Source organism: Syngnathoides biaculeatus, chromosome 10, assembly GCF_019802595.1.
Source record: "Syngnathoides biaculeatus isolate LvHL_M chromosome 10, ASM1980259v1, whole genome shotgun sequence".
Lineage (NCBI taxonomy): Eukaryota > Metazoa > Chordata > Actinopteri > Syngnathiformes > Syngnathidae > Syngnathoides > Syngnathoides biaculeatus.
The window spans coordinates 7997168-8235297 of NC_084649.1; the positions used below are offsets into that span (position 1 = coordinate 7997168).

Consider the following 238130-nt stretch of genomic DNA (forward strand, 5'->3'; position numbering starts at 1 on the left):
GGAGAACGAATTCAGGTAATTAATATGTCCATCTATTATGACTCCTTAATTCTCAGCATGCAATCTGCCATAATTCTAATTAAACAAATCTTTGAATACAGAGTTCAAATCACTGAAAGTGTTGCTTTGGAGAATTGTTGTCATCTCATTGTGAGACATGGTGCTGCTTGTGTCCAGAGGAGCAACATTGCGCCAAATTGAGTTGCATTTTATCATTTTGCATGCAAAAATGTAATAAGTGTGTTTGCCTGCACATGTGTGTCATATCTTTGTCAACCATCATATTATTTAAAGATTCATTTATTTTATTCCACGTATAAATGGTTATTGTGAACATTGTCCAAGTGATTAAAATGTGGATTAAGACCTCATTCATGCCTGTATCATTTAGCTCTCTGTTGTTAATGTAATTATCTTTATTGTACAGGAAACGTAGACACAATTTCCCTTAAATGAATTATGTGCCCTTGGGGGAAAGCACTCAGCATTGTATATTGCTTTAATAGTTTTTGTTTGCCATTATTGAATGTCGCCTCAATTGATAATAATGGGCGCTGTACTGATTGCAGTCCGAAGTTATTAGTCCTTTGGAAATCCTTTATGTATTTCTACAACTCCAACTTATCCAAACAAACAATAACCCATGACTCAGTACAGCTATCTTGTCACTTGGCTTGTCACATTGCGCTGCACAAAGGTGACAATATTTATCTGCACTGAGCTTTTTCAAAGGCGAGAATTTTTTTTTCTCCATCTCAACAAAAACACCTTGTGATGACTTCAAATCAAGATGCAGCTCTACACCGCTGGAAACCATCCATCCATCCATTCATTTACTACTACTTGTCCTTTTAAAGTCCACATCAGCTGGAGTCTATCCCTCCGATTTTGGGTACATCCTGTTCCAAGGGTAGGGAAAAAATACAGATTCGTCAATGCATTGCAATTCTTCTCCCCGTAACTGAATATCCATTTGGCAAATATCCTGAATCGAATCACCTCTTGGCCCTTTCCATGTGACTGGCGTTGTAAAGTATTGGTAAATATAATGGCAGTCCAACGATTTCTACTTTTAAATATGATGTTTGGGCTCACTTTGGATTTTCCTGTAAGTCTGGAGCACATGAGTGGGTTAACATATTAATTCACTCTGTGACTCCGTTTGTAACCCGAAACATTCTCAAACCCAAGTAATGTTTCCCAAACGTTTGAAATGAATGAAAATTAAATTATATATATATATATATATATATTATATTTATATATATTAATAAATTTATTAATTTTTTATCAGTATCTGGTTAAAAATGAATACATATATATATATATATATATATACATATATATATGGCGGCATGGTGGAGCAGCTGGTAAAAGCATTGGCCTCACAGTTCTGAGGTCTCTGGTTCAGTCTCGGACCCCCCTGTGTGGAGTTTGCATCTTCTCCCCGTGCCTGCGTGGGTTCCTCCGGCCACTCTGGTTTCCTCCCACATTCCAAACACATGCAACATTAATTGTACACTCTAAATTGCCCTTAGGTGTGATTGTGAGTGCGGCTGTTTGTCTCAATGTACTCTGCGATTGGCTGGCAACCAATTCAGGGTGTACCCCACCTCCTGCCTGTTGACAGCTGGGATAGGCTCTAGCACTCCTAGTGACCCTCGTGAGGATAAGCGGCAAAGAAATTGGATGTATTAAATATATATATATATATATGTATATATATATAAACTAATTAATAGTAATTGATCAGAATAATTAACTTGTTTTTGACCCGCTAGCACTCTTTAGTGTGACTACAATGGTGTATGTGGCCTAAATTCTGAATCGAGCAGAAAACAAAAACAAAACAAAAAACAGGGTGCGTACAGATGCCCAGTCATTTGAAAAAAGAAAAACAAACTTTTTCGCAACTTGAAAGCATACAGACGATAGGTTTCATCACTGTGGTTTCTGAACCAATCAGAGATACTAAAGAGACGGACCGCTCTGAAGTAGCACAATCACAGTTCAGCGAATAGTTCATTAACATAAAACCACATTGCACATTGTCCATGTTCTTATGATTAAGCTTATGTGGCTGTTTGTCAGCAGCACACTTGACGAGTGATTTCATCCTCTGGGGTTGTGGGTTTGAATCCTGCCTGCAGCCTTCCTGGGTGATGATTACAGTACATGTTCTGTTTGTGCTGGTGAGGCTTCTCTCTGGGTCCTCCGGCTTCCTCACACATTCCAAAAACATGCATGTTAGCTAAACTGAAGACTCAAAATCGTCCTTCAGTGTGAATGTTTGTACGTTTATATGTGCCCTGTGACCGGCTTTTAAACAGACCTGAGTGTACCATGTCTCTTCCCCAAATTCTGTTGAGATTGGCTTCCGTTCCTCCGCATTAGGGTTAGCATTCCCTCATCAGCACTCAGAAATGTTAACTGAAATCAACTCTCACCGGCTCTTAATAAACACGCCTGTGCTAAATCAACCCCAGGAAGGTCCTTGAATGGCTGCTTGTGTCAGCATTTCTCAGAGGTGAAGACAGAAGGCACTTCTCAGGTTCTGCAGGCATCGCAAGGTTAGAATCAACTTTAGCTGAAAATGTTTTCAAATGGGCAATTTATGCTCCGGTTTCACAAAAACCACTTTCCATCACCTTCCAATGTGCAAGACCATCGATCACATTTAATAGAGCATGTGCTCCTGCGGCCATGATCCATAAAGGTTTTGATAGGTTAACGAGCGCCGCAATGCATCCTCGCAGTCCCAACACACCATCAGGAATTTGCACAGTAGGCAATCATTACATTTTGCAGTCCATTGTGGTAGTACGCATGAGTTCAGGAAATGAAGGCAAGTTAATTGACAATTGAGGTGTTTTCAATCAACCAGTCTCCCATTCAACCAAGCCTTTGTTTACCACTCATTTGAATTTGTGTCATTTGAGTTGAAATGTAGCCCAGCAACATCCTGAAGTATGTAAAGAATACATTAATCCCATTTGAAGGGAACATGTGAAGAGAACAGTTTACTTACTTACAGTTTACTTACAGAACAGCCGCACCAAAAATGAGTGATGTCCTCCTGTGTTACAATTTGGTATTATGTGTGTGTGTTTTTTTATTATTATTTTTAACCTTTGTGTACAAAATTTGAAAATGGAAGCTTTATTGGGATTGTGGATTGCTAATTGCAGGAATAAGAGCAAGTGAGTGTGGACACTAGTATGATCAGGAGCAAGGCCAAAGCTCTCCATGATCAAATCTTGTCTCATGACAACGATGAAGAAGCTGAAGAAAGTGCTGACGGACCTCAAGCAAGGACAAGCGCTGCCATGAGGGATTCGCCTCCTTAAGGGCGAGGCTTTTCAGGCAGCAAAGGCTGGTTCATAGTCTTTTTAAAAAGATGTGGCCTCAGAAGCATGCCTCTGACTTTCCTCACCTCAATCGTCAATGTCAGTGACAGTGAGGGAGTCAAGTTTTAACATGGCTGAAACGGGCCTTTTTTTGGAAGACGATGCCTTCGCGTACATTCTCCTTTAATGGTGAAGTGAAGAGGCCAGACAACAAGCCCCACGAGGACCGTGTGATTGTCATCACGTGTGGCAATAAACAAAGTCTCTACAAGTCAAGTGAGAGCCTCTCCTCCGCCACAAGCGGAAGCCACTTTGCCGCTTCAATGTTGATGAATGTTAATTACGGCATAATAAATGTTACACAGTTGTACACTGTACCACTGCCAAAGACTGCATTTACCGTCTGTATCAGATAAAGTTTGAATTCTATAAAATGCTATAATTGGAAACTACCTGTAAAGATTGTCAGATCAATGGGATTAGTTTATACAAATTGCCACCTAAAACAGGTTTGTTTTTCCCCCCATTCATCATTGTGTGATTTTTTTTTTTTTTTCTGGTGCTAAATGCAAGCTTACACCTACAGCTTGCTCAATGCTAAATCTGACAGAGTCAGGTCCATGTAGGTCACAGCATGCTCTGTTTTCAGCTCATCTCTTGAAAAAGTTTCAAATGACAGTGTGCCCTGTGCACCATCTGTATAGCGGCTGATTATGCCAAGCTACAAAACAGAAGGTTAATGTGGAAGTGGGCCACATTATTCCTTACTGTTCCACAAATAGACTGATGTTCACTTGCTGGGAGTCTTTGACTCGCTGTCCCCACTGATGATGCTTTTGTGTACAAGCGCACTTTTATTGAGAGACAATTTTAACGGACTATCATTTAAACAATAGCCAATCAACAAATGACAAAATGATAGATAAATGCGATGTCTGTATGCATTGTTTTCAGACCTGGATTTGTGGCTGATGCACATTATTGGCCCACTGGAGCACCATCTGACTGGGAGCTCTCTCAGTAATTACACAGGATCAACCCCCATCCACGCACCAAATCCCTGCAACATGTGACAATTATAATATGAATGGCTTGTGAGGAGCACACACTGTAGTTTTAATATATGCTAAAATGATTACTGTATACATAATATATTGTCATGGACAGTCCAGCATACACAAAATTAAAGTACAAGTATTTTTATTTTGACACTAATCCATGATTTATTAATCATGAATGACTTTTTGGTGCAATAACACAGTCAAGGTCAAATCAGACCGTAAAAAAAAAAGAGGCTGACCGGCTGCACGACGCAAGGCATCTCCAATTAGAGACTGTGGGACCATGGCTGAATGATGAGAATAAACGTGAATATTCGCCAAGTGATGAGAATATTATGGAGAAATATTAGTGGTAAATTTTATGGTAATCTCTGAGGACCTTGAGAGAACAAGGTGAAGCAGGATTGAGTCATTTATTAGCATCTGATTAAGAAAGTAGAACAGTAGAAGTAACATATTAACAGACCAAAATGAAGAAATCTGTCTCCATATTTTGAGAGGCCGTCCCCATAGCTCATTGTAGGTACAGTATATTAACAAAATTAATGTGTTTAAGTTTCAGAGAGATATGGAATGATCCTGGAGAGAGAAAACTAAAGCAATGCATACTTGGGGTAGAAATGGAGGATAATTTCACAATATTTATTCCACTATAAAGGGATAAACAATAGATGGGGAGTCGGTGGGGGGCGGATCAATGATGCTATGAGAAAGGAAAAATATATAGAAACATTTTTATTACTAGCACAAGTTTTATATTTTGACCATAGATAAAAGTTACATTTAAAAAAAAGGATGCATGAAACTAATTTTGTGTTTTTGTAGGAGCAACAAACAAATTCATGGGCATCTACTGAAAGTTCTTTTGTTGCTCCCTAACCCACACATCACAATCAGATTACATATACACGAAAAATGGCCTCTTCTTAGTCACCACTAGGTAAATGTACAAAGATGATCTGAGCCGCTTATCCTCACAAGGGTCGCGGGATGAAGGGATGAATATTTTGTAACAAAATGTACAATAATGAGAAACTTATTGTATATGACGGTAGCAGTTCGCCTAACTTGCTGACGCTTGGGATGTGGCTTACTTTTTGTTTGCATCAACATTGGGCTCATTTTGGGCAGACAGTTTGATCACGAAGCAGTCACAACAGTGTCAACAATGGAAAAGAAACAGTAGCAAATGCAAATGATATTAATGGTGCTGTCTCAAGTGATTCTAATGGGCAGACTGTTGTTGAAGTTAACCACTTTTGAAAAATGTTGATTTCTTTTAAATTTGTTAGGCTTCTTCTCAATCAAAGGGAAATTATAACTCACTTTGCCGGAGATACATAAATAGATGTCTGAGGGAAGGGGCATACAACCAGTGCAATGCTACTTCAACTATTGGTGGGTGGGGATGTTGTTTTGCTCAAAGGCACCTCAGCAGCATTTCTTTAACAACTTTTTGCCATTATAACGAATTTTCAATTACAAGACTTGAACCGTGACGGTCCAGCTCCAAAGCCCAAGTGCTTTAAAGACGAGGAATACCGTAATGTCACACTTGTATTTGAATCCATCCATCCATTTGCTGAGGTGCTTACAGTCACAAGGGTCGTGAGGAGTGCTGGAGCCTATCCCAGTTGTCATCGGGCAGGAGCCAGGGTATTCCCTGAACTGGTTGCCAGCTAATCGCAGGGTGCATAGAGACAAAAAGCCACACTCACGCACACACCTAGGGGCAATTTACTGTCCAATTAATGTTTTGGGGGATGTGGAAGGAAACCGGAGTGCCTGGAGAAAACCCACGCAGGCACGGGGAGAACATGCAAACCCCACACAGGGAGGTCCGGGATTGAACCTGGGTCCTCTGAACTGTGAGGCCAACGCTTTTCAGCTGCACCACCGTGCCGCCACTTGTATTAGAATGTAGCTAAAATTGGAAAAAAAAAAAAAAAAAACAAACAAACATGAATTCCTTAATCTAAATGTAATATTTTTTGAGCTACCAGGATAATACTTGTTTAATGAGGTGGCCTCTGCACTCAGTAAGCACTACAGAAAAAAACCCATCCACCATGAGGATATACACATGTACAGTGAACATGCACAGTGTTATCAAAATCTACTGAAGCAGCATGAGGCGCAATAGTAGCAAAAGAACCTGTCAGTAATATTATTAAATGAGTTACCTCCATTATTTAATGAAGAACTAATCAGTCCAACATCCAGCCATTCATTTCCTATACTGGATCACAAGTGAGCCCGTGCCTATCTTAGCTGTCTTGGAGCAAGAGATGGGGTACATCCTGGACTGCTTGCCAGCCCATTACAGGTCACATACATGCCTACACAAACCAACAAATAGACTGACATACACACCCACCCAGTAACAATTTAAAGTCTTCAGGAAACTTGAATGCCATAGCATAAATAAATACATGAATTAATCATTGAGGTCTGTTTTCGTGAGGGAGGACATTCACTGACAGGGAAGCATTTTTTGACATTTAAAGGAGAAATCCAGTGCGTTGCACTAACAGTGTATCCAATAGGTCATGTAATATGTACCCTATTTGGACAATGTGATGTTAAATCCTCTCTCATTTAATAGTGTTTTGAGAAGATTTTTATCAACAATTCCGAGTTTTCAAGGGCGCTGCCATTTTCGTGAGTCACATGATGTACGTGGGTGTATGTGACGTGTACTGTGCCATTCCAAACGCTGGATGACATGGGACACCATTATGCCCAGTGCTGATTTCTTGGATTTATCCTCATCTGATGAAGAAATAGCAGTATCGGTTGATCAGAAAGACGGAGGAATACTTTCATACAGATTCTACCCTCTGGCTGTGATGATACAATGATACAATACTGAAGCATCTTTCTCAATACATACCATTCATCCATCCATTTTCCATACCTATCATACCAAAAGGGACGCCATGGTATGCCATATGGTCACTAGTGTGACAAGTATGCTGGAGCCTATCCCAGCTAACAGCGGGCATGTTGGTGGGTACACCCTGAATTGGTCACCAGCCACACACACCACAGGGATCTTGGAAACAAGCCACCTCTAGTACTCACATTTATACCTAGGGAACATTTTGAATCTTCAATTAATCTACCATGCATGTTTTTGGAATGTGGGAGGACACCGGAGTACCCAGAGAAAACCCACGCTGGCACGGGGGGAACACGTAAACTCCATACAGGTGAGGCCAGATTTGAACCCAGGTTCTAAGAACTGCGAGGCAGATACGGTAGACCCTTTGGCGATCGTGCTGCCTACATACAATGCCCGATTATAAATTATTAACCTAATCTGAAAATTTTGCGCTATTAAGAAACAAATTACTGTCTCTGGATTTCCGCAGTAAACTTCAAATGCATCACCCGAGATGAAGACAAATAAATAACTAAATAACACAAAGCTCTTACTAAGGGAAAAACATTCTGGACTTGTGACATTTTATGTGCTTGTATAATACGTTAGTTGGGTCTCTGGAATGCCTGACCACCAATCAAGTGTGAAACTTTGAGGCAGAATTAATTATAACTCTGGATAAACTTCATCATCATCAGGCATCAGTCACACCACCCAGATGTTCACTTTTTGTAACCATTTTGACAGATGGCACATTTGTGGCCAAGTGCTCTCTGAAGTGCATTTCATTTCCATTTAACTCCTCCAACAAACTAATTTCAAGTTGTTGTTGCTTTTTTTTTTTTACTTTGCGTTTACTGAGTGCCAAGCATCTTGACCCCAGATCCTTTTTGGGAATTTTTGTAAAAAATACTTCAACTCCCTCAGGGGTTACGGGTTTAACCCGAGCTTTTAAAAAAAAAAAAAATCACCTGCAATTTTTTAGGGCTCCCACAGAACTCGTTGCGATACCGGTGGTTATCAAAGCGGAGGGTGAAATTGACTGCATTGATGAGCCGATCAGGACTGTGGATCCAAATGAATTTCATTAGTCTTCTGAATGCATACATGAAATGAGTTGTGAACTTGTACTTGGTCTGGCTAAAGTGGTATCACTGCAGCCGTTATTTTATTCCTGTTGTTTTGACATTTAACTGTGGGTAAATTCTATTTGCAATAGTTTACTTAAAACACTCACTGTTCATTATGTTTTTAAATGGTAACAGTATGAGCTTGAAACAAATTATTTTGATTTACATGATGAATTACGGGCTAATCAGAGGTGAAGCAGTGACTCTGGAATATTCTATTTGACCTTAGCAGTTCCACTGGATATTATGCACAAAATTAACTGATCAGCTTTATTTGATGCAATGTTCCAGATTTTTGTGATTCGTAATTACACCAAAACGAGCCAGCCAATCAATTTCCTTTGTTGAAGTGGGGCTTGCAGGTCATCTGCAGGTCGTACATAGGGGAAAGTCAAAATGGATGGAATAACAGGCTCTTTATAAGCTCTGATACAACATTTAGCTGTTAATGAGCCCAGCAGCAGCAGCAGGAGCAGCAGCATCATCAGCAGCAGTAATTAGGTGCAATACAGACAAATCGTGACGTCCACAACTGATGGCTCTTTGACGAGATTAACGTGAAATTTCCCAAAGCAGAAGTTTTGTGAAACTGTATAGCCTATTTTAAAAGAAGAGTACATTTTCACCACTCTGTCATTTTAGACCGTGAAAATGTTTGCACTTTGAAGAGATTTGAAGAGCATTACACTGGGATATGTACTACACGTATGTCATGTCACTGATATGTTAGATTCTTAATGCACTCCAAACAATTTTTTTCCTGCATCTACCAACCACCTCCGACACACACCTTGCATGACCTGAAACAATACACTGTTCATGTCATTTCTTCCTATAGTCATCTTTTTATTCAATTTACAAGAAAGCACGGTGGTTACATTGTAAATTGCTTGTTTTGAATTGCATTAACTGCAAAAACACAATTTTACATCAATTACCTTGAAATTGCACTCATTTCGTGTGGTGACTCAATTTAATTTATCAGTGAAACATAACAAGTAACAGAAGGGGAGTGCGCCACTGTGGATTTTTCTATGCATTACAATGTGTTTGTTTTGATCGCCAATTTACTGCATTGTAAGGGATCTGACACATGTGCATTATTTACTGTATTTCGTCATAACTTTTTAACGATCACAATGATTTTTTTCCATGTTGTGCAGCAGTCGTGTGAAACAACCTACTTATTTAGGCACGCACCAATACAACTCTGATGTACAATGTTTTATTTATTCCAGTTTTTCTTCTTTTTTTTTAGTGGCAATGTTGTGAATAATATGGACAAGAAGCATTTATTGAATGCGCATGTTGAGACAGAGTAACACTTGTACAATGTTGTAGTATGCAGATACATGAAGACAGCGCCTCGGGCAGCCTGGTCTACTGCAACTTTGCCCGGTTTCCCTCAGTGGACATGATGTGAACACGGTGCTGGCAACCACTGATCCACCTCACTGAGCATGACGAAGAGGACTAAATAAAGATCTCGTCACACAAAGACAGATGTCGTTAAAAAGCCTGCAGTCAAGTGTGACTGGAGTATGAGCTGTGGGATTGACTTGTATGGATATTATGAATCAAGTTTGTCAGCCGATCAAGTGGCTTTTAATAGGATATCTCATCTGAGATTTGTTGAAGGAATCCTACTGTGTGTGTCTGTGTATGTGTGTGCGCGCGTGCGTGCGTGTGCATCCAGAACAGTGAGGCTGTGATTGGTTTAAAAATGACAAAAACATCAAGTGAAGAGTTGATTTAATTTTCTTTTGTTCCTTAGGTAGGACTTAGAGTCTAATCAACACCGGATACAATACAGCCTCTTTCGGTATCGATGGGATTGGAAATAAATAATGGACCAGTATTACCGATATCAATACTTTTCAACAATTCAGGTAGATGTATCCTCAGATTGCTGAATCTCAATTAATGTTCATGACCTTTCAGTGTTTTTGTGATGTTTCCTTTCTTATATTATCGTGATAGTTCAAACCCAGGACAAAATTAGTATGAAGTTTGCTGGTAAGTATGAAGTGTTGTTGTTTTTGGTATTTTCTTTTTTTTATGTTCATTTTAAGGATTTTTTAAATTTGTGTGTAGATCCATTTGTTATGCTCTGAGTATACCTTACAGCCTTATCAGAAATTTTACAGCTTGCCATTGTGTCATTTTTGGCCTGAAAATATTACCACACGCTGGCACTCCTCTTCGTCTCTGCCATTATTCTGCTCCATATCTCTGGATGCATGTGTTGTGTGTGTGCTGGTGGGCGGGCAAACTCGAGCTGCAGGCGTTGCTTGCTTTGTACTGTAAGTCATGTGACCGTACAACCCAGAAACATAAGATGGGGGAGGAGGAGAAAAGTGTGTCTGCTCAGTGCTGAGACAGAATCATCGAGTGCAGTGACCTGGCTGCCGCGTGTTTGACAAAACTGCAGCAAGACATACAAGAGCAACATTTGAACTTCAGGATCGATCCCATCTTGCTATCATTGATCCCGTACTGATTTGAGTTCAATATGACGGATGTTTGGATTGATACAGCAGCCACTGCTAGAAATATACCCCTACTGTAACTCACAACACATTTTGCTCTTACAATAGCTCCAATAAACAGCATGCTCACAAATTTCTGCTGAACACACAACTGGGTATTTAAATTAACTCAACTGCTGCTGGCAATCTTTTTTTTTTTTTCTTTAATGAGCTTTAATTGCGTTTTTGTCAATTCTGTGGCACAACCTGAGACAGACTAAGAATGGTTATCAAATGATGCAATGCAGTGCAGTTGGCAGATGGGATGGAAACAAGGCTCTTGAAAATGTTGCTTTAATAATGGATGAGGACCAAAGTGAAACAGGTTTTCCAATCCTGAGTCAGGTTGGAATTGCCACTCGAACCGTTGTACAACGCACCAAGAACTTAGAAAATCGAGTGATGGGTTCTGGAGAGAGTGAGTTTTTTCTTCGGGAGGGAGGGAGACAAAATGGCCTTTCCACAATCGTTGAATCGGGGCCAATTTCAACTGTGCATTGGACGTATTTCGGTCGTGCCAGAACTGTAGTAGGAGTAGGTTTATGGATGGTGTTTGTCCAGAAAGTTGTGAATATATGTGTTAATTGTATTGTCTAGCTACATGGTAGTCCTCTAATTGACAGGTCATCAACCTAGTACACCCCGCCTCAGACTGTCAATCACCTGGTATGAAACCATATGCAATCCATCTTGGAAAACTGATTTATGGTTGGTTTATATATTTATTTATTTTTCTTTCAGCTTGTCCCGTTAGGGGTCGCCACAGTGTGTTATCTCAGATGGACACTCATATTTATTTGCCATAGTTTTTACACCGGATGCCCCTTCCTGGCGCAACCCCTCTTGGGGAGTGGAGGCCCCAGTGAGATACAAATTCACGACCCCTGGTTTACCAAACCAATCTTCTAACCACTGAGTTATGGGGCCTCTCCTATGGTTGGTTTATGCAATGTCTAAAAACACAGGACAGACATTCATTGAAAAACACACAATAGGGAAGATTACAATGGAAAGCAGGCCACTGGTGGTGGTACACTCACCTGAATTTGGTCCAGGCATTGTGGGTTCAGTTCCCACTCAGTGACAGTCTGAATATGAGTGCGTATGGTTTTCCGTGTCCATAAGTACCCTGAAACTGACTGACGACTAGTTCAGGATGTACGGTAGTCTGCCTTTTGCCTGAAGTCAGATGGCTCCAGTGCCCCATAACCCTAACTAGGATAAGCGGTGTTGAAAATGGATAGAGGGACAGTGGCAAGCATGGAGACGCTGCCAGCAGGCCTACATGTTGCGACCATTCATGCAGAGGGTGCAGGTTGTATTTCCAGGCAATGCCTCGATATCCCACCAAATCCCGTGTTGAAAAAAAAAGTGTGTTACATCAAGACTGATGCAATTCACTCGGCAATCCTTGAAAATCCAAGCCAGAAGCAAACACCAGCGGTTACAAGGACACCAGTCTTATCATAAGAGTTACCAGTGTTTCCTTCATGAGCATTTCAAAATCTTCTGCATTCATCCCACCATGTGACTGGTTTACAGTTTACACTAACTTTTTGTGAAACATTTCACACAAACAAACACAAATAAATTGAAGTAGAATCGTGTTTATTCTGTGCCGCTTCAGCCCCTTCTTTCTTCAGATGTTCAATTGTATGTGTCCCAGCCCTTAAACCTTGTCAACGTGTGAGGGGAAAAATTGCAGCGCTGTGTCCTGTGAGTGTTTCAGAATACTAAGCGAGACACACACAACATCACGGCGGCTGCCTGAGATGCGCATGTGTACGGTTACTACCACAAAATAAGACACCAAAAAAATTGTAACGACATCAAGAACTGAATTGGCTGAGATAAATACGGTACGTACAAGTGGGATAAAACATTAGCGGTAGCTCTTCTGCCGTAGATCAAGCTTAGAGTTAATTCTTACTGAAAATTAAAACTGCAACTCAAATAATAGCGTTCAGACCTATTTTAGAGAGAAACCTTCCTAATTTGGGTCATTTCCAAATTGGTCATCTTCCAGACCTCAGAATTGTGAGGCCAGATCTCTAACCAGTTGCTCCACCGTACCACCAATTTTAAAAGTAAATTCTGGTCTGCTGCAATAAGGATGACGAGTTACAGCTGCTAGACTCCAATACGTCAATCCCTGCAAAACACTCATGACACACAGGATTCAGGGCGCTTTTTATTCTTGATGATTTTGTGAAGACCAGATTACATTGTCTTAAACATGTTTTATACATTTGAAAACCTGGGATAGGCTCCACCACTCCCGTGACCCTTGTGAGGATAAACAGCTAAGAAAATTGATGTATTGATGGATGGAAAACTGGGTGGTAAAGCCAGTTGTGCACCATATTCAAGACTGGGGTTAACATTTAAAATGGTACTCATGGGATAAGCTGAAAAATATGGGCACAGGGAAATTGACCCATCTAATTTATAATTTATCATGACAGCAACTTAATAGATGAAGTTCAATTCACAAAATTGACAGCAGCAAAGCCTCAAAAAAAAAAGTCAAGAGACTTATTATCAATGCAACACACATGAAGTTGTTGTTGGAGGCCATTTATGAAGAGAAAGAAAGGAAAGGTGAGGAAAGGAAAAGTGTGAGCCCTGAAAAACAAAAGAAAATCCAATAGTGGAAAACAGCTCAGAAAGTGACACCAATGGAGTTAGATCATGAGAGCTCAAATTCCTCAAGTGATGAGGAAAATACTGAACCCATAGTAGGGGGACTTTGTAGTGATGGACTTCAAGACTAAATATAGAAGTTACAACAACATTGCCCGACTACAGAATGTTGATAACCTATCTAGAGGACAGTTTTTTCAAGTGACGCAAAGCAGGATATGGTCAGGAAAGAATTACTGTCAAAGAAAAAGATTGGACTTTTTTTCCAGAATTCACATTATTTCCAAACTTCCCAAAAATGTTCTGTTCACATTAATCAGGTTGATCGGAGGGGGCTTATCCTGAAACATACATTCAAATATTAATATTATTAAAAATGAATTGCCTTTCTGTAGCAATCCTCAAAATAAAAAAAGTGTCTCATCTTACTGGATTTTCCCTGACCCAAGCTGTGTGTCAAAATGATCCCAAGTACATTCTATTCTATTCTATTTATAAAGGCGCATATTTTGATACAGACCAGGGGCAATGACGTGCTCATTCATTCAATACAAAATCAACTTGGCTGCTATCTTGGCTATGTGGCAGAATACAATTTAAAGCACAGAATGGAAATTCTTACTCTTGTGATGATTGTGTGAAACACAAACTTGATGTCCTAAGAGTTTAGGTTGAATGGATATAGAGATACGGCTCCACATTTAGTTATATTGTCAATGTGGTTGTCCATCAGCAACATGACCACCAGCTTGAACGGCTCATTAGCGTCAGAACCCCCACTAATGCAGTGGTGAGAGGTGGCACATCAGTGACCTTTTTTCAAACCTTAATACGTCAATCTGCTCTCTGAAGAAGGAAATCCCACCTCCGTTTGTAGAAGAATAGTACTGTAATTCATTATAGTGTGTAAATTGTATGTCACAGCTTCGGCAGTCCAATCCGTCCATCCATTATGTGAGCCGCTTATCCTCACAAGGGTCGCTGGAGTGCAGGAGCCAATCCCAGCTGTCTTTTGGCAGTAGACCCCTGAATTGGTTGCCAGGCAATCGCAGGGCACATAGAGGCAGACAAAAGTCACATTCACAATCACAGCTAGGGGCAATTTAGAGTTTCCAATTAATGTTGCATGTTTTTGGGATGTGGGAGGAAACCCGGGTAAATCTACACAGATATGAGGAGAACATGCAAACCCCACATAGGCAGGATCAGGACTTGAACCCTGGTCCTTAGAACTGTGAGGCCAAAGCTGAACAGCTACCCCACCGTGCCAGTTCAATCCACATTCTGGAAATTTGAGTGCAAGCCAGTAAAGGTACTGACCTGGTAGAGGCAGACAGGTTCCCTTGGCTACCGTTCACCAGCAGAATTGCAATGTTGAAAGGCCTACCACTGAATATACTGTAAAGGTAACAAATGAATCACAGGGGAAACATCACTAAAGTAAGTCCATCATTGTCCTCAGAGTGTCTCAGAGTATTGTTTTAAAAATCAGTGCCATTTTAAACAAACTGTATCATAATAGAGTTTACAGACAGACAAACAAAATTGTAACAATGTCGAAGAGACCTGCAATGCATCCCAGGTTCTCCTCCTGTGTTTTATCCAAACACACCATTTAAAGTTCTTGGTCAGTGAATAGCAGTATATTAAAAATTACGCAGGTGTATCCTTATCACTGGTCAGTTGTTTTAACTGGAGCACGTTTCCATTTTTTTTTTTTCCAGGCAAAACACTCAAAAATAGATTTGTGTCCCTTTAAGAATCCTGTAGAGTGAATTTAGAATTTGTTTCAAAATACATGATGCGTTTGAAGAGTGCTAAAAATATCTGCAAAGACTGAGAACTATAACGACTTAGGTTTCCTGAGGTCGTGGGGCTGGGGGTGGGGGGGTAAAATGGTGCTGCATGATGCATGTTGGATTCTGGTATGAGTCGCTCTTTGCTCAGTGTATAAAAACGTGAGTGACTTTGTTCAGATTTGCAGTTAGCTGGCGCAATTGCGACATGTAATTCGCTACCAAGCTCAGAAAACTGTGAATCTGCAGTTATACAGAAAAAGACCAAGAGGAAGGCCAAATTAGGGGTGAAATAAAATGTACATCAGGTGTGCTCCACTTGAAAAAGTGATGGTTGAGGATACTCAAAACATGAGTTCCTGTGACAGCTGACACTGCATTTTAATGGGAAAGGAAAAGTTAGTAAGCTAGTAATACCTACAGCCCTCCACTTAAAAAAAAAAAAAAAAAAAAAAAGGATCTTCCCTTCTGCCATTCCGTGGGCATGGCCACCCTCATCTTCATCTGTGAATGTGTGCATGTCACACAGAAAGGCGAAATAACGAGGACGGCACATTTTTTTTTTCTTCTTCTTGGCAGCCAAGCTGTGGACTTGGGCTTCACTGGAGGCCATGATTGGGCACACATCACACAGAGAGGCTGGAAGAAAGTTTTTAAAAAATTGCTTTTTAGCACCTTGATGTCCATAGACAGATAATTGAAAATGAGATAAAATGGTGGGATATTTGCCAGTAACTGGTGTCCTTAAGGAAATACATTTTCACAGCTAAAAAAAAAAATTATCTGTAGTCATAAAATAAGATTCTTATGAAGTAGCCGCCATTCTTTCTTTTCCAGATCACAAAAATGGGATTTGATTGACTGTGAGAGGGGCGGTTTTTCAGTGCATTCACATAATCTTTTAGACCTATGACCTCTCACCTCTTTTGTTACACATGATGAGCTATAACAAAGGGGTTGTTAGATTATTTTTTTCTTTGGAAGTGAGGATTATTGCGTACAAATTCCATACTGTTGGAAAGTCTGTTCGTTTCCATTTTAAATGATTTCTAAGGAATAGGCAATTGTGAGATGAGCAAGTACTGTAAAGCACAACCTGAGGCAAGAAGCAACGGAAAAATGAATTTAATGGGTAGACAAAATGAAAATTGAGTAACAGCAAAATTCAATGCAATAAAACAACCATCACAGTCAATGCCAACAACAAGGACAACATGTGGTAGATGTAAAAGGCAGAACCGGAACATAAGGGCAAGCTGGGAGAGAGGGAAGAATGAGGAAAATTACTCCAAAAGAATGTATATTTCTTTTCTTAAACACTAGTTTAAAACCTCGTTTATTGTATTCATAGAACCTCTGTGTTGATATGTTTTAATCTTATAGCCAGTAACCTGATAAATACTCAGGACATCTCATTGTGCGGGGAACTGTATCTGCTCCCCAATTGTACGCTTGTCTGCTTCAGTCCAATTAATTTCCTCGATCAGCTAACACAATGTGGTAGGAGTTAGCCACACTACATGGCCTTTTGGGTTTTAGAGTGGCAGAGTTATGGTTGTTTTACAGCTTCCACTCGCAGCAAAATTTTCAGCAGCATCTGTCATCTTTTTTTTCTGTGAAAATTCCTCGACACTGTAGTGGCCCTGGGGTTACATGCCATTCCCTGAAGCTAATCATGGGGGTAACACTTATATTGAGTAGAGTACCTACGGTGACCACCAACCAAACTTCAGGTTTGTGCCACAGTTGTACACTCAAATGGACACGCATACTCACAAAAACACAATGGTCACTGAAATATCATTGTAAGAAAACTTTCACAGTTCACAGTACCCATTATTTTTGGGAACTGCGGAACTCTTTGGAGGAGGTGCTGGAGAAGACTTCAGCCAACGAGGCGGATGATAGGCTGACATCTTTTTTTTTTTTTTTTTTTGGCACGCCGTCACGTGATCGACCAAAACTGCCTCCCAATCGACAGGTCGATCGTGATTGACACATTGACCACCCCTGTTCTAGGTGCAGCCAAGCCTTAAAGGGCGTCCAGTTTGGTGGGTTCAGTATTGCATCTTTGCTGAAAATCAGAGGCTCCAAATCTGAGAACATAGTCCCCAGTCACAAAAGGGTGACCACTCCTTGAGCCGACACGTTATCTTGGTGGATTGTGTGTCCCAATGAGCCGAAGAGCTAAGTTGTCTGGGGCTTCACACCCCTGCAAGGATAGCCAATGGAAAAAGGGTCTTAGGTGAGGGACCAGATATAGTAGGGCTCCATAAACCCCTATGACGAATACAAGAATTGGATCTCGGTTTCCCTTGCCCGGACAGGGTCACAGGGGTCACTCTCTGGAGCCAGGCTTGGCGGTAAGGCTTAAAGGGGAGCATCTGGTGGCCGAGCCTGGACGCATGGGGCTAGGCCAGGTACAGCCCAAAAGGGTAATGTAATGTCCCCTTTCGCATGGGCTCACCTTCTGCAGGAGGGGCCATATGAGTTGGGCGCAGTGCCTTTGGATTGGCAAACTGAGGTGGTGGTCCCATTTTTCAAGGGGACCCGAGGGTGTGTTCTAAATAAAGGGCGATCACACTCCTCAGCCTCCCTGATAAATTTTATTCAAGGGTGCTGGAGAGAAGGGTCCTTCAGGGAGTCAAATCTCACATTCACGAGGAGCAATGTGCTTTTCATCCTCGCTGTGGAACAATGGACCAGCTCTACACCTCGGCAGGGTCCTTAAGGTACATAGAAGTTGGCCTAACCAGTCTACATGTGTCTTGTTGACTTGGATAAGGTGTTCAACCATGTCCCTTATTGAGTCCTGTGGGGGGGTCCTTCGGGAGTAGGTCTTCATTTACACCTTGTAAAAGAGACCACGTTGTAGGCCATCAATTAAGATGGAAGCCGCTGATATTCAGTTGCACTGACAAAGGCCTGGATTACTTTTTCATGATTGGAAGATTTCAGATTCTTTTTTGTTCAATACATTTCCCTTTGTCATTTCACATTATTACAGACACCTTAATTTCTTATATTATTTGTTCCACTTTTTTTGTATGTATCTATTACTTGGGCTGTTCACATCATCAGGTGAAAATTCCCCTGGCACCTTTGGAAAAACATTTGGTGAGAAAAAAGGTGGCGTGTTGAATACTTTTTTTCAGCCATTGTAAAGTCAACCAACGCTCAAAATAAAAGGGCTGGAGTGCTCACTGAGAGGCTAACCTGACAACAATCAGGTATCTCTGAACGATGAAAATTACAAGTAAATTTTCGAGAAGATCACTAGATTAAGTTGTGTCTCGGCTCCAGACGACTTTTCCGATTACGATTGAATGATTTAATTTGGGATAATTACACATTATCTGTAAGATGCAAAATGCAAAGTTGCTATGGCATGTTTATCCTCTCTCTTAAGAATATTGAAAGTGATTATCTACTGTGTGAAAATGACTAAATGACAATACTGCTACACATTATTTTTTATGCATGAGGGAAAGTTGATATGACGATCTTTTTAAATCTGAATCATTGCTTGAAATCTTAACACGTTGCATGTCGGTCATGTGATGAATATATAAAAATAATTTTGTTACTGTGTATCTTCATGCTCCCCCCATGACAACTTGTGTTGATTTAAAAGGAACTCTCCACCTTAAAGCCATTTTGCACTTCTCCGTTCATATCTTGCTCAATACACAGAACAAGCTTCATTTCATGGGTCGTGGCGGGGATGGGGACTTTGTTGATCTTGGCAAAACTCTGGCTTATGTCCATAAATGTTTTACTTTTGGTTTCAGGGAGGATGAAAAAGAGGTAGATCGATGCCAAAACGCAGACCCCCACAAAAACCAGAAAGGAAAATGTCTTCAGGGTCTCCTGCATAAAACAGAAAAGAAAGAAACAGAGAAATCCAGTCATGTTTTCCCATTGTAGTTAAATCAATTATTTTCAGATTATAATTATAGAAGAGTACTATGTCATTAAACTAACAATTTGATCAACACAATTAACCTCACAAATATCTTTTAGTGTTAGCTATGTGGTAAATTACATTAAAAATAAAATCTGTCAAATGAATGACGCGGGGGAACAGTGGAGCAGGTGGTAAAAGCGTTGGAGTCACAGTTCTGAGGTCCCGGGTTCAATCCCAGACCTCAGAACTGTGTGGAGTTTGCATGTATTCTCCGTGCCTGCATGGGTTTCCTCCAGGTACTCCGGTTTCCTCCCACATCCCAAAAACATGCAACATTAATTGGACACTCTAAATTGCCCCTTAGTTCAGGGTGTTCCCGTTGACAGCTGGGAACGGCTCCAGTATGCCCCGTGACCCTCGTAAGGATAAGCGGCAAAGAAAATGGATGGATGGATGGATGGATGGATGATGCCAATACAAACATAGAAAGACTGATTACCTACAGGGATGATTTGTGATTGAAAAGGGCTGCTTCTGTGTTAGTCTGACACTGACCACCAGTGTGCAGGACACAACATAATTGCAACACTATGCACACATCTGATCTATGTAATGGGGAGTTCCAATATCTGTGGCTGCAATAAAGGACTACTTACTGTTTGAATTGTTTTAACACCCCGAGCTGTTGGGCTCTGACACAGTTTGCCTATGTTGAATGAATTTCATAAGAGCACTAAAAAAACAACAGCGTGCAAAGGGCCTGACCCACTTTTCATGTGGTCTCTGTGATGTAATGCTCATCTGCAAAGTTAGATGAAAAAAAATGTTGCCTTTCTCTCCCAGCTGTTCTGAGCAGTGAGTCATCTACAAACAGGGCCACATTGCCTCCACTCAGTTTGTGTGTCACCGTGTCAAAAACCGAGTGGATTGAGGTGATATATCAGATATTGAGGGTTGACTTATGATAAGCATTTGACACAGTCGATCATTTCAGCCTGGCATATACACCCCATAAGATTAGCATATCTAACAGGACTGTATACTGGTTCTATTAATATTTATGGGACAGATCATAGTGTGTCCTGCCTTCCCAGTTTATGTGCACTTTCTATAGCCTCAAGGTTCCATATTGAGGCCACTGTTGTTCAAAATTAATGTGAAATTGTTTTCTGATAATTAGCCTAATCCTTTATTACAATGTTCCATTTTATGCTGATGATACAGTAATTGTTTATTGTCAGCTTTAAACCAGTTAAGATGTTGCAAGAAGCATTTAACATGGTTTATTTCATTTTGACTCGGTTTATGTTAGGTCTAAATGCAGATATATCCAAGACCATGCTATTTCCACAGTGACGAGAATCTTCCTTCTCACCTTCCCCTTCTCACCTGTCAACTGTTCATAGCGTTGAAATTGATTTTATCACCTCTTTTTTTCTTCTAATGTATGACAACTTGTCCTTTAAAAATGCACAAAGACAAACTTGTTTCTAAGTTGAAATTATGTTTCTTTTTTGTAGAAAGAAATCATAATATTCACTGCACCCGATTTTCATGAATGCTCCTGGTCAGTTTTTAAAGAAAATTTATACTGTACAGCACTTGTTGAGGTTTTACTTGTTGAGCTATTGTGTACATCCTTGTTCCTTTCATTTCATTGCACATTCTCCAGATTTGTAGACTCTCATTGGCTAACTTGTATGTGTAAATCTGTTTTTGTTTGTGTTCATACATGTAGAAACCTTATCTGATATATACAGTCCAGGACATCACACAGATGCAGCTCCAGAGCGTCAGAACTGAACTAGTTTAAAACACTTTTTTTTTCCTGCCCTGTTTACCTGGAACAATGTGCAGAAGGACTTGAAATTGACACATTTATAACTTTGGAGGGATTCAAGACAATTATCAATGACAAAAATGTTTATTTAGGTTATTGTGCGTATGCTGTAATACCACTTCTGTTTTTCTGCAGTTTGAGTGATTATATTTTACCTATCTTGAGTGATTGGTGAAACCATTTTGATTTCGTGCAACCGTATTGGCCAGCGAAATCTTGGGAAGAATGTTTTAAATCTCAATGTCTGTCATGGCTGTGCGCACCTGCTCCAATCAGCAGATGCGCACACCGGCATCTCGTCTCCGTAATTACATCTCACGTATTTATGGCCATGTGTGTGACCTGGTCGATGTCACATCCTTGATCCCATGTCACGTTCCCGCAACTCTTTGTGTCTGCTCTTGCTATCCCGTGTACTGAACCCTGCTTCGTTCTTGACCTTCCTCTTACACCTCCCGAATCTGCTACTGGTGCCTCTGTGGATTGCCTACTGGTGTTTAAACCTTGGACCGAATAAACATGCTTCCCAAATTGCTCTTAAGCCTCGTGAGTAATGCATTTGGGTTCAGCCGCCAGTTCTGGCCATGACAGAACGATCTGGCCAAAAAGTAGAACCAGCCGACTAAAATCCGGTTTGCAATGCTCTTCAGGTTCAAGGTAGACGCCTGACTGAACACGAAGGAGACCTCCAAATGATTCCTCGCCAGCTGCAGGAGGTAATGGCTCGGCTTGAGTCCTTGCCCGCATCCTTGTCCAGTGGAGTTGGCGCCAACCCGGATCCAGCCGCTGCCGCGGCAGGCCTACGAACTCCCAAGTCCACTCCCTCGCAGGTCCCTGACGCTCAGAGGGCCGTATTCTCACCGCTCTCCCGCCCAGAGCGGTATTCTGGAGACTCGGGCAATATTAAGACCTTCATCACTCAGTGTGAGTTGCACTTTGAGTTGCAGTCTGACCGACCGCTCCAGGATTTCATTCATGATCTCCCACCTAATGGGGAGGGCGGAAGCCTGGTCTACCGCGGAATGGAGCCGCAGCACAGACATGTGCTGAACGTGGGTGTCCTTTGTCATAGCCATGGCAGCACAGGTGTTCCAGTACGCATCCCCTGAACGTGAGGCGGCCACATCGCTGATCACGCTCCAGCAGGGGCGACGCAGAGTCTCGATTACGCAATCAAGTTCCACATTCTGGTGGCCGAGAACCAGTGGAACGCAAGGGCGCTCCTAGATGCTTTTGTCCAGGGGTTGTCCCCCACGATCAAGGATCAAATAATCCCGTTGGACCTGCCAACGGACTTGGACTCCCTCATCACGCTTGCCCTGAAAATCGATCATAGGTTCGTAAATCAAGAACAGGACAAAGCACGATGGGGAAAACCCTGACAGAGACTCAGACAATCCACTGAGCTTCAACAAGCCCCTCCCGATGCAGAAGAACCCACGAAATTGGATGAGATTCGCGTGTGACTCAAGGAACGGCAACGACGCCGGCGAGAGGGTCGCTGCTTCTATTGGGGACAAGTGGGCCACCTCGTGGCTTGGTGCCCGGTCAAAACAGCAGGACCCGCACTCAGAGTGTCCACGACGGTGAGTCTTAACCATGCCTCGGCCTGTTCAGCTCGAGCCCTCCTTTATATGACATTAACTTCAGGCGGACGGCTTCGCACGGCCATGCCGTTTATCGATGCCGGGTGAGATGCCTACCTCACAAATCCTCGGTTCATCAGCAGTATGGGCCTAGCGACCTTCAAAACACAAAGCCTCCGTAAAGCATATGCGGCTAATGGCAATTCCGATGCAAAATAACCCACTGCACCCAGTTACTCAACATGACATTTCCAGATTTGCATACGGAACAACTAAACTTTCACACGTTCGATACCCAGAGCAGTGACATTATCCTGGGAAGTTTATGGCTAAGGCGACATATTCCCCAAATGGACTGGTTGACCTGACAAATTAAGTCTTGGGGGACAAAATGCCGCGTCACTTGCCTCTCATCCCAGAGGAGGGAGGGCACGAATGTCGCTACAGACACCCCGCGGACTCTGCAGCAGGAAGCAGATCTATCCCTAGTGCCCCCCAGTTATCTAGATCTCAAGGAGGTTTTTTCCAAAGTTAAGACCTAGTCTCTTCCACCACACAGGCCGTATGATTGCGCGATAGACTTGTTGCCCGGCACCTCACCCCCTTGAGGGAGACTCTATTCTCTTTCAGATCCAGACCAACAGGCCATGAGGGAATATGTGGTGGAGTCATTGGTGTAGTGCGTATCAGGGAGGGGAACGAGTGGAAGAATTCCTTCAACACGCCCACTGGGGATGATGAATATTTGGTGATGCCCTTTAGGCTCACTAACACGCCAGCCGTTTTCCAGAACCTTGTCAACGACGTGCTTTGTGAAATGCTCAACCACCATGTCTTTGTATATTTGGACGACATTCTGATCTTCTCACTGGACGAAGTGACTCATGCAAGCATGTCTGATCGGTTTTGCAACAGTTGCTGCATCATGGATTGTATGTAAAAAGCAGAAAAATACGAGTTCCATCAAACCTGCATGGACCCTCGTAAGGTGGAGACCATCCTCCACTGGCCCACACCCAGCTCACGTGAGGAGGTTGAGAGGTTTATTGGAAAATTCATCCGGAATTTTAGTGTGGTCACGGCATCGTTACACACTCTCACGGCGGCCCATAGCACGTTCAGTTGGAGCACAAGTTGCCAGGCGGCCTTCCATAAACTTAAGGCCAGCTTTCCCTCCACCCCTATCCTCTTCCTGCCGGATCCCGACCAGTAATTCATTGCAGAGGTGGATGCGTCAAATTCAGGGATAGGGGCCGTTCTATCACAGAAAAGTCAGAAAACGGGAGGATACACTCCTGCAACTTCCTATCTAAAAAATGAACACCTGTGGATTGTTACTACGACATTGGAGACCAGGAGCTCTAATCATCCAGCCCTTCCTTTCGTGGTTTATACTATCCACAAAAAACTTGAATACTTGAAATCTGCCATAAGACTAAATGCGAGGCAAGCTTGCTGGGCCATCTTCTTCACACGGTTTCACTTCGTGGTTTCCTGTCAGCCGGGATTGAAGAAAGGCAAACCCGACGCGCTGTCGCAAGTCCACGATTGCGAAAAAATTGAATCAGAACCAGCGTCCATCCTCCCCAACACGTGTTTTGTATCATTTAATTGGGAGATGGAAACAGTTGTAGAGGACGCACTTAGGGATGCTCAAACCCCGGATGGATGCCCCGATGGCCAAGCTGTTCATCAATCCTCCATTACAGGCCCACGTAATAAAATGGGCTCACACCAACCGCACTGTATGTCACCCGGGCATAGCCAAGACACAATCTCTAATAGAACAACACTTTGGTGACCAAATAGCGAGAAAGACGTTACAGAGTACGTTAACACCTGCACAACGTGCACCGCACACAAGTCGTCCCGATAACTTCCCGCTGGGGAGTTACACGCACTAGCTGTTCCATGATGCCTGTGGTCACACATCTCATTAGACTTTGTGGGGGGACTACTGGCGTCAAGAGATCACCGTGAGCCTTTCCTCAGCCCATCACGCGGAATCCAACGGCCAGACTGAACGGGTAAACCAGGACCTACAAATTGGGCTCTGATGCCTGGCTTCTCACGACCTGCGTTCACGGAGTCAACAGTTAAGGTCAAGTATTCACATAACTCCCTTCCCTCCGCTTCCACAGGGACTTCTCCCCTCCATGTTATGCATGGCTATCCATCCTCTCCATTCCATTCTATACAGTCCGGCTTGTCTGTACCATCAGCCTTGGCCATGGTGAGACGCTGTAGACGGACCTGGGAGCGAGCCTGTAGGATGCTGCTACGCAACGGAAGCTCCTATAAGGCCACAATGGACCGGAAGAAGGGAAAACCACCAGATTACACAGGGTGAGCCAGTGCGTCTGGCTGTCAGCGAAGGGTCTTCCACTCAGGGTGGAATCACAGAAGCTTGCTCCCAAGTTCGTCGGACCATTCCTGATCACGGAGGTGATAAACCTGGTCAACGTGAAGCAGAAACTCCCTAGATCGATGCGGATTCACCCACCTTTCCATGTCAGTAAGCTGGCTCGAGTGTCTCGATTGGTCTCGCCGGCCAAATCTCCCACTCCTCACCTCATGGTTGACAGAGGCCCTGTCCATGCTGTGCGCTGGCTCCTGTCGTCTCGTTGTTGGGGGAGGGGTGTCCAGTATCTGGTGGACTGGGAAGGGTACGGTCCTGGGGACCGCTCTTGGATTCCTTCCCGGTTCATGGTCGACTCCTCCCTCATTAGGGACATTAGGGATTCCTGATGCTCCTCGGCCATCCGGGGTCGGCTGTTGGGGGTGGGTGGTACTGTCATGGCTATGCCGGTCCCTGGTGCGGCGCGCACCTGCTCCATCTCATCTCAGTAATTACATCTCACGTATTTATGGCCATGCGTGTGGTCTGGTCGTTGCCAGATTGTTGATTCCATGTCACCCGTAACTCCTTGTCTCTGCTCTTGTTATCCCGTGTACCAAACCAAACCCTGCCTCGTTATTGACCTTCCTCTTACGCCTGCCGAATCTGCTACTGCTGGCTTTGTGGACTGCCTACTGGTGTTTGGACCTTGGACCGAATAAACACTCTTCCCAAACTGCTCCTTAGCCTCGTGAGTCGTGCATTTGGGTTCAGCCGCCAGTTCTGGCCATCTTTTTTTTTTTTTTTTTTACCTGCTAAAATAATCTATATAGATTGATTGACTGCTATGTTGACTCATCCTGGTTCACGTGAACACAAATGAGGTTCAGACTCATCTCTATGTAAACGGAATACGCTACACAAGGAGACAACATATAGGATTGCAGAGCAAAGGGGTGAGTGGAACCCGAATGTCTAGGACAGTATATGGTGTGTGTGTGTGTGTGGTGTGTGTGTGTGTGTGTGTGTGTGTGTGACAGAACAATAAGGAACCTGACAGGATAGAATTGATGAGCCTTGCTGGGTCAGGATTGGACACAGAGGAGGTGAGGAAGTCTTAAAAATTCATTCACTGCTAGTCCTCCATGTTAACATGGATATTTGAATTCAGCAGCCATCAATAGCCATTAATTTAAAAACCCATGGTACACATGAAAACATACTAGCTCCACTCCTGTAAATACACATTGTGGACAGTAACTGTTTGGTTTCTGGGACAGCACTTAGTCATAATCCGTGTTTGAGGTGTATGCTGTCACTGCAGGGGATTAAATGCATGTGCGAGGGGTTTTATAGATTTGGTAAGTCCCAGTGAAAGCCTACTGAAGGACAACGCCTGTGGCGCATGAAAGACATACCGTAAACAAGATGATGGGATGATCACTGCAAATATCCAAACTGGGCTGTTTAGGCGTTTATGGATTATTGCATTTCTGTCACATACTTAGAGAGTCTGATAATTGGGAGACACAGTTGCTGAGAACCACAGTTCTGGATCAAAGCTTATATAGTACAATACAGTCATTAAGTACACACACAAATATCTAAAGTATCACAATGTCACAGATAATGAGTATGATTGGCTAATTATTCCACATTTATCCAAAATACTAATCACACTTGTTTATACAGCCACATTTTAATTGTCTGTCATGAGGCTGTAAAATGATTAAATAATTTGAGTTCACTGCATGATCTTCAAACTAAATTTATACTGTTCATCTGTTTGAAACCAACCCCGTGGAACATACAAATCCACACTGAATTATTCAAATATCATGTATTCATGAGATTATGTTTCACATAATAAAAAAATCAATAATGCATGCATGGGTGTAGATGATCACATTGCATCCTGTTGGACATCCTACAATCATTGTTCATGTCATGTTTCAATTAATAATAGTTATTATAGTTATTGTATTTATAACAAAAGTTTGTTAAAAACAAAACAATCTTGCAGTCAACATTCCTGCTTAAGTATGTTTGAATGTTATCAATGTTCTCCTGATGAAATTATTTTTTTAAAAATCCAATCTTTTCACACATATTTCTCATTTTTAACACAAAATAAGAAAAACAAGGATGCTGGGGTAAACACTTTGTGTGCAAAGCAATTAATAAAACGCTTCACTGCTGTGCTGCTGTAGATTTCACCCAATGAAAGGTGTTTTTCTCCTTGGATCAAGCACAGTAGATGTCACCCCCCCAAGAGCCATATACTCCACCATGATCAATTGGATTGTCAGCTCCAGACACAACACTGTAAAAGTGCAATTCATACAAAAAAAAAAAAACAAGGACAGCATGAACATTAAATTTTCATGTTAAGGTGGAGGCCACAACATATTGTCTCAGGAGCTGCAACTGGCCCCTTGGCCACCAGTTTGGGACCCCTGGATAAAAATAAACTGGTATCCAATTTGTGTTCTATAGTGATTATCCTGTTCATGGTTACAGCAAGCTGGATCCTATATCCTAGGAGGCGAAAACCACTTGGAGACACGGGCAGTTTTTCACACGCACATTCATACATGAATAGGAATTGACTCCATTGCACTTGCAGTGTACTAAGATGCACATGTACAAACAGTTTGTGACTTCTTTAAAAAGGAACTAAACTCAAATGAAAGCCTAAAGCCAAAGCATTTCTTCATACAGTATTTGTCAATAAAACAAGAACTTTGACTTCAAATGGCACTGGTTCAGCAGTGATATTGACAATTACCAACCAGCAAAAACTGTAATCTCAAATGTCAGTATGATCTTTTGAGTTTAAAATATGATTACAATTACTAAAGCTGAAGGGAGGCATCTTTATCTTGGGAAATTGTAGGGCTATTGTGAAAGAAAAGAAGAGACAAACGTCAGCCCGAAGGAGCACAACATAATCCATCTGTTCGGACCTCAATGACCCTGCAGCACACAAATCCCTCCACCGGTCTTCTTCTCATAGGACATAAAGCAATACGTTACTTATTTTATGATATACATTTATAACTTTCAATGCCAATTTGTAAAACTGCCCTTAGTTTAGACCAGGGAAGCTGTAATTCTTCACCAAGGTCCCACCATCTTAAAAAGAAAAAAAACCTGGCCATTTTGACACATGTCTGTATCACTTCATAATGTTGGTGTCATGATCCTGCCGCTCCAGCCCGGGCTGTGCGAGTGCCCGCGCGGTTGCGCTGATTGGGAGGCACACACCTGCGCCTCATGCCGTATCCCTGATCGTCAACCCGTGTGTGCCGACCTTCGCCTGTTCTCCGACGGCGACAGGAGGAGGTGGTGACGATCAGGGATACGGAAGTACTCGAACGGGCCATGAAGCTCAACGATCTGGCGTGGACCAGTCGTCATCGGGGTCATATAAATACACAGGATAATCAGCCCGCATGAGGCGGAGGTGTGCGCCTCCCAATCAGCGCAACCGCGCGGGCACCCGCACAGCCCGGGCTGGAGCGGCAGGATCATGACAGTTGGGTGGGCTGGATGATTAGACATGGTTGTTGAGTATAAAGCTGCCACCTGCAGGTTGCTTCAAAATGCATGCTAAAGTAAAATTTACAGTTGAAAAAGCCAATAATGGGGCAGTCACCAAGATTACAGTGAATTTTGGTCAACATTCATTTTTCTAAGAATTAATAATCCGGGTAGTAACAACAAGAAGAGACAGGGCACCAAGGTGGGTTTCAGTCCACAGTGTATTGTTTTACTAGCAAGTACAATAGTTTGAATTAATTATTAGACGGGTCCAGGGGTACGTTGCCTCTCGCCCAGTCAACTGGGATAGGCTCCAGCAAGGCTGTGACCCTGAGATTAAACTGTATGGAAAATGGATGGATGGATGGATTCTTGGTTGCATTTAAAGATAACGAACAATGGAAAAGTGACTTAAAACATTGTTTGTATCAGTACACGCACACACAGAGATATATATATATATATATATATATATACATATATATACACACACAATCGCAATCTACACTTCCGACCAGATTGTATGTGAGTTAGGAGAGGTTGTTAAAGAAATTACGACAACGTCAACAGGGCACAAATGAAGGGATCATAAACAGAAAGGCATGCTTTAAATTTATTGCTGCTCTGATATGTCAACAATGCTAGATTAGCAAATGAAAATACATCTGTGAATCACTTTGCAAAAGACCTGAGGATAGAGATGTGAGCATCCTATTGATGACTAGCACTGTGGCAGACTAGACATCAAAGCTGGGAACCTAAATTTTAAAATTTGATTTATTCCGGGAGAACCATAAAGTTAGTCCTGGTTGCAATCGGTTTTTGATTCTTCATTCCCAATTGTACCTTTGTAGTCATTAAGGGTCAGTTCTTCGGCCCCTTTTTTTCAGCGTCTATATCCTACCCTAGAGTCAAATTCTTCATAACGTCATTGTTGGCTATCACAGCTATGCAGGTGACACACATGACTACAGTTCAATTGAGGGGTCGTGTCAGTCTCTAAAACACAAATAACTGGATGAGACAAAACCTTCAATTAAACCCCAACAAAACCAAAATAATTGTTTTTGACAGTAAAGGAAATTGGGTTGTTGCTAGTAATTACATAAAGTCACTCTCTTTCAAAACCACAGACAGTCTGAAACCTTGATAGATTCCAACCTGACTTTCAGCAGTCATATCAGATAAATCACGAGGAGGCTTTACAAGGAGCCTTCTATTCTGATTGCAATCGGTTTAGAAGCCCAAACAGAATGAATCTAAACTCCACATTAGGAACAAAGAGAACAAATCTGAACAGAATTTCATTCCATTTTACACAGGTGGAATATTCATCCATTCTCAAAACCGCTTATCCTGGTTAGGGTCATGGGGCACTGAAGCCTATGACGGGTGACTTCAGGCGAAAGGTGGACTACACTTTGAACTGGTCACCAGTCAGTCGCAGGGCACAAATCAACCTGGACTACCATTCGCTCTCACATTCATCCTGTCACTGAGTGGGAACTGAACCCAAGCTGCCCACACTAAAGTCAGACGTCAGTCAGCAAAGAAACTTGTAAAGTAATAATTCCTCAGATGTCAATTTGACAATAATCTCCCTTTTAGTGATGGCTGGATACTTGTTTATAAGTGATAGAAATAAACCCCATTTCTACCTGTGGTGCAATTAGTATGTTTCTAAGAACTCCTTAGGACAAGCAGATGTACGTGACTAACCTCTCTGACTCAAATGTCCAACACTGTGCATTTGTGGGAGAATCTAAAACAATACACAGCTCCACCAGTGCAGACAGGGACCTATCTGACATCTCGGGAGAAGACTTTGAACCAACAGACCAGACTTACACTGAGACGTGACAACACAATGATTCTGATTCTGGTGGACAACAGCCTTTACCTTTTTGCCTGCAAGAAAATAATATATAGCACATGGACAATAGGATGAGGACATTGAGCAATAATCCATCAATAAATAGTAACTTCTTTGCCACTATTTTTGTTTTGATTTGAGAAGACTTTATCAAGCTATTCAATTGTCAAGTGGTAAAACGCGACCGAATAATTTAAAAGATCCACTTCCCAGCACCGTCTCGAGGCAGAGGAGCAGCTTCAGTTGAAGGGCTGCTGTCATTGTCCTGCCCCACTGACAGACTGAGGAGATCCTTCCTCCCCCAGGCCATGTGGCTTTTTAGTTCCACTATGGGAGGGAAAAAGGAATATCATATTCCCTTAACTCTATACTGTCAACAATTTGCACATTAATGACCATGAATTTTCTTCCAGACCTTTTGACAGGACTGGAATTCCAACTTTGGTTTTATTGTATTACTGTATTTAAAAAAAAACACACACGTGTATAAGTCCATCCATTCATTTTCTGTACTCCTTAGTGATGTTTAACATTTTCAGTATCCTCTCAAATAATTTAGGTAACTTTGGTACTTAATCAAAAGTAATTCAGCATGCTTGCTTTGCTTTGTGTTGTGTTTTTATTGGAGAGACTGGAATAGTATAATTTCCCTTGTGGATGAATAAAGCATCCATGCCTCCTCTACCTGAAATTAGCCCACTAAGAGGTCGGAAGTGAGCCCTCTAAAAGGTCCAGCTGGACTTCAAATGTGTTTAACAGTGTACATGTCTCGCTACCCGCGTCGTTTCATGAAGAGCAGCTCTTGTGGCTTAGCAACGACGACAAGAACACTTTTCTAGCCCTTGTGAATTTTCTGAGATTCTACTTTGGTGTACATTTCCAGGCAATATAAAAAGACTGCAAAAAAAAACAGAGACAGAGGTAAAATCACATTATTTGGCACTGCCAAAGATCATGGCACAACTACCATTCCTTGGCTGTTCAGTGAATAAGCAGGCTGTTCATGTAAGACTGTTCATAATTGAGTGTACAGTGCCTTGAATAAACAATTGTTGATTTCCTGATTTATCAAACTTAGATTTTTAATATCATGAAGAAAACTTGCATATCTACAGTATCTTAAATGAGGATTGAACATCTCTGGCTCTTAGTAAACAAAAAGGATTTTCCCCTGAACCTGATAACTGGTGATCATTGTGGACTCATCTTGGCCTGCTCTATTAAGCAGAATTTGTTCAAATTTAGATATTGTTCTATGGGAGGTTTGGAGTGGTGGTGAATGTCCACTGCTTAGCACATCCACTTCACCGCTCTGAGGTCCCAACTTCATATATTTCTTATATGGTGTTTCTATGCTCTCCACGTGCCTGCATGACTCTTCTCCATGTCCTTTTGTTTGCTCCCACATTTCAAAAACATACCTCTTAGGTTAATTGAAGACTCCAAAATGTAACGTGCAAATGTAATATTAATAATAATAATATTTTTTTTAGGTGCCTTGTGATTGACTGGTGAACAGTCCTGGATGCACCCCATGACCACAGTGAGGATAAGTAGTTCAAAGAATGGATGAGCAAAAAAATTAGTGTAAACTTGAATTAAAGCCAACACTGTCAAGTCAATGTTTCTATTCATTGTGGTGCTAATATGTTATACAAGGCAAACAGGCGCTCATTTGCCTTTCAGAAAAAAAGTAGGCCAGATAACACTTATTATTATTATTATTATTATTAGCATACAGCATAACTGACAAGGGATGTCCCTCTATCACACACAACCCACAATCCGGGTTTCAAGAAAAAAAAAACATACAGTACATGTAGAATGAAAGTTAGATAAGATACACATTCAACAAACTATGGGTAACATAAACAGCCATGATCAATATTAGGTTAATCCTTATCATTCACAAACGTTGAGGATTAACGTCCCAATTACAGCAACAGTTCAACAATTTCTTTGGGACACGGCTTCAAAATTCAAGATACAGTATGCAGCACAACCAATTATGTAGAATAAAAACTGGACTGCGCACAGGCCCCTTTCACGTGGTCAATTCCCGGTCAGGGCAAAACATTGCTTTGGGTACTATTTCACGTGAAAGATGACATCTTTTGACATCCTTACAATTGTACATTGTGAAACATAATAACGTCGAATTTAATTGGAATACGTTAAGTTTAGCTTTTTTGTTGCACTGTTGGGTGTCAAAACCGTGCAGGCGGTCCCAAAGAAGTAACTTTTCACCGGTATATGTGTTTCAGCTTAACCTTCATAATTAATTATTATATATTTATCACATCATTTTCCATAACAATGTATGTTTGTTTATCATGCATTTTTCCCTGACCACACGTCAGAGCCTGTTGACCATGGCGGAACCAATGATGGATGCAGAGTGCGCAGTGCTGTTTAACATCTGCCTCACAGTTCTAAGGACCTGGATTCTGGCTCACCTGTTTGGAGTGCATGTTTCACCCCATGGCTGTGTGGGTTTTCTCTGTGTACTCCAGTTCCCTCCCACATCCCAAAATCATGCATGGCATAGCATGCATGACTCTAAATTGCCTGTCGGTGTGACTGTGACTTTGAAATATTATCTATATGTGCCCTGCCATTGGCTGGCAACCAGTTCATGGTGTATCCCGCCTCAGGCCTGAAGATAGCTGGGATAGGGTCCGGCATGCCCATGACCCCAGTGAACATGGATAAGCGGTATCCAACCTTCATTAATATGCCGGCTAAGCAACTCCATACACTTGCTGACTAACGTGCATGTGATATGATGTTCATTCTCTCATAAATTCCATAGACACGCTATAGGCTTTAATTGCTTGTGCTTCGACAACTAATATTTTTTTTTTTATCCTGTTCGGCTGTTAGATCACGCAGAATGCAAAATCTGCATCCCCTTTATGCCAGAAAAGTTTTACTGTGTCACAGTGGTGTTTTTTTTATATTTTAATTGAAGTTTATTGTGGAGCAGAATCTATCAGTCAAACAGAACAGAATTTCTAGAGGGGGAAGAGAGACAAAGACCAAGATCTAAGACAGTGAGAAAAGTAAATCATTACATACTGTATCTACAAAAATAAATATTCAATATGGATGTTCCATGAGACTGTAGCGCTACACCCTGTGAAGGAAGAAAAGGACAAAGTAGGACAGGAAAAGGACAGGAGAAGAATTATGCAAGACAAGGATAGTGAACCTGGATATCCAACTAAAATGTGGTGGGATTGACTAAGTGAATTATAGAAGTCTATAGAACAAGAATATAAATTGGGGGATTCATAAGCACTATGTGTATATGTGAATTATATGTCACAATATAATAAGAGTGCGTGCCTGCGGACACATGCAAGTGCATTCACACCCTTGTCCATGCACAAAGACTGACATAAATGTCCTATAATTGCTGTGTCCTCAACACAGAGGTTAAGGACCGCACCCAATTACTCGGGGACAGGACCAGGACCAGGGATCCACCCGAGAGCAACCCTGTGAACAGGACACGTCTCACAGCGAGGGACCCAGGGTGGTCCGCTGGCCCCTCCGAGGCGCCCTGACAACTGGGCACCTGTTGTGTGGCTGCAGGGGCACAATGCCAAAGGAGAAGAAGAGGAGGGAAGCGCAGAAGGATGTACGGAATGGACCTTTTCTCTCCTCTCTCATCTTGCTCTATTGGTTATTTGCATGTTCTCATCTGGTGTCTCCTTTCCATTCACAAATAAGAATATAATTGAAAAATGGCAGTTGTAACGTTACTTGTGATCAAATATCGAGATTGACTATTGTTCTGCTGTAGTTCGCAGTCCTATTCCGCTTGTCCATCCGTTTTCCGTCCAACTGAATATTCAGTCAACATTAAAACAAATAAAGCCATTTAAATAATAAATAGAGGGAGTATTTCTACCCCCTGCACAGCAAAACTGTGCAAAAAGAGCTGGCTTGAGTTTGAAAGGCACCAACTGATGGGTAAAGGTCAACCTGGCCTTTTGACATTTTCCAGACTGATAATGACTGACTTTGTCATTTTTCATCCATCCATCTATCCATCCATTTTCTCACCCACTTATCCTCACAAGGGTCATGGGAGTACTGGAGCCTATCCCAGCTATCATCGGGCTGGAGTCGGGGTACACCCTGATCTTGTTGCCAGCCAATCGCGGGGCACATCAAGACAAACAGCCGCACTCAGAATCACACGCAGGAGCAATGTAGAGTGTCCAATTATTGTTACTTCTTTTTGGGATGTTGGAGGAAACCAGAGTGCCCTGACAAAACCCACCCAGGCACGTGGAGAACATGCAAACTCCACACAGGCGGGGCTGCGATTGACGCTTTCCAGTTGCTCCACCGTCCCGCCTGTCATTTGTCATTTGTTCTTAATTTTCATGGATTGTGGCATGATGGGTTTCTTCTTGCATCTTACTTAACTTTACATGGCATGTACCTATTAAGTGATTGAATTACCAGATTGCTGACAAGCATTGATTGGTCAGATTTTTTTTTTCAGTGTCTTTTTCACAAACGTATTCTTTGTCAATTTACTGCCTGTTGTAGGATTAGAGCAGCTCCAAGCAGCTGAGACAAACTCCTTGTGTGCATTTGACATAATTGGAAAATAAAGATATTGATTCTGAAATCTGGCAGTAATCAGGCCCAGATGTGGCCAATGACATTGAACCCAACTTTGAAAAAACGATGCTTATTCATGGTCACCTTCTGATTTAACAATTTGATGATTTTATAAATAGTACATTTGTATTCATTCAATCATGGATCAAATTTCACATGCTATAATTATTATAAGAATACATGTCTTTTGGGGCTTAAACTGCTACCACATTTCTAACTAATGAGACTAATCAATTGATTACACATTGATGTAATTCCACTTCAAGCAATGTATGTAATTCTAGCTCAAATCCAATCTGCCTTGTTTCAACAGCAGCCAATGTCTCACATGCAAATGATGCATCTATGCATGTTTTTTGTTTTTCAAATTCCCTCCATTCTACTGTATATCATACTGGTATGCTAAGTTGTGATGCAGACTCAGTCCGGTACTACTATATTAAAACAATGGGCTCTTTTTCCCTTCAGTCCTTTCCTGCCACCAGCACAAAGAGAGCAATAAACTTCTTTAATTACATGCAGTCCCTTGCTTTGTGTTTGTCACTTATGTAAGGTTAGTTTTGCTCTAGCTAGAAGGCCAATAAAGTCATTCAATCTTATTTTGGATGTTAACAAGGCTGCTGGTAAATTTTGTATTAACCATTCTTGTGCTAATAGAAGTTTAATTAGACTCATCACGCTGTGGGAAAGAAGGACTGAACTTATTTCTTTTGAGCAGCTCATCTCACTGGTATGCAAATAAATGTCAACCTTAAAAAACATTTCATATTCTTGTGGTTTAAATAGGGGTATGGATTTTCCGCTTGCCTTTTAGTTAGGTTTATAAAATTAGACTTATTTTATAAACCTAACTTTTACTAAAAAAATAATTTCTGACCAACATGGTAAAGTAAAATAAATGTTGATGGGACTCTTTTTATTGTTCAAATAAAAAAAAAATAAAAACATTAAAAAAAAACATCGTAAACCTTACTCTTGGTTTGTACAGCTTTCCGCCGTAAGTTTTTTTTTTTTTAATTATTCAGTTACTAGGTTTGAAAAATATGAAGAGGGAGGCAAGGTACATCAAATAAAAATACATTATTAACAGGGCTTAGTTGTATTGTTTGTTTGTTTGTATTTTGGTAACTTGCTTACAGCGCTTGTTGCCTTATCCTTGTGTACTAGTATATTTGTTAAGAACAGTTGCTTTTCAGTTTCTATCACACACAAATCTCAAAAGTTTGTGAACAAACAGCAGTGACTATCCACATATCTATAATTAATTTATATTGTGAGTGGGTTGTGCCCACAGTAAATAATTAGTCGTCACAAGGAAAAAGAGAAAAAAACGCTTACTTTACAGCTTAGCAAAAATTACTTTAGGACGAAGTACTCAGTGGTTACTCTGCCTAAGGAGAGACCAGTGCAGTTCACCAGATTGAGCTTCTGCAGGAGCAGCTTAACCTTACAGTATGTAAGAAGTGCCCATCAACTGCAATTGGCTGGCAACCAGTTCAGGGTGTATCTCACCTCCTCCCCGAAGTTAGCTGGGATAGGCTCTAGCTCCTGCAACCCTTGTGAGGATGAGCGGCTTGGATAATGGCTGGATGGATAGAAGTGCTCATCAATACAATGTAACTTGTGGAAGGTGGTTAATGAAGAATTGCTTAAATAGTTTTCGCATTTCAGTGCTTAAACCAAATTGACAGCTAGAATGCCAAAGGTCAGAAAGGCAGTAAATTAGTGCAAATTGAAATTTTATTTGATGATAGCAAAGTTTGAAGGGTAAAATTAATTTATCTATTTTCTGTAGCTCTCATCCTCACTCAAATCGCAGGGGTGATGGAGCCCATCCCAGCTATATTTGGGCAGGAGGTGGGATACACCCTGAACTGGTTGTCAGTCAATTGTAGGGCACATATAAACAACCATTCATGCTCACATTGACACCTTTGGGCAATTTCAAGTCTTCATTTCACCAACGATGCATGTTTTTGTGATGTGGAAGGAAACTGGAGTTTCTGGGGAAAACCCACATATGCACGGGGAGAACATGCAAACTTCACTCAGGCATGGCTGGAATGGAATCCGAATTCTCAGAACTGTGAAGGAGATATGCAATCCAGTCGTCAAGAAGAAGGCCTGACTTTGTGCAGGCCATTCGAGTTCATTCACACCAGACTGTTTCATCCATATTTTGGGGACTCTTGCTCTTCTTGTGCACAGTCATGTTGGAAGAGGAAGGGGCCAGCTCCAAATTTTTGGGATCATGGAACTGTCCAAAATGTCTTAGTATGGTGAAACATTGAAAGCGGCTTTGAGTGGAACTAAGGGGCCAAGTCCAGCTCCTGAAAAACAACCTTGCATTATAATTCCCCCCTCCAACAAACTACACTTTGCATAATGCAATCAACCAAGTACCATTCTCCCGGTAACCTCCAAACTCGGACTTGTTCAACAGATTGACCTATGAAGAAGCTGATTAGCCACTCCAGAGATCGAGTCTCCACTGCTCTAGCCCTTTTGTGCATACAGGTCACTAGGGTGCACAGCTATTCAAAGGGCATTTTCTCCTCTATGAATTAGTATTAAAGTCACAGTTGTACATCAGTCACTACACCGGACACGTGTGTCTCAGGCCATACACCGCTATCTGCTGATCAGCTTTTGGAAGTGTATTTTTGTCTCAAAGACAAGATGGTGCCTTTTAGAACAATATATGTCCTTGCCTTCTTTTGTGGACACACTTGCAGGTGAAAAAAACAATGAGAGCATCAAGCAACAACTAAGGAGTAATTTAATTGTTAAAATACTTTTGTGATTTTGAGATTTTAGAAAATTGTGGTTAATCGTGTGTGCAATAATTTGGACATCACACGTTGAGTATTTCTGTAACTTTATTTTTTGAAAATACTTCATCTGCAATAACCTTTTAGCTGCAAATCGATGCATTTTGTTTTAATAGCAATATTTAGTGGATATTTTCCTATAATGAGAGGTGAAGTGCAGAACATGCTCGCAAAGCCGACAAGTTAATCAAGAAAATGCCATCAGATTCAAGCGAGGATGAAGCCAGTGGGATGGATGAGGAATGGATACAAGAAAAAAAAAAATCAAATTAGCAAATGTCAGCAGTAGTGACGGTAAAACTGAGGATGCTGAAAGAGAAGAGGATGCCAAGGAAGATGAGGTCTGGAAAAAGCTGACAGAGCTGAGGATGTCCTATCTGACAAAGGTCAAAAAGACAATAAAAGCAGATACATCTGGAAAATTAATGACAATGAGTTTTGAGGGAGACTTGAGAAAGTGAATACTGAGAGAGGAGACCCAATAGATTCCCTCATGCATATATTTCCCAAAGAGCTGATATATGAAATAGTATTCAATTCAAACCTTGGAGGTTTGTAGCAAATGACTGGGCAGAAAGTTGCGGACCTGTTCCCATGATGCGCCTCAACGTCCAATGACCCCGAGGCATCAGTTTACGTGGCCTCCTTTCTGTCACTTCAAAATGCTTCTACACTTTTAGAATACTGTACAGAGCTCACAGCTGACTATGGAATATTTAGGAATGGGAAAAATTGAAACAGTGGACTTGTTGCACAGGTGGCATCCTATCACAGTTCGAAGTTGGAGTCTTACACTTTGACTTACAAGTCATTTTGAGTCGTTTCCCCCAAAAAATAATCATATATTTTAAAATATATAATACAGTGTATACTAGCATTTGGATAAAATAATTTATTTAAGAAATAAATATTTAAAAGCAAGGCCTGTGTTACACAATACAGTATGCAGCACAACCAATGACGTAGAATAAAAACTGGACTGCGCAGAGCCCCCTTTCACGTGGTAAAGCTCCGGTCAGGGCAAAATATTGCTTTGGGTACTATTTCACGTGAAAGTTGACATCCTTACAATTGTAAATTTTGAAAGATAATAACGTCAAGTTTAATTGGAATACGTTGGGACTGCACAGTTCAGTTTTTATTCTACTTCATTGGGAAACACACAAAGGAGTACAAAAAGGAAATGTGAATAATGGTGAGAGAAAGGAAAAATGGCCGTATGAACGGGGAAACAGAAAACGGTGTAGCTGGGCTAAAGTTGAAAATGTGAGGATTTAATGTGGTCAATCGGCATGTGAGAGACAGAGAGAGAGAGAGAGAGAGAGAGAGAGAGAGGAGAGAGAGAGAGAGAGAGAGAGAGAGAGAGAATAAAAAATAAAATAAGAATAAAATTGGGATTTTGTGTGAAGCAAGTAATTTTCCGAAAATTATCAGGCACTAATCTTCTAATCTCGACAACCCGTGTGTACCAACCACCGCCTGTTCTCCGACCGACCCCGTAAGCCTGACTCCCTTGATACTCCTGCCTGCTTTGATCGTTCTCCCGTGTACCGACTCCTGCCTGCCCGCTGACCTGCTCTCTACGCCCAACGTCCCGACTACCGCTGCTGCACCTGACTGCCTGCCCGATTGGAATAATGAACGTTTTTCCCGTATTGCACCTGCGTCTCCCAACTCCTGCATTTGGGTCCTACCTCCGTTCCGAAGGGTCGTGACAGAACGATCTGGGCAAAATAGGACTCACCAGAAAAGACACAGAGTCGCCGGGATCGGCGCAAGGTAGGCCGACTGCCGGAGGACCAAGCCTGTCCGATCCAGGTAGGCTCCATGACGTTCTCCGCGTACGTGTCACACGCTCCGCCGGCAGCTATGAATACATCCCGACCACGACCCGTCCAGCACCTCACATTCTTTTGGACTCTGATTTTTCGGACTACGAGGAGGACCGGGATTTATATGACCGGCTACCTGACTACGAATGGGATTATTTCGACGATGAATCTCTTCGCCCGATCTTTAATCCCAGTCAGTTCGCTTCACCACCCCGCGTTTCCAACTCCCGAGCGTCTGCACCCGGTAGGTCTGAGTCCACCAATCCGTTTGTGGGAACCTGCTTGACCATCTACCCGGGTCCTCCGTGTGGCGGCCAGAAAGACACCATCCTCCTCCTCCCCCTCCTCGCCGGCAACGGTGAAACCAGCAGACCCGCAGCTGGTGGCGAAGCTTTCAGCCCTGAGGAAGGAGGGCCGCCAAATCACGAGGTGTTCTACCGCGAAATGCGGGCGGGGATAGAGTGGCAGAGCGCCGAACTGGCGGTCCTCACGGCGCAGGTCCGGCAAGGATTAGAGAACCAGCCTAGCTACGCTGACGTCGCGACTGCTACTGATTCACTGCTGACTCAGGTTCACGCTGCAGTGGCTACAGATCCGCTACCAAGCAAGGCTCATATCGCTGTCACAACGGATCTGCTGCCGAGACACGCCCACGTTGCAGTTTCGACGGACTCGTTACTGACTTATGCTCACACGGCAGTGGGAACTGATCCGCTACCAAGCCGAGCGCACGTTGCAGTGGGAACGGATCCGCTACCTCGCCATTCCCACGTCGCTGTGGGAATGGATCCACCCCCGCGCCATTCCCACGTTGCTGTATCAACGAATACACAGCAAGTTCACGTGACAGTGGAAACAGATCCGCCGACTTGCCATGCTCACATCGCAGTTTTGACAGACGCGCTGCTGACCAATTCTTATGTCACGGCATCCATCAACTCCTCCCCCAGCCGAGCTCACATCGCGGCTGGCAGCAGATTCACTACCGCGTCACACTCACATCGCGGTGGCGAATGGCTTCCGGGCGAACATCGAAGCAGAAGGGTGGAATTGGCGATTGAGGATGAGCCTGCCAGAGCGTCCGCAACATGTGTTTTCCAAAAGAACAGGATTCAGAAACGTAGTGCAGAGGGCTTGAGTTCCGAGGATGGAGGGAATTCAGATAAAGATTAGACGAGCTATTTTACTCCAGTTAAGAGGGGGAGGCTGACCTTATCATCCCTGTTGCTCCACGCTGTTGCCAATGATGCAGTAGTGCCAAGGCGAACATCAAGGGAGCAACAACGCAGTGGTGTGCCACCTGGGGGGGTTCAGTCCGCGGTCGCCCAATGCTTCTGCTTCATCGGCGACCGGCCCCCGACCGGGGATGCCTTCGTCTGGAGCTGTTGCATGCCTTGTTATGGTTCCCGCTACGTTTGGTTCCTCACCGAGGCCGTCCACCCGAATCGCCCCATGGGGATCCTGGTCCTTGGGGTCCGGGTTGTCCTCCTGACCTGTCCACCCGGACGCTTCGCGTTTGGTTGGGGTCCCTTGATACTCCTGCCTGTTTTGATCGTTCTCCCGTGTACCGACTCCTGCCTGCCCGCTGACCTGCTCTCTACGCCCGACGTCCCGACTACCGCTGCTGCACCTGACTCCCTGCCCAATCCCCGACCTTGGAATAATAAACGTTTTTCCCGAATTACACCTGCGTCTCCCGACTCCTGCATTTGGGTCCTACCTCCGTTCCGATGGGTCGTGACAAGACCCAGGAGATGTGTCCCAGAGGACAGAGGACTGGATCGCAGTTAAAACCCTGAAAGGAACCCCACGGGTTGCAGTGTTTTCAAACACCGTGCATGTTTATTTAGCAAATAGTTCATTGCTGTGTTTGCATCCCAGCTTGGTCTCTGTGGAGAGAGGCTCCTTTTGGCTGCTGTCAGTTCAAATGAAGAAAAGGACTTTTTGGTAACTATAAACCAACATTTCAAGGGGACCTGCTAACTAATTTAGGGTCCCACTTGACATATGTCAGGCGTCCTCGGAGTGGCTGCAGGGTAGAATGTAGCTTATCAAGTTGTGTGGGAGATTTTAGAAACTGGGTCTAAGAGTTATTGCAACAGTATGTACGGTATGCAGTACTTATATGTAATTTATATGTACATTTTACATCTGCTCTTTAAATATTGAATATATTTTACAATCCACTATTATTTATCAAAGCAAATTTGACAAACAAGTGAACCTTTCAAAGAAAACTAGGGGGCTCATCAAATATTTTGCACCTTCAAAGACAATTATCAAGGGGGGGCTTAGTTTACTGCTCTTTCAAAACCGATACATAGTACGTTTTCAGTTATTCTCTCGATTTTCTTCCAAATTGAGAATAAACAGACATGATGTCACATCTCAGCGGTGCGGAGGCGAACCCGAATGCAGAACTCCCAAGCAAAGGCATAATGTTCAGTGGGTTTTATTTTTAACTAAAGAGATGCACAATTACACAGTCCAAAAAAGCGGGATCCAAAAAACGAGAAACAGGGTTCGATGACTATGAATCTAAGTATCGGAGTAAAACGGGACGTGGTGAAGAATACTCACTAACACAAAGCAACGAACTGGAAAATGCCAGTGACAAAAACTCCAACTTAAATGCCTGTCTAATGGGTTGTTTTCACTGATGACACATTTTTTGCCGAATTACCCACACACCACTGCGGACCACCATTTAAACTTGGTATTTATTATGAGTATCAAAAAATATAATGCATTCATTTAAAACAAGAGAAGCAAGATTTTCTTGCTGTTATAAAGACAATTTTATCCACCTGTGGTATATTGGTCAAAACACAATGTAAAAAGTATGTTAAAAAAAGGAAAATTAAAGGAACTGAAGAAGTATGTACTTTCGTGTGAAATAGACACTAACCCTGAGCTGATCAATGGATAGGTTTCCAATTACGCCATCAAAAAAGAAAAATTCAGAAATCACAATGTATGATTTTTTACATGATATAGCTGCAAATAAGTATTTGAATACTTCAGAAAACCAATGTTAATATTTGGTACAGTAGCCTTTGTTTGCAATTACAGAGGTCAAACATTTCCTGTAGTTGTTCACCAGGTTTGCACACACTGCAGGAGGGATTTTGGCCTTTGCCGCAGACAGTTTCTGGGCTGTTGCTGAGAAATATGGAGTTTCAGCTCCCTTCAAAGATTTCCCATTGGCTTTAGGTCTGCAGACTGGCTAGGCCACGCCAGAACCTTGATATGTTTCTTACGGAGCGACTCCTTGGTTTTCCTGGCTGTGTGCTTCAAGTCATTGTCATGTTGAAAGACCCAACTACAACCCATCTTCAATGCTCTGACTGAGGGAAAGAGGTTGTTCCCCAAAATCTCACAATACATGGCTGCGGTCATCCTCTCCTTAATATAGTGCAGTCGTCCTCTCCCATATGCAGATAAACACCCCCAAAGCATGATGCTACCACTTCCATGCTTCACAGTAGGGGTGGTGTTCTTAGGATGGAACTCATCATTCGTCTTCCTCCACACACGGTCAGTGGAATTATGACAAAAAACTTTCTCCCATCACTCCTCTGTATCATCCAAATGACCATTGGCAAACTTAAGACGGGCCTTGACATGTGCTGGTTTAAGCAGAGGAACCTTTTGTGCCATGCATGATTTCAAACCATGACATCTTAGTGTATTACCAACAGTCACCTTGGAAACGGTGGTCCCAGTTCTTTTTAGTCCTGGGCTGATTCCTCACCTTTCTAAGGATCAATGAGACCCCACGAGGTGATATCTTGCATGGGGCTCCACTCCGATTGAGATTGACAGTCATGTTTAGCTTCTTCCATTTTTCTAATGATCGCTCTAACAGTGGACCTTTTTTCACCAAGCTGCTTGGCAATTGCTCCGTAGCCATTTCCAACCATGTGGAGTTGTACATTTTTGTCGCTGGTGTCTTTGGACAGCTGTTTGGTCTTGACCATGTTGTCTTTATGCACCTAACGACCTCACACAGGTGCATCTGATTCAGGATAATTCATGGAGTGCAGGTGGACTTTTAAAGGCGGACTAACAGGTCTTTGAGGGTCAGAATTCTAGCTAATATACAGGTGTTCAAATACTTATTTGCAGCTGTATCACACAAAGAAATTGTAAAAAAAATCATACATTGGGATTTCTGGATTTTTCTTTTTAGATTATCTCTTTCACAATGGACATGCACCTACGATGAAAATTTCAGACCCCTCCATGATTTCCAAGTGGGAGAACTTGCAATATAGCAGGGTATTCAAATATTTATTTTCTTCACTGTATATGGATGCATGCCTTATGCCTTGGTCAGTTTCTCTACCAGAGCGTGCCCATGCAAGGATAATTTGGCTTTATTTTACTTTTACAAGTTAAATAACAGCACATCTATTTTTATCATACTCTTTGTACATTCATCCACAGCTTTTCCCCACTCTTTTGACAGAGTTGACCTCATAGCCTTTTGAAAGCTAACGTGGGAGGAAAATGCTTGTGAAACAGGTACACTGACTGTTATTGTCAATGGCAACTGAATTTGAGGCAAATGGGTGATGATGAACAACTGCTATGTTTTTTTTAAACAGTGCATGTCGTGACTGGCACACACCATCAAAGAAGTGTTTTTGCTGCATATGTAAGCGATAAAGCCAAAAAGCCATTTGTACAGCTTTCAGTGGTGGTCCCAAGCAGCCCAACCCTATACGTACTCAAACACAGGCTGCCACTCTCTTAGTAGAAAGAGAGCTGAGTGCACTACGACCAGTCTACAAACTGCAAGACAACAGTATCTCACAGCGTGCATAACTATAGAAATGTTTGTAATGCAAGATTTTTTTTCCTCCTGGCTTGTTTGTTGAAAATTATTGTGATGCCCCAAATCAGCAATGCTTTAAACCTGTCTCAAAAAGTCTTCATTTTGGTGAATAATTCAGAAACATTAGAAGGGCTTTTAAATGAGCTGTAGACAGCCCCCATCTCGTTTGACATTGTTGTGACGTGCAAGGCCTCTTTCACAGTGATCACATGATTTTCTGGATCTTTGAACCAAGTGTCATAAGACTGTTTGGCCACTCATCTGCTTCATTTGGTTGAATCACATTCAAGCGCATAGGCACCAAATAACATCCCTTGGTACATGGAGGCAGACGTGCGAGCTTCTGGGACATATTTGGTGGACTTATTTCAAAAATGGGGATCCAACCATCCTAGTAATTATAGAAATCAGTTCATTGAGGACATTATTATTATTATTATCATTGGCCTGGGCCGTGTTAAACTAAGTGCAGTGCTGGATTTGCACTTTTAATAAAACCAGAGCCCTAACTATATGTCATAATTATGATGCTAACAAAAGGGGTTGAACTTGTCGCTGTAGGGAGCCATACTGATGGAGAAGTTCACAATCATGTGTATTTGTTAACCTTTTTTTCCCCTCTACATATCTGCATTTCAGTCTGCATATTTATGGTCAATTTACTCCTGCAGTGAGGATTTATTAAGGCTTCATAAATCTAAATGTGATGATACATTTCTATTCGTGTGACAAATACATATCCTGGCTTTGAAAGGGTTGTAAACCCTCTTTTTTTATTTACATACATGAAGACAGTTTCATCTGCTGCATTGCGCAATCCTCAACTTGTGCATGCTAGCATGTCATACCTGTAGGCGTTGACACTGAGAATAATTTCAAGTCTTTCTCATGATTTTTATAATGCAATCTGGTGGACACCATTCAATAGCTATAGTGGGGTCTCCTAGATCAGTGTTACCCAACCTTCTGTGCAATGTCAACCAGTTTAGAGGACGCATTTTCGCTCACATAAGCTATATATAGAGAGACAAAGCACAGTTGAAATAACTATTTTAACAATGCTATATGTAACTTTAAGATGAAATAATCATTACTGGGTGTTAAGTCAACTGGGTGAGTTCCACACACCCTGCCTTTTAGTTCATAGGTTTGATATTGAAACTGTCGCTCAAATGCAAATGATGCCCAATCCTAAAATGTCTGCAGTCAAAATAATGTTCGGAACCCATTCCTCATGTCTATTATCGTATAACTTTATGATAGTATAATTTTTTTAAATCAGCACCTCCACACTACTCACCAAGAATGGACACATACTGTATATACAGTGGTAAAAGGGCTGTGAGCTTACCTGTATAAATGGGAACAAGAGGCCAACTGCAAAGTTGGACAGCCAGTTCACAATGCCTGCAATCATGAAGGCGGCAGGCCTGTACGATTGTTCAAACAGTTCACCAGTCAGGATAAATGGGATGCCTCCTAACAAAGGAGAAAACAATGTCATCAGTTATCAACTGAGCTACAGTTGATCCAGTGCTATGGGACCACATGAAAGGGAACGTGACAATTCCGTTCTCTTCCAATCAGCTGAACCGCTTGTTGTGAATACAAGGCATGTACAGTACAATGAGTCTTTGGCATATTTTTCTTGCTTATAACAGACCTGATTCAACACAAGCACTGCCACTAAATGGTAGGTAGCAGTTAGCGGAGGTTGTTAAGGCAATTTCAAAATTATAAGTTGTTCATGCATTGCTCATATAGATACTTATATACATACACATTTCATCAGCATTATTATAGGCCAGCTACTAAGGAAGCTCTGCCACTTAACTGCTGTTTTTTTGTTGCTGCTGCTGCTGTTTGTTTTTGAACCTTTCCTCTTTAGTTGCATGGCCTTTCAGAGTGGTGGATCTGGATGCCTTTGTGTTGGAACAGTTTTGCTGTGCGACTGGGGAATTTGAAATAGTCCCTCTGCTTTTATTAAATTGTTGTGATGTTTATTGAAAGGGTTTTATGGGCCAGGCAGAGGAAAAGAACGGGCAAAGGACAAGCGTTGAAAACCAAAGCAGCAGAAGAAGAATCATCATGAACATGCATGTATGCACATTAAATTTGGGGGGTGGGAGGGAGACAAGTCCAGCAGGGGGCCCATACAGTGGGACACCATCGACCCTCCAAGTCTCAGGGATGTCCAAGCCAAACTGAAGCAACCTGAGCAGTCTCAAAGGGAGGGGTACTGGAACCAGACAACAAACCCCCACCCCCAGTGAGCCCCACCACTGCCACCCCCTTCATCTACCACAGAGAGCATGGGATCGCCTGCCACCAGCAGGGCTCAATGGAGGAGGCAGCAGCCACCCAAAAAAACAGTCATAGCTCACCAAAACAAGCCCACGTTAAGCATCCGTCAAAACAACTTAGTGCTTTTGAGAAGAATGGAATAGTGAGTAGCGGAGCAAAGTTGTCCGTGTTAATAGTGCTCATATTTCTCATCTCCCACGTCTTATCCATCAAACGATTCATCTTGGTAGCACTCAGAACAAAACTACAGTACTTTTTTTTTCCCCTGTGCTAACATGATGTCATAATGGTGACAATGTGTAAAACCCCATTGAATATAAACTATGCATTATAGAAATAACTCCCGTTATTCTCACTTGTTCTACATTGTAATAACGGTAGCCGGCAGAGGACTTTCACCCCACATTGTGGAAATGATTGATTTTTTTTTTTTTGTTTAACCCCGGTCCTCAGAACTTGTGCTCACAAGTTGGTCAGATGTCATTTCACCATTTTGTCTGTTTTACACCGGAGCCTAGACCACATGGAGGATAAAAACACCCATGTGTGGATGCTGTTTCTGGACTTCACCTCTGCGTTCAACAAGATCATCCCCCAGAATTTAACATGCAAACTGGGTCACTTGGGCCTTATCACGCCTTTATATGATTGGCTTCTGGACATCCTCACCAGCAAAATTATCTGTATGTGTGAATAAAAACATCTCCAGTGTCATCACCACAATTTTGTCCTCAGCCCCTTGCTTTTCACCCTGATGACCTATGACTGTCATCCCTAATAGTACTCCAACCGTTGATAAATTGCCAACTGTTTTCATGTTGGCAATGTATCACATTTCATTTGAAACATGGGTAAAATGTCAAATGTGTACAGTGAAGAAAATATGTATTTGAACAACCTGCTATATTGCAAGTTCTCCCACTTAAAAATCATGGAGGTGTCTGAAATTTTCATCGTAGGTGTATGTCTACTGTGAGAGAGATCATCTAAAAAGAAAAATCCAGAAATCACAATGCATGATTTTTTAATGATTTGTGTGATACAGCTGCAAATAAGTATTTGAACACCTATCAGCTAGAATTCTGACCCTCAAAGACCTGTTCGTCCGCCTTTAAAAGTCCACCTCCACTCCATGTATTATCCTGAATCAGCTGTGTGAGGTCGTTACCTGCATAAAGACACCTGTCCACCCCATACAATCGGTAAGACTCTAACTTGTAACATGGCCAAGACCAAAGAGCTGTCCGAAGACACCAGACACAAAATTGTACAACTCCACATGGCTGGAAAGGGCTACGGAGAAATTGCCAAGCAGCTTGGTGAAAAAAGGTCCAGTGTTGGAGCAATCATTAGAAAATGGAAGAAGCTAAATATGACGGTCAATCTCAATCAGAGTGGAGCCTCATGCAAGATATCACCTCATGGGGTCTCAATGATCTTAAGAAAGGTGAGGAATCAGCCCAGGACTACACGACAGGACTTGGTCAATGACCAGAAAAGAGCTGGGATCACCGTTTCCAAGGTGACTGTTGGTAATACACTAAGACGTCATGGTTTGAAATCATGCATGCCACGGAAGGTTCCCCTGCTTAAACCAGCACATGTGAAGGGCTGTCTTAAGTTTGCCAATGGATGATACAGAGGAGTCGTGGGAGAATGAATTGTGGTCAGATGAGACCAAAATGGAACTTTTTGGTCATAATTCCACTAACCGTGCTTGGAGGAAGACAAATGATGAGTTCCATCCCAAGAACACAATCCCCAAGCAAAGCATCCTTTGGGCATGTTTTTCTGCACATGGGACAGGACGACTGCACTGTATTAAGGAGAGGATGACCGCGGTCATGTGTTGTGAGATTTTGGGGAACAACCTCTTTCCCTCAGTCAGAGCATTGAAGATGGGTCGTAGTTGGGTCTTTCAACATGACAATGACCCGAAGCACACAGCCAGGAAAACCAAGGAGTGGCTCCTTAAGAAACATATCAAGGTTCTGGCGTGGCCTAGCCAGTCTCCAGACCTAAACCCAATAGAAAATCTTTGGAGGGAGCTGAAACTCCGTGTTTCTCAGCGACAGCCCAGAAACCTGTCTGACCTAGAGAAGATCTGTGTGGAGGAGTGGGCCAAAATCCAACCTGCAGTGTGTGCAAACCTGGTGAACAACTACAGGAAATGTTTGACCTCCGTAATTGCAAACAAAGGCTACTGTACCAAATAATAACATTGGTTTCTCAGGTGTTCAAATACTTATACTTCTGGATTTTTTTTTTTTTTAGATTATCTCTCTCACAGTGGGCATGCACCTATGATGAAAATTTCAGACCCCTCCGTGATTTCTAAGTGAGAGAACTTGCAATATAGCAGGGTGTCAAATACTTATTTTCTTCACTGTATCTATGTGTATTAGCCCTTTTCTCAGCTTTGGTGGCTATCATGCTAAATGTTAGCATAATAACAGTAAGCATGTTAGCATCTGATCTATTCTCTTTGAAATTAGCACCTGACCACCAGACAGTTCAATGCTTGTTGACTTGCTCTTGAGTTTTCTGTATACAGGATAGTATCTTGCTGAATGTTAGCATAACATTGCTCACTTGAAAACTGGAGGGCTTCAAACAAAAGAGGCTCTTTTCTGAGTTGTTTAACACATGATGATAGATGTGAATATCATGAAATAAAAGCTGGAATTCTCAACTTTTGTCTCATATACACCCAAATCCCAAAAAGGATGTGAGCTTGCCATTCAATACTTTTGGAGAGGATAATATAATCAGAATAATGGATTTTATTTGAAGGAACTTTTTCGAACACATAAGGACACTATAAATTCGATCAGGTAAAAAAAGGTAAAAATTAAGGACACGAAGACCGTCAAGGTAAAAACAAGACTATGGGGAGTATCCTGAACAAATATAAGAGGGAAATGAAGTTTGAATTGGTCAGGAGTGAGTTCCAGAAGATGGGAGCAGAGTACTTTACTCCCCAATGTGGTGCGTTGGGCAAACGAAACAGCAATGAAGAGTGAGCATGACGATCAAAGGGTACAAGAGCAGCGCCAGATGCACCCTTGGGGCACAGCTGCGGTTACTAAGAATGGCTGGTTGAAAGATTTAAATTGAATGAACTGAGTGCAAGAACTACAAACATGCAGCAGGTAAAAGCTGGCACCAGTGAAGGCCTGGAAAAAATTCTCAAGTAAAGAAACTCAGAATGTGGTGACGTCAACTGGGCTCCAGACTCAAAGAAGCCATCGACTGGAGAGGGCTTCTCATCAAAAGGTGAAAGTTATATGAACAACTACAGTATGTAAATTGTCTGAACAATATTGAGACCCTGAAAATGGAGATAGTCTGCATAAAATAGCTGTAATCAGAAATGGGCAGACTCGAGTCAAATGACTTGACTCGGGTTGCCAGTTTTGTGACTTGCCTACCACATACATCAAAAAGAGATGACTGTCGACTTGGTAGCCAAACAACTTGACTTTTACTTCAACTAAATGACTTCACAGGTCATCTCATTATTTTTAAGTTGGAAACATTTTCAGAGCTCATTCGTGCTAACCTGGCAACATGCACCCACGCACACACACCCGCACACACACACACTTGTATGCTTGCCAGTGTGAAGAAGCCACGAGCCTTGACTTTCAAAGTCTGGTTTGGGACATTTGAGAATAAAAATGTGATTGTGAGTACTGTATTTTAGAACAGGTAAGAAATGTAACTCAGGGTGGAAGAATTTACGATACTGTAACTGTCAAAAACTTTTGTTTCAGTTCAAGGCATCTAAAACCATTCATCCATCCATTTTCTTTGCCGCTTATCCTCACGAGGGTCACGGGAGTGGTGGAGCCAATCCCGGCTGTCAATGGCAGGGTGCACCCTGAACTGGTTGCCAGCCTATCGCAGGGCACATGAAGACAGACAATAGTCACACCCACAATCACACCTAGGGACAATTTAGAGTGTCCAATTAATGTTTGATGTTTTTGGGATGTGGGAGAACATGCAAACTTCACATAGGCGGAGTCGGGATTGACCTCAGAACTGTGAGGCCAATGCTTTACAGCAGCTCCACCGTACAAATTATGTAATTGTTAACATTTTATAACAACAGAGTATCATAACAAGGGATAGAAGGATTTAAGAAAATTGTCCGAAACTTTCATTCCGGTTCAAAGGCAGGGATGACTTTTTTTCTTCGTGGACTCGTACCAGGCCGTGAGGCATTTTCCAGTAAGACAAAGCAGTGTGCATAGGAGCAGAAAGTAGCGTCAAATATGTAATGCCAAGCACCAAGTTGAGAAGAAGTGAAGCAGTGTTGCCAGCGGTCAGTTGTGGGGACTAAAATAAAAAAGGCAAACATTTGCGGGGATGACAAAACACTTGGCGCTAGAAGATGCCAGGTGTTTTATAGGTCTGCTGCATCGGATCACCTTGCATTACGATCAGTGACAGAAATAATGAGAAAAGTCCAATCCACTATTTGTAATTACAATACAAATTGTAAGTGGTTGCGTGTGAACATAATTTTCTAACTACTGAAGAAGGATATTAAAGTGTAACCATTAAAATGCCATCTGTTGTGTCGACTGTGATAAATCTGCCTGCACTATGTTTTTAAAATTGAGACCACAGCGCATGAAACATAACCTTCAACCTAATGACAACTGTCAACAGTCCAGAGTCAATGCTTTTAATTAAGAATGTTTAACTGTGAACACACCCACATCCCTTATGAGAAAATGTTTCCTTTTTCAAATTAGTTGTGCTCTGGATATGTAACATTCAAGATGAAAAATGAAAATATTACATATTGTAACTTACTGTATATATTTGTTTTTACATGACAAAACATAGCCTTTCAACACTGGTGTGTGGACTTGTTCTATCCACTGCAAATACTGTACAGTGATGATTCAGTCTCTGCTTTTGTTTAATGGAGTTTCAAGGCTGTCACCACAATGTAAAAAGCATTCTTTTTTTCAAACAAAGTTGAGTGAAAGTCAGCATGAAATACAACTTGAAAACATTTGTTCATTTATTCATTTTTCGCACCTGTTGGAGATTTAATTAATTTGCATAAATTGGAGATTTTTATCTGAACCATGCACCCCTGCTGCAAAAACAAGCTGCTAACATGAGCCAAGCACCTTTGCCAGCAGTGCTTGTGAACGACACGTTTGACATTTTTTGACAATATATTGTTTAAGCAGAAACAAAGTACAACAACACATCATAAATGCACATGGACTTTTGGATTTGAATCTCCCTGGTCACATACAGATGTTTTCAAAAGTCAGGCGCACTGTTATTCACAGATAAAACAAAGATAATATCGCTACCATTGTGTCTTATCTGGATGTTGTTTTATCCGTCTTTGTTAAATAAGCTATATGCTGAAAAAATGACGGCAGCGACATTGACAGAGTAAAAATGTATATGAGTGAAACAGTTTCTTCCATTGTGTTTCTTGCTAAAGATCCACCCATCCATTTACAACCTACAGTATATGTTTTGCTCAAGATTACCGAAAGGCTAAAGCTTCTCCCAATTGACTTCCAATGAATAGCGAGGAACACGCTGGACTCATCATGTCAATCAAGGACAGCAATTCACAAACTGCTCCTTTAAAGATATGAAAATCCAATTTTCCAAAGTGCTTTGATGATAAGAGGAATGGGGAACAGGGGTCTAGCCCACCATTGGATTAGTATTTCATCAATTAAAAACTGTGTACATCTCTGTAAAGATTCATATAGTGTCCCTACAAAGTCATTTGGAAAATGTCAACAGTGGTGAACTCTCGTGTCGATTGTGCAAATTGTGCAGACACAAAATACTTCAAGCACATGAGTGGCCGGTATGGGTTAAAAGCAGTTGTACAAATAGTGCAGAATGGCCAGACTACTACAGTGAGTGCACAAATCACGTAACATTGGCTCTACAGAGATATGATGACAATCTCAAAGGTTTACGTTAACTGTTTAAGAAATTAATTGAAAGAGGAAAGAAGCCTTTGGAAAGTCTATTATATATATATGTAAATGGACTGCTATTGGCTGGGGACCAGTTCAGGGTGCACTCCACCTCTCACCTGGAGATAGCTGGGAGAGGCTCCGGCGAGGATAGGAAGAATGAAAGATTGAATGAAAGATCCACAAAGAGATTCACATAACTCTGTCCAGGGGGAACCTCTGCATTAAATCCAATCCTACTCCCAAAACTGTGCATCATCATTCCAGCTATGTGCTACTGAATCATTGTTTCCCAAAGTTGTCTGTTTTGTTTTCTTCAAACTGTAAATGTGCCAGATTACAGGGGCAAAATTAAAACTCCTACGGAACAATCTTGTGAATGGTAAAGCAATCCAAACTGCATATGGCTGAATTTGGATGTACAAAATGACTGATCCCTATAGAGGCTTGAAAAGCTCTATATTGGGGCCCATTTTAGGTAATTTAAAGTCTCCACAAAAAGGACAAAAAAATGACTTTTTAGTTCAACACATCACAGAGAAGAGTCTTGTTAAAAAGCCTGATAATGAATGAATGAAATTGCTATTTAAGTGAACTCAAGCTTCAAAATGGTCAAGAATTGAGAAATTCTTTCAGCTTGTGGACGCTGTGCCTGTGTGCTGCTGAGAGGTCAGGAAATCTGGCCTCTCTCGTCTATGAAATATACATACCACCTTCCTTCTCTCATGGCTAATTTCCAGCAGCCAAGCTACCACACCACATGCTTTCACGGTTGTAGAGAAGAGTATAAGGAGCAGAAACTGCGCCACAAGTACAATTGTCCCTCCAAACAGATGGGGCCAGGAACTGAAACCCAGGCCTGTGAGGCAGAGATGCAAACCAATCATCCAATGTGACACACTAATATAATTAAAGGTAATTTGAGCAAATCTGTCATTTCAGAATCATGATGTACTCTATTAAACTGATAGTCCTTCGCATTAATCAGTACCCAAGAAGTACTTCTGGTTCACAAATGTTGGTGACCCCAGGTCTGCTCCATCCAGGTTACATTTAAAATTTTGAAATTATTATTAGATTGTAGTGTATGCGCTATATTTTTTTTACAGTGATATAGTCTTGTGTGGGTGTGTGATTGCCCATGTGTTCATATAACTAAACCCTACTTATAAACAGGGTGTCTCCAAAAAGTATATACATACTTTAAATAATCCACCCATCCTTTTCTTTGCCGCTTATCCTCACGAGGGTCGCGGGGAGTGCTGGAGCCTATCCTAGCTGTCAACGAGCAGGGGTACACCCTGAACTGGTTACCAGCCAATCGCAGGACACATTGAGACAAACACCTACACTCACAAATACACTTAGGGGCAATTTAGAGTGTCCAATTAATGTTCCATGTTTTTGGAATGTGGGAGGAAACCGGACTGTCCCGAGGAAACCCACGCAGACACGGGGAGAACATGCAGACGCCACACATGTGGGTCCGGTATTGAACCCGGGACATCAGAACTGTGTGGCCAACGCTTTTACCAGCAGATCCACCATGCCACCACTTTAAATAATGATAGGTGTAAATTATTTTACATGTTAAAAACTATGGAAATTATAATAAACATCAAGTTTACAATTATTTAAAGTGTGTATACAATTTTCTGGTACACGCTCTACTTGAAAATCTGTGCTTGAATTGGAGGTTAACTGTCATGGGTGTTGTCATTTTTCTTCCTCGTACGCACCTGTAATTAAAATTCTCTTCTTGAACTCCTCCTTACATCTGGAGTTGGACATTTGGGTCCTATCCGTTGTTCTGCCCATGACAGTTAACAAGTCAGACCCATGTGGCCAGTTACTAGAGGAAATGCTCATTTTCTTTAAAAAAAAAATAAAGGCAGGATGGGATTTGGGAATTGGAAATGTGGATCGCTCTTTTGAAGACTCTCTAATTGCTCTTATTTGGCAAGCAAGTCTGGTTCCAAGGATGGCAGACCAGGTTCACGCTCCCGGCAATATGTTAAGCGTGAGTCAAATTCTCCACCTGTGACCATCATTGTGGATTAAGGAATAAAACATTTTGTAAAGCGCAAAGCATGAAATAAGATGGGAGTAATTGATGCGGGGGGAGGCTATCAATATTCTGCATCTGTAAATGATTGGTGGGGCGGGGTGATGTGCATTTGTAATCTGTGTGGAATCTCACATTATGGGGACTCAAGTTTTCAACAGTCCTTTTCGTTTAACTCAGTAGTCCTCATCTCGATATCATTTTCATTATACTGCAAGGAAGGTAGCACATTCTTTCCTGAGTGTAATGTACCCAAACGGTCTGCTCAGTAATACACTTGCTTACTTTGTCAAGGATTGCAGTTTCCAGCAACCAACGACCCTCTCGCTGTAATACTGTCAGAAGAAAACAGTCTTGCAGTATAAAAGACAACTGCAGAGTTCTAACTCTAAACAGACACCGTCTAAAGGTATTTAGAGAGGCTCTATGTTGGTGAGAGGCTTGACAGAACTTGATAACCCTGATTGAAAAAAATGATATTTCATAGAAGTCCATGGAAAGGGTAAAAATGGCCGGCTGACCTGCTGATGGGTATTTGGATTTTGGAATAAAAAGAAAGACCCTGGAGCTCCAGGAAGCGCCAACCACAATGTTGTTAAATAGGGCCAAAGGTCTTGCTTCAAATCCTGTGACAACATGGTGAAGGGCATCAGGGTGAGTATTTTCAAGAAGAGTGTACTGTATGTGGAGAGCACGCAGAGCCTAAAGTCACTCTGGAATTGGAATTAGTGCCACCTCAGAGGTGACCTTCACTATAAATGCCTGTAAATTTTCAGAGTGAAGTCGCATGGACAAAAGATAAAATAGCAATTAATCTGTGAAGGTCTGATCACACACGTTTGGAAAGATAAATGGCAGAGGAACTACAAATGCAATTTAATGACAAACACACATTTGTATATTGCTTCTGCGCATTTGTAATGCAATGAAATGTGAATAGTATTGTTTATATTCCCTTCAAAGTGTGATGTATTTGTCACCTGCAAAATCAATTAATGAACAGCTTTGTCTGTGGTATTCATCTACTATGTTTGTTGGATTTTAGAATCAACCTGTTCCTCCACACAGGAACTTAAGACACCACACGAACAGAACAAATTGGAAAATGACATTATGAGATGTGAGATATTGATATGTGAAGCTGTTCCATGCAATCTTTACAAATGTGCAATATATATCATATTCAAATGGACCATGGTTTGACATTAAACGTTCTGACAACGTGTACACAACAAAAATACCTTTCCTTGACGTGAAACGGTGGTTACCACATGTCTCACAGTTCTGAGGACCGGCGTTCAAATCCCAGCCTCACCTGTGTGGAGTTTGTCTATTCTCCCTGTGCCTGCATGGCTTTTCTCCGTGTACTCTGGTTTCCTCTCACATCCCAAAAATATGCACAATCCGTTGATTGAAGATAATAAATTGCCCATGGGTGCGTGTGAGTGCAAAGGGTTGTTTCTTTAAGCGGGCCCTGCAATTGGCCAGTGACCAGCTCAGGGTGTACCCCAACTCTCACCCAAAGATAGCTGGGGTTGGCTCCAGCACACCCACAATAGTAATATTGGTTATTTATTATTGTGTCAAAAAAACAGTCGGCTCTTACCCGAATTTAAACGAAAACACACATGGTATGCTGCTCTGCAGTCACAGAAGTCCAGACCTTTTTTTCTGTTTTTCATGAACGTATTGTATGTTTATTAGTACATGCCCAGAACAATGTGTGCTGAATGTGGAACAAATATTTACATTTTATGTACATTTGAAAGGAAAAAAATGTATTCTAATCGTGTGTGTGCATGAACAGTTGAAAGGGGAGAATCAAGAAAATGTTTCAATTTGAATGTGAATGGAATATAAAAAGTTAAAATTACCTGTATGCAGGAGGGTACCACCTGATTCTGGGCTGCTTATAACGATTATTTGTCGACTCGGGGGTAGCTTTGGCCTCCCAAATACTCAGGGCCAAAGTTGTCCCCTTTTTGCCCCAGTTCGACAACCATGTCTGTGAGTACTGTACGTTTACATTATCCTACTCTAAAGTCCAGCGAGTTTTGTTCTACCCTAATCCCAGCAACATACTTATTAAATGTATAAAATGTGTTGGTATTTTTCTAATTAACGGAAAAAAAAAAAATCATGTCTGAATAGTACATGCAATTATGGGAAGTAAACCCTCCCCATGTTAGCTGTGGAAAGTAGTTATATTTTGCCCTGGTTATGAACATCCTGAAACCCTATCAATAAAAAAAAAACTTAAAAATGAAAAAAAAAAACTATTCCCCTGCTGAAAAATGGTGGAGGTAAAAAAAATAGCTCTTAGAACAAAAGCACATCTTTCGTCTCTTTCGTCTTTCTTCTGTGTTGAAAAAATACTCACATTAGGTCATATGAAAGAGCCAACTCATTTTCATTGTTACATGCAAATGCAGTCAATAATACAGATAACACAAGCACTGATGCTCTTTGATCCCCCCACACAAAAAGATGTAGACTGTTGTGGAAATTAACGCATAAGGACAACATCTTAGATGCATTACTGCAAACCTGGCACTGAATCAGAGCTCTAACTCTCAGATAATCTCATTTACTGTATGTTTAAACAGTTGAAGTACATCACATTTTTATAAAAATCCGCAGATGTACAGTACGATGATCTGTTAAATTATACTAGAATGATGGATGAGATGGCTGCACTGGAACAAATCAACCTAGTCATCATCTACAGGACATCGATTATCGTCACAAAGGTCACAGGCTTGCAGAAGCCTATCCCAGCAGACTACTGATGAGCGGGATGGGAAACGTGGACTTGTTGCCAACAAATTGAAGGGCACACACTGTATCAAGGCAGCATGGTGGACAAGTGGCGAGCACGTCTCCCTCACAGTTCTGAGGACACCTACAGACAATTCAATTAACCTCGATTAACTTTAATCTTAATTAAGTTCATCTTCAGTTAACCTACCGTGCATGTTTTTGGAATGTGGGAGGAAACCGGAGTGCCCGGAGAAAACCCACATGCAAACTCCCCAGAGGCAATGGCGGATTTGAACCTGGCTCCTCAGAAATGTGTGGCAGATGTGCTAACTAGTCGCCCACTATGCTGCCCCGTACGTTTTACTTTTACAGAAATATTAAGGAAAATCGACTTACTCCGTTGCTATAATTAACATGCCGCTTGCAAGTTTTATTCATTCATACCACACACACACAGACACATGCACGCACACACACACATACATGCAAATTTGAACAATCCAGAACGTTTCTTTCGCTTCGCCCTTTATTGCTTTAGTTCTTCCAATTGAATCTTGTTGTGATCACCACCATCACACATAATCAAGTTTCACCTTGGCTGGGGTTCACACCACAGACCTTTTGTCAACATTGCCATCAATGAATATTTTCACAGTGTGGTTCTAAAAAGTCATAATAAGGTCACCAAGGTGATTCAAATAAAAGTTGCTCGAAGCAATAAATGGCTTCTACTTTTATTGCCTATTCCAATGAGACATTTTGGTCAATTCTTAAAATGTAATGTCAATGTTAATCAATAGTTATTTGTCTTTTTATTGCAATGAGTGTAATGGCTATGATGTCATATGGCCAGGTAACATGACCACAACAACAACAAATTTGTACCAGCCATAAATGTTTCCATATATTACTCGAGAAACAATCGCAGGAAAAATGAAGAAATGGTTTTGTGAAAAAACATTAATGACATTTGCTCTTTTTTCTTTTTCAGAAGCTAATTTAGAATTTGCTAGCATTATTTTTTTTAAAAGGACCAAAGCGACCTTCAGTGACTGAACATCCATCCATGCTTCCATCTATTTTCTTAGCCACTTATCCTCACAAGGGTCGGGGAAGTCCTGGAAACTACCAGAGATGTCAATGGGCAGGAGGCAGGGTACACCCTGAACTGGTTTCCAGACAGTTGCAGGGCACATGGAGACAAACAGCCCCACTCACAATCACACCTGGGGGCAATTTAGAATTTCCAATTCATGTTGCATGTTTTTGGGATGTGGGAGGAAACCGGAGTGCCTGAAGAAATCCTATGCAGGCACTGGGAGAACATGCAAACTCCACCCAGGCAGGTCCAGGTTTGAACACGGGTCCTCAAAACTGTGAATCCAATGCTTTCCAGTTGCTCCACTGGACCGCCATGGCTGAACAATATATAACAATATTGTCTTGGGCAACTCGCTGGGTTATTGGTGATCACGTCTGCCTCACACTTGGGAGATCCTGGTTGAGAACCTCTGTGGAGTTTTGCATATTCCCTCCGTTCTCTCAGCTGCAGCATTCATGAGGTCAAGTGAAATGGAAAATGGAAAGATGAATTATATTGTCAGTACCTCCCTACCCACCCTTGAGGACTTGCATGCTGCCAGAACTAAGATAAGAGCCTGCAAAATTCTCTTGGACCCTTTTCACATCCCAGTCACCACCTCTTCCAGCACCTTCCCTCGATCAGCAAATTAAAACTAGTAGATATTCCATCAGCTTCTTCCCCTTTGCCATTAAATTGGAGGTTAAGTGACCCTCCATAATTATTTTTTCATGTTTTTATGTCTCAAAAGTATTTATTGTCAAAATAGCTGTTTATTTTCATACCGAAGAACCCACCGAAGACAAATTCCTCATGTATTTTTTAACTACTTGGGTAATAAATGGGATTCTGATTCCAGTTTCAATCAAATTCAGGACTTGTCGTGGCTTTAGTTGTATTTTGCTTCTCTTTCTCACTTTTTGATAGCTGTTGCCCAAGTGTTCATCTGCTCTTCAGTTTCCATTAGCTCGTGGTCAGCCCGTCCTCTGCCAATGTCCCTGTTCTCTGGCATTCCTTAGTTCATCATATTTTGTTACTGAATGTTTCGTCACGTTTAATAAACTGCTTAAACCAAATGTCTTCTGCGTTCCTTGGGTCCACTCATTTTTACAGGCATAACACAGTTAAGTCCTCATGAATTTGTGATGAGTTTTACTTCTGCTACAAACAGTTAATAAATAATACTAAACCAATTATTCTCTTTGTTGATATTCTGCTGGGAAGAGCATTTTTCCTTTTTTTAATTTTTTTTTTTTTTTAAATAGCTGCTTCCACTTCTCAGTTCAACATCCATTGACCACATCTGTGATTACGCTATATGACTGACTACATTCATCTCTTTTTTAAAAAGTTACTGATGCAAGAATTTCAGACTTTTTGAGTTACTTGGTATTTGTGATATAAAATTTGTGACTGCTAAGTTACCCAACAGCTCCAGTAACAAGCATACCAAATTAATCTTCAACCTTTATTAGTAAAAACAGATTTTGCACATTGGTAGTGACTGATGTGTGTGTGTTATTTTTTAACCAATGTCCCAGATTAACTATTTAACAATTAGTATTTAAAATCATTTGGGACTCTCTCTTCAATCCCTTAATCAAAATTACTTGCTGTCATTGATTTGTAAAGATTAAGTATTATCCAATGTTAGACAACTATATAAAAATCCTGGTTTGACTGTAGTACAGTATGTGAACATACGAGAATCATTCAATAAATGAGGTGAATTTTTCATTATAAGGACTTCTAATACAGATAAAAGCTTATCGTACTTTTTTACATTTCTGTTTTACTTTTTCTCACATAGATTCAATTTCTTTTGCAGATCAAAAAAGAAACTTTGAGAGTTTTGGTGATGAAAAAAGATGGCCGACCAAGAAGCATGCTCGAGGCAGAATTGAACAGCGGTCGGTTATCAAGTTTTTTGTTGTTGAAGGGTGCAAAGCAGTTGAAATTCATAGGGGAATGTCAACTGTGTATGGTGCCCCATGTTTCAGCTGAAAAAAATCAAACATCCAAAATAATTTTGATGGTTCACTCACTTTGTAACATTTTATTTGCTATGGATCCCCGACTTGGTGGTTTATCATTTTGGCGGACCATCCTGGACACATACATTATGGTCCGTCAGCCGTATCAGTGCTTTTATTTTTTTCTGTTGTGTGTAGGTCACACAATGTTGAAAAACGGGTTCTAATGTGAGTTATTTTGTGATGTATCATTGTCTTTAGCTGCTGACAATTTCTCCATTTCTGAGCTCAATGCCTATTTTTAATCTGTTGCAATATCATCCCACTCTCATTTTAGTGTTTTTATGGTGCTCACACACACACCACACACACACACACACACACACACACACACCACACACACACACACGCACACACAAACATGGAAAATATCACTTTGTTTTTCTAATTTCTGCCCATGTTGCTGCTTTACCATGCACTGCTGTGACACTTGAATTATCTTTCTGAGGCTCAATAAGGACTGTGTTATTTTATGTTAACCTTGCAATGCTAAAGAAATTTTATGAAATTTGACCATCATTATGAAAAAGCATGCTACATGGGAAGTTTAATCTCATTCTTCTTTTCCTTTCGGCTTGTCCCGTTAGGGGTCGCCACAGCGTGTCATCTTTTGCCATCTTAGCCTATCTCCTGCATCTTCCTCTCTAACCCCAACTGCCCTCATGTCTTCCCTCACCACATCCATAAACCTTCTCTTCGGTCTTCCTCTCGCTCTTTTGCCTGGGAGCTCCATCCTCAGCATCCTTCTACCAATATACTCACTCTCTCGCCTCTGAACATGTCCAAACCATCGAAGTCTGCTGTCTCGAATCTTGTCTCAAAAACATCCAGCTTTGGCTGTCCCTCTAATGAGCTCATTTCTAATCCTATCCAACCTGGTCACTCCGAGCGAGAACCTCAACATCTTCATTTCTGCCACCTCCAGTTCATCTTCCTGTTGTTTCTTCAGTGCCACTGTCTCTAATCCGTACATCATGGCCGGCCTCACCACTGTTTTGTAAACTTTGCCCTTCATCCTAGCAGACACTCTTCTGTCACATAACACACCAGACACCTTTCGCCAGCTGTTCCAACCTGCTTGGACCCGTTTCTTCACTTCCTGACCACACTCTCCATTGCTCTGTATTGTTGACCCCAAGTATTTGAAGTCGTCCACCCTCGCTATCTCTTCTCCCTGTAGCCTCACTCTTCCCCCTCTACTTTTCTCATTCACGCACATATATTCTGTTTTACTTCTGCTAATCTTCATTCCTCTCCTTTCCAGTGCATGTCTCCATCTTTCCAATTGTTCCTCTGCATGCTCCCTGCTTTCACTGCAGATGACAATATCATCTGCGAACATCATGGTCCAAGGGGATTCCAGTCTAACCTCATCTGTCAGCCTATCCATTACCACTGCAAACAGGAAGGGGCTCAGAGCTGATCCCTGATGCAGTCCCACCTCCACCTTAAATTCCTCTGTCACACCTAAGGCACACCTCACCATTGTTCTGCTGCCATCATACATGTCCTGTACTATTTTAACATACTTCTCTGCCACACCAGACTTACGCATGCAGTACCACAGTTCCTCTCTTGGTACTCTGTCATAGGCTTTCTCTAGATCCACAAAGACACAATGTAGCTCCTTCTGACCTTCTCTGTACTTTTCCACGAGCATCCTCAAGGCAAATAATGCATCTGTGGTACTCTTTCTAGGCATGAAACCATACTGTTGCTCGCAGATACTTACTTCTGTCCTGATTCTAGCCTCCACTACTCTTTCCCATAACTTCATTGTGTGGCTCATCAACTTTATTCCTCTATAGTTCCCACAGCTCTGAACATCCCCTTTGTTCTTAAAAATGGGAACTAGAACACTTTTCCTCCATTCTTCAGGCATCTTTTCGCCCGCTAGTATTCTGTTGAATAAGTTGGTCAAAAACTCCACAGCCATCTCTCCAAATTGCTTCCATACCTCTACCAGTATGTCATCAGGACCAACTGCCTTACCATTTTTCATCCTTTGTAATGCCTTTCTGACTTCCCCCTTAGTAATCATTTCCACTTCCTGGTCCTTCACTCTTGCCTCTTCAACTCTTCCTTCTCTCTCATTTTCTTCATTCATCAACTTCTCAAAGTATTCTTTCCATCTATTTAGCACACTACCGGCACCAGTCAACACATTTCCATCTCTATCCTTAATCACCCTGACCTGCTGCACATCCTTCCCATCTCTATCCCTCTGTCTGGCCAACCCGTAGAGATCCTTTTCTCCTTCTTTCGTGTCCAACCTGGTGTACATGTCTTCATATGCCTCTTGTTTAGCCTTTGCCACCTCTACCTTTGCCCTACGTCGCAGAAGTTTAATCTCATATGTAACGGAATGGAATGTGTACTTTTGTGATGTGATTTCTGTTTACAAGAGCGGTATTTTTACACCAGGCACCTACTCTACACAAATCAAAGATGTTTTTGCTGTTAAAAAATTATATTAAGGCAAATGAAAATATTTGCCTTTTATGTTAACTGGCTTTCCAATGAAAATGATAGCCAACGGGAAAAACCATAGTAGGCCTGCTTGTTTGGATTAAACTAACTCTGTGAGAAAATGGAACCAGTTAGCCAGAGCACTTACTGGACCGGACAAGAACAATGGAAGTGTGATTTTGCATAACTCTGCTTTCAGTAACAACAACATGTGTTTGGGTTTTGTACACAATTGGTCCCGATTGCTTCTGGGTGCATTTTCACATCCCCAACCAAAACCTATGGCTGCATGATGACATAATATTTTTATGGTCAAATACATTTGTATCAGCTGATGGAGATGGAGAAATGTCATTGAAATATGATTCTGATGTACATCTAAGTACCAACAAAGTTTTCTTTACACTAATACCACACAAACGATTAGCGTGTACTGTATACTGTTTTTACTCATTTAAAAAGACTTGTAACTCACCATGTGTTCCCTGACCAATCAACATTAAATCTTGAAAATGTTTCCTCACCCTAAATGGCATAGTGTATATGATCTGTATACGAGAAAATTGTATCTTTGGCTGTGGAAGAGATCTTGTCCCACCCCCCATGAACTCAGAATAAATTTGCATACATTTTGACAGGAACATTGGAACAGTGGCACGTACAGTGACGGCACCCGCTCACCTCTAAAATGGGCAACACCACAATACAAAATTAATCATCAGAAATCAGACAGCTCCAGTGGTGAAAAGACCGGAGTGGATAGAGAGCATATCAAATGTGAGAGCCTTTTCAAATTAAATTAAATGAGACAAAGCAAAATGAAAAAAATCAAAGTCTAGAAAACAAACATGAAAAAAGGTCATGTACCGAAAGCATTAAGGTCTGCTCAGTTTGGATGCCCTTAAATGTATAGAGAATGAAGAGAAACCCCCCGTCTCCCGGCTGTGTTTGTTTCGTCCTCATCGCTCAAATATCAGGCTCAAACACAATAAAAGCTTGATTCGATGACATACTGTATAAAATGTTGCATCAAATTGACAAGTGTGTTTCCATTCTCTGAGCGTTGCAACAACAATCCTCCTTTGAGCTTTATCTTTTAGACACATGGCCTCGAGTTCTTCTGCAAAAATATCATAAACTTGTAAATTAATTTTTTTAATTGATGATAGCAACGCTGTTCAAGACTTGACAAAGCAAACACATTCCATGATGCTTCCTCATCTATGCTTCACAGTCGGGATGAAGTTTTGCTGCCGGAGTGCTGTGCCATTTTTCCACGATTGGTGTTCCGCCCGAACAATTTAGCTTCAGTTTAATTTGTTCGTAAAATATCTTGCAAGTACTGCTGTGCAACATCCAAGTGCTCTTTGCCAAATTTCAAATATGCAGTAATGTCTCAACAAATCCGCCTTCTTCCACTTCACTCTCCAATTCCGTTTCTCATGCCTTAGTCACATACCGGCTGGACTACTGGTACTGAGTTCTGTTAAGGCTAAGCAGCAAGACCCTGGACAGGCTCCAGGGAGTCCAAAACTCAGCTGCTCGGGTCATCACCTGCACCAAGTCCTGGCAGCACATCACTCCCACACTCATCCATCTCCACTGGCTCCCGATCAAGTCTTGTATCACGTACAAAACTCTGCTACTGAACAAAAAACCCTTCCCTCCACTTGCCTCCCTCCAGACCTCCTCTATGCATACAACCCATCCCAGGACCCAAGATCTTTCAACTCTGGTCTTCTCTGCACTTCTTGTACCCGCCTGTGGACCTGTACTGCGAAATCCTTCAGTTTGACAGCCCCCACCCACTCGAATTCTCTCCTCTCTGAGCGCCTCAATGCCCACCCAGTGGAGATTTTTTAAACAAAATCTCAAGACTCACTTGTTTTTGTGTAAAGCACCACCATGTGTTCTGTGAAAGGCCCTATATAAATCTGACTAGTTATTCTTAATTATTATTTGTTTTAATTTTTATTATTATAATTATTATTTTTAAAAAGAGACAATTCTAAACTGTTGTGTTTTCTCGTGGCTGGAAGAGCTTTAAACCACACCTCCAATCTTGTCTCATAAATGCACTCCGGGTTGGCTTACATCTGACTTTAATTAGCTCTTGAGAATCCTTAGCCATCACTTAATTTTTCCTGCCTGGCCTGTGAATGTTTACATGTTACGATCTATTAAAATATGAAAAATTGTTGTTGAAGGATTACTTTATGCAGCCTGTTTATTTGTGTGATTTAGATGAGGATCAGAGTACATTTTATGACCAATTTATGCAGAAATTTTATTCCAAATGGTTCACAGTAAGCCCCTGAGTAGGAAAAAAAACAGCCCGTTTTCACTGATTTGACAGTGACTATGTGTGTGTACTCCAACCAGTAAATTGGGGAAGAGAAATTGCATAGTGCTATAGACCATTTTTTTTCTGTTGTCCCCATGGAGACAGCAGAATGAATGACTAGCTCTGATGGCCTATACCATGAGTCCCAGTTACAGCCCCCAGCAGTGGGAGGACCCAATTAACTAACCTTCTTCAAACTTGACTCTCTACTACAGTCACAAGGGAACACGAACAGCTGAATGAAGCACACTTCATCGAGCTGCAAGCAATAAACACACTGAAATAGGACATAGATCCCAACTTTATAATGATTTTTTTTTGTATCAGTCCTATACATTTTGAGGTTTATTGGTATAGATTTATAAAATGTCATCAAACAGTGAATGTCACATGTTTGGACTCAAATGGACCTCTACAATAATAGAACTTCAACATGCTGCATGTCATGAGGAAAAAAAAAACCTTTACATGAATGCTTCTTAATAGTTGCATGTTCAGACTTGGTTAAAATAAATTAAAAAAAAAAAATTGAAGTGTCAACTGCTTTATTGTCCTTCAATAAAAAGGAGGATGATAAAGTAAGTCTGTCCATTAGTTCTGCTGCATTTGAACAATAATCATTCCATCCATCTATCAATTTTCTTCCACTTATCCAAGGTCGAGTCGCATCGCAGGGGCAGCTTTTGCGAGGAAACACACGTTTCTCTCTCCCCAGCCACTTCATCCAGCTCTTCCGGGGAGACCCCGAGGCATTCCCAGTCCAGCCAGGAGTGAATGTCTCTCCAGCGTGTGCTGAGTTGTCCCCAGGGTCTCCTCCCTGGTGGAACATGCCCACAATGCCCGCCCAGTGGTGTCCAGTAGCCATCCTCAGATGCCCAAGCCACCTTGTCTGTCTCCTCTCAATGTGGAGGAACAGTGGCTCTACTTTGAGTTTTTCCTGGTTGAATGAGTTTCTCACCCTATCTCGCTTAAGGGAGAGTCCAGACACCCAACAGAGGAAACTCATTTCAGCCACCTGTATCCAGGATCATCTTTGTCTGGTCACAACCCACAGTTCTTGACAATGGTTCACAGTTGGAACGTAGATCAGTAAATATTTCTGAGTTGGCAAGAACACATTATGGCATATGCAGGCTAGACCACTGCACGTCACTGATTAGGTGCCCCAACTGCTGCTCTTTAACCTCTCCTCCACTCACCCATTATGCACACAATTACTAAATACCTTATCCGCAGGAGGAGAAAGGTTTTTGGTAAAAACCTAATCCCGCAGGTTGATTCCATGTTATTTATGAAGGTATAACAAAATCAGGCTACAAATCTTCCCAGTAAGGATTAATGTCAAACAAGCTGCAAATGCAGAGCAGCACGGAATGCTAAATTTGGATCAAAGAAATGTTCAGATGAAATGAATGACAGGTATTTCTTTCCTTTCATAGCTTTGTGTTCTTGGTTGATTTCAGTAACAGCTCAGCCAGCCTTTCCACTATATGGAAGGACTTCACAGCATCGTTGATCTGTTGAAAAGATCAAAGCACGATTGAGATTGTCCCTTGTGTGAATATTACTCTGAAGCAGTACGGGGCTTAATTTGTTCCACTGTGCTATATTACGAAATCTCTTCTGTGAAGTCGACAAGAGACATAGTCTACATGAAGTGCACTTATGCACAGAATGAAAACCTTACGATGTCAAGTGGACCTGTGCTTACTGCAAGTGTGTGTGCGTGCGTGCGTCAAAGTTGAGGATGTTTTGAGGGTGCTTGACAACCTTAAGTATTGAGCTTTACAACTAGAATGCATTCAATTTTCAAGTGTGAGTGAGGATTAATCCAGACAGGCTCAACGCATGCTCATCATCCAATACATCATTTGAGAAGATGTAGTCCAGTCTTTGTAGTGTTTTAATCAAGTAATTTAAAAGTAAGAAGAGGTGGGATTATAAAACAAAAAAAGTAAAGTATTACCTGGTCCGGAGCAGAAGGAAGCAATTACTCCTAGTATGCAGACATAACTGAGGTAAGGCATCCATGCCACACGGTCCTGCGTTGAGAAAGGGAAGGTGGCGTCATTGTGAAATTTTTAGTTGGCCTCTTAAAATCCTTGTGCATGCACAGTACTTATCTCTATTTATCATCACGTAGTACATGTACTTTTTCCATTTTTCATTTTCACAACTGCTTAAATTAGAAAAAATGTGCTGATCATTGACAATTGCTCAGAATACCTGCAACTTTGCGCCAGCAGATAAATCACTTTTAAACGGTAGACCTAAATCCTAAAATCCTTAAATATTCAAAATACCAACACTGGATAATGTGGAGGTACACATTATTATTTTATGAAGTCTTTTGTTGGATATTACAGAGTTGCTGACATTTGTTAAAATATGAATTTATGACACCAATAGTTTGATGTAGGAACAGATTATTTCACTTCTATTCACTCATCGCTTATCCTCACTAGGGTCCCTATCTCAACTATCTTTAGGTGAAAGGTTGTGTACACCCTGAACTGGTCGCCAGCCAATTACAGGCGACATATGAACAACAAACCATTCACATTCACTTTCAGAGCTAAGGGAAATTTATAGTCCTTAAATAATCTACAATGCATGTTTTTGAGATGTGGAAGGAAACCGGATTGCCCGGAGAAAACCCACACAGGCACGGGGAGAATATGCAAACTTCACAAAGGCAAGGCGAGATTTGAACGTGGGTCCTCGGCACTGTGAGGCAGACGTGCTAACCAGTCAACATCTGATTCTCTTGTTTTGAAATCCAAACAATACCCAGGACCCTATATAATTATTTGTTTTCAACTGCCTACCTCTCTGGGCGAGGCAGTGGTTAGAGCGTCTGCCTCACAGTTCCGAGGACCGGGGGTTAAAATCCTGACTCCCCCTGCGTGGAGTTTTCATGTTCTCACCATGCTTGTGTGGGTTTTCTCTGGGTACTTCAGTTTCCTCCCATATTCCAAAGAAAAATTAATTAATTGGAGACTCGTAAGTGGGAATGTGAGTGTGAATGGTTTGTTTCTGTGTGCCCTGCAATTGGCTGGAAACTAGTTCAGGGTATATCCCACCTCCTGCCCATAGATGGCCAGGACTCTTATGAGGATAACCAGCTCGAATAATGGATGGACGGATGTCTAGCTATCTCCCATAATCTTTCATGTTTGTTTACAAGTTCATCTTTTCTCATCAACTACTTTTTTCCACTTGCACCTACTTGGTCATTTCTTACAGAAAGTACAGCAAGTGCATATTGTATTTTGATTAGTTTGTGCAGTGCTTTATGGGGAACCGGGACAGCAGGTGTTATTTTTTTATTTACATTTTTTTTGTAAGACCGATCAGACTGCTCAGACAATAAAACATGGGGAGCCGGGACAGCAGGTGTTTTTTTTTTTTGTTTTTTTTTATTCACAGCGTTATTGTAACACCCATCAGACTACTTGGACAGTAAAACATGAGGAGGAGGTCAGTTAAAAAGGAATCTTACTTGAAAATTCAGGAACACAGTGAGTAGGCTGAAGAACACCGCCATGGCGCTGAAGCCAAATATGAGCAGAGGTTTTCGCCCAATGCGCTCTATTACTAAACCCTGGAAAGACAAACACGGTATTGTCAGAACCCCAAGTTAAAAAAAAAAAAGGTTATATGGTAAATTAATTTGCAATGCCGTGAAAATTTTAGAACTTAAGCCCCTGCATCTAGAATTCTGTGTGTGATTTCAAAGCCCAAAAACAATATTTAAAATATAGGGTGTTAGATCTCTACCACAGCACAGTACCACAATATGGTCAAGCTACCCTCTTTGTACTGTCCTAGATAATGTTTTGAATGCCGCTGTGGATTGACAAAAGTAGTTATAGATAAGTATGTGTTTCGCTGAGAAAAATTGCATGGCCTTTGACAAATGTTGATGTGGTGATGTCAAAAGGCATCACTCAATGCGGGATGACGTCAAACACTGTTCAGAAAGAATCCCAAGAGGTTCTATTGAAATGTGCGGTATGTAAGATGGATGCTGTATCTGGTTGAATCCTTTACTGAATTACTGATGTCAGGTATGCGAGGTACAGGTCTGAACTCGCTGGTTGGTATTCATGAGGCTGTTGAAAAGGGTCATTGCTGTTTATACAAGTGCATACATCCCACCAACTTAGTAGAGACGAGAAGGAAGGAGAGAAGGAAGTATTTCGCTATTGTGTCCGTGTGTGCGAGCAACCATACAACATTCATTTTGTGTATGTATGTGCATCCCACTAGCCCCAAAGGCACAGGACATCTCTCTACTAGACATGTCATTAACCACACACACACACACACACCACACACACACACACACACCACACACACACACACACACACACACACACACACACACACACACACACCACACACACACACACACGCACGCACACACACACACACACACACACACACACTGGTGCACACATGCACACGCACAAGCACACACGAGAGCAGAGTTGCAGCTCAGTGCGATGTAAAAGCACCAAAAAACAATAGTGTGAAACATATGCAGAAAACAGGTCTTGTTCTCCAAAGTAGGCCAATACTTTATTATCTACTGTATGAGTCTACGTACATTAATATGTATGACAATACATTAATAATATCTCTGAACAATGAATGCCTTCAATAAAAGGACATTTTCCTAAGTGAAAATGCTGCTTTTTAACTGCAGTGACAGAAGTAGAGTTCCATATTTTGTTGCCATATCTTCTTCTTTTCCTTTCGGCTTGTCCCGTTAGGGGTCGCCACAGCGTGTCATCTTTTGCCATCTTAGCCTATCTCCTGCATCTTCCTCTCTAACCCCAACTGCCCTCATGTCTTCCCTCACCACATCCATAAACCTTCTCTTTGGTCTTCCTCTCGCTCTTTTGCCTGGGAGCTCCATCCTCAGCATCCTTCTACCAATATACTCACTCTCTCGCCTCTGAACATGTCCAAACCATCGAAGTCTGCTCTCTCGAACGTTGTCTCCAAAACATCCAGCTTTGGCTGTCCCTCTAATGAGCTCATTTCTAATCCTATCCAACCTGGTCACTCCGAGCGAGAACCTCAACATCTTCATTTCTGCCACCTCCAGTTCAGCTTCTGTTGTTTCTTCAGTGCCACCGTCTCTAATCCGTACATCATGGCCGGCCTCACCACTGTTTTGTAAACTTTGCCCTTCATCCTAGCAGACACTCTTCTGTCACATAACACACCAGACACCTTTCGCCAGCTGTTCCAACCTGCTTGGACCCATTTCTTCACTTCCTGACCACACTCTCCATTGCTCTGTATTGTTGACCCCAAGTATTTGAAGTCGTCCACCCTCGCTATCTCTTCTCCCTGTAACCTCACTCTTCCCCCTCTACTTTTCTCATTCACGCACATATATTCTGTTTTACTTCTGCTAATCTTCATTCCTCTCCTTTCCAGTGCATGTCTCCATCTTTCCAATTGTTCCTCTGCATGCTCCCTGCTTTCACTGCAGATGACAATATCATCTGCGAACATCATGGTCCAAGGGGATTCCAGTCTAACCTCATCTGTCAGCCTATCCATTACCACTGCAAACAGGAAGGGGCTCAGAGCTGATCCCTGATGCAGTCCCACCTCCACCTTAAATTCCTCTGTCACACCTAAGGCACACCTCAACATTGTTCTGCTGCCATCATACATGTCCTGTACTATTTTAACATACTTCTCTGCCACACCAGACTTACGCATGCAGTACCACAGTTCCTCTCTTGGTACTCTGTCATATGCTTTCTCTAGATCCACAAAGACACAATGTAGCTCCTTCTGACCTTCTCTGTACTTTTCCACAAGCATCCTCAAGGCAAATAATGCATCTGTGGTACTCTTTCTAGGCATGAAACCATACTGTTGCTCGCAGATACTTACTTCTGTCCTGAGTCTAGCCTCCACTACTCTTTCCCATAACTTCATTGTGTGGCTCATCAACTTTATTCCTCTATAGTTCCCACAGCTCTGAACATCCCCTTTGTTCTTAAAAATGGGAACTAGAACACTTTTCCTCCATTCTTCAGGAATCTTTTCGCCCGCTAGTATTCTGTTGAATAAGTTGGTCAAAAACTCCACAGCCATCTCTCCAAATTGCTTCCATACCTCTACCGGTATGTCATCAGGACCAACTGCCTTCCCATTTTTCATCCTTTGTAATGCCTTTCTGACTTCCCCTTAGTAATCATTTCCACTTCCTGGTCCTTCACTCTTGCCTCTTCAACTCTTCCTTCTCTCTCATTTTCTTCATTCATCAACTTCTCAAAGTATTCTTTCCATCTATTTAGCACACTACCGGTACCAGTCAACACATTTCCATCTCTATCCTTAATCACCCTAACCTTCTGCACATCCTTCCCATCTCTATCCCTCTGTCTGGCCAACCTGTAGAGATCCTTTTCTCCTTCTTTCGTGTCCAACCTGGTGTACATGTCTTCATATGCCTCTTGTTTAGCCTTTGCCACCTCTACCTTTGCCCTACGTCGCATCTCGTTGTACTCCTTTCGCCTCTTCTCAGTCCTCTCAGTATCACACTTCTTCTTCGCTAATCTCTTTCCTTGTATGACTCCCTGTATTTTGGGGTTCCACCACCAAGTCTCCTTCTCCCCTTCCTACCAGATGACACACCAAGTACTCTCCTGCCTGTCTCTCTGATCACCTTGGCTGTCGTCGTCCAGTCTTCCGGGAACTTCGGTTGTCCATCGAGAGCCTGTCTCACCTCTTTCCGGAAGGCCGCACAACATTCTTCCTTTCTCAGCTTCCACCACATGGTTCTCTGCTCTACCTTTGTCTTCTTAATCTTCCTACCCACCACCAGAATCATCCTACATACTACCATCCTATGCTGTCGAGCTACACTCTCCCCTACCACTACTTTACAGTCACTAACCTCCTTCAGATTACATCGTCTGCACAAAATATAATCTACCTGCGTGGTTCTACCTCCGCTCTTGTAGGTCACTATATGTTCCTCCCTCTTCTGCAAATAAGTGTTCACTACAGCCATCTCCATCCTTTTTGCAAAGTCCACCACCATCTGCCCTTCAAAGTTCCTTTCCTGGATGCCGTACTTACCCATCACTTCTTCATCGCCCCTGTTTCCTTTACCAATATGTCCATTACAATCTGCACCAATCACAACTCTCTCCCTGTCTGGGATGCTCAGAACTACTTCATCTAGTTCCTTCCAGAATTTCTCTTTCAACTCTAGGTCACATCCTACCTGTGGTGCATAGCCGCTAACCACATTATACATAACACCCTCAATTTCAAATTTTAGTCTCATCACTCGATCTGATACTCTTTTCACCTCCAAGACATTCTTAGCCAGCTCTTCCTTTAAAATAACCCCTACTCCATTTCTCTTCCCATCTACTCCGTGGTAGAATAATTTAAACCCTGCTCCCAAACTTCTAGCCTTACTACCTTTCCACCTGCTCTCTTGGATGCACAGAATATCAACCTTTCTCCTAATCATCATGTCAACCAACTCCTGTGCTTTTCCTGTCATAGTCCCAACATTCAAAGTCCCTACACTCAGTTGTAGGCTCTGTGCATTCCTCTTTTTCTTCTGACGCTGGATCCGGTTTCCTCCTCTTCTTTGTCTTCGACCCACAGTAGCTGAATTTCCACCGACGCCCTGCAGGTTAGCAGTGCCGGGGGCGGGCGTTGTTAACCCGGGCCACGACCGATCCGGTATGGGATTCTTTAGATGAATGCTCATATTTGTTTGGAACAGTTTTTACGCCGGATGCCCTTCCTGACGCAACCCTCTGCATTTATCCGGGCTTGGGACCAGCCTACAGATTGCATTGGTTTGTTCCCCCGTAGGGCTGCATTTTTTTGTTGCCATATATCAAATCAAATCAAATAGATCTATAACGAACCGCATATATTAAAATTTAACACGGTCTTTTTTTGGCAGTATGGTGGATGACAGCTCTGAGGTCCAAGCTTCAATCCAATCTGTGCCTGTGTGTAGTTTGCATGTTCTCTCCATGCCTGCATGGGTTTTCTCCAGGCACACTGGTTTCCTCTCATATCCCAAAAATATGCGCGGTAGATTGGTTGAAGACTGTAATGGCAACTGGTTGTTTGTCTCTATTTGCCAGGCGATTGGCTAGCAACCAGTTCAGGATGTCTAATACATTTTTTATTTTCAACTCGTTTTTGACCTTCCAGTGTGGTGGTCGCCAGTTCTCTCTGCGCTTTGCTTGTGTGGGTTTACTTTGGGTACTTTTTTTTTTCAACATCCCAAAATCAAGCATGTCATATTAATTGTAGGCTCCACACTGCCCATAGGTGTGAGTGTGAATGGTTGATGTTTGCATAATGTTTATATGGGCTCTGCGATTAGCTGGCGACTAGTCTTTGGGTGCATCCTGGCTCTCGACTGAAATCAGCTGGGATAGGTTCCACATTCCTGCAACCCTAAACATGACGAGACGTATACAAATTGGGAGTGCATTCTTCGATGTCCTTTGTTTTTTTTTTTTAAATGCTAGACCAGGGGTGTCAAACATACGGCCCGCGGGCCGGATCCGGCCAATCTGGTGGTTTGGTACGGCCCGGGGAAGAAAGCTGCATTGTATAAAAAAATGTGAATTTTCTTTAAAATTTGTAGTTCTTGTATTATCCACTAGGGGGCGCAGTGTTTTAGTACGTGCAGACAACATGAAAGCAAACCTGCGGCGGAACTAGGACCACCTTGACCTGGTAAAATTGAACGTCTGTACAGCGTCTATTGGCGACAATTGCATTATCTACTTTTCCGTTTGCCTCGCACCCTCATCAGCAAAATTTGTCAAAAAGGAGAAAAGTAGACACAGAGTGTCAGACTTTTCAAGAAAAATGGACATGTTCTTATATGTTCACGGAGGTGAATGGGAAACCCGTGTGCCTGGTGTGCCAGCAGCAAGTTTCGGTGCTTAAAGAATACAATATTCGGCGCCATTACAAAACTCAGCATGGTGAAAAATACAACAGTTTGCATGGAGAATTGAGAAAACAGAAGGTAAATGAAATGATGGCGCGTCTGAAGAAACAGCAATCTGTTTTCACCCGGAGCCGAGAAGCCAGTGATGCTGCGGTGAAAGCCAGCTACCTAATTGCGAGCCAAATAGCAATGGCATCAAAGCCGTACAGTGATGGAGAGTTCATCAAAAACTGCTTGCTGACGGCTGCTGAAATTGTGTGTCCTGAGAAGCGACATGCTTTCGCCAATATAAGCTTGACAAGAAATACCGTGGCAGACAGGATTTCGGAACTCTGCAGATTTGGACCACCAACTAAAACGCAAAGTGGGGTCATTTGTGGCATTTTCTGTTGCAATTGATGAGAGTACTGATATCACGGACGTCGCTCACTTGGCCATATTCATTCGTGGAGTTGACAAGACTTTGAATGTCACAGAGGAGTTTCTCGAGCTGGTGCCGATGATCGACACCACAACAGCTGAGGACATTTTCAGCTCCGTCGTTGGCGCGCTGGACAGAGTCGGAGCGGAATGGTCACGCGCCGTAAGCCTGGCTACTGATGGTGCGCCGTCAATGATCGGTAAAAAGGCAGGTGTTGTGACAAAGTTCAGAGATAAAGTACAAGCCGCAAATGGGGGAGGTAATTTTTGGACATTTCATTGCATTTTGCATCAGCAGGCATTATGCAGCAAATCGGTAAGAATGGATCACGTCATGGAGGTGGTTGTCCGAACTGTTAATTTCATCCGAGCCAGGGGTCTCAATCATCGTCAATTTGACAGCTTTCTCAGTGACTGTAACATTATCCATGGTGTGCCTTATCACACGAACGTACGATGGTTAAGCAGAGGTGCTGTGCTAAAGCGCTTCTTTGATTTACGTGATGAAATCGGACAATTCATGGAGAAAAAAGGTAAACCTGTTAAGGAATTACAGTGCCATCTGTGGCTGCAGGACCTTGCGTTTATGGTTGACATCACTGAGCACTTGAATATTCTTAACAAAATGTTGCAGGGACGAAAAAAAATCGTAACACAGTATTATGACAGCATACGTGCATTCAAGTTAAAGCTCGGGTTATGGGAGACGCAGGTGGCAAGCGGTGACCCTGCTCATTTTCCCTGTTTAAAAGATATGTGCGCAGCAAGCGTTAATTCTGACGTGAAACGGTACAAAGAGAAGATTTCAGGGCTGTTGATGGAGTTTGAGAATTTTACAAATACCTCCTACCAGGCTATCCCGCGTTGACAGCACTAGCTGCTAAAACATTGTCCATGTTTGGGACAACCTACCTTTGTGAGCAAATTTTCTCACTAATGAACATTAATAAAACAAAGCTGCGCTCAAAGCTCACATATAAGTATTTGAATGAGATTCTGAAATTGGCTGCTTCTCAGGACATGATGCCTCATATTGATGCACTTGTGCAGGATAAACGATGTCAAGTTTCAAGGGCAAATTCCAAGCAAGACGAATAATTGCTGTGAAAGTTATTCATTTGTTCAAATTGCTTTCCAGATGTTGAAAAACAGTGTTTTTAAGTTCCACAAGGCTGGTACTAAATGTTTTTGGAACATTGTTACTATTTCTGTGATCAGTTTTATGTACAACACACTTAAATATATGTTTAACTGTGTAAAAGTGTTGTTAAAATTGCACATACTTTATTTATGTTCTTATGTTATTCTCTTGTTCATAATATATTGTTCATAATGTAAAAGGAAAATTCTGTTAATAAACATTTTGATAATTTACTCATTCTTTGCACTAATTATTAGTATTAGTGACTAATACAAAGGAAAAAAGTGGGCTTATGGTTAGTTCTATGTAATTTTGCAACGAGTTTACTGGTCCGGCCCGCTTGATCTCAAATTAAGCTGTATTTGGCCCGCAGACCAGAGGGAGTTTGACACCCCTGTGCTAGACTGTCACATTTGCAAACAAAAAGACTCAGTCCAATAATCCTATTCATGGTGATGATGTTGTACTGTTACTGTGACAGTACATGACAAAAAACTTAAATCCTTGATGATATACTGATAGCAGTAAATGAAATCCGCATTTCCCCCAACAGCACGACTCATCTGCACTTCTTGGTAGAGAAACAGAGGTCAAAGCCGTGACTTTAGCACTCATGGTTGACAGGACTAAAACGTCTCGTCATTATTCATCACATCAAGAAGTAGACGAGCCATTAAAGATTGGTAGCCACAGCTTGAGGCAAAACTGGCCTTTCATGTGCTGCAGTATTGGCACCATCCACAGACAGAGCCTTGGGAGAGGTGTTGAGTGCGAAAATGTTCTTTGTTTGCCTTCACAGTTACACTGGCAACAATTAAGCACAAAGACATTAAAAGGACATGTAAAAGTTTATTGTATAGACTCTTTTTGTTTTCTATTGAAACCAATGCAATTCCAGGATAAAAACTAACTTTAATCATGTGGATTCCAAAAAATGGCCAACCAAATGCGAGTGCAAACAGAAACTCAACGGTGCATGGATAGGAAAGTTACTGAAGCGAGGAAAGTCATTCTCATTACAAAGAAGCACTCCTAATAGAAGTTTTACAGCTCTGCAACTGGACTGCAACGCAAACAATCAAAAGCATAAAGAGCAATAACAAAACAAAGGGTATATCAACAGCCAAAAGCAATAGTCTAATCTTTGTATTAGACAGTACGATGGGAAAAGTTCACTTTTGCACTTGATAATTACAGCATTTAAAAAATGTTTTGGACAAGTTGATGATTTTTCTGCAAGCTAATCACCTATCACTATGCAGTGATGAGCCACTATGATCTGTAATAGCCTTCTCTTATTATCTAAATGACTGTACGATTATGGAATTGACCTTAACATGGAAAAGGAACAGAAATGTTCACATCACCGAGTGGTAACAGAACCCACGTTGTGTCCATCGAAGTCAAGTGTTATGTAAAGTATGTTAGCTGTTCTATTCTCAGAAAAGCTCAATTTATCCATTAGAAATTAGAAAACATTATTGCTGCCCGGGTAATGCGTTGTTCATTGACACAAACTGGTGAAGAAAAGATGTAATCCTGCCTTCATATTTACCAACAGTTCTGTCATCTGACATTTTTATGGTTCTATTTCTACAACATAAAAAGAGTATTATTTGGGGGGGGTGGCTGCTGGGGAAAACTGCTGCATGCACCTGATGAGTTTATGTTCCCGTGCCAGTGGCATGGAAATGCTCGCTGTCTGTTTTAATTTGGTAAGTGCTTCACTCCAAGAGATGTCCAGACGATTATATAAATTGCTAGTCCTGGATAAATGGATGCTACTTCATCCTGACATATTGCTTACGCATACATATAACTACAAGTTTGATCTTTAAAAAAATTCTTTAAGCCTCTTGTGGGTGGACGACAGTATATTCCTTGGGGTCATTGTGGGATGTAACCACGCCGAAAAAAACGAGGCGATGTAAAGGGGCAACACAGGCATGAAGACCCTGTCTTTTTTTTTTTTAAAGAAAATTCTCAAGCTCGTTTCCTCCTCTTCTCTCTATTCCGTGTGTCTTCCTGGAGCGCCCCCTCCTCTTCTTGTGTGTGTGTGTGTGGGGGGGGGGGGGGAATCCTGTGGGATTTTTAGCCATGCCGGTTTTGGTGTGTGTTTGTGGGGAGGGGGGGGGGTTCCCACCTCCCACACTTGGTATGGGTGCTTGGGTCTCTGTGGCCTCCTCCTGGTGGCCAGTTGTTGTGGGACCTCATTGGGTCCCTCACTGTGGGACATGTCCCATCCGTTGGGCTGCTCTCGAATGGGCTCCTGGGCCCGATTCCACCTCTTGATTGATTGGGTGGGGTCCTCAGCTTTCGTTGTCCAGGCACAGTAATTAGAGCAGACCTCTGTCCCTTTTCATGTATGTGAAACGTTGTCACTTCTCTTGCGTGTGTCCACAGGCACACACACTTGAGACTTTTTTGCTGGGTATGGAGCCTCTCCCTTACTGCGACAAATAACTCATGATTATGCAAATTATTTGGGTATCTCTTCACTCACAGTCTGGTCCTACAGACATTTATAATTTAGATAGCCACTTTCACCACACTTCAGTTTTACAGCTGGGTTCACAACCTTTGTCTTTGATTCTTTCTCTCCTGCCCTTATACTGTCCTATCTTTTTCTGTCCTTCCCTCATTGGGTACAGCACTGTCCCATAAGACACTCACGTCTAATGTGTCATTGTTCTACTGTAGATATATAAGGATTTGCTTTCATTATCTTGAAAAAAAAGTCAATGATGCGCTCTAGAGCAGCCACTGCAGCCTGAAGCTCTAATGCCACATGCACACAGGACGTCAACTCTGAATTGTCTTCCGCTCTTGTCGCTCTTTCATCTTTCTCCGCATGATGTGCACATACTTACAGCTGACATTGAGGTACTCTTATGCATAATCACAAGGAACTATGTTAGTGTGTCTCCGGGATCATGTTCTGCACCCTCAAAACAAATTCACAAAGTCAAAACGCATGCCTAGAAAACTCGTCATAGCTTAAAGGGTAAATCCAGTGCTTTGCATGAACAACGTATTCAATAGGTCATGTAATATGTACTCTATTTTAACAAAATGACATTAAATCCTCTCTCATTTAATGGTGTTTTGAGAAGAATTTTATCGAGAATTACAAATTTTCAGGGGTGCTGCCATTTTCACGAGTCACATAACTTACGTGCACAGATGTGACGTGTACGGTGCCACACCAAAGGCTCCATTACATTGTGCCCAGCGTTGATTTCTCGGATTTATCCTCATCTGATGAAGAAATAGCAGTATCGGTTGATCAGGAAGACAAATGAATTCTTCTATACAGATTTGAACTTGTGGTTGTAAATAATGTTGAATATTCAGATGGTTCTTCAGGTGGACTGACGCCGGAGTCTGACCACTCGGAGGCCTACGTGTGGGACGTAAATCCGTAAACAAAGGCCCCCGGAGCTCCGTGCCGACAGCTCCGGATGGTTCTTCGGATGGTAATGACGCGGAGTCTGATGAGCGAGCCGAGTGTCGGCGTCTGGCGGAGGCTGCGAGCCGAAGCTCAGCTAACGGCCTCCACCGCCGAAGCTCGGCTCGCGAAGTATTCCTCCGTCTTCACGATCAACCGACACTGTTATTTCTTCATCAGATGAGGATAAATCCAAGAAATCAGCACTGGGCATAATGTAATCGAGCCTTTAATGCGGCACTTTACACGTCACATCCACGCTCGTAAGTCATGTGACGCGCGAAAATGGCAGCACCCCTGAAAATTCGTAATTGTCGATAAAAATCTTCTAAAAACACTATTAAATGAGAAAGGATTTAACATCACATTGTCAAAATAGAGTCCATGTTACATGACCTATTGGATACACTGTTCATGCAAAGCACTGGATTTCCCCTTTTAATGTGTAGCTATTGATTTGCTGCATGTCAAGTGCAATCACAATAACTCATCAATATGGAGTGACTGACAAGAGATGAGTTGAAAGGAGAACCGAGAGATTTCTAAAAGGACACTATTAAACCCCGTTATCTTGTTGTTTCTGCAAATTAAGGACATTCCAAATAAATCCATCCATCCATCCATCCATCCATTTTCCATACCGCTTTTCCTCACAAACTTGCTACAGCATTATCAGTTTTTTTCTTGTTTAAAGATTGAATGATTGTTTTGGTGATATGTAAATAGCTCAGTCCAACCACAACTGCAATAAAGAAAACAACAACAAAGACGCTGTAAAAGGAATCAAATGTGTGGACTACCAGAGAAGCTGTACTTTGAACTCAATTATTGAACTTCATGGTAAGGTACCTTTAACCAATATGAAACGTAATGAGTTTCAGTTAACATTCAATCTTAATGGGTGGAACGGTGATCGACTGGTTAGCACATCTGCCTCACAGTTCTGAGGACCCTGTTTCAAGTACAGCCTTGCCTGTTTTGGATTTACATGTTCTCTGCCACTCGAGACTTCGACATACAGTACCACAGTTCCCATCTGTCATAGGCTTTCTCTTGATCTCCAAATACACAATGTAGCTTGTTATGACCTTCTTTGTAGTTTTCCATTAACATCCTCAAAGCAAATAATGCATCTGTGGTACTCTTTCTAGCCATGAAACGATACTGTTGTAAGTGGGTGAGTAAGTACTTACTTAAATACTTAAATCAGCACTGAGTCTAGTCCCCACTACCTTTTTCCATAACTTCATGATGCATCTTTGTCTATTTTTTTCCAGAATGTCTCTTTCACCTCAAGGTCACATCCTACCCATGGATCTTAGACACTAATTACATGATACCAAACACCCTTGATTTCAAATTTCAGCCTCATCACTTGATCTGATTTTCACCTTTTCACCTCCAAGATATTCTTCCCAACACTTCCTTTAAAATAACTGCTACTCAATTTCTCTTACCATCCACACCATGGTAAATATTTTGAATCTTGCCCCTTATCTAGGGCCTTTCCACCGACTCTCCTGGACACACAATGTATCAACCTTTCTCCAAATCATCATGTCAACCAATTCCCGAGCTTTTCGTGTCTTGGTCTCAACATTCAAAAGGTCCCCACATTCAGTTCTTTCCTCTTGTCTTTCTGCATAAGAACCCCCTTACCACCTCTCTTTTATTTTCGACCCACAATAGCCGAATTTCCACCGGCACCCTGCAGATTAACGGTACCGTACGTTTTTAACCATGGCCGTGAATTATCTCGGCTGGATTTCTTTGGAAGAAAACACTTTTATTTTTTTGGGCAAAATTTTAAGACAGATGCCCTTCCTGATGCAACCCTCAGCATTTGTCCAGGCCTGGGAACAGCCTAGACTTTGCACTGGCCTGTGCCTCTTATAGGGCTGCATTACATGAATGAGCTGTAAAAAGCTATTTCACAATTGCTTTACATTGAAAGGAAACAATGACTACAACTGTGTGTTTGGCTGATTTGTGGTGGCAACACTCACAGAGATGATGGCGGAGAAAGTCTCTACACCCCCGGTGCTGAGGGTTATGTATGGGACAATATTCTTAGCAATTCCTGCTTCCTGTAGGATCCCACTGGTGTAGTACCAGATCTGTAAAAAAGGTAATAGTTCGTCAGTGAAACTGAGACCGTCACTTTTTTTGTTGAAAACAAAAGTAAATGTGTCAAAACCTGGTGAGTGATTAGCCAATAATGAACAACTATCAAACCGAACACGAATTGTTGTCTTTCCTAATAAAACAGCATCCAAGATTTCCCTTCAGTTCATAATTTAGTGATCTTCACTTCTTGCCAACCCGTAGGAAACTGTTGACAAAAATTGCATTTGTTGTTTTGTCTATTCTTTTTCATTTCCACAGTTTACATAAACATACATAATGTTTATATGTGCCCTGTGATTGGCTGGTGAAGAGTTAAGAGTGAAGTACCAGACCTCTTGCCCAGTCAGATGAGAGGCTCCAGCACACCAAGTTTATGGAAAAATTGATGGATAAATGTCATCTTCCTTGCCCCCTTCCAATACTATTTTTTGTTGTTGTTGACAGAGAGAATGAGAAAGTGCAGAAACTTGATCATATCGGCATGGTATTTCAAAAAAAGAATGATCCAGACTTATGCGAACCCTTGTTTTACTCTGCCGAATCAAATTGTTCTTGTAACTTTTGTCCTGATTTTTCAAACTGTCAGAAAGGATCAATGTGATCCGGACACTACAAGATCAGGATTTCAGAGTCCAAATTTGAGGATGTGCAGAATACCAGGATTCATCTCATTTGCATTTTTAACTTTCACCAGTGTCATTTTGCCCCGCTCTTGTCTAAATTGACTTCAAAACTTTTAGGCATAATGCACTGCAAAAGCAATTCAATGTAGCTTGGATTGAAGTACCTGCTAAAATGCTGATGAAGAAATGTTTCCGTTGTTCAAAATACCATATCCAGTGTCGTCATGTGAAGTGTTAACATTGTTACAGGTTCAAATTACATAAAAACATTAGGGAGCATTAACTAACACTCATATTGCAAGTGCATGTCAAGTTTTATCTTAAAGATTTATTATTACCATTATAATTATTATTGTTATTATACTGAGACAAAGATGGGACATCACAATGAATAAGAGCCACTGTGGTTTGCTCAAAAAGAGATTATTTCAAAGTGGAATAGTAAAGATGGATAAATAAATCTTTATAAAAATCAAAAGGATCAGGATCACAAATCATGGTTTGAAATGCTCACTTTGAAGTTTTAATCTTATCTAGACCAATCTGATGCAGACTAAATGTTTTGAAATACTGGGCCCTGGGGCTTTATATCCAATGTGAATCTGGATTCAGTGTTACGATATCCCATTGTCACGACATGACCATCATTCACTAATTGTTATCTAAAGTGTATGTATGTATTTCTACTGCTTATCTGTCAGGTCACGGGGGCAGGAGCTTAAGCAGGGATCCTCAGACTTCTCGCTCCTGACCCAATTCATCCAGCCACTACAGAGAGATCACGAGTTGTTTCCAGGCCACCCGAGAGATATAGTTTATCCAGGGTGTCCTAGGTTGTTACCGAGATCTCTCCGGGGTAGCCCGTAAAAACTGAAGAGGAAATTCATTTAGGTCGCTTGTATCTGGGATCTTATTCTTTCTGTCATGACCCACATCTCGAGACTATAGGTGTGGGTAGGAACATAAAATGACCAGTAAATTGAGAGCGTCGTCTTTGGCTTAGCTCCTTCTTTACCACAACTGACCGATGCAAAGTCTGCATCACTGCAGACGCTGCACAGATCTGCCTGTCGATCTCTCATTCCATTCTTCCCTCAATCATGAACAAGACTGCACGATACTTGACTCCTCCACTTGGAGCAGAATCTCATACCCAACCTGGAGCGTGCACGCCACCCTGTTTTGATTGAGGACCATGGTTTAGTGGTGCTGATTCTCATCCCAGCCACTTCACACTCGGCTGTGAACCACTCCGGTGAGAGTTGGAGATCACGGCTTGATGAAGCAAACAGCACCATATCAATTGCAAAAAGCAACGATGCAATACTGAGGAAACCAAATCACCTCGGCTTCCCCTAGAAATTCTGTCCATAAAAGTTATGAACAGAATCAGTGACAAAGGGCAGTCTTAGCGGAGTTCAACCCTCACCGGAAACAAGTCCAACATACTGCCAGCAATGCTGACCAAACTGTGACACCGGTCCTGCGGGGACCAAACAGCTTGTATCAGGGGGTTCACTACTCCATACTCCCAAAGCACCTTCCACAGGACTCCCTGAGGGATACGGCGGAACTTCTACAAAACACATGGAGACTGGTTGGGCAAGCTCTCATGCACCCTTGAGGGTGTAGAGCTGGTCCATTGTTCCACATCCAGGACAAAAACAACACTACTCCATCTGAATCTGAGATTTAACTTCCCGATGGACCATCTTATCCATCACCCTTGAATAGACTTTACCAGGGAGGCTGTGGAGTGTGATCCCCCTGTAGGTGGACCACACCCTGCAGTCCCCTTTCTTAAAAAAAAAGGGACCACCACCAAAGTCTGCAAAACCAGAGGCACTGTCCCCAATGTCCACACGATGTTGCAGAGGCATGTCAACTTGGACAGCCCTACACTAACCAGAGCCTTTAGGAACTTGGACGAATTTCATTCACCCCTGGGGTCTTTCCACTGAGGAGCTTTTTAAACACCTCAGTAACCTCAACTCCAGAGATAGGAGACCCCATCTCAGAAAACCCAGACTCTGCTTCCTCATGGGAATCTGTGTTGGTGGAATTTAAGAGGTCCTGGAAGTGTTATATATTTAACATGTTAGTAAGTAATTGCCAGTTAGAAGTTAGATTATAATGCGATATTTAGAATATGTATGACAAAGTAAAATATCTTACAGCGTTGAGGCCGCACAGCTGATAGCTGGTCATTGTGACCAAGACGGTGATGAGCTGCCATCGAACCGGCCGACTCCTCAGGAGGTGTAAGACTGAAACTGTGTGGAGAGTTTCCTGAGCTCGTGCCTCTGCATGGACCTCTTCCAATTCAAGAGAAACATCCTTTTTTTCAAGGAATCTCTGAAAGGCTGGTAGACAATCACACACACACACACACACACCACACACACACACACACACACACACACATGAATGGAGTTGATATATGGCATTAATATATACTTTATATACTCTCTCATACATATGCAGTGTGTATGTGTGGACATATATATATATATTATATATATATACACATACACATATATCCACACACCATGTATCCATGCATACATTTTCTTCCGCTTGTCTGAGGTCGGGTTATGGAGGTAGCAGCTCTAATAGGGAGGCCCAGACCCCCTTCTCCCCCACCACTTTACAATTCAATCACCTCTTTTGGGGGAACCCTGAGGCGTTTCTAGGCCATTTGTTCGTCACCAGGAGGAGATATTACTGAGAAGATCATTGAGATCTGTTTTAATGTTGGATTTTTTTTTTTTTTTTTTAGTTCATTCTGTTTGAAAGCAGATGGTTTTCTTGACTATATGCAGACTGGTACACTGACATTTCTTTGAACTTGTAAGTGAAGCTCTCGGGGGAATTTGTTGGTGATTTTCTTCACTTTAATCGTCCATGTTAAAAACTCAGTGGTGACGCAACCCCAGGGTGTCTGCAGATTGAGGGCACAACCTAGACTGGGAATGTCTTCAAAGGAAATTGAACTCAAGCAAAAAATAAATCACTGGATTATTTAGTTGCGATAGACACCTCACTATGAAGGCAGTATCTAAATTTTTCAAGTCATTCAGCAAAAACAAGGTAAATAATGACACTTAGATATTTAAATGTGATGACAAATGGTATAGCATTATTATTATCGTCATCAGAATCATCTTTATTTGCCAAGAATGTCAAACACACACAATGTAATTTGTCTCCATAGTTGGAGCCACTCTAGTATGCCAACAGATTCATTTGACAGAGAATACATTTCAGACATAAAGACATTAAAAACACAGTCACTAAGCAATGAAAGTTGATCAGTAATGTGGTAATGCCAGTATTTTTTTTTTTTTTGACAATGTGCAAAATTGCATAGTCTTCCAGCAATCAGAGCAGTTGAAACGACGAATAGAACAACAGTCCGGTGCAATGAGCATTGTGTTAAGGGTGCAGAGACTTCTGGAAATGTATGCAACATTATGTGACTAGTCGTCCGATCATCTGGGACAATGTTGATTATACAAATGGTGTAGACAATACTCGGGCACATAAGTGGCCAGTATTGGTTAACAAACGATATACAAATAGTGGAGCATGGGGAGACTACTGCAGTGAGTGCATGACCAATGTATAATTGGCCCGACAGAGATAAGATTATGGAATTGGAAAAATCATAGTGATTGTGGATGAAAGTTGTCCTGCTATGTATTGTATCGTGGGTGGTGCTCCACCAATCTTGATCTAAAAAACACCACTGCGTCTAAGGCTCTTATTATCCACGTCTGTGACCTTGAAATGGAGGTCAAGACCACAACGCACTTTGAACATGACAAGCAGCAAGACAGTTTAGATAAGAGCATGCTGGTCCTGTCAGATGCTGACAAGACCTTCCAGGGTGACCCTTCAGATAGTAGGTACGCATTGTTGACAGCGATTTTTGCTAATACATTGATGCAACGCAAGCAAACATTGATTTGATGGAGGACCGTGTGATTTTTGTGTGTGTAATTTGAGTAAGCAATCCTTTTGCCAAGCACTCTTCTTTTCCACAAGGACATAGTCCAGCAGACAGTGATTGGCTTTGGGTGTCCGAATTCCAGCACATGCATTGTCAACTTTTTTTTTTTTCCAAATACAAAACAGCGGCAGGAGCAGCAGCACAGACATGCCCACTGCATGAGGCTTGATAAATGTAATTATCTCCCAGCATGTCAAGAGGGAACTTGCAAGATTTTAGACACAATCTTGTTTTTTATGTTGACTGGAAATAGGAAAGAGCACTTTTGAGTTCAATTTGATGTGACGCATTGGGGAGCATAAACAAAGACAGATGGCAGCTAAGTAATCAGAATTAAAGTGTTCCATTGAAAAAGAAAGTAGTCCTCGATGGCAAAATGTTTGACAAACCAAGGTCATTGTACAAAGTTTGTTATGGTTTTTATGTTTTTTAGAGATACATGACAACACAGATTGCAAACATGTTTGTTTCAACGCATCATTGTTTTGAATGGCATACATTAATTTATTCTGAATTCAGAAGAAATATACATTTTCCCAAATGGCACAATGCTATAATAAAGGGGGTCATGTGCATTAGCAAATAGAGAATGCTCCAGTTAAAGCAGTTATGGTGTTGTACAGTTCTGTTGTTTTTGCGCAGATTCCTTCAGTTTATTTACAAAGTGCCACTGCCTGATGTGCTTAGTATAGAGTGAAGAAAATGAACACCCTGGTATATTGCAAGTTCTCCCACTTGGAAATCACGGAGGGGTCTGAAATTTACATTGTAGGTACATGTCCACTGAGAGAGATAATCAAAAAAGAATAATCCAGAAATCACAATGTAAGATGATTAACAATTTATTTGTGGAATACAGCTGCAAATAAGCATTTGAACACCTGTCTATCAGCTAGAATTCTGACCCTCAAAGACCTGTTAGTTCACCTTCATTCCATGTATTACCCTGAATCATATGCACCTGTGTGAGATCGTTAGGTGCATAAAGACAACTGTCCACCCCATACAATCAGTAAGACTCAAACTGAAATGAAAGAAGCTAAACATGACAGTCAATCTCAATCGGAGTGGAGCCCCATGCAAAATATCACCTTATGGGGCATCAATAATCCTTAGAAAGGTGCGGAATCAGCCCAGGACTAAATGACAGGACTTGGTCAATGACCTGAAAAGAGCTGGGACCACCGTTTCCAAAGTGTTTATCTGCATATGGGAGAGGACGACTGCACTGTATTAAGGAGAGGATGACTGGAGTCATGTATTGTGAGATTTTGGGGAACAACCTCTTTCCCTCAGTCAGAGCATTGAAGATGGGTCGTAGCTGGGTCGTTCAACATGGCAATGACCCGAAGCACACAGCCAGGAAAACCAAGGAGTGGCGCCGTAAGAAGCATATCAAGACTCTGGTGTGGCCAAGCCAGCCTCCACGCCTAAATCCATTAGAAAATCTTTGGAGGGAGCTGAAACTCTGTGTTTCTCAGAAAAAGCACAGACTCTGTACTTGCAAACAAAGGTTACTGTACCAAATGTTAACATTGGTTTTCTCAGTTGTTCAAATACTTATTTGCAGATGTATCACACAAATAAATCATTAAAAAAAATCATGCATTGTGATTTCTGGATTTTTCTTTTTAGATGATCTCTCTTACAGTGGACATGCACCTATGATGAAAATTTCAGACCCGAACATGATAGAACTGGAGGTAGCAGAAATGAAGATGTTGAGGTTCTCGCTTGGAGTGAGCAGGTTGGATAGGATTAGGAATGATATCATTAGAGGGACAGCCAAAGAGGGATGTTTCGGAGACAAGGTTCGAGAGAGCAGACTTCGATGGTTTGGACATGTTCAGAGCCGAGAGAGTGAGTATATTGGTAGAAGGGTGCTGAGGATGGAGCTGCCGGGCAAAAGAGCAAGAGGAAGACCAAAGAGAAAGTTGATGGATATTGTGAAGGAAGACATGATGGCAGTTGGGGTTAGAGAGGAAGATGCAGGAGATAGGCTACAATGGAAAAAGATGACACGCTATGGCGACGCCTAACGGAACAAGCCGAAAGGAAAAGAAGAAGAACTTGCAATATAGCAGGGTGTTCAAATATTTACTTTCTTCATTGTAGGCCAGTAGTTGGATTTTCATGAGTTCTACACTACCACACCTTTGTAATTATAATGTGTTTGGCTTGATAAATAAACAATTCAGCGGCTTTCCACAAAATATGAGGCCAAATGCTCAGTAGTGCTATTACAATCATGACAATCAGCACCGATGAATAAAGCAGGTATACATTATGTGGTGCACCTGTGTGTATCATCGCAGGATTTCAAGAGAATTATCTTGAGCATAAAAGTACTCAAAATACATCTGATCAAAGTCTGTCTCTTGATATTACATTTCTGCATGCTGTGATATACGGTTTGAGCTACAATTTGCATTTGAACATGCTGCTTTCACGATTAAAATACCCATTTATGGAAAGCATTTTTTCAAAACAAAAGGTCCAGTAATTTCACTTTTTTTTTCCAAATACTTGGTGACATGGAGTTGTAAGCGAGACTGCTAAGATCCAACAATACAACAAAAATGCTGTGCAAAAAGAACAGTACATTCTATTGTATTTAGATTCAGGACTGCTCCAAGAACTGAAGGTTACTAGAGAAGCTGTATGTAGCCAATGCAAGGGTTTGTGTTCTAAAGCAGAACCTGAGTGAGAGTGCTGTAATGACGGTGTTGTCGCGGGTATTACCTTTCTCTGTGGCAGCCTGATCCCTCTTCTCAATCAGCAGGTAGCGAGGACTCTCTGGAAGGAAAGGCATAACGCAGAGCTGCAGCACAGCCGGCAATGCCAGGAAAGAAAATAAGTAGTTCCATTTGGACTCCTGCAGTCAAGAATCAGCCAACAATGGAATCAGTCATCAAGATCTGTTATGGATGCTCGAGTCTGTTTCAATTACAGTTCATGTCTATTGAAAGCAACAGGTTATGAAACAAAAAGATGAATAAATGCATTTTTTAGCATTCATCTTTATCCAGAATATGAACAAACATTGTGACCCCTACTTTTCTGACCCAGGTAAATGCAACACAGCAGGCGCAGCAACTGTGCACTCGCGACCGGGTAGCTTGGTGGTGGTAGTTTTGTGGACAAGTGCATCCCAGCACAGCTCAAAGAGAGATGTCTACACTGCAGTGGGTGTTTATAGCACACGTTATTTGCTACCAATCATTTCATTACTTTTAAAATGTGGGTCACCCGTGCTGCACTTACGGTCGAGACATGGCGGAAGCAGAGATAACCAAATATTTCCAAAGAGCAATGTGATTTAAAGTGATTCGCTGGAGTCCGGGAGATCAAAGCATGCAAAGTATATTCATACGTCAGCTGGGATTGACTCCAGCTCACCCGCAAACCTAACTAAGAGAAGTGCAAAATGGCACGATGGATTGAATACTGCAGGAAGGGATTGCAGTTTATTGTCTCTTTTCACTGTTACAGGAGGGCATTTGTGTTTAAGGTTGGTCATCAGCTAGCAAATGCCATTTTAGATGGGTGTGTATAGCATTTGTGCTTTGTTATAGTTCAGCTGCCATTTTTACTCTCATTGCTATGCTATATGAAACACAAATCAGTTAGTAATAAGGCCAATATAATAAATGCAGACTATCAGAATTGTTTATGTCACAATTGTACCATGTGGTGCTCATGGGGTGGCTGCAAAGATGAATAGACAAACAAAGGTTGATTTATGGGAATAATGGAGGTCATTTACATAGTCACTGGTGGATAATACAGTATATGCCCACCCTTCACAATGTGCCTCTGAGGCGACATATTAATCATTTACACCTTGGTAGATTTATAAGAGTGGATACATTCTATTATCAAGGAATCATACAGACAAAGGAAAAAAAAAAGCTGTGTTATTCAGGATGATGTATTTCTCAGCATGAGCAGGTTGTTGCTAAACCAACATTTCCATCAGTAATCCATTCAATCTATTTTCTATATGATTACCCTGATAAGGATTGTGGATGTGCTGGAGCCTATCCCAGCTGACTTTGAATGAAAGGAGGAGGACACCCTGAACTAGATAGACATTCGCAGGACACATGTTGACAAATATAGACAGTCATACCCACCTTCACACCGAGGGAAAACTGAGAATCATGCATGTTTTTGGAATGTCAGAGGAAGCTGGAGTACACAGACAAAAGCCACCCAAGCACGGGGAGACCAATAATAAAATGTAACAGAGGACGCTTTTGAACCAACAACCTCTGAACTATGAGGCAATCGTGCTTATCAGTCGGCCACCTCAGTAATCAAGAATCACTGTTCTCGAATAGGCTGGGTAAAAATTGGCAGATCCTTTACAAGAATTATTCAATTGTTTGATAAAATCAGGGACGCATCCAGTATAAAAAAAAAAAAAAATCACTTAAAATATTTGTACCTAACGGCAAATGTTATGACAAATATTTGATTGTTATCCATCCATCTATTAATTTTCTTAGCTGCTTATCCTCAGAAGGGCCACAGTGAGGGTCATAGCCTAATATTTGATTGTTATAATCATGATAAATACTGTATATTTAACAATTGCGCTTGCATCTTTTTACTTACTGTATTTTTCACTTGCAAAAGACAAAACCCTATTATCTTAACCAATTGCTCAGTACCAGAACACAGTTACTGCATTGGTCACGAGTTTAGTACAACCTTAAGCAGCACATAGTTTGACCCAACTTGCAAAACATAGTAAAACACATTTAGCACTCTGGTGCAATTGTACTGCATAATGGTAAGCACCATAGGTTGAACATTGAGAGAGAACAGGTACCAGTAATTGCTTTTGACATTATGCACATCACATGTTTACAGTATGACTGTTACACTGCTGTTCACTGAAGGCGTTTCAATACATCACATTTTTCTTGCATTCCTAGTACTTTTTATTCATCCATCCATTTTCTTCACGGGAGTGCTGGAGCCTAATCCCAGCTCTCAACGGGCAGGCGGCAGGGTACACCCTGAAATGGTTACCAGCCAATCGCAGGGCACATCGAAACAAACAGCCACACTCACAATCGCACCTAGGGGCAATTTAGTGTGTCCAATTAATGTTGCATGTATTTGGGATGAGGGAGGAAACTGGAGTGCCCGGAGAAAACCCACGTAGGCACAGGGGGAACATGCAAACTCCACACAGGCGGGTCTGGGATTGAAGCTGGGGCCTCGCTGTTAGGCCAAAGCTTTCCAGCTGAGCCACTGTGCCACCTAGTACTTTTTATTTTAACTGCTAAAAATGACTTTATTTTGTTGTGTCATATACATTTTTGTCAACAAGAAGTGCAGCTATATAATCTGATCATTGTTTTCCTATGTTCCATGTTTGTCTGCCTCAGTTCTCAGGACCCAGATTCAAATACAGCCTTGCCTGTGTGTAGTCTGCATGTTCTCCGCATTCCTATGTGTGTTCTCGGGGCACTCAGGTTTCCTCCCACATCCCAACAACATCCATGGTAGGTTAAGTGAAGACCGTGGATGTGAACGTGAATCCGAATGGTTCCTTGTTTATACTGTATATACCCTGTGATTGATTGGCTGGTGACCAGTTCAGGATGTACCCCGCCTCCTGCCTGAAGATAGCTGGGATGGGCTCCAGCGCTCCCGCGACCCTTGTGAGAATAAGATGTTCAGATAATTGATGAATAATGAATGGGGTCGGATTTACAACATACGGTTTTGAGCACTGAATCTGAGGCTTTACAAATCTATATTGAAAATTGGGTTTTGTTTACAGTTTAGAGAAAGCAAGAGATGGTTTCAAGAAACGTGTCTTTGCAATTAAGGAAAAACTGTACCGTATTTTATTACAAAACATTACAAAGGTTGTTATTCTCTACGTGCCCATCCAGCTCAGGGTGTACACCGCCTCTCTCCCAAAGTCAGCTGAAGTAGTAATTGCCAGCACACCCCAGATCCCGGTGAGGATAAATGGTGTTGAAAATAGATAGATAATTGATGCCATACTATGTAATGGAAACGTAAAACATCATCATAACAGGTGCTCGTTTATTCCACCAGGCGAATATTGTCATGAGATGCAATATGAAGCGATGAAAATGTGTCATCTTTTTAATGTATGTAGAAGGGACTGCTTGCCAACCACCAAGATCATGTATGAACCGTTCTCATTCAGCATGCAAATATTTTTTTCCAGTTCATTCAACTGTTGCTGATGGAATTTATAATTTTGTTTTTTTTTCTTGCATCATCAGCCTCTGCCTAATAAACTGTGAACACATTGGAATTACTGACATATTGTGGCGCACTGGCGTCTGAGAGGGAGAGCTAGAGAGAGAGAAATTGGTCATATAATGTGATGCACAGTCAAATATTTCATTGCTTTTGTCTCCTTTTCACATAAGTTACAAATTACACTTTTGTCTTCTGTCAATTTTGATGGGTAGGTCTTTCGTAACAACTTTGTTGGAAGGTAAGTAACCCTAAAAACACCTCAAGAGCTTCTCGTACAAAAGTGGGAATTTGGAATAGGATTTACTGGTGTTTTAATGTGTGTTGTGATTGTTTATTTGGAGTGGTTCTTAACCTTGTTGGAGGTAAGGAAACTCGAGAGTTTCATCTGAAGTTCACAGAACCGTTTTGAATTTGAAAAGTAAAATTATTTCAGGCGGCACGGTGAATCAGCTGGAAAGCGTTGGCCTCACATCTCTGAGGGCCCGCGTTCAATCCCGGACCCGCCTGTGTGGGGTTTGCATGTTCTCCCCGTGCCTGCGTGAGTTTTCTCCAGACACTCCGGTTTCCTCACACATCCCAAAAACATGCAACATTAATTGGACACTCTAAATTTCCCCTCGGTGTGACTGTGACTGCGGCTGTCTGTCTCGATGTGCCATGTGATTGGCTGGCAACCTCCTGCCCGTTGACAACTGGGATAGGCTCCAGCACCCCCCGCGACCCTTGTGAGGATAAGCGGCAAAGAAAATGGATGGATGAAAATTATTTCAAAGTCAAAGCAGTTATATATTTTATTGTCTGTGCAGATTCTCAGTTCTCTTGATTGTGAAAATTCTCAACAAAATCTGTTATTTCTACAATCCTCGAAAACGGTTCATAGGTAAGGTTTTTTTAATATCGGATGCGTTGTCATGCCACACCAATGCTACTCAACTCAAGTGTGTCATTGAAATGTTAAATTAAGACTGCAGTAATTTTTTTAAATGCATTTCGACTCGTGGCTCAGCGCCCACCTTGACGCACCGTTCGTTGCCTTTTGAACGGCACAAACACGGCATTCAAAATGCAGTGTAAAAAAAGGGCTTTAACGTATAAATGGAAGCGCAGAGAGCCGGAGTGTGTCAAGCCCTCTGTTGAACTCCAGTGACTGCCTCACCAAACCCAGATAAAGAACCACTAGTTTATATCCACATATCTATTTCGTGACTGTTCAACAAAATGGGATCTGTGTTGTCTCAAAAAAAAATGATAAGGTAACATTGTTTATAAAAAGCCTCTCAAAATCCCACCAACCCCATTCTGTATAATCACCTACCCTCTTCTTGCAACCTTGCACACTTTTACTGCAGACAAGCACTGACAATAGGAAACTGTGTTATCTTTTACTTTGTTGTAATATTCTGTCTCTATCTCTCCCTTTTATTATGATGAGATTATAGTTATAGTGTTGATGTGATCAATTATTTCCACAGAACAAAATCTGATTGATGTTTACATGTCAAAATTGGATGGCGACGGTCACCATTTAATGGATTTCTTTTATGACACAGAGCTTTGTGGACACGTTTTACCGCTACCTCGTAAGGAACATAGATGATTCAAAAATAGCCGTTTCTCATGTAGCGGTATTAGCTTGTGTCGTATATATAGAACACTGTAAAATGTTTAGTTTTGATATGAATAAAGTTGTATATTTCCTGCACAATTCACAATTTTCATTGGAATGCCAGAATCATAAAATAATATTTGTATCCTTCTTGTCAGCTTTTGGTAATAATGGCACATTGCACTTAGTAATAGTAACATGACTGGTCATTTTCATGTGTCTGAAATTTGATCAATTTAAGTATAAATTGCCATAGCGCCTTAAAAAAAAAAGTACAGGAAAGATATTGTATTACAGTAAACACAATGCAAACAAACAGTTTGATAATGTGCTCCATGAGGTTAGTAGTTTTTTCCGTGATTGAAAGGAGGTGAAACAAAAAAATGCTTTTCTCCTCCAGCCTCAGTTGACAAACCAAAGGAACGGTGGAAGCACGTTTAATGGCAGCTGGCCACAAATAAACACAAGGGAGAGAAATAGTTTCTGGAGTAGGTAACCCATAACGGAAATGTCAGGACGACCACATTGTTGAGTTCTGGGTTTCTAATACCTTCGCTCAGTCAGTCTTCATTACCATAACATAACCGAACAAATAACTCTCCAGCGAGAAAAGAAAAAGCCCCTTGAAAAGCATTACAGTACTTGGTTTGTTAGACAGTAATCATTGATTGAAAATGTTTAATTTAACACCAAGCTGTGACATGTACTATAATTGGCTGTCACTTGCTTTTAGCCGTTTAAAGTCTAATGCATGATGGATTACAGTGTGCACCGCAGTAATTATTCTAAACAAGTTGGCATAAACAACGTTGGCCCAATAAATTGATATGAGGTGTATGTTTTATCCACCCTTGCTATGTCATATTAAGAATCTGGTCACACCACTTTTTGGCCTTCACCAATATTTATACTATTCAGGGTTTCCTTCTTTTCTGACTCACAACAGCATCACTGGAACTTCCCACCCACCAGGATCATAAGTAACAAATAACTCGACAAAACACAAGCTGTCATCAGGCACTTTCAGTTGTTGTTTTTTTTTTTTTTGCTAGTTGTCTTCTTCCCTGTTTCTTTTTCTTTGTTCCTCGGGTTAAGCAAGGGGCTGTGCACCTGGGAGGTACTGCAATTAACTCCAGGTTTTAAGGTGCTTAGATACAGTACCTGGTAGGTTAGGACTCAGGACGGTGCAGGGACATCGGCGACATTGCGCACTCTTGCCCATATTTCACACTAGTTGCTAAGCAACCTATCCGGACTTAGTCTGGTGTCTTTTCCCCACTTTGGATGTAATGCAGGAAGCAGCTCTTTGCATAATAATAAGGAGGAGTGCTCCATGAGATCCCTTACATTGTGATCAGTGACAGAGGTCCCCAGTTAGCCTCCAGTCTTTTTTCAAGTCCCTGTGGCCTTTGTTAGTCTCTCATCAGGATGCCAATCTCACGCCAAGAACTGCATGGACAGCTGGATGCAGCCATACATTGGTGCCATCAAGATCCTGCTTCCCTTCCTGGTGGTTCCACCTTCTTTGAATTGATCACTCCAGTTTTCACACCAAGCTTGAAAACCTGCAATTTCAGGACTGAATAACTACAGATCAGTCGCCCTGACATCTGCGGTCATGAAGTCCTTTGAGTTCCTCTTGCTGGACCACTTCGACAGCATCAGAGGACCCCTGCTAGACCACCTGCAGTTTTCCAATCAAGCAAACAGACCTGCGGAAGACGCCGACAACACAGGACTGCACTTCATCCCAGAACACCTCATCAACGCAGGGACCTACACTTTTCCTGTTTGTGGACTTTAGCTCTCCATTCAACACAATAATTCCTGAACTTTTATCTTCCAAGCTTCTCCACCTCAGCATCTTGCCTGACATTTCCCAGTGGATTTACAGCTTCCTGACAGGCAGGACACAGCTTCTCTTCCCACTCTACAACAAAGGCCACTTAAAATTTCTACAAATACACTCAACGCCATTTCATAGTTGTGTGTTTTGTGTTCTGAATGTATATTTTGTAAAAGTGACTGTTTGTTGTGCCTCCAACAACACACAAATTCAAATTCAATCAAATTCCTTGTGCTTTGTAACATACTTGGCCAATAAGGGGCTTCTTATTCTGAGGGACTTTTAAGCAGATTACCGTGACAAGCCCGGGTAGTTCGCCATGAGGCCTCCATTAGTTTGTGGCAGGGTTGTCGGGGGATACTCTAGTGATCCACTCTGCGTTATGTTTTTTTTTTCTATCAGTCGTATCTTCCCTCTGTTTTTATTAGTTCCCCCCAAGACAGTACAGGAGGTTTTACGAGCATTTTATGTTGAGTCTAGTCTAGTCTAGTCTTTTTTTTTTTAATCACAACAATTTTATATTTATTATTTTTAACTTTGGTGTTTGGCTAAAGAGAATTCTTTACACCATTTAGTATGACTTTAGATTACTTGTATTTCTTGTTATTTGCACTTGAAATTTAAAAGATAACATTACTCATTCATTACCAGCCAGTTATGTGGTTACAGCAGTGCTACACTACTTCTGGTTCATTTTTTTAAACATTTTAGTTAGCCATGGAGTTATACCATATATGGTCATTATAGCTTTGCTAAAACAACAAATCAAATGTGAGTGAAAAATGAAAATAATATACTGAGAAAAAGATAAACACAAAACAACAACTAAACAACTACACAAAACAATCTCTCTCTCTCTCTCTCTCTCTCTCTCTCTCCTCTCTCTCTCTCTCTCTCTCTCTGAGACCACAGCGTGGCTGGTAAAAACCTTATGTCACACATCTTGGGAGGATATAAATGATGCTGTGTATGGGTTGAGGGTGAGTGGAAAAGCCCATCAACCCCTCTGCTTGCAACTGTTAACCATGAATGTCACCTCGTCTAAAAGCATTTTGTACCGACGCTGATGAAAGATGTGCTAGCTGACAGCTGACACTAAAAATGTGTGCAATCAGAGTGGTAAATTATTACAGCAGTCAGTGTGATGTGCAGGAAGCCACCAGTGTAGAGATAGCAACACAATACAGTAAATATAGCCATTTTCCTTACAGTTTAGCCTCACAAGCGTTGCAGGTCTGCTGGTAGCCTATCCAAGCAGTTTGGGCGAGAGGCCAGGTACAACGTGAACTGGTTGCTCGCCAATCGCAGGGCACATATAAACAACAATTTTCACTCACATTCATACCTATTCATACAATTTAGAGTCTTCAATTAAGCTACTATGCATGTTTTGTTTTGGGGGGGGGTGTAGGAGGAAACCAGAGTACTCTGAGGAGACATAGGGAGAACATGGAAACTCTATTCTATTCTATTCTAAATTCAACTTATTATACTACTTATCATTGACCTTGATATCCTGTTTGGGGACTTCAGCTCTGTGTTCAACACCATCAACGTTGAATTCCTCTCTTCCAGGCGTCTCGCCGACCACCTGTCAGTGGATGTACAGCTTTCTGAAGGGCAGGACACAGCAGGTAAGGCTGGAGGACACCGCCTCATCTTCATAAGCACTGGAGTCCGCCATGTATGTCCGAACGACTCCACAACAACACACTCAGTTTTCAAACTCCTGAAGTTTACCGATGACACCAGTCATCAGCTTTACGAAAGCCGGTGACGAGTCTGCATATTGACAGAAAGTGGAGAGTTGGTGTGGAGAACGCAACCTCTTTCTCTCTCTCTCACACACACACACACACACACACACCACACACACACACGCACACACACCACACACACACACACACACACACCACACACACACACACACACACCACACACACACACTCCCCCCCACAAAAGAGAAAACTCCACCAGCCACTACTGCACCCTATGCTAGTCACATCTTTAACTCTGAGGAATACCAACCCAAGACCAAAAACTGTTTCGAGTCTCATTATGAAAGGCCATCAAATACCATGGTGACATTATATGAATATGTCACACATTACACATCTGGTATTCAACTGTCAAACTGCAGTAAAATAGACAGGTCTAACGTGTGGCAAATAGGTCAGATGAATACAATGGCTGCATAAGTCAACATTCTGGTGAAGACAGTGTCAGACAGGCCAATATTTATGAATTACAAATGACTGTGTAATGCTCGTGTAAATGTCAGTGCACAGTAAAGGCTGTATTTACACTGCATATTTCAAGTGGTGCAACTGATTTGTTTATAGTTCTTGATCAGTATTGCCACAATTACCTTGAAAAAGTAACTTGGTTGCTTCAATGATTACTTGAATTCAATAGAAACTATGTTAGATTACAAGTCACCTTTAAGCTACTCTCAGCAGGTGCCGAATGGCAGGAGTATCACTTATTCACAGTACAACACGAGCATTAGCTTAATCGTATCCATTACATGGTAATACAGTACATGCCAAACAGGTTACAGAATGATGTCATCAAAATGAACCAATAACTGAAATATTAGTGAAGCTGAAGCCATAATGAATCAGCTACTTTGTGCAGACTTGTCATGCCATATAAAGTACCCAACAATGAAAAGATGAAAAAAAATAGCACATAATTCTCAAAGTTAGTCAGAGCTCTCGGGTGCCATGAGGCACAAAAAGCCCACAGTTGTTTTTTGTACTCTAGGTTTTCAGGGGAGCAGGTGATCGACCCACTTCCTAAACCCAGCAACTGGTGTTCCTAGGTGGTATCCCATCCAAGTCCTAACCAGGAGCTTCAGAGATCAGACAAGAGCTCAGGACACCGCGCAAGGGGTCTCAAGTATACTTCTCGACTTGGACTTTTAACTCATGTAGATAGACAAACTGCTCCATGTGGGTCTCCTGTGACCAAATAAATGTCGGGTTTTTTTCACAGAGCTTAATTAGTATTCATAATATAGGTAGTGGGATCACCAGTTAATAAGTAGCATTTGCTTCCATGTCATCACCAGCAAGACACCTGATAAGTTTGGTTCGTTATAAAGGTTTTGTGACTGGTAGTCACTATAGCTCTTCTCATGACTTTTTTTCATTTTGTTTTAATTGTACTTCATTTCAATTGTACAGCGTTCTAATTAAAGGGATAAATTATCCTATTGAGTTTAACAGGGTCTTTCCACACTTATTATCACCGGGCCAGATATGTACCTTCATAAGACCCACCTTCTTTCTGATGAACACACAAAATTAAAATATAATAAATTAAAATATTCCACTCTAGTAGAGATGCCTTTCCAGTCGTGAAGACACTACCTGAGTGCGGAAGATAACTTAATGTTTTTCCACCTCTAATTACATCTGTTATCTTCATTTCACTTTTTGAGTCTATTTTGAATTTTTAAGAGGGGAGTAGCTTTGTTTTGGAGGCTTCGTGGGGGTACTTGAACGCAACTCGGGTTTTATGTGCGGCGACATGCCTGCCTACGCTAAATCCATTGCTGAATATAGTGTTTATCTTCTGACATATGAATGTTTGTGTATCCTTGTGCACTTTTTGGAATGTTTCCTGTGCAAGTTCAACTTCACGTTTTTCCTGATCTCAATTCAAACCCACTAAAATTGGAAGGAACTTGTAACTGCACAGTACAACCTGTACTAGACAAATAACACCCAAAACAGAATACAACTGTGTCAAACTAGTGCACAATGATCTCTTAATCCTTGCTCAACCCTACAAAGTGACTCTTTAAGACACCCCATTCCTATGGCCAAACAATTCTTTGTTTCACCAGTAAACCTCATGTTCAAGAATTTATTTTTTCCTTATTGCTTACAGTACTATCACCTTCATAACTGTTAGTATCATCCCAATAAGATCTCCAACCACAGCCCTGTAAAGTTAGATATGTCATTTCCTCACAACCCCTTGCTTCTACCCCTGTGGCAATTTGATCCTCTTCTACTAACAGGTCATTTGTTTAAATTAATAGCCCAAATAAGTGAATAGCACCCAGGGGATATCAAATACCAATATATGGCAATCACTCAAGGGCTACCTAAGAGGCCAGATCATTTTATAATGAACTCATAAAAAGAAAACATCCATCCATTTTCTTTGCAGCTTATCCTCACGAGGGCCGCAGGGAGTGCTGGAGCCTATCCCAGCTGTCAACGGGCAGGAAAGAATTAACACAATATTTTATGTCACACATGATTTTTGACCTGCTCTCTATACAGAACTACTGCTGCAAACAGAATATAATAAAGTTTACATAAAAACAAAACAATTACTCCTTAAAAATAAGCAAACATATAAAAATAGCAAAAAGCTGAAAGTAGAGCTCGGTTGGAAATAGGGACATTGTCAGATTTAACTATTAGATACCCCACGACCAATTTTAAAGGCTACTATGAAAGATTCTATACCTCATCTCTGAACATAGCCAAAAAAAAATTCTTAACCTTTCTAGGTGACATATTAGTGACAAAAATTCATGTGATGAATCGGAACTCCCTGGACATACCAACAACCCATCTTGAAAGAACACAGGCAATAACCTCCATGCAAAGCAGGAAGTCTGCTGACGGGTTTTGCATTAAGTTCTACAAATCATTTTCACATACGCTGGTACCTATGCTGAAAGCACTTTTTAAGAAAATTCTTTCTGCAGGGTTCCTGCCTCCTTTAATGACACAACCAGTTATATCATTCTTAGTGAAAAAAGATAAGTACCCTTTAGATTGCACTTTCTTGATTGATTAGGTGAAGCCCTCAGCCACTGCGGTGCAGGCACAACAATTACAAAACACTCCCGTCAGTCATTGTGCATGTGAAATGGTGCTAATTCACTTGCATGTGTCCGCAGGTGGGGGCCACTCACTTATTGCGACAAACAACTCATGAATATGCAAATTGATTGGGTATCTGAAATTGCACGAGATCGGGGACTGGAACCTCACTTGAACTCTATTTGTTCACCCATATCGCTCCGGACCAGTCCACTACACATCAATGTTAGTCTTCAAGGGATGATTCCCATATTCAAAAGCACTGCGAAAATATTGTTTCAGTTTAGGAAATATTTCAATCACCCTGCTCTGGTTAGTTACCAATCACATTTCCACCATCCCAGATAGATGTAGCATTCACGCGGCGGGACAAGAATCGTCGTTTCCAGCTGGGTCCTGTAATGGCCAGATCGTTCTGTCAGGAGCCATCGGTGCGGGGGAGGACCCAAATGCAGGACTCCGGAGACGCAGAGGCAGTTTGGGAAGTGTTTATTTGTTCCAAGGTCGGGGATCAGGCAGACAGTGAACTGGAGCACCAGTAACCAGCACATCAGGCGTAGAGGGCAACTGAGCGCGCAAGCAGGGATCAGTACACGGAACATCAGTCAGAGTGAGCAGCAGTATCGAGAGCGTCAAGCTTACGGGGTTGGTCGGAGGACAGGCGGAGGTCGGTACACAGGCGTTCGGTATCAAGAACGAGGAAGTGCGGGAACGAAGCATGGATGGCAATGATCTGGCAAAGCCAGACCGTCCGCTGGGTCCTATGTATGCTGGGGTTAATTATCAGTGTGGTGTGCGCCTCCTAATCAACACAGGTGTGTAGGGGACCTGCACAGCCAGGACTGGGACTGGCAGGACCATGACACACCATGACAGAGATGGGACAAATGTTCCTAGATGAACTGTGGCGACGCATCCTAACGCACATACATCTCACCATATACAATGTACATGTATATAGCACCACGGTGGTCAAATGGTTAGAACATCTTCCTCATAGTTCTGTGGACCTGGGTTCAAATCTGGCCTCACCTGTTGGGAGTTTTAATGATCCCTCTGTGCCTGCATGGGTTTTTCTACTTTTCTACCACATCCCAAAAACATGTGTAGTAAGTCAACTGCAGAGTCTAAATTGCCCATGGGTGTGAATGTTAGTACGAATAGCTGTTTATGTGTGCCCTGCAATTGCCTAGAAACCAGTTCAGCCTGTACTCCGCCGCCTCTTGCTCAGATTCAGATGGGATGGGATCCAGCATACCCACAACATGATTGAGGATAAAGGCTACAGAAAATGGAAGTGCGTGGGTGTATATATACTCTATACACACACACACACACACACACATATCCATTCATCAATCCATATATTTTCTGAGACGCTTATCCACACGAGGGTCATGGGAGTGCGGGAGGCAATCAGAGCTGTAATCGGGCAGGAGGCATGGAACACCTTGCACCGTTTGCCAGCCAATTGCAGGGCACAGGGAGACAAACAACACTCTTACTCTGGAGATCCTATAGAGACAAACCACACTCACTCTGGAGATCCTGGAGAAAACCCACACAGAAACAGGGAGAACATGCAAATGCCACACAAGCGGATTTCAACCCCAGTCCTCAGAACTGTGAGGTCAACGCTCTAACCAGTTGCGGCACCATATATCCACAAGGGTCGCGGGAGCGCTGGAGCCTATGCAACTCATATATACAGTGAAGAAAATGAGTATTTGAACACCCTGCTATAGTGCAAGTTCTCCCACTTAGAAATCATGGAGTGGTCTGAAATTTTAATCGTTAGGTGCATGTCCACTGTGAGAGAGATGATCTAAAAAGAAAAATCCAGAATTCACAATGTATGATTTTTTTAATGATTTATTTGTGTGATATAGCTGCAAATAAGTATTTGAACACCTGAGAAAACCAATGTTAATATTTGGTACAGTACCCTTTGGTTGCAATTACAGATGTCAAATGTTTCCTGTAGTTGTTGACCAGGTTTGCACACTGCAGGAGGGATTTTGACCCACTGCTCCACACAGATATTCTCTAGGTCAGACAGGTTTCTGGGCTGTTGCTGAGAAACACAGTTTCAGCTCCCTCCAAAGATTTTCTATTGGGTTTAGGTCTGGAGACTGGCTAGGCCACACCAGAACCTTGACATGTGTTGTCATTGTCATGTTGAAAGACTCCGTCACGATCCATTTTCAATGCTCTGACTGAAGGAAAGAGGTTGTTCCCCAAAATCTCACAATACATGGCCGCGGTCATCCTCTCCTTAATACAGTGCAGTCTTCCTGTCCCACGTGCAGAAAAACACCCCCAAAGCTTGAGGCTACCACCCCCATGCTTCACAGTAGGGATGGTGTTCTTGGGATCGAACTCACCATTCGTCTTCCTCCAAACACGGTTAGTGGAATTATGACAAAAAGTTCCATTTTGCTCTCATCTGACCACAAAACTTTCTCCCATGATTCCTCTGTGTCATCTAAATGGTCATTGGCAAACTTAAGATGGGCTTTGACATGTGCTGGTTTAAGGAGGGGAACCTTCCGTGCAATGCATGATTTCAAACCATGACGTCTTAGTGTATTACCAACAGTCACCTTAGAAATGGTGGTCCCAGCTCTTTTCAGGTCATTCACCAAGTCCTGTTGTTGTAGTCTTGGTCTGATTCCTTACCTTTTTAAGGATCATTGAGACCCCACAAAGTGAAATCCTGCAAGGGTGCTCCGCTCCGAATGAGATTGACCGTCATGTTTAGCTTCTTCCACTTTCTAATGATTGCTCCAACAGTGGACCTTTTTTCACCAAGCCGCTTGGCAATTTCTACGTAGCCCTTTCCAGCCGTGTGGAGTTGTACAATTTTGTCTCTGGTGTCTTTGGACAACTCTTTGGTCTTGGCTATGTTACAAGTTTGCGTCTTACTGATTGTGGACAGGGTTCTTTCTGCCGCTAATGACCTCACACAGGTGCATCTGATTCAGGATAATACATGGCGCGGAGGTGGACTTTTAAAGGGAGACTAACAGGTCTTTGAGGGTCAGAATTCTAGCCGATAGACAGGTGTTCAAATACTTATTTGCACTTGTATCACACAAATAAATCATTGAAAAAAATCATACATACATTGTGAATTTTGCATTTTTCTTTATAGATTATCTCTTTCACAGTGGACATGCACCTGCGATGAAAATTTCAGACCCCTCCATGATTTCAAAGTGGGAGAACTGTGTGGGAGAGAGAGCGAAAGATTTTTTTTCCCAAAATTAATTTGGTAACAAATTCTTAGGGTGTGATAAGGAAACCTTTGGGTGGGTCTGACCTACCCGAAATAAGAATGGCCTCGCCACTGCAACCAGCCCATACCGTCATTAATGGTGTGGCCTTCTGGCACACCGTCCAAGTGACAATGCTCAGTCACGCAAGGCGTACTCTCTCAATGCATGCGAGACCATCATTGCAAGAATTAATTGCTTTAATTGTCAGAAAATTAAGTGTATACAGTGATCCATCCACAGGCACTGACAGCCCCTTTGGTTAAATACAGAACTACTCGCGTCTTCGAAAATATGACAACCAGGTGTAACTTGAGTCTTGCAGAGATACGCCACACCCTGCAAGGATCTGCGCTCGTCTGGATAAGAGTTCCCTAGTAATTTTAAGCCAAGAGGACCAGGAGAAGCTCATGCCTGCTTTTATCTCCAGTAGACTGGACTACAGTATAGTAATGGCTTTCTGACTAGACTCTCTCAATAGAGCATTAAATAATTCCACCTCATTCAGAATGCTGCTCGGGTTCTGGTCAGAACAAAGAGATCAGAACATATTAACCAATTCTAAAGTCCCAACACTGACACCCAGTCAGCTTGAGAATATACTTTAAAGTTCTGCTTCTGGTCTTTCAAGCACTAAATGCCTTATGTCGTGAAGACATTAAAGACTACTAATGGTATTTATAATACAGTATGTGTCATTTAGTGTGGTAAGGCAGTAGTCTAAAAAGTTATTTTCCCTGGTATGATCGTCAATGTGCTGCTTGTATTTCGGTAGTTTGTGTTTGACTCTAGCTTTATTCAAGTCCCTGAGAATAATGAGGGGTGAATCTTAGTGCTTTTTTTTTTAAAGTTTGTTTACTTGTTGAGCACGTGTCAGCAGTGCGGCATTCCTGGGGAAAGGAGACACATTCAGATATTTATAAATTCTTTCTCCATAGATGCAACATCAAAACAAAATGTGTTTCTATTCTGATCTATAGTTGCTATGACTGCATTACCTCTACCTGGCTACACTTTGACTTGGGTGTTTTGATTTTGTTTGATGGTAGGTATTAACTACATAAATTATAAATTTTCCATTCCTCTATTTTTCAAATCTTTCAGGATGTGTAAAAGATGGCAAAGTGGTGAATCATCTTTAACTCACCTGGCCTAGCAGCTCAGGCAGGCCCAGCACCTGACCAAAGAACACTCCAAGACAGATCAGAATAGAGTTGAACTGACCGATGGAACCGCGGATATATCTTGGGGAAATTTCTCCAAGATACATAGGTAGTACGCTGAGAGCTATACCTATGAGGAAAAAAAGAAAGAAATTCAAAAATATATAAATATATAGTCATCTCAAGGCATAAATTTAAATTCAACAAGAACAAACCAGATAGAAGAATTTGTTTCCCTTTCAACTGTTTATCCTACAATATGACTGATGTTAAAAAAAAATTTAACAACTTCAGGGCTGAAAAAAGTTTGCCATTTTTGTTTTAGCTACTACTTTTGTCACAAAAGGCATAACATACAATTTGAAATAACAGCAGGCCCTATAATGGTTAGATTCAAATGTTAGAATACATAATATCATAAATAAAACATACTCGGGCTGTGTTCACACAAATTGCTCGGACGTTAGATGTCTGAACAGGAAATATAATGCTAATTAAGTTTCCAGTTGGGTAAGAAAAAGTGTAGAGTAGCAACATTGACAACAACACAAGTACGTATATCAGAGCATTTGTTTAAGCTTTATCAGCATGTTCAGTAGCTACATCTCTTACGCTATGCTGTATATACGGCAAATGGAACATATGTGCGCCCTTATGCGCGCCGTATCCATGTTTGTATTTACATTGTTGGGCAAAGGATTCCACAATTGCAAGCAGACATGAAACAGGAAATGTCTTTTTTTTTGTTCCCAGGTGAGTAATTGAGTTGGATTGTGTTTGAAATGGATTTTGTCACTTTGACGCTTTGTGTTGTCTTTGTTGTGACTTCAGCCAATCAGACGGAGGGTCGCCATTCTTCACAATCTCTGACTGGTTTAGAGACCATGATGAAACCCATGTCTCCTTTCAAGTCGCAGCAGTGTTTTTTTTCTTCCTCAAATGACTGTGTACCTGGACATACCATGGGTTTGTTTTTTATTTTTTGCAGGACCATGAAGAAATTAGGGAATCAATGCGACCAAATTAGTCACACTCTAGAGTCCTGTCTCATCCCAGAAAAAATTCTAGCACCAAGCCAGAGTACTAAACCATGTTTCCAAACATGCAGATTGATCATACTTTATGAGTCCCTTGTAATTTTTTTGCGTCTCAGACACGGGACGCACATCAAACGAGATCTCTGTAAATATATGTTTGTTTGGTTTTTTTTCTTCTTAATGTCTTATTTAGGCAGCACGATGGTTGTCTGCCTCACAGTTCTGAAGACCGGGGTTTTAAATCCCGGCCCCGCCTGTGTGGAGTTTGCATGTTCTCCCTGTGCCTGCTTGGGTTTTCTCCGGGCACTCCAATTTCCTCCCACATCCCAAAAACCCGCATTCATTTGAGACTCTAAATTGCCCCTAGGTATGATTGTGAGTGCGACTGTTGTATGTCTCCATGTGCCCTGTGATTGGCTGGCAACCAGTTCAGGATGTTCCCCGTCTCCTCAACGAGGATAGCTCGGATAGGCTCCAGCAGTCCCGTGACCCTTGTGAGGATAAGCGGTTCAGATAACAGATAGATCGATGGGTTATTTATTTTACTCGAGGAAACAAGAAAAATGCAGTTATTATAACAGAATTGCCATGATATAAAAGCGTCTGAACACAACTTGTGATAGCTGTCATTCCATAAATATGTCTCAAAGGAGTCTTACTTAATTGGTGACTTTGCTTTTCATGTCCCTGTTTTTTTAATCATCTCCTCTCTTTCAAACATCTAATGAAGGTAGCAAATCTTCCCATTTCACCAGTGGAGTTGATGTTTGGGAGTAAGTGCTAATTTCACAGGCATTGCGCATTCATCTGATACAAACACACTCAGGCAATTTTAAATGTCCTCCTTGATGAGACCATCCCTTGCACCATCATAACATTTACATTTTTCCCAGGGCGGATTTAATGTCCGTTGGAGAAAGGTAACTTTATGACATGACAAGGTTCATGCAGTATGACAAATGCAGTATGTGGGTGTGAAAATTTAAAATTTACAGTTGTCTATCAAAAGCTACAATACTGTTGTCTGAAAGCCACAAATTCTAATTGATTACATGTTGACTGAAGGTGGCACAATAAAATAGACAAAAAAATAAAGACACTCCCACCACCGGCAACCCAGTGACACAAAATTTCATCTGTCTGGGATGCGCCATAAAACACTGCACTTACCAGAGTCCACTCCCATTATAAAGCGGCCAATAATGAGCATCTCAAAGGACTGTGCCCTCTCGCCAAAGGTGAGCAGCAATGCAGCTATCACAGCAAAGATGTTATTCAGCAACAAGGTTCCCTTTCTGGTTGAAAAAAAGATACTGTTTAGGGGAAAAGGGATCTTTAAACGTGAAATATTGTAGATGCAGAATATATGCAAAAGAGTGAAAAAAAACCAAAACTATTTAAGCTCCACTATAAGAATGCCAAGTATCAATGGGATGATTTAGTGAGGCATATCAAGACAAGTTTTGAAATTAAAACTGCAAGAGGCATTGGAGGTATAGAAAGAAAAATAGTCCTCATTGATCAACAATATTATGGTTAACTTTGTTTTGAAGAAAATTCTACCAAGTCTGTATGAGTCAAAAAGTAATAAAAGCCACTGAAGAATGGTTGGATGCCAATCCTTTCTATAAAGCACAGACAGCGCCCCCTAGTGGCGTTAATATTTTCTTTCAAGCTCTACAACAGTACTGCATTTCTTTTGTCAGATAGTTGAGTTTTTCTACTAAATTTAATTGGAATTAAATACAAATCTGAACTGACCCAAAAGAGGTTTTCCATTACATCTCTTCAGTAAATATTTTGATCTTTGCTTTAAAATCTCCATCGTGACAAATTATTCTGTCTTGAATAATTCAGGAATACATGAAATGGAATCAGCATTCGGGATTTTTTTTTTTTTTTTTTTTTTAAATAATCGGTCGGCATTTGATTTACATGGTTTTCATCTGCTATTTCACATTCAACTTCATTCTCTGACATATGAAATTTAGCCTTTTTAAGGACTGTTTTTGGGGAGGAAAGAAGCTGATTCACTGGTTTATAAAGAGGGAAAAAAATTAATAGTACATTTCAAATTCCAACCACAGTCAGTATGGATCACAGGTTTTAAGATGAGATATCCAAGGGGAACAGTAAGGCATCTTAAGTTTCTGAAATGACTGAATAAAAACTTCAGAAGATGTCTTCCCCTCCTTGCTGAGTGACATCATTGTTGCCTATGGAGTATGAAAGTCTTTTGAACATATTATGCATAAGCAAGACATAATATATATTTCATCATGCCAAAGCAACGAGGATGTTTTCTCTGAGGAGGAGGTTGTCTTTGATAGGAGATAGGATATATTGTATAGTACAAGGTGGCATTGCAACACCACAACAGATGAACCTGACCGGAAACTGAAAAACGCCACTATCTATATGAGAACCCTCCTCCTCCTAATAACATTAATTACTGTTAACACTTCTCAGGACAGGTAATTTATTTACAGAGAACTGTAGTGCTGTTGGTGAATCACACAGTGCACCCACATTCTCGCTTCCTGTTCCCTGTAATGATGCTGTTTTTTATCTTCAATATTTACAAAAGTAAACATTTGTGATTTCAAGAGACTTAAAGAAAAGGTAAGTAATCAAGTACAGAGGGAGTTGAAGGAAAATATTAAGATGAGAACCAGGAAATAGAAGGAAAAAGTATAGTGATTTGAGGATTGCACACAGTGTATAGCACGGGTGTCAAACTCATTTTTGTCGCGGGCCGCAATGTAGTTACGGTTTCCCAAAACCATAAAAATCTTTCGTCACCTCATCATGTTATTTCATGAAATTATCCAAGCCCCTTATCATCACAAGGGTCGCGGGAAAGCTGGAGCCTATCCCAGCTGGCTTCGGGTGAAAGGCAGACTACACCCTGAACTGGTCGCCAGTCAGTTGCAGGGGAGATATCAACACCATCACCGAGCGGGAATTGATCCCACGCTGCCTGCACCAAAGGTAGGCGTGTGTACCACTACACCAGTGACCTCACCTCATCATATTACACACGATATGTATGAACTAGGCTAACTGGGTGTTTCAACCAATGATCATGTTTGGTATCACAAAAATGCTTATCGCAACGTTATCATCTATTATATGACAAATTGAAATTTTGTTACTGATTTTCATAACAATCATGGAAGTTGACAGATGATTTGCCTTTGCAGGCTGGATCTCGCCTACATTAAAATGTATTAGTGACGTGTCTTCTTGCAAGAACAAAATTGACAAAGCTGCACTTTTCCTCTTCTTTAGAAAAAAATGTTGTACCCAATGAATACGTACATCTTGTAGCCAATGCATTCATCAATCAGAGATATGCCTATACCATTTACTCCATCTCTTCACCACCAAGACATTTTGAACAATTATTTTACAGTCCTTTCACTGTTGTTTTTGGTCTTTGCATTGTTTATCTATTTAATCATGTCTGCGAAATCAGCCAAATGAGTTCCTGCGCTGGCCGCTAGTAATGATAGAGCGGAGAATTGGCGGCTGTTCAGCAACAAAACACAGATGAAAAAGTGTAGCATCAGCATACTGGAATCATCTCACCTTCCAAGTATTTTTAGGAGCCAGGAGACAGCAAGCGCTCCAAAAAGGCCCCCAATGGCAAATATGGAGACTGTGATGGACCAGAGGAGAGTAATCGTCTCTGCTCTGACAGGCTCGTTGTATCTCTCCATCAATGTCCGATTGTAAAAAGCTTTAATGTACTGCAACAGAATGACACATGGGGGGGGGCAACTATTACAAAAGTGTTTCCTAATCTGTCACTATACATTGTTGCCATAGATCGTTCAACAGAGATATGCTGTCATAAATAAATCATTTTCGGACCCATTAACCGAAATGGATGATGTGCCATGGCATACTGGCTGCAAATCCCAGCTTCAGAATGCTTTCATGATGGGGATTTTTATTCCATGATCCTATTTTCTATTACATTTTATCAAACTGTCAAAAAATAATTTCCGACTTGTTGTAGAAGGAAGTGAACTCTGTCAGACTCAGTTCATTTGATGTTGACTAAAACAAAGTGAAAAAATAGTCTGTCGTATGTTGAGTCCGCATTTCATATACAGGTTAATAATTATTCACAAATCATTGTATGCGATTATGTTTTACAAAAATCCCAACTTTTTGGAAATGGGAATCTCGAGACTAACGTGCTGCTTTTAAAAGAGGACGGTGACAACACTGCCGAGTATCAAGTATGAAGGCCACCAAATAATTTAAATTTCATCATTTAAAAAAAAAAACAGATCCCTTTATATAAACTAAAGATTTTACCTTGAATTATTTTTATTGGCTATTGTTTGATGTGACTACATTGTGGGACTCTGTGGTGTGACCTCAGCTTGATCAAAATTGCACCAAGAAATTACATGACTACTTTGTACCAGTCACTTTTTACTCTGGGTGGCAAGAAGATTTTGAATAAATTTATATATGCAAGAAGCGCAAAGTTTTAGAATATTGATTTGATCCATTTCTCAAATCAATTTATGTGGAAAATTTACTTTTGAGATTTTCAGTGCTGTGCACAAACCTCGTTATTATGCAGGCTATTTTATTATTCCCAAAATATAATTCAGTCACTGATGGTGTAGTATTGGGGAAAAAAAACATACAGCAACGGAGAGAAAATGCAAACTCCACACAGGAAGGCAGTACCTACAACCTCCGAACTTTGTGGCAAACCATTGACTGTATATTGGTTAATATAACAGCAGATTACAGTTGTTGTTTTTTTCTAATATTTTAATATTGTTATTCATTATTTTATGTTTCCAAACATTTATGGAGCTAAGTCATACATTTTACATTTGTGAAAATGTCTTAGATTAATGTACAGTACATGATAGCTGCTATCAAGTTGAAGAGCAATTGTTATATCTGTCACTATACATCCCTCGAATAGATATATATACCTCTGTAGTTTATTTATAGATAAACACAATTTTAAGGTAATTTAAAAAAAATCTGATTCAGACTTCCCACAGTACAAATGTTTATCTCTCTGAGCACACCGATATTCCACAGCACACTGGTTGGGAATTGTTGGTTTATGCTGTTTAATGCAAACACAATGCCCTGTTTTGAGTATCAGCCCCCTTGTTCTTTCCTTGATGCAATTCAATACGTTTCTTCATCCTGCCAACAGCAATGGAGAACGGAAAAGTCAGAGACACTTCATATGCCTGCTTTCCCATGGGAGGAATGTACTTTTTATTTTAATTCCGTCATTATGCTATAATGATCCCTGAGTGGATTGTGTGAGGCCCTGAGCGGTTCAAGGGCACCTTGACAGTGCTCGCAAAGGACCTGGCTTCTCGAGGCCCTAATCCAAATTTACACGCAGTACAATATTTATCATTCATGAGGGGTCTTGGACCTGTGACTCTCTGGTCCTCAAGCCAATACCCAAAATAGCTAAGGGACTGATATTTAAGGAATTACTAACAGATCTGTTTGCTTCCAAGACTAAGACTATCCAGTGCCCTGCTATTTCTTTTGTACCCTAAACTCCCAAATAGTGTCCATCACCATCACTTTTCTTAAACAACTATTTTTATTTCAGTTTCAACTCCCACCGCCTCCTCTCACTGCATAACAGTCACTTTTGTCTTCAGAGTGTGATATAATCAAAGCAATTTCAGCTGGCGTGATTGAGATAACTGATATGCGCTTATTTCAGACGATCTGGAGATTCACACCCATGACAGGTTCACCCATGACTATTTTCCGAGAGAGGATGTGAAAAGAATGGCGACTTATAATCAAGTCCCAAAATTCAAGAATTATCTGAAGTGGTAACATGGAAAAGGTTATCCCCGTACTAGTCATGCTTTTTTTGTTTTCACCTCTTGATCTTGGGATCAACTTCCATTGTACTCTCCATCACTTGTTCCGTCCACCTGAGGTCCCTCAACCCTCTGCGTCTAAACCTTCCAGGCTGTACAATTTACAGTTCTTCTCACCGAGTAATACATGGTTCACCTTACAACAAGATCCGCCTTGACTGGATGTGGTTTGCACCATTCCAACATACAATACCTGTGCTTCTTCCCAAAAAAACACTTACAGTGAAAAGCCCCACACCCTGCCTATAATTTCACATTTTACTGTGGTAGATTAGACATAATACAAGGAAAATGATTACTGACAGTGGTCAGTGGAGGAATGTTTACTTGCTTTCAAACTAATGAGTGGAAGAGAAAATACATCCCAGCTAACTCTATGTAGAATTCATTCAATATTATTGTTTATTGTTGCTCCTGTTGGGATCAGCGCTCTGAGTTTCCTCTGCCGAGTGTGAGCGGTGCTCTTTTCCGCTTTGTCCCTTCCACTCCAGCACTCCTCACCTAACCCTAACACCTGTGGACCTGATTTTTATTAGCCCTCATCACAGCCTGCAATGTTTCAGCACCAGAGTATTTTCGCACCTCCTCCCTGGTCCACCGCCGACTCTTTAATACCTGATTATTTGCACGTAACCCTCTTATTTTCGCCTCCTCCAACTTCATTGCCAAGCTCACTTACCTGCTCACGCCCCAGCCTCCTACATGTTGCCTTCTCCTACAGACCACCGTCACACCTTGGAATTCTAGACTTCACCCTACCCCTGATAAAACCCCTAAGAACTGCTTCCTCTGTCTCAGTCTGGCTTCGGGTCCAGTCTAAACCATTTGGTTTCATACTGTCGCAGTTGCTCTCCAATGTTGACCCATGTGTGTAGTTTAGCTACATTTGAGCCAGTGCACCATCTTTTATCAATAAATGTGTCACATGACATTATACTTAATAAAAAGATATCCAGTCTAGGCATTAAATTGAAATTGGGCACAGACCAGAAATGTAAATCCAACCTGCTGGTTTTTGAAATTCAACCAAACTCATTTGATTGTTTTATATCTATTGCCCAGCAGTGGTTTTCAAACAAATATTTACTCTATGACATACAGTAACTATCCCATTAGCATAAGTTAGGAATAGACTGACACAAATTTGGGTTATGCAGCTACTGAAAAACTTGAAAAAACAACAACAGCAAAGCAAAGTTGGCATTTAATCCTATAATTTTGTCACTAAAAGTTAAGACAATTCGCAATTTTGGTACACATTTTCAGATAATAATACAGGCACACTTGAGTTTGACTTTGCCGGGCCACCTGAAATTATATGGCAGGCTTGTTCCATCAGGTTGCATATAGTCATGTATACTGAGTTCCACTCTTAAGAAATGAGGGAGGAAAGTAAAAGGAGAATGATGATGCTTGGTCACTCGAGAGCACTTTAGCTTACCGGTGCCGGAGCATTGACGACAGAGAGGTTGTAGCCATAAAGGAAAGACGAGCCCAAGGCACCAAAGAAGGCCGCACACAGTAGGCAGGATGTGACCCGCTGCTATTGAGGAAGTACAGAAAAGTACATTCAGTCATACAAACTCAGGTTACAGGTCTTGTAATAGAAATTAAACTGTTGATTAAAAAAAGAAGGTCATGAAAAAAAATAACTTCCACAACGTGCCTTGTACTATATTTTGTTTTACAATGCAGTGTGCAGCCAGGTCAGCAAAGCAAAAAAGATTATGTTCTCAGTTACCTTACCTGGATAAATAAAGGTTCAATTTAAGAATAATAATAAGTGTCTGACGTCAAGAATCTGCCTCATTTTACATTTACTGCAACTACATATGGTAGATTAATTTGCTACTGTAAGAAGGCATGAGATACTGTAGAAACACAAACAGGACTAAAAATTAAAAACTCACAATAAGGTAAGCCACACAACATGCTGCTCCTTGCAAAAGCGAAAATGAAGCACACATGTGTGGGATTGTTTTTTTTACTCTGTTATTTATATGCTTCATAAATATTGTCTAAAACATTGGACATGTACCTATGACTGCAAGCAGGGTCTAATGAGTTTGCTCATTCGTTTGTAACAGTAGACTGAATACACATCTGATTATTCCCTGTTATGTTTGCTTTAATTAAATATGCAAAAATGGGGTCCGTGAAAGGGATGAATGTAAATATCCAATTTAATTTATATTATGATGAAGCACATTTGTAATGTAGAGCCGATATATGGGCTAGCAGAGTATAATGTATAATTCAGGCAAGGAATATAGTCAAAGAGCATTTGTACTACTGTATGATGATGTGCAAAAACACATTTTGATGAAGAAAGAATAGTTTTCCATGTGCCTTAAAATTTGTTTGCTCAGTTGTTCTTTGAAAGTACAGTGTATATATATATATATATATATATATATATATATATTATATATATATATATATTTCAGAAGCGATGTATCTTCACTGTTAAAACACACAGTAATAATTAGACCACAAAAAAATGTGAATTTGATTATAAATCAAAGCATCAAGTGGGAGTGGTGTAATGGGCAAACAGAATAGCACAAACCCAATTCCAGTGAAGTTGGGACATTGTGTTCTGTCTCTCACAAAGCAACCCAGAAGCGAAAGGACCACAGAATGAAGGCTTTACACTTCCTCAACTTAAATAGCTACAGCTACACATTGAATGCACTACAAAGACAAGACATTTAATGGTCAAACTGATAAACTTTGATTTTAGCAAATAATCATTCAATTGGAATTTGATGGCTGCAACACGTTCCAAAAAATGAGAGAAAGTTGATGAATGCTCATGAAACACCTTTGTATTTTCTTCTATTTTGAAAGCATGTGTCTATGTATCCAATTGACCTACTTTACTTTTCTTGCTGTCCTGCTTTGTCTGTACTAATATGCAACATCCAATTGAAGCCTTGGCACCCATTACTACCTAAACATGTATCGCGGAAATACGACTGATAAACATTTCTTAACATAGCTTGTTTGTGATTGCATACACTAACCTTTGCAGGGGTTTCATCAGAACCCCTTTGTTCAGTTGGGTCAGGTGTCTGTAGTTTATCCATTTTGGTGGTTCAGGAATCCCTTGGTGTGAAAGACATGGATATAATCTATATAAATGTCATACATTCAGTTTATGTAGAACACATGAGCAGCAAAGTCACATTTCACAACCGATATGAGGAAGTGGGAAAATCGTAAAGAAAATCTTTTTTAAAAGGAAATGACTTTGCCATCTTACAGGACCAGTCACAAGTTTGGGACTTACTCATGAGACAGAGGCAATAATGACAAAGTAGCTTTACAACTGGTAAAAGCTTTGCTATTAGCTGAGTAACCTTGGATAAATAACCACAAAAGAGTTTCAGACAGATTCTCAACAACACAACTTCCAATAAATATTATATTATCATAACATGCTATGATATAAGTCTTTATATTTATATTATGATATGTGTTGATATTTTGCGGTTTAGGCTCACACAAACACACACACAATTCTGTGAGACAATTCGAGGGTATGCACCACGTAACAAAAAAGCATTTAAAAAGTCCATCCATTCATTTTCTACAGCACTTGTCTCCATCTGGAGCCTGAGCTGAATATAGGCAGGAGATATGAGAAACTTCTTACCATTTTAACATTCTTTTTAATTTCTCATAAAGACTGCTACAAACCCAGATTTGCATCGAACCCAAAGAGATGTGTATATATCATTTAAATTTATGTAATTTGATAACATTACTTCTGCGATTGGTTGGTAACCTGTTGAGTGTGTGCCCTGCCTACTGCTCGAAGATGGCTAGGATAGGCTCCAGCAAACTCGTGACCCTTTTTGAGGATAATTAGTGGATGGATGCGTCTTATTTAACTCTCGTGTTACAGTTACGTTGCAGTGTTACCATGAAACCCTGAATGTGGGTTATGTGAAAAAGAATGATAAATTGGTCAATGCTACTCAATCCAAAATGATGCTGGGATCAGTGTTACATGGAGATTCATCACTTGGTTTAAACAGGAGTGTGTCCGTCTCATTGTTCCCTAAATTTTTCCTACTTCTTGTGCAAGTCAAAAGAGTTCCCTCTTGACTTGTGACTCATCTGCACAAAAAAATTATAAAAACACTTGTTTGATACTATTGTTCAAACTAGTGATCCAGGGTTTAGAACGTATTTTAGAAACTGAGTAAAATGAGTGGTAGAATATGTATATGCTATATACAGGGATGAGAATGACCAATTTGGAAAAACACTGAAAATGTCTGTCGACGGTGGGGGGGGGGTCTGTGGTTGAGCTTCCTCCTGGATATTTTTTGTTCCCATCAGAACACAGAGTGCACAGCACTTTGCTGGGAATGTCCACTTTTTGTATGTGTTTGGTTAGACATGTTGATACCATTTTCGGTCCTATCTGCACGGTTACACTTTTTTCAAGCCATGCCCGTCTGAAACAGTTTTTGATTCCAGCATCCTTGTCAATTGCCCTCGCTCGATCTTCATCCTTTTTTTTCTAACACTTTCGCCATCGTAAAACTTTGAACACACTGTCGCGCTAAGTCCCACACACCATTACTTGTCTAACTAACAAGTTACACCGCGATTTCTGAGAACCGAGAACACATGTACATGGCAATGGTGAAACTCGATTACCCACGAACACGATTGGATAGTTATACTGTATAACTCTGTTGTCCAATCGAGTAATCTGCCGCAAAGAAGTTTTAATGTTTATGTCGCAAAATGCAAATATTTACACTACCGAGCAAGTTAGAACGGCATATGATAGTCGTGCTTGTGCTAGCACTAAGCTGAACTTCCAGCTCGGAGCCCAACACCGAGAGGCAGGCGCACGATATCCTAACCCCCCACCCCCCTGAAATTTTCTCAACGGATTTGCGCTTATCTCGAGAATGGTCATTTTCGTCTGAAAAAGTCGGAAATCCGCCGATTGGCGTAAAATTCTCATCCCTGTGTATAGTTTTACAGTTTAGTGCCCCTCCATCGTGGTGAAGGGGTTTGTGTATCCCATTGATCCTCGGAGCTAATTTGTCTGTAGTGTCACGCACCTGCAGTGTCACCAACGATAAAAAGGTCCACGGTGAGGCTTCATAAACCTCTAATGATAAGTAAAACTAATGGATTGAGGTTTCCTTTGCCCAGGCGCATATTATCGGGGCCCCTACTAGAGCCAAGCCTGGAGATGGCGCCAGCTGGCCGGGGATGCACCCACTTCCCATGGGCTCTCCACCAGTGGGTGGGGCCATAGGGGTCAGATGCAATGTGAGCTGGGCAGTGGCCGAAGGCAGGACCTTGGACGATCCGATTCCTAGCAACAGAAGCTGGCTCTAGGGACATAGAAGGTCATCTCTCTGGCAGGGAAGGACCCCGAGCTGGCGTGTGAGGTCGAGAAGTTCCAAATAGATATAGTTAGGCTTCCCTCCACACTCGGCTTGAGCTCTGGTATGAGTTCTATGCGCAGCCTTGGTATAAAGGAGGTCTGGTTTGGTGGCCTCAGTATTGCATCTCTACCTTTTGCAGATGTGGCCTTGATCTCAATCTCTTACTGGATAGGTTCTCAGCCAAGTGTGAAGCAGCGCGGATGAGAATCAGTATCTCGAAATCTGAGACCATGATCCTCAGACGGTAAAGGGTGGTTGCTCTTTCCAGGTCAGGGATGAGATCCTGACCCAAGTAGAGGAGTTCAAGTATCTTGGGGTCTTGTTCACGAGTGAGGGAAGAATGCAGTAGGAGATCGACAGGCTGATCAGTGCAGCATCTTCAGTGATGCGGAATTTGCATCGGCCTATTGTGGTAAAGAAGGAGCTAAGTGGAAAGGCAAAGCTCTCAATTTACCGAGGCCTCAGAGTCAAGCCGCTCCTCCTCTGCATTGAGAGGAGCCAGATGAGGGGGCTAGGGCATCTGATTCGGATGGCTCTCTTTTGAGGTCTTCCGGGCACGTCCCACCAGAAGGAGACCCCAGGGATCCCATGATATGCTGGAGAGACTACTTCTCTCAGATGGCCTACGATTGCCTCAAGATTCCCCCCCCCCCCCCCAAAAAAAAAAAAAAGAGGTGGATAAAATGGTTGGGGAAAGGGAAGTCCGGGCATCCCTGAAAAAGCTACTGCCCCTGCGACCCGATATCAAAAATGCAGGAGATGAATGAATGAATGAATACAGTGTACTGAACAAGCTAAGTTAAATCAATGGGTGGGCATTGTTTTTTTTTTTTTTTAATCTGTTTCTAAGTAAAATCTGGACTGTTTTAACAGTGAAAACTAAATCATTGTTGATGATGGAAAGCCGCAGATTTTTTTTTTTAAGATTTGTATAATGAGACCATGACCTGTCGTTTGTTTTTTTAAAGATAATCTCTTCAATCAAAGCGCTATAATTTGCTCAATCTTTCACAATTTATGCAGAGTAGGGGTTCCCAATAATTTCCTTTTTATGTAGTTGATGAATTGATATTTTGTACTCCACTTTCAAACAGTTGCATTCAAACAATCTGATTTGGCAACGCACACTGTTCCCTATTTTTGTGAGTAAGGTTCAAGTTGACTAAATCTGAATGCTGTCCAAACCTGCTGAAGTCCACTGGAATGCCCTCCAGACAGCCCATTACTACATTTTTTTTCTTTGCATATATTTATTTTTGGTTTTGTCATAGTTTGACCATGCATCTTATTTACTTAATTTGTTTTTACCAATTCCCTCTAGATAAGAACTCAAAACCTCAGTGATGTATATCAGTAGATTCAGTGCAGTTTGTAGATAAAGTATATGATCCAGCAAACTGCTGACAGTGGACTTGAGTATCTATTACATATTTGAGTGGTTGCCAAGGAAATAAGGTTGGAGTATTTGTAGAAATAGTAGTAATTATAGTTAATTTTTTTTTACCACTACCCACTAGCATAACTGTCATGTTCAAATATGGTATTAAAAACAAACAACACTAAAGACAAAGGACACTTGGACAAACAAAAAAGAACTGAAAGATAAAGTGTTGCAGGAAGATGCCTCTCTAAAAGGAATAGAATCCTATTTAATGTCATAATTAGTTACAACTTTACTATGACAATCAAAACAAGTGGTGACCTGCCTGTATCGTTTTTCATTCTGTCCTATGGGAATACTCACCCACATGTATATCCAGTGCTTGTAGAAAGTCTACTGACTTAACTCAACAGCTGTAGGTAAGTCTCTCCCAACATCCCACCAATTATTAACTTTCACGAGTGTGTCTGTGGGTTAGTCAGGTTATCTCTTAGAAGTATGGAAACATCCAATGAGCTGAATTGTATGTACAACTGCTTTGCCGCTCACATTGGGTCAAATCTCTTTCAGCATTATAGGCAATTATATTTATCATAACCAGCAGCACCATCAGGCATTGAAACAAAAATGAGTCCAAATGTATTTATCTCCATAGAGGAAAGACACGTCATTTGTTCTTATATGCTTCACATCCAAATCTGAGTTTAAAGAGTGATAAGTTATCGTACTACATATGTTGACTGCACATGATACAGCTGGAAAGAGATCTTCAAAGAGATATCAGTAAATGCTGTCCATCTGGGGACCAGATGGGGGGGAAATGTAAGAGGCTAAAACTGTTTTTGTCTGCTGTGTCAAAAAAAAAAAAAAAAAAAAAAAGTGGAAATGAACATTTCACTGGCCATTGAATTTTGTTTTTGAATCCCATAATTCATATTGTTCTCTCTCAAAGCATAAACATTACCTTTTTGATGAGGGATTACTTCAAAAAATGTAAGTGTATTAATAATTTTCTTCTGCTTCTTTTTTCTTTCATTTACTTGTGCTACTTCTCCTCATATGATAAACCAGTGGAAGGTTACGTCCAGCTCACCCATGCTCCAGTTTTGTAATTCTTGTCTTCGAAATGGAACATATGACTTTTTGACAAAATTGACAAAAAGTCCACATGAAAAAAAAAAGTTATCCCAATCAGTTGACCAATTGACCTGCACGTAGGATGTTGATGAGAATTCACAGAAACAAAAAAAACTGCGCTCCAGTTAGGGCAATGCAAGTAGCAATTCAAGCTCAAGTGTGGATGTTTCTGCTACTGGTGCAGCCAGTATGCACACATAACAGCTGTCTTCATGACAAAAAAAGCTCTCCCCTGGGGCAGTTTTGTCTCATCAATGACTTCTTTCTCCTCCCGCTGCATTTTACAGTGCCCGTAGCTACAGAATGTACCGTAACATAGATGGAACAACAGAAGAGCCATGTGTAAAATGCAAGAAAGGCAATTCAACATAACCATAAAAATGTAGCAAATCCATTTAAAGGAGTTTCATAATATGTGATAGCAAATTTCAACAATAATACGAGCTCTGCTTTGTAAACTGGTACTGTACATGATCAAATAATAAAACTGAACCTTTTAGGGCAAGAACCCCTAAGACAAGCCGTGGTTTTCACCCAGACTTAGGCAACCCCGCCAAGCTAAAGAGGTTGGATACCACAGTGGTGATAGGGCCCTCTGCAATCGCACTAGAAATCATCTGACTAAAGAAATTAACATTGCAATTAGAGACTATGCAATAAAACTGAAAAAACATCACGCCGGTAATGACTCCAAATCAGTTTGGCAAGGTCTATCAATCGCTCACTACCAACAAGCAACATTCACCCCCAGTAGAAAACAAGTGCAAATCACCTAAAAAGTTTTTTACTACAGATTTGAATGAGACACTTCCACACTACGCACCCACCAAGCCACACCACAAGACTCACCACCTTCCACTCCAACATTTAGCATCCATGAAGGGGGCGTTAGACAGATCTTCAAACAATTAAAAAAAAAAAAAAAAAAAAAATCAACAAAGCACTGGGCCCAGGCCTTGTGTCCCCATCCTGCCTCAATGTCTGCGCAGACCAACTTGCTCCTGTCTTTACAAAAATCTTCAATAGGTCTCTAAAACTGTGTGAAGTACCAGCCTGCTTCAAACGCTCCATTATACCAGTCCCCAAAAACGCAGCAGTCTCAGCTTTTAATGACTACAGGCCTGTTGCCTTGAGATCTGTGGTCATGAAGTCCTTTCAACGCATTGTGCTGGACCACCTCAAGAGCGTTACAGGTCCCCAACTGGACCCACTGCAGTTTGCCTATCGAGCTAACAGGTCTGCAGATGATGCCGTCAACATGGGTCTGCACTTCATCCTTGAACATCTTGACAGCGAGGGTACGTATGCAAGGATCCTGTTCGTGGGCTTCACCTATGCGTTCAACACCATCATCCCGGAACTCGTCTCCTCCAAACCTCTCCAGCTCGGCATCTTGCCTGCCATCTCTCAATGTATCTACAACTTCCTGACAGGCAGGACACAGCAGGTGAGGCTGGGGGACACAACCTTATCCACGCGCACTATCAGCACCGGGGCACCACAAGGTTGTGTCCTCTCCTCTCTGCTCTTCTTGCTCTACACGAACGACTGTCAAACTCCTGAAGTTTGCAGATGACACCACGGTCATCGGCTTTATCAAAGATGGCGACGAGTCTGCGTATCGATAGGAAGTGGCGAGACTGGAGCTTTGGTGTGGTCAACACAACCTGGCGTTGAACACTCTAAAGACTGTAGAGATGATTGTGGACTTCAGGAGGCATCCTTCACCACAGCTGCCCCTGACGCTTTCCAACTGTCTTGTGTCAACCGTTGAGACCTTCAAGTTCTTGGGAATTACAGTCTCAGAGGACCTAAAGTGGGGGACGAACATCAACTCCATCCTCAAAAAAGCCCAGCAAAGGATGTGCAGTGAAGAAAATAAGTATTTGAACACAAAATCGTGGAGGGGTCTGAAATTTTCAACATAGGTGAATGTCCACTGTGAGAGAGATAATCCAAGAAGAAAATCCAGAAATTACAAAATATGATTTTTTTTAACCATTTATTTGTGTGATACAGCTGTAAAATAAGTATTTGAACACCTGACAAAACGAATGTTAATATCTGGTACAGTAGTCTTTGTTTGCAATTACAGAGGTCAAATGTTTCCTGTAGTTGTTCACCAGGTTTGCATACACTCCAGGAGGGATTTGGGCCCACTCCTTCACACATCTTTTCTCGATCAGACACGTTTCTGGGCTGTCGCTGACAAACACGGAGTTTCAGCTCCATCCAAAGATTTTCTATTAGATTTAGGTCTGGAGACTGGCTAGAGCACACATGAACTTTGATATGCATCTTATGGAGCCAATCCTTGGTTTTCCTGGCTGCGTGCTTCGGGTCATTGTCATGTTGAAAGACTCAGCCACGACCCATCTTCAATGCTCTGACTGAGGGAAAAAGCTTGTTCCCCAAAATCTCACAATTGGAGAGAAGTTGCAATATAGCAGGGTGTTCAAATAATTATTTTCTTCACTGAGAAAGCACGGCCTGTCACAATAGCTGCTGAGACAGTTTTACACAGCGGTTATCTAATCAGTACTGTGTACCTCCATCACAATCTGGTTTGGGGCCCCCACAAAAAAAGACAAACTCAGATTGCAATGGACAATCAAAACCACTGATCGGATTGTCGGCACCATGCTACCCAATATCGAAGACTTGCACGCAACGCGAACTAGGTCCAGAGCAGGCAGGATCCTTTTTGACCCTTCACATCCTAGCCACCAGCTCTTCCAGCTCCTTCTGTCAGGAAAGCGCTACAGATCAATGAAAGTCAAAAGTAGCAGGCATTCGAACAGTTTTTTCCCTGTGGCAACTAAGTCATTGAATTCTTGATCAGCGAACCCATTTTTCTGCCTTTTGCCATGTTAGAACACTCACGCACATCCTGCTGGTCCAATCAGTATTAGTATTAATAATATATATATATATATATATATATATATATATATTATTTATTTATTTATTTATTCATTTTTATATTTTGTGGTTCAGACGATTCGTCACTTTAAACTGCTCTCTTTGCACAATTGACACTGCGAACACACTTATCTACCTTGCACGTCTTATAATGAATAGTTCCTATAAACAGAAATGTCTCTTGTTCTTTGTTCTTGTTGCTATGTTGTTCCTTGTTCTTTATTCTAAATGTCATACCAGGGCAGCACCGACTGCCGGAGAAAAATTTCTTGTGATTTGGCCATTAAAGCTGATTCAGATTCAGATTCTGACATACTTTCTCCAGCTTGAAGCCGAAGTAACTGTTTTCCCTTTGTGAGCAGTAGCAGTGGCGGGTGTGGGATGTGGACGTGTCCTATTCAAATTAAACATTCATCCATTGCCCAAGCCCCTTATCTTCACAAGGGTGACGGTAGAGCCGGAGCCTATCCCAGCTAGTTTCGGGCAAAAGGCCGACTACACCCTGAACTGGTCGCCAGTCAGTCGCAGGGCAGATATTAACACCATCACTAAGCGGGAATCGATCCCACCCTGCCTGCACCAAAGTCAGGCGTGTGTACCACAACACCATCAGTGGCTACTTCAAATTAAATGTTTTTTTTTTTTTTTCAAAGAAAGCATTGTAAGTGTGTTTAATATATTCTGCAGAAGAAAGTATTTTCTAAAGGGTCCAAAAATATTTGCATCGTTGGAATACACATACTGTGCAGACCAACTTGCTCCAGTCTTCATAAAAATCTTCAGGAGATCTCTGGAACAATGCAAAGTACCATCCTGCTTCAAACGCTCCGCCATCATCCCGGTTCCTAAGAAACCTGTAATCTCGGGTCTGAATACAGACAGACCTGTTGCCTTGACATCTGTGGTCAAGAGGTCATTGGAACGTGTTTTGCTGGACCACCTCATGAACGAGACAGGTTCCCGACTGGACTAACTGCAGTTTGCCAATTGAGCAAACAGGTCTAGGATGATGCAGTGAAGATGGGACTACACTTCATACTACAACACCTTGACAGCGTGGGAACCAACGGGAGGATCCTGTTTGTGAACTTCAGCTCTGCACTCAACACCATCAATCCCAAACTCCCCCATTCCAAGCTTCACCACCTTAGCGTCTCGCCTGCCATCTGCCTATGGACTTACATCTTTCTGTAGGGCAGGACACAGCAGGTGAGGCTGGGGGACATCACCTCTTGCACATGCACCATCAGCACAGGTGAACCCCAAGGTTGTCTCCTCTCCCCGCTACTCTTCTCTCTCTATAGAAATGACTGCACATCAACATACCTTGCTATCAAACTCCTGAAGTTCGCAGATGACACCACAGTCATTAGACTCAGCAAAGACAGTGACGGGTCCGTGTATCAGCATGAAGTGGAGAGGCTGGTGGTTTGGTGTGGCCAACGCAACCTGGAGCTGAATGCACTAAAGACTGTAGAGATAATCGCGGACTTCAGGAGACATTCTTTGGCACAGCTGCCCCTCACGTGGTCCAAATGTATTGTGTTTTGAGATCCTTAACGTTTGTGGGAATTGGAGTCTCTGAGAAGAGGGTGGGAGACGAACATCAACATTATCCTCTTTCCTGTCTTTCCTGGTCACCAGCTCTTCCAGCCCCTTCTCTCAGGTAGGCTCAACCGAACAATGCAAACCAAAGCTGGAAGCCATACCTACAGCTTCTTCTCTCTTCCAATTAACTTTTTAAACTACTAACCTACAATTTATCTGCAATAGGCTGCCAATTGTTTTGTCTTGAGTTTGTTGTAACATTCCTACCAGGCCAGTTAGAGTCCGTTGTGAAAGTATTGGACCCCCCTTGAACTTTTCAACCCTTTGCCACATTTCAGGCTTCAAACATAAAGATATGAAATTATCAAAAATCAACAAGTGTGACACAATTGTGAAGTGGAACAAAATGTATTGGATATTTTACATTTTTTTAACAAATAAAATCCTGAAAAGTGGGGCGTGCAATATTATTTGGCCGCCTTGAATTAATACTTTCTAGCACCACCTTTTGCCGCAATTACAGCTGCAAGTCACTTGGGGTATGTCTCTATCAGTTTTGCACATCAAGAGACTGACATTTTTGTCCATTCTTCCTTGCAAAACAGCTCGAGCTCAGTGAGATTGGATGGAGAGCTTTTGTGAACAGCAGTCTTCAGCTCTGTCCACAGATTCTCAATTGGATTCAGGTCTGGACTTTGACTTGGACATCCTAACAACTGGATAAATTTTTTTGTGAACCATTCCATTGTAGATTTGGCTTTATGTTTTGGATCATTGTCCTGTTGGAAGATAAATCTCCGTCCCAGTCTCAGGTCTTTTGCAGACTCCAGAATCAGAATCAGAATAGATTAGTAGAATAGTAGAACACACAAGGATTTTTTCTCCAGCAGTCGGTGATGCCCTGGTACAAAATACAGAACAGCCATTCATCCGACAGGTTTTCTTCCAGAGTAGTCTTGTATTTGGCTCCATTTATCTTTCCATCAATTTTAACCATCTTCCCTGTCCCAACTGAAGAAAAGGAGGCCCAAACCATGAGGCTTCCACCACCATGTATGACAGTGGGGATGGTGTGTTCAGGGTGATAATCTGTGTTGCTTTTACACCAAACATATCGTTTTGCATTGTGGCCAAAAATTTGGATTTTGGTTTCATCTGAGCAGAGCACCTTCTTCCACATGTTTGGTGTGTTTCCCAGGTGGCTTGTGGCAAACTTTAAACGTGACTTTTTATGGATGTCTTTGAAAAATGGCTTTCTTCTTGCCACTCTTCCATAAAGGCAAGATTTGTTCAGTGTACGAGTGATTGTTGTCCTATGGGCAGACTCTCCCACCTCAGCTGTAGATCTCTGCAATTCATCCAACGTGATCATGGGCCTCCTGGCTGCATCTCTGATCAGTCTTCTCCTTGTTCGAGGTGAAAGTTTAGAGGGACGGGTGGGTCTTGGTAGATTTGCAGTGGTCTGATGCTCCTTCCATTTCAATATGATTGCTTGCACAGTGCTCCTTGAGATGTTTAAAGCTTGGGAAACCTTTTTGTATCCAAATCCGGCTTTAAACTTCTCCACAACAGTATCTCGGAGCTGCCTGGTGTGTTCCTTGGTCTTCGTGATGCTCTCTGCACTTTAAACAGAACCCAGAGGCTATCACAGAGCAGGTGCATTTAGACGGAGACTTGATTACACACAAGTGGATTCTATCTGTCATCATCAGTCAACATTGGATCATTCAGAGACTTCTGTAGTGAGTTTGCTGAACTGACAGGGGCCCCTTTAATGCAAGGGGGCCGAATAATATTGCACGCCCCACTTTTCAGTTTTTTATTTGTTAAAAAATTATAAAATATCCAATAAATTTCATTCCACTTCACAATTGTGGCCCACTTTTGTTGATTCTTGCCAAAAAAAATTATATCTTTTTGTTTAAAGCCTGAAATGTGGCGAAAGGTTGAAAAGTTTAAGGGTGCAGAATACTTTCACAAGGCACTGTAGTTTTATTTCAATTGTACATTACTCGTGCACTCACTGTTGTAGTTTAACCAATATGGTCAATTTGCAGATCTGTTGTTGACCAATACAGGGAGTCCTCAGTCTACAACTGAGATTCGTTCCCACAGTCACGACTTAACTCGAATTTTGACTTAAGTCAGATTTCAGCATTAAAGTCAAAATTTACAATGACTGCTGGGATTGGCTTCACCATTCCCGTGACCCTCGTGAGGATAAGCAGCTCAGAAATGGATGGGTGTTGGTACTTTATATTGAAAAAAAAGCTAAAATACATTTTAGTAAAAAATATAAGATGCTTCACTTACTACTAGGGAAGGGAGGCTGGGATGGTAAACAATGAAGTCAAACTGCACTCAGCTCTTGCTCAGGAAGCAAGTGCAGGTAATAAAAAAAAAAAAAAAAAAAAGAAAGTTCTATCATTGCCAGATCACAGCAGCCCTTATTGCGCTGTGACTGTTACCACAATGTCTTTATGTCTCAATTCACTGTCCCTCTGTTGTCGAGGTCAACATGTACAGTATACATTGTACTAGAGCAGCTCCAACAACCCGAGACGAATTCCTTGTGTGTTTTTGACATACCGAACAAATAAAGATGATTCTGATTTTGTTGTAATGTGAAATACTGTGCTTTGCCCTGATAAAGGCTGTCCTTCCACCCTTTTGTGTAACTATGCCCTTTAATATCATAATTGGGTAACATTTTTCACAAATCAGACAGTTGGGAATAGCAAATATCAACAGTCCTGGATTATTATGTCATCTGCTCCAATGTAAATAAACGTTTGGTAGGGCTACATAATGAACGCGACTTTATCGGAGGGCCAATTTTTTTTTGCCAGAGGAGTAAATGTTGTGGATTTTCAATCATTAGTACTATAAACAAGTGGAAATAAACTCACCAGAATCCTTAACTTGAAACGTCCTCAACCAGAGACACTGCAGGAAAGGCAGTAGGAAAACTACACTCACATGAGAACCAGTTGGCTAACGCAATTGACCAACAATATAGAGAAGGAGGGCTCAAGCTAGAGCCAAAATGATGCTGTCTCCCCCAGACAGATGGCATGATGAGATTCAAATGATTTGGGTTAAAACAGGACTTAGCATGTGATGCTGTTAGTCGTTGTATTGTCTCCCTTTCCACAGCTTCCTCAACCAAATTCCATTCATTCATTTTTCTGTATACCACTAGGCACTTATCCCAGCTGGCTTGACCGCAGTTGACTTTTGGGCCAGATGTGGGGTAAACCCCAAAATCTCGTTGAGCACATATTGAGAACAATACACACTCACATACAGGTAAGGATTAAATAAACATTGCATGCATAGATTTTGGGAATGTGGAAGGAAGTCAGTGTACCTGGAGAGAACCCATGCAAGCGTAGGGAGAACATGTAAACAACACACAGCCTGTTAGTGGAGACTGTATAGAAGTACAAACACTTGGCTGTGCAGCAGGATTCAAGATTGGGCAGTGCTACCAATGCTTACGTTACGAAGGGAAGAAGCGCCTGTATTTCTTGACAAAACTTCATTCCTTTAACAGCTGCAAGGGGGAAAACCCCACAATGTTCTTTCAGTGTGTGGTGGAGAGCTCGAGAGGTAAATTTGGTGCAGTGGTAAGTTGTGGTAGCGCGTAAAAAACGTAGCACCGCACCACCAGCAAAAAAAAAAAAAAAAAAAAGTGTAGCATAAAATAAGTGTGTAATCGTACCTCCCGTTAGGGGTCACTAGTGTTTTAACTGTGGCGTACACTTCCGTACTCTTGCACCCAACTACTCGTTGGAGAGCACACCCCCGTGTATGCAGTTTTGTGATGGGAGAGCAGCGTGAAGGAGACTAAGAAATTTAGGAGCAATCCAACCTTCATTCGTGGACACCCTGACATTTGTTGAAGGAAAAAGAAGAAAACTGAACAAGCTTCTGTCCATCATTGTTACAGTTATCCACAGCACAGCAAACATCCCCAGGCTAAAGAGCAGCTGCTGTCACTGACCTGCTCCATCAAAGACCGAGGCAGGATTTCCAATTCCGCCCATGGAGGATAACGGCGACACTATTCCCTCAACATCTTGTGCATTGCTCACAATTCACATGCTCGCGCAGACACACTGGAGGCAACAGTACAGATCAAACCACACCTCTCAATATATATATAAAATCTTAACAAGACTATTTATTCTTATTTCGGTCTCTCTTTTGTGTTCCTGAAATTTTGTGAGGGGTGATGATTCAACAAAGATCAATTATAATACATTTTGAGCAACATGACAACAAAAAATGTTGGAAACAGCAGATTAATAAAAAAATAATGTGGCTGTTATAAATTGCACAGTAGCACAGCAGTCAACTGGTTAGCACATCTGCCTCATAGTTCTGAAGTATTGGGTCCAAAAAAAAAATCTGGCCGTTGAGGTGTGCATGTTCTCCCCATGCCTGCACGGTTTTCCGCCCACACTCCAAATATATGCATGGTAGGTTACTTGAAGAATATATTGTTCATAAATATAAATCGAAGTATGAATGGTTGTTTGTGCCCTGCAGCTGGGGGGACCAATTCAGGGTGTACCCTCCCCCTCACCCAGTCAGATGGAATAAGGATACACACTATAGTGTGTGGGGGGGAGGCCCCGAAGCTCAGTTGTTAGAGCACTGGTTTGGTAAACCAGGGGTTGTGGGTTCGTATCCCACTGGGGCCTCCACTCCCTGAGAAGGGTTGCGTCAGGAAGGGCATCCGGCGTAAAAATTGTGCCAACCCTGAAAGTGACAAGCCGAAAGAAACAGACAGACTGTAGTGTGTGTGGCTGTGTGTACGTGTACAGACACATGTATCACAAAATTAACAGTGTGAAGCTTCATCACGTAACAAAACAATTACTCCTAACACATGGCCAGGACAACAAAGAACTTCATGGAGGGTGTGGGCCAATGATTGACTGGCCAAGTCAATCATCCGATCTTAACCCAATATCGTGTATTTTACTTCAACATTCTAGTAAAGTCAATGGGTCGCAAGTAAAGGTTATGCTTCCAAATATTAAATGTACACTAAGATTATCATGTCTGCTCCAGTCAGTACCTTTGTTTACTTGAAAAATGGGGGGCTTCAAACAGAAAAATGCTCTGTCCTGATTCATTAAAGAAATCTATTGGCAAATAGCAAGAAATGAAAGATGGGATTCAGAATTTTTCTCATGCATCTTTTAATCTGGAGGGGTGTTTAGTGTGTTCTACAAACTGATTTTATCACCATACTTGTGGTTATTTAAAGTGGAGAGGCCCCGTAGCTCAGTGGGTAGAGCACTGTTTTGGTAAACCAGGAGTTGGATGACACGCTGTAGCGACCCCGAAAGGGACAAGCCGAAAGAAACTTATTTACTTTTACTTGTGGTTATTTAAATTTGTCAGACTAGAAAAGCTATTCACTGATATACTGACTAGCATTTCTATTCCCTTAAAAGTTAAGGGGTTGGACTAAACTTTGACTACAACACAGGAAATTATGTATCAGTAATTTTATTAATTACTTTCAATGGCAACCCACCAAGGTGCTAGCAGGTTAATCCCTTCAAAGTGTACAATTATCACAGATCAGTTTGTGTAGGCAACCACCTTCTGCTGTGATTATTATTATTATTTTTTAGATATAACAAACAATCTTAATGAGCCACATTTTCTCAAAAATCAAATTATTTGAATATGATGACAGTCTGGAAATTAGGCTCTGGAAAAATGGCATTTTAAAATCTCAGTGTGGGAAACTGGTCTTTAACATATATATCTACAATATAATGAAAAATGGTCAATCCAATTAGAGGACATTAACCTGCCAAACAGTAAGGCCATGTTGACTGAAGACGTTGCTTCAACAGTCACTTCAGTTGAAGCACAGAGAGAAGCAATGTGCCGTTTCAATGTGTGATGTCTGTTGTGAGTTTTGATTTTAACTGTACAAGCAGAGACAGTGTTCTACGACACAATGAAGTTGGGGAGTGGAAAATGTAAAATCTTTTTTTATTTTTAGCAATATTAGCAAATGCATAGACAAGAAACTAGTGAGACTAGTGGGAGTCCCAAAAAATACCATCTTTGAATGAATGGACTGAATCCTGATTGTTTACTTGTTTTCAGTTGCTATAATTGCTCCATAGTCCAAGAAGTGCTAGGAATAGCAAAAAGTGACCCCAGAAAATAAAAAGCTGCGCCAAACAACTGCTCTCCTAACCCTTTTCAAAGAAAAATGTGACAGGTGGCTGTGCTGAGGCCTTATTTTAGGAATGTAACCAAAAGATCAAAAATGTCTTTCAACACAATATTAGTGTAAAAACAACACTTTCGGTTTATCCATCAAATTACAATGCACTAAGCACAACTACATATGAGTGCTATTACTTATGGAATGTTGAGCAGTGTTCGTACACTTAATGAGATGTCAAAGACACATTGCATATTGCGCTCAATTACACAAGGATGAATCTTTTGAAACCTTTTCATTTGGAGTTTTCTTTATACCATAACCATTTTTGATTTTCCATTATCACTTTAAATGTTGACAGACAAAAAAAAATACACCATTTAGATTGGTGGGGGTTTGAACTCTACAGCAGTCCTTGTCCTTGGGGACTAATGCGTTTGCCAGCATGCATCTCAGTATGTAATAGTCCACTGCTTGACGCTGGAATCGTGGGAAGTAGTGACCAGAGTATTTTCATCAATCCATGACAGGCCGCTAACGTGGTGCAACTTGTGACAGTCTGAAGAGAACACAAAACATTTAGCTTTAGCAAAACTTTTAGCTGTTTTTTGTGTGTGAAAACATGAATGCATCTCATGCGAATACTGTTAAAGAACCAAGTGAATGGCGAGAACATCAGCACTTAATTCATAGGTCTGGACTTCAAAATGGCTGTAGAAGAAAAAAAAATAGCTCACATTTGACATTTTTCTTTAAAGTAAAAATAATGACTGAAAAGTGTGATTGTGAAATAATAGAAGCACATTGTAAAAAAAAAAAAAAAAAGAAATGCCTCCTTGAGGAAAGATTATACAGCCATGTCATACCATAAATAACATGCATTGTTGCTTTATGTAGAAAAACACCATCCGATCAACATTTTATTTATTCATTCATTTTCTGAGCCGGTAATCCTCATGATGGTCACGGAAGTGCTGGAGCCCACCCCAGCTATCAATGGGCAGGAGACAGGGTTCATCCTGAACTGGTTGCCAGCTAAATTTTAGGGCACAGACAGAACGTCATACTCACAATCACAGCTAAGAACAATTTAGAGTCTCCAATATTGCATGTTTTTGGGATGTGGGACGAAATCGGAGGGCCCGGAGAAAATCCACGCACGGATGGGGAAAGCTTGCAAGCTCCACTCAGGGGGGACCGGGATTTGAAACCCAGTCCTCAGAACTGTGAGGCCAATGCTCTAACCAGTTGCTCGACTGGGCCGCACATCAAAATGTATGTAAAATTAATTTAGTATGTTCCTATTGTCCATGTACACCATCCATCCATTTTCTTTCGCTTATCTAACGTCGGGTCTCTGAGAAAGTAGCTTTAGCGGGGAAGCCCAGACTCCCCAGCCACTTAATCTGGCTCTTCTGAGAGGATCCCGAGGCGGTCCCAGGCAAGCCGAAAGATGTAGTCTCTCCAGCATCCCATGGGTCGTCTCCAGGGTCTCTTTACAGTGAGATGTGCCTGGAATGCTTCACCAGGAAGGCATCCAGGATGCATCCAAAACAGATGTCTGCCTGGCTCCTCTTAAGGCAGAGGAGAAGTGGCTCTACTTTGCCCCCCCCCCCCAGATGACCGAGCTTCTCACCCTAAGGGAGAGCCCGCACACCTGTGGAGTAAACTAATTTCGGACACTTGTATCCAGGATCCTGTTCTTTCAGTTACAACTCACACCTGTTAACCATAGGTGAGGACAGAAACATAGATAGACCGGTTTAAAAAAAAAAAAATAAACTTTGCGTTTGGGCTTAGCTCCTCATTCACCACGACAGACAGATACAAAGTCTGTAACATTGCACACGCAGCACGATCCACCTGTCAATCTCCCGTTTCAATTCTTCCCTAACTCGAACAAGATGCCAAGATATTTGAACTCCTCCACTTGGGGAAGGATCCCATCCCTGATTTCGAGAGGAAAAGACCCTTTATTGTCTGAGGACCGTGGTCTCAAATTGAGGTGCTGATTCTCATCCCAGCTGCTTCACACTCAGCTGGGAACTTCTCCAGTGAGAGTTGGAGATTTTGGCTTGATGAAGCCAACAGAAACATCTTCAAATAAAATTGAATCTAAAAAGTTTTATGGTTGTTTTAAGTGTGCTATACATTGTGGGCCATTCCGATGTGCGCTCTCATAAATCGGTCATGGAGGTTAAGGACTGTCTCACTGAAGGATTTACAAGACTCATCAGAAATAGTTACAATGAAAAGTGAGAACCTCCAACTTCATTAACACTGCAATGTGCTTGTTGTTTATTTTTCCACATATAACCATGTGCTTATGACTTGGCCCGCCTGTTAAATTTTAAACATCAGTGTGGCCCTTCAGCCAAAAGGTTTTCCCATTTCTGGGCTATGCAGAAAATTTAGTCTTCGCTTCCGCTCTCTATGTCACACTAAACATAGTGAGGGCATGTCGATTTCAAAAATCTTAAAAGGATATAAATTAGGGGGGAACAATTTCAATGCAATTTGTTCTTCAACGATTGCTCAAAAAATGATTATTTTTGGAAATGACAGCCATCTCCTCAAGCAAAAAAAGAATTTGTTGGTGAAATATAGACCATGAGGAGTAAAGAGATCTTTTAACTTTTCTCCACTTAGGGGTCTAAGGTTTCCTCAGGAAGAGAAACGTGAAATGAGTGAATATACCAGACTGTTTGGCCTACCTGGAAGCTTCAGCCGCTTATCTGCATCACTAAGTGTCCAAATATAAACCATCATGTCCATCCCACCGGTTGCAAAGTGCTCATTATCAGGTGACCAGGATAAGGTAACTGGTCTTGCGTGGTGTCCGTAAAACTCATTTTTAACCTGGGGGTGGGTAGTGAGGAGAAAACAAAAATCATTCACTCTTTCATTAGACTTAGAAGGCTGTTGATGTTAAACGATTAAAAAAATCTTTACTGAGTAGTCATCTGCCACACAAAAGGCTGTGGCCACTTTCTTGTCATCGACGACAGCCAAGTAGGCTCCATCATTTGAGTAAGCCATGTCTGTGATGGCCCCTTTCGCCTGAATAGTTTTTCCCTCATCCTTCAGTGTATTGCTTTGGACAGAGTACAGATGAATTTTACCATCCTGGGGAATATAAGAGACAGTTTGTAAGAGTCCTCTTAAAAAGAGAAACTAAATGTGTGCTGCATGTGCAGGATGGAAAATTAAATTACATTACAGTGTAAAAGCTTTTCACACCGACAAAGAACCATCCAATTGTCATTTAAACAGTGCTGTGAAAAAGTATTGGCCGCCTTCTCCAATTCTTAATATTTTGCATTTACCCACTTCAATGTTTAAGATCAAACAAATGCAAATGGACAAACATAACCCCATTGAACTTTGGTGAAATGCTGCTTTCAAATGGTGATTTCATTTATCATTGAGAAGAACCACTAAGATAGCAAAACCATCTCTAGTCTTTGGCCTTCACTTACTGTGCCACCCACGGCAGCAATGTTTCCTGAAGGGTCGAGAACTCCAACTTCAGGTTCATAGGTAAGGTTTTCCAGTGTGAAGACTTTTCGTTTGTCCTTCAGTAAGACAACCTAGGAAAAGCAGGAAAATAAACCAAAAGTGAAGCATGTCAGGACTACTTTTTGTTAATGTAAAAGATTTCATTATATTCCACTGTAATAGACGAAAGCTAAAAATGTTGAATGAGGAGGGCTGGACATAAAGAATCGAGAAACGATTGGAACTGGGACTGATGGTCAGGTTCTCCCAGAAAAACTCGCACATAAAAACCATTTGATGTGAGAAGAGAGTCTTAAATAACTTAAAGCTATATTTAACTTTCAGCTGATATATGTATAATATGCATTTCTTCCCCACCCCGCCCAAAAATAAATAAATTGTCCAGAGTCAATTCTGTACAGTATATATATATATATATATATATATATATACACGCACACACACACACACACACACACATGTAGGTATCAGGGAAAATGAAAGGGAAAAAAAAAAAAACCTTGCATCATACAAATCTGTGCTGGCATCTAGAGGTTATAAAAAAGCTGTACACTTCTATTCCATTATGACGGGGTTACGTATGACTGCATATATGGAGCGTTGTGCTCTTAAGTTTACATACTCTGGCAGAATGTTTTTTTTTTTTTCTGTGACTGAAGAGCAACTATCAATTCATTTTATGATCATCTTTTGTTGAACAATAACGCTTTTCTGAAATTTTCAACTGTTTAATTTTAATCCCATTTCTAAAAAAAAAAAGTTTCGGCTGGCGCTTCATGTTTTCTATCAGGAATTGTACGCAGCTTTCAAATTCTGCCTGGTTGGTCAAACATATGTGCTGTTCTGTCTTGTCTGTTCATCTGTCTTCTCATTTCTGAAATAAAATGATGGCTGCCAAAAAAAAAAAAAAAAAGGCACAAATAGAAAAATATTACATCTTCAAATAAAGTGCTTCACTTCAGAATATTTTTAAAAAAGCTAACAAAATACAGACGTATGTATGTAATATATATTTTGATCATATGGGTAGAAGCAAAAATAATGCATTGGAAAAATGCATTATACATAAGTAGAAGAGTAAGAATTTTGACAAGGGTTCGTATTAAACCTGCGTCTGCATGAGAAATTACAAGAAGTCTATTGGGTTAGTTACACACACACACACACGCACACACACGCACACGCACGCACGCACACGCACGCACGCACACGCACGCACACACACACACACATTACCTTTGAGTTAATTGGTTTGATGATAATGAATATAAAGAATCCAGAGTCAACTGTGCATTTTAAATCTATGCTGCGGCTTGCAAACCTTTTAATGCAGCCCGTTAAAAAGAAACGAACTGTTTGGAACTGGAATTGGGACCTGGATCCCTCAAATAAAAACAATGCCCAACTATAACAATAAATCTTAATTTAGCTCAGCAACTCATAGAGCACAGTGATTACCTGTCCAATGCACACAACCAGCGTCAGGCCTCCGGGAGCCGCTGAGATGCTTTTAGGCTGGGAAGTCATTTTCACCACATCAGAGGTACTAAAAACAAATACCTCAGTTATCTATACTATTGAATAAACAATTTACAAATGAAGATGAATTTTTGTGGTGGACTCTTCAAAATTAGTCTTAACACCCTAGTTAGTATGCTGTATGGAAGAACAACAACAGCTTTTTATATACACCTGCTGTACTATACATGAAATGTGTCCACTGCTTTTAACCAATCATATTTGATGGTGGAATTATACCTGAACCAGGGAACAGAAATTTACAGGACCTTGGGTTTTCAGTTCCTCACTCAAGGGCACAATAAGTATGAGTGTGGAACAACGTTTCTTACCACTCAACGACAGTAGTTTGTATATGACTTTTTTTTTTTTTTAATGAAATCAGTAACTGGACCTCTGGAGAGAACGGCATACTCTGGCCGAATTAGTAGCACTGAAATATTTAAAAAGGTGCTTGTCATATATTTCATCTTTTATCAGATTTCTAAGATAATTTGGGTAAAGAAATGGCCAGAATTCCTCTTAACCCATTCTATTTTTTCACTTGGCAGGTGAGACAGCCAGATGTAATACTCCATATATATTTGCTCCCTTTGAAATGCTCATCTACAATTTAAATATTGAAAACTGCTTCACTCTGACTGTTGGCAATAGCTCAGCGGCCAAGCCTTCATGACCACTGATCCTTTTATAAAGGGTCTTATAATTATTGTGAGGTGATGTACGGATTAGAGACGGTGGCACTGAAGAAACAACAGGAAGCAGAACTGGAGGTGGCAGAAATGAAGATGTTGAGGTTCTCGCTCGGAGTGACCAGGTTGGATAGGATTAGAAATGAGCTCATTCGAGGGACGGCCAAAGCTGGATGTTTTGGAGACAAGATTCGAGAGAGCAGACTTCGATGGTTTGGACATGTTCAGAGGCGAGAGAGTGAGTATATTGGTAGAAGGATGCTGAGGATGGCGCTCCCAGGCAAAAGAGCGAGAGGAAGACCAAAGAGAAGGTTTATGGATGTGGTGAGGGAAGACATGAGGGCAGTTGGGGTTAGAGAGGAAGATGCAGGAGATAGGCTAAGATGGCAAAAGATGACACGCTGTGGCGACCCCTAACGGGACAAGCCGAAAGGAAAAGAAGAAGAAGAAGATAATTATTGTGAGGCAGAAAGTCACTAAATGTTGGATCATTCACCCAATAATAGGGTAGGCACACAGAAATGGGATTTGGCAACTCACAATCCAATAGGCAAAAGAAACGGGGGTTAAATAAAAGAGGATATTGGTGCACTCCCATTTAGTCACTTCAACATAACTGGCATGCACCGTTCATTGCTTGACGTTATTTTGGTAACAATGACTTGCTATTTAATCCACCATATTATAATATATTACATATATAGTTCAGTATTGTAAAGTGCGTATGCTTCTACAGTGAAGAAAATAAGTATTTGAACACCCTGCTATATTGCAAGTTCTCCCACTTAGAAATCACGGAGGGGTCTGAAATTTTCATCATAAGTGCATGTCCACTGTCAGAGATAATCTAGAAATAAAAATCCAGAAATCACAATGTATGATTTTTTTTAATTTATTTGTGTGATGCAGCTGCAAATAAGTATTTGAACACCTGTCTATCAGCTCGAATTCTGACCCTCAAAGAACTGTTAGTCCGCCTTTAAAAGTCTACCTCCACTCCATGTATGATCCTGAATCAGATGCATCTGTGTGAGGTCGTTAGCTGCATAAAGACACCATCACTAATATTCAAACTTGTAACATGGCCAAGACCAAAGATAATTAAAAAAAAAAAAATCCATAAATCAATATGTATGATTTTTTTTTTTAATGATTGATACACCTGCAAATAAGTATTTGAACACCTGTTAATATTTGGTACAGTAGCCTTTGTTTGCAATTACAGTGGTCAAACATTAGATCAGACAGGATTCTGGGCTCTCGCTGAGAAAACACGGAGTTTCAACTCCCTTTAAAGATTTTTCTATTGGGTTTCGGTCTGGAAACTTGTCATGTCGAAAGACCCAGCCACGACCCATCTTCAATGCTCTGACTGAGGGAAAGAGGTTGTTCCCCAAAATCTCACAATACATGGCCACGGTCATACTCTTCTTAATACAGTGCAGTCATCCTGTCCCATGTGCAGAAAAACACCCCCAAAGCACCCCTATGCTTCACAGTAGGGATGGTGTTTTTGGGATGGAACTCTTCATTCGTCTTCCTCCAAACACGGTGAGTGGAATTATGACCAAAAAGTTCAATTTCGGTCACATCTGACTACAAAACCTTCTCCCATCACTCCTCTGTACCATCCAAATGGTCGTTGGCAAACTTAAGACGGACCTTGACGTGCTGGTTTAAGCAGAGGAACCTTCCGTGCCATGCATGATTTCAAACCATGACATCTTAGTGCTTACCAACAGTCACCTTGGAAAAGGTGGTCGCAGCTCTTTTCAAGTCATTGACCAAGTCCTGTTGTGTAGTCCTGGGCTGATTCCTCACCTTTCTAAGGATAATTGAGACCCCACGAGGTGATATCTTGCATGGGGCTCCACTCCGATTGAGATTGACCGTCATGTTTATCTTCTTCCATTTTCTAATGATCGCTCTAACAGTGAACCTTTTTTCCACCAAGCTGGTTGGCAATTTCTCCGTAGCCCTTTCAAGCCATGTGGAGTTGTACAATTTTGTCTCTGGTGTCTTTGGACAGCTCTTTGGTCTTGGCCATGTTACTAGTTTGAGTCTTACTGATTTTATGGGGTCGACGGGTGTCTTTATGCAGCTAACGACCTCACGTGCATCTGATTCAGGATAATTCATGGAGTAGAGGTGGACTAACAGATCTTTGAGGGTCAGAATTCTCGCTGACAGACAGGTGTTCAAACACTTAATTACAGATGTATCACAAATAAATCGTTTAAAAAAAAAAAATAATCATAACATTGTGATTTCTCTCTCACAGTGGACATCCACCTACGATGAAAATTTCAGACCCCTCCATGATTTCTAAGTGGGAAAACTTGCAATATAACAGGGTGTTCAAATACTTATTTTCTTCACTGTAAATCAGGGGTGACCAGTTTCCCCTCCCCACCAAGAACCGGCATAAAAACTGTGCCAAACAAATATGAGCGTTTCATCTGAGGTGTCACGCTGTGGCGACCCCTGACAGGACAAACCGAAAGAAACTCTTATATACTACATACTTTTCAAGCAGCCAGCCTCACGCACGCGCACATTGCCGCGAATGCCATAAATAGGATCGTGGCTTGCTACAACATGCCTTTATGTGCGTGCGCTCGACATATTGGCCACACCTGAAATCAAGCGACGAGGTGGATGATAGTCTAACGTCTTTTTTTGGGGGGCATGATCAACCAAAACTGCCTTGCAATCGACGCATTGAGCACCCCTGGTGTAAGTGAATTTCCTTCGACAGGGCTCATGACGATGACTTTCGACGTAGACGCGCTCGCAGTACGTGAAGCGGCTCGGAACATGCGTTTATGAGATCTCTTCCGAACATGCTCAGTACAGTTAACTTACATTTCCTGTTTCTGGGTGAATACTGATTGTTGAGGATTAGGCTTGTTTTGTTACCAACGTTTATGAAATAAACACAAATTCATGTCAAGAAATAAAATAAAACAAAATAAGTGACCTCTATTTTTTACGCGCTCGACTGTACAGATTTGCGAGTGCGATGGCGCGCGACCGTGATCGCGCACGTCAAATGTGAGTGACTGGTACAGCAATTATTGGATGATACCAATTAATCCGATCAGATCGGCGAAGTCTAGTTCTGGTTGTGAAATGCTTGGGAATTTTTCACAAAATAAATAGAAGTATTTATTCCTCAAATCCTCTGAGTTTGGCACATGATGCAAAGTTGAAGATTTTCCACAAGACAGTTGCATTTTTACTTTCATTTATCCTGGGTGTGCAGTAATCATGCACTAGGAAGGTACTTGAAGATTAAAAGGAAAAACTATGACAACGTCCACGAATTCAAATCCATCCAGTTTCCAGGCTGTTCATTATTCAAAGCCTATTGCGTGCAAGCGAGAAACCATAAAATCTTAACCCAGATCACAGACTCATTTTGACTTATGCACAAAAATAGCAGAACATTTAGAAATTCAACGGCATAGCACAACTGGCAGAAGGAGGCCTTATCCATTTATAAAGATACTGACTTGTTGCTTACGGGTAATTAGCAACTAATAGAAATTAATCATCACTTAAAATCTCTCTCAAACATATGATGGCCTTTACCTGTAATCCTTCTTGTCAATGTTCGTGTAGCGTGCCGTGTCATCCATGCTGCATGTCACCACTTCTTCATCATCATTGACCACCATTTTGCTCACCTGGTTGCTGTGGCCCTTCCCTGAGAAACAATCATTCACCCCAGTTTCTGCATCCCAGTAATGTGAGACTCATGTTAAGTAAAACCCATTACAAAATGTAACAAAAATCTGAAGTCTGGTAAACCGAATTACTTTTAGTCATTTTGTGACACTTAGGCAAATATTTAGCCCTCACATTATACCCTCCATTTTATTTTAACTATTTAAGAAAAGCAATAATTCAGCCACTCATTACATATACCTCTGTTTTTCCACTTACTCACCGTCATATAATTTTCCATTTGCACAAAAATTATGACAATATAAGGAATGCTTATAACAAATGATGAAAATCTGTTGAAATATGCAACTGGTTAAGTAGGATATTAATGTGTCCATCATGACTGCCGGTGTAGATGTATGGTCGTCCATCACTTCTGTGAACTGTAACACACTGGATGGATTTGGTGTGACCCTGGAAGAAGAACATGTACACATTTTCATCCATCATCAGCCAATTGGGAAGAGCCACCACCCAAGAAAAACATCACTACTGCCAGCAAATACGTTATGCATTCATGCGTTTATCATTTCTGGACACCTCTGTTTAAAATAGTTCTAAACATTTATGCAGAAAAATATATCCTCCCTTGACCCCTCATGCACCCGGCCAGACCAAAATGATTCCGGTCCTGTGGGGAAAACTACTTTCATAATTTTTTTTTTTCCCCCCATTATGCCACATCGAGCAAACAACTGTCCAAAACAGGTAGGTCAAACAGTGACAACAGCCCACTGTGAAAACCATTTGTGTGATCCCTCACGCAAGAAAGGTACCTGCTACATTCTAACATAAACAAGCCTCTGAAGCACTCTCTCTTATCAGTGATCACGAAACTAGTATTTTACCTCCCTCCCCAGTGAGCTCATCAACTTCCACCATGATTGCTACTTGAACCGCAGTTTGTTTTGTTTACATTATATCAGCACTTAGCGCAGTACAAAGATGCACACACTAGATACTTCTCATTTTATGCATGTCTTGACAACATCTTTCATATACACTACGCAGACTACTGTTATTTCTAAATGATAGACGTAACATCACGTCAGCTTGAGGGAGCGAAGACTCATTAGTCACTGACGTTCTCCATGTCCATAAAGACATGCCAAAGGGAAGACTAGTAAAAAAAAATAGTCTATAATCACCGTTTTCCATTTCGAACAGTACTAAAATAATTGAGCTTTATGATAGACTGGGTACGGAAAGTATTCAGATCCCGTTAATTTTTTTTTTTTTTGCTACTGTTATATTGTTGGCATTTAATAAAATCATTTATGTTCCTTTTTCCGGATTAATGAACACACAACACCCTATATTCACAAAAAAAAAAAAAAATTGTTGGAATTTTGCACATGTTGATGAAATGAATTGAGTATAGTTATATATTCCTGTAAAAAACTTATGTATAATTTATATATTGTATTTTTTATGGCAGGGCCGTGGCTGAGACTCGCTGGAAATCCGGAAATGCCGTGTTGCCATTCAACTGAATTGGGTGTGTGAGTACGAACCACAAAGTAGGCAGATACTTTGTGAAAATAAGATGCCCTTGCCAAGGTAAAAGGCAACATCTAAATTCACACATTAACAGTTAATTTTTTGTGTTGAATTAAAGTACTAATCCAGAGAAAGGTATTTTATTTGTCTATCATGGAAATGTAGCTAAAATTTCATTTAAAAAAAAAATTCTCAACACGACAGAAATGAAATAAATGACCATCAAAGTGAGTCTTAAGATTTTGTTCGAAATGTCACTTAGATTTGGCAAGTTCCGGTCACGACAACATTTAGCCACAGAGTGAAAAAGCTAGCAACGATAATTAGGAAGTGTTTTGCCTATGGCTGTTCTGCGTCAAACGCTGGCGGAGTCAGATTACATGAATGGCCGAAACATGAACGGATAGATATAGACCAGGTTTTTGAAGACAAAGCAGGTGAAAATCAAAGTGGACAGTAATATATTCACAATGTGTACGTAGCTTTCTTGAGGCACCTACAAGTCTGTGATTTTGGTGCGAAGTTCTACATCAACTTCAGGTTTCACCAAATCCTGCCCTTGTGTTGCATTCGATGCTCAGACAGTCACACCGGTTCAAATGTATATGGTTGAATTACACCTGCATGGGATGTTTTTCGAACATGGAAAAAATAAGAAATTTCCCCCCCATTCAGTTCCTATCTCTTCCACAGAGCATTCTGTAGATTATTGGTTGTTTGTCACTATGCCAAGTAGGGGCATACACCTCTCCTAGGTGTTATGGGTTGGGTCCCTTATTTATCTTCTAGTTATTTAGCTGCGGCACTCTATGTGTAGCCACTCACTGTTTTCCATGTCCTCAGAGTTCATTAAACACTCATTGCTTCAGAAACTTGTGTGATCTCTTAAGCACCCACAAGAAGCTAGTAGCATTTACACATTCCATAAAAACTTCTTCATCACTGCTGTCTATTTTCTCTGGATCCCACTCGCGTGTAATGATTGTCTATATAGGAAGCTTTTTCTGTACTGGGGTTGTCTTTGCGTGACGTCACATCGAAGCAACTTCAACAAAGCCTCGGTTTGAAACAGAAAGAGGCATTCGGATTACAAAGAAAATGTGCACTTTGGCACTAATTTATTTCATTTCTGTTGTGTTGACAAATTTTTAAATGTTTTTTTAATAAAAATTTTAGCCACATTTGCATAACAGACAAATAAAATACATTTCCTCTGGATTAGTACTTTAAGGTTTTTCTCCTTCAACAGTGGCTGTGTGTGCAACAGATGAGTGGATCAGTTGCTGCACAAAAAATATATCGTACCCATTTAGAGTTCGAAATATACCAATATGGAAATATACAAATTGTTTAATGAATGAGTATGAAACATGCAGGGTTCAGTATCTCCAACAAGGTTTCAGAACCACTACCTTATGCCGTTTGCATTCAAATCAGCAAACCAAACTGCATAGAAGTTAGCGCATGTCACAAACTCATTTTGCCATACGTTATGCATAAAACGTAAAAAAAAAAAAAAGTAAACAAAATAGTAAAAACTGATTCCGACAGAAGAGAACCTATAATCACTGCTTACACAGCAAACCACATGAATTAAAAAAAAAATGAATAAAAGCTTTTAGGCTCACCTTGATGGTGCGTATGGTCCGGTGAGGATTGTTCTTGTCCAAGTAGTTAATGAAGCCTGACAGAGAGATGCTGAGGAGATGCTCGTTCTGCCACAGACAGCCTAGCTGCTGATCCATTACGTCGGTGCCCATGTTGAATGTTGTGACCGCGGAACCAGCACCAACATCCCAGAGCTTAACGGTCTTGTCTCCCGAGGCAGAAATCATCTGGGAGCTGTCTGGGCTCCAACTTATCTAGCGAAGAGAAAAATGAGGCAATGAGGGCGTTGTTTTGCTGCACCATACTTTAGCGACCACACCCAATGAAGTAGCGTGGGTTGCAATGCTAATGGGAAAGTTGAGAATTTATTGTATGCCCCCTAACAAGAAGATGCAAGGTCCTCTTCCACCAATGCAGTATTTACTTTTATGTAACACTTTGATGCGACCATATTTAGCACAGTGTTGTTTGCAATGCAGAAGTCACAAACAGCTTGTTAATTAAAGTGCCACAAAAATAGGTATTATCAAAATTACAAATTATCACTTTGATGATAATAGTTGTGAAAAAAAAAGAGCTGGGAGCAACACACACACACACACACACACACACACACACACACAAAGTGTACAAGAGCGATTTTCAGATTTTTCTGACAGGCCTTCAGAGACAGAAGCTCTTTTTTTTTTTGAGGAAGAAAAAAAAATCTCAGCTTCTTCAAGCCATATTGAGACGATATGCACACTCATCGCTACACCAATAACCATACAAATGCTACAAGGCTAAACAATGGAAAATTGCCAATTAAAAGCTCAATTCACAACATGGAAAATAGACAAAAAAAGGATAAACTTACGGCATATACTCCTCCTTTGTGAGCCTTTTCTCCTCCCAGGCAGCCAACACGCTCACCATTACCTCCATCAAAGATACAAATCTGAGGAAAATAAATTTAACTGGAACTAATGATATCCCATTTATATAATTAATTTAAATAATCAATTATGGTTATCTTCAGGTAATGAGAATAGCCCAACCCATCACCTCAGTGCTTACCTGGCCGTCAGCACCAGCTGTGGCAAAGTGACATCCGTCCGGAGAGAAACGAACGTAGTTGACAAACTGGTTGTGATCCTGTCCGCAGAACAAAGGTAAAACAAAGGAATGTTTGTTTTGCATTAACTAGAACACAAATGATAGATCTATGTATCTTCATGTGCAGAAATGTTGTAAGAGGATGCTGTTAAAAAATAAATAAAACCTTAGTCAATATAATTTTGTAAAATGAAAATAAATCTGACTTTCAAGGTTAAAGAAGTGACAGTAAAGATTACAAAATTAACACCATGAATTCCGAGATGTCAATACTGTCAGACAAGACAACATAGGGTATTTTGGTCGTTGGTGGGTTTTACACCTCTTATTGTGTTTGAGTTATCATCCAAGGTAATTTACTAACAAATGTGAAAGAGGGCCGGCATGGTGGAGCAGCTGGTAAAGCATTGGTCTCGCAGTTCTGAGCACCCGGGTTCGAACAAGGCCCCGCATGTTCTCCCCGTGCTACGTGGGTTTTCTCCGGGCACTCCGATTTCCTCCCACATCCCAAAAACAGGCAACACTAATTCGACACTCTAAATTCCCCAAGGTGCAATTGTGAGCATGGCTGTTTGTCTCTATGTGCCCTGCGATCGGCTGGCAACCAGTTCAGGATGTATCCCGCCTCCTGCCCGTCAAAAGCTGGGATAGGTTCCAGCACTCTCCGTGACCCACATGAGGATAGGCAGGCAAAGAAAATGGATGGATGGATGTGAAAGAGGTAAAGTTATCCAAATACAATTGAAAACATCTTTACTCACACGTATTGTAAACTTGAACTTGAATGGTGGCCCCTCGTAGAAAGAACCAGTGGTGTCATCACTGCCCGTGACCATCCGGTAGGGACGTTTATGACGAATGTCTACACTGTTGATTATTTTGGAGTGTCCAGAAACAGCTCCTACTGAAGAACCAGTGTCCCACAGGAACACAGACCCAAACCTTCAGAAAAAAATGCAAACACGGGTTTGGTTTGTGTAGTGATTCACAGTGTGGTACAAGTACCACTAGCAGTATGCAAAGCAACCAATGCAATAAATACAAATATAGTAAAATGTTCATATAAAACATGTAGAGTACTTGTTTAATTACAAGGCAGTTGCATTCAACTTGTTAAAGTACAATACATTTACATTAAACAGTGGATAAGAGTACAGTTGCTTTCTATAATACAGGTGTAATTTTGGGGGGGGACTGCCTAGATTTTTCTAGCATTTTAGGAACACTTGTGCGTACTATGTTACTGTATTCTAATGTTCATCAATATAGTGGTACTTGAAGACCAAAGCTTTTATGGTATTCTGGCACTTCAGAACCATTAGGAAGAAAGTATCCATATTTTTTTCTGTATTTATTTTAAGTGGTACTTGCTGAAAATGTTTTGATGACTGCTTTTGGTCATGATCATTTTGACTAATTTTCAGACTTTTATCGCTATTGGTGCCAATTGTGTTCAACTTTGATCAACTAATCTTTAAGACAATAACAAAGTAGTAGAGACGTATCCTCATATTCAGCTCAGAAGTCCGATACTGTATAAAGTTAAAAATCTAGTGACAGATGCACTCCATTTCTACTTCACAAAAGAAAAGAGATGCTCACTTCTCTCTACCCTCTCCAACAACAGCAATCCTCTTGCTGTCTTCAGTCCATGCGATGTCCTTGACTTTGCCTGATAGTGGGGTGTACTCGTACTTCAGTAGGTGCTCCTTCTGTGTGGTGTCCCAGATACGAAGCTTTCCTGTTGCATCTTTAAAAAAAAAAAAAAAAAGTGACTTTACTGTGGTAAAGTCATGTCATAATGTTCCAGGACTACTGTATGTGACTATCTTATGTGGACTGGTTACCTCCAGATGCGATGTAGAATCCACTAGGTGCATAACTAGCAACTGTAACTGGATGGGCGTGTTCAGTATAAATGTCTGCTATAGCTGGGTTCTTTAAAAGAAAACAAAAATAACAAATCAGCAGGTTTGTGTCTGCAAAACTGAAGTTGGTAACTAATATTTTGTTTTCCAAGAATTTTTGAGCATTGCAATTGTGACTAAACTGAGGAAAAAAATCCATCATTATACCTTATGGCCTAGTAAACAAAGATTTTTCCACTCCCAAAATATATATGTATATATTTTTTTAAATCGGTCTTTTTTATGTCACACTTTTCAGTGTCATAACTCAGGAAAGGTCAGTATTCACATCAATATTTAAGATATGAAGAGTTTTGGTCACAACATTTGAAGACATACATCATTTAAGATCGTTGGCATTGACCTGTATCGGACCCTAAAATAGGGAAGAATTCACTCTTAAATCAGATCAGATGAAAGGATAATCTCTTAGGCTAACCTTATAAGAATTAAGATTGTCTGGTGCTTGATATGCTTGTTCAGTAAGGGGGAAAATTGGGACAAAAACAGAACAATTGTCTGTGTACAAGGCCTAAGGCTACAAGTTACCTTGGAGTCCAATAATTAAAGGTACATTATTATGGCTATCATGAGTGACAGTCGTGGTATTCTAGGGTACCCTCATTTGGGAAATTGATATAAAATGTTACTTTATCATGGAGTCCTGCTCATAGGTGACAGAGTTTATCAATACAAGCAAGTCTCTCTTCAGATTACACATGCATAGTATCTGTATACCACATTTTCTTTTGCTTGATTCTGAACAGGTACATTTGTGACAAAATGAAACTTCTGAAATTTTCGTTGATGAATCTTTTTAAAATAATGAAATTACATTAATGTTCCGGATGATGACACACTTTCCATTGGTATAGAGGAAGTTGTTGCCTTTGGGATCACCGCTAATCACTTTGGTCACCCCCCTTTCCATCTGCGGGAGACTAGCAAACACATGTCCTGAAAGTAGATATGGTAAGGACAGACTGTCATTAATTGCTCTACATGAGATCCATTAGCATATAGTTAACACGAGCATAAATGTAATGACATTTCTGGGTGGAAATTGCCCAAATCAAATACCTAAAAACTAATGGACTTTTAAATTTTACAGTCATCTGAACCATGTCCGCCCGGTAAAGATGCAAAATATTAATTCAATAGAAACTCAATGCTGCACTTCCATTTAAACAGGCCTTGCGGGATTGTCAGTTATTCTTTTTTCTGCCTGCAGGAATGTCTAGGGTTCCTACACATTTGAGATTTAAAAATTAAATTCCAATTTCCAAGCACCTTACAAAAAAAAAGTTCCATCCATTTTTTTTGTTTGAGAATAGAGCTGTTGTAGCAATATTGGAAACTTGAACATTTTTCCAAAACAATACTTTTCATATTCCATACATTTCTGCACCTGGAAATTAATGAAAAGTATGGAATGTGAGTTCCGTAGTTAAGTAGGAAACCTGTCTCAAATTCACAACAAGACCATGGGTGAGTCTTGCAACCCCGTCATTAACAACCACTGTGATTAACCAACATGACGCATTGATGTACTATGAGAAATCATCAGGTGTGGCACAGAAAATTATCCAGTTTCAGTGATTTGGTCTAACACTTATTTCAGACAAAATGAGTATATCTTTGATAAGCTATGGCTGCAACGTACAGTAATAAGTGGAAAAGTGTCGTCCTCCTACATTAGATTATTCAATTTCATTTGCTTTGAAAATTATTTGTTAATGACCAATATCTTTTCTGAATTGATATGATTATGAACAATGCAAGTACAGTAGTACAGTAGATACCTGTGTGATCACCTGTTGCCACTCATGCCTTCCTACAATCTCAGTTTAGTGTTCAATTAAACGTGCAGCAATATCATGGAGTAGAAGTACATTTGTGAGATAATTGAGATGAGAACGTCATTATCTAATACTTTTTGTGACATTTTGATTTGGTGTTGTGCCTTAAGATTTTTTTTTTTCCCCTCATGAAAAATGGGTGCTTGGGTCAATAAAGGTTGGGGAACACTAAATACTATAATACGCACAAAAGTCGTTGTGTGTTCAGGGAAAAAATGTGTCATTTGGCATGCTTACGATCACATCCATTCTGCTTTCTTCAATAAAGAGCCACAATTCGTGTTTGTTTTCGGCAGCAGAGAAGTCATTGTTTAAATCGCTAAAATTTACCGTAGAGAACGTACAAAGCAAACAACGCATTTCATCTACACGGCAACTTCTGCATAGACTATTACTGCATTTTGATTTGGAGGTTTCCTCGGCGAACACAGGACGAGTCCATACAACCTGCCAAAGTTAAACGCGTTTATAGGTTAAATTATTAACCAGCCATAGGTAGGGTTTCCCGGTGGAAAAGGGGACGGGCAGACTGTCAAGGCATGTCACAACAATGCGTTAGCACATTAACACCCTACTGTTTACCGTGATTCACGCTAGCTCACTAAACGACAGACGCTCAAAGATTCCAAACAATTGCGATCGGACGATCTAACCGATGAAAAACACTGCTACGTGGCTCGCGAGGGAGGATGCGTCAAAATCATCAGTTCGCCTGTGGGCAAAGCCAACTAGCTAGTTTTGTGCTAACCGGCTGAGTGGTTTGAGCTAAGGGGGAAAAAAAACTGACAAACCAAGACTTGCTTTGCATTTTCTGCTAGGCGACAGGACAAAACATACTCACTGAGTTCGAAAGACATTGTTCCAGTTGATCAACTGCACTTTAAAATAAATGAATCAGGGGAGACAACGAAGCCCCAGCTGAGCACTAACTGATCAGACAAACCCGGAAGCAGGTAGCGCCCACACCACGCTTGGCTTTGCCCATATATGGTAAACTCCCACATCACGCTCCCGCTGTCATCCACAGAACAGGAATCCGGAATTATTTGCTATACAAAACAAACTTCACGGGCTCCGCGCTTTCGGATCCGCCCCAATGACTGGCACTCGAATAAATTATCCATCCATCCATTTTCTTTACCGCTTATCCTCACGAGGGTCGCGGGGAGTGCTGGAGCCTATTCCGGCTGTCAACGGCAAGGAGGCGGGCTGAACCCCGAACTGGTTGCTACTCAATCGCAGGGCACATCGAGACAAATAGCCGCAGTCACAATCACACCTAGGGGCAATTTAAATTAATGTTGCATGTTTTTGGAATGTGGGAGGAAACCGGAGTGCCCGGGGGGACAACATGCAAACTCCACAAAGGCGGGGCTGGGATTGAACCCGTGACCTCAGAACTGTGAGGCCAACACTTTTCCAGTTTACCCACCGTGCTGCCCCAATAAATGACTCTTTTGCAAAATAATAAATGACATTTATCAAAGTTCATTGTTTCAGTCACAGACTTCCCCCATCCCCGCCCAAAATTTTTTTGCTTCTTTTCTATAAATATGGGAATTAAATTGCCTTTAAAGCACAATATGTGGAAATTCACTATATCTATCATGCAGAATCAATGTTTCAAGATGAGCCACACGACAGAGATGTAAATAGAGAGAGTGATGTTTGAGATCTAAGATAATCAGAATCAGCATCATCTTTATTTGAGATTTAATTAAGGTTTTAAAGTCCTACAAAGTGGGAGGAGGGAGAACGTGAAACTGGTAGCAATAACAATAAAAGAATCATCTGAGGCAAAATATTTCTCACCCATGGCTTTGTTTGATAAAATATTTTGACTTTGTCAGTTGCAAAAGTGATTGGTGGCAAATGCATTGTCGATAAAAATAAAATACCGGTAAGGTTTTTTCTTAGTTGCTTCTATTAGCCAATTTCCATAATTTTGTTGATCAGTTCACAAAATTAGCAAACTAATAAGAACATGATTGATTGCATGTTTTTCTTCTTGTGAGTACAAGCACTATGCAAGTTCATAAACGAGGAAAACAGTTGTAAGATTATAAAATAGGTATTGGATTTGATTCATGGTGATGTCCTTTAATTTATGTATGTACATTTAATAAGCTTGAAAATTATACTTGAATACTTGAAATTTGAATCAGTACTACATCTACCATTCCTAGTATCTAAGAATGAAATATTGTGACTTCAACTGGATGGCTGGCTGGCCCATCTGCCTCACAGTTCTGAAACCTTGGGTTCAAATGTTTCCCCCTGTGCCTGGGTGGCAGGGGGCACTGTTTCCTCCCACATCCCCAATACATGCATGATATGTTAATTGAAGACTAAATTTCCCATAAGTGTTATGGTTGTTTGTTTATATTTGCCCTGCAAATGTCTGGCGACGAGTTCGGGGTTGTTACTCGCCTCTCTCCCAAAGATAATTTGGAAATAGGTTCCAGCACACCCACAACCTGAGTGAGCCTGGAAAATAGTCAGATAGACTTAGGTACAGAGTGTATACACCTTAACCAACTCTGACCAAAACCTAAACCCTATGAAACCATTTATCTTCTGCATAACTAGACTGACGTACAAGTCCAATATTGTGCTTGCCTTGCATGGATGACCAAATAAAACCCTGGTACCCATAAGGCCTTGTGATTTGATCTCTGCTCGTCCTCTTGGTGACAGCGAATCACACTGTGTTTTCCAACAGTCAGTGTCATTGGCCTGAAATAGGACTAGGAATCCCCTGACCTATTTAGGATGGGCCTATATGTCAAGGGATGACACACTGCTGAACAAACACAATATCATGTTAGAAAGATACAATAATAAAAACGTGTATCTCAATATTACTGAACAAGGAAGACCAACAAAAGAGCGACATACAACCGGATGGTTTCTGCCTGAAGACCAGATTACACTTAACAGGCATGAGCATTTCACGGAAACGATCGTTCCGTTACCGTGTCGTTACCCAGCCTGAGAAAACACGGAACCGAAAGTCCGTTTCCCAGATCTCGGGGCTTACTTTTAATAAAATTCGCCCATGTGTGGAATGTGAAACAAGTTCTCAACGAAATACAACAATCTGTATAAAACGAACCTACGTGAACCCCTTCATTTTTAATGATTAAAACGCCCAGCTTTGTCAGTGTGTTTTACAAACAGCACCGGTTTCCGCTTCTACGCTACGCATGCGAAAGGTCGAGTTATTCATATCCAGGTCACTCAAACATGTCGGTTGCTAAGCGTAAAAGACAAAATGCTCATGCCTGCTAAGGCTTTATTTTGAAGTACATGTAAAAACCGGTTCCCATGAGCATTATCAATGGGAACCTAAAAATCGTTTCCCAGGACAAAAATCAACGGAACCGAAAGATCGGTTACCATACTTGCCGAAATCCTCATGCCTGCACTGTCCAACTTTGGACAGGGCATGTTACTTTGGTTGTTCAATACCATATTAAGTCATTAAAAGTATCTGATAGGGCTTGATTTTGAATGTCTTGGGTTTATGTTCATTTCTCAAACGTTGTCTCAAATCAAATTTCTCTGTGGAGTTGGAACAATTTCCCTGCAGTAATTGTTTAAATAATAAGTCAAGGTGCTGGTGGAAATGGTAGCGAATGGAATGCTTCCTGTTGCACTGCGTGTACATCCTCCACGGACGGTCGCTCACACGGTGTAATAGATGCTTTTCAGTAATGTGACGCCAAACACGTGTTTTTTGTTCACGACCCCATCTTGGACAGCAAGATGGTGTCTACATATCATGGCGGGCTCGTCATCGTTGGCCCTAAACTCGACAGTTTTATCGGATATTCCACAACTGTTATCGCAAACAACGATATACAGTAAAGATACAATCAATCCCCTCACCACCACCACCACCAACATACATATGTACAGAACATGTACCTACCAGAAATGAAATCCTTCCTGCAAGGGTCGAGAGTACGTGATGCGCCCAGTTGTTCCTCTTCATGGCAGACACCTTTGTCGCATCTTTCTTTGTTGGCTGGGGAGTGATAAAAGTGTATACTGTAATGTTTTGGCTATGGTTATTGTGTGATCTTTTATTTTGAAAGTCTATTGACAAACGAACACTGTAACCTGAGGTGATTGAGGCACTTGTGCTGGAGTGAGGAATAAAGAAAGAAGCCACTTGTGAAACTCAAGACTAAATATCGGTTCGTTATTATTAGATTGCGCTATAGTACTTCTCGTATATAGCAAGATCATAACATGGTGTCAGAGCGACGGTAGTATAACTACGGCGGGATGAACGAAGACCACTATAGGTCTTTGGGGGTAACGTGAACCTCGTGGCTGTCGCTAGCCATAGCCTTTAGCTGCACTTTTGCTAACTTGTGGGAGCGGGCTATGCCGATCGCTTTTTCGAGTGTGAGCTCCGGCCCATGGCTGAGTAACTTTTCGCGCACAGTATGTGAGTTGGTATTGAAAACTACGCGGTCTTTGACCATCTCATCACTGTTTGTGTAGTTACAGTCTTTAGTCAACAGCTTGAGTTTTGTGACAAAGTGCTCAAATGACTCACAGTTACCTTGCGGCTTCTCGTGAAAATCTAGCAAATATTGGGTTTGCTTTCGGAGTGAGGTAATCAGAGAATTTTTCGTAATAAGTTTTTAGCAACTTATCTTGATCTCCGGTCAGTGTCCACGTATTGCTGACATCCCATCCTTTATCGCCGATCCACAGCAGGAGGAAACTGCACTTTTCCTCTTCTGCTCTGTTTTCAAGTGGTCCCATGAACATGAGTTCAGCATGTTGTTTAAATTTCCGCTGCACATCTGGTAAATTGAATGAGTCCCAGTCCATCCACGGAACACCGAACGCCTCCTTCGTAGTCAATTAGATATGTAACGAGTGTGGACGATACCACAGTAAATTAGCTGAATGCCCAGCTAACGGTAAACAATGGCTGATGTGTCAGACCCCTTTTTCTGTGTGTTCTGACAACCATAAACCACAAATGAAAGACCATGATGAAAAGGCCAATAACACGCTTATAAGCAAGCCAATATTCACAAACGATCACTAAAAAACGCAGGTTGTATTGTAGGTTTGCCATCCAATATGGCGTCGTAAACAAAAGTCATGTGACTCATGACCACTGATCTAAAAAAAAGACTGGATAGCTCATTAGCCACCATAGCTGAAGATGATGGAAGCACATATCTGCCATCTTGTTGCTCCCAAAACAACCATGCCAACCCCTGCAGCAATTAACTGTGTTAATTGCCAGTTCGCAGCTGTGAATATGTATTTACATATTCAGTATTAACACTTGGGACTAAATGTATGTGGAAATATATTTCTAAATAAAACATACATGGGTGTCCCTTAAAGACCATCTTACTGGTATGTTTTGAAGTTAAATTCCGGATCATGCTGGAGTATGTTGGGCTAAGTGGCAGCAAGCCTCCAGATTTCACTTTTTGAGGGTAACTTTTTTTTCTTTTCCTTTTCACTTCTGAAAAGCCTTAATATCGGGTCAGGAAACATACAGTAAACTGCATAACTTGACATTGTTTAGGACCACAGCTTTTGTGTCAACTTAGAGAAATGTTGACTTACACGTAACCTTTTCAGTAGTATTACTGGAGACTGGGACCTCACTTTTAACGTTGACTTAGGGTATATGTCAGCTTATACAGTGTTGAGTTATGCAGGGTTTACTGTATTTTCAGTTCCATGTTTTTCTGCCGACAGTATCAATAGGCTACTGAAACCGATAATTTCCATGAAATCTGAAATGTGGCTTGAAAAAAGTGGTCTGCCAGTAACTTGGGGACAGTTTTGGCTCGAACCACATTTAGACCTGTTCTTGGTCTTAGTGAATGATTGAATGGTTTGTGTTTAATGTCCTGCTTAACAGTATTTCAGTCATATGAGAACAGTATCTAAGTGTTGCAGTATCCATTTCTCCAGTTGTCTTATGATGACTCACAGTGGTCATTTGCTGAGACACGGTATGGCCAGCCCCCTGACACTCACATATGATATTACTGACACGCTGCCAACCAGTTGCTGTTGTGATACAATTACTGAACTTCAAGTTAAACAGTGGCAGCTATCACTCTTATCTTTGGTTTGACGACCCAGATTCAGACCCTGTCTCCCAGCATTAGGGGTGGTTTTGGCTCATACCACATTTATACTCGTACCAATCATTGAATAATTGGTGTTTAATGTCTTGCATTACAGTATTTTAGTCCTTTGATGATGGTGTCTCCTTGTAGCAGGACAGGTTTCCATTGCTCTTTATCTGGTGCTGCCTCACCGAGACAACTAGCCAAAGACACCCAGTAAGCCCCCTCACCCAGTCACATTACAGGCATACAAACAATGGTCCAACCAATCGCTGCTCTAACTCCTATTGCTGAGTGCCACGTGAGACAGACAGCTTCCGCTGTTACATGTAGTCTTGTGTCAGAATGCAAGCCACAGCTGTAAAAGCTATGCTTACAGGATGGCTTTTATCTAAGTCCTATTTGTAATTAATTTACAGGACTAGCATCTGGAGTTTTGCTGAAAACTCTCTTCCTGTTTTGAATCGCTGAAATAGTGTGGATATATAAATGTGGGGTGGGGGGGTGGGGAATCCCATAAATGTGGTCTACCTTATTCAGTTCCTGGGGCCTCCCAGGCTTAATCAATATATATCTGTCAGAAATTTGGTCCACAGTCTTGGATGGAATGCTTTTATTTCACATAGTGCTTCACAGCGTATTTTGGGAAAAGTTAACATGTCATGGAAATCGGGCCCGAGGTAATATGCAAGGTTTCTTGGTAGACACTGTGTTATACGTCTTTGCTTTGGACTTAGCCTTTTTTGGTTTACAAAGCCGAATTAAAAATCCTTCATTTTATCAGAACTGAAAAAATGTCAAACTCACACGACCAGTTTTAACGCTACTTGCCAAACTTTATTGAGAAAAACCGCGCCATAATCCAAATTGTAAACCATGTCCTCTATACATTTTGAGAGTACCAAGATGGCGGCCAACTGGCTTCAACCAATCGACACACCGCTAGATATGCATGAGCCATCCAGTCTTTTTTTTTTTTTTTTTTAGGTCAGTGCTCATGACTTCACGTGAAAAGCATCTACTTTCGCTACACCACGAAGAAGAAACCTGCGTGCGTTATTGAGATTCCCACTTAATTTGCAGGCCTGACACGACCTCCTCCAACATCACTGGCTGAAGGACACGCAGTGCAGCACTATGATTGGCTGCTGGATCCACTTAAAACACGCCTTACATTTTCACGACAGGAAAAGATAAGTAAATAAAGTAATACTAACCTTAACCAATACTAAAACGCCTAAAGCCCCACCCTAATCCTAGACCTAACCATAAGAAACTTATTTCATTCCTTTGTGTCCAAATGTTTGAGTTAGACGTTTTTGTTTAATCTGCATAGACTACCCTTCCTACGACGCAGGACCCAATCATATTGCAGTAGGACGTGCCTTGCCTAGAAAGTAAGTGGTAATCCTAATAACGCATCTGAAACCATGGCGGCTGTCATGAGAAGCGGGTTGGTAACATTGGTCAAGGTGAGTGTATCGACGTTTAAACAACGATTTTTTCACAACAGTTCACCCAAAGTCATGCGACTAAAAGTCTAGTTTGCTGTACGTATTGTCAATAAAGTGTATTCCCATTGTCCCATATGGATATATGTGAAACATCTTCCTGTTACTAGCAACAAATCTCCTTCAGTATATCGTTGTATCTTATTTACTCTAGAGGTGGCTGACTACCTGCATTTTTTCCCCTCTAAACAAAAATACGGAATGTCAAGGTTGTCGGCAAATAATTGTGACGTAAAGTCAATTTAAGTATCTATGGGCTACATGTTTCCCGATTGTTTCAATATCCATTTAACACACGCTAACGGTACCTCATTGTCATTTACGATTCTTACCGTGGTTCGCCAAAAGGTAACGGTCTGAAAGTGAGCTACAATAAACATCAGCCCTCAGAAAGGCTGGGGATAGTTTTGCACTAGCCTCGTGTGTTGTTACTTGGCCACCAAAGCTGATCTTCATCCTGATTCTGATGTCCCTTTGTAGAATGTAATCACTTCCGGTTAACAAATTAATATCTCTAGTAACTATAGTCATGTCTTTTTTTTTTTTTGCAAAAGTCACTTTTGGAATTATTTTTTTTTCCCATGGCATCAATATTTACAATCTCTGTCAATATTAGGTATGTTACAAACTTTCAAAAATACATTTACCTCAAAATAGACAATCTAATTGGATAGAGCAGTGATACAATAATTACATGAACACTAGTTTGTATGAATCCGATAAGGATTAAGGATGATTCTTTCCCATAAATCAACCTTGATTCTATGGTAGAAAAATGTCCATTTATTTTTCTTATTAGTTGAAAATAAGATGTTTAAACAGGCCGTTTCCAGAGTTTTCAATTGCGTCTTCTCGAGCCATCTAATTTTCCAGGTCAAACAGAGCAAATCCATTATCTGAACTGTATTAAAAATTCACAGAAAATAAGGATGCTGATAGTGACTCACATCCATATTGTTGTGTCTCATGTCTGAATTCTATGAACGTGTGATTTTTGATGCCGAAGTTGAGAAACATTTTCATCTTTGTCAAAATCTTATGTTAAAATGCTGGTAAAGAGATTTCCCAACAACATAATCTGAAAAAAACAAGGATTATAATCTCCTCCAAAAGTATTGGAATGACAAGGTAAAATCCTTTTGTTTTTGTTGAATACAAGTGATTTGGGTTTAAGAGGAACAGATGAGAAGGGGGAAAAAAATTCAGAATTCCATCTTTCATTTCATTGTATTTCCGTCTTGATGTGTGAAACAACTCAGGACAGCGCACCTTTGGGTTCAAACCACCCATTTTCAAATTAACAAAAATATTGGAACACATTTAATTAAATCCATTTAAAGTTAAAACCATTTAATATAATATAATATATACAATTGCGTTCTTCATTCAACATGCTTTTCCGGGTCTTAATTGGAGCCAGTTTCAGTTCTTGTTTGTTTCTGGAGGTTTCTGCCTCCTCAAGAGGTAAAATTTATGCTCTGTTGGGTTAATTCGGTGATAGACTTGGAAAGGCTAAGACCTTCTCCTTTTTTTTCTCCCTGATGAAGTCCTTTTTTTGTGTTGGGAGGTTGTTTTTGGTCATTGGCTTGTTTCATGAAGCTTCTCCTGATTCGTTTGGATGCACCTTTCTGTAAACTGCCAGAGAAAATATTTTTGTAGACTTCAGAATTCATTCTGTTGCCACCATCATGAGTTACATAATCAAAAAAGACTTAGTGAACCCGTTCCAGGTGCAGCCATAGATCCCCGAGGATGACATTACCTTCATCATGCTTCATAGATGAGGTTGTGTGTTTTGATCATAAGAATATCCTTTCTTTCTCTATACTTGGGCCTTTCCATCTCTTTTGTAGAGGCTAATCTTGGTCTCCCAAAAACCTTGTTCCCAAATATTTGTCGCACATCGCTCTAATTCTTTACAATTCCGATTCCTTTTCCTGATGAGTGATTTGCATGGGTGGTTTGTGATACCTTCCCTGTCACGTGTGGAGATTGACAACCCATTTGTCTGCCAATTTAAAGAAACTTGTATCCAAACTAATCGAGAGACGCTTCAACATGCAACAAGGCAATGACCAAAAACACACTGCCAACACAACAAAGGATTTCACCAGACCATAACCCATCAAAGCCTTTATTTTACCTCCTGAAGAGGAGAGTGAAAGAAGAAACTCCCAGAAAAACCCGATAATTGAAATAGGCTTCAGTAAGGGGCTGGAAATGCATTTCAAATGAAGAATGCCGCAGTCTGGTGAAATCAATGGGTTTCAGGCTTGATGCAGTTATTGAAAGTTAGGATTATCCCACCAAATATTAAATGATATTCACGTTAAGTTAATTTAATCACTGTCTGTTCCAATACTGTTGATGACTTGAAAAGTGAGTGGCTTCAAACAGCAGGTGCTCTCTCCTGAGTTGTTGAACACCTCAAAATGTGAATACATACAAGACCTAATGGGATTGGCTGATTATCATTTTTTTGCTTATGGGCCAATTGGTTTTGATGTTATAATTTGCCCATCTGGTCAGTGACCTCATTGATTGGCTCTGAGAAAGACAGTTACCGTATTGCCATCGTGCACAACATATCTGAATCTAGCAAGTTTATTTTTATATTGACATTAAACTCTAAATATCTGACGGCCAAAAAATATTTTTTTATTTTTTCAAACAGTGCAATGGGAGCTATAAGACAGCTGAGAGACCACATGTAATGTACGAATCAGACTATAACACAAATTTGCTGTTTCATGATTGCACTATGACAGACTACTGCAATAAAATCTTGTATTCTGAGACCACTGCATTCCGTTTTTTACAATCAGTGGGCTTTTATCTGGTCAACTCAAATGTGACTGGATACTCTCGTTACCTTAGGGATGACAACGCAAGTGGATCGGAGCAACTGTATTATAAGAAAAAAAGGCGGGAAAACATTTGGTGGTGGTCACCGGTGCTCAAGACAGGGAAAGGACATCTGTGTAAGCCTTGCTTGAATTATGTTTTTATACTTTTAATACAATACAGCTAGCAAGCAGGCAGAAAAACATTACATAGTCTAGCAAGCTAGACAACTTGTGGTTGTGTGTAAACAAGAGTTGTGAAAGCAAAGCAATGAATTAGATTAAATTTTGAGCCAAGGCACAAATTTTACAATTGAAAACTCTCATGACACACCAACAAACATAAATTTAACATGAAAATAGATACCAGTGCATGAATTGCTGTATGTACGACCATTTAATAGAAGACCATTAATTTGTTCTGTCTGTCACTGTTTCACAAGCATAAATAGACGAACAAAGATTATTAATTGTAAATACATTTTTCAATTGATCACACCAGTATATGCAGTAAATGAACAGGTCATTTAAAGAGACTCATTGGTCCATCTTGTGATCGGATCAGTGATCTGGTATTGTTTTGTTTGAAAACTCGCTGATTGGTGACCAGTCCCCAAAAATCCTGATCGTGAAAGCCATGAAATGAAAGCTGCAATTCTGAACTTTTGTTTCAAAGCCATCTTTTGAGCTGAAACCCCAAAACAACAAAAGGGAGGGCACTGTACCTTGTACCAATGACAAAACGCAATATTTGGTGGCGTACTGCTAAATCCTTGTGCAAAATCTGGCAGTGTGAAATAGAAAACGGTCGCTATTTTTCTTTTATTTAGACTCATCCGGCGTAAAAACTGTGCCAAACAAATATGAGTGTTCATCTGAGACAAGCCGAACGGGATGAGCCGAAAGAAATACATACAGTCAAATATGACATGCTAGCAGCTAGATTACTTCTAACCCTGTATGACAGAGTACAGTCCTCTTTTCTATCCTCAGGGTCTGAGTGGCCTTCAGTGGCAGCAGGCTGTCTCTCGAGCCTTGAGCATATCTGCTGTTCGTTTTGGTTCAGAAGCACCACCCGCTCGTGCCGATGCAACCTTTAAGGTCACAATGGTTCCAGGAGATGGTGTCGGACCTGAGCTGATGTCTGCTGTCAAGGATGTGTTCAAAGTACTTTCCACAATTACACAATTGAATCACGTGTGTGCGTGTGTGTGTGTGTGTGTACAAAAACATTTAAATTTTTTGTCTCACTGTCAGAGGTCTGATCAGACTAAACCTCTCTTGTTTCAGGTCAAAATTATTTGTTGTCAAATGCCACAATAATGCAAGAGAGAATTTCTTCAAAATTTGTTTTTATTTTCTTCAATGTCAAAAGTTTTTTAAAAAAACATGTGGGAGCACAGATGATGAGGTCATGGCTTTTGGAAGCTCCTAATAAGTTAGCACATGGGCTGAAAGGCCACTCATTGAGAATGAAGCCATTACTCCTCAAGAAACAGTAAAAAAACATTACAGTTAGCAAAAAGACACTAAGACACAGGTCTTTACTTCTGAAAAACATGTCCTGTGGTCTGATGAAACTAAATTAGAGCCATTTGGTCATGATGACAGTTAGACCTGAAGGAAAAAAAGGGAAGCTTTTAGACCTGAGAACACCATACCAACTATGAAGCATGAAGGTGGCAGCATCATGTTGTGGGCCTCTTTTGCTGGAGCAGGAACTGGAGCTCTTCATAGAATAGATGGCATCATGGAGAAAGAACATTACATGGAAATATTAAAGCAACATCAGCCATCAGCCAGGAAGCTAAAACTTTGGCGCAAATTAGTCTTCCACATGGACAATGACCCTAAGCATATTGCCAAAATGGTTAAAAAGTGGCATTAATGTCGTGAAGTGACCATCACCAAGCCCTGATCTGAATCCCATCCAAAATTTGTGGGCAGATCTGAAAGGTTGTGTGTGAGCAAGGCAACCGACAAACTTGATTCAGTTACGCTAGTTCTGTCAGTAGGACTGGGCCTGGATTTCAGCCGACAACTGTCAGAAGCTTAGTGGAAGGTTACCCAAAACATTTGACCCAAGTCATCCAGTTCAAAGGAAATGCTACTCGATCCTCAGGAAATATGTGTAAACTTTTGACCTTAAAGAAAATAATGTAAAATTCGCTAAGAAATTCTGTCTTATTATTGTGGCATTTAACAAAATTAAATATTTTTTGGCAATACTGACTGACCTGAAAAAAAAGTTTAGTCCTATCTGACTTCAGACAGTGAGATAATAAATGAAATGTTTGTTTTTATACAGTGTATGTAAACTTCTGGCTTCAACTGTGTGTGTGTGTGGTGTGTGTGTGTGTGTGTGTGTGTGTTGTGTGTGTGTGTGGTGTGTGTGTGTGTGTGTGTAATACCTTTTCTCTGCTTGATCTCTTATAGTTGCTTTCAGGCCTGTGTAAACTAGGCTTCTGTAAAGTTTTCCCTTTATGCTATTTGAATAAAATGATATATTAAATATATATCAGCTATATGTTTGAAATATATTTCTCTATGCTCAACTTCATCCATAAGTCATCGTAGGCTTCTCCTCAGCTGAATGCTGCACTAATAGTTGTTTCCTATTCTCCACACCTCAGGCAGGAGACGTCCCTGTGGAATTTGAGGAGTTCCATTTGAGTGAAGTACAGAATATGGCCAGCGAGGAGAAGCTGGAGCAAGTGTTGACATCGATGAAGAGCAACAGAGTGGCAATTAAAGGTAGAATTACTTTTGCATTGTTCAGTCTCATCGCTAACTTCAGTTTATTTATCGTATATGTAAATCAGTTGGGTTTTGCCGACATTTGCGGTATTGAACTCAAAATAGTCAATTTACATGAATCGTATCGGTCGAATGAGGTTTTCCTGTGGGGTGGGGACCGTGAATATTACTCTAAGGTGGACTATTTTGCAAGTGCATTGGCCTGAGGTTCCGCCTCTGGATTCGGGACCTGCTTTGGATAGGTCACAGGAGTTGAAATGTCAAAAACAGTTCTATGCTTCTGCCGTGGAGAACTAACCTTACTTTTACTCATTACAATTATTTAAATGTCATTTGCTACTTTTATTTTTTTAATTTTCACACACGAGACTGCGTCTTTTGCGATACTCCATTTGAAGGGCTAGTGACATTCAAGTGTAGTTCACCAATCAAAAGTTGGTCGCAAAAACAACACAGGCTGCATGTATTGTAGTATTTGTCTAGCACTGTCTCCCCAGATGTATATATTTCAGCTGCCTTATAACTAGACGAAACACTGTGCAGTATATTGCAGATGTTTTTTGTAGTTTTGACTTGGAAACACGTGCGCACACACAGCAACATTACAATTTGCAGATTCACACTTTGTTTTCATGATATTCATGCTCTGCTTAAAAACTTACTATTTACGCAATACTAGAGTAATCGTTTTACACTGTAGTTTTTACTTGTAAATAATTTTTTTGGAGGACTACTTTTTTACTTTTACTTGAGTCACATTATTGTCAAGCCACATCTGGAGCAGACATCCTCGTTTGTTACTCTTGCATTTAAGCAACATTTTTGCTCATCAGATCAGCCAGTGTATTTTTCTGCACTCCTCTTTTGTATTTTCGCTTTGAGGTGCTATGGGTCATGGCTCTGGTTGTGGTCCCAGCGGAACCCCGAAGCACACGTAACATCAGCGTCAAGCTCTGATCCGCTAGTACAGTGTCTCAATGTCAATTTACTGTATCTCAGAAAAATTAGTACCCCCCTCACAATTCTGCAAATATTGAATTATATCTTTACATGGAACAACACTCAAGAAAAGTAGTCCGTGTACATCTTATATAAAGCTCTTGTTCCCACAAAATAACTCAATATACAGCCATTAATCTCTAAATCACTGGCAACAAAAGTGAGTACATCCCTCAGTGAACAACAAGTGACAAGATTTTGTGGCCACCGTTCTCCAGCACTCACGTCACTTTCCTGGGCATAGAGTTCACCAGATCTTCACAGGTTGCCACTGAAATCCTCTTCCTCTCCTCTATGACGATATTAGAGAGTGGCTGTGAAGAAGAAAATGTATTTTACCATATAGCACTCTTCAGAGTCTTCTAGATTGCTGACTTTGTTAAAATAAAAATAAAAAAATTCTATCCCCGACAGGGCTTTTTTTGGTCACCTCTCTCATGCCTTTTGTGTTTGTATGTCTGATTATATAATACAAGATGATCTTTTAAGTAACTTTATTGTTGGGACGGGGGAATTGCATTATAATAAAATTAAGTTATGAAGGAAAAAAAACAGCTCTTGCATATGTTTGATTATTCAGGAAAGATCCACACACCCATGGAGTTCAAAGGGGAGTTGGCTTCATATGAGATGAGACTGAGGTACAAGTAAGAAAATGTCAGTCTTTTCAGATTTTGATTCAGTTTTTTATTAAAAAAATATATTTTTGTGTTCATTCATCAGACGTAAACTGGACTTGTTTGCCAATGTGGTTCATGTTAATAGCCTGCCAGGCTATAGCACACGCCACAACAATTTGGATCTAGTTATCATCCGAGAACAGACAGAGGGGGAGTACAGCTCCTTGGAGCATGAGGTAAACATTACTGTTCCTTAGGCTGAAGAGGAGCCAGTATGACAGATGACATAAAATAACTCGCTATAGAGGAAAAATTACTGTGGGTTTTCACTAGAGGATGCTATTTCTTTAGTGTTGCTCTAAAGAGTTAGGTAGTTGTAGACAAGGATAGAGGTCCTAAATTTACTCACGTTTCTTTGCTTTGCAGAGTGTGACAGGTGTAGTTGAATGTCTGAAAATCATCACCAGGGTGAAATCAAGGCGAATCGCCAAGTTTGCTTTTGATTATGCCACTAAGAAGGGGCGAAGCAAGGTCACGGCTGTTCACAAGGCCAATATCATGTGAGAAAACATTATGGGGGATACATTTCTACTGTGCTTATTCGGAACTGTATCCTTCTACTCATACTTTGAATTATATTATTTGTGCTATAGCAATCCTTGCCCTAATAAACACTTTGTCAAATTACAGGAAATTAGGTGATGGCCTTTTTCTGCAGAGCTGTGCAGAAGTAGCACAGCTGTACCCAAAAATCAAATATGAGAACATAATCATTGATAACTGTTGCATGCAGGTAAATACACATTTTCATCCTTCCAAATACATTGTAATGGTTTAAATGATTACACTGGTGTCCTATCAGTGGTTTAGATTATTGAATGCTTGGTATTTATAGATACATCAAGCCACTGTCTTATCAGCATAGCATCTGAAGATTGCTTGTTACATGTGGTTGAGTTTCTGGAGTTCACATTTTCATTGGAGTGTACTCCTTTTTGCAACATTACTTAAAATTGTCTGTTGCTGTGTACATTACACATTTGAAGACTGAATAAAACAGCCTGAAGTTCAATCCTGTGTGGTAATAGTATGTTGGAATTTATCTTAATGTGATAGTTATACAAATATTACTACTGTATTTTCCGCACTATAAGGGGCCCCTAAAAGCTTTCAATTTTCATAAAAGCTGACAGTGCGATTTATAATCCGGTGCACCTCATATATGGATCAATATTGAGAAGGGTTGCATCAGGAAGGGCATCCGGCTTAAAAATTGTGCCAAACATTTATATGTGTTCATCTGATATGACACGCTGTGGCGACCCCGAAAGAGACAAGCTGAAAGAAACACACACATTGAGCCTTTAGTGCAACTCCACCTAATGGATGGATAACGTAACCCCAGCCTCTACTGTAGCCTCTATTTTATGTGCTTATAATCCGGTGCACCTTATATATGATAAGTCTTAAAATAGGTCATTCATTGAAGGTGCGCCTTGTAATGCGGTGTGCCTTATAGTGCGGAAAATACCATACTTGTGCTTTTTGTATCATATCAAAACCCCATGGTGCTGCAATTACTTCAAATCTTTTTTAAAAAAAAATAATGTGAGATTGATTATTGTCCTTTTATGATAGTTTAGGCTCATCATTCAAATATGGAAATTTGCTAAATATTGGTCAATCACGAGTTAGTGTTTTTGTGGATTCACTTTATTTATTTATTCTTTGTGTGTTGTTACTTTGTTCTCCTGCTGCAGTTGGTCCAGAACCCATACCAGTTTGATGTGTTGGTAATGCCCAACTTGTATGGTAACATTATTGATAACCTTGCAGCAGGACTGGTGGGAGGGGCAGGTGTTGTTCCCGGCGAAAGCTACAGTGCAGAATATGCAGTATTTGAGACGGTATCTTTCCATGTTCCCTGTTTTTTGTTTGGTTTAAATTTAGTAGTAGGTTTCAGTGAATCACCCACTGGTGACTGGTACATTTTCATATGTGTTAGCCATTTATCACTGTCTGCCACTTTTTAGGACAGGCACCCTAAGTAATCTTTTTCATCCTTCATGTTCTCTTTTAGGGTGCACGCCATCCTTTTGCACAAGCTGTAGGCAGGAACATTGCGAACCCCACAGCCATGCTGCTGAGTGCTGCCAACATGCTCCGGCACCTCAAGTAAGTCAACTTTTCACTTTGCTTCATTATTAGATTTGACATTTTGGCAGTTTATTCCCGTAATACCACATGATTGTTAGGCAAAACTATACAGCTCTGTGAAATAATATTTGGCCCCTCCTTTAGTCCATATTTATTTTTTTCCACACTTAAAGCTCAAGTGTCGTCAAACGGATGATTTTTGGTATATTATTAATGAAAAACCCACAGCCAATATGATTGTGACGAACACAGCTTTTTGTAACTCCCGCCATGAAAATCCGCTCAGGAGTTTGTTGTCGAGAAGAAGCAGGAAGTGACGTAAAGGACAGTGGCGCCCCCTCGTGGACTCGTTTGTTTCCATTAGTTTTACCTCCGCGAAGGTAGCTCGTTGTTCCTTCGTGTTAGCCAAAATGCCGGCTTATTGCATTGCTGGACATTGCTTGAAAACCCGAGAGAATGGAATTACCCTTCATAAGTTTGAAAGAGACCCTGTTCGTTGTGAAAAATGGATTGCATGGGTGGAGAGGACAAGAGCTTCGTGGGTTCCAAATAACAGGTAGGGTGTGTATACAGCTACTAAAAAAAAAAATAGTTTGGGGCGGCTCACGTAATCGGTCTCTCTCATAACGTAGCAAAAGATCCGCGTATGAAATGTGTTGATGTGCACATACAGCTACTAAAAAAAAATAATAGTTTGGGGCGGACCACGTAATCGGTCTCTCTCATAACGTAACAAAAGATCTGCATATGAAATGTATCGATGTGCGTGTCGCCCAGCCAACAATGTCTCACTCAGCCTGCAACATAGCTCGGCTCCACCCCCTCCTTATATAGCACGGCGGGTCGAAACTCAGCCACACTGGCTGAGGCGCCGCGTACGGCGGTCACATCTTCCACGAAGGTGCACGTCGGGCTTCGCGACGGGGGCGGCTCTGAAGAACCCAGCCGAGAATGCGTTACTCAGTCGCGTGCGAGCATGAAGCGCGCCGGCTCGACTGTGAACACAAAGCGCCACCGCTCGGTTCCGTCATAAATCACACCGGCCGGCTGCGATGAGGCGCGATGGCTCATCCCCGCCGCGGAAGTGGATCGGACGGGATGCGGTTTGGCCGTGATGGCATATCATCTGAATGTGGCTCAAAACAATAGTGTAATATTACCCTGAGGGTTCGAAACAATAGTGTAATATTGCCCCGGTAACTTCACTCGGTTGTGTGGTGTTGTCCTTTTCGAAAAGAGCTTCCGAAAAATCTGAATATCTTTGTTGTTCGGCTTCCATAGTAGCAGGCACTGCACATTTTCAACGGCGGAAATGACGATGACGTCAAGGACAGTTGACGCGATTAATATGGCGACCACTTGGATGTCGAGGGACACTCAATTGCGCAACTTTGTGCATGGATGACGTGCTCTCTGCTCACTTTTTTTTTTTTCATATAGACATTGAAGTGAATACTGTTTTTCTGTATTTTTTATTTCAATATCTATTTTAGAATGTTTATAGGGATGTCACCCGCACTTTAAGTGTTTGTATGAAAATGCCTTATGTAGAAAAACTAATGGGTACTTGAACTTAACTGGTTGTGCATTGCTTGGCACCAATACCTGAAATTTAAGCCTTTGCGATAACTGATGATTCAATAACTACGTAATTAGGCAGACTGTTGTGGACAGCACTGAAGCAGAGAGAGAGAATCAGCATTTTCAAAGATAAGCTTTAATAATTTTGCTGCTACCTGTACAATTACAGAAAGTTAAGCACCATGAGTAGAATTGGAAATGAGGTTAGTGGTATTTTCCCTGTTTCTCAAATGTTAAATAACTGTTTAAGTCCAATTTGTTTGTTTAAATATATTAGACATTCCATTTGTTCTACGTCTATAGTGCACGTGCACCTACGTCATAAAATCACGTGACATCACATATTACTTCTTTGTGTTGCAGCTTGGATTATCACTCCCAAATGGTGTCAGATGCTGTCAAAAGAGTAATCAAACAGGGGAAGGTGAGTGTGCATGAGCTACCTTCTGCTTCTTGGGTTCCCATGCAGCTTCAAAATGTGGAAATGCTTATGTGCATGGCATTGACAGAACAGATACCACGAACAGCATTAACACAAGCAAAATATACTGACTGAAAACCTAAATCATGCCAAAACAACCTGACACCACTGCTCAATGGTTATGTAGCTTAACATCTGAACTTGCATTCAACGTTCCTGCTCTCAGCATTAGTACTTACTGATGCACAATGGTCTGATAACAGGGGAAAATATTGATCTTGCATTTATTTTGGTAAACCTTTTCTACTTTCTGTCCTTGAAATGGCTCAGACTACCCTGTGTGACAATGTCTCTAACATTCACTAATGGCTCACCCTTTCTTCACCACATGGCATATTGGAAATCTTCAGACTCTTAAATCTTGTTGCTTGTTGCTTTTCTTCAGGAGCTGGCAGAGGATGCCTTCTTTTTTGATGCTCTAGTTTCTCTAAAACATGGAATGGGGACTTTGTAAATATGATCTTCATCAGATAGGGAAGTTTTCCTTCCATTTGTCTCATGCTCCTTTAGAACTGCATGAATCTTACTTGGCTCTGCTTTCTAATGACACTTTTCCAATGCCTAAAGCAGGAAGTACCAAATATGTTCTATTTTTGGGCTTAATTCCATGTGGCTGGCATCAGAGGCTGTGTCTCGGGCCTTTTGCTGACTATGATCTGAGGAACGGAATCAGGCTTAAAAATGGCCAGATTATCTCATCTTGTTTTTTTAAAAAATAAAAAAAGTCCCTTAAACGTTGTCAATTGCTTCATGACAAGAAATACAGGAGACCCTTGTTTTCCTCGACTATTTGTTAGCACCTGATGTGCTTAATGCAGTATGATTTTCATGGTTTCCTCTAGCAATACTTTGGAAGTGCAAAAACCTCTTGCCCCTAACAGAGGCAGGTAGACCCTCAAAGACTTAATCAGAGCTGGTAACTATGCAGAAAAGCTGCATAGCTTGCACTTCCTTTTCCTTATGACACCCTTCCACTCCTTAACCCTGTTACCTTCTCTCTATGTGTCTGTGTCTTTGCATGTCCCAGGTACGGACACGAGATCTTGGCGGTTACAGTACCACAGGCGACTTTGTGCGTGCTGTCGTGGATAACCTGCGATACCGACCTGTTTAGATTTGTTCTCCCATGTACTTGCACTCCCCCTTGTTTCTTTTATATGGTCATTGATTTTTCATGAAATGATTTGTTGCTTGTCTCCCTAACATGACAGTTGGAAAGATTTTACACTATTGGGTTTACTAATACTATAAATGTTTTACTAGAGCCCACTAAGGATTATAAGGCTGCCGCTCAACAATGTATACATTAACTGAGTCCCATTTAAAGAATTAAAAGCTGGACCGCCACCCTCCATGAACACCATTCATCAGTTGTCTCTTTACCCTCAGTGTTCTGTGGATTGTGCACATTTGAACCCATTCACACTGTTTATCAAGTTCACAGTTGTCTCTTCACCCATTCACTGATACATTTCTACCATCAGTGCTGCATTATGACATGATGGATGTTTGATAATACCACAACTTTGACTTCATTTGCTGGTCTAAATACTTTTGCTGTGAGACATTGTTGGAGAATGTCCATGTTTATTCCTGGGATTTATTAAAAAGTGTAATGTTGTATAAGCCAATAAAGACAAAAAAAACAACTTTTGTAGGTGATCTGCTCAAATTGTTTTATATGAGCATTTAAACTCACCTGACCTTATCCAAATAAGTTCAATTAAGAGTGCAGAGCAGACCATCTCCGCTGTTGTGAATATGTATGACCTTTATTTCTTGTCTGCTGAAAGCTGCATCAAGATGAATGAAACTCAATATATTTTATAGGGATGGTTGTTTATACCCAGATTTGAATTGATATGGAAATATTGATTAGTTAAGAATTTTACATTAAAATTATGTTTGTTCTGAATAAATATTTCATTGGATTGTGGTAGTATAAAGAAAATGGTATTGCTAAACAGTGCATACACTCACAAGCTGCAACATTTGGTATAAATCCCAAATTTTGTGAGAACCAATACAAACCATCTATCTGATCTCCCTTGCAAATAAATTTAACTGATATAACCTGTTCTTGTTCATGAGTGTGCTGGTGTATCTAGAGTGTCTGGTGGATGTTAGTTGCTTGCACAAATATAGTTTATCCTGATAATATTCTGTGACTGTGTTTTGGACAAATTGTAAATGTTTAATTATTTTTAACATGTACATTGGGTCCACGTGATGAAAACGTGGTAAAGATTTTCAAGAAGCGGGCTAAATTAAATCAGTTTACCACTCTTTAATCATATAAAACCAATGCACATGATTAACATTTCCTCCAGTGTACTGAACCAGTTTTGAGATGAGTGCTGTAAGAATATGAAAGCAAACATAATTGAAGAGATTACACACAACAAAATTTACTGCTCTCTAGTGTTGTTTGTAAATGTTCTCTAGTATACTGGCCTTAATGTCTCATATAGATGTGCATACTGCAGCTGTGCTCATAGTAACACTGTCCTTATGTTTGCAACAGGTGCGCACTGGAGACCTGGGGGGTTATGCCACGAGTGACGAGTTCACCCGAGCTGTCATCGCTAACCTGGCTGCCTAATCATTCAATAATTTGGAATTGTCAGCTGCAAACACGCACACAGGCTTATTCATTTGCTTCATGTGGACCTCATGTCTTAATTGGACATGCTCACACTTGACACCGGTGACACTGATGAGACATTAATTTTCAGTAATCTCCAAAAAGTTATTTGAGCATGCATTATTTTATGCTTTTCTTGCAGTCATTCCTACTTGAATGTCTTTGTGTGGACAGCGTTATTAAATTTTAAATGTTAGCAATTTAGTTTACCTCAACTATTAACTTATACTGCCTATTTAAGAGATGAATAATAAAACGGTTGATATATGACTGTCAGAATCTTTGTGTATTAAATGAACCATAGTATGAAGAATGTTTCAATACCTCCTGAACTCTGTGTGGACTTAGAACTCAGATGTAAATGATCATCAACAATATACTGAATCAAGAGGTCTGTCATTCTTGGTTAAAAGAAATGGCATACTGACCATTCCAGACTGTAACCACGACAACAAGCAGTCAGTACTATCAACAATGCTGCAAGGTGGATTTTGTTAAGTAAATTGTTCTATCATGCGCCATCTCTTGTGTGGGCTGTTGTTATCCACAATATGACGGCCAGGTTGACCTCTGATTGACCCTAACTGAAACACTACTATATCTTCTCATGCTTAATTATAGCCATGTCAAGAAAAACTGAGCAGCAAACATTTCTTATGTTATGGAAAATATCTTGCTTCTAAACTCTCGCTGTTAATGTTTATCATCCCTGGTTTATGTTGCAACTATCTTTTTTCCATTAAGTCTTTTTTTTACAGCACCCACAGAGGTTGAATCAAGCAATGAACCTATTTTGCCAACGTAAACGATGGGTGGATACTTTGTTTATAAAGCGTCAGAAAAATAAATCGAACTGCCTGCAAAATGTACTTAAGTAACAAAGTATTTGTGTTCCGTTACTTCCGCCTACTGTAATTGCCATCTGAGGATAAATGGGAAAAAGTTACACAACAGATGGCCAATCTCAATCTTTTAAAGGTCTACCGACACATAGGCATGATTTTTAGTATGTTTTTAATTTTAAAAAAGGCAGCTGGAATGGACCCACTCATTTTTTTAACCACATGTCATGATGTTGTCATATATGGATTTTTGTATCTCCCGCGATAAAAATCCTTTGAGGAATTTGTTTTGGAGAAGAAGCCGGAAGTGACGTTTTTTTCCAGACCTGGGGTTCATGTGTTTATACCAGTTTTACTGGCAGGAACGTAACTGTTTTTTCCTGCGTGTTAGCCAAAATATCGTCTCATATTGATGGATATTGCTTGAACGCTCGGGAGGAAAGATTCACTTTTCACACATTTCCAAAAGACCCGGTTCGTCATGAAAAATGGACTGCACAGGTCCATGTTGTTGGGTTCCAAATGACAGGTAGGTGTGTATAGAGCTATTAAAAAAAATAATACTTTGGGGGATGATGTAATCCTCTCAGAAGTAACAAAAGATCCACATCATAATAATAAAGTACATAAGTCAGGGGTACAAATGTGATGATGTGCGTGGCCACAGTGTTGTCATCGCTTGCGGTCGTGGCGTTGTCGTCACTTGCCGGTGGCGTTGTTCATCGGGGAGGTGGTTTGGCTGCATGTGGGAGGAGAAAAGAACCCCCCACCCCCACCCCACCAGTCAGTTACTTTGCCTGGAATAGGTTCTCCTTAGTACGCCACATACAATCATACATAACTGTCGGGGAGCCAGTTATTAGTTAGATGTGATCCGCATATCATCTAAATATGGCTTGAAACGATAGGGTTATATTTCTTCTCACTTCACTTGCTTCTGAGATGTTCTCTTCTTCAAAAAAGAGCTTCAGTCTCAGAAGGGGTGTCGGAAAAATCTCTCTTGTTCGTCTCCCATGGCAGGTGGCACAGCGTCTTCTGAATGGCGACTGTCCCAGTATGACAGCTGTAAATGACGTTGCAGGCAATATGGCTACCACTGGGATGTCGAGTGAGACTTCCGCAACTTTGCGCATGAATGACACGCTCTCCGCTCATTTTTTTTCACATAGACATTGAAGTGAATAATATTATATATAATTTTCACAACAATATCAATTTTACAATGTATAAAAGGATGTCGGTAGACCTTTACGGTCGATTGGAGGTCCTCCCCTAACCCCCCTAAAATTGCTGCTGTCCTGGCTTCGTGGACGCGGATGAACTCACAGAGAGAACCCCGACACGGCCCTGGTGGAGGTGGACGCGGCGGGTGTACTCCAATAGGCCAGCGGGCGTCGCTGTGGTTGACAGAGTAGCAGATGGAGAAGAGACGGGGCCTGGCTTGGGAGAACGCCGCTCGCTTCCCATTCTTCCTCATACAGACTCACAACATGGCGGTCTAGAATGGTCGGCCGACATGCCCGTATTGAGCGGACTACGTGTGGAAATTAGGCCGCCAAATATGCCCGGAAGATACATTTTAAAGCGACGATACGCGTGGGCTTATTGAGGATTTTTACGTGGAGTGCGACCCGTTTTCTTGGATTTACCACGTAAGGTGACAGCGTAGTGTTGGCGGCGTGTCCCAAATCGAGCCTCCCTCCTCTGATATCGCCAGGTCCCCCACCCCGCTCTCAGTCTGGGCTCCAGAGGAGTGGAGACAGGGGCCGGGGCCGACAGCGTGGACCAGAAAGCGAACTCTCATTCCTACTTTTCCTTGGCCTTTCCCCCCACCTTCTTTCAGAGCTGCCTCTGGGCGTTACTGGTGTCTTGGTGAGTTTTGGTTATTTGGGATCCAAGACTGAATTACACATGTTCCAATGAGGGTGCCATCATGTTTCCTCTTGCTTCTTGTCACCCACCGTGTTCACTTTTTAACGCTTTTTGCTGTCTCACGGGTACCTTAACTGTCTAACTTTATCACTGGAGAGACTTCCCATGTTGGTGTATGGAAAACCCCAAATACCTAAACTTGCACAACCTCTTTGTTATTACTTGAGTACCTCGGAGGCAGGGAGGGGAATATTAGAGAGGGGGTGGGGGTGCTATGTGGAAAGAAAGATCCACCGATTATTTTAGAACCAGAAGTAATTAGTCGAGCTGGAACCACAACAAAGAAATTCAATTCACTACCTTGCTGAGAAGTCCACCTCAGTGATCGTCACACGGTTTATTTGCATGTTTGGAGAGGGTGCGAATGAAGATAGTTGAGTGGGAGCGGGCGGGGTCTTTACTCACAAGCCACAACAGAAATAAGGTCACCCCGAAATATTAGCATTTTAGCTGTCAAATGGGATGGGACCCGAATTCCCTTTAAGAACCTCTCCTAAACTTTTCCCCTTCCTGTCGTTTCAGGGTTTGTTTATTTTATTACCTTCGAGTGTAAGAGCACACAATTTTAAAGTTTACGCTATGAAGAATCTCTTTTCAATGCCACTTTTTGGGGGGTTAATTTACAATTTTAACACACGTTTCTAAAGTAAAGTAAGTAAGATAAAGGAAATCAGTTTTTGTTTGCTAAGTTTTTTTGAGTGCGTTGAAGTCTGGTCAAAAGCGATTCATGGAACAGCCTGGACTGTAATCCCCTTTGCATCCCCAGATCTTGACTCATCACATCTGGATGCATTCTCTAAGAAGCAGCACATATACGTCATACCTCAGTGTGATTTCTGCTAGATCACATGTCATATTAGTACTATCCAATATCCTGAACAAGGGACATGGTGAAGTTCATTCCTTTTCCATTGTTTGATCTCCATTATTATCTCCGATATAGAGCACTTGTAATTTTCCCAGGTCCAATAAATCAAATGTACAATATTAGATACAATTTGAGGTCCAAAAGTTTTGAGGGTAACCCCAGTGATAAGGCATTGCATAAATGTGTTTTTCCTCAATATTTCCGTGTGTGTAGTGCAAAACACAAGCTGTTTCATGTTTTTCCTCTCTAATCGGCCTACAATGACCCTCCACCCCTCCCTTCCCATTTGTCAGGCCTGAGCATGTTCACCTTCTTCTCAATGCCGTGTGTAGAACTATCTGTGTACACATTATAGTGGTTTATTATTAACAACTAATTGTACTAGCCTCCTCTTTCTTATGCTGTCCCGAACAGTTTCAAGCTATTTATAGAAAATGTGTTATTTCTGTATTATGCTTCCCCATGGACCGTTACACCATACTTTTCACAGTAGGCTTAGGACAGTTATATTATTGAAGTTTTTTGGGGAAACCTACAGTTCACCTTGGCACACTGTCAACTGTTTTTTTTTTTTTTTTGGGTGGGACAAGAACTATATTTATGTTTCCACCAGTACTCATACAGATTTTTCCATTGTGGGGGAGGGGGGGTGCACGCTGTGCTTCTGCCCCAGACAAGACAGTTACAGTTGAATCTAGATGATTCTGAAGCTCTGTGGAGCATGGGTTTGGCCGCATCTGATAATGTTGCTGGATGCTATGATTTAGGTGTGTGTGCAATGCAGGAAATTAGTAGAGTGGTTCATAATTCCCTGAATTTGTCAGTACAATGCATGTTTTACCTATTGACTATGTTTGGCTCAATTTCAATGTTCAAAGTAGTGTAAATGCTTCATAGAAACATGTTGTTTTATATTATTTAATACAAAACCCCTTGTAGAGTGGTACATGGAAAGGCACAGAGAGAAAGGTATGGGCCAGTATGGGGTAAGATGTCGACCAAAGTGATCATTTTGCCAAATATAATGGCACAGATAACCATGGTTCAGATTTTGTTAGACTTTTATTGCATTTGAATTCTGCTGTGTTTAATTGACCCATATTTTGATTGAGATACATAATGCAGATAATTTTGTGTAATTTACCTTCCATACTAATAGTGGCAGGAGGGGTTTTCCCAAACTGATCGCTGAGATTGAATATTGGTCTATCTGCAAAAAAAAAAATGAAAGAAAGAAAAAAGTTCAGATCTGACTGGATCTAGAAATCTCCCATCTTACCAAACAGTCCATTCCATTTGCCACTCGAGCACTTCCACACAGCGTGCAGATCCACCATTATCACAACAACATGTTGCTAAGGTGTTACCATAGTACACACCAAGGAGCGTGTAGACTGCGAACGGGCTGACATCACTCCAGCTATCCTGCACGCAGTTTGTCTTTATACTCAAGCACAACCCATGCACACAGTTTTGAAAATGTACTGCAGTTCTCATCCTTGGCAGGGTTGTTGCTATAGCTGGTATTGGCAAGGACGCCACAGGGTGGAGTTTCCTCAGCATTTTTTAATCACTCCTTTACGTAACGAGGAACAAAGCAACAACAATCGCGACCGTGGAGCAGTGTCTGCTTGAACAAATTGACCTAAATGACCAGATGATACATTTATTTATGCCACAGAATTGATCAAAACGGTGCTAGAATGTGGAACCAAGAGCAACAGTGAGTCATCACAGCGTGTAACTAAAATGGTCAATCGTGAGAGATGAGCTCCGCAGGTTCCCCTGCGTGTCAAGGTACGCACAAGCAATGCAGAGGTGCTGAGCGGGGCAATATGTAGGTCACATGATGCAATCACAAGATTTTGTCGTGTGCAAATCACGGTGTGCGTGGAGCAATGTGTGGGTCACGGGATGCAATGTGGGCGTTGTCAGCCATGCGACCACATGAGTATAAAGAGTTAAAGAGAGTGTTACTCGTTTGACACCCCAGTTGAAGTTCATTGTAACGCTAAACATGCATAACAAAAGAATTAATACCTATTGCATGATGAAATGCAACATGCTTTTTTTTTTTTCTTTGGTCACAAAAATTATGACCACAAAGCGATCCCACAGTGACTAAGAAATGCTGTTGATGAGCTAAAATAAGGATCAAACTGACGGCACTTATATTTCAAAATAATGAATATTGTTACTAGGGTTTACTCGAGTTTTTTTGTAGGACCGATCAGCCAGTTTAAAAAAAAAAAACGATCACGAATTCAATTACAAGATGGAGCAGTGTGTCTATTTAAATGATTTGTTTGATTTCTGTGTATGCTTGTGTACTCTATACTGCGAGGCCCCGTAGCTCAGTGGTTGGAGTACTGGTTTGGTAAACCAGGGGTTATGGGTTAGTATCCCACTGGGGCCTCCACTCCCTGAGAAGGGTTGCGTCAGGAAGGGCATCAGGCGTAAAAATTGTGCCAAACATATAAGTGCGTTCGTCTGAGATGACACGCTTTGGCGACCCCAAAAGGGACAAGCCGAAAGAAACTCTTGTGTACTCTATACTGAGTGTTTTCAAACATTCTTTAGTCAGGTCATGTATTCTAATCGGTCATGTCAAACTAATTTTTCCATGACAGAAATATTGGGTCCTAACTTACTGTATTTAAAATACTTTATCGTAATTAAATTACTACACACAAACCGAAACTTTGGAGCATGATTAAACAAAATGCTGTCATGATTCCATAGAACCGTGAGTGCTAACACTAGCTTGTTAGGCTATGTAATGTTGTTTTGTTGCTTTTGAGGCATATCATTGTAAAAGTACATGAATATACCACAAACAAACAACTTGAACAAACGTGTTTTGCCAAGCACCAGTGACCACCAACACCACACGTTTTCCTGCATTCTGTTCTTTTTGACAAATACAGTAAACACAGGATCCATTGTTGTTGGCGTGGCTGTTTTTTGTAACTAAATGCAGCGCAATGTACTGGTATCATTAGTCTGCTTTTCTTGCGATACACAGTGAATGAGTTGATGACTTCAACCAGTCGGCACAGAGCTCAAAATGAGTGTGTCGTATCTACCAATACTTATCTGTGGGCAGTAGAAGCACCTCGAGCCTCATTAGATTATTTCTATCTGTCATGACACTGTCAATAGAACTAAATCCCAGATGAATAGCCCCAATGTGGAGAAACCAAATGCTTTTCCCACCATATACTGAAAGAAAAAAAAAAAATACTTAAATTTCATTTGAAATACGTTCTCCTTCAATAGTATAATTTATTTTTCTTGATTTTCAAATTTATTTTTTAATGTATTCAATTGAAAAATGACTAAAATTTGTATTTTAACTTAAGCTACTCAAAAAAAAAAAAAAAAATTCTGCCTCACTCTTTATCCAGCCTGTAGCCTCCCCTTTTCTCCATAATTTTATATTAATAGTAGTTCATCAACAATTAGGAATCACTAGGTCACGTATTGCCGGTAGTTAAATTCAAACTTAAATGACAAACTAACTGGACTTGTCGTAGCCTTTCATATTTGGCCCCACACAACATTAAAGTGTCATTGTGGCTTCTGTGGGTAGGTCTTGCTTTGCGCCTCTACATCCTCTCGATGTTCCGTGTGGGAATGCTTGAGAGACTCCTGGCATGCTCCCTAAGAAACTCCGCAATGAAGTAGACTGTATGCCATGCATTTAACCTACTTGAGTGAGTTTTATTATTCCTCAAGCCCGATGGAAGCAAATAATCAATTTAGGCTTCGTAACAAACAAAAATGGCCACCCATGCTGGTGAAATTGGGCCAAATAACAGTCCTATGCTTATGCTTGCCTCCCCAACAAGCCACCAGCTGATGAATGAGGCCAGCAAGAACACAAACCACACCAACATGGAGTTGTATCCCTCAGCCAGGGAAGTCCAGAGGATTGCGGCTGTTGTATGTGGCACCGGGGATATATAATCTGTGGTCTGTTTCAGAGAAAGAGTCCGAGCAGCTCTGACTTAGACTTCTATGAAGAGAGGCATTCACAGTATTCCTGCTGACCCAGACATCCCTCCCTCCTACCCTCAAGACATAGAAACTGTTTCAATATATAATGAATAAAGAGAGACAGGCCACGGTTTTTCTATTCTGTAACCACTAGTTGAGCAGAACGCCAACAACTTTGTACACCTGACCAAAAGTTTTGTAGCCATTGGCTCTCCTGCTGGGCATGTCAGACCCTGGAAATGATCAATGAGGTTTGTTGATCATAATTTTTTTGTGGGGGTGAGGGACATTTTTGACGGCGATTAATTCCTTCCAGTAGATGTAGTAGAGTTACACTTGCATCAAAATTTTATTCACGATATCGTGAAATTATATAGTGACTCAATATCATTGTGGTTTTGTTTCTGAATAAAATGAGCGATTGTGCTTACATTTTTGTTTTGACGTCTATTCACAGCCACAATGCTTAGCCAGGCGACAGCCTTCCACTTCCTAATTTAGAATATGAATGCACCCAGTTGGAAGCGTAAGCCATGTGACCATGTGCACATCTCAAAAAATGATTGGCTGACTGGCCCACATGACCGAAAAGCTTTGTTTTGGGTTAAGATGCGGGAACAACTCATGGTGCCCCAAGTCCCTCCCAATGCTACAGTGTAGCCACTCTGTAAGTCTGAGTGTCAGGTCACAATCGATTGGCTGAGAGGTGGTTTGATTTTCATGCTGCCCTCTATCCTAGTAAACGCTGACGCTGAGATTTGGTGTGAATGGACCGCCACTATGTGAAGCATAATGTAACAGTAGCACATTAGTGGTGTAGTAGTGTGTTTATCTCAAGTCAAAAATCACAGATGAAAGAACGTCACACGGAGAGAGAATAATGATTTCAACTCCCCGGTACAACATATCCCTCTCTAATACAGTGCCACAAAGTATTCACACACCGTCACGATTTCCACATTTTGCTGTTACAGACTGCTTCTAAAGCTGATTTTAGTTTGATTTTCTTCAAAACTAATCCCAAACTAAAATATATTGAAATACTGTATACTGATGACCAAGTAAAAACATTTTCAGGCATTTCTGGAAATGTTGAAAAAAATGTACACAGTCCAACATAATAGGTACATAGGTAATGGCACCTTATGCTAGGACACTCAAATTTAAGATCAGATGCATCAGATTTTTAATGATTATCTTTGAGATCCTTCTACAACTTGGAGTCCACCTGTGGTAAATTTGGTTGATTGAACATAATTTGGAATGGGACACACCTATCTATATAAGGTCTCATAGTTGGCAGTGCATGTCAGAGCAGAAGCAAAGCAATTCATTCTAAGGAATTGTCTGCAGACCTCTAAGACTAGATTGTGTCAAGGCAGAAATCTGGGGAAGGAGTCAAAAGAATCTTAGAAGTATTAAAGGTCTTTAAACGCCCTGTCATCTCAATTATTTGGAAATGGAAGTAGTTTGGAATCACCGATGCCCTTCCTAGATCTGGCTGTCCGACCATGCTTAGTAACAGAAAGCAGGGCCTTGGTCGGAGAGGTAAACAAGAACCCTATGGTCACTAAGGCAGAGTTCCAGTGTTCTCTTGCAGAGATAGAACCAGCTAGAAAGTCAGCACCAGGCCTCTATGATAGAGTGGCCAGTCAGAAGAAACTTCTCAATAACATGGCAGCCCACTCAGAGTTTAGCAAAAGGAATTTTAAAGATTCTTAGACCTGCAGAAAAAATTCTCTGGTCTGATGAAACTAAAACACAACTGTTTGGCCTCATTTCTGGAGAATAAGAGGCACTGCTCATCACCTGGCTAACACCATCTCTACCGTGATAAATGGTGGTGGCAGCATCATCGTTTTTTCTTTCATTGCTTTTTCTCCTGCAAGAACTGGGCAACTAGTCTCCATAGAGGGTGAGGTGACAGCTGCCAAATATAGATAAATTCTTTAAGAGAACTTGCTCCAGAATGCTCTGGAACTCAAACTAGGGCATCACTTCACCTTCTAACATGATACTGACTCAAAGCAAACAGCCAAGATGACAAAGTAGGTTCAGGAGCAGCATGTGAATGTCCTTGAGTGTCTCAGACTGGCCGGACTTGAATCTAATTGAACAGCTTTGTTGTTTGCACCCACAGTTATCTAATCAGTTTATGGATGATAAGGTTAAATGTATTAAGTTTTGCAGCAATGTTAAGAAAATAACACAACATAGAATGATGCAACGTAAAATTCAGAAATGGCCAATGAAAACAGACAAATATTACAGATACTGTATATGTTCCTGGAGGATTCACTTGGGATTAGCCTTTGAATTTTGTAATAGTGGAAAAATGAAATGAAACTGGCAATGATTTTAGACAATTCTTTTCTAGAAATAGAGTAATTAAGGAAGAGGTTGCTACTTATGTGCCATAGCTTGTAGGAAGCATCAGGTAAAGGTGGAGATGGGCCTGGCTCAAGTTGGAGGTTAAAACAAAAAAAGCAAAGAAATGAGGCATCTTAAATTTGCAGAATCAACAGGTACTTGAGAGGTGTATAAATCTTTCTCTGTATTTTTAACCACACATGAAAAAAAAAAGGGAAGTATAATTTCATTTTGGGTCTTGAACATTTTAATTTCCATTCCTTTCAACTGGAAATCATACCTTGTTTTAAGTGTTTCAGGTTACAAACCGGGTCACAGAATAAATTAAATTCACAACCCAAAGTTTCACTCTAGTAGAAATATGTCTCCATTTTAGAGGGTAAAAGTTTTTGAACATTTTTTTTTTCTCAGCTATTGATTGTTGTAAAAAATACATTGTAAGTTTGTGGATAATGGACCAAAGTACACTGAAATTTCAAGACATAGAAGAGTTGGAGAACCATATAATATGACGTTACCTGTCTTCCATTTTAGCTTTCGGTTACCATGGTCGTGTAATTGGACTTGTTTTATATAGTATCTGTGTTCTTTTTGTTCTGTGAATGAAACGGCTTGTGAACAATTCGGCCCTTTCACTGTTGTGTGATTTCACTCCTATGAGGTCTGTACTTGGCCATGGGCAGAGAAGCAGCTGTCTTCATTACTTTGTCGTGGATGGACTCGCCTCACATGGATATTAGGTATCATGTTCTAGGCAACAGTGTCAACTTGCACAGGAAACAGATTTCCAGTTACGTGCAAAGATTTGGATAATGATAGAGTGAAGAACGTTCTTATCAAGAATGCCTTCTCAAAATGTATTATTCTTAGATTGTTGTAAATATAGTGTTATTACTGTTGCATGCCTTTTACTTGAGGAAAAGTAGTAAAAATAACTCCACTGAAGAGTTTAATAGCCTGGTTCTAAGTTTTTACTTGTTTACAACACCTCTATAAATTGCAGAGTTACGATTACATTTTTTTTTTTTTTACAAAGTCCCAATGTTAACATGCTGATTAGTCAAGTTACCACGAGGCTGAGCTCCCTTACAGTCACTTAGAATGGGGTGCTCCTTGGTTGACTTACAGAAAATAGGTAGCATATAAAAATAAATTTTTGATATGCTAACAGAGGTTTATCCACTTAAAAACGCAATCTTTATCAATGAAGTTGCAGGCAGTTGATATGTTACTAAACTGTTTAAATTACGGTGTCTGTTGTTTTCGTCTTCCTTCTACCAAATTTGTTATTACACTCTAAGATTGGCGATAGACTGCACTGAAAATTCAGTCACTGGAATATGTCTGAAAAATGGCTCAAGTAAAAGACTTCACTCAAAAACAAAATGCTCAAAACAGTAATTTGTGATGATGCAAGCAAAAACTGCAGCCGGTACACACTTGTCTGGATAAGGGCCCTTTTTGTCTACATTGTGGTATTTCAGCATATAAGAAAAAGACCCACAAATTGCTTTTGCCAAGTTTGTCAGGCTGAAATTTCATTGTAGGTACTTACTCCGCAAATAGTTTCTCTCTGTCTAGTTTAATTTATCACCTGGATTACAAACATCCAGCTCGCCAATCTGAATATGAGAAGAATCTGATACAGATAAGAGAAATTCATCTGAGTTGGCCCACTCTTTGGCAAGAAGAAGGCCCGTCATAATAATTATTCAAGACAAAAATAATCATGAATAAAACTCTGAAGTCATGAAAAAAAAAAAAAACCCACCTTTTAAAATTTTTATTTTGGTTTTCTGTATTGTCATTTTGATGATTTAATGTTTTTATTATTCAGAATTCCTTTGTTGTTTTTCTATATTTTTTACTCTACCTTGTGATATGGCTTCCCCAGCATCTGAAATTAAACCTAAAAGGCTACAATTTTCATCTATATAGAGTGTTCTTTTCCAATTATAATTGGTTTGGAACAGGAGTCGGGAACCTATAGGTCGCAAGCCATACCTGGCTCTTTTGGTGGTTGCGTATGGCTCGCAGAGCCCTCATGATGACATACTGTATTCAGCCATTGTGGGGTTCATCGCGTGACGGTGTGACAGTCACTGTGATATGACGGGCGCGTATGCGCCCGCGCGCCATCACACTCGCAAATCTGCACAGTCGAGCACGAAAAATCACGTGCGTAAAATAAGTTACGAGTCGAAATACATAGATATTGAAAGACGTCCCATATTTTGTGTCGTCTTGACCAATGTTTCCTCTAAGTTGTGCCACTGCGCAATTGTCGCACACTCTCAGCGCATATGAAAACCGATCCACTGCAGTGAACCACAGCCTGTTGTCTTTTTTTTAACTTATTTAAAACGGAAGCACATGGTCTTTAAGAACGAGCTGCTGCTCAGCCTACTTCTACTTCCTAGTTTACCTGACACTGTTCCCCTCCGCTCTTAAAGGGGTACACTCAAACAGAACACACACCCGCAACTTTATATCTGCGGGCGTAACTGGTGGACCACACCCGTATATTTTTCATACGTGAGCGACTAGTGTGAACATTTTGGCAGCACATGCAACCTTCTCGAACAACGATCTACTTCAATGCCCTACACTCTTCTTCCTAGTTTACCATCCACCTCCCGCCTCCGCTCTTAAAGGGATACACTCATAATTACAAATGTTAGAGTCCTTACGCAGCCCGTCAGTGTGGTTTATAATGACAGCATCCTGATGCGCCGCCCACCACTGGACATTTTTTTACATAAATACTCTGTAGGCAAGCATTGTTGGTGAGCGCACATAAGTGGGGAGAAATGAGAAAAATTAAACCTACAGATCAGCTGATTGTGAATACTTGGAACTCACTTCCCGTTACAAACCACACACTGCGGCGTGTGATTATTGATGTACTGACAATGTTTGGTTCTACCTATGCGAATGAAAAGTCTTTCTCACATTTATAAAAAACATTAAGACCAACCTACTTAACAGATGGAAGTCTCAAAGGCTGCATGAAGTTTAATTTAATGATGTATGAAAAAGACGACAAAGCCATCAGCAAAGAATTTGCATTAATGGTAGGAAGCACTTTTGTCATTGGTTAGCAGCATCATAATGTTTTTTTAAATGCATTTAGAGACTTATTGTACTCTTTAAGAGTTGGTCTTGCATAAAATGCAGAGAATACACTTGTACTTAGTTTTAAAAATATTGTATGGCTCTTTTGAAATTACATTTTAAAATATTTGCCGTTTATGGCTCTCAGCCTAAAAGGTTCCCGACCCCTGGTTTAGAAGCTCAAACTGAATGAAAATTCCTCATATAAACCCAAGTTGAAAGAAATATCCGAATGGAATTTCATCCGTTTTCACAGGCATGTAATATTCCTTTTGCCAAACCAATCAAAAATACATTTTTCATTATGTACACTATCATTCAGAATAGAGCCTGGAAAATTCTGTCTGTGGATGCGTATTTGTATCAACGTAAAAGCTCAGTGACGTCATTGTTTACGCACAGCATGAATATAGCAGCTCCCAACAGAGTTTGTTATGAGAGAGATTTTTTTTTTTTTTTACTTAATTGTTTTTATCAAGCATTTTTTTTAGGTAAAATTATAAAAACTACTTAGCTAAATAGATGAAGGATCTCTATCTTAATAAATGACGTGACATTCACGGCGAAGTGTGCATTTCAGACAGCTGTTCTGTTTAAATGTAGTGTACGTTTACACCTGATCGAATAGATCACATCACATGTAAACAATTGACCTCTGGTTCTTTAACTGGACCTGGACCTTAAATGTAATGATTTTTGCTAGAATGACAAAAAAGTCTCAGAGGAAACTCGTCTACTCTGTGGTGTGTCTCCTGAAGATGAGGTCTTCACTGGTCAATCACATATGTGACGGTAATGTCAGTTAACGTTACCATGTTTGTGTTAATTTGTACAAGCACACACACTAACTCAGTGAGGAGCTGACGTTTTAAAAAAAACTTCTGCAAGCTGTTTAGCTCCTGAGATTGCGAGCTAGCTCATTAGCTCGTGAATGCAACAACCAGTTTACTTTCCCTGAAGTATCTCTGTTGTGTGAATCTATATCCTGCACATGGAGCAAGGCTGTGGAGTATTGGAAAGACCAACAGCGCTGGCGTTCCCTGAGCTCAGCTGAGCTGTGACAGTTGTCCAACTCTTTATCCGGTCATTGGGTGATCTCCACGCCATCTCACGACAGCAATGTCATTTTATTGAGTCTGGAAACCCGTCACATCCATTTTATTAATCAAATGATAAGTCAATATAGCAAGAACTGTTTCCACTATTGGTGCTAGCACATAGGATCTTGCACAAAAAAAAAGATCAGTCATTCCCTATTGTAGAGGATGGGGCATTTCGTAGGCTGACTGAATACATTGAGCACTGTCATCTCAAGCAGTCCACATTTCTCAGTTGTTATAACACACCTCTATGATATTGTAGAATAGAAGTACATGTGCAATAGCCACCAGTTTAACAATATTTTCAGTATGCACAGTATTTTGCTGACTTACAGTACAGTTACAGTAAAGAAAATAACTATTTGAACACCCTGCTATATTGCAAGCTCTCCCACTGGAGGGGTCTGAAATTTTCATCGTAGGTGGATGTCTACTGTGAGAGAGATAATCGAAAAAGAAAAATCCAGAAATCACAATGTATGAATTTTCAACGATTTTGTGTGACACAGCTGCAAATAAGTATTTGAACACCTGAGAAAACCAATGTTAATATTTGGTACAGTAGCCTTTGTTTGCAATTAGAGAGATCAAATGTTTCCTGTAGTTGTTCACCAGGTTTGCACACACTGCATGATGGATTTTGGCCCACTCCTCCACACAGATCTTCTCTAGATCAGACAGGTTTCTGGGCTATCGCTGAGAAACACGGAGTTTCAGCTCCCTCCAAAGATTTTCTATTGGGTTTAGGTCTGGAGATTGGCCAGGCCATGCTGGAACCTTGATATGCTTGTTACGGAGGCACTCCTTAGTTTTCCTGGCTGTGTGTTTCTGGTAATTGTCATGTTGAAAGACCCAGCCATGATCCATCTTCAATGCTCTGACTGTGGGATAGAGGTTGTTCCCCCAAATCTCACAATACTTGGCCGCGGTCATCCTCTCCTTAATACAGTGAAGTTGTCCTGTCCCATGTGCAGAAAAACACCCCCAAAGCATGAAGCTACCACCCCCATGCTTCACAGTAGGGATGGTGTTTTTGGGATGGAACTCATCATTCATTATCCTCCAAACACGGTTAGTGCAATTATGACCAAATAGTTACATTTTGGTCTCATCTGACCACTAAACTTTCTCCCATGACTCCTCTGTATCATCCACTTCATTGGCAAACTTAAGACGGGCCTTGACATGTGCTGGTTTAAGGGGGGGAACATCCCGTGCCATGCATGATTTCAATCCATGACGTCTTCGCGTATCACCAACAGTCACCTTGGAAATGGTGGTCCCAGCTCTTTTCAAGTCATTGACCAAGTCCTGTCGTGGTGTCCTGGGCTGATTCCTCACCTTTCTTAGGATCATTGAAACCCCACGAGATTATATCTTGCATGGGACTCCACTCCGATTGAGATTGACCGTCATGTTTAGCTTCTTCCATTTTCCAATGATTGCTCCAAACAGTGGACCTTTGTTCACCAAGCTGCCTGACAATTTCTCCGTAGCCCTTTCAAGCCATGTGGAGTTGTACAATTTTGTTTCTGGTGTCTTTGGACAGCTCTTCGGTCTTGGTCATGTTACAAGTTTGAGTCTTACTGATTTTATGGGGTCGTCAGGTGTCTTTATGGAGCTAACGACCTCACACAGGTCCATCTGATTCAGGATAATACATGGAGTGGATGTGGACTTTTAAAGGTGGACCAACAGGTCTTTGAGGGTCAGAATTCTAGCGGAGACAGGTGTTCAAATACTTATTTGCTGCTGTATCACACAAATAAATTGTTAAAAAATACATTGTGATTTCTGAATTTTTCGTTTTAGATGATCTCTCTCACAGCGGACATGCACCTACGATGAAAATTTCAGACCCCTCCATGATTTCTAAGTTGGAGAACTTGAAATATAGTAAGGTGTTCAAATACTTATTTTCTTCATTCCATTTAACTTTACGGTTTCAACAGACCAGGTCTTTAGAGCCCTTTACATTTTATTCAGAATGTATCGAGTGGGTGCAAATTTAACATTTTATTTGATATTGTGCATTGTTGGTGTACCAGTGCAAAAAAAAAGTTCTGAAAGGCATTTTAATATTAATCCATGGAACTGCATGTCGTTCATTTTAGTGAGCTTTTTAGAAAACTATTGTCACTTAACACAAGGCTTGGAATGTTTCACAAAATGCACAGCTCGGTTCATATCTTGATTTTGTGGCGATGGTTTTAGATTCATTCTGTATATGTTCACTCTTAAGTAAATTGTCTTTTATGTTTTCGATTATTATTTTCATTTTTATTTATCAGGAATATCTTTAATATCTCAATTTATGCCAACAGCAATTAGGCAGAACAATTAAATTTTCTTCCATTGGATGGCAAAAGGTTCAATAGATCTGTGTATCCACCTATTGTTATTCATACAGCAGAATAAGCCAATGTTCACACTGCATGCAAGTCAGTCTATCAGATTCATTCATCTCAACGTGAATAGTATACAGTATTTTATTTTCCCCAAATACCTTACCCAGGCCTCTTTCATATGTAGGTATATATTGGATATATGTCTGACATACTATAGACAGTTGCGGGGTGCATATCTGACCTGTAAGCCATCAAACGCTGCAATTGTTAGACGAAACAGACATGCAACAAAAGCAAATGGCAAACAGGAGCAGAAAATAGTCACTGATGAATTGAATATGCTTTAGAACTGATAAATATAAGGACCAGTTGGCTCTGGTTGCACACACTCATGGAAATTATCACAAATGCGTCATGGCAACTATGCGAGGTGCAGTTTTGACTCAATACAGCATCTTGTGGCTGTGCGCAATGTGATGTACTATTGTTTGCGCATGTGAGTGACATCATGGACCATTCCCCATGCTGTGCTCAGCAGAAGCCGTATTTATTGTAATCTGAACAACTACATAAAAAAATGGGATTCGAGAAAAAAATTAGAATTTGATGGACATAGCATAAAATGTCTCTCTGAAAATGTCATCTTTGTGTTCACCTAAACAAGCCCAAATCTCTCGCTGAATCAATCAAATCTGAGTAAAGTACATTCGTATCAGAATGGTTTAGTTAAAACACTGTACAATCATGCTGTGATATGGAATTTAACCTTTTGAGCTTGAGTACCAGTGCTGAGCTCAGCGTTTTATGTTCAAATGACACTTTTCTTTCCAATTTATCCAACTCCCCCACCCCATGCATTCTGATATTAAATTAAAGTTATGCTGCTATTATGTTAATTTAAGCACAGCATGATCAAAAGTTTAAAAAAAATGCAGCATGTCAACACATGATATGCATGCCTGTCATGGTTTGCTTTTATCTGAACATGGATATAGTGAGTTTCCATTGCCTTTTGAAATAATACAAAAGAAATAACCTGTTTAGGTAGCCACAGGTTGTTGCAGAAAAACTTCATATTTACAGTACAATATTTGGCAGATATAACTCATCATCAAACATTTATAGAAAGCTATGGTATTCCAATTCCCTTAGACTACACACAACATATATAGAAAGGTTAGTGTAGAGCTGTGAAAGTGTTTGATTTAACAATTTCTTTGCACTCATTTATTCATTTAGGTGATTGGAATAATAATAAGAAATGAAATATAACAATCACAAGCATATTCATCAAAATATGTGGAAAAACACATTGCAATATTCAATCATGACTTCTAATTTCTTTGTTACTGCAAGTGTACGTCTCATTTAGTTAAGGTAGTTAGGGGTAGGCACGAGTTCAAAAGTGTATTATTGAACATAGAGAGAAAGCAAATTATGTTTCCATCATATACTGACAAAAATATTTTACACTTAAAAAGTATTTTTTTAACCTATGTATTGAGATTATTTTTCATGGTTTTCCAATTCATTTTTTTCAAGTTATTCAAATGTAGAATATGTTTATGTTTGAATCAACAGTGATTATGTTGGAATTTAAATATATACAGTGGCACCTCGATAAAAGTTATGTTGGACACAAGAAACTATCAGGATTTAACAATGTGTCAAAAAATACTTTCCGTTTAGGGGCGGGCGATATGGTCAAATAAAAACATCTTTATTTCTTTATTTTCAATTTCATGATATTGATGGTGATATCTATATCCTGCACATGGAGCAAGGCTGTCTCTTGCTTTCCGTTACTTGCATCGCTTTTATCTAGAATATTGCGCTCAAATATTGTATAGCAATATTTAACAATTAATAACTTCGTTACGGTTGGTACGGTGACCGACTGGTTAGCACATCTGCCTCACAGTTCTGAGCACCACAGTCCAAATCCCGGCCCCACCTGTGTGGAGTTTGCAGGTTCTCCCGTGTCTGCATGGGTTTTCTCCGGGCACTCCAGGTTCCTCCCACATCTCTGTGATAGTGTCAATATGTGTCCTATGACTGACTGGCGACCAGTCCAGGGTGTAGTCTGCCTATTGCCAGAAGTTACGTAGCTGGGATGGGCTCCGGCACTCCCGTGACCCTGGGGATAAATAGATGTCTAAAAATTGTGATGACAACAAAATGTAACCCTAGTTAAATCTTTCAAACCACATTTTTGTTTCTACAGCTCACTCTGGCATGCAGAGTTGGCAAGAACACTGCAGAAACACATGTAGTTGAATGTTTCTTTGTCTTGCTAATGTTTATTTCCGTTTGTCATATGGTACACGTTTGCTAAATGACTCAGTGAGGGTTTTCTTAGTGTGTTTCACAGATTTTTTTTTCCCAGATGTTTTGTTTAACGGAAGTCATGGATGGATAGATGGATAAATATTTAATTCATCCTGTGAAGGGAAATTAAATTTACTAGTTCCATGACAAACTTTTAAACGCCTGAAAAGTGAAATGGAATAAAGATCAAGCTTTGACGTCATGATCACAGAATCTTTATTATTTAGTTTTTTTTTATTCCTGGTGACAAGTTTAGCATCTTATATTGGAATTACAATACACGATTCAAATACGTTAAGCAGTAGGGTCATTGGTGAGATGATTTTAATATACAGTATTTGTTTACAAACAGCGTGGCAGAAGTAGGGTTATAAATGCTAGCGCCTCCTTTAGCCGCTTCAACAGTCAGGATGACTGAGAGTGCACAGTTCTTCCTCAGTTTTATCCAAAATGAATAATCCCTAAGCGAACACACAATTGTAAAAGTGGTGTCCATTCTCTTTGTGTCACTTTTAAACTGGTTGTGTTTGGGAAGCCAACACGTACATCGAGTGACCAATCAGTTTCCGATTGGAGAATATACGTCTTGTATTGAGGCCCATCGCTTCAATTCACCCAGTTGTTAAGCTGCCAAACTCCTGAAAAGGTTGCTCGGCCTGCTAGTTTGAGAAGGCAATTGTATATATCGCCCACTCCGATTTCCATTTGTCACTGAGAATGCATTTGATAAAGTCTGTTTGTTCCAAAATTGGGCAGCATTGTTTACGACCACAGTGGTACATTGCTGGCAGAGAATGGGACCGACTTATTTCTGAATCACAGATAAAGAATATGACTAGATCCAACCAAAAAGACGTCCCTCTCCTGCCTATGGGACGGCCGTGTTGAATGTGGGGTATCGATGTGGCTGCTATGGTATGATGATCTATCTATTGTACATGGAGCACTCGGCAGAGAGAGTGGCATTTCTGGAGCATTAACTCTGGGCAATACAAAACACATGTCTCTAGAGTCTGGCACGTGTTATTTTTGAAACGGTAACTTTTTTTTTTTTTGTCAAACACCATTTGCCTTTGGCAACACATTTGGAACTAAGAAGCACACTTATTCCTTCAGGCCCATGAAAGTGACTTGCCAATGTTGAGTACTGAATGTCAAAAATGTTATCATGACCAAGCAAACGGACATGGTAAGTTTGGATAGCGTGTAACCGTAAAACATTTTCAAGCATTTATTATTTTACATTTATTGAGAATAACTCTGTACTAGGCTTTACATGATAAGGATTTTTGGCGCAGATCAGAAAGTTTAAAAATATCTGACTACAAGATGGAGCAATTTTATTAAACGTCTATTTAAATTACTCTATACATGGACCCTTTCCAAAAATGTTAAATTGTTGAAGGCGGGCCTTTAGCCAAGCTTCGGTGGCGGCGGAGCCCTTTAGCAGAGCTTCAGTGGCGGCGGAGGCCTCGGTGGAGGCCTTCAGGCGAGCTTCGGTGGCGGCGGAGGCCTCAGTTGAGGCCTTCAGGCGAGCTTCGGTGGCGGCGGAAGCCTCGGTTGGAGGCCTTTAGGTGAGCTTTGGCGAAGGCCTTTAGCCCAGTTTCGGTGGTGTCGGATGCCTTTAGCCGAGCTTCGGTGGCGGCGCAGGCCTTTAGCTGAGCTTCGGCGTACGGGGCTAAAGGCCTCTTCTGCCGCCGAAGCTTGGCTCACAGCCCGCCGCTGAAGTTTGCTTGTCAGACTCCGTGTCATTCTCCTCCGAAGAACCATCCGCGGCGGCTGGCCCGGAGCTCCTGGGGGCCTTTGTATATGAACTTATGTCGCGCGTAGGCCTCCGAGTAGTCAGACTCTGCGTCATTCCGCCCAAAGCACCATCCAAATATTCAACATTAATAACAGCCACAGGTTCATATCTGTATGGATGTACTCCTCCGTCTTCCTGATCAACCGATACTGTTATTTCTTCATCAGATTAGGATAAATACGAGAAATTGGCACTGGGCATAAATGGTATCCCATGTAATTGAGCCTTTGTTGCGACACGGTATACATTACATCCGTGCACGTAGGTCATGTGACTCACGAAAATGTCAGCGCCCCTGAAAATTTGTAATTGTCGATTAAAAATCTTCTCAAAACACTATTAAATGAGAGAGGATTCAACATCACATTGTCAAAATAGGGTACATATTATATGACCTATTGAAAACGCTATTCATGCAAAGGACTGGATTTCCCCTTTAAAGAAGAGCTCACCTTTCTCAACTTATTACTCACGATGTATTTGCCGTTTAAAATCAGCGAGAAAGCAAATGTCACGCCGTCCGCCATGATGGCGTGAGGCAGACAGTGAGAAAAAAATCACTTCCTGATTGGTTAATATTTGAGACAGGACCCGGGTTACTGTTAGGAATGGTAGTCCCCACCCCCTGCTCAATGGGTTGTTCCAGCAGCGTATGCGGAAGCGCGCCGTTATGTGCGGAGCGGTGTCTGAATACAAGCACTACTGAACATTCAAAGCTGTCTTGTGTCGATATTGTTGAAACACACACACGGTTACTTCCTTTGTCCAGACTTATGTCCCCTTAATGTAAAAAAAAAAAATAAATTCCGACTTCGGCAATTTTATTTGCTTTTGAATATTTACAGTCGGTTGGGTTACCGGAAACCCAAATATTTTTATAGATGGCCTGATCAGCTTCTCCATGTCTGCTAAACACATGCAAGCCTTCACTGTGGATATGCTATTTCAATGGTAAAGGGCAGTTTAATTAATTTGTTTGATAGGAAATCAGGTCCGAATCTATCAGAACACCAAGATTTCTGACTTGGTTTTCAGTTTTTAAGGTCTTTACCAACAGCAATCCTCTTTTCTTGATTGCCAAATGCAATTATCAGTTTTGTTATGGTTTAATTGAAGAAAATTTTGACCCATCCAGTTATCAGTTTTAGACTGTGACACACCACCGGAGTTGAACTGTAATTATCTGGAGACACTGGTAGACGTAACTGTATTTCATCTGTAGAGCTATGAAATTAAAGTTCTGAAGAATTTGACGTAACGGTAGAACTGAACCTTGAGGGACCCCATAAGTTATTGCCGTTCGATTAGATTGAACACTTCCAATGATGACAAAATAACTAATTTCATCCATGTTGGACCTGAATTATTTAAGGACTTCTGTCACGACCCATCGATATAGAGGGAGGACCCAAATGCAGGACTCGGGAGACGCAGAGGTAATTCGGGAAAACGTTTATTGTTCCAAGGTTGGGGATCAGGCAGTAGTCAGGACGTCGGGCATAGACAGCAGGTCCGCGGGCAGGCAGGAGTCGGTATACGGGAGATCGATCAAAGAAGGCAGGATTGTCAAAGGAGTCAGGCTTACGGGGTCGGTCGGAGAACTGGCAGAGGTCGGTACACACGGGTTTACGATAAGAGATACGGGAGTGCTGGAATGGAGCATGAGTGGCGACGATCTGGCGCCGGACCAGTCGTCCCCAGGGTCCTATATACACCGGGGCCAATCAGCCAGCATGAGGCACAGGTGTGTGCCTCCCAATCATGGGACGGCCGTGGACTGGTCGCCGCCAGGACAGGGACGAAGAGGACTGTGATCCCGTCCCCGTCTGCTGGACAGGAACGTGAGGATGCCAATGAGCCGCCGCCATCCTCTGTTGCTGTCAAGAAAGGGGGGTGGAACAACCGCGTGGCAGTCGCCGTCGAAGCAGGAACGGGGGGCGATCCCAGACCGGTCGCCAATGAAGCAGGAGCGTGGAGCGGCCGCGGACTGGTCGCCGCCGGTACTCCTGGACACAGACGAGAGGCGGCTGCGGAGCCGTTGCCACCTCTTGGACGGAAACGTGAGGCTGCGCCGTTACATCCTGGACGGGAACGTGAGGCGGCGCCATCGCCACCTCCTGGACAGCAATGTGAGGCGGCTGAAGAACCCTCGCCGCCGTCTGCTCGCACGTGTGCGCCTCCAAATCAGCGTGGCCGCGCGGGAACCCGCACAGCCAGGGCTGGACTGGCAGGACCATGACAACTTCCATTTAGGCCTACCCACATTTACAACCTGTTCAAAATTACATGTTGATCTACCGTATCAAAAGCCACACCGAGCGCAAACAAAACCTGAATTGACACCTTTCATGAGTCAGTATTCAACCCTATATAATTTAGTACTTTGATAAGAGCAGATTCTGTATTGTCATGAGTTTAGAAACCTGACAGAAATTTGTCAAAAAGTCAGTTTAATTTGAAGAAATTGATGAGTTGACGCAAATAACTTTCTCAACAAGAAAGCAAGATTTGAGATGAGTGTTGCTAAAATGGAAGCGTCCAGAATTGTTTTTTGCGAGAGGCTTAATGGTAGCCTCTTCAAGACCTTTTGGAAACTCAGTCAGGTGGTTAAGACTCCAATAGCTTTGAAAAAGTCAGATGGTATTGAGTCAAGACAACTTGTTGGTGGTTTCAGCTGCTGAACTGCTTTCCGTAGTGTTTTTTGGTCAATTGTATCAAAATCTGTCATGGTAGTAAAGTTTTTCCTGGTTGGTTTCAGATGTTGTATAATTACATTGTTTTATAATGAATAAAACGGTTATATTTAACCTGATGGATTGTATTTCTTCACTTGTATTTATCAGCTGTTAGGAGTTTTGGAGCTATCTGATGTGGGCGGGGGGAGTTTCGTCAGCCACAGTAAATGGAGTGCTACTTTTTGTGTAGAGCTCAGTCATTTTGGAGTTTAGTTTTTCCTCCACTGACATTCTGCTCTTCCCACACTTTGTAGTAGATTCTTATTTTTAAAGTAATTCTATGTAAGCCGTCAGTTAAAATCAAATGGGTCAGTTTTTCCCTCATACTTTCTGTTGCTGACTATTGTTCTATTTGAGGTAGATAACTTCATCAAGCTCTTTCTAATATACACTACAATAAGTGTGTATGATTATTTTTCATGTAAGATTAGACATTTATTAGAATCGGCCCATCTTCAAGGCTGGCTCACCCAGCGCTTAAGTACTGTATCTGTAAATAAGCAGGTAGAGTCTGGATCATTCCTCCATCAAAGTTGTGTGATTAGCCTAACAGATTATCACTGCTCTGTTAGGGAAACTGCAGCCTGTCTCCATTGGGATCCAGGATTATATTTTGCCTGTCCTTCCATCCAGATCCACCATCTATGCTTTCTACAAATCCTTTTGGCCATCACCTATTGTATCTTAAATACTGGTCCAGACACAGTCCCTCTTAAGAAATGTTAATGTGACAGTAATGCTGTTTCAGTTGTTGTTTGGTTGATAAATGGCTAAAATGTGTTTGTTGGGTTTATGTCATTGGTAAAAATATTTGCATAACAGTTACCGCAACATGCTTAAGAGCAGAACACCAACATATCAGTCGTGGTTGTGTAGTTTCTACTAAAAGGGTACTATTTCGTCCTCGGAATCCAAACGGTCCATGAAATAAAAGACTTAGTGTCTGATTCCCTTTTTATTGATGTGAGGGATGTGAACTGACTTGTATGTGATAAGACTGTGATTTCTCATCATTCAAATACTGTATTCATAACTAGAAGATTAATTACTAATACTGTTATAGTGTGGGTGTTTTTACATGCTGCGACCCTGTTGTTAAATGTCTAAAAGTTGCATTTTATTCTCTGGATAATTCTGTCCTCTTTTGTGTTCTAGAAAACTACTGTTCGGATGAGTGACTGAGCTCAAATTTGAATTTTCAGGTAAACATGGGCTGTTATACTTTTATTTAGTTTTGACAACTAAAATATAACAAGATGTGAGCTTTATACATTGGGAATTCCAATCCCCTCCAAAATTACTGGAACAGCAACGTCACGTTCTTTGTTTTTGTTGTACACTGAAGACATTTGAGTTTCAGATCAAAACATGAATGTGACAAAAGTTCACAATTCCAGCATTTAATATTTAGAATTGCTAAACAATTTAGTATAGAGGACCTATTGTTTAAAGCCAACCACTTTTAAAGTGGGCAAAAGTATTGGAACAGATTTTTTTTGTATTAAAGTGCATTTAAAATTTGGTGCACTAACCCTTACTAGTAATAACTGCATCAAGCCTGCAAATTATTGACTTGACCAGACTGTTGCATTCTTGATTTGAAATGTTTTCCAGACCTTTACAGCTCTTTTAGTTCGTGTTTGTCTCTCTGAGTTTCTTCCTTCAGTCTCCTTTTCAGGAGGTAAAATGGATGCTTAATTTGCTTATGATCCTGTGATTGACTTGCACTCACTAAGAACTTCCACGTTTTCCCCCAATGAAGCCTTTTGTTGTGTTGGCAGCGTGTTTTGTGTCATTGTCTTGTTGCATTTTGAAGCTTCTCTCGATTAGTTTAGATGCATTTTTTTCTATAAATTGCCAGACAAATAGTTTTGTAGACTTCAGAATTCATTCTGGTGCTGCCATCATGAGTTACATTGTCAGTAAAGACTAGTGAGCCTTTTCCAGAAGCTGCAGTGCAAGCCCAAGCCATGACATTAGCTCTACCATGCTTAACAAATGAGCGTGACTGTTTTGGATCATAAGCAAAACATTTCTTTTTCCATACTTGGGAGTTTCTATAACTTTGCTACAAGTTAGTCTTGATCTCATCAGTCCCTAAATCTTAATTCCTAAACTTTTGTTGCTCGTATCGGTACTTCTTTGCAAAACCCAATCTGCCTTTCCAATTCTCTTTGATGATGAGTTTTTTTCAATTTGTGGTATGGCCTGTATACTTTTTCCCTCAGTCTTCTTGGAACAAGGGATTGTGATACCCTCACCTTTGCTTTGTGGTGGTTGGTAGTGATGTTACTGACTATTGTCTTTGGGTTTTTCCTCATAACTTTCCCGTTTCTGTCATCAAGTGCTGTTGATAACATTGACTGACCTGATGCTTGTGGCTCAGTACACCAGTAATTTCTTATTTTCTTTTTTCAGGACATTACGAATTGTTGTATTGGGTATGCCCAATGTTTGTGCAATAGCTCTGATCGATTTCTTCCCTACTCTCAGCTTCAAAATTGTTTGATTTTCTCTCATAAGCAACTTGCTGGTCTTCATGTTTGCTTAAGAACAAATGCAGTTTTTAAGTGAAATGCAAAGCTAAAAACAATCACTATTGAATGTTTAAGAAATCAATCTAAAAGGCAACCCTTGAGCAACTAAAAAGATCCATCATCGCATTCCAGTATTTTTGCTCGCTTGAAAAGTTGGTGAGTTGAAACAAAGGTTCTCTGTCCTCGGTTGTTTAACATATCTAGATGTAAATATCTTGGAATAAAAGCTGAAATTCTGAAGTTTTGTCTCATGTCAATTGATCTGAAAAGGCAAATGTCTTAAGTATGGAATAAAAACATACTTACCCTTCCAATACTTTTGGGGGTGACTTTATCCATCACGCAAGCAAAATATTTCTAGTAGGGCTCTGACTCACCCTCTAAATCACAATTCACTATTTGGCACTAGCAAATGAATTCCAAATCAGAATCAAATGGTTACTCCCTGTACTATTCCGCAATAAACAAGTCTTAGTTGAATAAACAAAAATAAAATCCGATTATTAGGGTGCTACTTATTTTTCTACTTTTAAAAGTTATGCTCGCAACCAACCAATGAGTTAGAATACATGTTTGCTCAAGAACGATGATGTTTTGCACGTGTACTACGCATATTATTCAGGAGATTTCCCTTATCATGCGATACAATGTGCATTGTGCTAACGTATAATCGTTAAGCAATGTGCGCTCATGGCAGCAGGGGACTTGTTCGACCATGCAGTCAATAATTATTGATTGTTGGGGACCAGTGTGTTTAGGTTACCTGCATCACCAAATGAATCAAACCATTGTTGGAACAGGAGTCGGCAGTTCAGCAAAGGGCCCAAAACCCCTACCGTCATATCTATCCAACAAGTGCCTGACACAATTTGTGACCAAAATACCCTTAAACTTCCTCAGCACATTTGGACTACACAAGTGACAATTGTAAGGATCACAAACTCTTCAATATGTTATTGCAACATTCTGTCATACAAGCATGAAAGATTTATTTCAGTGATGTCATATACTGGTACTTCTATTTTGTGGATTGCCACCCAACTGCAGTGCATTTGTTATTGAAAATAGTATTAAAGTTTATTTTTTTTTTGTGCATCTGTGTGTTCTTCAATAGTGGAATTTCTGTTAAAAGGAGGGTTTCTTAAGATTCAGTTTGCATTCAAATTTCAAAGGCCTGGAGCAACTTCTGGATATTGCAGGAACAAGGCAAACATTTGCAGTGTTTTTATGATAACACATTTAGGCAGTGATTTAACCATTTCCCAACTTTTTTTTTAAAACCTTATATATAGACTTCCCTATTGATTATTATCTATTGAATCATAAAGCCAGTATGCTGGCCCATTTTGGGTTTTGCTTCTCCTTCCAGTAAAGTTTTTCTTTTTCGTTAAAATTACTCGCTTTTAACAGGATCCCTCGTTGTAGTATGGCCAAAAGTAGAGCTCAGATTGCTTTTGTGCCTATTGGTGCCATAAGTCCTCGATGCTCAAGTCCATCTGCCTCCTTTCGAGCTAGGTAGCTGGCTTGTTAGCCAGCTAGCTCTCGTCATTTACTATGCTGTGTTGAATCCTGTACAACTTTCTCGAATTCATTCTGCCACGGTCAACTCCTTTCTGGTGTCAGTTGTGGCACTGCCTTTAATATCTGTGCAGCTTCTCAGGCTCTGCTATCAGACACCTCTCACTTAGATGTCACTGGAGTCTTACAATTATTTGCATCTGGGATCCAAAATCAACTGCATTAACGTGCTCATGTACAGAAACTATATGCCCTAAGTCAACATGGCATCAGCCACAAAAACAGGCTCAAAATATTATTTTTTTTTAGTAGCGTACATGTAAAAAAGTAAAGTAAAATTTGATGGCGCAGCAGTTGCAGCTATTGTAAAAATATAGGATAATATTCAAAGATATGGAAAATTATGGCACAGTGGTGCAGCTGTCGAGCATTAGCCTCACAGTTCTGAGGAGCAGGGTTCAAATCCTGGCCCCGCCTGTGTGGAGTTTACATGTTCTCCCCATGCTAGTGTGGGTTTTCTCCATGCACTCCGGTTTCCTCCCACATCCCAAAAACATGCATTAATTGGAGACTCTAAATTGACCCTGGGTGGGATTGTGAGTGCGTCTCGTATCTGTCTTCATGTGCCCTCCGGTTGGTTGGCAACCAGTTAAGGTTGTACCCTGCCTCCTGCACGATGACAGCTGGGATAGGTCCTGGTACTCCCGCGACCCTAGTGAGGATAAGCGGCTAAGAAAATGAATGGATACATACGGAAAATTGAATTGGAAAAAAAAATGATTGAGGTTGGAAAATTCTGATTTAATAATTGCTTTTCCATGCCCACTGGAATCCCAATTTGAGTACTGTAAACATAACCCTACCTACCGATTCATGCACAGCCTAATTTCTAGTATCTACAGTTACGTACAAAAATACTTCATAATCATTTTCTTTGGTGAAATGACAAATAGCTAGAAATGAAACTCATTTGTGGAAATGTTTTCAATATTTTTGGCCAGAAGTTCCACATCTAATTTGTTCATATCCTTGCTCCTTTTATCTTCTTGATATAGGGCAGAATGGGTGTGTGTCCCTTGCTCCTGCTGTTAGGTCTTGCCCTCAGGGTCTCAACCCAGGATCACGTCCCGATCACAAGTAAGAGCAATACAGATACAGTGCATTTAAGTTATCACAATGTTTAACAGGGGTCATAAAAGTGTTATGTCACTTTTTCAATTTTTTCATCAGATTATTCCCACAGGTGCTTAAAATTCTTGAATATCTAATCGTGAATTTCCGCACCTTGAAATAAAAAATGACAACTTGTTAAATGCACAAGAAAAATGCCACAGTTGTGCAAAAAAAACCTACAAAAATTAACGGATTTACCTTTCATTTGTTCTTTTAATGCCAAATATAATTAGAATGATACATTTACACTACTATGGATGCTCTGACACCAGTGTTGACACCAACGCTGATACCATCCAAATGGGATCTGTGTCAGACTTGTGTAGTTATTTGAAGGTATTCATCAATGACAACTCTTTTTAGCTGACTGCAAATTATGCAAAATAGTTTAACTCCACTCAGTGGTGCTCCAGCCGAGCCATCAGTGCTTGCATCATAAAGTGTGAGTGAGTTCAGCGGTGCCACAGGACATCCCTCATCACCGGAGGCTACCTGGTCGATCCTACGAGTAGCAAATGAACAGTTCCTTCCAAAAGTGTTGGAATGCAAAGCAACATTTCTTTTTGTTGTATAAAAAAAAAACGATAATTATGAAAAACAAGTTCAGAATACCTGTTTTCATTTCATGGTATTTGCAGCTAGATGTGTTGAACAATGTCAGAGCTTGGGATAGCTGCTTCTGTAACGGACTCACTAGTCTTTATTGCTGATCTTGCTCGTGATAGTAGCAGGAGAATGAATACTGAAGTCTACGAAACCATGTCTGTCTGGTAATTTACAGAAAAATTTATCCAAACTAATTTGGAGGAGCTTCATCACGCAGCAAGACAATGACAGCAAAACAAAATACCAAGACAACAAAGGACTTCATAAAAAAAAGTGGGGGGTCTTAGACTGAGGAGACCGAAGGGAGAAACTCCCAGAAACAAACAATAACTGAGAGAAGCTCCTGGAAAAGGATTTCAAATGAATAATGGAACAGTCTCGGTGAAGTCAATGGGTCACAGAGTTGATGCAAGTAAGGGTTATGTCGTCAAATATAGAACGTTACTCGTTTTAAGTTAATTTAATAATGTCTGTTCCTTTCCTCACTTGAAAAGTGGGTTGCCTCAAACAAAAGGTGCTCTGTCCTGAAATTTTCATCAGATCTAAATGTAAATACCATTGGGCAAATAAAAGGTGGAATTCTGAACTTTAATTTTGTATTCCTCTTTTGATCTGAAACTCAAATGTGTTTAGTATTCACAAAAAATAGTGAAATTAGAGTAAACCTGTTTTTCGATCAGCCAAGATAACCAAAACTATTGAATTTTGTTAAATGGGACGATAATGAGGGAAAATTTCTTAAAGAATTTTCTATTTTCACTGACGTCAAAATTTAAACACAAAAAGTACTGTCTTTAAAGAACATGGGGAAACCCAGATGATGGCTTTGTAAGCTCCTGATAGTTTAACTGACAACATATGAGGTAATTGACGGCACACCTGGGGATGTATTTAAGGACGCACCTGAAACACTACTTCCTTGTTTGAAATGATGGGAAAATCAAAAGAAATGGGACAGGAAATCAGAGAGAGAATCGTGGAGCTCCACAAGTCTGGCACATCCCTGGGTGCAATTTTCAGATGCTTGAAGGTGCCACATTCATTTGTTCAAACAAATCTATGCAAGTATAAATGGGAATGTCCAGCCACCACACCACTCAGGCTCTGTGTCCCAGAGATGAATACATTTACGTCAAAATGTGTGAATAAAGCCCAGAAAGACCTTGTGAACTTGCTGGATGAAGCTGAGAAGAAAGGGTTGTCATCCACAGTGAAACAAGTCCTGCACCGACATAGGGTGAAAGGCCACTCACAGAGAATGAAGTCATTACTCCTAAAGAAATATAAAAAAGCCATATTACAGTTTGCAAAAAGGCATCAAGACAAAGAGCTTAACTTCTGGATACGCCCTGTAGTCTGATGAAGGTAAAGTGGAGTTGTTTGGTTATAATGACAGTTACATCTGGAGGGGGAAAAAAGGTTGAAGCTTGTAAACCTGAGAACACCATACCGACTGTAAAATATGGAGATGGAACCATCAAGTTGTGGGGATGTTTTGCTGCAACAGGAACTGGAGCGCTTCATAAAATAGTCGGCATACTGAAGAAAGAACATTAAATGGAGATATTAAGGCAACATCGCAAAATATCAGCCAGGAAGCTAAAATTTGGGAGCAAATGGGTCTTCCAAATGGACAATGACCCTAAGCATACTGCCAAAATGGTTAAAAAGTGGCTTCCGGATAACAAAGTCAATGTCCTGGAGTAACCATTACAAATCCCCGATCTGAATCCCATAAAAAAAATTGTGAACAGATCTGAAAAGGTGTGTGGAGCAAGGCGACCAACAAAACTGACTCAGTGACACCAGTTCTGTGAGGAAGAATGAGCCAGGATTCCAGCAGAGTACTGTCAGAGGTTTTTAGAAAGTTCCCCAAAACGTTTCACCCAAGTCATGCAGTTGAAAGAAAATGCCACTTGGTTGTATGTAAATGTTGAAAAAAAAAAAGAAACATGTTTTTGCACAGTATTTGTAAACATCTGGTTTCAGCTGAAGAGGTCGCATATAGTCGTGGGGATAGGGCCCAGTACAATTGCATTAGAAACCAGGTGACTAAAGAAATTAGCATCGCAAAGAGGAATCATACAGCAAAGCTAGGGAAACAATTTAGCGCCAATGACTCCAAATCTGTCTGGCATGCATTACAATAGCTAACCAATTACAAGCGACATTTCCCCTCAAGTGAAGAACAATAGCAGGCTAACCAGTGACCTGACCAGCTTTTACTGCAAATTTGCAAAGCATAGTTTCACATCCCGGACCCACCAAGCCACTCCACTGACCACTTCAACACCTCCGATTTCTGCATTGACCATCCACGAACATGACGTAAGACTCATCTCCAAACAACAAAAGAAAGAAAAAGCAGGTAAAACAAAGTGACGGGCCCAGACCCTATGTCCCCATCTTGCTTCAAAGTCTGCATGGACCAACTTGCTCCAGTCCTCATTATAAGCTCTTTAGCAGATCTCTGGAACTGTTTGAAGTACCATCCTGGTTCAAACGCTCCACCATCATCCCAATCCCCAAGAAACCTGCAATCTCGGGACTGAATGACTACAGTTTTGTTGCCTTGACATCTGGGGTCATGAAGTCCTTTGAATGCATTATGCTGAACCACCTCAAGAGCGTCACAGGTCTTGCCTACCAAAGAAACAGGTTTGCGGATGATGCAGTCAATATGGGACAGCATTTCATCCTGGCAATCCTTGACAGCATGTGAACCTACGTGGGGATCCGGTTTGTGGACTTCACCTCTGCGTTCAACACCATCTTCCCTGAACTCCTCTCCCCCAAGCATGCCTGCCATCTGCCAGTGGCTTCACAACTTCCGAACAGGCAGGAGACAGCAGGTGAGGCTGGGGGACACCATCTCATCATCCACACACACAGTCAGCACCAGGGTACCCCACGTTGTGTCCTTTCCATGCTACTTTTCTCTCTCTACACAAATGACTGCAACTCAATGCACTCTGCTGTCAAACTTCTGAAGTCCACAGACGACACCACAGTCATAAGCCTCATCAAAGATTGTGACAAGTCTGCGTATCGACAGGAGGTGGCCAACACAACCTGGAGCTGAACGGACTCAAGACTGTAAGATGATTGTAGACTTCAGGAGGCATCCTTCACCACGGCTACCTCTCACATTTTTCAACTTTATTATGTCAACCGTTAAGACCTTTAAGTTGCTGGGAATTACAGTCTCTCAGGACATGAAGAGGGTGAGAAACATCATTTCCATCCTCAAAAAAGCCCAGCAGAGGATGTTCTTCCTGCGGCTCCTTAGGAAGCACTGGGTGCCATGAGACCTATTGAGACAGTAATACACACTGGTCATCGAATCAATACTGTGTACCTCCATCACAGTCTGGTTTGGGGTTGCCACGAAAAGGCCAAACTCCGACTACAATAAACAATTTAAACTGCTGAAAGGATTGTTGGCACCACCAGTACCCACCCTTGAGGAATTGCACGCGAGCCGAACTAAGACAAGAACAGGCAAAATCCTCATGGACTGTCCACATCCCAGTCACCAGCTCTTTCAGCTTCTTCCCTTGGGTCATTGTTACTGAAAAATCCAAAACAAAACTAGCAGACATTTCAACAGCTTCTTCCCCCTTACAATTAACATTTTAAAACCTAACTTACAAATCAACTTCAACATGGTGCCATTTTTTTGTCTTGAGTTGTCACATTCTGCTGGCCCTATTATTATTATTATTGTTATTATTATTATTATTATTATACGTTACTCTTGCACTCACCGTGGTCGTCTCACCACAATTTTTAATTCAATTGAGTTCAGGACTTGTTGCTGGCCATTTTAAAACAGTCCGTTTTTTACCTTTTCAACCATTCCTGTGTGCTTTTGGATGTGTGCTTTGGGTCTTTGTCTTGCTGGAGGATCCATGATCTTGGCCTCAAACGTTTTCTTACACTGGGTGAGAAATTTCAATCAAAAATCTCTGAATAATTGTCCTATTTTATGATACAGTAAGTCCCTCTAGTACTAGATGTAATAAAGCAGCCCCACAGCATGATGGATTCTCCAGCATGCTTGACTTTCGGCAGGGTGTTCTTTTCCTTTAAGGGTTCATTGTACCAGCTGTAAACATATTGTGTGCATTACTAAAAAGCTCTTTTTTTTATCGCTCCATAAAATATTATAATATCCTCTATTGTTTCAAACATGTTCCCTATAGATAAATGCTTCTTCACTTGATTTTCTATAGGAGATATTCCATATTTAGTTGTTAAATTTCATGTGTGCCAAATATGGTGAGCACAACTGTAGCAAGGACGTACAGGATGCTTGCTTCAAGTTGTTGTCACTCCCAGTGGTACAAAATCTGTGTCTACACAATTAAGCACAATATAGCGGAAGAACACTGAAGTTCTCCGGACAATAGATTATGACTTGACTTAGTAGAGTAGATCTTGAGTCAGCTGGGAAGACATCTTGTGTCAGTAGATTGTTTCCCAAACATGGTATTATCAAAAATTTGGAGAAAGATACTTTCGTTTAGCAAAGCAAAGCAAAGAAATTTTTTTTGTATAGCGCAATTCATACACGAGGTAACTCAATGTGCTTTACATGATTAAAGGCATTTGAAAACAAAGAGATAAAACATTTAAAACAGGATGAAAACAATAAAAATGACAAACAAAATATTTAAAAGAAGACAATTAAAACCGCATACAGTGCGAGTAGTATGACCAAAAAGTGGATATATTCTAAAAAGCAAGAGAAAAAGAAGAGTTTTCAACCTGGATTTAAAAACATTCACACTTGGGGCTTACCTCAGCCCTGTTGGAAACGTATTCCTTTTGTGTGCAGCATAATAGCTAAATGCTGCTTCACCATGTTTGCTTTGGACTCTGCGCTCCACTACTTGAGCTGAGTCAGTCAATCTCAGAGCTCTACTGGGTTTGTATTCCATACGCATTTCTTTCATGTATTCAGTACCTAAATCATTTTGTGATTTATAGGCCAGTAGTATAATTTTAAAATCTTTTCTTAAAGTGACTGGAAGCTAGTAGAAAGACTTTAGGATTTGAGTTAAATGCTCTGACCGCTTTGGTCAGAACGCGAGCTGCAGCATTCTGAATGAACTGCAGCTGTTTAATACTCTTTTTTTGGGAATCCAGTCAGAAGACCATTATAGCAGTCAAGTCTACTTGAGACAAAAGCATGGATGAGCTTTTCCTGGTTCGCTTGACACATACAAGACTGCACTCTCGATATGTTCTTCAGATAGTAGAAGGCAGTTTTTGTGATTGATTTGATATGATTGTTGAAAGTCAGGTCGGAATCAATCAGAACACCAAGGTTTCGGATTTGGTCTTTAGTTTTTATAGATAGAGAGTCCAGGTGTTTACTACGAGCAATTCTCTTTTCTTTATTGTCAAAAACAATTGATTCAGTTTTGTCGTGATGTAGTTTAAGACAATTTTGGCTCATCCAGTAATTTATCTTTAGACAGTGGCACAATACCTCAATTGAACTGTAGTCATCTGGAGACACTGCTAAATACATCTGTGTGTCATCTGCATAGCTATGGTAGTCAAAATTAAGGTTTTGAAGAATTTGACCCAAGGGTAGCACATACAGGCTGAACAGGAGATGTCCAAGAACTGACCTTTGAAGGATCCCATAGGTTATTGCCATTCGCTGAGACCGACCACCTCCAATATTCACAAAGTAGCTCCTTTCCTCCAGGTAGGACCTAAACCATTTTAGGACCGTTCCATTTAGTCCTTCCCACGTTTCCAACCTGTTTAGCAGTATATTGTGATCTACCATATCAAAAAGCCGCGTCAAGTATTGCATAAAGTTCTTTGGATGTTTTTTCCATGTTACTGTCAACATGAATGTTAAAAATTTATGTTAAGTTTGCTTGACGTACGGTCTCATTGCTTTGTAGGTGCTCCAAATATTTCTGCAATATTGACACAACCCCCCACTCTACCTGTCATCAACATCACAGTTGCATCTACAGTATCCCCCACAGTCCCATCCACCCCACTACCCCTTGGAATCACACCAACGACAATCACAACAATATCTACACCAGCTCCAACTGTTGGTCCTTTGCCAACGCACAGCCGAGAGACTTCCTCTCCTACCACCTCAGTCGGTAGTGAGAATGGGACAACAGCACCCATCCCAGACACCCCTACTACTGAAACACGTTTGCAAGATGATTACTCTACAATGGAGACAGAGAGCCCTACATCTAACGTGGGTTTCACCTCAGATGCAAGCCCACATGGTGAGTATGAGTGCATTACTTGTTTTCTTGTTTACATCATTCCTTTTTTGAATAGTGTCACAAATAATGGTGGTCTTGCCACAATACAAGTAGGAAACACCCTCAAAGTTGCACACAATTTTTTAACTAAACTGAGTACCGTTATGACCCTTGAGGATCTTTGGTCAGATGCCTTTTAAATTCCAAAGCTGTTTGGATGGTTTATGATTTTGAGGATCTTTGACCTTGGCTGCCGGAGCAGCTGAGATCACATATCATATGTGTAGTAGTTTTAAAGAACTTCAACAGTGTAATTACATTGTGGTGCCTTGGAGCTCGAACATCTCAATGAATGTACAAATCGGAGTACGACCAAAAAAATCTGTGTAAAAACAAAACAAAAACAAAAAACCCTCAGTTTTTGACCGAATTGTCAGTGCCCGAACACCCGGGCTAAAGTTAACCCACGTTGACCGGGTAGCCGACTCAAACCATGCGATGCCAAACACACAAAAGGTGGTGCCGAGATGAGCTGCTGGCCACTTCGAGTCAAGCAGTCACTCATACTCAAGCAAGTGCGTACTAATAGCACACCAATGCCTTTCGCATCGTGTGAGCATGCACATTCTCGAGTGCTTGTCAAGATTGTGTTTTGTTATTTTCCTAGTATTGTGTTCTGCCATGGACCCAAATGAAAGAGAGCTGTACTACCACCAGGTGCAAATAAAAAGGAAACTTGAGCGAATCACAGTGGATCTAAGAAAGGAAATAATTGCTAAATATGAAAATGGGTGCGTTTGTTACGGCTCAAGTTGACTATTTCAACTATCCTGAAGAATAAAAATGTAATAAAAGGCAGCTAGTGTTGGCAAATAAGTAACTTGCATTACAAAGCAAAGGCCATGCATAATACAAGAAACTGAGAAGCTACTGGAGAATTACGCAGTCAAATGATGGGGGCAGACTTCGACACTTCCTCCTTCTGTCTTGTATTGCTCCAATACCATCGCACCAACACCAAAAAGTAAATACATTATACACATTTAAGTTGCTTTAAGATTATGCATTTTTTGTTTAAATGCAGTGTGTTCATGTTTTTACATAAATAGGAATTAAAATGGGAATTCACTATTTGGAGGTTGGGAACAGATTAAACTCATTTACATTACTTCATATGGAAAAAATTGTTTCAGTGGTTGAACAAATCGGACATTGAATACTTCACAAGAACAAATTATGATCAAACTCAGAGGTTCCACTGTACGTTCAGTGTAACAGGTTTCTTGTTTTAATATTCAACAATGCTATTAATGCAATGTCTTCATTCATTCATTCATCCAGCCCGCCCCTCCTTGCAGTTACTCTGCGCCCATCCCTAGGGCCTGCAATACGGCCTTTGACAATATTTTCTAAAAGTGGAAGTACAGAGGACTCCCGCAGATTCACCATTAAAATTAGCTGAAAAAAGTATAGTATGTAGCTTCTCATTTTACACTTTATTTAGCTGTCTGACTTGGATTGCCTTTAAAATGTGTTATTTGTGGTCAAGCAATATGAAAGGAAAGCCAAAGTTAGCGATCAGCACTTCAGTCACTCACCCTCACCAAAAGAATTTCTTTGCGGACTTTTGAGTTTGTACTGTGTTTTATCTAAATGCTCTCATGGGATTTTTTCTCAAGTTCCCAAAACATGTACATTACATGAATTAAAGACTCTAAATTGTCGATAGGTGTGAATGTTGTTTGCCATATACGTGCCCTGCGAGTGGAGTCCAGTCCAGGGTATACCCCACCTTTCACCCTAAGATCGAGATAAACCCAACTGAGTTAAACTCCGATTTACCAATGGATGGGTCGATGGATTGATCCTTCTGTCCTTTAAAAGTCTCACATGTAACAGTAGTTTCCATCTTCTCAAATTCCAATATTTTTGCAGTTTTGCACTTTGTGTAAGATCTCCAAACAGTTGTAAATATTGTCTAACAATTACCCAAGTAAACATAAAATGCTGGAGCAAACTTGTGTTCACGAGCAGGAAAAAAATCAAAACACACCAGCAAGTTAACTTCTGAATGGCATTAAAAAAAATACAAAATGATTTTCTATTTTTATTTTTATTTTTTTTGCATGGCGTACTCCAAGTCTGTATTTGAAACCAATTGAAATGTGGTTGCATAACCTTAAAAAGTTTTTCGGTGCTTGAAAACCCTCCATTGAAGCTGAAATTAAACAATTTTTCAAGGAAGTCAAAATACCTTCACAAAGATGTGAAAGAACCATTGCCAGTAATCAAAAATGCTTTATTTCAGTTTTTCCTAAGGGTGGCCCAATCAGATTAGGTTTACAGGGTCCATTACTTTTTCACACAGGTCAGGGAGCTGAATAGTTTTTTCCCCCTTATTAAATAAAACCACCATTTTAAATACTGCATTTTGTGTTGCTTAATTTAGCGTTGACTGATCATTTTGTTTAATGATTTTAAACATTGAAGGAGGGAAACTACACAAAAGAAAAATTTGAGAAGGGGGGCCCAGCCAATATTTTTCACGGGACTGTTTACATTAACAGACTAATAATCCATGTCCTCTACTGAGAGTATCCCTCAATAGACCATAATTCCTCAAAGAAGCAAGGTAATACTCTGTTCTCATGTGACCTAAGAAGAAGTGACCAATTTTTCTGCAGTGGAAACACACCTCACCATGCTGTGTGCTATGCCCTCATAATGTGGTATTTTTGGATTAATAGAATATGTTGCCATACTCGTATTGACTGCTATTGTTCCAAGTGATTGAGACATCATGCGTATCTTGATGTCTATTTCCATCAAATAGTCCTCATCATGTCTTAATATTTCCAAGGGCTTTTTCTATCTAACTGCCATTTTGTCTTATTTTAAGACACATTTGCCATGTGACAAAGTAAAGGCAGCATGTTTCTTACCTACTCCCCAGAATAATACAAAGGGTCACTTTGACAAAAATAAAATAGCTGCTGAGTCTTCTTTAAATAAGTTGTTTCCTGTTAGGTGGGTCAAAGCAGTGCAACACGTTTTTTTTTTTCTTGGGTTTTGTGAAGGACCGTCAAACGCAAACAAGAGAAAAGCCAAGCAAGCTTTCTGGTCAAGCATCGACCTTTAATATTTTAGATCTTCCCTTTTAGACTTTGTTGCAGTTCTAGAAATATCTTGCCATGACAGGCCTCAGGTATCAGAGCATAAAACATCTAAAGGACACAGGCTTACTGTTGTTGAAGAGATGGGTCTTTTCTCACAGGAAAATTGTTTTATGTTGTTTGTATGCTAACTCAACTGTATAAACTGAAATATTTGCCACTTTTACCAATTTTAATTTGCAGCTTGGACTCTATAGCATGACAGGCACTATGTGATCAGTTGGATTTGATTGGTGTTTCATAACTTCTCCATTGTCACCCTGTAGCTGTCTGAGAGACTTTTGTGGAATATTTGCAGAGCATATTACCATTAAATGCCTAAAGGCTGTGTCAGCTCCGCATGATGCTCGCAGCCTGTTGTGCTTCTCTTTTCCTCGGTGTGCATGCACATTGTCAGAGGGTGAACACTGACAAGAGCTGGAAATTACATAGCTGGATGAAATGGGCCATTCTCTGTCACATTGTGCACATAGAGCTTTCTTGAATATTCAGTTGACAATTTTGTCTGTGCATTGTCAGCCCTACCATACATTTGTCTCAAATTCTGTTCTTTTGTTGTGTTTTACAGCGTGGCCAGTACACAAATAGTAGACAGTGTTTACTTTTTACACAAACTCCTGTTTTTGGTGAGGCAAAATTTATGCACTTTGTGTCAACTGTTACAGTAAAATAATTGGAGATTTGGAGATTATAAAAATGTATACACGTAGATCACCAATTTTAAGTTAAAAACAATATACAATAGACAATGCTTTGTTAATGTTAAATTTATGCAACCATAATCATCAATTCACTTTCACCAGACAAATTTTTACAAAGGAAAATATTAGATCTCTGGCATACAAAGATCAATTAACATTTGCCTGAATGATTCATGTAGAATTTACAGAAAATGTCCCAAAGGTCTCATAAGATCAGTCTGTCATCAGTCTGTCTGGCATTACTTTGCGTGTGACTAGTCATAGGGGCATGGAGTTCACCCTTTGTTAAAGTGCAGTTTATCTATTCAAAAGACATCAGTGTTGGATGTTTTCCCCCCCTTAGAAAGCTAATTAAAGATTAACAAAGATAACCATTATAGAATGATCTAAAAAAAATCAACATCAGGCTCTCCTTTCTTTTATCTGGACACTAAAGTCACAGTAGGTGACATAGTTTGATGTTGGGAAATAAGTGTTTTACTAATGTGATAGAAAAATGTCAATAACAATAATTTGAAGATCACATTGTAAGTTTAATGTACACAGTACGTTTTTAAATGAAACAGCATAATCTCTTAATTCTAATTTTATTTATATGGTTGTCTTAATGTTATCGATAAATAAATAAATACAGAATACAATTATTGGCAAATCATGTTCAACCCATATTTAATTTAATACACTACAGAGACAAGGTATTTGATGTTCAAACTGATAAATGTTATTGTATTTAGCAAATCATTAACTTGGAATTTTATGGCTGCAATGATTTCCCAAAAAAGCTGTGACGATTTCATGTTTTCCACTGTGTTACATCATCTTTTCTTTTAACAACATTCAATAAACATCTGGGAGCTGAGGACACTAATTGTTGAAGCTTTCTTGCTTGATGTACAGCTTCAGCTATTCAATAGTCCGGGATCTTTGTTGTCATATTTTACACTTCAGAATGTGCCACAGATTTTCAATGAGACAGGCCTGGACTGCAGACAGCCCAGTTGTATACCTAGACTCTTTTCCTACGAAGCCATACCGTCATAACATGCAGAATGTGGTTTGGCATTGTTTTGCTGAAGTAAGCAGGGGCGTCCATGAAAGTTACATTGCTTGGATGGCAGCATATGTTCTTCCAAAACCTATATGTACCATTCAGGAGTAAAGGTGCATTCACAAATGTGTTTCTGGGTGGTATGGATTCATGGCTTTTTTTTTTTTTTTTTTTACATAATAGATTTTTAAGTTGCACTTATGGATGTAGAGCTGAGCTGTATTTTCTGATACCGGTTTTTTGAACTGTTCAGAAGCCCATGTGGTTATATCCTTTCCATATTGATGTTAGTTTTTGATGCAGTAGCAAAGATGTCAAAGGTCACTTAGCATTCAATGTTGGTTTTTCGGCCTTGACCTTTACATGCAGTGATTTCGCCATATTATGTGAACCTTTTAATGACATGGACCGCAGCTGATGGAATTCCTAAATTCCTTGTAATTGTCCATTGTGGAACATTGTCCTGAAACTGTTCAACCTTTTTTTTTACCCACTTGTACACAAATAGGTGAACCTTGCCCCATCTTTCTTGTGATTGAGAAATTCCGGGAAGAAACTTTTATATGCAATACATGGCACCCACCATTTTCCAATTAGCCTGTTCACCTGTGGGATGTTCCAAACAGGTGTTTGATGAGTATTCCTCAAGTTTCTCAATCTTTTTTGCCACCTCTCCCAGCTTTTTGGAACTTGTTGCAGCCATAAAATTCCAAGTTAATGATTATTATTACTACTATTACTATTACAAAGTTAATAATTTTAACATTAATTATCTTGTCTTTGCAGTGTATTCAATTAAAAGTGCATTGACAATGATTTGCAAATCATCGTATTCTATTTTTATTGAACACTTCCCAACTTAATTGGAATTGGGGTTGTATTTGTCATCTGCACATTTCTTACTGTAGTTCCAGACGTTCTGTCAAGTGGCCTGAAGTCAGATCATTCAAATTTTTCAAGCTTATCTCTCCCTAGTGAAGATCTCCGCATACCTCTCCCCTACCGAGTCAGTGCTGTCAATAGTACAAACACGTGTACTCTCACAAATGAATCTTCTACATTCTACACAGAAGCAACCAATTAGAGGAAAAGGGGTGAGCTTAGCCAAATATGGACAGAGCGGATGCGAAACTGGGTCAAACTGAAGTAGGTGTCAGGTCTTTTCTGGACACCCATATGACACAACCAAGATGTTTTTGGAAATATAATAGAAACCTTTATACTAAATCCATGTTACAGAGACACTACAAACAGACAAACTAAGGAACCTTTAACATTTATCATAGTGCAGCAGGTACGAACAAGAACATCTGCAAATATACCGGTAATAGTCTTGAGCATTAGTAACCATCACCATTTTGTCATGCTGTTACTGTTTAAACCCTCTCCCCTTTTTGTCTCTCACCAAGATAACAACGCTTCTGATGACATGCCAATTATAGCGGTGATGGTGGCTCTGTCTTCTTTATTGGTCATTATTTTTATCATCATCATCCTCTACATGCTCAGGTTGGTGAAATGTAAAGATTCACTTCTGGCGATGATATAAAATGCTAATTTATTGCTGTGCAACCAAATTTGTTGACAAATGGTGAGTGGCGCTCTTATTTTATTTTTGTTGACTGACAGGTTTAAAAAATACAAGCAGGCAGGAAGCCACTCGAACTCCTTTAGATTGACCAATGGAAGATCAGATGACACCGGTAAAGGAATTGTATTTCTGTCTTTATAATATGCATGTCTGACATGTCACAAAGTGTGAATACATACTTGCAGAGTATTCTTTTGTTTAGGTAAAGTTTCATCTGATCTATATGTATGTAGGCTTGATCAAGCTTGTTTGCCAGCTCCACTTCTGTTAACATTCAACTGGTCTGGCTTGCTGAACTGATAACATTTCATCGACAGTGGGCAGAAGGCTTTTATTTTCTGTGATTTAATCAACACTTAACCATCGTTGAGGCACACTGACCTCTGGTGGTACTATTAAGGAAAGAAAGTACTACAAAGTAGATAAAAGTTTTCATTTCTCAACCTAAAGACAACTGTTCTTTTCTCGTCCTGTTTCCTGTGTCTCTCTCCACCTGTGTTAATCCTCCCTTTCCTTCCCTCCTCTCCCAACTTCTGTCTCCTTTACTTCCTCCCTGCTGGTGCAGAACTCCAGAGTGTGCCACTATTGGCCCGTTCACCCAGCACAAACAGGAAGTACCCACCCCTTCCTGTCGACAAGCTTGAGGAAGAGATGAATCGTCGTATGGCTGATGACAACAAGCTGTTCAGGGAGGAGTTTAATGTAGGGCAACTTCCACCATCCTAGAACTGTTAACACACATTTAGCTTCAAATTCCAGCAAAATTACTTTAGTTCATTTCAACCTCGGGATGTGATGGTATATAGGTACAGTTGAAACCAGAAATGTACATACACAACTGAAAATACACACTTTTTCCCCCCTCCTCACCCTCTTACATGAAATAAGACTAAACCTTTACTGTATGAGGTGAATTAGGATTACCAAAATCATGTCTATTTACGAAACCTGCATTGATGAAGAGGATTTTGATTACCTTCTTCAAAGTCAGAAGTGTGCAATCATTTTCTTTGTGTTTGGTATCATTGCCTTTAAAACTGTATGGCTTGGGTTAAAGGTTTTGAATATGTGGGTGGTTCATCTGATTCGGATAACTACCGGACGCCTCCCTGGTAAGATGTTCCATGCACATCCCAGAGGAAGAACACCCCAGGGGATGACTCAGGACACGAGAGACTGTGTTTCTCGGGTGGCCTGAAAACGCCTCAGGATCCCCCTGAAAGAGCTGGATGAAGTGGCTGGGGGAGAGGGAAGTCTAGGCTACTCCCTAGATCGGATTAGCGATAAAAAACGTATGGACGGCCTTGGCCAATTCAAGTTTGCTCATATATTTTCAATAGGATCGAGATCAGGGCTTTGGGATGGCCACTCCAAAACATTGACTTTGGTATGCTTAAACCATTTCGACACTAGTTTGGCAGTGTTCTGTAGGTCATTGCAGAGATGGTGGGGACTTGAATCGATTGACTTGATTCGAATCGACGTGTTGCCACTATATAAAAAAATCTGCAATTATAATGGGTTTCACTTATTCAGGATTTCTGCTCTTTGCAGTCCAACCCAGTGCCTATCACGTGTAATTATTGGGTGTCCACACTACAGTAATATCTCAAAATGAATTTAAAGACTGGAGACAAATACTATTCTTGCTGGTATTCAACTATCTTACATGCATATATTTTTCTATGTTCAGGCTCTACCAGTCTGCCCTATTCAGGCAACGTGTGATGCAGCATCCAAAGAAGAGAATAAAGAAAAAAACAGATATGTCAACATCCTGCCATGTAAGAAAACCAATGAACCTTTCACATAGCGTTGAAATGTTGTAATAAATATTTGAAACCTTTCCTTTCCTTAGATGATCACTCCCGGGTGCATCTCTCATCTCTGGAAGGAGTACCAGACTCTGACTTCATAAATGCCTCCTTCATAAATGTTTGTACAACAATAGTATTTATGTCACATAACAAATAGTGTTTGTTGTGATTTTACTTTAAAGTGGGTTTTCTCCAGCCACTCCGGTTTCCTCGCACATTCCAAAAACATGCAACATTAATTGGACACTCTACATTGCCCCTAGGTGTGATTGTGAGTGCGGCTGTTTGTCTCAATGTGCCCTGCGATTGCCTGGCAACCAGTTCAGGGTGTACCCTGCCTCCTGCCCGTTGACAGCCGGGATAGGCTCCAGCTCTAACACGACCCTCGTGAGGATAAGCGGCTAAGAAAATGGATGGATGGATGATTTACACTTTACCCGACGTCTTCATTCTTGTTTCCTTTTGTGCAGGGTTACCAAGAGAAAAACAAGTTCATTGCAGCTCAAGGTAACATTTGTAATTACCACTCAAATAGATTTTATTATGTGCCCTGCTATTGCCTGGCAACCTGTTCAGGGTCTACGCTAGCTCCTGCCCAATGATAGCTGGTATTGGCTTCAGCACTCCCACGACCCTCCTGAGAATAGGCGGCTCAGAAACTGGATGGATGGATAAATTTTATAGTAGCATCTGTGGGCAATCTAATGTCTTCGTCATTGCTTCGTTATTTTCAGGACCAAAGGAGGAAACTGTAAATGACTATTGGCGAATGATCTGGGAGCAGAACACAGCCACCATTGTCATGGTGACCAATCTGAAAGAGAGGAAAGAGGTAGCAGAGCAATTTTAAGTTTCACAGTTCACATCCCAAGTGTCATTTTTCCTTTTCTGTGAAGACCATGCTTGCTTGCTAAATACTGTGTGTCGTCCATTATTTACTGTGGGGCCCAAATCTGTTCTTCACTTATTTTCATTTTAAGGATTCTACCAATTCATGAGATTTTTTTTTTTCCTCAATTGCAATTTTTTTAAGGTACCCTTGACTCTCGTATACACTATAATACTTTTGTATCTGTGTTTTAGTGTAAGTGTGCCCAGTACTGGCCGGACCAGGGCTGTTGGACATATGGGAACATCCGTGTTTCTGTGGAAGACACAATGGTTCTCGTAGATTACACCATCCGCAAGTTTTGCATCCAGCAGGTAATAGTGAAGAACTCTCCAAAAACTTGTTGGGGTCTGAGGATGGTCGGTGTTATCCTGAGTGAGACTCTGACAGTGACTATATCTGGTTTGATTGTGTCTCAGGTTGGGGATATATCTGGAAAAAAGCCACAAAGGCTTGTCACACAGTTCCACTTCACCAGCTGGCCAGATTTCGGTGTTCCGTTCACCCCCATTGGTATGCTGAAGTTTCTCAAGAAAGTCAAAACGTACAACCCTCAATATGCTGGGCCCATTGTCGTCCACTGCAGGTAAATATCCGACTAAGAGAGGTGTCTTTGTTGCCGTGCTGTATAACTCATAAGAGGTTATCATTTCCATTGTAGCGCTGGAGTAGGAAGAACAGGTACATTTATTGTGATAGATGCCATGTTGGACATGATGAACACCGAGAGAAAGGTGGATGTGTTCGGCTTTGTCACCAGGATTAGAGCCCAGAGATGTCAGATGGTCCAGACTGATGTAAGTCACGCTCGGGACCAAATTAAACAAAACAATTTTTTAAAATCTAATCCGGTTAGCTCTTGTATTTGCATTTTAAATATTCACACAACATAGAGCCCAGCCAGACACCGCCCGAAAGGATAATGTCAGTCCCCCTTCCCAGAGGCTCACCACTTCTGGGAGGGTATTAGAGGTCAGGGACAGTGTGAGCTGGGCCAATCCCGGCTACAAAAGCTGCCTCTAGCGACATGAAACGTCTCCTCTCTTTCAGGGAAGGAGGTCGAACTAGTGTGTGAGGTTGAGAGGTTCCATCGAGACATATTCATGCACACCTCCACAAACACCTTGGGCTCTAGTACCAATCCTCTTGAGAGGGGTTGAACTCTCTTTCACTCTGAACCTGCCAATGGTATGAGGAACCGAGCAGGTGTGGGTATACTTATTGCCACCCGGCTCAGGGCCTAGACATTGGGATTTATGCCAGGAGACGAGAGGGTTGAATTCCCTCCAGGTAGGGGTGGAAGGGGGGGTGTGGGGGGTGTTTCCCGACTGTTGTTTGTACCTATTCACCAAATAGCAGGTCAGAGTACTCACTCTTTTTGGAGTTCTTGGTAGTGGTGTGGGAGAGCACTCCCACTTGAGATGCCATCATTCTGTTAGGGGACTTCTTTGCACACGTGGGCGACAACAGGGAGACATCGAAGGACGTGATTGGGGGAAACAGCCTTCCCAAATTACAACCTTAGCAATGTTCTTAGACTTGAGTATTCAACTGATTGTCCATCGCAAACAGCATGTTTCAAGCATAAGGGTTCCCATGTCTGCACTTGGCACCAGGACACCCTAGGCTGCCCTTCTGTGATCGACTTTGTGGTCGTGACATCGGACTTGCGACTGCATTTCCCGGATACCTGGGTGAAAAACAGATCTAAGGTTTCAACTGATCACTACCTGCTGTTGTGTTCGCGCCCATGGTGGGGGAAAATGTTGGTCCCACCTGGTAGGGCCCAATGTATTGTGGGGGTCTGCTGGGAATGTCTGGCAGAATCTCCTGTCAGAAGAACTTTCAACTCCCACCCTTGGCAGAACTTCACCTATGTATGGGATAGGTGGGGTACATTGAGTCCAGTGAACCATGATCTGTGCCTCCATTGCTAAGGTGGCTGACTGTAGTTGTTGCCGTATTAGGTTTTTTTGCCCTGTGGGACTCCTGAGGGAGCGGATGGCTACTTGCAGGCCAAGCAGATTGGATCGTTGGTGGTCGTTGAGGCAAAAACTTTGGTGGGGAGAATACTTCAAAGACCTCCTCAATCCCAGTGACAAAATTTACCATCAGAAAGAAGAGTCTGTGCTCTCTATGGCGGGCTTTCCTAGTTCTGAACTTCTTTTGGTTCACTATCCACACTGCAGTTGAAGGAGAAGAAACTACTGTGAAGAAAATAAGTATTTGAACACCCTGCTATATTGCAAATTCTCCCACTTAGAAATCATGGAGGGGTCTGAAAATTTCATCGTAGGTGCATGTCCACCGTGAGAGAGATAATCTAAAAAGAAAAATCCAGAAATCACAATGTATGATTTTTTTATATATATAATTTATTTGTGTGATACAGCTGCAAATAAGTACTTGAACACCTGTCTATCATCTAGAATTCTCAAAGACCTGTTAGTCCGCCTTTAAAAGTCCACCTCCACTCCATGTATTATTCTGAATCAGATGCACCCGTGTGAGGTCGTTAGCTGCATAAAGACACTTGTCCACCCCATGCAATCAGTAAGACTCAAACTTGTAACATGGCCAAGACCAAAGATCTGCCCAAGGACACCAGAGACAAAATTGTACAACTCCACATGGCTGGAAAGGGCTACAGAGAAATTGCGAAGCAGCATGGTTAAAAAAGGTCCACAGTTGGAGCAATCATTCGCAAATGGAAGATGCTAAACATGACGGTCAATCTCAATCGGAGTGGAGCCCCATGCAAGATATCACCTCGTCGGGTCTCAATAACCCTTACAAAGATGAGGAATCAGCCCAGGACTACACAACAGCACTGGGACCACCATTTCCAAGGTGACTGTTGGTAATACATTAAGACGACATGGTTTGAAATCATGCATGGCACGGAAGCTGCTTAAACCAGCACATGTTAAGGCCCGTCTTGAGTTTGCCAATGACCATTTGGATGATACAGAGGAATCATAGGAGAAGGTTTTGTGGTCAGATGAGACCAAAATGGAGCTTTTTGGTCATAATTCCACTAACCGTGTTTGGAGGAAGACGAATGATAAGTTCCATTCCAAAAACACCGTCCCTACTGTGAAGCATGGGGGTGGTAGCATTATGCTTTGGGAGTGTTTTTCTGCACATGGGACAGGACGATATTAAGAAGAGGATGACCGCGCCCATGTGTTGTGAGATTTTGGGGCACAACCTCTTTCCCTTAGTCGGAGCATTGAAGATGGGTCGTAGCTGGGTCTTTCAACATGACAATGACCCGAAGCACACAGCCAGGAAAACCAAGGAGTGGCTCCGTAAGAAGGATATAAAGACTCTGGTGTGGCCTAGCCAGTCTCCAGACTTAAACTAAGGAGTGGGCCAAAATCCCTCCTGCAGTGTGTGCAAACCTGGTGAACAACTACAAGAAACATTTGACCTCTGTAATTGCAAACAAAGGCTACTGTACCAAATATTAACATTGGTTTTTTCAGGTGTTCAAATACTTATTTGCAGCTGTATCACACACATAAATCGTTAAAAAAAATCATACATTGTGATTTCTGGAGTTTTCTTTTTAGGTTATCTCTCATAGTGAACGTGTACCTAAAATTTCAGACACCTCCATGATTTCTAAGTGGGAGAACGTGCACTATAGCTGGGTGTTCAAATACTTATTTTCTCCACTGTATGTGCATGTCACACTTAACTGTTTTTAAATCTTGAAATTGCCTTGAAAAATCTCCTTGCAGTGCTTTCAACATGAATGAGTACTTGTGGAAGGGATGAGCTGATCTTGTTGCTTCCTTCCATGTTTGCAAGTGGGTGAGAATGTTGTTCTCCACTTGGCTTGAGAGAAGCTGCAACATTCTCATGAAAGCCTTCACTGCACTGTACATTTCATCTACAACAAGGCTCTTGCATTCCAGTTTGACATTTAGTTCATTCAACAGTGCACTCACATCCACGAGAAATCCAAGTTCTGCCACCAGGTCTTCATATGAAAGCTGTAGGGTTGGGTGGCCTTTCATTACACAAAAATCTCTCAGGTCCCAGACACGTTTCAGTACATAGCCTAGGCTGAGCCACCTGACCTCATAGTGATAGCTTATGTCACCATGTTCATGCACCGGAAGAGATGGATGAAGTGGCTAGGAACAGGGGAAATCTGGGCTTCCCTGATAAAGCTACTGTCCCTGTGACCCGACTTTGGATATGCGGAAGAAAATTTGATGGATGTATAGATGGAATATGCACACAACTGTACTGTAGGTATGTTATGTGAATCGCATAAGTCAACTGGTCTTTTAACTTTCACAGATGCAGTATGTGTTCATCTTCCAAGCGTTGTTAGAGCACTATTTATATGGAGACACTGAGCTGGAGGTGACCTCTCTGGAGTCTCATTTGGCTAAACTGTACGCTACTTCACCGGGAGCTGGCTGCAGTGGTTTGGAAGCTGAATTCAAGGTTAGTGTATGTGTTGTGTGTCTTTTCATCAAAAGACCAAGATATCTCTCTTAATGTACCTTAAGTCAAATGAAATATTCTCTCTCTTTCTGTGTGCGTGTGTGTGTGTTTGTATACACACACAAGCACACCTTAAAGGGGACATTTTTTTCAAGAATACCTTGTACAGTATGTGGCCTATCTAATTAAAAGACTATGATTTATGTTGCAATTGTGGAGTAAGAGTGGCTCATTTTTCATTCATCTCAGAGGATTGCCATTTTTGTCAATATCATCATCTCTCCATAATAAAACATTTTCATATTCTATATATCTATACAAATGGAAAATCTATAATTCTTTTAACTTCTAGAAACTGACATCCATCAAGATCCAGAATGACAAGATGAGAACGGGCAATCTGCCTTCCAACATGAAGAAGAACAGAGTACTACAGATCATTCCATGTGAGTGAAGCTGTCATAGCTTTGCACAATATTTCATGCCTTGTTATTGGTGCAATCATGACGGATGAGCGCTATTACCACAAAGTTGTGTGTTCCTCTTCAAAGATGAGTTCAACAGAGTGATCATTCCAGTGAAACGAGGAGAAGAGAACACTGACTATGTCAATGGGTCTTTTATTGATGTGAGTGAAAAAGCTGCTTTGTTGTAGCACCTTTCTTTTTGATTTCCTTAATTAATCTGCTTTCTCATTCTTTTGCTCTTTGTAGGGTTATCGTCAGAAAGATTCATACATGGCTAGCCAAGGCCCCTTGCAGCACACCATTGAGGACTTCTGGAGGATGATCTGGGAATGGAGAAGCTGCTCAATAGTCATGCTCACTGAGCTAGAGGAGAGAGGGCAGGTGTGTAGAACCATCCAATGTGATCATGATTGAATATCAAATTAATTTTAATATCAAAATGTAATAGTGATTTATATTTTGGTCTCTCACGGTCATAAAAACAATTTAATCGAAGAAAATCAATAATGTGCTGTAGCACCAGTGGTATTTTCAAGCTCCAGCTCACCCTCAATGCACCCTGTGTTGCTTCCAGCAAGCATGTGACGCATGTTCTTGTGGCTTCACTGAGCTTGCTTTGAACTATGTATTGACACCCCAGTTGGTGTATACTATAAAGCGCACAGCAAAAGAATTACTTAAGTTAAATATTTAAATACAATACATATATAGTTTTAGAAAGTGTCGCCTTATGCCATCAGTTAGTTCGTAAACCCTATTGATCTATTAGCTAACATTAGGATTGGATCACAGGAGGGCTTTCCTTTCAAATAAGTTCTGTATCTACAGACAAATGGCGTCGTAACATACAGAGAGACTTCTATAGGGAACAGTAGATACAGTCGTGGCTTTTTATAAAAAGAAAATGTTTGTTTTTTTTAACCCCATCTGAGATAAAACCAGAGTAAAGCTTTTCCTCTTAAATGTGTTAGGATTATTGATATTTTCTATTTTCTGAATTTCAGAATATTGATAATTTTTTTAACATGTGTGTGTGTGTATATATATATATATATATATATATATATATATATATATATATACTCGACAAGACACGCCATGCATGCCAGTATTTTTAGCTATAAAAGTTTTTTTCGGGTTGTCCCTTTCGGGGTCACCACAGCGTGTCATCTCAGATGAACGCACATATATGTTTGGCACAATTTTTACGCCGGATGGATGTATTTATTTTTTTAAATGTTTTAATGTATATTTTTCAAATATTCTACTTGTTATTCATTCATTTTCTGGTTGTTCTATTGAGTTATTTAAAGTTGAGTTTTAGTCATCAAATAAATACTAAGTTTCAAAATCAACGAATAGTTAGTTGATTAGTCATGATTTCCAATATCATTCAAAATAATCTTATTACTTTTTCATAATCGTTCAGTTGTAGTTATAATTGTTAGTGCCTCTTGGCAGATGTAATGATGTCTATCACCCAATGGAGATTTTGATGGCTTGGGTTGTTTTGGTGTGTTGTTTGTGTAGGAAAAGTGTGCTCAGTATTGGCCCAGTGATGGAGTGGTGGCCTATGGGGACATCTCTATTGAACTTAAAAGGGAGGAAGAGAGCGAGAGCTATACAGTGCGTGACCTCATGGTTACCAACAACAGGGTAAATAAAAAAGGCGTTGGACTAACACGTACACTGTACACTACCTACAATAGGTTTGGGGTATTTTAGGTTTCTGGAAAATTTTCAGGATGACTTTTACAGGTGAACTGAATTTGAGCTTTAAACTTGAGCTTTAAACTGAAAAGCTTGTCCAACTGTTTCAGTATTTTTTTTGCACAATTCTGTTCTCTGACAAAGAGCTTAATGGCAATTACAAAGCCCAATTCCACTGAAGTTGGGATATTATGTACAATGTAAATAAATAATGAAAACAATTGTTTGAAACTCTTTTAACCTATATTCAATTGACTAAGACACATTTAATGTTCAAACTGATAAATGGTGTTGGGTTTTTTTTTTTTTTGGTTTGTTTTTTTTCCACCAAAATATTCTCATTTTCAGTATGATGGCTCAAATGCTCCCAAAATCCTGGAACAGGAAAAAAAAAACACCAGTTTGGAACTTTGGTCTTCCAGTCCAAGAAATACACCAAACGGATCGTTATCAGTGCAAAGTTTAAAAGCCAGAATCTTACGATATGACGTCTGTGAATGCTTATGGCATTGGTAACTCGCAGATCTCTGAAGGCACCATTAATGCTGAAAGAAACATATAGGTTTTGGATCAAAACATGCCGCCATCCAAGCAATGTTGTTTCAAGGACATCCCTGTTTATTTCACCAAGATAATGCCAAGCCACATTCTGCACGTGTTACAACAGCATGGCTTCGTAGTAAAACAGCGTGAGTGCTAGACTGCCCTGCCAGGTGTCCAGATGTGACTCCAATTAAAAATGTATCATGGTTTATGCAGCACAAAATATGACAACCATGGCCCTGGACTGTTGATCAGCTGAAGTTGTACATAAAGCTACAACGCCTCCACAATTAGCGCTTCTTGAGTGTTGTTAAAAGGAACGGCGATGTAAGAAAGGCGATATAACATCGTCTAAATGACCCTGTCCTAGATTTTGTGGAACATGTTGCAGGCGTCCAATTCAAAATTGACCAACATTTACATTATTAAACATTAAAAGAACAGTAGTGTTTCAGTTTCAACATTCTTGTCTTTGTAGTGTGTTTAATTCTGTACAGTACAGTTTGAAAGGATTTTTTAAAATGTGAAAGTCATCTTAATCGTGCTGTTTACATTTTGAAATCATGAGACCAAGAAGACACCTAACATCTGATTAACAGTACATCTTTGGAAGGCTTAAACAGGGTATTCTGAGAGAGAATTAGCCCCTTAACGTGGTTCACAGAGTGTCATGAGCACATTACAACAGAAAGACTGGAGCAGTTACAGAAGGGAATTGAACTAGACGTCTCTGAAATGTATTGGTTCATCAAACGTTTATTGTGACTTTTGCTTGTATAGCTCCTTTTTAGATAATAGCCAGTTGCGCAAAAACTGCAGTTCTGCTGTAAAGGTTATGTACGTGCATGTTAGTTTAATCCTGAAATTTTATCCATAAACCCAAATATGCCAGATTTTGTGTGTGTGTGTGTGTGTGTGTGTGTGTGTGTGTGTGTGTGTGTGTGTGTGTGTGTGTGTGTGTGTGGTGTGTGTGTGTGTGTTCGTACGTGTGTGTGGAGTACAGTACCAACTGTGTTAAAACTACACGTATCATGTCAATAATCTTATCTTAGTCTCTTCTTTCACTTTCCCTCCATTCTTCCAGGAGAACAAGGCTCGAGCAGTGCGGCAATTTCATTTCCATGGATGGCCAGAAGTGGGCATCCCCACTGATGGTAAAGGCATGATCAATATTATAGCAGCAGTGCAGAAGCAGCAACAACAGTCTGGCAACCATCCCATCACAGTGCACTGCAGGTAAGAGAGAGGAAATTGTCACACACAGCAAGATAATTTGAATAACAATTATTTTAACTAATGTACCGTAATTTCCGGACTATAAACCGCAACATGCTTTCAACCCTGCGGCTTATGCATTGACGCGGCTGATTTATGGATTTTTTTCAAATGGCCGCCAGGGGCGCTCGAGCAGAAAAGGTAAGAGTGAGACAGGTGGAATATATGTGTTGAGGAAGACACAAGTTTAATGTAACTTTGCGCTTTGTGCATGAATAAAATTAGCATGAACAGGCCCTCATCATGGAAAATGCAAGAAGAGATGCATGACGCAGCTTTCAAATTAAAGGCAATCGAGCTGGCCGATAAAGAAGGAAACAGAGCTTCTACACATAACCTTAGCAAAAGCCGAAAGAAAAAGAAGGTGAGACGCTGGAAAGGCCGATAAAGAAGGAAACAGAGCTGCGACACATAAACTTGGCATAAGCCGAAAGATAAAGAAGAAGAAGGTGAGACGCTGGAAATGGCAGCGGAAAGAACTGGAGCAATGTAAAAAGACGAAAAAAGCTTTCGGAGGTAATTAAAGCAGGTAGCCTGAACCGTGTTGCTTTTGTGTTAACTGCCACGTCTCAGTGACTTTTAACGCTATGTTTTTTTACCCAGCCTTGTTAGTGCTGTGTTACTAGCGTATTGCCGCTGTGCTACTGCCGCGTCACAGGCACTGTTTGGAAAGAAAAGCTAAGGTATATTATTAAAACTTTGAAACCTCTTTGTGTACCCTCTTTCTTCGTAAATATGTCATGTTTCCATGTAAGCACATGCGGCTTATAGACAGGTGCAGCTTATGTATGCAGAAATGGTTTTTCCTTTAAAATGTACTGTGTGAGGCTTATAATCAGGTGCGGCTTATAGTCCAGAAATTTTGGTACTTTTTTTAAGTGTAACTTGTGGCAGAATGACACTTTGTGGTCATAGAATGAACAGTAGTTTTATCTCGTGTTCCATAGTATTTGACGCCACACTCCCCCCGTGTACAGTGGACCCCGCATATTCGCTATCCGATGGGGATTTTTGGTGGGCAAATCCCGCGTTATTTGCTAAAACACTTACCTAGTTGTGGTTTTGTTTGAAGTGAATCTGAAACATGTATATTTATTGCAGCCTCTTTTGAGACAGCAAATGGTTACTATCAGCTGTAGCTACACCAAAACATCACACTAGTTGTCCACCCAAACAAATTTTTCCGGTAAAAGGCAGCAGACTGTTTTATGTTAGGCAAAAGTTCAGGTGGCACACATGCTCACTTGTTCCTCTCTTGGTCCCAAAATCACTCATTCAATCTCCTGCCACTCCTCTGCCACTGACAAATCTAACTTGTTGTTCGAGGAGGGAGTAAATAAGATGGGAGAAACCTGCTCCGGCTGCTTTTTGTCACGATATTTTAATCAAATTAGAGTCCAACATGGCATCTATATCAGAGCAATCTGTAACAACATCTCAGCAGAGCATTGCTAAACCTACCCACAACCACCAGTTTGTATTGTCACACTAAGGATCCAATGGTTTTTGATCAGTAACATCAGGGCAGAATGCTACAAGCAGCGGAGATTCCTGCCCACACGGACTGCTTCAGGAGCGTTGATGAAACTCCTTTGCTTTGCTGTGCAATCAAATGTACTCTGTTTGACACTGGAATGTATCACTGCAGTCAGTCTTTAATATGATCATAATTATGTACAGACACTTTCTTTAAAAAATGAAAGTCTTGCAAAAGTTTTTTGATTCCATAATTCTATTGGAAAGGTTAATTCTTCATACAGACATGATTTTTTCGTTTATAGGCAGAATTCTGTCTTTTTAAATTGCATGGATTAATATATATATATATAATATATATATATATTATATATATATATATATATATATATATATATATATATATATATATATTTTTTTTTTTTTTTTTTTTTACGTTCTGCAATATTCCAACCGTAACCCATGCCAGAATCCACACTCGTTCATTTTCCGATCCAAGTTTTGCAAGTGAGGCGGAAAATGTGATATGTGTCTGTTGATTGGTTGAATGCAGAACAGGCAGGTAATGGGCCCATTTGCAAGTGAACACGTGCTGCAAGTGTTCGAGAGGAAAGACGGTTTTCGAGTGAAAGAAATTGATAGAAATGTCAAAAATAAGTTCTGATGGGATTGGATGGAACGAGAAATCGTTGATACCGTTGGAAAGAAGTATGTTATCACTCTGTTAAGCGACTTCATTCGCAAACTAGATCGACCTGGTAAAGTATTGTGCATGTGGTGTCGGGATACTATTGACTATGGATCAAGATGTTTCAAGGCTTTGGAAGTTCACGCGAAACGACAAAAACACGTCAAACAATTGGAAGCAAGGAAAACAAACTTTTCCATAGCTGGTAACTTAGCTGGTAACATAGGTGGACATCCGAATGGATGTCAACCCATGGCCAACAAACCTTCTGGACTTCATCCCTTATTTACGTCCACTACTCCCAGTATTGAGAGGCAAGTAAAAGGCAAACTCAGTTTACTGAGTTGAATTTGTAATTTTTTGGGGGTAAAGGTATGCACCTAAATAATGAACGATCATATTGTGTACATTTTGAAAACAGAATATCATTTATTTATCAATGTACTAGATATATTTCATTAATAATACAATTTATAAAACTTGCACGTTAAAATTGGTGATCATCCTTTGATCATACTTGCAGCCCCCAGACCCCCAGCTTTTTTCTTTCTTTTTTCATTCAGTCAAATCACATGCCTGTTCATAGATAATAGATTCAGAGCCCATAATTTAAACAAATTCAGGTACCACATTTTCCGCATTATAAGGTGCACCTAAGAGCCTTTAATTTTCTAAAAAGCCGACTGTCCGCTTTATATACGGCTCCATATTGACTCGCAACAGGTCTCGCAACTACGGTAAGCAGCCGCCAACTTCCCCCGTAGAATAACTAGCGTGCGGTGCATGCTGGGATATATAAGTGCGAAGCGTGCCATTTAATTTCCATTTGTGTGTTTGTGTAAAGACCCCAAAATGGCTCCTATTAAGAGGCATGCTTAAGATGCAGAGTTTAAACCGAAGGCAATCAGTCACATTGTAGAGCACAGGAATAGAGCACCAGCGAGAGAATTAAACATTAATGAATCAGTGCGGAAGTGGAGGAAGCAACAAGATGATCTGTGCCAAGTAAAGAAGACTAAACAGTTTCCGAGGGAACAAAGCGAGATGGCAACCCCAGCCTCTACCGTAGCATCTATTCTATACGCCTTATAATGCGGTGCGCCTTATATATATATATATATATATAAAATTTAAAATGGGCCATTCATTGAAGGTGCACCTTATAATGTGGTGGATCTTATTGTGTGGAAATTATGGTATTTGTTTATTTTTACATAATTTTAGCTTTTAACACATAAAACCCAAGAACTCAGAAAAAAATAATAGAATACTGTCAAGAAATTGTTTTCTTCAGCTTTTGTCGAACAATAAGAGAAATTGAAGTCACATTAAACCTTCTTCTTCTTTTCCTTTCGGCTTGTCCCATTTGGGGTGGCCACAGCGTGTCATCTTTTTCCATCTAAGCCTGTCTCCTGCATCTTGTTCTCTAACAACCACTGTCCTCATGTCCTCCCTCAACATCCATCAACCTTTTCTTTGGTCTTCCTCTTGCTCTTTTGCTTGGCAGCTCCTTCCTCGGCGCAATATACTCACTCTCACCTCTGAACATGTTCAAACCATCTAAGTCTGCTCTCTCTAACCTTGTCTCCAAAACATCCCTCTTTGGCTGTCCCTCTAACAAGCTCATTTCTAATCCTATCCAACCTGTTCACTCCAAGCGAGAACCTCAGCATCTTTATTTCTGCCACCTCCACTTCTGCTTCCTGTTGTTTCTTCAGTGCCACCATCTCTAATATTACAGCTTCACCACTGTTTGCCCTTTATCCTAGCGGACACTCTTCTGTCACATAGAACACCAGACACCTTCCGCCAACTGTTCCACCCCGCTTGGACCCGTTTCTTCACTTCTTTACCACACTCACCATTGCTCTGTATTGTTGACCACAAGTATTTGAAGTCTTCCACCCTCGCTATCTCTTCTCCCTGGAGCTTCACTCCTCCTCCTCCGCCCCTCACATTCATGCACATACATTCTGTTTTACTTTGGCTAATCTTCATTCCTCTCCTTTCCAGTGCATGCCTCCATCTTTCTAACTTTTCCTCCGCCTGCTCTCTACTTTCACTCTGCTTTCACTGCAGATCACAATATCATCTGCGAACACCATAGTCCAAGGGGATTCCAGTCATTGGCTTATCATAACCAAAATTACCACATCAGAGCAAACAGAATATTATAGCTAGCAAATAATAAAACAAATAAAACTATGACTGAAGAAATAATTGACAAAAGATGCACTTTAAACTATTTACATCCCGAGTGCCGCAAAGCATGCAGCAAGAAACAAAAATTTTCATTCTTCACAATGTTTATCAGCCTTAGTTGCAGTTTATTTTAATAACACAGTTGTAGTTCATCTCCTGGGTGCATCTGAATGTGGTGATTTTTGAAGCTGCGATTCCCACCTCATTCCACTCTTTCTGGAGCGCTACTAGATTCTTGAGTTTTCCCTTTTTGATAATCCATTGAACGCCACAGTCATCTCTTTTACCAGTGTATCTTCCCCTGGCACATTTTGTCCTTCCACTAGACTGTCTGTTGATATGCTTGGACACAGCACTCTGAACAGGCAGCCACCTTAGTTACAGTATATGAACTTTAGTGGCTTCCCCATGCTGTGAATGGTCTTCTGGCCAGTTGTCAAGTCTGCAGTCGCCCCCATTTTGAACCCAGCTCGAGATTTGAACCAAACCTTATTTAATGACACCTGATTGGTGAGTGTGACACTCGAAACACCGTGAAAAACCTCCCAGTTTGCAACAAAATTAAAAAGAAAAAATACCGTGTCTTCCCTTCAGAAATCTTTGCTGATGCACAAGCCAGTAAAAAGTCTAAATAATCTGGGAAACATAAACCTTGAAACACACTCACACCTACCTTCTACAAGGAAATATTATCATGTGTGTTATTTATGAACATTCTTCCTTTTCCTCTTTTGTGTGCAGTGCTGGTGCAGGCCGGACAGGGACATTTTGTGCATTAAGTACAGTCCTGGAGAGGGTGAAGGCAGAAGGCATTCTGGATGTTTTTCAAACGGTCAAGAGCCTCAGATTGCAGAGACCCCATATGGTGCAGACAATGGTAAGCATTGTATATGTTATGTGTTGTTCTAAGCACAAAATGCAATTTACTACAAAGCCCCGAAGGTGAAATGGAAAGAGAAAACAATTATCACAATAAACACTTCAAGATAGTGGAAAGTTTGCATTATTTTGCAATGTTTATTGCGAGGGAACACAATTTCGTTTGACTGGACTTTCAAGGTCAAGTGTCATGAAATGGATGATTTTTGGTATATTATTAATGGAAAAACCCACAGCCAATATGGTCCCATTTGGTTTTTTTTCACCACAAAACATGATTTTGACGTACACAACTTTTTGTAACTCCCGCCATGAAAATCCTTTCGAGGGATTTGTTTTCGAGAAGAAGCAGTAAGTGACGTACGGGACAGAGGCGCCCCCTAGTGGACTAGTTTGTTTCCATTAGTTTTACCTCCAAAATGCCGGCTCATTGCATTGCTGGACATTGCTTGAACACTCAGGAGAATGGATTTAGCTTTCAATAATATGCAAGACACCCGGGCCGTTGTGAAAAATGGATTACACAGGTGCAGAGGACGAGAGCTTCGTGGGTTCCAAATAACAGGTAGTCAGTAATGCGCCCTGGCTCGACGGTGTTCAACAAGTACTGCGGCGGCTTTGAATATACCCCTAAAAGCAGCACGGCTCGGCTCCACCTCCTCCTTATACGCCACCCCGGCGCAGAAAATCAGCCACACCGGCTGAGACACCGTGTTCGGCGGTCAGTGCTTCTGCGAAGGCTGCGTGTCGCCGCGATGGCTCCTCTTCGCCACGGAAGTGGATCGGAAGGGGATGAGGTTTGGCCGTGATCGCATATCATCTGAATATGGCTCGAAACATTAGTGTAATATTGCCCTGGTAACTTCACTCAGTTGTGTGTTGTTCTCCTTTTCGAAAAGAGCTTCCGTGTCAGACGGGGCTCGTTTGTCTCCCATTGTTATGGTGCACCGCGTGTTTTCATTTGCAAATGTCCAGGTGACGTCACGGACGGAGGATGCAGCCAATATGGCGACCACTTGGATATCATAGAATGACACTTCTGCAACTTTGCGCACGGATGACCCGCTCTCCGCTCACATTTATTTTTTCGTGTAGACATTGAAGTGAATAATGTTAAATGTATTTTTCATTACAATATCTATTTTAGAATGTTTATAGGGATGACACCCGGACTTTAATGTACTTCCTCGTTAAGTTCGTGGTAAACCAAAGTTACTTTCCAAGGCTTTTGAAGTCACTGTTGACCTAAAAGTAGAGCAGGGTAAGACTGTTTTTAAATCACAAATTCATCATAACAACATTACTACCTGTTTCCATCTAATCCTTGCGCCACACTCTCCAGCCTTGGCCAGCCAACCTAGGGTGCTTACAACTCCCAAGATAAAAATGGTACAAAATATGGCTGCATAATCTTTTGTCAGTCCCATCGGAAAGTCACGAGATATTGGAGGCAAAAGAACATTCTCCATGCAAGGGGGAAAATGTTCTTGCTTCAAGTTGTTTATCACACCCAGGTGCAGTTTACTGTAAAACTGGGTCAGAGAACAAATAATTAAAAACTGGATATCACAGCATACAGTTACAAGAAAAGATAGCCATAAAATTATCACCAATGTTATGGTAAATTATAAGCCTTCAGACAACTCACACACAGCAGCCCTGGCTGCCTGCCCATATCAGAAACCGACCCTGCATAGTTTATTTACCACTGAAGATATTATAATCTATCCAAAAATACAGAGGAAGGAAAAACAAAAATGGTGTGCTCCGTGGGTTTTCACCAGGTACTCCGATTTCTACCTACTGCCAAAAATGTGCATTGTAGGTTAATTGAGAACTCTAAATTGCCTGTAGCTGTGAATGTGAATGGTTATGTGCCCTGCGATTGGCTGGCGACCGGTTCAGGGTTTACTCCGCCTCTTGCCCAGTGTCAGCTGGAGTAGCTTCGAGCACCCCCGCGACCCTAGTCAGAATAAGTGGTATTGAAATTGCATGGATGGTTTTCATATTACATTTATAATATTTTGTATTTTTTTTTTTTTAAATACGCATTGTTCTCAAATGAGTCAACTTGGCATTATAGATACTAATTGGTAATTTGAGATTAAGAATAATTCCTACCTGAAATGAAATGATCGCTACACTGGCGTGTGTATTTGGTGGGGCACCATCTATCCCCTTTAATTGCTGAAATCCATCGATCTATACTGGTCTTTTCAGCTGGTATGCTATAGAATGACCTCTTTGAAGATCTGTCTCGTCTGTTGTGGCAACCAACAGCACAAGTCTCGGGCATTGTGAATATTCCTCTCCGGTTCATTGTCCCCCACACTGTCAAGCAGATCTGTTTAACTGGCAATATGGCACGGTGAAAAGTTGACGTCACTTGCACAATCTCTATATGGAAGTGAGGAGTTTCATTTAGACAAAAGTAATGATTTACTGCCACCTTGTGGCATTGGTAGGCAATTATGAAACTTTAAGTTGGTGCAAATCACTAAGTGTCGTGATTAACAAACATATTTACAGTCTGATACAATACATTGGAGTCACAGACTCTTTTTGAACATGATGCTTATGTGATATTTTTCTCCCCACTTCCCAGGAGCAATACGAGTTCTGCTACAAAGTGGTCCAGGAGTACATCGATGCCTTTTCTGACTACGCCAATTTCAAATAGAGACCCAGAATGGATAGCAACACATCATACTAACACCACATGCATGGACCAGAACACGTGAACATCACCATGCAGAAAGCTGCAATCTTCCCTCTGCAGGATTGTTTTCTTTTTCTTTTTTTTTTTAAAGTGACACATCACAATATTTTTCTGTGGATGGGATGAACTAACTGCCTGCAGAAAAAGGGAACCAAGATTTCAGTCTGGTCACAGGGCAGTGTATTTTGGTCAGAGAGAGAAGTGATGCCTTCTCAAATATTCTGTCACATTGCTTTTGTTTATATAGCTCCTAATGTGCTTACATCCACATACTGTGTTGCATTGTTTAACTTTTAGTTCTGGACACAGTTTTGAGTTTGGCTGCATTTTTTGGTGCCACCTGTAAAGTATTTTATTTCTATACATATATGAAAGTTCTATTTGCATATAAAACTAATGCTTTGGATGTTTATGTAAAATATTGCTTTTTTTAACACATTAAGGACTGAAAAATTGTAAAGCTTTTTGCTTTGCCAGACGTACACTGTAGTTGTGCAGTGGCAAGAGTTTAAACAGAACTTCACACTTTGATAAATGGCACAAGCAGATCAATTTGTCGTCAGACAGAATTAGTTCCAAAAATAAACTAAATATAAAATAACTCACACCGCTTTGCTATTCGAATCTACATAGCCCGAAATACACATAGCCAGCAATCTGCATTTTTTTTTTTGTTTGTTTTTTTAGGATGTTTGCATTTAATATGAATGCTGTTGGAAAGGTCAGTCGTACAGACAGTCAAAGGATATTTCACTTGGTTCTACAGCTAGGGGTCCAATCCTATTAAAATATGTGGAAAAATAATTAAATTAAAGGTCAGTGCTAAACTGGACTGTCGAAATTTAAATACATTATATATATATTTTTTCTAATTTCATCCACTGCACCTACCCTATATTGGCGAACATATTCAAACAGCTTGATTACTCAATCTGATTTTGGCATTCCCTTAGTTTCCACTGTTTATTAATTATTTATTCATTCTACTACACTATCATTTTTATGTTTTCGACTTTTGTGGGAACATGTTTGGAAGAACCTCTGTAAAGTATTTTCTAACATTTTTCAGCAGTCCCAATACTTTTGTCTGTTAGTAGTATCCCGTTAAAAAGAGAAAACACGCACACATGCGCACAGCAGTATTTCTTTAAATATTTTGTTGAGCCTTAATTGCTTTTTTAGCCTTTTTTTTACAGTATCACCAGAAAGTATTCACACTCGTTCACATCCACATATTCTAAAGATGAATTATATAGTTTTCAAATTATGCAATTATAACAAAGTAGAATCATAATTTCAGACATTTGTGTGAAAAGTGACAAGGTGTGACTACTTTCAGCCAGACGTCACAATGCTGTATTGTCAGTATTTAAAAGAATGTTGATTCAATCCCACCATGAACACTGATATCACTGTGAGAAATGATTTTTGTTGTTAGGTCTGACCGCTGTTTTTAACAAATTTTTGAGTGCGGATTCCAAAACTGGTCTCGTTTTTTTCCAACCATCATGTCAAGTTTTTGAACTATAGATTTTTAAAATTTTCCATTTTCTCAACAACAACAAACTTGAAAATTCGCTCTACTTAAGAGACATGAGCTTGGTTTGTAAAGCTTTTCAAAGATTGACATACAATGAAATATGAAAGAAACAGGCATGTTTGCAATGTTTATTTTGCACTATGTTTTGCAAAGGATACAGTATCGCACAAATCCTCGTAATTCTTACCATGCTAGCTTTCTGCAGATTTTGAAAATACTGACCTAATGCAAGCTGTACACAACTCACTGCACTCACTCCACAAACAAGTTGCCAAATAGCTGTAAATGAGTCCAGTCGGATTCAGATGACAGCTAAGTAGTGAATTTTTTTTTCTTATCTTGAGGGTTAAGTGTGGAGAAAAATCTTGACGTTCTAGGAAGAAAAAAAAAACTAACTGCAAATTTGGAATCAGGATCCCAATTTTAGTTGAAATTCACATAAAAGTCAAACTTATTTTGCAAACATTTCCCTAGTGTATTGAAGAAAGTTGACTTTTATTCAAATGCCAATTTTAAGAAAAAAGGGATTTCCTTTTTTTCCCCCTTTTGCTTTTGTGTGCCATTGGATTAGCTCTTTTTTTTTTTTAATGTGTGTTCTCTGAAAAACACTTGCACTTGGACGACCATTAACATGACACTGGAGGGCATCCCTTCATGATGATTGTAAAAAAAAATGTAATAAAATAAAAGTGTAAAAGTGTCAGTTAAATAGTAGGGCTTCAGGTCAATCATGAAATCTTTGCTGGAACAAACCCAGGAAATAGTTTATTCTGGGGGGAAATTGCAGGACAATTATCAAAGAATCTAAAAGATTTTAACTAATGCCAAACAAAGATTGCTAGTACTGTAGTACTAAAACTTGCTTGATTGATACAATTGTCTGTGGTGCCATTGAATTGAAAACTCGAATGACATTCAGTAGAACAAATACCTCATCTACAGAGAAAATGAGTTGGATCAGTACAAAAAGTACACCTTACAACATTCACTCTATGGCTTAATCTTGGCATTAAGATTCATGGATTTGTACTACCCTTGGATTTTTAATGGAACTGAAAAGAATTTCCTAATGCGCACAAAAAAGTATTAACTGCTATCCACTTCTATTCAAATTTTTGTGTTTCAGAAATCACATCTTATGTTTTTGTGTTTCTTAGAAACAGCATTTAAATATAATATCCTTTGACTGGAGTACAAATCGTCCTACAGTTTATCAGTTGAAATGCTTTTAATAATAACCCATCTAATAACAAACTTAATTTGCATAAGACTAATGTGACAGATTTTTGCTGTGTATTACACATATAACCACAAATAGATGCAGCATTTTTCATGGTGTGCCAGGAGCAGTTGTAGATGTTGTCTCATGCACGATTTGCACCAGAATTAAAAAAAAAAAAAACAACATAAAAATAAAAAGTCTGAAATAAAGAACCACGTATGTCTGTGTAGATTCACCATTTAGTCTATACGGGTCATTTTAATACGCAAAGGTTGAATGAAGGCCACTGGTTTGGTCTAGTTTGTTGAAGACGTTTCATCTTTAATCTAAAAGGTTTTTTCACTTATGAAATTTTAGGTATGGAGTCTATTCAGTGGGTGATTAGCAATAGGTTGTTGTTGCCCAATGTAGTTGGCGTAATGGCCATCCTGCATACCAATACATTGTTTGCACATCTTTTTTTTTTTTTTTTTTTTTTTTTCAAAACAGCGCTTTACGCCCACTCTTCAATTTGAATGATGTGGTTTTATGCAGATTATAAGCAATGACCACGTAAAATTTTACACCTGAGGAAGCCAAATGTCCAGTTGCCTTGAATCAACCTTGGTGTAAAAATCCATGTAAATGATTAAAACGGGATTAAAACTCTTTATGAACTCTGTAAGCCTTAAGGAAGTTAAAGTAGCAAATGTTTGACCAGCCAGTGAAATTATTTTTTATTTTTTTTCATTGTAACATACTGTACTTACTTCCCCCTCCCAATGCGTCACAAATACCCACATAAACTATAAGTGACATTTTTTGAATTCATTGAACACTTGTGAGTCGTCAGTCTAAGAAGTGGACAAGTATCTGCTTGCTTTTTCTGTGCTGCTTTATGCTTCAATGTCACAGTCACAAATGCTCGAATCATGAGACACTTTCTCACTGCAAATGAACAAAATACTTTGCCAACTCGTGAAAAACAATTTTGCTCAAAAAGTGCCTCACTTACTATGAATTAAAAAAACACTTATACCTGATATGTGATGAGATGGAAAATCTGAAATGGTGTGTTTTGTTCTTATATAAGCAAAATGTGGAGCAAAATTTGTTATCTTTGCATTTTTTGCTCCACCGGTCGGTGTTCATAGAAGTAAACTATATCACTTGCTTGTGAATAGCTTAACTCCATTATGTGAAATGTACTTCCCATACGTCAGAAAATTACCCAGCAGTTGCAAAATAAGTCATCCTAATCATGTGCTCCCCGCACAGTGACTTCAACAGCAGCGAGGGAAACCATTTTATGCCTCTGCGCCTAAATGTCGTCTTAATGTCGCCACCTGCACTCACTCATCTCTTTTCTTCACTGACATTTACCTTGGAGGATATTCTCCTTGGTCCAAGTTGAATTCCAATTTTTGTACATATGTAAGGTTATTTATATTTCATGGCTGTGTGCTGCCTTTTTTTTTCATTCCCCTTCTTTCAATTTTTTTTAGAAGAAAAAGATGTATATTGAATTTTAACAGGACCATTTTGAAATGTATTTTTTTGTCTGCCGTTTTTAATTTGATAGTCTTAAAATAATCCATCTTTTTTTTGACTGTTGGTTTTTAGTGTTTTGTTATTCAATATTTGAATAAATGTGTATATAATTATATATATGATAAAACTATATATATAATTATATAATGCCTGATGGCCTTTCTAAGCAGGATATTGTTCAAAACTAATAAAGTACTTGAGATTTTTCTTCTCTGTATTTGATCTTATTCGAAGTTCAAACCACAACCTGATGCCCATTAAAAACCTCATACATTAATGAAGACTGAGGTGGTGCAAAAAAAAAAAAGAAAAATCCACAAGTCCTCTGCTCCAAACCACAATTCCAATTAAGTTGGGACATTGTGTAAAATGTTAATAAAAGCAGAATACAATTATATACAGAGTGTTTTCAACATGAAGTATATTCAATGGACCGAACTAGTTACAGTATGTTCAAATTCAACTATTTCTCACAATGGTTGACTGGTTGGGACATCTATCTCACAATTCTGAGGACTTGGGATCAAATCCTGGCCTTGACTGTGTGGAGTTTAGATGTTCTCCCCGTGACCGAATGGAGTTTCTCCAGGTACTCGGGTTTCCTCAAAAATCCCCAAAAATGTGAATTGCTTTTTTTGTTGTTGTTATTTTTCAGCTGTTAGGTCAAGCAGAAGAGAAGGTCTGAATCCCTTTTTTTGTCACTCCAGCCATTTTGATCCTTTTTGCAAAGTTCTCAACCTTCTGTCTCTTCAAAGTTCCTTTCCTGGATCCCGTACTTACCCATCACTCCTTCATCGCCCCTGTTTCCTTCACCTACATGCCCGCTACAATCTGCACTAATCATAATTCTCTATTTCTGTCTGGGATGCTTAGAAGTACTTCATCCAGATCCTACCACAATTTTTCCTTCACCTCTTGGTCACATCCTATCTGTGGGGTAGAGCCACTAATCACATTATACGTAACATCTTCAAATTACCAATCCACTACATAATGCGCCCTAACCCTTTCAATGGGAGCTAGATCTATGACTGTTGACAGGCCAGTCTAGTACTCCGTCTTTTACTATGAAGCCATGCTGCTGTTATGTGTGGACTGTGGCTTGTCTGTCTTACTGAAATAAGCGGGGACTTCCCTGAAAAAAAAAAATGTTGCTTGGATGGCAGCACATGTTGCTTTAAAACGTGTATGGACATTTCAGCATTAATGGTGTTCTCACAGATGTACAAGTTGGACACTAACACACCCTCTTACCAGCCACCAGATGCTGATTTTGGAGGTTCATGGTGATAATCCAGATGGTAATATTCTTCACACAATGTTAGCGGTTTTTAATGTAGTGCCAGATGAGGGATCGAAGGTAACTGGTATTCATTGCTGGTTTTCGGCCTTGCTGCCTACATACAAGGACTTCTCCAGAATCTCTCAATGTTTTGATGATATTATGGGCAACACATGACAAAATCATTAACCTCATTGCAATTGTATGTTGAGAAATGTTGTCAAACTTTTGGACTATCATTTGTTTGGAATATCGTTTATAAATCTTAATACATGAAGTGGTGACCCTTGCACTGTCTTTGCTTGTGCACAACTGGGCCTTTTGGTGATGCTCCTTGAAAACCCAATCATGACACGCACGTGTTTCGAGTTTACCTGTTGAGCTATAGAATGTTCCAAACAGGTGTTCTGTGAGCATTCTTCAACATTCTCAGTCTTTTATTGCTCCTCTCCCAAGTTTTGGGTGTTTCAGGGTTTCACCCAAAAAAAAAAAAAAAAAAATCAACCAATAATGCTCATCAGTCTTGTCTTTGTAGTGTATTAAATTGAATATAGTTTGAAAAGTATTTCAAGAACATTACTTCTTCTTTTCCTTTCAGGTTGTCCTGTTAGGGGTCGCCACAGCGTGTCATCTTTTTCCATCTAAGCATATCTCGTGCATCTTCCTCTCAAACACCAACTGTCCTCATGTCTTCCCTCACAACAACCATCAACCTTTTCTTTGGTCTTCCTCTCGCTCTTTTGCCTGGCAGCTCTATCCTCAGCACCCTTCTACCAACATACTCCCTCTCTCGCCTCTGAACATATCCAAACCATTGAAGTCTGCTCTCTCAAACCCCGTCTCCAAAACATCCAACTTTGGCTGTCCCTCTAATGAGCTCATTTCTAATCCTATCCAACCTTGTCACTCCGAGCGAGAACCTCAGCATCTTCATTTCTGCCACCTCCAGTTCTGCTTCCTGTTGTTTCTTCAGTGCCACCGTCTCTAATCTGTACATCATGGCCAGCCTCACCACTGGTTTATAAATTTTGCCCTTCATCCTAGCAGTGACTCTTCTGTCACATAACACACCAGACACCTTCCGCCAGCGGTTCCAACCTGCTTCGCCCCGTTTCTTCACTTCCTTACTACACTCACCATTGCTCTGAGTTGTTGACGTCTAGAACATTACATCGCATAGGCCTTTTATTCTACTACCCAACTCAACTCAATACTCAACGTCCCACCTCCATTATAATTTGGGATTGTAGATAACGTTCCTCTTGAGTGTAGTCATCAATCAATA

At 40.7% G+C, this 238130-nt stretch overlaps 4 protein-coding genes across 25 annotated transcripts; 2 read left to right on the forward strand and 2 right to left on the reverse strand.

Annotated features, from left to right (window-relative positions):
• Positions 1-16498: 16498 nt before the first annotated feature.
• Positions 16499-128875, reverse strand: slc2a9l2 (solute carrier family 2 member 9, like 2). 9 transcript variants are annotated; one of them, XM_061832686.1, is made up of 13 exons: positions 128758-128875; positions 115367-115448; positions 113782-113883; positions 110029-110189; positions 107608-107732; positions 105385-105530; positions 89145-89277; positions 84566-84753; positions 81647-81757; positions 69157-69258; positions 67621-67696; positions 45972-46099; positions 16499-19259 (listed from the first exon to the last, which is right to left on the reverse strand). In XM_061832686.1, exons 2-13 carry the CDS (start codon positions 115427-115429, stop codon positions 19017-19019), a joined length of 1578 nt encoding a protein of 525 aa, XP_061688670.1. In that variant the 5' UTR covers positions 115430-115448; positions 128758-128875; the 3' UTR covers positions 16499-19016. The 9 variants fall into 9 exon arrangements, with proteins under 9 accessions (XP_061688670.1, XP_061688672.1, XP_061688667.1 ...); XM_061832688.1 differs by lacking the exon at positions 128758-128875 and adding an exon at positions 128253-128431 and having other exon boundaries at positions 113782-113880; XM_061832683.1 differs by lacking the exon at positions 128758-128875 and adding an exon at positions 128253-128431.
• A 1883-nt stretch (positions 128876-130758) lies between these two features.
• wdr1 (WD repeat domain 1) lies at positions 130759-156493 on the reverse strand. 6 transcript variants are annotated; one of them, XM_061832678.1, is made up of 18 exons: positions 156352-156493; positions 153053-153145; positions 152509-152527; positions 152318-152413; positions 147360-147481; positions 146465-146555; positions 146220-146367; positions 145379-145559; positions 144579-144656; positions 144379-144459; positions 143543-143776; positions 140739-140828; positions 140280-140434; positions 135934-136021; positions 134436-134546; positions 133909-134082; positions 133671-133815; positions 130759-131515 (listed from the first exon to the last, which is right to left on the reverse strand). In XM_061832678.1, exons 2-18 carry the CDS (start codon positions 153092-153094, stop codon positions 131409-131411), a joined length of 1962 nt encoding a protein of 653 aa, XP_061688662.1. In that variant the 5' UTR covers positions 153095-153145; positions 156352-156493; the 3' UTR covers positions 130759-131408. The 6 variants fall into 6 exon arrangements, with proteins under 6 accessions (XP_061688662.1, XP_061688663.1, XP_061688661.1 ...); XM_061832679.1 differs by having other exon boundaries at positions 153053-153255; positions 156352-156464; XM_061832677.1 differs by lacking the exons at positions 152509-152527; positions 153053-153145 and having other exon boundaries at positions 156352-156490.
• idh3b (isocitrate dehydrogenase (NAD(+)) 3 non-catalytic subunit beta) lies at positions 155702-170371 on the forward strand. 5 transcript variants are annotated; one of them, XM_061832693.1, is made up of 12 exons: positions 155710-155980; positions 158897-159000; positions 159856-160029; positions 161496-161616; positions 163199-163259; positions 163342-163474; positions 163665-163798; positions 163929-164031; positions 164999-165145; positions 165319-165413; positions 167340-167400; positions 168485-169106. In XM_061832693.1, exons 2-12 carry the CDS (start codon positions 158899-158901, stop codon positions 168569-168571), a joined length of 1218 nt encoding a protein of 405 aa, XP_061688677.1. In that variant the 5' UTR covers positions 155710-155980; positions 158897-158898; the 3' UTR covers positions 168572-169106. The 5 variants fall into 5 exon arrangements, with proteins under 5 accessions (XP_061688682.1, XP_061688677.1, XP_061688678.1 ...); XM_061832694.1 differs by lacking the exon at positions 168485-169106 and adding an exon at positions 169982-170371 and having other exon boundaries at positions 155712-155980; XM_061832698.1 differs by lacking the exon at positions 164999-165145 and having other exon boundaries at positions 155702-155980.
• Positions 170372-172029: 1658 nt separating this feature from the next.
• On the forward strand, positions 172030-234512 carry ptpra (protein tyrosine phosphatase receptor type A). 5 transcript variants are annotated; one of them, XR_009796843.1, is made up of 23 exons: positions 172030-172815; positions 194697-194743; positions 198652-198733; positions 205303-205650; positions 211961-212060; positions 212181-212254; positions 212708-212844; positions 213836-213926; positions 214001-214077; positions 214430-214466; positions 214694-214791; positions 215043-215162; positions 215268-215434; positions 215510-215645; positions 219163-219312; positions 219665-219758; positions 219864-219940; positions 220026-220160; positions 221310-221435; positions 223117-223268; positions 223430-223448; positions 223533-223823; positions 228415-228521. XR_009796843.1 is itself a non-coding variant. In XM_061832672.1 (22 exons), exons 3-22 carry the CDS (start codon positions 198658-198660, stop codon positions 231230-231232), a joined length of 2406 nt encoding a protein of 801 aa, XP_061688656.1. In that variant the 5' UTR covers positions 172035-172815; positions 194697-194743; positions 198652-198657; the 3' UTR covers positions 231233-234512. The 5 variants fall into 5 exon arrangements, 4 of the variants coding, with proteins under 4 accessions (XP_061688659.1, XP_061688656.1, XP_061688658.1 ...); XM_061832672.1 differs by lacking the exons at positions 223430-223448; positions 223533-223823 and adding an exon at positions 231158-234512 and having other exon boundaries at positions 172035-172815; positions 228415-228550; XM_061832674.1 differs by lacking the exons at positions 223430-223448; positions 223533-223823 and adding an exon at positions 231158-234512 and having other exon boundaries at positions 172035-172595; positions 228415-228550.
• Positions 234513-238130: the final 3618 nt, after the last annotated feature.

Excerpts from the sequence above, each read along its gene's own strand:
- ptpra (XM_061832675.1), top strand. The coding sequence starts at position 198,658 with ATGGGTGTGTGTCCCTTGCTCCTGCTGTTAGGTCTTGCCCTCAGGGTC. Across the intron at positions 205,651-211,960 it reads CTCAGATGCAAGCCCACATG|ATAACAACGCTTCTGATGAC; the intron begins GTGAGTATGAGT and ends TCTCTCACCAAG. Across the intron at positions 221,436-223,116 it reads TCATGGTTACCAACAACAGG|GAGAACAAGGCTCGAGCAGT; the intron begins GTAAATAAAAAA and ends CCATTCTTCCAG.
- slc2a9l2 (XM_061832686.1), bottom strand. The coding sequence starts at position 115,429 with ATGGATAAACTACAGACACCTGACCCAACTGAACAAAGGGGTTCTGAT. Across the intron at positions 46,100-67,620 it reads TTCCTTCTGCTCCGGACCAG|GAGGCATCCCATTTATCCTG; the intron begins GTAATACTTTAC and ends CTCCTTTGTTAG. Across the intron at positions 19,260-45,971 it reads TCTTGTTCCCATTTATACAG|GAGACCCTGAAGACATTTTC; the intron begins GTAAGCTCACAG and ends TGTTTTATGCAG.
- wdr1 (XM_061832677.1), bottom strand. The coding sequence starts at position 156,475 with ATGAAGATCAGCTTTGGTGGCCAAGTAACAACACACGAGGCTAGTGCA. Across the intron at positions 134,083-134,435 it reads TTGCTGCCGTGGGTGGCACA|GATGGTAAAATTCATCTGTA; the intron begins GTAAGTGAAGGC and ends TATATTCCCCAG. Across the intron at positions 133,816-133,908 it reads GTGTGGCAGATGACTACTCA|GTTAAAAATGAGTTTTACGG; the intron begins GTAAAGATTTTT and ends ACCCACCCCCAG.
- idh3b (XM_061832693.1), top strand. The coding sequence starts at position 158,899 with ATGACAACGCAAGTGGATCGGAGCAACTGTATTATAAGAAAAAAAGGC. Across the intron at positions 160,030-161,495 it reads CTGTCAAGGATGTGTTCAAA|GCAGGAGACGTCCCTGTGGA; the intron begins GTACTTTCCACA and ends TCCACACCTCAG. Across the intron at positions 163,799-163,928 it reads GTTCACAAGGCCAATATCAT|GAAATTAGGTGATGGCCTTT; the intron begins GTGAGAAAACAT and ends GTCAAATTACAG.